Source organism: Cupressus sempervirens, chromosome 1, assembly GCF_028749045.1.
Source record: "Cupressus sempervirens isolate cs-2001-9-10 chromosome 1, ASM2874904v1, whole genome shotgun sequence".
Classification (NCBI taxonomy): domain Eukaryota; kingdom Viridiplantae; phylum Streptophyta; class Pinopsida; order Cupressales; family Cupressaceae; genus Cupressus; species Cupressus sempervirens.
Genome location: NC_143118.1, coordinates 858,812,899 through 859,079,240, shown reverse-complemented (window position 1 = coordinate 859,079,240; position 266,342 = coordinate 858,812,899). Strand labels below are relative to the sequence as shown.

At 33.8% G+C, this 266,342-nt stretch overlaps 1 protein-coding gene and 3 pseudogenes across 1 annotated transcript; 3 read left to right on the top strand and 1 right to left on the bottom strand.

Moving 5' to 3' along the window:
- Positions 1-25,750: 25,750 nt before the first annotated feature.
- LOC149580549 (UDP-glycosyltransferase 85A8-like) lies at positions 25,751-27,295 on the bottom strand (annotated as a pseudogene).
- Positions 27,296-47,762: 20,467 nt separating this feature from the next.
- LOC149580548 (linamarin synthase 2-like) lies at positions 47,763-49,428 on the top strand (annotated as a pseudogene).
- On the top strand, positions 49,162-49,633 carry LOC149580547 (flavonol 7-O-beta-glucosyltransferase UGT74F1-like). The gene has a single exon (XM_089814040.1). The coding sequence runs from the start codon at positions 49,198-49,200 to the stop codon at positions 49,525-49,527; it is 330 nt and encodes a 109-aa protein (XP_089670166.1). The 5' UTR covers positions 49,162-49,197; the 3' UTR covers positions 49,528-49,633.
- Positions 49,634-104,672: 55,039 nt separating this feature from the next.
- On the top strand, positions 104,673-236,462 carry LOC149580546 (uncharacterized; annotated as a pseudogene).
- Positions 236,463-266,342: the final 29,880 nt, after the last annotated feature.

Genomic DNA, 266,342 nt, shown 5'->3' with positions numbered 1-266,342 from the left:
AGCTTCTTATGCAAATCTTCATTCACGTTCTTGACTTTATCAAACAATATTAATTTATTTTTCCATTTCATCAGTGGCCTTTTTAAATTTATCCAATTATTTCTCTAGATTATCATTTTCACAAACTTTCTTGAAAACATCATTTATTGACTCTTTATAAATACATCCAAATAAATTGACTTTTGTGGGATGGGATGTGTAAATTGGTAGTGTAAAATGGTTGGAGTGACGCCTCTTATATCATTTTAGAGATTCACGGGTAATTTCAAGTTTGTAGGATGTTGTGGCATTTGCTAACCATGAACATCCATTAGAAACAAAGTGCATAAATAAATTATATCAAATTTGTTGATTTCTATTGAGTTTCAATTTGCATAATTTTTGTTGACCTAGGCTTCAATGTGGGCCATGCAATTTACTACTTTAAATAGATGCTTTGTTGTTGCCTATTATAGCTCTTTGATTTGATTTTAAATATTTGATATGTTAAATAAATTAAAGATTTTTAAAAACAATCTAAAAAATTATTAGAATATAATAATATAAATGATATCTAGACAAAATCAATGATATCATACAATCACACAAAACTTTATTTGGAACTATTAATAAAGGATTATGGGTTTTCTATATTTAGCTTTGTGTACTTACTCTTTATCTCTCTCTTGAAGATGCGACACACATCATCCAGAGGATCACTCAGGGCACTCTCATCTTGCTAGTGACTTTCAAAGTGCAAGACATTCAAAATTTTCCATTATAAAGTAGGTGATGGGAGGAGTTTTCCCATCTAATAAGCTAGACAGTAAATAGTGCTCCAAGACGAGGCCAAGTTTTTCCACTGTAGACACGAGGGTGACTAGGTGGCAACCCATATGGAATAGTAAGAAACTTAAATGTGGAAGATTTAGTTGTAGCTACTTTGGACATGCGGTTGTGGCCCCACTCAATGTCCATAAAAGTGATGAAAAATCCTCATGAAGAGAGGAGATGAGCGAGATTTTGTAATGTCCCAACTTTAGCAGTTGTCTAGTTGTGTGGCCGTTAGCCTTTTCTTTATTTTATTTTATTTTATTTATCCCACATTGCTTGTGAAAAGTGGTCAACCTTATGAAGTAGGAATAAAAGGAGATCTTGTGGCTATTGTTAGGTAGGTTGGATATGAGAAGAAAATGGATGTGTGAGTTACAAATCTATTTTGGGCATTGGAGGACATCTATCCTCTCTTGTGACATTATAGACATCATTCCCTTGGGGTTTGGCCTTTGCAATTCATTGCTATGTGTTTCATTAACAAGAAGTGTGGGCGCATTTCCAGCTATAGGAAGATTGGGTGTTTATTCATATCATTCTCACTCCTTGTCTAATACTTATGCCATTGTGGAGAGATTATTTTATGAGGGTCTTGGACTGATTGAAGGTAGTTTTTTACTGTAGTAGCATTGTAGCGTAACACTATTCATATTACTAACTAGCAAGATGGGAAATCATTCTTGGAATTTCATGTTATAATGCTGGAGTATTTAGTGAGTTTGCTATGTGTTTAATTTTATTAGTTTGGAAACTAATATAATTACAACAATAGTTCAATTTTTAGTTTTCATAAATTCCTTCTTGTTCATGTTATGTGGTTTCAAAATCTATGTAAAAACATTAAAATCTTTATCAGTCATTTTTTTAGTTCTTGGACATTTCCAGGGTGCCCATTATAGTGGTATCAGATCTATAAGTCCCGCCATCCTGTGGGGGTCTTCTAAGGAATTTAGAATAGCTAGATAGAAGGAGAAGTATTTGAAAAAATGTCAAAACACTAAAATCATAAATTAAAAAGGCTAAGCATTTATGTTTGAACATGCGACAAGGTCTTTATAATCTCTACAATACTAGAGCAAGACAAAGTAGGAGTTCATACTTGCAGAGCGAACATTCTAGTTCATCCATGTAGAGGGACATACAATCTAGTCATACAGACACAGAGGAAATATTCTTTGAATAAGACATCAGTATAGGTGACCAAGATGACAAGAATATAGGATTAGGTGGAGGCAAGAATACTAGTCCAGATCAGGAGGTAATATTCAGACGGTTACTGGGTACATTACAGGAAGGACAACATATGCAACAAGAGTAAAATAGGCAAATGGATATGATGTTGCAACTTATGGCTAGATAAATGGGTGTCAATATTAATCTAGGTAATGCCAACAACAGTAATGGGGGAAATGATAATAATAGGGGTAATGATAATAATGGAGGCCAAGGCAAAAACAACCATCCTAAGAATAGTATTAATGGTAATAATGGACATGGAAACAATGGAAATGAGGTTGATAACTTTAGACATGTTGTACACTTAGCTCAAACAATGAGCTCAAGACCTCTTCTACTCACCTTCCCACCCAAAGATCTAGTTCAACCAGTGAATGAACCGCAGATTACCATGTTATAGGATCAATTCAAGAGGGACTGGGAGACTAGTGGACCAAAGTTTCAGGTAGACATTTCCCTTAGAGATTATATGGAATTGAGGATGAGACACATGCCTAGATTAGGAGGGATAAATGAAAACTTTGAGCTGAGAAAGAAAGTTGGGAAACTTTCTTTACCTTATTATGATGCTTAAGGGAATATGACTACATGACCTTGGGTGCAAAAGGTAGATACATACTTCCAGCTAAATCCTATGCCTAAGGAGGATGCTATCAAGTATGCAACTTCTCATTTGGATTGTCCAGTGCATGAGGGGTAGCACAATGGCATGGTAACCCTAAGACATAATCAAATCACATCTTACAAGGAGTTCACTGAGAGATTCATAAAGAGATTTGATACCAAAGTCCCGAGTTATAGTTTAAGGAATTGGCACAACTCAAGTAGTGTGGATTAGTTGAGACGTATATTAGTGAATTTTAGATGTTAGATGTGTTGGTCACAGATATTTCAGAGAGGAGGTTAGTGATGTTGTTTATGGATAGACTCTCAGATCCTTTGAGGGGTTGGGCCAAGGGGCATGACCCAGCTACATTATAGGAGGCCACTAAAAAGGTTTGTGACCTAGCACCTTCTTCTTTAGGGAGCATATTTCAACATAGGGATTCATATGTGAAAAAGGATAAAGATAAGGATAAAATATCTTTTCACAAGGATGCTCAACCAAAAAGGGATAATAAGTTGGATAATGACACTCTGAATGAGTTGAGGAAGAAGAAGTTATGTTTTCATTGTAGAGAGCCTTGGGACTTATCGCATAAGTGTCCTCTCAAGGCTAAGACAAATCAAATGGAGTATTTCTCAGTAGAGGAGTCACAGTCAAAGAGGGAGGATCAACACTCTAATTCAAATAAGGATAGCACTAAAGAGGAGAGCAACATTCCTGAGGATGAGAATTCATTGGCATGATTAATAGGGGCTCAAAAAGAAATCACATTTAAGGTTAGGGGTACTATCCAGGGGTAGAAAGTGATCTCACTTATTGATACTGGGGCTACACATAATTTTATGGTTGCACGATTGGTAGCCAAGTGAGGTTTATAGACTGAGGAACATGCAAGGTTTGGAGACCCCAGTAGCTAATGGTGACAAATTGTTATGTACCTAGAAGATATCTAATCTTCATATCAAGTTTGGATATGGCTGAGTTGGAGGATGAGTTCTATGTAGTAGACATGGGAGACTGTGATGTTATCCTCAACATGACATAGATGATCTAACTAGTCGAGTTCACACTCAACCTAGCAAAATTGGAGATGAGGTTTTAGCATGAGGGAAGAACTATTGTACTTAGAGGACTTTCAGATGGGACTTGAGGAGAATGTACAAGCTATTTTAGCATGATGATATAGAATGGGTGACATAATGTTTTACTATGCCAGCTCATAGGAACTACAAGTGAAGAGTAATCCACTAGATATTTAGGAGATACTTGATAGGCATGCTAAAGTTTTTGGTGAGATTCCACATGGGGTTCCTCCTGACAAAGGGATGGAGCATGTTTTTTAACTCGAGGAGGGAGCCAAACAAGTCATGATTACTCCCTATCATCACCCTAAGAAACACAAGGATGAGATAGAAAAGTTGATTAAGGATTTATTGGAGAAGGGGTATATCAAGCCTAGTAAGAGCCCCTTTACTTCAGCAGTAGTGTTGGTAAAGAAGAAGGATGGGACAATATGCATGTGCATCGATTATAGGGCATTAAATAAGAAGACCATTAAGAATGGATATCCCATCCCATGGATAGATGAGTTGATTGATGAGTCACATGATGCATGCTTTTTTACAAATATTGATTTACGATCAAGGTATCGTACATTGAGAAGACAACTTTTTGGTGTCACTACGGTCACTTTGAGTTTTTTGGTTATTTCATTTGGAATAACCAATGCCCCTACTACATTCCAAAGTTTCATGAATCAAGTATTTAGGGGGCAGCTTAGGAGATTTGTCCTAATTTTCTTTGATGACATTTTGGTCTTTAGTAAGACTTGTGAGGAGCATTTACAACATCTTGAGATGGTGTTGTCCATTTTGGAGAAAGAGTCACTATATGTCAAGGCATCTAAGTGCAAGTTTGGGTTGACTGAGTTACTATAACTTGGGCATATCATCAGTGCAAATGGAGTTCGAGTAGATCCTAAAAATATTAGGGCTATTGTTGATTAGCCTACACCTATGAACCTTACACAACTTAGGGGTTCTTTGGTCTCTACAAGTTTTATAAAAGATTTGTTAAGGGATTTTCATAGACTGTTGCACCCTTGATAGACCATACCAGGAAAGGGCCTTTGATCATTTCAAGAAGGTAATGTCATCATGTCCAGTATTAGCACTACCAGACTTCACAAAACCATTTGAGCTTCATTGTGATGTGTTAGGTGATAGGATTGGGGTAGTCTTGATATAGGAGAAGCATCCCATTACATTTGAGAGTAGTAAGCTCTATGGAGTGGAGAGGAGCTATTTCATCTATGATTAGGAGATGTTGGCTATTATGCATGCATTGGCCAAGTTTCAGTCCTACCTAGTTGGAGGGAAATTTGTTATCAAGATTGATGATAGCATCAAATACTTCATGAGCTAGCATGATTTGAATGATAGACAACAGAACTGGATTACAAAGCTATAGGCCTATGGCTTTGATATTGAGTTTTTCAAAGGTAAGAAGAATGTGGTAGTAGATGCTTTATCATGGAGACCTCATATTTGTGCTCTTACTGAGATTACCAAAGAATGGAGAAATAGGATTATTACAGAGTCTGAAAGGTACACTTGGGCTTCTAAAGTGATTGCACACACCATACAAGATGATTGTTACGTGGTGGTGGATGAATTGATCAAGTTCTAGGGTAGGATATATTTGATTCCTTCATCACAGTTTAGGGAATTAATAATGAAAGCATTTCGTGATGCACCTACAGTTGGACATCAAGGGGTCTCTATGACCTATAGGCAGATCCATGAGTGGTTCACATTGAAAGGGCTCAAGGATGATGTTCAGAAGTGTTAGTAAACAGATTTGTCCTCTCCAAAAACACCTTTACAATTGACTATTGAATACCCAAAAGAAAGACAAACTCTGAAACTAACAATAGAGTCACTTGCAATTATCTTGTCAAGTGCTCTCTGAATTTTGAAATGAAGGTACAGCTCCCTCCTTTTGATTTACAATAAATGATTTTCTGGTTATGCCTTTAACCTAGAAGGCAATGAAGGAATACTAACATCCATTCATCATCATGACTAAATATTAGAATAAGAAATAGATGGAAAATTTTAACTTCCTCTCTCAAAACCTTTAAACTCCAAAATACGTTTCCAATATGCAACAAAGGAAAGCTAAACTTTCACATGCAATTAATATCCACAAGAACATGAATCACAGTAGAGTAAACAATAATATCTACTCCAGAAAGTTTAACATAACATATAAAACTGTAGAATTTTATATACTTTTCCACAACTCCAGAAATTATATTTAAAGTTTTAAAGCATAGAATACTTGAGCAAAAATAGTTCTGCTCAGTAGTCTATGGAGAGATAAACTTTTTCTGATACAACATTGAAAACCTAAATTCTCTTCCCCTTTCTTCAGAAGTGCAGACCTCTTCAAAAATGGGAGGAACCCATTTACAATAGAATTTCCTATTTTTAAAGAAATCCTACCCAAGCCGTTTCTCAACTACCCTAACTTCCTTTCTTTTAAAATCCATTTTCCAATCCCATACAACTTTTCCATAAAATCCCCTATTACATTAATAATTAATTCCTTAAAGAATTAATCATTTTTAAAATCTCTTTCCAATTTACCCTACCAATACTAATTACAATAATAATAATTAATTCCTTTAAAAAAGAATTAATTATTTTAAATCATTCTTTTCCAAATATAATTATTTTACTTTCACCCTCATATTATAATTAATTCGTTATAGAATTAATCATATGAGAAATTAGAGTAATGGTTTAATAATTAATGACTTTGCATTCAACTTGAATATATTTAATTCATTAAAGAATTAAATAATATAAATGCAAAATAATTTGTAAATTTTAAAGGTTTCTAATTTCTCATATTGTTGAGCTAAGAGGGGAAATATTTAGGGTTCCAAAACCCTAGCTAACATTGGCTCTTTCTGGGGGCTGCATTCTATGCCGGGATGCAGAGAACTCCAAAATCTTTGTCTGATGTTGTCTAGTGCTTGATTCCTTGGGCTGTAGAGTCATCATTCCACTGTCTTCAAATTATCTCTGAAACCAATCATCTATCAACATTTTCACAACAATCTGTCCCAGATTGCCAAACTACTCACTTCACTTTACTATGCACAACCCTTTTGAAATGTGCACAATGAGGCTTAAGCAACCTAAAACTAAAATCTGCTTTGCATTGGAACACAATTGAGAATTGAATTATTATAACTCTGCTCACAACACCACCTCATCTGAACATCCCGAACAACTATGAGTGACCCTTTTGTTGCTGGCAATATATAGGATGTTGGCAAGAATGAGAAAACTAACACCATCTAAGGCCTCCACACTTTATGCAATATGTATCAAGATCCCCACATTTTTCCTGGAATCAATGCACAAGTTCATGTCTACCTACCATGCACATGATTTACTATGTTTCTACTATAATTCTGAGAAATTATTCACAGTCCTCCTCATGGGTTCTTTAGAATTATGATTGCATTATAAAAGCTTAAGGCTCACGATCATACATATCATCTTCATTAGACACTAATACATGAAAATGATGGCGTCACCCTAACTATATATCATCCTGTATTAACTTCTCAATATAGCTGTAAGGATATCTGTTATAATGGGTAGATCATTGATGAATGGAGACCACAAACATCTGCAAGCTGGTGGAAAATTTCCATCAGTTATTAGTCCCTCTCAAGTTACACCTTCTGATCTGCTTTGTTGGTGGGATATTAACACCCAAGTGGATCTGTTTGAATAATCATCTATGATAGATGTCTCTTTTCATGACTCAACATATTTCTGACAACTTTCATAACCAAAGCCAATTTTCTGTAAATAGTGATCAACTTTCTTGTTGGGTGCTTTGTTGAGTGTTTTCAGTCTAGCCGGTTTCAACATCTGCTTGTATGGTTTCTTGCTGAGAACTTGATGAATCTGTCGGTTGAGCACCTTGAGAATTTTGCGAGCTATCTGCTGCATCACCGCTGCTTTTGTTGGACTCCTCTCCCAACTGCTGATCTAGAAACATTTTCCTTTCCTCACTACTAGAATCTGGTAAAGCCAAGAGTAGCTAAACTATTTTGCTTAAATATTTCTCGGCCAAATATGCTCTGTTTAAACTATCGTTGTCTTGGTACTCATGCACTATTGCTCTTGCAATCATTTTCTTGTGCATTCTGAGAATCACTTTAACAAATATGAGAATCTCACAAACAGCCAAGACTAAATTACTGGTAGCGAGGACCTTTAACAGTGTCAACATAGCAACCACACATTTTCCAAAACCAATTGCAAGCTAGAAATTCCCAAAACCAATTCGATTTTTCACAAATTTGGTTTTTCAAAAAGTTGATGTCAAATATGACCTGGTCATTGTTTACTCCATCGCCTTTGTCAATGTGACAGCTAAACCATCCCATGCTTCTAACTCATTCTGGTAGTGCCACACATTATAGTGAATAGTCAGAATAGAAAGAATCTTTCCCAGGTTGCTTGAATCTGGCTTTATATCATTCTATATTTATTCCTCAATATAGCTACAAGTAGAATGTGACAAGGATATATAATGCGAGTATTAGATGAACTTGAACTCGATCTCAACCACTTCATGCATTATCAATATCACAACAATAATCATTAAAGCCTTTAATGCTCGCACATAGGAAAATTTCAAACCGAGGATGAAAGAATGATCAACATTATTTGAGCCGAAAACATGCTTCCAAAGAATTTAAAACCAATCCACAAAAATTAGCAGACTGCTGGATGAGAAAATGTTACGTGATTAGGGAACTAATATCACAATTATTTTTAGTTTTCCAAACCAAGCCACTTACTACCTCATCTATTTTCAAGTTGTTCTTGATGCTTCCACAACGAATACGACTGAGCATATCCAGATCAATTCTTTATCACAATCCACTAAACTAGCAAAATAGTTCCTTGAAAACTTAGATGCTCAAGAGTACTTGCCCAACTTTCAGATTTTGACTGCCCTCATATTTGCATGATTAGCATCGAAACTTGGTGGCATAAGGGCATGCAAAGCATCGGCTAATGGATCATGAGCCTCAACATTTACAACAAGGTTGCTTCATCAAGACCCAAGACATACCTGCTAAAGAGAGCCTCCATGCCGTCTTCTTAGACTTAAAAAATGAGGTTTTGCTTAACTGTAACCTTTAGTTCGCTCTGTCTGTCATCTTCAATTGGACCATTCTTTGTAATTGTTTTTATAGGATCTGCCTTTGTATTCTCCTGTGCCCATAATTCCTTGCAATAATAATATATGATATCATTTCATTTTCACCCAGTAAAGGTAGTGGGAGATTATGACGTGTTATTCCCAAAATTAGAGAGGTGTGACAACTGAAGCATTTTCCACATCAGACACTCTCAGCGGTCCCATAAATGCATAATTTTGCAAATGATTACAATGACAAATTACTCTTATTTTCTGGCCACCACATCTCAACCCTAATTAGGTTTAGCACACTTTTTATGTTTTTGCGTTGGGAGATGTTGAAGATCCTTGAACATTAAGACCCTTCTTTCATAGACACATGAGTATTATTGTCTTTAGCAGGCTTTTTACACACCAATATTGGTAATCTCACCGAATCTTTTAATGTGAATAATGCTTTTTGCATCAAATTTTACCCTACAACCCATTTGAATTATGATTACTTACATATTTGCTAAGTGTCCATCCACTATATAGACCATCCACCATGAATCCTTTCTTTTTTGAAAACCCAAACTTTTGTAAATGCAAATGAAAATATTTGGAGTTTGCAGGCATCATCGTTTGAAAAGCTACTTTGGAAGAACATTTTTCTTCCATTAGTTTTTTTTATTGTTTTATTATTATATTTCTGCACATGGCTCTCAGAGAAAGGAATTTTTTGAACAAGAAAATTGAATCTGAAAATTATGAATAGTGGAGCTAGATGAGCACAAGGTGTTGCCAATCAATAAAGAGGGCTTTAATTTCTCAAAACTCCTCAAAATATGAATAACCTCAAGGAAAGGGGGAAGGCTCAAAGCTGAAAAAGCCTTTATTGAAACAACAAAGCAAACAAAACAGAAACAACTAAGCCAAAATTGCAAAAGGAGGGGGGTTATTTACAATGGGGAAGGGAAAACCCTAAGAACTAATTGTGACCATTTACAGGTTGGAGGAAGTATGAACCTCTCTGAATCAATTCTTGGAAAGATGAATGCATATTTGGTTGAAGGGAAAGCAACATGACCAAATTAAGGCTCATCTCATCTACAAAAGATATATGCATGGGAGAAAAAATAAATAAAGAATTACAATCTCCTTCATTTTTCAAAGAATTGCTGCATTGATTCCTGCAAAGAAAGATAGTGTAAAAGATTTGCAGGAGGCTGAAAAATATGTGAATCTTTTTCTTCCTCTTGATTCTCCCCTGAGTTCTCTTCAAGACCTTTTTCTTGTTCATGCATCACTTCACCAATTTCTTTTTCTTCACACATCTCCTATACTTTTTTTGGCTCTTTCACAAGAAATCTTTTTTGGATGAGGATAGCACCATAAAAAGATTTTTAAAATGCTACTCGCTTTGCCATGTCCTTTGTAATTTCTTGGATTGGATTTTCTTTGAATGGAGGAATAAAAATAAACACACTGACATCATCTTCATTTCTTGCAGGAATCCAATCCTTCAAGATTTCTGGATATCTTTGAAATACCTTATGGTATTCATCTTCAATAGAGTCGCCAACCTCCATCCTCGGGGAGCTAACCTTCAGATTTCTAAGAAAAGAAAAGCACTGGAACTTGCTTTCTTCCCTAGCAAAGTCGCCAAAAATTGTTAGTAAACAGATTTGTCCTCTCCAAAAACACCTTTACAATTGACTCTTGAATACCCAAAAGAAAGACAAACTCTGAAACTAACAATAGAGTCACTTGCAATTATCTTGTCAAGTGCTCTCTAAATTTTGAAATGAAGGTACAACTCCCTCCTTTTGATATACAATAAATAATTTTCTGGTTATGCCTTTAACCTAGAAGGCAATGAAGGAATACTAACATCCATTCATCAACATGACTAAATATTAAAATAAGAAATAGATGGACAATTTTAACTGCCTCCCTCAGAACCTTTAAACTCCAAAATACATTTCCAATATGCAACAAAGGAAAGCTAAACTTTCACATGCAATTAATATCCACAAGAACATGAATCACAGTAGAGTAAACAATAGTATCTACTCTAGAAAGTTTAACATAACATATAAAATTGTAGAATTTATATACTTTGCCACAACTCCAGAAATTATATTCAAAGTTTTAAAGCATAGAATACTTGAGCAAAAATAGTTCTGACTCAGTAGTCTATGGAGAGATGAACTTTTTCTGATACAACATTGAAAACCTAAATTCTCTTCTCCTTTCTTCAAAAGTGCAGACCTCTTCAAAAATGGGAGGAACCCATTTACAATAGAATTTCCTATTTTTAAAGAAATCCTACCCAAGTCATTTCTCAACTACCCTAACTTCCTTTCTTTTAAAATCCATTTTCCAATCCCGTACAACTTTTCCATAAAACCCCCTATTACATTAATAATTAATTCCTTAAAGAATTAATCATTTTTAAAATCTCTTTCCAATTTACCCTACCAATACTAATTACAATAATAATAATTAATTCCTTTAAAAAAGAATTAATTATTTTAAATCATTCTTTTCCAAATATAATTCTTCTACTTTCACCCTCATATTATAATTAATTCGTTATAGAATTAATCATATGAGAAATTAGAGTAATGGTTTAATAATTAATGACTTTGCATTCAACTTGAATATATTTAATTCATTAAAGAATTAAATAATATAAATGCAAAATAATTTGTAAATTTTAAAGGTTTCTAATTTCTCATGTTGTTGAGCTAAGAGGGGAAATATTTAGGGTTCCAAAACCCTAGCTAACAAGAAGCATGTCAGGGAGTGTACAGTTTGTCAAAAGAATAAGGGAGAGCACACATATCCTATAGGGTTGTTACAACATTTACCCATTATGGATAGGAAATGGAAAAGTATTTCTATGGACTTCGTCACCGAGTTACCATGAGCATAGGGGAGAGATTGCATCTATGTGATAGTTGACCGACTGACAAAGTTTTCTCACTTCTTTTCTATTCCATCCACCTACACAGTAGCACAGGTGCCTGATCTTTTCTTCAGAGAGATATTCAGGTTACATGGGCTACCTAGGTTCATTGTCAATGATTGAAATAGTAAATTTATGAGTTCTTTTTGGAAAGAATCATTTGGATTGTGTGGTATAGATCTTACACCTAGCACTAGTTATCATCCGCAGACATATGGGTAGACAAAGATTGTGAGTAAATGGGTGGAAGGATATCTGAGGAACTATGTGACTACACAACAGAGCGCTTAGGTCAAATGGCTACATATGGGAGAGTATTTTTATAACACCACTTATCACATGTCCATCAAGATGACTCCATTCATGGCACTGTACAGTTATGAAGTGCCTAGTTTCACGGATCTAGTTTTGGGGGATAATAGAGTGCCCAAAGAAAAAAAATTCTTAGGATATTTTGAGAGTGCTCAAGGAGAATATACAGCAAGCCCAAAATTTTAGCACAAGATAGAGAGTAGCTTTGAGGTTGGGGATATGGTTTACTTAAGGCTACAAGCATACAGATAGTCATCATTCAAGAAGAGTGGAGTAGAGAAGTTGAAGTCTAGGTTTTATGTCCCTACATAGTGATTTGCAAGGTCAGTGAAGCTACCTATGAGATTGAGCTTCCAAAGGGCAGTTGGCTACATAATGTGTTTCATAAGGCTTAAGAAATCCATCGATCAAAGAGTTGTTCCTTTTGCAGATTTTCCACCATTACATGAGGAAGGGAAGCTCGTATTGATTCCTAAGGCTATTCTAGATACTAGGGAGAGGACTCTATGGAACAAGGTGATTAAAGAATATTTAGTCAGATGGAAAGACCTACCAGAGGAATATGCTACTTGGGAGAGTGATCAAGTGTCACAACAAATAAGATTGAGATTGATTGAGTACAAGCAATTTCAAGGGGGGCAGACTATAATGTCCCCACTTTACTAGTTGTCCAGTTGTGTGACCATTAGCCTTTTCTTTTCTTTTCTTTTCTTTTCTTTTATCCATCCCACATTGCTTGTGAAAAGCAATCGACCCTATGAAGTAGGAATAAAATGAGAGCTTGTGGCTATTGTTAGGCAGGTTAGATATGAGAAGAAAAATAGATGTGTGAGTTACAGGTCTATTTTGGGTATTAAAGGATGTCTATCCTCTCTTGTGACATTCTAGATGTCATTACCTTGGGGTTTGGCCTTTGGAATTCATTGCTATCAGTTTCATTAATAGGAAACATGAGTGCATTTCTAGCTATAGGCAGATTGGGTGTTCATTCATATCATTCTCACTCCTTGTCTAATACTTGCGCCATTGTGGAGGGATGATTTTATGAGGGTCTTGGACTAATTGAAGGTAGTTTTTTACTATAGAAACACAGTAGCACAACACTATTCATATTACTATAGCAGCAAGATGGGAAGTCATTCCTGAAGTTTCATGTTATAATGTTGGAGTATTTAGTGATTTTTCTATGTGTTCAATTTTATTAGTTTGAAAAGTAATATTATTTCAGCAGTAGTTCAATCTTTAGTTTGCATAAATTCCTTCTTATTCATGTTATGTGGTTTCAAAATCTATGCAAAAACATTAAAATCTTTATCAGCAATTGGTTCAATTCTTGGGCATTTCCAAGGTGCCCATTATAGATTCATAACAAGATTGATGACTCCATGCAAAGGGAAAGGCACCATGATTGCATGAAGGCCATTCATCTTCTCTTGCCTTGTGATTTCTTGAGATAGTTGGATCCGTCCTTGGTATATATAAGAAACAAACTAAATAATTGTTAATGGATTCAACTTAACAATCAACCAAACATGAACAAAGTCCATGGAATTATGGAATAGTAATTGAAGGAAAATCTATATTCATAATTGATTGAATACTTATTTGGTAGTCCTAGGCAACTTACATTTCTATATAGTTGTTTGCATTTTATATAGATTGATTTGCATTAAATTAAAGTTCAAGGGCCTAATTATTGTTTAGACTTTTACGAGACAGTCTGACGCACTTTTCATTTTTGTACCAATCATCAAATATTTTATGCTATGGATTGATATGATGGTGACCAAAAAATGAATTTAAATAAAAAGTGAAGTATAAAGATGATTTACGTGGTGGAAAATTAATTCTACCTATATGAATTAAACATTCAATATTCTAAAGTTTCAATTATTGATCTCAATTATTGATCACCTTTTGTTATTAGTTATTCAACTTACTTCAATATCAACTTATTTCAATATCACAAAATCTTAAGATTTTTCATATCACTATCCTTTAATATTATATCAATCCAATCATTATATTTTCAAATTGAATGATCTTAGCCTTATTATGCCTCATTGAAGGTGAATTTGCATGTTCAAGTAAAATAAAAATCACTTAACATTTAGAAATTAACATTATGTTTAGATTAGAGGATAGAATAGGTACAAGTAGTGTTATCTCTACAAATTACTTTAGCCTAGACTTTCATTAGAGCCTCATTGTTTCTATTAAGCATTTATGAGTTGATGAATGATGAAAAAAAAAATCAAAATGAGTTATAAGTTATGGAATTAGAAATTCATAAATAAAAATAGAATGCTCAAAATAAATATTTTCTCTAAATCCCTAATCTATTTTAGATCTACTTTGTCAAAACCAGAAGAGTAACAATATAAATGAACTTACAGTTTTTTTTATTCATTGAAGATGAGGATAAGGCATACAACTATAAATTAAGGGGTTTATTATCCAAGTTTTCAAATCAATAAGGATAAGAAAAAATATAATCATGCAAATATACAAATCATTATCTTATCCTAACTAAGTAATTGAAAATGAATTACCTAATGAGTTTTAGATACATTGGTGTGAATAATGTATTCCAACCACATTCAATTGCTAGAAACTCCTACTCATATGTTTTTTTTTTATTATAGATATGTAACTGCATAAGTTTACACTCTATGTAAATTTTTTTTTGGCATCATCATGACCTCATCGTATGACTCAAAATTCATGTCACTTGCGTGTATCTGTTGGCCATGTTACATCATCACTTATTGAAGAATCTTAGCCCCTAGGTCTATATCACACAAGATACATGTGTTTCATATAGAAATCACTAACACACACTCTCAACTTTGAATCTATAAACATTTAGGTTGTTGTTCAGGCATTACAAGATATTGTGTGTGTGTGTGTGTGTGTGTGTGTGTGTGTGTGTGTGTTAATCATTTCTGTGAGATATTATGCCGTGTGATGTTGATGATGTATATGATGGTCTTAATGAATTATTTTAAAAAAATTATTTTAATGTATTATATATTATGACATAATTTTATTTTACTATTATTATTAGAGCATTAACCTACTATAACACCTTAAATTGGAAGTACTTCAATTTAACTGATGGTTTAGCAGCTATTTAGTGAGAAGCTTGCATTTAATTGCATTATCATATTTCTTTGCATCTATCTTTATTTCTTCTAGAGAGAATTGGGGTAGGAAATGATAGATTATCCTTGGTATTCCTCTTTTATGGAGCATATCTTTAGATAGGACCTATTCACTTGGATTATCCCTTCCCTTCCCTCACTCACTTGTAATCTATTTTCTACTTTGAAACTAGGTTTCTCATAATTTGTGCCTAATATCCCAAATCCAAGACTTGTTTCATAACCCCATGACATTTCCAAATATTTTGGGATCTATTTAGCAAGGATGCACTATGTACCATCTTGGTTTGGATGCATCATGTATTTACTAGGGACCCATTTTTGGATCTCCTCTTCTGACCCTATATCAGGTTTGATCTGAGGCATTACTTGTGAATCAAGTTAGATGATGGGGGAAAGTTTATTTCAAGCCCTTTATAAACCCATCTATTTGCATTATTTTCCATCCATCATTTATATCAACAATCCTCTCTCACATGGACAAGAAATCCATCCATACACACTAGCAAGAATTTATATTAAATAATAAAATAATGCAATGTTATGTAATATTTAAAAAATTATTGTTGGGTGACGTGACACAATTTTTATGGAAATATAAACAAATCTAAACAATATGTGTCATCAATAAAATCATATTTTCTATATTTGAAACACTAATTATAAACTAATGAAAAATTATCACCTAAAGGACCTATATGAAACATTAATCAAAAAGTCTTGTGATAAAACTTAACAATATTCATTTTGAAAAATATCATATGAAAACAGTCATATCTAAACATTATTTAAGAAAGGAGGTGACCCATTCTTAATTATTATAACATTTTTAATCTCATATTTTTAAAAATATACATGTGATAGAAATTTTTTTTTAAAAAGTGTTTGTAAAACTCTACATCTTAATTCATTTAACTTTGATATTGAGAAATTGATGACTTTTTGATCACGTAAATCATGCTTATACTTATTTTTTATTATAAAATTAATTTTTCATTTAATAAAAGTTTAAACAATAATAAGATTGTCTCAATTTATTATAATGAAAAGTCATGTATATAGAAATCACACACTAATATAGAAATATAATTGCCCACGAAAACAAAATCCTTAATTGAATATGATTATAGGTTTGCTAGACTTGAGTTAATTCTTTAGTTGCACCCATCAACAACTTATTAATTTTTCATATATACCAAGGATGAACCCAAGCAATCAGAAGGAATGCCAAAAATAACTATATGAATAACAAAAAAAAAACTACTTTCACTAGATCATAATGAAATTTATTTTCCTTTCTTTTTACTGCTTGATTTAGAGGCATCTCTCATGGATGTAAGGAAGTGTAGGGAAGAAGGCCTGTTAGAAGCATCAACCCTATTAGGAGTTGTAATTACAAAAAGTGGAAGTGCTTACTTCTCTAACAATCATATACAACTTTACAAGTAGTATAGAATATTACCAAAAACTTGACTAAGTTGATATCCTGAATATCTAATTAGTCCTTTGTAGTTGCTTGCATCAAAACATACATACATCTATTTTCTCTACTATGACCAGCAATCTGCATCTATACAATACAAATAAAGTGTTCATATATCAATCATATCAGTACAATACAATTGGAAATTTAAGGTCCAAAGGTTAGAATCTTCAATGGTCTAATGGTTTCCCATGAATTCTACGTAATGTGATATCTCCTTAAGATCCAAAGGGAGGAATATTCAATGGTTTGATAGTTGGAAAATGTGACACATTGGATAAAACCCAGTTCTTCAAATTTTAGATGTTTATATCATAGTTTTGTCACTATTTTAGTCTCTATAAGTTCTATGTTGATTGTAAGCTTGGTATTTAGTTTACCAATTGGTTCTAGTTCTGATGTAACTTCATCTAAGAAACACTATTGATGCTATGTATGCTTATACTTTATAATGAATAGAAAAAAAAAGACAAGAGATAAAAGGCCATTATATTTCTTGCTAGAATATTAAATTAAAATTAGTTTATTATTAGATTAAATACACATAATTTAACATATAGATTATATTATAGCCAGCAATAATTTGTTTCGTAAAGTTACAATCCTATAGATGGTTGTTGTTCAAAATTAGGAATTTACAATGATAACAACTTTTAATGTTAGATATTGTTTTGATTGAACTCACATTTCAATAACTTAGTTCTATAATTCATGTGTAGTAACATATAGTCATTTAATTATAAGATTGGACATGGCATCACATAAACTATTTTTTCTTACCTATGCCTATTTTCTTGATCATTATATTGGAATAGATTATCAAGTGGCTTCAAATCTCCCCGGTGGTAGATTAACAGTCATGGCTTTTGGTGCAACGGCAAATGGGCCCTACAATTGGTATCAGAGCCTGGTTTTGGCCTGGTCATGGGTTCAAATCTCCCTGGTGCCTTCCCAACCCGTGTAAGCACCTGGTATGCGCGTCAAGGGGGAGATTGTTGGGTGATGCGACATGCTCCCCTGCCCACAGGTGGTTAATTATGTGGTGTCCATGTTCACTAACAGTCATGGCTTTTGGTGCAATGGCAAATGGGCCCTACAAAAATACGGGCTCCACAACCAAAGCAGGGCACCCATTACAGGATAGTGGACTCACAGTATCAGTTGATTCCACCTCATCGAATGTATTGGCAAGCACATAGTCTGCCTTGCCCTAAATTTTTGCCTCACGCAGAGCGTACTGGTACAAGACATCTAACGTATCGAAGGCGCGATAGAAGGAAAACAGATCGCTGGGCAAAACGGGTGGGAGATTGCCAGGCAAACAAGTGATCAGATTGAAGGAGGTCGATAGAGTGGATCAAAGACAAACATGAGTGCAATGATAAACATTCAAATCAATAAGCAAAACACAAAGACATCAAGTTGTGCTACAACACTTCGTACTCATTAACATATCTGAAATCTATTACAAATCCATAGAATGCTACAAGTCCTTAGAATGCTATAGCATTCCATCCACTCATGATTCACAATGAGAAACCCAAAATGGGCTCTACTAATCCACCATGATCAGATAAACATCTGATACTCAAATCTTTACATAATACCTCTATTTATAGAGGTCTGAGAACTCTCTAGAATATCAAACACATGTATTGCATGACATATAATATTAATATATATCAATTAATATATGCAACTACTAGTAGTTGAAGACTGATTCTAAAATGACCTTGGGCGGCTGTATGCTGATGTTTGTCTGCTTTTAATGTGGATAGTGTTGGGTTGGGCTGCCGACAATAGTTGTTGGACAGAAATTAATTCTTCCAACACTCCCCCTTAATTTCTGTCACTAATGCTACTGCATTTATATTGTTTTCCCTCATTATAATTGCTTTGGGTTTTACGGCTTACCCCTAACCAATGCAATTCTGAAGTGGTTCCAAGCTCACCACGAACTTCTCAAACATTACACAAATGGTTTCAAGATCACCATAAACTTTGCATTCAAATGGTTTACAACCCAAGCATTCATTGGTTCTACTAACCATGGATCCTCACTACAGGGAAACTATCATCACTTTGGGCCTTTTTTTTTTTGTATCTACATCAAACTAAATATTGAGTCCATATAAAAAGAAATCCATCTACCAAGATACATGGGTGCCCAGCTGTTGTACTCGTCAGTTCTATAGGAATCCTTTTCAGATACATGGTTCATCAATATGTCAAACCAAAAAACCTTTAGGGTGTCGGGCACAACCAATAATGCACCCCATACATTCACATAGCCCATTAAAAAATCATCACTAATTCAATTTTAATCACTTAGTTGGGGGATATCAATGCAACCAACTTCTGTTACATGACAACTATCAAGAACATCGTATCTTTCATAATTAGACAGACAAATTTTCACTTTTAATCTCAACACTTTTATCCAATCAGCACACACACAGACCTTAGAATTACTTTGAATCATGACAACTAGCTCACCACCAATCCAACCTACTTTCACTTACTGCAACCACAACTAAGTTCAATAACTATTCTATAACATCAAACACACGTACTTAAACACAAAGACATAATAAACATTTCCATGATCAATATCTTCCATGCCTTGTGTATGCATTCTCTGGCACTCCCGCTTGCACAGAGATGCTCCACATGCTTCTAATTTATGACTTTGGCTTCCTTCTTTTCGTGACTTCTCTGTTTCTCATAGCAATCTCTTGATTTGTTCTTCCCTTTCTTCTTATAGAAGATAACTTCAAATGCCATTGCCTGTTGGGCTACGATGCCACAACCTTAATGACAAATACTCAATGGCTGAAACTTTTCATTTGCCAAAAAACACTTCAAGATCATCGACCTCTCCATGATCTCCAAGATCATCTCCCATTAGCTCTGATACCACTTGAAGGAGGTGGATAGAGTGGATCAAAGACAAACATGAGTGCAATGATAAACATTCAAATCAATAAGCAAAACACAAAGACATCAAGTTGTGCTACAGCACTTCATACTCATTAACATATCTGAAATCTATTACAAATCCATAGAATGCTACAAGTCCTTAGAATGCTACAGCATTCCATCCACTCATGATTCACAATGAGAAACCCAAAATGGGCTCTACTGATCCACCATGATTAGATAAACATCTGATACTCAAATCTTTACATAATACCTCTATTTACAGAGGTCTGAGAACTCTCTAGAATATCAAACACATGTATTGCATGACATATAATATTAATATATATCAATTAATATATGCAACTATTGGTAGTTGAAGACTGGTTCTGAAATGACCTTGGGCGGCTGTATGCTACTGTTTGTCTGCTTTTAATGTGGACGGTGCTGGGTTGGGCTGCCGACAATAGTTGTTGGATAGAAATTAATTCTTCCAACACAGATTCTCTTCCTTCTTCGATTCGCCCACTGCAATTATAAGCCTTCGGTCATTACAAAAACTACACTTCTCTGAGCAATATTCAAAAGAGAACTAAGGATAATGATTTTCGTACCTTTGGAAGGAATGTGTCCACGGGAGACGAGAAGGTTGGCGTTGCGCTGAGCAATAGAAGATGCGGCGCACATCGTCTAGAAGATGACTCGGGGCACTCCCAGCTTGTTGTCCCCTTCATAAGTGCAAGACATGAAGTTTTCTGTTATAATGCAGCTGATGGGAGGAGTTTTCCCGTCTGATAAGATGGACAGTAAATAATGCTCCATGACGGGGCCGAGTTTTTCCATTGCAATCACATACTCGGGTAGATTTGAGAGACGAGAGTGATCAGGTGGCAATCCATCTGGAATGGTAAGAAACTTAAATGTGGAGGATTCAGCTGCAGCTGCTTTGGACATGCAGTTGTGGCTCCACTCAATGTCCACAAAAGTAATGAAAAATCCTCGTGAAGAGAGGAGATGAGCGAGATTCATAAGAGGATTGATGACTCCCTGCACAGGGAAAGGCACCATGACTGCTTGAAGCCCATTCATCTTCTTTTGCCTTGTGATTTGCTTGAGATAGATTGGATCTATCCTTGGTATATATTAAAAACAAATTAAATCATTGTTAATGGATTCGATTTAACAATCAACCAAACATGAACGAGATCCACAGAAGTATGGAAAAGTAGTTGAAGGCTCTAAATTCACAATTGATTTCACCTAAAAAAGGACAAATTTCCATGTACAAATTAAAAGTTCTAAATACACAAAGTTAGCCTAAATAGCTCTTATGAAGGAATACCGAATGTCAAAACGGAATAAGGGATGGGCATCCATCTTCTATAAATCATTGGTCATAAAGGTAGATGTGAAGAGCCGTTGGGCATTAAAGTCTGCTACTAATTTATGGACCAAACCCAAGAGATGTGTATTATATAGACCCACGGGGAGGAAAAACTAATACCAAGCAAACGATTACGTGGAGAAACTGCATCCTCTTCCACTTCTCTCTATTTTGTCCTTTAAATCAGTCTCCCATACGCGCTCTCTAACTCAAATCAACTGAATGGCGTAACAACTTATCACTTTTTCATATATACCAAGGATGAACCCAAGCAATCAGAAGGAATGCCAAAAATAACTATATCAATAATCAAAAAAACTACTTTCACTATCATGATGAAATTTCTTTTCCTTTTTTTTTACTGCATGATTTAGAGGCATCTGTCATGGATGTTTGAAAGTGTAGGGAAGAAGGCCTTGTTAGAAGCATCAACCGTATTAGGAGTTGTAATTACAAAAAGTGGAAGTGCTCACTTCTTTTACCATCATATACAACTTTACAAGTAGTATAGAATAATACCAAAAACTTGACTAAGCTGATGTCCTCAATATCTGATCAGTCCTTTGCAGTTTCCTGCATCAAATCATACATACAACTATTTTCTCTAGAATGACCATCAATTTGCATCTATACAATACGAATAAAGTGTTCATATATCAATCATATCATTACAATACAATTGGAAACTTAAGATCCAAAGGTTAGAATCTTCAATGGTCTAAAGGTTTCCCATGAATTCTACCTAATGTGATATTTCCTTAAGATCCAAATGTAGGAATCTTCAATGGTTTGATAGTTGGCAAATGTCACAAGTCAGATAAAACCCAGTTCTTCAAATTTTAGATGTTTATATCATAGTTTTGTCACTATTTTAGTCTCTATCAGTTTTATGTTGATTGTAAACTTGGCATTTTGTTTACCAATTGGTTCTAGTTCTGATGTAACTACATATAAGAAACACTATTGATGCTATGTATGCTTATACTTTATAATGAATAGAAAAACAAACAATAAGAGATAAAAGGCCATTATATTTCTTGCTAGAATATGAAATTAAAATATAGATTATTATTAGATTAAATACACATAATTTAACATATCGATTATATTACAGCTAGCAATAATTTATTTCATAAAGTTACACTCCTGTAGATGGTTGTTGTTTACAATTAGGAATTTACAATGATAACAACTTTTAATGTTAAAGATTGCTTTGATTGAACTCACATTTTAATAACTTAGTTCTATAATTCATGTGCAGTAACATATATAGTCATTTAAATATAAGTTTGGACTTGGTATCACATAAACTATTTTTTTTACCTATGCATATTTTCTTGATCATTATATTGGAATAGATGATAAAGTGGATCATGTTATTTAAGTTTTAGAATGGGAGAATGATATGAACACAATAATGGCAATTATTTTTTATCGCTTTGGAAGAGTGGAGAAAACAACTCTTATACACATACTTATTATTAGAGAATATATTTATGGATGAAACTATTCAACAATTATTTTATTTTAATGTATGATAAATATTGAAGTCATCTATCAGAGATTATAGATGTCATTAAAAAGTAGAAAGTATTTCTATAATAAGTAGAAAAATATTTTAACATATTGATGTTCATCAAAATTTTAAAAATATTTTAACATATTGATGTTCATCAAAATTTTAAAAGAGATAAATTATTTTTAATTAATTATATTGTACAATAAATAATAGTCATGCCCACAAGAAAGTATCAGTGTGGATAAATAAAGGCGGGGGCTCATATGTGATAAAACATACAAAGGCATACATATTTTTGCAAGGTTTGTAATTGATTATTAAATAACTATATCTTAATCTCTTATCTATTAATATAGAACAAAAGGGCATTTAAAAAAATCAAATTATGCTTGGTGGTTGATTATTAAAATTAGTTTGCTTATGTGAAAGGGTAGGATTAATGTTCGATAACCAAGACTTTTGTTTTACTCCACCATATGTTTATTTATGTAAAATTCTTTGATCATATTTGAGGATGGAAATATTTGGACAATTATAATAAAATTAGACCATTTTCTTCATTTTGGTCAAATGCTGAAATTATTTTGATTCATTCAAGAGATTATTTAAAGATATATTTATTTAAGGAGAAATAACGAAGTACATTTTGTGATTGAATCCATCATTATCAATTTTCATTTAATGATGAATTACATTATCTTGTGCTCTTAAAGTGATCAAAGATGGTATTTATTTAGAGATGTTAATGTTACATGTTTTGTTAGAAAAGACTAAGGAGTTAAAAATAAAAATTTTGAGATATGAGAGGATGAAGTAATTGGGAAGTACATTTTTTGTTTATATCCATTTAAGGAGTGAGGGTGTATTAGACTTTCTTTTTGATGCACTTGTTATATTTACATTGGTTGAAGTTATTTTATGCGATAAAAGAGAGATTTCTTCCATAACTATAGAGGGGGGAAATTGATAGACTCAAAGGTGTTGACAGAGGGGGGAAATTGATAGACTCAAAGGTGTTGACTCATGAAGTAGACTTTCTCTCATATAGGCAATAGTACAAAAGATTTCAAAATACTTGAATAAGATTGGAGTTTTCAAAAGAAAGTTATTTTCTCTTTGTGCAAGATGAATGGAGTGTTGGGCCCATTTGCCGTTGCACCAAAAGCCATGACTGTTAGTGAACATGGAACACCACATAATAAATGTTGATATATAATATGCCCTGGTTTGGCCATGTTCAGAGGAAATGAAAGAGTTTTTTGGTTTCAGCCCATGATGGCCGTCAAATTTAATCCCATCGAAATTTTCGTCACTGAAAAAATAAAAAATGAAAAATCGTACTGAAAATGGTAAAAAGGCTGTCTTAGTAAAATGACCATAACTTTCTCTCATATTATCGAATTTCAGAGTTCTTATAGGCGTTGGAAAGCTAATTCAGAGCACTACAAGATGGTGTAGGTTTGGTTCTATGATTTTGAAATTTTTTCAGGTTTTAAAAGCCCTAAAGTCAAATGTTTATTTTGAGCACGGATTAGGGCATAACTTGGGCATACGGAGTCGGATTTTGGACTTCAAGTAGTCAACGAAAAGCTCTTGGAGAGCTCTACACATTGGTTCAGATTTGGTGCAGGTTTGGCATGATTTATTTGTTGAAATATTGATCTGAACAATTTATAGGTATATTTTGAGTATGGTAACATTGTGAGTTTATGGGATTGGAAGATTTAAGATTTGATGTCATTGTATACTCAGTTCATATTTCAGATTGGTCTCATGATGATATGGTTATCAGTGTTTGGTTTGGATATGCATGATGACTTGTTGGATCTACAAGTTGTGCAGTGTTGTAAGCAGTCTATACTTACAGGTTGCATTTATAGCTTGGTTATGTGTTGTCTTTGCCCATTGATCTTTCATTATTCATGCATATTCAGATTGGTGGCTTGGATTTGGGTTGTCTATGCCCTAAGTCACATGATTTTATCTTCATGTAGAAGGGATGAGATGTTGTTATTAGGGACATTCATGGCTTTTGGTGCAATGGCAAATGGGCCCCACAATTGGTATCAGAGCCTGGTTTTGGCTTGGTCATGGGTTCAAATCTCTCCGGTGCCTTCCCGACCCGCGTAAGCACCTGGTATGTGTGTCGAGGGGGAGATTGTTGGGTGATGTGACGCGCTCCCCTGCCCACAGGTGGTTAATTATGTGGTGTTCCATGTTCACTAACAGTCATAGCTTTTGGTGCAACAGCAAATGGGCCCAACATGGAGACAATTTATGTTTTCTCATGTTTTGTAGGGTTTTACAAGTTCTATAATTACTATCTATCCATTGATGGATTCAATCTAATGGTTCATGTGTAAGTGGAAAGGATTGATGAGTGTGCTTTGCCAATGTCTCTAAAATGGTGTGTTCAATTCTTGATATGTTCAAACTTTTTTTTAGGTTAATATAATTAGGGGATAATGTTGGAATATTAAACAAATTAAATTGATTGCATTGTATTAAATTAAATAACTAACATTTATTGTATATGTTATATTTTTATCAGCAATATTTAGTTATCAAAAAATATATTTCCATATGTACTTTCTAAAAATTAAATAGTTCAAAAAGAAAACTACTTGTAATGTTAAGATTACTTTGATTGATTTTTGGTTGCAATATTTCAGTTGTGTCAGTCATATACAATAATGGTGTAGTCATTCAATTTTTAAATTTTCATGCGTAACACAATTTAAGATTATTGACCCACATAACTACTTGATGTTGTAAGCAAGATTCTTTGAAGAGATGAAGCCTCATTAATATAATACGTAAGAGCTATAGATACCAACCATTCATTAAATAGCAAACAAAAACAAAATGATATAAAGATAAAATCCATTCTATGTCAAAAAAAATTTAAATATTTTAATCATTTTATATTGACATAAATTGTTTATAAAATAAAATGTCACATTCTAATAATTCAAAAAATTTAAATAAACATAAGATTTATTTAATAATCGAAAAGATTATTAACAATATGATAATATAAATGATATCAGATAAAACCAATACAATCACTTAAAAAAACATTATTGGATCCAACCTATCCATGACGAAATGCTTACATGGCTACGCCTTTGTAACAGAAGCCGAACCGCAAAGTTGTTTCATGTCATCTATAAACTTGTTCAAGTTGAGAAACGAAGAACCTCCCTCCCCAACCGCTTTATGTGCCGCCTCCTTCAACTTCCTCCCCCTTTTTCTCAGCCCCTCCGCTTCCATCAGTCTCCTCAGCCCTTTCTCAATCTCCTCCCTTTTAACCAGAAGATTTTCATCAACGGCAACGCCCTCTATGTCCAGGCCAATCTTCCACACAACCTTGCAAAACCGGCAGTTCAGAAACTGATCGGCGAAAAAGGGCCATCCAAGCATTGGGATTCCCATGCTCATGCTCTCCAAACACGAGTTCCACCCGCTGTGAGTAACAAACCCTCCTACCGAAGGGTGCGCCAAAACCTTCGTCTGAGGCACCCATTTTACAATCAACCCACGATCCTTGGTCCTTTCCACAAAACCCTCCGGCAGAGTGGCTGGTTTGCCTCCCGCAATATCAATTCGTAACACCCACAGAAATGGGTGTTGGCATTTTTCCAACCCCATTGCCAACTCTTCCAGCTGCTCCTTCGATTTCACAGCGATGCTGCCGAAGGAAACATATATTACGGAACCCTTTTCTCGGGCGTCGAGCCATTTGAGACAACTATCGTCCTGTTCAAACATACTCGCTAGCCCGTTCAAGTCTCTCCCTTCCAAGAAATTGGGAAGAAATACGGGCCCCACAGCCAAAGCAGGGCACCCATTACAGGACAGTGCGCTCACAGTGTCAGCTGATTCCACCTAATCGAACGTATTGACAAGCACATAGTCTGCCTTGGCCTGAATTTCTGCCTCACGCAGAGCGTACTGGTACAACACATCCGACGTATCGGAGGCGCGATAGAAGGAAAACAGATCGCTGGGCAAAATGGGTGGCAGATTGCCAGGCAAACAAGTGATCAGATTCTCTGCCTTCTTCGATTCGCCCACTGCAATTATAAGCCTTCGGTCATTACAAAAACTACACTTCTCTGAGCAATATTCAAAAGAGAATTGAGGATTATGGTTTTTGTACCTTTGGAAGGAATGTGTCCACCGGAGACGAGAAGGTTGGCGTTGCGCTGAGCAATAGAAGATGCGGCGCACATCGTCCAGAAGATGACTCGGGGCACTCCCAGCTTGTTGGCCACTTCATAAGTGCAAGACATGAAGTTTTCCGTTATAATGCAGCTGATGGGAGGAGTTTTCCCGTCTGATAAGGTGGACAGTAAATAGTGCTCCATGACGGGGCCGAGTTTTTCCATTGCAATCACATACTCGGGTAGATTTGAGAGACGAGAATGATCAGGTGGCAATCCATCTGGAATGGTAAGAAACTTAAATGTGGAGGATTCAGCTGCAGCTGCTTTGGACATGCGGTTGTGGCTCCACTCAATGTCCACAAAAGTGATAAAAAATCCTCGTGAAGAGAGGAGGTGGGCCAAATTCATGAGAGGATTGATGATTCCCTGCACAGGGAAAGGCACCATGACTGCGTGAAGCCCATTCATCATCTTCTTTTTCCTTGTGATTTGCTTGAGATAGGTTGGATCCGTCCCTGGTATGTGTAAGAAACAGATTAAATAATTGTTAATGGATTCAACTTAACAGTCAACCAAACATGAACGAGATCCACGGAAGTATGGAAGAGTAGTTGAAGGCAAATCTAAATTCGCAATTAATTGAATATTTATTTGGTCGCCGTGGGCAACATGCATTTCTATATAACCGTGTGCGTTTTATATAGATTGCTTTGCACTAAATTAAATTTCAATTATTGTTTAGGCTTTTACAAGCCAGTCAGACACTTTTCATTGTACCATTCATAGAATAATTTATGTTATGGATTGATATGATGGTGAATTTATATAAAGAAGTGAAGTATAATGATGATTCAGGTGGTAGAAAATCAATTCTATCTATTTGATTTAAACATTTAAAATTCTTAAGTTTCAATTATTGATCACCTTTTGCTATTTGGTATTCAACTTATTTAAATATCAAGAAATCTTAGAATTTTTCATATCACCATCCCTTAATATTATATCAATCTAATCTCTATATACTCAAATTGAATGATCTTAGTCTTATTATGCCTCATTGAGGGTGAATTTGCATCTTCCAATAAAATAAAAACTAGCTTATATATACCTATATATATATTACGCCGAGAGTAATCGTTCTCGAGGCGCCTATTTTTATTTAATCTTAAGGTTATTTTATAATTGGGATTTATGAAAAAAAATAGACGCCTCGAGAACGATTACTCTCGGTGTAATATATATATAGGTATATATAAGCTAGTAGCAGTCGCGGCGCAACAGATAAATTATTTTTTAATTTTTCTTGTTTTGATATGGTTAGTATTGATTTATTTTTTTCTTTTTAAATTTAGTTGTATAAACTTACTATAAAATTGTAGTCATATAAACTTAGTATAAAATCATTCTTCAACATTTTTTTTTTAATTCTATATATATTGTTTATTTGCATCACTTTGATTCAATCTTATTTTAACGATATTATTAGGTTTATTTTGTTATATTTAAGAGTAGAGTTATGGTTATGGTTAGGGTTAGAAATAGGGTTAGGGTTAGCATTAAGATTTAAATTAGGGTTAGGGTTACAATTAGAGCTAGAGTTAGGGTCAGGATTAGAGTTACAATTAGAGTTAGAGTTATGGTTAGGGCTAGGGCAAGGGCTATTTTAGGATTATGACTATTTTTAGGGTTAGAGTTAGGGTTAGGTTTAGAATTAGAGTTTTGAATTAGGGTTAAGGTTAGAGTTAGGGTTAAGGTTTTAATCAAGACTAAAGTAAAGGTTATTACTCTCGGCGTAATATATATATAGGTTAGGGTTAGCATTAATATTTAAATTAGGGTTAGGGTTAGGATTTTAATTAGAATTAGGGTTAGGGTTACAATTAGAGCCAGAGTTAGGGTCAGGATTAGAGTTACAAATAGAGTTAGAGTTGTGGTTAGGGTTATTTTAGGATTATGACTATTGTTAGGGTTAGAGTTAGGGTTAGGTTTAGAATTAGAGTTTTGAATTAGGGTTAAGGTTAGAGTTAGGGTTAGGATTTTTGTCAAGATTAAAGTAAGGGTTAAGGTTAAAGTTAGAGTTTTGAGTTAGGGTTAAGGTTAGAGTTAGAGTTTTGAGTCAGGGTTAAGGTTAGAGTTAGGGTTTTAGTGAAGATTAAACAAAGGGATACGGTTAGGATTAGAGTCTAATTATGGTAGAGTTAGATTTATAGTTAGAGTTAGAGTTAGGGGTATGATTGGGTTAAGGATTAGGGTCAGTGTTAGTGTTAGGGTTAGAATTAGAGTTAGGGTTAGGGTTGGAGATAGGCGTATAGAAAGGGTTAGGGTTAGAGTTAGCTTTAGGGTTAAAATAAATTTTAGGGGTAGAGTTAAAGTCCAATTATGGTAGAGTTAGATTTAGGACCACAATTAGAGGTAGAGGTAGGCTTATAGTTAGGGTTAGGGTTAGGGTTGGAGTTACAAAGACATTTAATATTATGATTAGGGTTAAAATAATTGCTAGGGTTAGAGTTAAAGTCCAATTATGGTAGAGTTAGATTTAGGGCTACAATTAGAGGTAGGGGGAGGGTTACAGTCAGGGTTAGGGTTAGGGTTAGAGTTTCAAAAAGATTAAATATTATGATTAGGGTTAATGTTAGAGTTAGGGTTAATGTTAGAGTTTTGAGTCAACTTTAAGGATAGATTTAGGGTTAGGGCTAGGGCTAATATTAAAGTACAATTATGGTAGAGTTAGATTCGCGGTTAGAGTTTGGGGTACGGTAGGGTTTCGGTTATGGTTATGATTATGGTTGGAGTTAGAGAAAGGGGTAGAGAAAGGATTAGATTTAGGGTTATGGTTAGTGTTAGTTTTACATATTGAGTTAGGGATATGTATAGAGTTACATCAGGGTTAAGGTTAAGGTACGAGTTATAGTCAAGGTTAAGTTTAGAGTTAAGGTTAGGGTTAGGGTTAGGGTTTTAGTTAGCATTAAAGTTAGGGTTAGGGTTAGGGTTATATTATAATTATGGTAGAGTTATATTTAGAGTTAGAGTTAGGGGTAGGGGTAGGGTTAGTGTTAGTGTTAGGATTAGAGTTAGGGTTAAGGTTAGGGTTAGGATTGGGGTTAGGGTTAGGGTTAGGGTTAGAGATAGGGTCAAGGTTAAGTTTAGCATTACAATTAGGGTTAGAGATAAGGGTACATAAAAGGTTAGGGTAGGGGTTAGGGTTAGGATTAGTTTTATGGTTAGAATCTGAGTTAGGGTTATAGTTTGAGTTAGGGGTAGACAAAGCATTAGAATTATGGTTAGGATTAGAGTTAGGGGAGAAGGAGGACCACGGTCAAAGTTACGGTTCTTGTTATGTTTAGAATTACATTTAGGAGGGTAGCTCGTTCTCCTTATAAATGCCTATTAGCATAATAGAACAATATAAGGATTAAAATGTTCCTTATGTAGTTTTATAACTTTATTAGTTACATTTATAAATATACAATTAATTAATGTTAATTATGCTTAGCATGAATAGTGTACAATGAAGGAGTACTAAACATTATTGAGGTAATGATTACACTTAAAATGAGTATAAAATGAATATTATGCTTTAGAGTGGGTTAATAGTTAGAAATAACACATCAATTTTATACATAATTTAATGATCAACATATTAATGATATATCTCATGTAAAAGCTTTAATAATACAAAAAAAAAGGTCAACAAAAAGCATTTCAAATATTTGGAAGTATAGTTGAGAAGAATTTGAGATAAAAAGTTAAATCGTTTATTTATTATTTCGATATATAGATGGAAGGAGAACAATATCTCCTAGTACAATTATCTGGATAAAGTAATAAGTGAAGATTTGAAAAATGTGAAATCATCATATGGACCATGTGTATAGCTCTCCATAATGATGTAAGTACATCACATATTCTTCAGATATTAAAATTGTATTACGAACTTTGTTTGTAATATGATCATCATAGACCTCTTTCATCATGGATGGAAACGCATCTACTTTTGCAGATGTGTTGCATACATATTTGGCAACATTTTCCATCTCCATTATCTCTATCTCTTGTACATGATCAATAGATAAAGTTGCATTCTGAAGTGCTTCTACCATAGTTGTACAACATTGTTTAATTATGCGTGCACACTTCTGAAACTCTGTCTCAAAAAAATGATTTGACTGTACAGAAGAAGTTGGGCTAATGTTGACAATGCTTGATTGTCTATTAGAGGCTTCCATGCCTGAAAAAATGATGGAAAAAAATTTAGATAGCATCATCACGAATAAAAAAAGAAGGACAAATGTATACTTAATGAGAGGTATATAAATTTTAAATGAATAATGGTTTTGAAAAAATAGAACAAGTCACTTAGTACAATCAATTATGGAGAAAATGAATATAAAAACCAAATTGTACTAAAATTTGTAATGAAACTTTGAGTATTGAAACATGGTAATATTATGACCATTCATGGATACTGAAGAATAGACAAACATAGATTTGAAATATCGAGTAGCAATGTATTGGTTGAAAGTCATGAAGCAAAAACATTATGATTTATTTCAATTGGACAATGTCTTTATGATTAGAATTAATATTATAACCTTAATTTGAGGACTCAAGTGATGATCATAGTTAAATTTACAAATTAGAGAATTAGTAAAATGAAATATCAGCCTAATGGAACTTGCAACCATTAAAATGTACAAATAATAAGGTTTTCATGTCAGATTGAGCATATCCAATTATAGTTTTCATTAACTATGGAATATGGAGTATCAATGTGCATAATAAGAATAACAACATAATAGTTGACGATGATGATCACATAATGTAGTAGAAAAAATAAATCTTTATTATTAAATAATATGTCTAAAAGCATCAATGATTTTCAAGATTTCTCAGTCTACATTCTTCTGCTTTTCTCTTTGAAAGTTGTTTCCCACTTTTCATTTTCTCATAGCGGTCATATGTAAAAGGTGGCATTATACTCAAACCTTCGAGTGACTTAACATGAGATATGGCCACAAATGTCAATCCTACTCTTTCTCTTGGACCTATGTCAATTGTGGCTTTTGAAAGAGTGAGCCCTTGAGATTTGTGAATAGTCAATGCCCATGCCAACCTTAGTGGTAGTTGGAAGGTCCTACCCCTCTGCAGTGGTGCTATTGGTATTATGTTTGGATGGTGATCATCAAATGGTACTCTAGAGTAATTATCAAATTGAACTATAACATATGTTGGTGGCTCAGGTGGAGCAGTTCCTAGTTTGTAGACAATATTTCTGATATATCCCAATGATCCATTCACAAGACTAGCTTCTATCCATAGATTTGTAGTCAACATTACTCTTGCATTGTTACTAATCAATAACTCAATATCAAGTTCTTCGCTTGATAATTCTTCATTTTGATTACCATTGTTTGACTTGGTTGCAAGGCTATGTGCAACTGGATGTCTTAAAGAATACAACATCCTCATGTTATGGTTATGAACATTGTCATTTGTAGAGAATAAATGCACTGCCTTATCAAAATCATCATTGCTTACAACATCTAACCTTATAGGTGTTCGTGTCATAAGCAAGTTCCAGTCATCTATTTGTGGATTTGCATCTCTGACATTTGTGAGAAGCTGACGAAATCTTTGTTGTTGGATATTTTCTCCATCTTGCCTAAATACTTTATCTAGTGTAACCACTATCTTGAATTCCTACCATAATAAATTTTCCCGCCTATTGCTATCATATGCTGGTCTATCATTAATAGGACGTAATTGCCCCAAATCACCAACTAAAATAATAGATACACCTGAAAGATAGTTGCAAAATTTTTAGTTATGCACATAAAGTGAAATCAAAAGGTATACATTCTATATGCTAATCTTAATAAGAATCAGAAGACATTAATAACACCATGTGATGTATGGAAAGGGATACCTCCAAAGCTTATGTGTGCTTTATGCGGGAAGGCTTCTCTAAGTCGACTATCTATATTTTTCAGCATGTTTTGGCCAATGAAGCTCATTTCATCAATCAATATATATTTGATATTTTCCATCTCTTTTTGAAAGCTTGTAAGTCTTGTCCCTTGTAGTTGGGAAAAATTTGTAATTGGAATCCGCAACTTTGAATGAATCATAGATGCTCCTATATTGAAAGCTGCAACTCCAGTTGGTGCAAGCAATAGAAGAGGAGAAGGATTTGCCATCGATGCCATCTAAAAAGATTGATTGATGGCGCCAATTAGATGAGACTTTCCTATTCCTGTTGTTCCTTGAATTATCATAAATAAAGGATTTCCCACTTGATTGCTATGGTAGTGTTTCAGAATAATGTCAACTACCTTTTGTTGCTTGTCACTAAGAGTTGTAAAATTGATACACTGTGGAATATCGTCATACATAAGACATCCATGCTTTTTCATTTCAGGTATAAAATTTATTGCTCAGATTGTCTCCTCTTCACTTTGATATGCACTACACCAATTTGTATTTCTGTCAATATCTCTTCTTCCCAACATGTCAATTTCAGAAACTGGCATATGTTGACCACGATGTAACCCATATATTATTTCCCACTCATGTTCTGTAGTATTTTCTTGAATGACTCCATTATCTTCTGTCTCTGAATCACTTGAAGGTTCATTATTTTGTGCATGTTCTTGCCTTTGGACATGCCAAGGATTATAATTGAGTGAGGACCAATTTGCTACTATAGTATCATTATCATGACCAATGTCTCTCTCGACATTACAAAAAGGTTTGTATAGTAACAACTCAAACAAAAAAAAGTCTACCCACTTATCAGAATCTCGTGGAGGAATAGAAAAATACCTAGGAAAAACTCTAACAATAGTTGCTTTGTTTCTTGGCCCCCATTTATTATCTCCTCTTCTTTTAGGATTATATAACCAAGACCTTGCTGCATCAATCAAACTAATACCTTCCATACAAAGTGGTCTTGCTTTATAACCATCAACAAAAGATTTTGTGAGTTCTTCCTCATTTCTATCATTATTGATTACCATCAGTTTGAAAACTTCACGTGAGACATTTAGATTGACAAACTTTCTACTACACTCCACCAATGGAAGTTCTAATAACATATGGCATGTTTCTTGAGCTCCAATATCTCTTTCTATAACTGTCTCTATTAGAAGCTTTCTATATGCCCGTGATGGTAAATCATCAGGATTTTCAAGATTTGAAGTTCACATCAACATTTGTTGATATGTTTCAGAGCTTCTCTCTGATTTTGCTGCATACTTTGCAATATATTTGATAACTACATGTCTTGAAAGGACATGTTTCCAATCAACATTCGCCCTCTACAATTGTAGTATGTACCAATTGTGTGTATTAACTCTATCATCATTTATTGCTGGTTCAAATTTTTCTCACCTAAATCTGCATCAGTATATAACTTTGATCCCTCCAAATTCAATTGCCAAGGAGCATTATACCTAAAACATTGGTGAATACATATCTTGTCAATCCAACTTGTTGAAAAAGGTGAAATAAATAATTTAGATATTTTTAAAAAAAAATTGATTAACCTACAAACCATGTGTCCTCTTTTTTTATGAAGGCATGCTCCCTCCTTACAGACCGTGTGTCTTTCAACACAATTGAGTATCTGTTCATAATCCTTATCTATATCCATCTCAGCAAGTTGTGTTGTATTCTTGAGGCATGGATGCTGACCAAAATTCTGGAAGACCTAAAAATGAAAATTTATATATCATTCTATTGGATTGAGGTGAGAAACATATATTAATATTTAACTAATTTATAATATGAAACTTACTTGTATATTTCTTTGATGTGGATCATGTCTAGGATTCCATGCATGAATAATGGAGTCAAAATATCTCTCTGTAGTTTTTCGTTCATCCTCATTTGACCAATTAATAGTGTCCATATTTGGTGCCCCTTCGAGCCATAAGAAGCCATGAACATGAGGTAAACCACGATGTTGCCACTCATATCTACACCAAAAGTCCTTTACTTTCATACCTTTTTGAAGTATTTCTTTCTTGAACATTGTATTCCTTAAGTGCATGTAATAAGTGACTATATGTGGATAGTCAATGATATTCTACCTTCTCCATTTTTGAGCCTCTCGTGGATCAGTAGGTGGTGTACCAGGCATTAGTGCATGCAAATCAGGCCATTGCATATCAGCTGCACTTAATGTGAAGAAAATTGTAGGTGTCCCAATCTGGTCAAGCAAGTCAGTTAATTATGCTTTATTTTTTGCCCAATATGACCTTGTTCCTCTTAGAGTTGTTCCGAACCGCATTAGCCTATCTGCAAGATTATTACATGGAATATTCTCCATATGTTCACGTAATTCATTAATAGTTATTGGCATTTCATGAAAGCTCCTTTTTGCAAAAATAGATGCTGAACTTTGTGCACGATGTCTCATTACCATGTTTTGCACAAAATACCTAAACCGTGGATGTTTTCCAAAGCGGTGATCCTTGTATTTGATCAAATGCTTTACAAATTCATGCAAGTATACTCGTCTCATTCTAGGCTCTAACCAATCACAACTTCCATCTGGAAATAATGTTGGGAAAGCCATATCCAACAACCCAGTTGTGACATACTCATTGATAGGTGATGCATCTATAGATGGTCACTCAATTAAAGCAGACGAAACTGCATCAGGATTATTAACCCAAGCATGAATTAATTCCATTTCCCTTTGAGCATTAGGTGGCCTTGAAGCCATAGAGTTTGTGTGCTCAATTATATTACCTTTGTCTATCTCCATGAGAGGACCTAGGAATACAACTTCATTTGCATCAGAATCAAACTCCATGTGCACTGTCTTTAATCTATGAAAAATATTCTCATCTGTATTTGTAGGAAGGTCATTAAGAGCGCTTTCATCTATCCTAACATCTGCATAAAATTTATCATTTTCAACTTTGTATTTTAATGCTCTATACACACGATCCCTATTCACAGTAAAGTTATATCGTGTACCAAGTTGATCCCTTCTTTGAACAATAATGATTGGTAAATGATCAATTGTGTGTGGCAAGACTTTTGATAACTGTTCAATGTGCTGGGGAAAACTAATGGTATGTCCTTTATACTTATACTGACCGCCAGTTGCATGTGTAACTTGAAATATAGGATTTACACGTGCAATCAACATCTCTTCAACCTGAGTTAAATTTGCAAGCTCTAGTGGTTGACATCCCGGATCCATATTATTTGAAGATGAAAACCTATAAATTCTTGTCTCTTGACGACACCTATTACATATTGGACCCTCACTGGTGTGATATACTTTCATTCCTGCACATGACTCCTGACAAACATAACACATTTTTGGTGTTTTCAAACTATCTATCTGATATCTAAACTGCATTTGGAATCTTCTAAATTCAGATTGAAGCATACCATTTGGGTTGGGCATGTTTTGTCTCTCACCTTCTAATTCATGATTCACATGGATTTGACTTCCATGTTGTGGTGTTTCTGGGACACATTCTACAGATGGAGACCCTTCATACTCAACATTTAGTTGATTGTTTGCTTCTGTACGACGTTCATGTATGTCACTTGGTTGCACTTCAACATGTTGTACTTTAGATGTTTGTACATCTCGAAGGACCCTCTCAGAAGTACGCTGACGATTGTTTCTTTGTACATTTATGTGCTCTCTTTCATCATTCTCTAGTTGTGCAACTAACACTTCAGACCTTCTTCTACCATAACTTTGCTCGTTTCTTTGATTTAATGTTATTCTTTGTTGTTCTCTTTCATTTTCTGTTTGTTGTTGTTGTTGTTGTTGTTGTTGACATCTATGGTATTCTCTGCGATATTCTCTTTGATATTTCCTTTGGTATTCTCTTCTTGCCTCCTCTGATTCAAAATTTAACCTAGGTCTCACCATAGATAGTATCAAAATAATATCAGTGATTTAAATTCTAATGTGTCAGTATAAAGATTAATGCCTAAAATTTAATATTTATTCTTTTAAAATTGCATATAAAAAAGAAACATAAATTAAAATAAATATATGGTTATGCAACAAAATTAAAAGTATAAGTCTCATTTTTCTTATTTAAAAATAAATAAATTGGTATTTTAATAAAATATTTGGAAAATGGCGGCATTGCCATCCACTTTTCAAATGTTAATATGTAAAGATTAATTTTAATCTAAATGTAAATTACAAAACTGTTATAATTGAAATAGTAATCTAATTCAGAATGATACTCTAAATCAATATACTACTCTTAATGAAAACATAGAAATATGTTGAGATATAGTTAACATTATAATAAATTGCTTACTATTATAATATTTAAAAAATGGCGGCATTGCCTTCCATTCTTTAAAGATTGATGCCTAAAAGTTAATATTTATTATTTAAAAATTTCATGAAAAAAAAAGCATAAATTAAAATAAAATATATGGCTACTTTAATTTTCAAGTAACAAAATTAAAATTATAAAATTAAGTTTTTATATTTAACAATAAATAAACTGGCATTTTAATAAAATATTTGAAAAATGGCGGCATTGCCATCCACTTTTCAAATATTAATATGTTATGATTAATTATAATCTAAATGTAAAGTACAAAACTATTTTAAGAAAAATAGTAATCTAATTCAGAATATTAATATACTAATCTTAATAAAAAACTATTATAAATCAAACTACTTTTGTAAATAAAAATAGTCATCATTAAATTTATAAATCACTTTTTTTTAAAATAAAATATATTGATATGGCGGCATTGCCATCCATATGAAATATTATGGAAAATAAATACAAGATTAATCTAAAAAATACATTGAAAAATATGAAAAACAATAATGCATGAAACATGCAAATGTAATTTTGTATAGAACAATGTAAAAATTAAGAAATGTCATATAACAAATAAATTACAACTAAATGTAAATAGTGTAACTACTATTCTAAATGGAGATAATAATCAAAATGCAAAATAAAACTTAATAGGGAAAAAAATTTTAACAAAAAGCTTACTTTGCTTTTTGGATCTCCTTGTTGATCTTCAAATGTAAAATGCTTTTCTAAATGATGTATCTCCCTTTCTTCTTCCCAAAAAAGTTTGCTCTACCTCTCAAGAGCAATGAAAGCTTTACTCATACCCTGTCTTCTGCAAATATGTTCTTCTACGAATGAAGAGCAAAAATGAGAGGATATGAGTGTTTTATAATCAGAGAAAAAACTCTTCATCTCCCACGAAAAAACTATTCAATTTCCACTAAAGGAACTCTTCAAATTCCACATCTCCACTCCTCCACTCCTCTACAAAATTCAAATTAATTACTAAAAAATTCCAATAAGACAATATTGCACAACGAAATTAAAAAAAAATAGTGTGTCTACATGTCGTTATCTGTTTTTTTCAAAAAAAAAAAAAATTTAAAAAAAATACATTAACCCACCACGTTATCTGTTTCGTTGAAAAAAAAAATTAAAAAATAAAATAAAATGGGGTGACAGGCCATCACCCCCGCCACCCCATGGGGCATTATTTTATGTGGCAGCAAGACTGCCTGTTAGCGGCAGTTACTGCCACCCCTGACATGCATGTCAGGGGCGGCAGTAACTGCCGTTGATAGGCGGTCTTACTGCCTTACTCCATAGCCCACAGCCGGCATTTTCTTTTTTTATTGACATTGTAACTGCCGTACTGTGGCTGTAGAGAATGCCTCTCGGTGTAATCACTTAATAATTAGAAATTAACATTACGTTTAGATTAGAGGATAGAATAGGTACAAGTAGTGTTATCTCTACAAATTACGTTATCCTAGACTTTCATCAAAGTCTCATTGTTTCTATTAAACATTTATGAGTTGATGAATGATGATTTTTTTTTTCAAAATGAGCTATAAGTTATGGAATTAGAAATTCATAAATAAAAATAGAATTTTCAAAATAAATATTTCTCTAAAGCTCTAATATATTTTAGTTCTACTTTGTCAAAACCAAAAGAGTAACAATATAAATGAACTTATAGTTTTTTTAATTAATTGAAGATTAGGATAAGACATACAACCATAAATTGAGGGATTTATTATCCAAGTTTTCAAATCAATTAGGATAAGAAAAAAAATCACTTAATAATTAGAAATTAACATTACGTTTAGATTAGAGGATAGAATAGGTACAAGTAGTGTTATCTATACAAATTACGTTATCCTAGACTTTCATCAAAGTCTCATTGTTTCTATTAAACATTTATGAGTTGATGAATGATGATTATTTTTTTCAAAATGAGCTATAAGTTATGGAATTAGAAATTCATAAATAAAAATAGAATGTTCAAAATAAATATTTCTCTAAAGCTCTAATATATTTTAGTTCTACTTTGTCAAAACCAAAAGAGTAACAATATAAATGAACTTATAGTTTTTTTAATTAATTGAAGATTAGGATAAGACATACAACCATAAATTGAGGGATTTATTATCCAAGTTTTCAAATCAATTAGGATAAGAAAAAAAAAATCATGCAAATAAAAAAATCATTATCTTATCCTATCTAAGTAATTTTAAATGAATTATCTAATGAGTTTTAGATATGTTTGTGTGAATAAGGTATTCTACCACATTCAATTACTAGAAACTCCTATTCATAGCTTTTTATTATTATAGATATTTAATTGCCTAAGTTTGCACTCTATGTAAATTTCCATTTGGCATCATCATCACCTTAGCCTAAGACTCAAACTTCATGTCACTTGCTTGTATCTGTTGGCCATGTCACATCATCACCTATTGAAGAATCTTAGCCCTAGGGTCTAGATGACACAAGATACATGTGTTTCACAGAGACATCAGTGGCAAACACTCTCAACTTTGAATCTATAGACATTTAGGTTGTTGGGTTGTTGTTTAGGAATTACATATTACCATCCTATAATTGTAACACCTAATTCCTTTACCCACCATAATGGGATTTTTACCTAGACACATATAATCTTATTTGGAATCCCTCATTTGGCCCTTTAGAGAGATTTTACTCTTCTTGGACACTACTTGAACATCTCTCACACTATATACAAGAAAAAAGGATAGGTTTTTTTATAGAGTCTTGGTATGGGGAGTCTCTATCTTCACTTACATATCTTGTTATTACTTCATGGTGTTATCATTTTTTATTACCTCCTCGTATCCCAATTGTTTGATACATATCATTCCGTATGGTATATGGATAAAGTAAGAGGCCTCATAAGGTCATCCAATCTTCTTCAACACTTGCTCCTTGACCTTAAAGGGCATCTTATGTTCCCCCAAATTCTGGAATAATTTGAGTACACCAAGATGTTGAGATTGGGTTGATAAATTGTTAAGGGATAGTGATAGCAACAATATTAATGTTTTAAAGATTAAGGATTTATAATACATGGTCTTGGAATAATAATATTATTTTCATACTAAGATCTTTTATACATTGAGAGAAGGGTTTGGGAAATTTTGATACTTATATGAAAAGGTGGTCAGTAAATCATAATCTTGAAATGAGAATTTTGATACATTGATGCATAAATTCTTTATATTATCTAAAATATAAAAAGTATAGTAGTTACATTTTTGGCTAATTTAAGTGGAGGGTTCAAATATAGATCTTTAAAGGGTTTTTTTTAATCTTTTGTAGTTGTTCACTTATTATACTCTATTGTAAACTAACTAGAAACTTTTCTTTAGTGATGTGGGGAAAAAAAAGCATTAGGTACATCTTATATGTTCTTGATGGTTGTAGTTTGGTATTTATCAATGGTATACATTTCTAGACTATCATATACATGTCATCTTTATTAGCCAATTTTAGTGGGGTTCCTTAATTAAATGGGGCAAACACTTGATTCTGAGGTGCACTTGTAGGAATCTATGATATTTTTTTCCCTTGTAATTTGAGGAGAGCATCTAACAAGAGGAGAGGTAGAGTGGGTTATTCTTCAATAATAGATAGTTTTCCATGTTTTTCTTCCTTTTGTCCTTGGAAAAGAAATTAGTTATCTATGAAAAATAGTACTCTACTTTTTTATTGTATTCATCTTAGGTAATTATGGCAAAAAATATTCAAAAGGGATGAAATTTTTTTAAAAGAAATAGAACTTTTAGTTTTCTTCCCTTCATCTTAGATAGAGATTATTACATATATTCAAAAGGACTGGGAATCACTCTTGTTCTTTTTTTCAAGCATATAATTTCTTGTTATTTATTTTAATAACTTCACCAAAACTTTATAGTTTCAAAAGGATTAAATGACTAATGTACATACTGAAATAGAAATAATATGATGTTTGAAAAAAAGATAAGAACAAATTTGTAAAGCTGTCAACAAATCTAAAAATTGTTTAGAATAAAGATTCAACACTTCACTAATCCCTTTACTCAGAATCCTAGTGACACATTAGATCTTTTTTGATTGGCGATAAAGTATTATAATAATATCCACTAAAGGGAAGTTGTTATTAAGTTGAAGCCACAAATATGGAAAAACCTTTTGTACGTGACTGGTAAATGTGCTTGCTCAAATCAATTGAATGGAAGGTGGCAAGAGAAGGGTAGAAGTTGACAACATTCTTATCGGACCCACCTTATCAAAAAAGACAGAAAAGATGTGCAATAAACAAGTAATGGTGAAAAGAACCCTGGGACATTATGTTCAGTCCCTCGCGTAACACGTGAACCATCCATGATACTAATTTCATTTTATGTAGTATTCATTATTGATGCCCATTATAAGATAAATAAATAGAAAGTATAAAGTCTACAAGTGGGAAACCTTATTTTATTCTTCTATCTACCCTACTCCAACAAGCTTCCATTATCTCGTAAACATAGAAAATCGAGTGTTTGTCCCACAAATCTTCAACAATTTGTGACTATTGATATGCATTCAACTAACCTTCAATCTCTCTGTGGGTTCAGTTCAATCAATTCACAACCTATATAGATTTGTTGGTACCAAGCATGAACCCAACTAATACCCTGCAAGTACCATACAACAAGATGAATGGCCTCCACGTAGTGATGGTGCCTAGCCCTTTTCAAGGTAGTCTCAATCCTCGTATGAATTTAGCTCACCTCCTCTCATCAAGAGGGGTTTTCATCACATTCGTTGTCACAGAGTAGAGCCATAACCACATGCACTCAAGAGCAGTCACAGCTGAATCCTCCACATTTAAGTTTCTCACCATTCAAGATGGCTTGCCACCTAATCACAGCCATACTTCTAACCTACCCAAATATGTGATTGCACTACAAAATCTCAGTCCCACATTGGAGCATCATTATATTCAGTCCAACCATCCATGATCCTAATTTCACTTTATATAGTATTCATTATTGATGCCCATTATTAGTCTATTAGTTTTGTTTTCTTTGGACAACTGTTCGTCCATTTGCTATTATTTAGCAAGCAATTGTTTTGCTAACTAATTGGTTAGATTAGAAACAAATATTTGTTAATTAATTGACCACTTTTGGAAACAACTAGAAACCAACTTGGTTAGGGTTGTTAAGTTGTTTTAATCTCAATCATCAATTGTAAATCAATCTCGGCCGTTGGTTTACCAACAGTAGTAGTATAAAAGGAGGTCATGGGGGCATTTGGAGAAACATTTGCAGTGCTACCAAATGAGTTTGTAAGTTTGCAGTGTTAGCAAACAATCTTGCATTGTTAGCAAGGGTGGAGTGTTAGCGTGGGAATAGCAGTGGGAAATATCAATGGGATAAATTAGGAGGTTGTCAAAATTTTGCCAGTAAGAGGCAAGGAATTTTCTATCTCTTGATTTGCTAAAGTTTAATATAATTTCTCATCTATAGAACTGGTTTTCCCTTAGGGGTTTTTTCAGGGACAATTTGTTCGAAGATATTGTATTCATTGTGTTGCGCATTTCTTTCTGTATTTTATAAGTGAAGTTGTAGTTGTGTTATTTTTCAATATTAGCTGGGAATTTATTTTCAATAGTTTAATAATCGTTTATGATAGGAGATTAATAATAAGTGATTGCAATAGTTAAATTTTCAAATTGGTATCAGAGCATTGTTAAGGGTAGAAGAGTTTTGCCCTAGGAAAGAAATTTTGATCTCTTTAGATTTATTATTGCTTTAAACCCTTGAGATGGCTTCAGCTGGTTTGAGAGATCAGGATAGATTGGATGGTGCCTCAAATTTTAGTGTCTGGAAGGCTAGAATTTCTTTATTGTTGGAAGAGAATGGTATCAAGGATTATGCTACCAGTGTTGTACCTGTACCAACAGATGCAACACAGCTTGCAACATATAGGAAGGACGATGCCAAAGCGAGGAGGATTATCCTTGATGGTGTCAAGGATCATATTATTCCACATATCACAAAGCTAGATACGGCGAAGAAGATGTGGGACACCATTCTGAATCTATACCAAAATGCTACCACCAATAGGAAGTTGATTCTTAGAGAGAAGCTAAAGAATACCCAAATGAATCGGGGAGAAGATGTCACAAGTTACCTCACCAGGCTCAGACTTGTCAAGGACAAGTTAGCAGCTGTTGGAGATAGCCCTAGCGATGACGAGCTAATGAGAATAGCTCTAAATGGGTTTACTAAATAATGGAGTGTTTTTGTTCAAGTTGTCAGTGGACGAGATACTTTACCGAGTTGGGATCGACTATGGACTAATTTCACTCAGGAGGAGTTTAGACTAAGTCTTGTCAATGGGGCCAACAAGAATTAGAAAAATGAGGTGGAACAAGAGAACGTTGCCTTAGCGGGTAAAGGGAAAGAAAAGAAGGGATCTAGCAAAGGATCGAATTCACAAAACGAAAAGAAGAAGAAGGACCTTTCTAAGGTCAAGTGCTTTGGATGTCATGAGTTTGGCCACTATGTCAGTGATTGCCTAGAGAGGAAGAAGGGTAAGAAGCAAGTGGCAGCTTTAGCAAGTGCGGAAGAACTCTCTTGTAGAATGGAAGATGAGTTTGCACTCATAGCTTGTATGGTTAGCTCAACCTCATAGTGTGTTTGGTATATAGATAGTGGGGTGTCATTTCATATGACAAGAGTTAGAGAGTACTTCTCTAGTTACAAGGAGGAGGACACCGACATCCAAATTTCTATGGGAAACTTGTCCAAACTCAACCCTATTGGGAAAGGGACTGTTTAGTTTCAGAGGGAGAATAGAAAGATAATTCCACTTCATGATGTGTTATATGTGCTAGGCTTAGGTATGAATTTGATTTCTGTATTTGTTCTTCAGGATAGGGGGTATAATGTACTCTTTAGAGGGACAAATGTGTTGATTAAGCACAAGGATTGGAAATCACCCATAACTATTGGAGTTAGGAGTGGTGGCCTTTATAGATTGCAGTTTGATACTCCTAAGGCACTCGTGAGCAACAATAATCCTAGAGATCTTGGAGAGCTATGGCATAGGAGGATGGGCCATATTCATCATGGAGCACTTAGATTGCTTCATGAGATGGTGACAGGTGTTCCAGAGGTGAGCACAGAGTATGACAATGTATGTAAGGGATGTGTGTTGGGGAAGTTTGCGAAAGCATCTTTTCCAAGGAGTGACACCAGATCTAAGGGTGTTCTTGATCTAGTACATTCGGATGTTTGTGGACTGATGTTGATGAAATCTCTTAGAGGATATGAGTACTATGTTACTTTTATTGATGATTTCTCTAGAAAGACCTAGATATACTTCTTGAAGACTAAGGATGAGGTTTTCAGTCGATTCCAAGAGTTCAAGGCTCTTGTGGAGAATTTGACAGGAAAGAAGATAAAGGTTCTTTGGTCAGACAATGGAGGCGAGTACTAAGGAAATGTCTTCCAGGAGTTTTGTACCAGAGAAGGAATCAAGAGAGAATGGACTGTTCCTTACAATCCACAACAAAATGGAGTTGCTAAAGGAAGAACCATTCTATATCGAAGGTAGCAAGAGCTATGCTACATGACTAGGACATGCCCCGTTACTTATGGGCAGAGGCATGTAATACATCAGTCTACATCTAGAATAGAGTTCCATAGAAGGTGCTAGGGAAGATGACACCAGAGGAGGCTTTCATAGGGAAGAAGCCAGATGTTAGTCACTTTAGGATATTCGAGAGTTTGGCATAATGTCATATTCCTAGAGATACACGTACAAAGTTAGATCAAACTGCAAAGAGGAGGTACTTTGTTGGGTACAGTGAGACCTCAAAGGCATATAGGATTTTCATTCTAGGGACTAAAAGAATAATTGTCAGACGTGATTTCAAGTTCATGGAGGACAAGGCATTTAGGAGGTCAAGAGATTTTCCAGTAGATGATCAGATGAGTAGCCAACAGAAGCTCCAAGACCAAGTCAAGGGCAACAAAGCTCAAGTACAGTTACCAGTACGAGTGTAGACTCAGTTAGTGAAGATTCACAGAGTATGGAGCAACAGGTGCAATAGGAAATGCATCTAGAAGACTTAGAGGTTGACATTTCATCCTCTACATTTGGCAGCAGGAACCATGAGGTTCTAGATACACAAAGGGATACTCAGGAGTTTGTGAGAGCTCCTAGAAAGAGTATTGGATAGTGAAGACAACCAGCCAAGTTCGATGAATATGTGGCATTAGTTAGTCAGTTGGTAGATAGTGAGCCTTCTAGCTATCAAGAAGCTACAAAACACTAGGTATGGTGAGATGTTATGGTTGAGGAATATTCTTCAATAATGCAGAATGATATGTGGGAGGTAGTACCTAGACCAACAGATAGGGTTGTAGTTGGATCACATTGGATCTATAAGATAAAGCACAGTGTAGAAAGTAGCATCGAGAAATACAAGGTGAGGTTCGTGGCAAAGGGGTTCTCTTAGAAGGAGGGAATAGACTATGAGGAGACATTTGCTCTAGTTGCCATGTATACTTCTATACGAGCTATAATCTCACTTGCAGCACAGATGGTATGGCAAATCCATCAAATGGATGTCAAGACAGCATTCCTTAATGGTGAGTTGAAGGAGGAGGTATACATAGAACAACCAGAAGGTTTTGTAGTACACAGCAAAGAGACCCACGTGTGCAGATTGAAGAAAGCATTGTACGGACTCAAGCAGGCTCCTAAAGCGTGGTATGAGCGCATTGATACATACTTGCAAAAAATGGGCTTTGTGAAGAGTGAAGCAGATGCTAACCTCTACTACTTGGTGGTTGGGGGTGATATTCTCATTCTTGTTCTTTATGTGGATGACTTGTTTCTTACAGGTTCACAAGGGCTCATAGTGGATTGCAAGAGGAACCTTGCAGAAGAGTTCGAGATGAAGGATTTAGGACTTATGCACTACTTTCTAGGCATGGAAGTGTGGCAGACAGATGGGGAAATTTTCCTTGGTCAAGGGAAATATTGCATTGAAATCTTGAAGAAATTCGAGATGGAGGATTGCAAAGCCATGTCTACACCCATGATTACGAATTGGAGGAAGGTAGGTACATCTAAGGAGAAGGATGTAGATCCCATTTTATATAGACAGTTGATTGGTTCGCTCATGTATTTAGTCAACACTAGGCCGAATATAGCATTTGTAGTTAACTCTCTTAGTCAGTTCATGGTTGAATCAAAGAGAATGTGTTGGATAGTGGCTAAGCATGTGCTATTTTACTTGCGTGGTATAGTCAAGTATGGGATCAGATATGTTCGAGGTGAAGGTATCAAGTTGATAGGCTATAATGATGCAGATTGGGCAGGAAGAACAACAGACAAAATGAGCACTTTAGGGTGTTGTTTTAGCTTGGGATCAAGAGTTGTTTCTTGGTTCAGTAGGAAGCAAAAGCTTGTGGCTCTAAGTTCAGCAGAAGTAGAATACATAGTAGCTATCATAGTGACATGTGAAGCTATATGGCTTCGAAAGTTGTTAGTAGCTTTGTCTGGTCAGAAGGTTGAGACTACTGTGATACATTGTGATAATTAGAGTTGCATCAAGTTGTTTGAGAATCCAGTGTTTCATGATAGGTCTAAACATATAGATATCAAATATCACTTCATCAGAGATTGTGTACAAAGGGGAGTTGTTCAGCTACAATACATAACTACAGAGGAGTAGGTAGCAGACATTTTGACTAAGGCATTGGGGAAAGAAAATTTTATCTTTTTCAGAGATAAGTTAGGTGTCCTGCAGAACAGCTTCCTCGCTAAGAGAGAGTGTTAGTTTTGTTAGCTTTGGATAGCTATTCGTCCATTTGCTATTATTTAGCAAGTAATTGTTTTTCTAACTAATTGGTTAGATTAGAAACAAATATTTGTTAATTAATTGACCACTTTTGGAAACAACTCGAAACTGACTTGGTTAGGGTTGTTAAGTTGTTTTAATCTCAACCGTTGATTGTAAATCAATCTCGGTCATTGGTTTACCAATGGGAGTAGTATAAAAGGAGGTCAGGGGGGCATTTGGAGAACATGAAGTTTGGAGAAACATTTACAGTGGTAGCAAATGAGTTTGTAAGTTTGCAGTTTTAGCAAACAATCTTGCAGTGTTAGTAAGGGCGCAGTGTTAGCGTGGGAATAGCAGTGAGAAATATTAGCGGGATAAATTAGGAGGTTGTCGAAATTCTACCAGTAAGAGGCAAGGAATTTTGTATCTCTTGATTTGCTGAAGTTTAATATAATTTCTCATCTATAGAATTTGTTTTCCCTTAGGGGTTTTTCCAAAGACAATTTGTCTGAAAATATTGTGTTCATTGTGTTGCGCATTTCTTTTGTATTTTATAAGTGAAGTTGTAGTTGTGTTATTTTTCGATATTAGCCGAGAATTTATTTTCAGTAGTTTAATAATCGTTTATGATTGAAGATTAATAATCAGTGATTGCAATAGTTAAATTTTTCATATAATCGATGATGACATCTACCTACTCCAATCAGCATCCATTCTTTGTAAACTTGCCGTGTTCAATGTAAAACAACTTTATATGGGCCTTTTATATGAGATAAAGAGCACTTAATAATAGAACCCGCAAATCTTCAACAATTTGTGACTATTGATATGCATTCAACTAACCTTCAATCTTTCCGTCGGTTCAGTTCAATCAATTCACAACCTATATAGATTTGTTTATACCAAGCACGAACCCAACTGATACCCTGCAAGTACCATACAACAAGATGAATGGCCTCCACGCAGTGATGGTGCCTAGCCCTTTTCAAGGCAGTCTGAATCCTCTTATGGATTTGGCTCACCTCCTCTCGTCAAGAGGGATTTTCATCACATTCGTTGTCACAGAGTGGAGCCATAACAGCATGCACTCAAGAGCAACCGCAGCTGAATCCTCCACATTTAAGTTTCTCACCGTTCCAGATAGCTTGCCACATGATCACGCCCGTACTTCTAACCTGCCTGAATATGTGATTGCACTACAAAATCTCGGTCCCACATTGGAGCATCATTTGCTCTGCAGCATATCGAAAAAAACTCCTCCCATCAGCTGCATTATAAGCGAACCTTTCATGTCTTGCACACACCAAGTGGCCAACAGGCTGGGGGTGCCCCGAGTCATCTTCTGGACAATGTGCGCTGCTCAGTTCTACACCGAACTTCTCATCTCCCGCGGACATATTCCTGTAAAAGGTACAGTGCTATTCTTCAATTTGATTGTGACTGTTCAAAAATGTTTGTATAATCACCCAACGCTTATGATGATCGTAGTGGAGGATTTGAAGAGGTCAGATAAAGTGATCACCTGTTTGCCTGGCAGTCTTCCGCCTCTACTGCCGAGCGATCTGTTATCCTTCTACCGTGCGGCGGACACGTCGGATGTCATGTACCAGTGGACTCTGCGGGAGTCTCAATTTCAAAGCAAAGCAGACTACGTGCTTGTCAACACATTTGATGAGTTGGAAACACCAGAGACGGTAAACGCATTGTCGGTCAATGGATGCGCTGCTGGGCCGGTTTATCTTCCCGATTTGTTGGAAGGAAGAGATTTCAACGGGCTCGCGAGTCTTTCGGCGCAGGATGAAGGTTTTTGAAATGGCTTGATGCCCAAGAGCTTCTGTGATATACGTTTCGTTTGGAAGCCTCTCCGTCAAATCGAACGAACAGCTGGAGGAGTTGGCAATGGGGTTAGAGAAAAGCCAGCACCCCTTTCTTTGGGTGTTACGAATTGATATTGCAGCTTCTGTGATATACGTTTCGTTTGGAAGCCTCTCCGTCAAATCGAACGAACAGCTGGAGGAGTTGGCAATGGGGTTAGAGAAAAGCCAGCACCCCTTTCTTTGGGTGTTACGAATTGATATTGCAGGAGGTAGGCTGCCTGCAACTCTCCCAGAGGGTTTTGTAGAAAGGACAAAGGATCGTGGGTTGATTGTGAAATGGGCGCCCCAGCTGAGGGTGTTGTCTCACCCAGGCGTAGGAGGGTTTTAAACACACTGCGGATGGAACTCGTGTTTGGAGAGCATGAGCATGGGAGTTCCAATGCTTGGATGGCCCTATTTCTTTGACCAGTTTCTGGACTGCCGGTTCTGCAAGGATGTGTGGAAGATCGGCTTGGATTTAAAGGGCGCTGATGCTGATGAAAATGTTGTGGTCAAAAGGGAGGAGATAGAGAACGGCGTGAGGAGACTGATGGAGGGTCCGGAAGCGGAGGAGCTGAGAAAGAGAGGGAACGAGTTGAAGCAAGCGACAGTTAAAGCTGTTGCAGAGGGAAGGTCTTCTTTTCTCAACTTGAACAGTTTTATTCATGGCTTAGTGCAACTTTCCAAAACAGGTTCTGTTAAAGCGGTGTAGGCATCGAAAGATTTTGTCGGTCATTTGCGAAACGATTCAATTGTTTTTCATCTTTGCATTGTAGCTAAGTTAAAATGTCTATTTATCTCTATAAGTAGTTGTTAAAATGTCTATTTATTTCTATAAGAAGTTCTGAAAAATGATAACACATAAATTAATAGTCGATTACACCTGTAGTAATAATTATCATGTTTTATATTTTTTAATTGCTTATTAGTTCATTTGTGTAATAAGCTATGTTACCACAAACAAAAAACAAAAAACTTTCGATGATCAATTATCTAGAAGTTAACTACTAGTAAAAAGTCTCGCGGGTTAATTTATTTTCATGAATGATTAGTGTACATCTGACTTTGGCTGTGTGAACTCTCGTAGGATGATCTTGTATCCCCCGTCTCCTTTTTTGTGAATTTGTACTAATATATTAATTTATTAATAGAAAAGAACTATTCATAAATAAATAAAAATTTATCTAGAAGTTGCAAATAAGAAACGAGAATATATATATATATATATATATATATATATATATATCACTATAATCTGTACATTTCTCTATATAAATATTTAAATAATAAATTTTAATTTTAAGTTTATTTTAAAAATTTCTAATTTTTTTATTAAAAAAATTATAAATAAATATTGTAATTAACTATATCTATACCAACAATATAAGAATCTATAAAAGTTAAGTGGATGAAATAGTTAACTATTTCTTCAAAATCTATAATATCTATAAATTAAATTGGTATCCAAGTCAACTATTTCTTAATTTCTATAATAATCTATAAATCAAAGTCATTGTCATACTTAACTACTAGTAAAAAGCTCATAATAATCAATTAATTAAATTAATATCTTTGTTAGCTACCAATATGTAATTTAATATTAACAACGACTGGTATTTGTCGCCATCCTTGAAATTAGGGAAAAATATGTAAATCTAAATCGAGGGAACCAAATTACGGTGAGGAAGAAATTAGTGGAAAACTAAATTTACATATGAGAAATAGTCGTTGCGACAGAGAAACCCGTTTCTTTCATTGAAATGGGAAATAGAGGTTGTTCATCATGTTTTTGGCAACATAGTTAATAAATACTATTTTTTGGTGAGTGGCTATTGGGGGTGAACATAACAGGTTTTGAGCGAATGTTTTAAAATGAGACTTTTAGACCACCTTGCACTCTACAAGATCTATAAAGAGCTTTGTAAATGTAGGAAAGCTAAAAGATTAGCTTTAAGCTCTTCATTAACCTATAGAAATTCATGGAAAATTTGGCATATTTCTACATACAATTAGGAATTGCAGGTGCACAAAGTAGCCTAAACGGCTAGTAGATTGTTTCTCTTATCACTCTAATAACATCTCGACATCTCAGGGAATTTCTTCTACAATTCAACATCTTTTAGTATGTCAAAGGCATTCCCTCATATGAGGTCCATGCCTTGAATTTTCACATCAATGACGAAGAGTTGCTAAAAAGTCATGGATGACCATAGCATATATCCCTACCACCCATTTCTCCACCACACTATTTCCTCTTTTTCCATCATCAATTTATCTGCAATTTTTTTTGTATTTGTCCTTCAAAATCCTAATAAGAAATTTATTTCCTAATAAGCTCTACTTCTTTAGCTCAAACTACACTTGCAGGCAATACATGAGCATCGACGACTAGAGCTTCTCCATCAGACACTATTTGCAAGGATCATTCGAACTCCTCTATTCTGTTTCACATCAGGCCCTTGATGAACTCATGGATTATTTTCTTAATATATGTTTAACAATTCAAGACACTAGAAGAAGAAGGTACTAAGAAGATATTGAGCTGGAGTGTGGAAAAACCTAGGTTAAAATGGTTGGAAGGTCAACCATGAGTGGAAATTTTGTGCTTGAATCATCTTCTGTGAAATGGAGATTTTAAAATTTATAATCTAGGAGCATTTGGCTCTCTTTTTTCTATTTTCTTATGAGAACATATCCACCTCTTTGAAATTTAGGTAAGTTGGCATCCTAGATGGTTTTAGATACAATCTGGTACAATTTTGTGCAAAATTTATTGAGATTCTTAAAAATATATATATAGTTCACTATTAAAATTTTCATTGTTTGATTTGGGAAGTGCTTAAATTTTTTTGATGCACCATATTTTTTCATTCGATTAATTAGAGTCTTGTTTAAAAATTGGAACCCATATGTTGAATTTGATAAAGTTTGCTTGGAGAATACATGTGGGTAAAAATTTAAAGAGTTCATATGTACTAGAAAGATGACTTGCTGAAATTTTGAAAGGAAATATGTAATTTGCATTGTAAGGATGAGGATTTTGGGGATAGAATGGAGGAGAATAATAATGACATTATTTATATTAGCAAGTAAGTTGTGCTTCTGGAAATAATTGTGTGAAGATTTTCTTGTCAACATTTTAGATCACACCATTAGAATGAAAAGATATAAATACAAGGAGTTAGATGAAGACAAATATATGAATAGAAGGAAATATAGAGAGGAGTGAAAGAGAGATACAAAGATAAATAGATATACATATACACTGTATATTTTTATATTATATTTAAGAAATAATTATTATATTTTATAATCTATAACAGATACATATGATATTTCTATAATTTATTTTGTAATATTCAAAAATAACAAAAAAATATTTTTTAACATTAAATATATTATATAATTTTAAAACATAACAAACTAAGTTCTCAAATTTAACAATGAACAAAAGAGATATAAAATGCATTTAAAGGAATAGTTCATAAATGTGATATCATAAAAAAAAGAACATATAACAAACACATATATTTATCATTTATTTTATGATTAGCCATTAAATTTAAAAATACTCATTTACAAATAAGATAAGAATCACTGAATGTGCTTCGAAATTTCATGAGATTTAAAATACAAATGTTTATAGTTATTTATCACTTTATATGAGGTGCTAAATAATCTATGAAGTCTTTTGTGTTGACTATGCTAGATTCTCATGAGCTCAAAACCAATGTTATTTTCCACTCTATAGATGTCCAAGCTTATAGAAGATTATGTATGAAATGGTCGAAAAATATATTTATTAATAAGTATTTTATTTACATGAGATAATATTTAATAGTTAGAAAGAACACTCTCTTCCTAAAGAGACCTCAACCTTGTGTCCATAACATGTAAGTCTTATCTAGAGGACTTTATAAGGAAGAAACCACAAACAACAATCATGGGGAAGGTAGTTGGTTACTCAATGGTAATGCAAGAACAAATATTGTATGAGAGTCTTGTCCAAGTGATCTTTATGAGAGTCCTTGAGAAAAAATACACACTAAAACCCATACAAAATCTAGTTGTTTAATCCAGACTTAAACTAGACTAATATAGGAAACCAATGATGGAGGTTGTTGACCAAATGGTTATGGATTCTTACTATTATCAAATAAATATTACAACCTATATCACTCTATTCTTTATCTATAGGGAAGATCGCTCAAAGTGCTTATGCAGAGAGCATACATAGAATGGCAAGCCTATAGATTCTACATAATACTCAATACTAAAATGAAAACCTAATGCCCTTGATATGCTTCCCCATTAGCTTATTTATAGCAACTTAGGATGTAAAAAGTAACCTGGAACCAAGGATACTAGGTAAACTGATTAAGGCGGTATGTCTACTTTATAAATAGTGATAGTGAAGATTTAGTTTAAATCTGGTTTTATATATTAGTCTGGTCTAAGCTTGGTTTAAGTGGTATCAGAGCTAATAGATCTAGGTTGTTCCTAAGTATGCAAATCTATCCATCTCTATTAACAAGATTGGGATAAGTTTTGAGCACAAAGAGAATTTATTTGTAGGGTTACACTTTAGAGTTGGGATTGAGATTCATATTTCTTATATTATTGTCTTGTCTTTAAACCACCAATTGATTTTTGTCTATAAGTCTCTCCTATAAAACCCTTGTAAGTGTCTTAGTAGATCTTGTATCTCACTTGTAAAAGAAGATGGTTGAGTTCCAACAATTTTCTACCTAGGAGGGAGTTGAAAGAGTTAATGAAACTAATATGGAAGGACTATATGAAGTATCTCATGTCTAGCCTACTAAAGAGGATATGGTCATGAATGAAGATATACTTGATATATAAAAATATGAAAAGACTCTAGATTGCCAAGTAAGTACTTATGTACCTCCTCAACTTAAGTATGAAGTTGTATATAAGAAAAATGCATATGGGCCTAATCAATTGAAGAATTTCCTGTAAAAATCCACTTTTAAGTATCTTATAATTCCTAGGATGAAGATAGTAGAGCTTACACTAGAATATGACCCTAGTCAAACATTTCAAACCAAAATATGTACCATCTTTCCTCCTGAAGAAATATAATACATTAGAAGTTAGAAGATATAAAATTTTTTCATTTTGGTGCCATTCAAGTCACTATTTGGTCATTAATTAAAAAAATATTAGACCTGTGTACTATTTAGCCCTTCATGGAAGAAGATAGGTAGATTACAATCATGCTTGTCAATTATCCATTTTTTTTAAGAATTACAAAAAATTATGTGCTTTACTTATTATGTGAACCTTTCTCTTGTTGCTAGAGATAAATTGAGTGTTCAAGTTAAGTATGGGTCCTTGAATTGTTGGGGTGTTAAATTCCTTTTATGGTATGCAAATGTTTGGACCTTTTAAATATGCCCTAGTCCAAATTTAGGTCTTGTATAGAATAAAATAATACCAACAATCTGCCATACTTGATAATTTCCCTCACACTAGAATATTGAATGGAGAAGTACAATTAAAGAAAGGTCATGTCAATACTATTGAAATACCTATAGGATAAAGACTTAACTAGATGGAAAATGTAGCTCCTAAACTCTTAGAGACAACTAAGATAGTTCACCATGTGTCTCATAATCATATTGACATTCTTCCTAGATATCTTTCTTCCAAAACTCATATTCCCTTTATATAACAATACCATGATGCTCACTCTTCTTTTATCTCTTCTTGTAGTACCAGTAGTCAAAGAAAGGCTCATCTAGTAGTTGAAATGGAAGAAGAATCTCCTATTAATATAGGCCCTAGTATACTAGAACTAGTCCAAGACCAATCCATAAGAAAGGGAATAGAGAAGTGTATTGACCTCCCTTTTTTCCATATGGTTAATCCACTACCTCGAGTAGAAACATTAGCTTGGTATATATGGAGCAATAGCATATGTACTATCAAAATGATAGATGACCACCATTAAAATTTGAATTTACAACAGAACATGGTAGTGTGTCTATGTGTCAATATTCATTTTAGCCTAAGACATCTAAAGAAAGGGAACCCTCTAATGAGTTTAAGAAAAGAAACTATATTGTGAGATTCTGTGAACATTTGGAACAAAATATAGATGATTTTTGTACATATATTATTTATCTTAAGAAAATTCCTACATCCATTCATAGAAATGTATAGAAATTAGGAAATATAGTCTTAGAAAATCATCATGGAATTACTAAGATTAGGGATTCTCTTAGCAAACTTAAGTTACAATATGAGAAAATACTAAAAAGCCTATGTAAAAATGGAGATGGTATATATAAATTCACCAGTCATGTAGAGCATATGAATCAAAATCATAATGCTCTTACTCAAAGATTTGACTCTGTAGATTACTCCTTACAAGAGCTATCCACCTCTTTAGACTAGCTTGTAAATCAAGAAAGATAGCCTTGGCTATTCCCACATCACTCCGGGGACTTGAAAAGATAGACTATTAATGGTGCAAACTAGTTGTAATAGTTAGCATAAATATTGATCATATTCCTATGGAGGAGTATTCTATTATTGTTGGAGTATTGGAGAGATTGATAACATGATTGTGCATTGCATTCATGACTATGTTTTTCATTGATGTCAAGATAAAATAAAGATTGGCAGAATAATTAATAGAGAATGAAATCATATAGATTGAGTATTGATGATGAGGTCAAGTGTAGTCGAGGATTTTTTCTATAGTATTTACTAATTCGATGGTTAAGAGAGGGATGCAAAAAGTCAAAGACTAGTAGAAATTATTGATGATTTACAAAATACAATTTATAGACAGAGTACCTAAGAAGTAGTTTTTAGTGTTCAAATTGTATCTCCTAACAAGGATAGAATCTTAATGAGTAAAATTAGAACATGATAGAAGATAATCTAATGATGATGTCACTGAGTGCACAAATTTTTAGGTCATGTGTGTGAGAAGTTGTGAATACTATGAGCTGACAGTGTTTTGTAGTTATGAAAAAAGATGTATTATAGTGTGTTATTAGTTGGCCATTTTTGCCCCCATTCAACCCATCACTAATATCCAATCAAAGAAACCTTCAATGCGTTGGTTTCATTGTAGAGGGATAGTATGATATTTTGTGTTGGCTCAGTTTCTTCATTGACCAAGCTGACTCATTTTCCTATTTTTCTTGAGTTGTGAGTTTGGCTTGCGCTCATGAACGAATCTCACATTTTTGCATGACATCTGCCCATTCTCTTGGAAGTGTGAGATGTTGACATGTGTCACCATTCTAGTATTTTTCATACTATAGAGTCTCCAAATCCCAAAATTGCATGAAAGCCATTGGATTTGGCACATCTTGAGGAGTCTCCTCACTACATCTGAGTCATTCATCTCAAGGGGAAGACTTGCATTGATGGTGGTGACTTAATCTTCCATTGGAGAGATTCCTACGCCATTTGGGTCCTTCATCTTAAAGAAAAGATCTATCTTGATGGCCAACATTTATTTTTAGGGAAATTAGATCCTCCCTTCCCCCCCCCCGCAATCGACCATGCATTTTGTGATCCAATAACATGTCGTGTTATCCTTCCCTATGGTATTATTTTTCCATGGCATGCCATCAAGGCTAGTTCTTCAATGCCCATCAACTTCTTGGGCCTTGTTTCCATGGTGCCAATGCACTCCATGCCTCTTTAATGCATGAGATGATTAGATCATTGGGGATTTGACCTCTTACGGCTAGATGCATCATTTTTCTCTTCCTGTCACTTCTAGCAGCAATTGTACTTTATGATTAGATTTCATTTTGATTCTCAATTATTGCTCTCCTCTACACCTCAACTCCACCTAGTTGGGGCTTGAGCTCGATATAAACATCAAATTTATGCCTGAACTCTATAAAGGCAAGTTGTAAATATTTATTAAGGGTTCTTTTTTGGTTCTCTTGCAATTTCTTATGCTCTATAATTTTAAATTTCTTGTTTTACCTTACATTAATAAAAACCCAGGTTGTTTTCCTCTTCTTTCCATTTGACTATCTTGTGCATGATTTGCCTTGTGTTGAATGTTCCTATTTCATCATTTAAGTTCATATGTTGTGTTTACTTACTCATGGGTGTTGTGCTATGAAGTTATTCTTCCTTCCAACTTCTCATTTGGTCTAACCTACATATGAATCCTTAAAGGGGAGAATTAGAGTTAAGATCAGTGACTTTTGGTGTCTTTTATTAATGGTATTTATATCTGTAGGAAAAGTTGTAACCATGTCCTTTCCTGGTGCATCACGTCCCTTTCCCTTTCTACATTTACTTTTTGTAATCTCTCTCCCTTTACCCTCAAGTAGTAGTTTAGGTGCACGTTGATAGTAAGGAAGTTGACCCTCTCCAAAGATTCAGCCTCAGAGTGCAAGTCCCACACTTTGAGGTTGTTTCCATGTTACACAAGGTCTTGAGAGTCATACCTCAAGAAAGGGTATAGAATTTTGTGTCGATATTTTTTGGCATGCTAGGTGGGACACAGATTCAACTTCATAAGTCCATTGGTTAGCCAGTTGATCTTTATTCATTGAGAAATTGAGTGTTTTACTCAATGTCATCAACCTTTGAAAGCATTAAATTAAGCACCATGGAAACTCTAGTGCAAGTCTATTAGTTTCAAACTAACCCAATGCTGATATGTAAGGATCATCTTTAATCTTTTGCAATTTCCAAAGTTTTCTATGAATTTTTTGTTATGAAGTTTTAACCATGGGCCTATTTCATTGAAATAGCTACTATCCCCTCCCCCCCCCATATCATGAAAATTTTATTCCTCGGCCCTCATATTGTCATTTTCAATCTCAGCTCCAAGATATTTATAGCCAATATGCTCAAAGTTTCTACTCTTCTCCTGCCTCTACTCCACCAGTCCCAAAATCCCCATATAAAGACCTTAAATATATGATGTTGGAGTTCCAAAGGAAGATTGACTAAAGGTTCTAGGAAAGGAGTAGGAGAATGGACTCATGGTTTCATGAGCAAAATGAGAAATTACTGGCCTATAATAGGTAGCTTGATGAGATTGAGAGGTGGCAAGAGAGAAAGACACAACATGAGGAGATGGCATACTAGGCCTATCTCCAACAAAAACAAGAAGAGAGGGAGAGACAGAGACACATTGAGGAGAAAATTTCTATGCAAGTTGCTATGGTAAAAGAGGAAATGAGGCTCCAGTCAGCTCATTTTTAGACCAAGGAAGTAGAGGCAACCCCTTCTCTAAGATTTTTCATTCCTAGCTTTAAGAAGCCCCCTCCATTACAAAAGCCTATTGCTATAACCCCTCCACTTCCCATGTGAAAAAGATGGCCCCATGAGCCTTCCATACCTATTACCATTTCACTCTTTGAGGGTGGAACAATCATATGGACTCATGATGGTCCAAACTTAGAATTTTTGGAGAGTGAAGAAAATCCCAAAGAGCTACCATTGAAGGAGTTGCAACATTTTGAGGAGGACAAGGAGGAAAAGATAGAACAAGAGGAAGAGGATTCAATCCTGTTATTTGAAGAGCTTCCCTCCTCTGTTGAGGAAGAAGAAGAAGAAGAGGTTGTTCCCTATCTTGAGGAATAAATCATGGTTTTTGCACCTTTACCAAAGAATGAGAATTTGTTACAAGTTGAGCAAGGAGAAAATCAATTTTTGTAGCAGACTCTCCTCTATGATATGGAGGATGGAAAAGAGAGCCTCAAGGATAGCTCTATCCTTGAGGAAGAACACATTGATGTGCATGTGGTTTCCCCTCAACCTATGCATTTTACTACAGCAAAGCAAGAGGATTCTGATGAGGAGAAATTTTGGTATGAGCTAGATATGTTTTCCTCATCCATGGACATTATGCAACCTACCCCTTCATAACATGATCATGAGTTGAAGTAGCAGCAAGTGGATACACACATCATACTAGTAGCAACAAGTGGAGACACACAAAATAAAATTAAAAAGTTACTAAAAAATACTCTACATAGAGATTAAATATTTGTATAGAGTTTTAGGATTATAATTAAGATAAAAATAATATTTATAGCTATTAGAATCGATTATAGGGCATGTCAAATCAATAGGCCATAAAACTAGATATTAAATGCTTTTACATTCAAGAGATCCATATTAAAAGTAGGATTGATGTTTTTCCTATGATGAGCCCATTTCTCACCAGTCAATCCCAAAAGGCCCTACCCAACCATTTTTCTAGAAAGGGGATTACCAAGAATCTTTTGATAGATGCCAAATTTACTGGACAATATGTCCTTAAAAAGCTCCAGGTGGTGATTTTGGTAGAGGAAGTTTCATGGGGTTTACCTTAGAAGAAGTGACACCATTCAAAATTTTCCACAAATATCCCTCTTAGTAACACCATTCTATAGAAGACTATGTGTGGAATATTAGGAAGAAATGTGAGGAGGAAAAAAATTACTCTATTTATCATCAATCCTTAATTTTTTGTCTCTTTAAATTTTATAAAGGCCTTTACCCTCAAATCTTAAACTTGAACTCTTTGCCTCTGAAAATTACTAAAAAGGGTAAAAATTCTTCTCCCCCCCTCCCACTAGGAAATTTAAGAAGGGAAAGATTTAAATCTGGGATGTTGAGAATATTGGCACCACCTCTAGGAAGGGAATCAAATGGTCAAGCAAAAGGATTGAGAGATTAAAAAACCCTTGACTACTCCCAACATGTCTAAATCAGAAAACCTTGGAAAGAAGTCTAGCCCTAGACCTAAATGCATGGCTACTAGAAGGAATTATGGGGAGAAAGAAGATGAAGAATCTGGTAGCAAGAGTAAGAATGAGGATGTCATGGAGGAGGGTTAGAATAGTACCTTGCCCTCTAAGGTTTTGGATACTTTCAAAACTGATACCATAACCCCTGATTCTGGGAAAACTGAGAATGTTGAGGAGTAGGGAATAGTCACTTCATCGATTAAGATGGGAAAATTGGGGAGGTAATACCCAGGTGGAGGTCACTGGAGGAGATGGGGACCAAAAGGGTAAGGAGTTGGGGGGAGACCACACTCAACATAAAGATGCCACTATGGGAATGGGTGACAAAGTGCAGGGAAATCTAGAAGTGTAGAAGTTGGAGAGGTCCATTTCCAACCTAATAAAAAAGAACACTAACTTGGAGGATAAGTTTGATAGAGTTGCCATTTTTCGGTGCATGTTATGCACTTGGTGGCCACTACCCTCTATCTCATGTAGACTAGCAAGGATGGTGCAACTGATCAAAAGGAGGTGGAGACTACTCACACTTTATACAACTTCCTGGTCAATCATTGGCTTCACCTACTCATTGGCTAGTGTTCTTCCTGATCAATTTTTTCTTGCGATAGTTACTTCATTTCTTGGCCTTCGAAATCTTTTAGGTTATTTATGTTGGACTATTTTAATGGCCAATTTGTGTCCTATGGCCAAGTTTATGTATAATCTTGATACTTTCATGGTTTTTAGTAGTACTTATTTTACAATCATTCTTATGGGTGGGTTTTTGATATTTAGAAAGGGGTTTTTGTAATCTCATGGTAATGACTTTCAACTAATCTTCAATCAATTTTTCACTATGTTCTGGGTCAACCCCCATTTTGGCTACTTTTTAATTTCAAAAAAACCATACCCCTTTAGGCTCCTATCCATGTCAACTCCAACCCTTGACTATAAATTAACTCCATGGACATCCTCAATGCCCTCCTAAGAATTAAACAACACCCAAACCCTTATGACACTTTATACAATTAGATTATCTTTGTCACTATCCCAAACCCCATTTTTCATAAAATAGTCATTGATGATTATTCTAAAGAGATATAAAAAATAAATTAAATTTTGGAATCTAAAGGTCAAGTGGATGATGAATAGAATATGGGTTTAAAAAAAAAAAAGAGGAAGTGGTATCCAAGGAAAATTGTAAAGAATTTGTCAAAAAAATAGAAGACCAAGAAGAATGAGTAGACTTGAATTATTTTTTCTATGGATTAATAAAAATTGATATTTTGTACAATAGAAAGGACTATATTAAAAAAATTAATTCAAAAATCACTCGTTGGAGTTGTATTATTTTCAACCAGAGGAGAATGATGCAGGAGTTTTCAGTGGCTTTTTAAGATTTTAATATTTTTCTTACATAGTAGTTCTAATTAATAACTTGAAAATTGTATTTCTAATATTGAATGTTAGTTGGAAGTTCATCTTATCTTAGTTTTAGAAAACTTCACCAAAAAATTAACTTTTCAGGAGTTGCTTTAAAAATTACCAAAATTGGCAAAAAAATATTTTTGGGAGAAATGACAAAAGATCATTTTGGACTCAAGTGTTGGAAACTTACAATTGGAACAATTTTTTTTTTTCATTGATGTCAAATCTATTGATGAGACATATTGCTACCTAATCTAAATGTCATATCTATTTGATTGATGAAGAGGGTTTGAGAAGTTGCTCATAACTATAGCACCTAGAAGAAAGGTTGAAGTTATGAAAAGGGAGTTACAATGGACATTTGATTAGATAGACTCTGATAAAACAAAGTTATTGTTTATGTGAAGAAAGCTAAGCCAAGCCAAGTACAAGATCAAAATACTAAGGAGTGTCGAGTAATGCAATATAACCATTCATATCAAACACCTAGTAGTGGAAGTAATAACATACATACAACTAAAAACATACATAATAGGTTACATTCCTTAAGGATGCCAAGACGTTGAGTCACATTTGATCTAATTAATACTAAGTCTAACCACTACCACATCCACATGAAAGAATAAATAGAAATTCCAATGTCCATATTACACATTTGTTTCAGAATGCCTCTTGGCAATTAAATTCAAAATGCCTAATCATCCACTGTAAATGTTACAGGGTATGAAAGGCTTAAAAGAATATACATGTGTAAAAATAAAGATACATCATCCTCATCGAATCCATGATACAAGTACAATAAATTAAATGAAACCAAATTCCATACATGATGCATCATCATAGAAGATATAAACATCCATCCTAAAAGATAGCCATAAATCATAAACACTATACATAATTATCTAAATGTATGGTTCCTCCCAACCATCAATAGCATCATTAGACCATTGTGGGCCCTAGCCATCCCTCCGTACGTAAAATCCCAAGTCACCAAAGAGATCATCGATATTACCATAGTAGGAATGTCACTCTTAAAACATACTACATCATATGCAGAAATAAATCTAATCATGCAAATAAAGCATAGGATAAGTAAACAACATCATCTATCATATCCTAATCATTTATATAAGGATATATGTCCATCATCATAATCCAAGAATAGAATGAAGATAGATGTCAAAAAAGAATGCATCAGCCACGGTGTCTCAGACAGATCTCAAATGATAAGAGTGGAAAAGCACTACCACCCAACCGCATGGAACCTAAATGGTCCACTCCCACCACGCTGAGGAGATAGTCTCAAGTCCCAAACAGGTTATCAAATCACATAGCAAAAATACTCTCTAAGTCAAAAAATTTTAAAAGTATACTAACTCAAAGGTTCCAACACAAATCGACATCTAATCCCAGAGGCACACAAAGACATGCAGAAAACCTATTATGCAAGCGGGAAAGTGTCATCACACAGATCACACTAGAGTTACCTTGGCAGTCTCTCAATATACCTCGGCCCCCTAGTGATCCCTATGCGGCCACTAGTATCCTCTCATACTGACGAGGCATACTACGAAATGCAAGGTCGCAACCAAGCGTTCTCTCTACTCTCATCTTAGTCTGTACAAGCACTCGAAGCATGGGTGAGAACATACAATTATCTTATTAGGTTCATTTAATCCCCATTTAGTGTAAATTTTTTCACTTATTAAAACAACTTACAATGAGTTACCTTGGCAGCCACTTAGGGCCCTTGCCCCCATTGCAATCCACTTCTCGACACTACATTTAGATAACCTACCCTAAGCTCATGGAATCATAAATCGCAAAATTACCACAGTCCTATACAAGCGACAGGAAAAAAAAAATACCAAAAGATAATCCACAATAAGAGCATCTAATCTCCATGAGCAATTGAAAAGCATCCATAGATAATCATGACCACAACAACTCTCTATTGGTAACTGAAGGTATCAATGATAATCACAATATCCATTGGTTCTCAACAAGCAACCAAAAAGTATCTCAAAGTAATACTGATCGAAGACTCGAAAATGGTCAAGTCAAAACATGTCATAACATGGCATCATCAAGATCAAATAAACACTTCAGTCCCATTAAGGCGACTGGAAAGTAACCCAAGTATAACTAATCGATGACTCAAAAATGGTTAAGTCAAGTGCCTCAAATGCATTCACCTCAGCTTCACACAAGAAGGCTGGAAAGCAATAACAATCAGTAAGTACAAACATCTCATAAAACATGCCATCACATTACCATGGTTGGATTTTAAAAGAATTGAGACCAAATAATATCAACATGCTATCACATTCACATAACTCCCAAGCCTCTGGTAGACATCCTAACTGGTCAACACTCTAGGACCACCCAAACCCCAAACATGGATAGCATAAAGAATAAGATACAACACATATTTTAGTTTGCTTTCACAATCACATGTTTAAGCCAAATATTAGGTTTCAATTTTCGTTGAAGTGTATAAAATTCTTCATTTAATCTTCAAGTCAACCCATTTACGTCTTCGATTAAAACATAGAATTATCCCTCCATTATTTTAAAACAATTCTCTAAAATAATCATAAGATAATTATTTACTTATTTAAATCATTAAACTAATTCTCGTTGACTTTTAGATAAAATCATTCGCATTATTTCAATAAAAATCAATGTTACTAATAATTCCAAGAAGCGTCTCCCATTATTCAAATTATTAGAATAATACTTATCAACCTTCAAATAATTAGTTTACAATTTCTTTAAAACACTTCAAGGACAATCATTTATTTAAAATAATCTTCTTTGATTTTAAGTAAAATCAATCTCATTAATAATTTAATTATTAATATATGTTTTCTTTTAATTTGCCTTCATTTAAAAATCTATTTACTTAAATTGACTAATAATTAATTACACTTCTTTTACTATTAACTAATCTTAATTAAATTTGATTTAATTAGATTAGGTAATAAATCATATAAAACTAATGCATATTAATAAGATTCTACTTTTATTCAAACTCAAACCATAATCAATTTCCAATCTTGATTATAAATGTCTTAGATCTATGATCGTTTAGTTTTTAGTTCATTCCATGCTTTGATAGATTATTTTTGTGAAGTTTAAGCACAAAGAACTCTAGGTTATAGAAAATGGAGGAATGACTATCATTAAATAAAATAGTCCCAGTACGAGGGCCATCTCTCCTTAATGAACTATTGGATCGAGCCGAATTTGAAATATGTTAGAGAGGGCCAAGTTGCGCCAAATCTGACTAGAGCGATCGAATAAATTTGATCTAGATAAAAAGTTATGAATGTTTGAGTTTGGGTCTATGTAAGGGGCAGTGACAGGGCAGTTTGTGATGAATTTCTTTCATAAATAAAACTAGGGTTTCCTAATGTTTCTTTGCACCCAAATAAAAATTAACATACATATCTAGATTTCAATTTCAAGATTGAAGATTCATTCATGGAGTATACTCAAACACATATAATAGACACAATGAAGATAGGAAGCAAAAGAGTGCAAATGGAATATGCGAAAATCACGAGTGCACCTGGATACTGATGCTGATTTGCTATACCTCAGAAGTCCATAGAAAAATCCCTTCCTTCTCCAACATTCGCCATTCCTCCAAGAATCAAACCAACTGAAACCCCCAAGTGACTAGAAGTGCTTGTAGAAGCATAAGAGCATGTAGAAGCATATGAGCTTCTCCAATGCATATAAGCTTGTCCATACACACTAGGAGAGCCTCTATATAAAGGCCTCTAAGATGCATCTAGAATGTGTCTAGAAAGAACTAAGAGATAAGTATGACAACTAAGCACATAACTTCCACAATAAGAAGATAAACATGATGAGATCTCTAGAATGTTGTAGACACCATGTACTCAAATAATGTGCTAACTCCTAAGTGTAGACAACAAATACATATTTAGAATGCAAACTCTTGTATTGTCAACATGAGAACTTCCAAGAGCTGGCATACTCCTATGTAAATGAATATTAAAACAATGCACATTAATTAATTTAATATTCACTTTACTCTTTCCAATTTAATTTATTAATTTTTAAATCTCATGCACTCAATTTATTAAATCCACTTGTTTTATGTTAATATATTTTAATCACATGCACGCATCACGTGATCTAGAATCTTTTAATAATTTTAATATCTTTTCCACTTTTAAATTTATTTTTGAAACTTAATTGATAAAATAAAAATGGGCTCTAAATATATTATTATTAAATTAATAAATATTAGCACATTCTAAATTTAAACTTATAAATTTTATCTTCAAATTTAATTATTTTATTTAATTAATTTCCCAATTATTTAAATAAAATAAATATCATATTAATTTTTTATTAAATTAAACCATTAATTAAATCTTTTAATTAGACTTATTTAATAGAAAATACACCAAGAACTCATAAAGTAAAATACAAAGACCTATAAAAGAAAAACACATACAAAATCAGACCAAAAGAGTTAATATTACGAATTACGTCATCCGACATATTTGGAGGGTACTCAACTCAGATACTTGTCATAATTTTCAATTAGAACAAATGGCTTAAAGGGTTGGGACTTGAACTTGAGAATTTATCTCCCCTCTCTTACCATTGAGATAATGCGATAGGGTACACTCATCCTAGCACTTTAGAGAAGTCGGTACCCAGTACCTACAACTTGCATAAAATCTATGCATATACATACATAATATATGCTAAGCTAAACAGGCAATGGTAGGAAGTGGTGCATCGTGTAGATCCCAACTAGCAGGTGACTACGACTCCTTTCCTTAACCATATCAGAAATGCCATACAAAAAGAGAACAAACACGCACACCATACACATGCAAGTATGGGGTAAGTATCCACAAGAAAACACATATGATAATAAATCATCTTACTAATCATCATCAACAACTGCAAACACTAAAATAATCATCATACATACATGAATTATAAAGTACCAAGTAATCTCATCATATAATAAACTAAATGTAAAAACAATATCTAATAATCTCAAAATATTGTTACTAATAATCATCAACATAAAACTAGCCCTAAAAGAGTTCAACAATGATATAAAAAAATGTAACCTAGGGGCAGACACTACATCCACCCCCCCTAGAATCAAGCTTACTTCTGGAAGCCTACATGAATGTTAATACTGAAGAACTCACGATGCAAGTCTCATTGAACCCTTTTCCCCTGCAGGAGGATATGATTCCACTAAGGACACTACAACACACTTAGAGCAATATGATTCTAGTTTAATAGTAAACCAAAAACTACATTGACCCAACATTCATTCTTTTAACAAATGTTAAAATAGATTTCTTAATACATTCTAAAAAAAGAATCAATATAATGCTTGCAAAGACAATCAAAGGCATACTACCTTAAAGAATAGATAAAAGATACATGTTTTGAAAACAAAATAAGTTTCAATTTTCAGTTTTGACCATGTTTAGTTTTTCAATATAACTTCAATTTTGAAACCTAAGTTCTGAAATATGAAAAATATGCAAGTAATAGTTTAAGTCATGTTTCAACTCACCTAGTTTCAAGTTTCAGTTTGAAAGAGATACCAAGTTGCGCCAAATTTGATCAGAGCGATCGAATAAATTTGGTCTAGATAAAAAGTTATGAATGTCTGAGTTCGGGTCTATGTAAGGGGCAGCGATAGGGCAGTTTGTGATGAATTTCTTTCATAAATAAAATTAGGGTTTCCTAATGTTTCTTTGCAACCAAATAAAAATTAACATACATATCTAGATTCCAATTTCAAGATTGAAGATTCGTTCATAGAGTATATTCAGACACATATAACAGACACGATGAAGACAGGAAGAGAAAGAGTGCAAATGGAATATGTGAAAATCATGAGTGCACCTGGATACTAATGCTAATTTGCTATGCCTCAAAAGTCCATAGAAAAATCCATTCCTCCTCCAACATTCGCCATTCCTCTAAGAATTAAACCAACCGAAACCCCCAAGTGACTAGAAGTGCTTGTAGAAGCATAAGAGCATGTAGAAACATATGAGCTTCTCGAATGCATGTAAGCTTGTCCAGACACACTAGGAGAGCCTCTATATAAAGGCCTCTAAGATGCATCTAGAATGTGTCTAGAAAGAACTAGGAGATAAGCATGACAACTAAGCACGTAACTTCCACAATAAGAAGATAAACATGATGAGGTGTCTAGAATGTTGTAGACACCATGTGCTCAAATAATGTGCTAACTCCTAAGTGTAGACAACATGTGCATAATTAGAGTGCAAACTCTTGTGTTGTCAACATGACAACTCGCAAGAGCTCGCATACTCCTATGTGAATAAATATAAAAATAATGCACATTAATTTATTTAATTAAATTTTTTTATTTAATATTCACTTGACTGCTTTTTAAATTAATTTATTAATTTTAAATCTCATGCACTCACTTTATTAAATCCACTTGTTTTATCTTTATATATATATATATTTTTTTTAATCACATGCACACATTATGCAATCTAGAATCTTTTAATAATTTTAAGATCTTTTCCACTTTTAAATTTATTTTTGAAACTTAATTAATAAAATATATAATAATATTATTTAGCATTTATTTGAAAATGAACTCTAAATATATTATTATTAAATTAAATAACTATTATCATATTCCAAATATAATAGAAAATTAATGTGATATATTAATATTTGATTTTATTTAAATTAATTAAATAAAATAATTAAATTTGGAGATGAAAGTTATAAGTTTAAATTTGGAACCTGATAATATTTATTTAATTTAATAATAATATATTTAGAGTTCATTTTTAAATAAATGTTGAATAATATTATTATTTAAGTTAGTAAATATTTTATCAATGAAGTTTCAAAAATGAATTTAAAAGTGGAAAACATATTAAAATTATTAAAAGATTCTAGATTGCATGATGCATGCATGTGATTAAAATATATTAAGATAAAACAAGTGAATTTGTTAAAGTGAGTGCATGAGATTTAAAAATTAATAAATTAATAAAAATAAATAAAGCGAGTATTAAATAAATTAATGTGCATTATTTTAATATTTATTCACATAGGAGTATGCAAGCTCTTAGGAGTTGTCATGTTGACAACACAAGAGTTTGCACTCTAATTATGCACGTGTTGTCTACACTTAGGAGTTGGCACATTATTCGAGCACATAGTGTCTACAACATTCTAGAGACCTCATCATGTCTATCTTCTTGTCGTGAAAGTTACATGCTTAGTTGTCATGCTTATCTCCTAGTTCTTTCTACACACATTCTAGATGCATCTTAGAGGGCTTTAAATAGAGGCTCTCCTAGTGTGTATGGACAAGCTTACATGCATTAGAGAAGCTCATATGCTTTTATATCCTCAAATGCTTCTACAAGCACTTCTAGTCACTTGGGGGTTTCAGTTGGTTTGATTCTTGGAGGAATGGCGAATGTTGGAGAAGGAAGAGATTTTTCTATGGACTTCTGAGGCATGAAAAATTAACATCAGTATCTAGGGGCACTCATGATTTTCATAGATTCCATTTGCACTCTTTCTCTTCTTGTCTTCATCGTGTCTGTTATATGTGTCTGAATATAATCCATGAACGAATCTTCAATCTTGAAATTAGAATCTAGATATGTATGTTAATTTTTATTTGGTTGCAAAGAAACATTATGAAACCCTAGTTTCATTAATGAAAGAAATTCATCACAAACTGCCCTGTCGCTGTCGCTTACATAGACCCAAACTCAGACATTCATAATTTTTTATCTATACAAATTTATTCGATCGCTCCGGTCAGATTTAGTGCAACTTGGCCCTCTCTAACATATTTCAAATTTGGCTCGATCCAATGGTTCATTAGGGAGATTTGGCTCCCGTACTAGAACTTTTTTATTCAATGACAGTTATTCCTCCATTTTCCTTAACCAAGAGTTCTTTGTGCTTAAACTTCACAAAAATAATCTATCAAAGCATGCAATGAATTTAAAACTAAACCAACATAGATCTAAGACATTTATATTCAAGATTTAATGTAACACCCTACCAAGGGATCCAAAAGAATTAACCTAAAGTTTTACTAAGTTTTCTATACAATTTTTTTTTTAAACATGAAAGATAAACCATTCATATCAAACACATAGTAGCAGAAACAATAACATACAATCAACTGTAAGCATACATAACAGGTTACATTCCTTAAGGATCTCAAGATGTTGAGTCACATTTAATTTAATTAATACTAAATCTAACCACTACCACATCCACATGAAAGAATAAATAGAAAGTCCAATGTTCATATTATACATTTGTTTCATAATGCCTCTTGGCAATCAAATTCGAAATGCTCAATCATCCACTATACATGCCACAGGGTAGGAAAGGCTTAAAAGAATATACATATGAAAAAATAAAGATACATCATCATCCTAAACTAATCCATGATGAGAGTGCAGTAAGTAAACAAAACCACATGTCATAGATGATACATCATCATAGAAGATATAAACATCCATCATAAAAGATATCCATATATCACAAACATAACTAACTACTTGTGCATGGTTCTTCCCAATCGTAAATAGCATCATTAGACCAACATGGGCCCTAGCCATCCCTCCTTGTGTAACATCCCAAGTTACCGAAGAGATCATTGGTATTATCATAGTAGGAATGTTACTCCTAAAATATACTATATCATATGCAAAAAAGAAATCTAACATGCAAATAAAGCATAAGATAAGTAAATAACAACATATATCATATACTAATCATCAATATAAAGATACATGTCCACCATCATAATCCAGGAATAGAACAAAGATAGATGCCAACAAGGAATGCATCAGCCACGGTGTCACAGACGGATTTCAAATGGTAAGAGTGAAAAAGCACTACTACACGACCGCGTAGAACCTAAATGGCCCTCTCCCACCGTGCTGAGAAGATAGTCTCAAGTTCCAAATAGGTTATCAAATCACATAACACAAGTACTCTCTAAGTCCAGGAATCCTAGAAGTATACTAACTCAAAGGTTCCAACACACAGATTGACATCTACACCTAGAGGCACACAAAGAAATGTAGGAAACCTAATATGCAAGCGAAAAAGTGCCATCACATGGATCACGCTAGAGTTACCTTGGCAATCTCTCAATAAACCCCAGCTCCCTAGTGATCCCTATGCGGCCACTAGAATCCTCTCATACTGATGAGGCATACTACGAAATGCAAGGTCGAAACCAAGAATTCTCTCTACTCCCATCCTAGTCTATACTAGCACTCGAGGCATAGGCAAGAACAAAAAATTATCTTATTAAGTTCATTTTAATCCCCATTTAGTGAAAATGTTTTCACTTATTAATAAAACTTACAATGAGTTACCCTAGCAGCCACTTAGGGCCCCAGCCCCCATTGCAAGCCACTTCTTGACACTACAAGTAGATAACCTACCCCAGGCTCATGGAATCATAAATCACAAAATCACCTTAGTTCTATACAAGCGACTAGAAAAATACCAAAAGATAATCTACAATAAGAACATCAAACCTCCATGAGCAACTGAAAAGCATCCATTGATAATCATAATACCCATCGGTTCTCAACGAGCAACCGGAAAATATCTCAAAGTAATATTGATCGAAGACTCTAACATGGTCAAGTAAAAACATGTCATAGTATGACATCATCAAGATCAAAACAAATATTTCAGTCCCATCAAGGCGACTGCAAAGTAACCCAAGTATAATTGATTGGTGACTCAAAAATGGTTATGTCAAGTATCTCAAAAAAATACACCTCAGCTTCACACAAGAAGACTGGTAAGCAATAACAATCAGTAAATACAAACATCTCATAGAACGTACCATCACATTACCATGGTTGGGTTTTAAAAGAATCGAAACCAAATAACATCAACATGCCATCACATTCGCATAACTTCCAAACCTCTGGTAGACATCCTAATTGGTCAACACTCTAGGACCACCCAAACCCCAAACATGGATAGCATAAAGAACAACATACAAACACATATTTTAGTTTTCTTTTGCAATCACATGGTTAAGCCAAATATTAGGTTTCAGTTTTCATTATCAAGTACATTTCAAGTGTGTAAGATTCTCTATTTAATCTCCAAGTCAACCCATTTATCTTTTCAAATAAAACATAGAATTATCCCTCCATTATTTTAAAACAATTTCTAAAATAATCATAAGATAATTATTTACTTATTTAAATCATTGAACTAGTTTCCATTGACTTTTAGATAAAATCATTCACATTATTCAAAACATTAGAATAATACTTATCAACTTTCTAATAATTAGTTTACAATTTCCTTTAAACACTTCAAGGACAATCATTTATTTAAAATAATCCTCATTCATTTTAAGTAAAATCAATCTCATTAATAATTCAATTATTTAATTCTACTAAACACTTATTAATATCTCTTTTCTTTTAATTTTCCCTCATTTAAAAATCTATTTACTCAAATTGACTAATAATTAATTACACTTCTTCTACTATTAACTAATCTTAATTAAATTAAATTTAATTAGATTAGTTAATAAATCATACAAAACTAATGCATAATAATAAGATTCTACTTTTATTTGAACCCAAACCTGAATCAATTTCCAAATCTTGATTATAAATGTCTTAGATCTATGTTGGTTTAATTTTTAATTCATTGCATGCTTTGATAGATTATTTTTGTGAAGTTTAAGCACAAAAAACTCCTGGTTATGGAAAATGGAGGAATGACTGTCATTGAATAAAATAGTCCCAGTATGGAGGCCATATCTCCCTAATGAACCATTGGATTGGGCCAAATTTGAAATATGTTGGAGAGGGCCAAGTTGCACTAAATCTGATAGGAGCAATCGAATAACTTTGGTCTAGATAAAAAGTTATGAATGTATGAGTTTGGGTCTATGCAAGGGGCAGCGACAAGGCAGTTTGTGATGAATTTCCTTCATAAATAAAACTAGGGTTTCCTAATGTTTCTTTGCACCCAAATAAAAATTAACATACATATCTAGATTCCAATTTCAAGATTGAAGATTTGTTCATGAAGTATATTCAAACACATATAACAAACACAATGAAGACAGGAAGAGAAAGAGTGCAAATGGAATATGTGAAAATCACGAGTGCACCTGGATACTGATGCTAATTTTCTATGTCTCAGAAGTCCATAGAAAAATCTCTTCCTTCTCCAACATTCGCCATTCCTCCAAGAATCAACCAACCGAAACTCCCAAGTGACTAGAAGTGTTTGTAGGAGCATAAGAGCATGTAGAAGCATATGAGCTTCTTGAATGCATGTAGCTTGTCCAAACACACTAGGAGAGCCTCTATTTAAAGCCCTCTAAGATGCATCTAGAATGTGTCTAGAAAGAACTAGGAGATAAGCATGACAACTAAGCACGTAACTTCCACAATAAGAAGATAAACATGATGAGGTGTCTAGAATGTTGTAGACACCAAGTGCTCAAATAATGTGCTAACTCCTAAGTGTAGACAACACGTGCATAATTAGAGTGCAAACTCTTGTGTTGTCAACATGGCAACTCCCAAGAGCTTGCATACTCCTATGTGAATAAATATAATGCATATTAGTTTATTTAATATTCACTTTTCTCTTTTCAAATTAATTTATTAATTCTTAAATCTCATGCACTCGCTTTAATAAATCCACTTGTTTTATCTTTATATATATATATATATATATATATATAATGCATATTCGTTTATTTAATATTCACTTTTCTCTTTTCAAATTAATTTATTAATTCTTAAATCTCATGCACTTGCTTTAATAAATCCACTTGTTTTATCTTTATATATATATATATATATATATATATATTTATTTATTTTTATTTTTATTTTTATTTTTATTTTAATCACATGCACACATCATGCAATCTATAATCTTTTAATAATTCTAATATCCTTTCCACTTTTTAAATTTATTTTTAAAACTTAATTGATAAAATAAAAATGAGCTCTAAATATATTATTATTAAATTAATAAATATTCTCATGTTCCAAATTTAAACTTATAACTTTTATCTTCAAATTTAATGATTTTATTTAATTAATTTCTTAATTGATTAAATAAAATAAATATCATATTAATTTTTCATTAAATTAAACCATTAATTAAATTTTTTAATTAGGCTTAATTAATAGAAAATACACTAAAGACTCATAAAGTAAAATACAAAAACTCATCATAGAAAAACACATACAAAATCAAACTAAGGGTTTAATATCACGAATTATGTCATCCGACTTATTCGGAGGGTATTCGACTTAGATACTTGTCCTAATTTTCAATTAGGACAAATGGCTTCAAGGGTTTGGATTTGGACTTGAAATTTTATCTCCCCTCTCCTACCATTGAGATAATGTGATAGGGTATGCTCATCCTGGCAATTTAGGGAAGTTGATACCTGGTACCTGCAACCTACATAAAATCCATGCATGTACAAACACAATATATACTAAGCTAAACAAGCAATGGTAGGAAGTGATGCATCGTGTAGATTTCGACTAGTAGGTGACTACGACTCCCTTCCTTAACCACATCAAAAATGCCATACAAAAAGAAAACAAACACACACCCCATACACATGCAAGTATGGGGTAAATATCCATAAGAAAACACATATGATAAGAAATCATCTAACTAATCATCATTAATCATCATACATACATGAAATATACAGTACCAAGTAATCTCATCATATATCAATTGAATCTGAAATAATATCTGATAATCTCAAAATAATGTCACTAATAATCATCAACATACAATTGACCTAAAAGAGTTCAGCAATGATAACAAAAATATGACTTAGGGGTAGGCACTACATCCACCCCCCCCCCCAATAGAATTAGGCTTACTCCTGGAAGCCTGGAAGAATAGAAATACTAAAGAACTCACTGTGTGGGTCCCATTGAACCCTTTCCCCCTATAGGAGGATATGATTCCACTGAGTACACTACAACATACTTAGAGTAATATGATTCTGGTTTAATAGTAAAATCAAAAACCACATTGATCCAACATTCGTTCTTTTAACAACTACTGAAACAGATTCCCTAAACACTCTAAACAAGAGCAACACAATGCTTGCAAAGATAATCAAAGGCATACTACCTCAAAACATAGATAAAAGATACATGTTTTGAAAACGGAATAAATTTCAATTTTCAGTTTTGCCTATGTTTAGGTTTTTAGTATAATTTCAGGTTTGAAACCTAAGTGTTCAAGTATGAAAAAAAAAATACATTTATTTTCAAAACTTAATTGATAAAATATTTATCAACTTAAATAATAATATTATTTAGCAGTTATTTAAAAATGTACTCTAAATATATTATTATTAAATTAAATTAATATTACCACATTCCAAATTTAAACTTATAACTTTAATCTTCAAATTTAATTAATTTTGTAATCAATTAAATAAAAATAAATATTAAAATATCATATTAATTCATAGTAGTGCTTGCCCCTAGTTCGCATTTTGCTGATGTTGCCGAACTCTTTTAGGACAGTTTTATGATGATGATAATTAGTAACATTATTTTGAGATTATCAGATATTGTTTTAGATTCAGTTTATTCTATGATGAGATCATTTGGTATTCTATATTTCATGTATGCATGATGATTATTACAGTGTTTGCAATTATTGATGATGATTAGTTAGATGATTTATTATCACATGTGTTTTCTTATGAATACTTACCCCATACTTGCATGTGTATGGTGTGCGTGTTTGTTTCTTATGTATGGCGTTTCTAATGTGGTTAAGGAAGGGAGTCGTAGTCACTTGCTAGTCGAGATCTACATGATGTACCACTTCCCGCCATTGTCTGTTTAGCTTAGTATATATTGTGTATGTACATGTGTGGATTTGATGCAAGTTGTAGGTACCAGGTATCGACTTCCCTGAATTGCCAGGATGAGCGTACCCTATCACATTATCTCAATGGTAAGAGAGGGGAGATAAATTCTCAAGTCCAAGTCCCAACCCTTTAAGCCATTTGTCCTGATTGAAAGTCAGGACAAGTATCTAAGTCGAGTACCCTCTGAATACGTCAGATGATGTAATTCGTGATATTAATTAACCCCTTAGTTTGATTTTGTATGTGTGTTGCTCTGATGGGTTTTTGTATTTTATTTTATGAGTTCTTGGTGTATTTTCTATTAATTAAGTCTAATTAAAAGATTTAATTAATGGTGTGATTAAATAAAAAATTAATATAATATTTATTTTATTTAATTAATTGGAAAATTAATTAAATTAATTAATTGAGAAATTAATTAAATTAATTAATTAAATTTGAAGATAAAAGTTATAAGTCTAAATTTAGAACGTGATAATATTTATTAATTTAATAATAATATATTTAGAGCTCATTTTTATTTTATCAATTAAATTTTAAAAATAAATTTAAAACTGGAAAAGATATTAAAATTATTAAAATATTCTAGATTGCATGATGCATGCATGTGATTAAAATATATTAAGATAAAACAAGTGGATTTAATAAAGTGAGTGCATGAGATTTAAAATTAATAAATTAATTTAAAAATAGTCAAGTGAATATTAAATTTATTAATGTGCATAATATTTATTCACATAGGAGTGTGCGAACTCTCGGGAGTTGTCATGTAGACAACACAAGAGTTTGCACTCTAATTATGCACGTGTTGTCGACACTTAGGAGTTAGCACATTATTTAAAACATGGTGTCTACAACATTCTAAACACCTCATCATGTTTATCTTCTTATGGTGGAAGTTAAGTGCTTAGTTGTCATGCTTATCTTCTAGTTCTTTCTAAACACATTCTAGATGCATCTTAGAGGGCTTTAAATAGAGGCTCTCCTAGTGTGTATGGACAAGCTTATATGCATTCGAGAAGCTCATATGCTTCTACATGCTCATATGCTTCTACAAGCACTTCTAGTCACTTGGGAGTTTCAGTTGGTTTGATTCTTAGAGGAATGGCAAATTTTGGATAACGAATGGATTTTTCTATGGACTTCTAAGACATAGCAAATTAGCATCAGTATCCAGGTGCACTCATGATTTTCGCATATTCCATTTACACTCTTTCTCTTCCCGTCTTCATCGTGTCTGTTATATGTGTCTGAATATACTCCATGAACAAATCTTTAATGTTGAAATTAGAATCTAGATATGTACGTTAATTTTTATTTGATTGCAAAGAAACATTAGGAAACCCTAGTTTTATTTATGAAGGAAATTCATCACAAACTGCCCTATCGCTGCCCTTTACATAGACATTCATAACTTTTTATCTAGACCAAATTTATTCGATCGCTCCACAACTTGGCTTTCTCCAACATATTTCAAATTCTGCTTGATCCAACGGTTCATTAGGAAGATATGGCCCCCGTATTGGGACTATTTTATTCAATGATAGTCATTCTTCCATTACCCATAACCAGGAGTTCTTTGTGCTTAAACTTCACAAAAATAATCTATCAAAGAATGGAATGAATTAAAAACTAAACCAACATAGATTTAAGACATTTATACTCAAGATTTTATTCTAAAGAGAAGTCTTTTTAATACGAAAAGCAGACTGTTCCCTCACAGTAGCAAGCTAGGACTTTGTAGAGAATTTAATTTGGTATTGTATGGAACTTTGATAGCCCTACATCATTTTTCATTTTATTAATATTCCAAAGTATTTTAAAGAGTTTTATTCCAAATTTAAATCCTCAAACCATTCTTTGATCCCCCTTGGATCTATTTAGTTACCCTAGTTCCTCTAGGCCTTTTGTCCTTGGCCCCGGTGCTCTTGCACTAGTTAATAGTAGAAGAAGTGTAATTAATTATTAGTCAATTTATGTAAATGTATTTTTAAATGAGGAAAATTAAAATAAAAGAGATATTATTAAGTGGAATTAAATAATTGAATTATTAATAAGATTGATTTTACTTAAAATCAATGAGGATTATTTTAAATAAATGATTGTCCTTAAAGTGTTTAAAGGAAATTGTAAACTAATTATTAGAAAGTTGATAAGTATTATTCTAATATTTTGAATAATGTGAATGATTTTATCTATAAGTCAATGGGAACTAGTTCAATGATTTAAATAAGTAAATAATTATCTTATGATTATTTTAGAAAATTGTTTTAAAACAATGGAGGGATAGTTCTATGTTGACATGGAAATTAAATGTAAAATCTTAAACACTTGAAGTATACTTGAAACAAAAATTGAAACCTCATATTTTGCTTAACCATGTGATTGCAAAAGCAAACTAAAATATGTGTTTGTATCTTGTTCTTTATGCTATCCATGTTTGGGGTTTTGGTGGTCCTAGATGGTTGACCAGTTATAGGACATCTACCAGAGGCTCGAGGGTTATGAGATGTGATGGCATGTTGATCTTATTTGGTCTCGATTCTTTAAAAAAAAAAAACTCAACCATGGTAATGTGATGGCATGCTCTATGAGATGTTTTTATTTACTGATTGTTATTGCTTTCCAGTCTTGTATGAAGCTGAGGTGTATGTATTTGAGACACTTGACTTAACCATTTTGGAGTCATCGATCAGTTATCCTTGGACTACTTTTTAGTCGCCATGACGGGATTGAAGTATTGATTTATTTCTTGATGTTGTCATGTTGTGACATGTTTTGACTCAACCATTTTGGAGTCTTTGATCAGTATTATTTTCTTTGAGATACCTTTTTGGTTGTTCGTTGAGAATCAATGGATATTGTGAATTATCATTGATATGGATATTGTGATTATCGTTGATACCTTTAGTTGCCAATAGAGAACTGTTGTGGTCATAATTATCTATGGATGCTTTTCAGTTGCTCATGGGGATTTGATGTTCTTATTATGGATTATCTTTTGGTATCGTTTCAGTCACTTGTATAGGAATGTAGTGATTTTGTGATTTATGATTCCATGAGCTTAGGGTAGGTTATCTACTTGTAGTGTCGAGAAGTGGCTTGCAATAGGGGTTGGGGCCCTAAGTGGCTACCAGGGTAACTCATTGTAAGTTTTATTAATAAGTAAAAACATTTACACTAAATGGGAATTAAATGAACCTAATAAAATAATTGTTTTATTCTCATTCATGCCTTGAGTGCTAGTACAGACTAGGATGGGAGTAGAGAGAATGCTTAGTTGTGACCTTGCATTTCGTAGTATGCCTTGTCTGTACGAGAGGATACTAGTAGCAACATAGGAATCAGTAGGGGTTCAGGGTCTATTGAGAGACTACCAGGGTAACTCTAGTGTGATCCATGCGATTACACTTTCCCACTTGCATAGTAGGTTTCTTACATGTCTTTGTGTGCCTTTGGGATTAGATGCTGGTTTGTGATTGGAACCTTTGAGTTAGTATACTTTTAAGATTCCTAGACTTAGTGCATACTTTTGTTATGTGATTTGATATCCTGTTTGGGACTTGAGACTATCTCCTCAGCGTAGTGGGAGTGGACCATTTAGGTTTCACATGGTCTGGTGGTAGTGCTTTTTCACTCTTACCATTTGAGATCCATTTGAGACACCGTGGCTAGAGAATTCTTGGTTGGTATCTATCTTCATTCTATTCTTGGATTATGATGATGGACATGTATCCTTATATTGATGATTAGCATATGATAGATGATGTTGTTTACTTATCTTATGCCTTATTTTGCATGATTAGATTTCTTTATGCATATGTTGTAGCATGTTAGAATTCTTTATGCATATGATGTAGTATGTTTTAGGAGTGACATCCCTACTATGATAATATCAATGATCTCTTTGGTGACTTGGGATGTTACACGTGGAGGATGGCTAGGGCCCATAATGGTCTAATGATGCTATTGACAGTTGGGAGGAACCGCACACTTAGTTAGTTATCTTTTATGATGGTTGTTACATCTTTATTGATGAATGGATGTATCATGTATGTTAATAGTATCATTTAATTTATTGCACTTGTATCATAGATTCGATGAGGATGATGTATCTTTATTTCTACATATGTATATTTTTTTAAGCCTTTCGTACCCAATGTCATGTATAGTGGATGATTGAGCATTCCAAATTTAATTGCCAAGAGGCATTCAGAACAAATGTGTAATATGGACATTGGACTTTCTATTTATTCTTTCATGTGGATGTGGTAGTGGTTAGACTTATTATTAATTAAATCAAATGTGACTCAATGTCTTGGGATCCTTAAGGAATATAACCTGTTATGTATGCTTATAGTTGATTGTATGTTATTGTTTCTGCTACTATGTGTTTTATGTGAATGGTTTATCTTTCATGATTAAAAATAATAATTTTTTTGGAAAACTTATTAAAATTTTAGGTTAATTCTTTTGGATCCCTTGGCGGGGCATTACATGCTAGTTTTATCTGAGCTACAGTCAGTGTCAAGCAAATCTAGTTTTGACCAAGCATTAGCATCAACTAAGAAAGATAGTTGATGTCAAGCCAAAGAGCTTTATAGTGACTAAGTATTTTAACGATGGTTGAGTGTTAGAATTTAGAGATTGTCGAGTGACAATAAGAGAATAAACTCAAAGAAATCATAAGACCTAGCCGACTCGGTTGATTTCTTGGGAGATGTCAAATGTGTTGAAGATAAGATTTATGATTTGGATCATTAAATTCAAGGAAAATATTAGGTAAAGACCTAACACACAATTTTAGAGAATTTTCTAGAGGATGATCAAGAAGATGGATAGATACACTGAATCGAGTTGAATCTAATTGTAAACCCTAAGATCTACGGTGGATGTAGAAAATGGTAAATTACAAATTACCTATTTTAAGAGGTACAAAGACAAAAAAATTATCAAGGGGGTGTTTGTATGTGTGTGCAAGGTGTGAGGTGATGCATATGTGAAAGGTATATAGACAAAGGTGGATCATAAAATGCACAAGTGTGTGAGTGAGTGTGAAGCTAGAGAAGAAAGATTGCAGATGTTATGGTGTTATTGATAAGTGAATTAGAGAAGAAGTTTTAAGTTTTGATAAGAAGAGTGGAGTGATTTCTTGAAGGTTGTCCAAGAAAATAAAGATTAAAGATGTCAATGGAAGGCTTATCAATAAATGAACATAAGGACCAAATAGATATTCGAACTTGAAAAAGTGAGTTGTAATCAAACATATCAAAACCTACCATTTTCTTTCTTATCATTGTAAATAGTTTGTATTGAAATCCTTTTAACAGAGGTTAACCTCATAGTCATTTGAAGACTTAACAATCTATGTAAATCTTTTAACTGTGTGACATTCTAAATGGAATGATCAAAGTCCTCTAACAAGGCCACTTCTAATAGAGTGATTAAATTATCTAACCAGGTTACATTTAACAGTCTGTTTTGTAACCTTTAATAAGGTTGGCTCCTAATAGGGCTCACTTCAAAAGAGTGAGAAAGAGTGACATGTTGCTAGTGGTTTTTTCCAAAGTGGGTTTCCATGTAAAATTCTAATGTCAAAAATCTGATGAATATTTTATGAATGTTTACATTTGATAATATTTTCATTATGCAATGCAAGTTAAGTTTTTGATAGTTTTTACAATAGTGACCAAGCAACAGCAGGATAAGTAGAATAGTGAAGTGTTTATTATTCGAGTGTTCAAGTGGTACATGTAGACCTTTAGTAACTAATTCAACTCCCTGCCCCCCCCCCCCCCCCCCCCCCCCCCCGCTCAATTATTCTAAAATTTTCTAACAATCGGTATCAGAGCTCATTGCTTACAGAGAAAATTTTGAAGGTACTTAAAGCTAAAGATCATGACTAATAAGAGAGATGTACCGAAGCTGAATAAGGAGAATTTTCTTATATGAGAGACCTTGATGAAGTTGCACATATCTAGTATCAGTGATGTTGCTATCAATTTTTTGGATAATAAATATGTAAAGATAACAACTACTTCTCTAATGGTTGAACAACTAAAACAGAAGCTAGAACATAGCCAAGCAATGTTGGAGATTGCCTCAGCCCTAAGTTATGTCAAGTTTGATGACCTAAAAGACTATGATAGTGCAAAGAAGATGTGGGAAAAATTGAAGACCATATATGGAGGCGATGACAAGAAAAATTTGAAAGCCATAGAGGTAAATTTGATGACATGAGAATGTTGGAAAGTGAGAACATAGTACAATACTACACAAGAGTTAAAGAGGTTCTTAATGCTATTTGAGGTGCTAATGGATAAATCAAAAATGAAATAGTGATAAGTAAGGTATTAAGGACTCGAGTACGTGTTTATTCCATTAGAGTCTTTGCAATCCAAGAACTAAGATGCACACCAGGTAACAACTTGACCTTAGAAGGTTTAATTAGTAGACTTGTTTCTTTTGAGATGTCTAACTTTGACAACTACACACTTGCTACTATTGAATCTACTTTCAAGTCACAACTAATTCTTAGCAAAAGTAAATGAAAACATGAAAGTGATAGTTCTGATCATGGGATTGAAAAACTTAAATCCCTCATTGAAAAAAGGTTTGGAAGAGGAAGAGGTAAATAAAAAGGTAAATTACCTATTATTTGTTTTTCATGCAAAAAAGTTGGTCATAATTGTTGCTAGATGTCCTGACAAAGAAGATAAGGATGAAAGCAAGGAAAGAAAGTACAAAGGAAGAAGAGATAGCAAAGACTACAATAGAAGCAAGGATGAAAAAGATAAGAAATCTTGTTATATAACACTAAAGAAAAGACTAATAATGAATCTGAGAGTAATAATGATGAAGTTTTCTATGTTTCTATGAAAGAAGGTTCTAATGAAGATGAGAAAATTGCATTTATTTCTAATGTGAACAAAAGTGATAGATGGATAATTGATAGTGGATGTTCTAGCCATATGACTGGTGATAAAGACAAATTTGAAGATATTGGTCCATGTAATGGTGTATGTGTTAAATTTGGTAATGATATCCCATGTGTTATTAAAGGTAAAGGTACTATTCAACTGACTAATAAGATAACATGTGACAATGTTTACTGGGTTGAAGGACTTAACTATAACTTGTTGAGTGTTTCACAACTGAACAAATCAGGTTACAAAGTTGAATTTCACAATAGAAAGACCAAGATATATGATGTTGATGGTAAGATAATTGGAACCAATGAGCAGACAAGAGGTGACTTATTCTATCTAGACCTATCAAGTGAGACATGTTTGTTTGCACAACAAGAAGATGTTTGGTTATGGCACAAAAGATTATGTCATGTGAACTTTGACAATTTGGTGAATATCAACAAGATGAAGAAAGTAAGAGGGTTGCCTAAACTAAAGAAGCCTAACAATGCTATGTATAAGGGTAAAAGCACAAACATGTGTCACCCTTTTACAAAGGAAAAGGCTAAAAAAAGTATAACTATTCACCTTCAATGACATAAAATTGGTATTATTATTTAGAATTTGAAAATGACTTGTAAAATAATGAAATGTGTAGAATTGGATGAAGTTTATGATTATAATTTTTAATAATTATTTGGAATAAGAAATGATACATTTCCCTATTTTTTAAAGATAACTTTTTAGTTGTTGAAAAATGCTAGAAATTAGGGGTCTAGTTCCCACCACAAAACTACATGGAAATAAACTTATTTCCCTTTAATCTCATATTATCTTATAGATAACATATGTAGCTATAACAATCAAAATTAAAAATTGGCTTCAGACCTCTATTTTATCTTACATAACGATTCAAATTTTAACTTATTCAAATTGATAGTTTTCATCTCCCACCACATTTTTCAAAATAAATCTATTCCAACCAAAAGAAAACTTATAGATTCTGAAAGACGACTCTCTCCTCTAGAACGCCATATAATTTTTAAATTTTTTTGATCTGGTTTTATATTTTTTGCTTTCTCAAAATTGACACCTTCTAGAGTGTTAAAATACATACTTCTAGAATTTTTTGATTACAATATACTATATCTAATTAAAACACTATGAAATCAAGATGTGAATATTCTTAACTTTGAGCTCTATAAAATGGTGTTTATATGTTATTAAAAAAACATCATAAAAAATAGTAAGAGTTATTGCAATGTCAGTTTTCTAAAATAATTTTATTTCTTTGGTAATTGGTTACTAACTAGTATAAAAAATGAATTAGTAGACAATTCCAATTGGAAAAGTGTGAGACCAATAAATTTATCAAGATCATATGTTTGAATAAAATTGAGTTTTAGATAGAAATACTCAAATTCAATCGTTCTAATAAGTCAGCCTAAAACGTGACACAACTTTTTACTTTTACCCATAAACAATGTCAATTAAGAAAGATGATAAAGTCTAGTTTTAAGAGAAAAACATATACTACTAGTGAAATTTTGGAGCTAGCTCGTACTAACCTATGTGGACCCATCAATGTTCGAAGTTACTATGGAGATCAATTTTTCATTCTATTTGTGGATGACTACTCTAGAATGATGACTGTGGTATTTCTTAAAGTTAAATCCGATGCTTTTTAGTTATTCAAGTGGTATTTAGCCAAAGTTGAAAAAGAAACAGGGAAGATTCTAAAGTTTTTGAAATCTGAAAAAGGTGGTGAATTCATTTCACATGAATTTAATACATTCTGCAATGACAGAGGTGTCAAAAGATAGATGTTAGCACCAAGGACCCCTCCTTAGAATGGGATAGCTAAAAAGAGAAATAGGTCAATAACGGACTGTGTAAGAACATTAATGATGGAGAAGAACGCATCACAAAAATATTGGAGAGAAGAGGTTAGTACTATTGTCTAAACCTTGAATAGAGTACAAGTCAAGAAAGTTATGGAAAGTGAAAATGTGAGAATTGATGAGTTTGTAGAAAGAAGTGATACTTTATAATGTAATGAAGAAGCTTAAGACTATAGTATGTATTCATTTGTATGGATGATGATACTCCTAGCACTCAAAGTGAACATACAAGTCAAGCTACAAGTTCCCATCAGATAGGAAATGATGGAATACAAATGCAAATTGTTGAGCAACAAAGAGTGGGTATTGAGAAACAAACTGTACATATTGAGTCACAGACAAGAAATTTCAATCATCGGATGCTAAATGTCGAGCATTCAAAACTAGGACAAGGAAGAGAAAATGAGCTTGAGATAATGTTTCCAAATGAACTTGAAGAAGAACTAAGAAGAGAACTACCTATGTTAGCAAAATATGTGAGAAGACATCATAAACCTAATCAAATCATTAGAGATGTTGAATCAAGTGTTATGACAAGAATAAAACTCAAAGATGACACATGCTTACTATATGAGTTTGAGCCCAAGACAATAAAAGATGCTTTAGACAATGAAGATTGGGTCCAAGCAATGAATGATGAGATTGACCAAATTGAGAACAACAATACTTGGACCTTAGTACCAAGACCTAAAGACAAAAATGTCATTGGGAAAAAGTGGGATTTTAGGAATAAGCTATCAAAGAATGATGATTCTACTGATGTGAACCAGACCCTATAGAGATCTATGATTTGAAAATTACAATATGGTGTTTATAGCAGGCCAGATTTTGCTTTGGCAGTTGGGGTAGTTGCTATATTTTCAAAAAATCCTAAAGAGAATCACATGATGGTTGTAAAAAGGATATTAAGATATCTGAAAGATACAAAAGACTATGGATTATATTACAAGAGAAGTGATAGATTTGAACTAAAGGTTTTTACTGACCTAGATTGGGTAGGAAATATTGATGAGAGAAAAAGTACTAATGAAGGTGAATTCTTTCTAGGAAAGAGATTAGTGTCATGAACAAGCAAGAAGTAGAATTGTAGTTCCCAATCAACAGTTGGAGCTGAGTATGTGGAAACTATAGTGAATTGTTCAAACATAATGTGGATTAAGCAATTGTTCAAAGGTATGAAAGAGGAGATTACAGATCCAATGGTTATCCATTTTGATAACAAAAGTGCTATCAACATTTCAAAGAATCTAATGATGCACACTAAGACAAAGCATATTGTTATCAAGTATCACTACTTGAGAGAACTAGTTCAAGACAAAGAAGTAAAGCTAGAATATGTGAATACCAAGGAACAGATTGCTGACATATTCAAAAAAGCTTTATCCAAAGATGTTCATGAATATCTTAGAGGTAAACTAGGGGTGATTCCCCTAATTAAAGCTACTTAAGAAGACAAAGTGCATTGCATCACATGTGCTAAATAGAACATTTTACACAATAGTGCAATCTAGATCTACTATGGGATATGCCTAAGGTAGAATACTTCAGTGTAGCATAAACAAATCAATCATAGTCAGATGACAAGTATCAACCAGACATGAAAAATCTACATAATTCAAATGTATGAAGAGTTTCAAGCTGAGACAGCTATACGTCTTTGGCACCATTGTCAAAGAGGGAGAGATTGCTTAAGAGGGAGAAATTTATAGAGAAAGTAAGATTACTAAAGAAGGAGAGACTACTTCAAAAGGGTGAACCCTAAAAAGAAAGAGAGATTATTATCATAGAGGGAGACATTGAGAGTAATCTAGACTATGAAATCAAAATGAAATCTTTTGGATTGTATGGTAACCTAGCTACTACTAGTATTCAGATTGCCACCAATGTCAAAGAGGGAGATTGTTGGAAACTTACAATTCGAATAATTTTTGTTTTGTCATTAATGTCAAATCTATTGATGAGACATATTGTTACTTAATCTAAATGTCATATCTATTTGGTTGATGAAGAGGATTTGAGAAGTTGCTCATAAGTATAGCACCTAGAGGAAAGGTTGGAGTTATGAAAAGAGAGTTACAATGGACATTTGATTAGATAGACTCTAATATTAAAGAAAATTAATTGCTTATGTCAAGAAAGGTAAGCCAAGCCAAGTAGAAGAGTAAAATACTAAGGAGTGTCGAGTAATGCTAGTGTCAACCAAGCAACAGTCAGTGTCGAGAAAATCTAGTGTTGATCAAGCAAATTAGTTGATGTCGAGCCAAAAATCTTTATAGAAACCAAGTATTTTAATGATGACCAAGTATCAAAATTTAGAGATTGTTGAGTGGAAGTAAGAGAATAAATTTAAAGAAATTGTAAGATCTAGCCGACTCAGTTGATTTCTTGGGAGATGTAAAATGTGTTGAAGATAAGATTGATGAGTTAGATCATTAAATTCAAGGAAAGGATTAGGTAAACACCTAACAGACATATTCTAGAGAATTTTCTAAAGGATAATCAAGAAGATGGATAGATACATTGAATTGAGTTGAACTAATTGTAAACCCTAAGATCTATGGTGGATGTAGAAAATGGTAAAACATGAATAGCCTATTTAAAGAGGTACAAAGCCGAACAAATTATTGAGGGAGTGTTTGTATGTGTGTGCAAGGTGCAAGGTGATACATATGTGAAAGGTATATAGACAAAGGTGGATCAGAAAATGTACAAATGTGTGAGTGAATGCAAAGCTAAAGGAAAAAGCTTACAGATGTGATATTGTTATTGATAAATGAATTAGGGTAGAAGGCTTCAATGTTGATGAGAAGAGTGGACTACTTGCTTGAAGGCTATCCATGTAAATCAAGATTAGAGATGTCAATGGAAGGCTTATCAGTAAACCAACATAAGGACCAAACATAGATATGAACCTACAAAAGAGAGTTGCAATCAAACATATCAAAACCTATTATTTTCTTTCTTACCATTCTAAATAATTTGTATTGAAATCCTTTTAATAGAGGTTGACCTAACATTCATTTGAAGACTTAACATTCTATGTAAATCCTTTAACTAGGTAACATTCTAAATTGAATGATCAAAGTCCTATGAAAAGACCACTCCTAATAGAGTGATTAAATCCTCTAACTAGGTCACATTTAGCAATGTGTTTTGTAACCTTTAACAAGGTTGGCTCCTAACAAGGCTCACTTCGAAAGAGTGAAAAAGAGTGACATGTTGCTAGTGGTTTTGCCCAAATTGGGTTTCCACATAAAATTCTAGTGTCAAAATTGTGATGAATGTTTACATTTTATAATGTTGTCATTATGCAATAAAAGTTAAGTTTATGATAGTTTTTATAGTATTGACCAAGCAACAACAAGATAAGCAGGACAAGCATAACAGTGAAGTGTTCTATTATTTGATTGTTCAAATGGTACATGTAGACCTTGAATAAATGATTCACACCCCCCCACCCACCTCATTTATTCTAAATATTTATAACATCAAGTACTTAAATTATTGTTTTCTCTCATTGTAGTAGTAGACGAATTGGAAGAATTATATAGAAGCATTGTGAATTTTAAAACATTCTAGTATTTTTTCTATCTTCTTATTATTATTGTAGTAAAAGTGGATTCCATCATAGTCTCCCACTTTTTGGCCAACATTATACTAAGACAAAAATTATGAAAAAATATTCACTTCCAAACACCTATTATTGCAAAACCATTAAGAATTTGAAGATGGTGTAAACTAGTAACCTTTAGAATTTTATTTCTAATTTCTAAATATATGTTTTTTTTAAATGAATTGATTTGTATTCATTTTCCCTTCTCCTTTCAGGTGGTTTGTATAAAAAAATCTACATTTTTAAGGACCGACATTTACTTGGATCAACAAAAGTGTTTTGTGATATTATTTTTTATTAAGAAAGGCAACAATTAATGGGTATTCGACTTGAAGTACAATCAAAACTCTAGACACTAATAAAGAATAATACTGATGTGAAAATTAGATCTCCCTCTATCAAATACAAAGGTCCATGAGTGACTGACCCACCAACCATGGTCAGCATTTTTAATGAAAGACTTGGGACAAGCCCCCACAATAGCTATAGACTTAAATGAAAAACAACAATAGAGGACTAGAGTGTGCCCATTAAAATTGTCAGCAATCACTTGATCACAGTCAAAAGAAAAAATAAAAGAGGAAATTACCATAACAATAAGGGAGCAAACTTAGGTCATCCACACCTTTCAGAACTCTAAGAAAAAATATAGAACCAAACAAGAATATACCTCTAGCCTTGACAAACACAGTACATATCTTCCAACCATGGGTACAGACAAGGCTCAACCTCCAACCTTGGAAAATGCAGTCAAAAGTCTTCTAGCCCCGCATAAACTCCCATAGCACCATAATACCTATGCAAGGAAAGGTAAGAAGGAATACCAAACCCCAATGATAGCAATTTCTCCCCCTTCTTCCACCAACAAGACTACTAAAAGTAGCACAAGTACTCAAAATCTCAAGATGGCCCAAACATGATCTTTGCTTTAATAGGATATTTCTCCACCTCCATAGGAGTTGTGAGCGTAGAAGCAAATAGGAAGACCTAGTTCATCCTTGAGGGAAATAAAACCCCTCTTTGCATCAAATCATTTAGTTGTGGAGTTATCCCTTCACCACGTGAAGTACAATGTCCAAACATGTTATTACTAGCCAAATCTCTAACAATAAGAGAGAGATACTCACAAACAATAGAAGGAGAGTACTTATTAAAACCATTCACCACCACTTCCCCCAGTAACCAGCTACCTCCATAAGCTTTGTCCCCACTTTAATAGGGTCTTCCACCTCAATAGAAATCAAGAAAATGAAAGAAAAAAAACAAAGGACACCTCCACCATATAGACATCAAAATCCTTGAAATGATAGCCTCAACTGGATTCCACCACCAAATAGAGGAATTCATCACCTCAAAGCATAAGGAACCAAAGGAAACCCCAAAGAAGAAAGCATCAAGATGCAAGCAAATCCCCAAATGATGGAAAAAAAGTACACTTCACAATAGTGCCCAGCCAAGGGGGTCCAATAACGCAAAAATCCACAAAAGTGAAGACCCATCTAGTGAGAACAAACCCATCAATAGAACTAGCAGTGGTGATAGGGACAATGTTTCCCCTTTGGATTAGACCATCGATTTCCAATCTCCTATAGACCCTAGGAATCACAAGAGCCCCATGAGCCATAACATGATGCCTTGAAGAGAAGCATTGCTATTGGAGCCACAACACATAACCATTCAATCCAAACCCATTTGCCTCTTCATTTCTAGAAAACTCCAAATATAAGAAAGAACACCAAAGGTAGAGCACAACACCACATCTAGGCCAAAAAACCCAACACATCCAAAGCCCAACATGGGGAAAAGGGGTGATAGCAAAAAACACTACTAGCCACAAACTCCACACCCTTCCACACTAGATCCAATCTAGAAAAGTGTCTGCAATAACATCAAAACTATGGAGACAACCCACAAAGCCACCATAGGTAGTCCCCACCAAATAGAGAGCATAATACTCCTCAAAATAGAGAACATCCCTTGCCCCAAAAAAACCCTAGGAAATAACCAAACACCCCCTGCCATTGTAGCAAACACCACTCTAAGGAGGCACAAGCATAGGGAGGACCCACCAACTGTTAGGATCACCATCCTAAGACTCCTTTTTGCCACCATTGTTGGCCTCCTCGATACCAAAAACCCTAGCCACTCTCCTGCTCCTGCTCCCACTCATTCCTTCAATAATAGAATCTTTTTTTTTTTTAAGATTCAAGTGTGTAGTCTTTTAGTCAAACTCATTGACCCACATTTTTCAAAAATGATAACAACATAATTAAGTTAAGATTGATAGGACCAATTTGTAGAGAGTCCAATTAATTTTGTTCAATTTGGTTGAATATTTTATAGTTTATTTAGTTATGAAGTGACATTAATTGTAATTTAGAGACAAGCTTAAATTGATCACTCTAACTTGATTTGTATATATCATATATTTATTTTTTATTTATTTTGATAGAAAGGTAGCATAAATATCTAGTTCTTAGATATTTTACATAATTTTTTTCTTAATTTACTATTTTTTCATAACCTCCAATAGAGAAGTCACTAAATGGTCAAACAACCTATGTTTGGTAAAACTAACAAACAAAGTCATCATAAAATTAATATATATAAAAATCATAATCATTGTCCAAAGCTTTCTCTAAGGCTATCATCCTAGATTTGGGTTTGTCAAATAAATTCATTTGATTCCCCAAAAAAAAAAGTCAAAATGACTTTTTTCCACCATTTTGATGGATACAAAGGATACTTGATTATAGGTGCAACTTAGGACTAGAGTGATAATACGAAAAAGAGTTTGATGTAAGAGGCTTTTTTCTACTTCTTTTTTGTTCACTCCTTCAAATGGGAATGATCAAAGATTAAATCATCACATTTTCTTAAAAATATGTAATTTTAGCAAAAATTGGGACATTCAAAAAAGTGGGACACACTATTGTGGGCCCACACAAAAAGTAACTTATTTTTTTTCCATCCATATATGAGAAACAAAAGAATCAATGTGACTTGAAAGATTATTAGATGACATGGATACTATTGCAAGTATCACCTTACTATAGGAAAGAACCTACAACATAATGGTAAAGTTGTGTGCCTCTCATCCAAGAGGTGTTGGGTTTGAGTCTACTCACACTTAATACATAATAATAATAATACTTTCTAGTTGTATCCAAATTTGAGAAGGTCCAAAAAAAAAAAATTATAAGACATCTTTTTGAACATGCTTGAAAATTTGAATTCAAGTTATGAAAAAATTCTATAACATAGCTTGAAATATATGGTCTATATCTTACATATATTCTATTTGTGATTCATGTCTATGAAATAAACCCTACACTACTAAACAACTTCATCTTTTCTTTCCAAAGTAATTGATAACATGCATCTAGTAAACAATTTAAGGACTAATAGAGATCTCCACTTTTATTACCAATTTTAAATAAACTTTTAATAACAAAATGTTAATGAGATAATTGCATTACGATGATTCTAATTCAATGTTTTGATACAGTTTTGAGACTATAGGGTTATGTCATTTTAATATCTACATTTTTATGATCTGCACTTACCTCTACATATTATGACCTAATTGATGTATTTAATGATTCCATTTCATGTTCGAAATTATTGGCATTGCTTTAATAAAAATTGGATGGTAGAAATGCTTGTAATGTAAGAATGTAATTAGAGTTAAATGATAGATTATGTTATGCACTGAGACCTAACCTGCATACCTAGGGATTCAATAGTTGTGGATTCAACATCTTGTCACAAGGATAAAAATAGATTATGAAGTTATTTAGAATATTAATTTGACCATGCTATGCTGATAAGCCAAGTTTGATATTATAGTATTCTGAGCATTTTACATAGAAATTGTTAGAAAAAGTAAGTTAACTTGGAAAGAATGAAGTATGGAACCCAAATGTTGAATGTGATATGCAAGTTTTGATATTCTAAATGCTATATTTAAAATTATTAAGAAAGGGAAAGTTAATTTGAGATGATGAAGTATATGCAAGCCTAATGTTGAATGATTTATAATGATTTATTTCACATATGTACTTATTGCTTACATGATTTTCTTGGAATACTAATGCTCGGGTTTAGTGTGTAAGAATTTGACCATGGGTTTAGTGGGGAATTAAGGCTCAAACCTACTACAAACATGATATAGCCAAGGTTGAATTAGTGGAAAAGATTCAAACCTCATTGTAGTGTGTTTTTCTTCATATACGTGCATTGTATGTATGTGTAGTAGCTTAGTTCATGTATTATTGGAGACAAGTCACTTTTAATGTAATGAGTTGTTTTGTGTGTCACTTGACACTTTTGTTATCCATGTGGAGATGCCATGTCATTCAAGGTTTGGAAAGAAGTAACCTAACCTGAACCTAAACCCAATGTAGTACCCAAGTTGACCTCACATGGAAAAATGCCATGAGGAGTCCCCATCAAAGGAAATTCGAATTCCATCTCCCTACTAACTTGTCAACATCAAAAGAGGTCTTAGGGGGTTATTTTGGTGAAAAATAAGTGCTCTCATGATAGTAATATGGGTTGGGGGTCTAAATATAACCTTTAGTAGGCCTAGGTGACCTTGGGAACCCTCCAAACATGTCATTTTCTTAGAATTTCGAAATTAAAGAGTCGCATGTTTTTCTTCCACTTTGTCAAGGTGAAAATTTAGAAAGGGGCAAGGATGTAAGGAAAGGAAGGCTTCTTTTTTGGGCCATTTTAAGCTAAGTGAGAAGTTGGAGGCTTTTCAGAGGGCTTGGGAGTAAATTTGGGGGTCATCTACCCACTCTCTAGCTTTAGAGACTCTTACAATTTGTAAGCTAAGGGGGAGCTCTTTACAACCATTCATTGCCATTTTACAAAAGGATTCAAGGTTGGTTTCTTCTTGCCATGTATTATGTTTCTTCAAAACTTGCATAATGGTATTGTATTCATGAGCATGTAGGGGTGTGAGATTCATGTTGGGAGTAGAATTCATGGCATTGTATTGTGATGTAGTATTCATGTGAATGTTTGAATGGTGTTCTTCCCATGTAAAATATTTTTCTTTCATTTTGAAGTTGAATCTTGATATTGCATTCATGAGATTGTAGGCAGTGAGTATGAAATTGTGAAGGGAATGTGTGTTACCATCTTGTGACTCATTGTGTTGTGTGGTGTTGAGCATGAGGTTTGGACTTCCCTTTTTTTCTTTCTTTTGATCCTCCATAGATTTGTGTATGAGTGTTGTTATGGGTGTGAGGGCTTCACTCACCCTTTGGGAAGGGCAAAGAAGTCCAGGGTGAAGGGCTTAAGTTGGGCTTGAAAAATGTATTGAGAACCTTGGAGTATGGGCTCCATTGTATGTCATAACCATTCATATCTTGCTGGGGGTGATAAGGAAAGTATGTTGTAGAGAGGAATACTATGGAGTATGGGTTTCAAGGAGGCTAAAACTAGTGATAGTGGGTTTGGAGGAGGATTTGTGGAAGCCCTGAGAGGGCATGAATTTGTTGATTTATGATAGCCCCAAGAGGGCATGAAATTTGTTTCTTTATGATAGCCTCAAGAGGGCATGAAAATTGTTTATTGCAAATATAGTTTGGTATGGCAAGTCTCCATTTTAAAGCACACCTTCACCCTATGTTTATGGTTCCATTGGTGAACCATTGTGCATTATCCTTAAGAGGGAATTGTTCAAGTTTGAAGTGTGATGTTTATGCATTTGAAAGATTGTTTGTGTAACCCGATTTGAGCCTTGTTCCCCTAGCGCAACGGTGGTCTCTTTGGAGGCCTATGGTTGGGTGGAAAGCATCCATGGTCTTTGTTATTTTGTTGTGATGCATTTGCAGATTTGAGTTCAAGGGAGTAATGAAAAAAAAAACTTAGAAGGATCATCTTGTAGATTATTTCTTGGAAAAGAAATCTTGTCATTTGTGCATTGCTATTGAAATGAAGAATTCTCCATCTTATTCATGTTGTTTTGATACATGATTGCATTCTAGTCATGAAGGAGTTGAAGGCATCATATGTAATTGTCTCTTCAATTTTCATTGGGATGCACTTGGATATGGTGAGCTTGAAAATGTTCCATGGAATTATTTAGATAACTATTCAATAGTAGATAACGTTCATCCAAAATCAATGTGAATATGTTTTAAATATTGAAATTGTAGGAGAAGATTGATATCACCTTCAATGATGTTTAAGAAACAAAGAAATAGTTTGTGTGGAAAGGAATGTTTATTGAACTTGTGAAGGCTACATCCAAGTTACAATTTGAGTATTTTCCATCATGCAGATTTATGTATCAATTAATAGTTAGATTATTTATGTGGGAGAAAGATTGTATTAGTTATTCAATTAAGATTTAAGGGATCTCATTTATCTAGAACAATGACAAACTAAAGAACATGTGATGCAAGAATAAAATCAAATGCAAGGAAGAAGATTCTTTTTTTTTTTACTGGTAAATACTCCATATACACTTCTAATCATGTAAAATTTTGTCTTGTATATTAAAGTTTAAAATCTAGATATCTGGTTCCCTTAAACAATTAGATTAGAAAACATCAACTTCTCTCATTCAAGCCTTTTGGATAACATGGGAAAAAAAATAGAAGAACAAAAATAACACCAACTTATAATGTATCCAAAAATTCCTTAAGAGAAAGTATGTTGTAGAAGCACATTCCACTTCTCTGGAATTTGTATGAAGAAAGAAAAAAAAAATAACTCCATCTATCTAATACAGTCCTAAATATATATATATACTCAAAGGAATATTCTTGAAATGATACCAAAATAAAATAAAATAATAATAATATAAATGAAATAAAAAGAGCGATGACGAGTTAGCGCTTGTCAAAAGCATTGAATTTTTTTTTTTGCTCTACTAGGGTTTTCTTGCTACATGCGAACTTTCAAATTTTTTTGCGTACGGCCCTTCGCCTGCACTCCCCTTCTGTCGGAACTTGTCATACCACATTTACTGTGGGAGCTTTAGGTTAGGATATAATGGCTCCAGCCAGTAGTGAACCAGTTGTTTCTGGTATTCACGCTACTGCTTCGGATTACCATGGCACTGCCACCGAACAAATGCCCATGCAACTTTGTCCCGAAGGTCTTCCACGAGGTAATCCTGATATTGTCCTTCCTTTGCAAGAATTTGATGCTACATGTGACTGGTTAGAACAACATACCTTGATAGGGTATTTTGTTGGTAGGACTCCCCCTGAAGCTATGCTCAAAGAATGGGTCAACAAAAGTTGGAATGAGGAGTCCGCCTTGACGCTGTGCAAAACCTTACCAAAGGTTTTTTTATTTCGCTTTGATAACTCGTCGCAAGAAGACACGGTTTTTACCAACGACCCTTGGTCTGTGCATTCCTCTCTGCTTTTTTTCCAAAAATGGTCCCGAGACTTCTCTATCTCGGATGATAAAAAGATTAGGGTTCCTGTTTGGGTCGAATTCCTAGGTCTACCCTTGCCCTACTGGCCTTTTATTGAGTCTATTGCCCAAGCCCTTGGCAAAGTTGTTACCAAGGAGCCAGAGAAATTTTTTAATGCTTGCCCTCAGCGGTGTGTTTGCATTGAAGTTGATCTTTCTAAAGATCTCAAGGATTCTGTGGAAATCCAGATTGGTGCTCAAACCTTCTCACAGAAGGTGCTTTACTTGAACCTACCTAACACCTGTTATAGGTGCCAGTCTGTGGAACACAAGATCAGGGATTGCCCTTTGGCTACGCCTAGGGTCAAACCCTAGCCTAAAGTGACGCTTGTCAAATAGGTCGAAGGAAAAAAAAAAGAATGGGTTACTGTTGGGCGCAAGGGCAAGCCTGCCTTGAATCCTTTGGCCCCCAAGCCATCCTATGTCACAATTACCACGATTCCTCCTGTTTCCACTGAAGTGTCAGCACCTACTAGCATGGAGACACCAGCGACTTCCATTACACTTGTTTTAGTTTTGCAGGTTTCAAACCTTGCTGGTTCGCAGGGAATTAAGGTGGCCGCAAGGGCCTTGTCCTTGCCTGGGGCTCGTTCTCCTCTTGCAGTCTCTTCCATAGTACCACCAAAAACAAGGCGTTCTCGTAGCCCTCCTGGACATGTGGAGATATTAGGGGTAGAACGGCAGGCTGTAAGTTCAGAGGATTTCCCGTCTGACTTCCACCCGGTTTCTACCTTTTTGCAAAATAGTTACTCATCTCTGGAGGATGAGGATGATATGGAAGAGTTCTCATGAACTTCCTCTCTTGGAATGTTCGAGGTCTTACAGATCTCCCCAGAAAGTACTATGTTCGAGATACCCATCATAGACTTGGGAATTTAGATTTTCTTTGCCTACAAGAAGTTAAGATTTCTGGTTTCATGCTTTCTGCTACATGCCGCGTCATTTGGCAGGATAGCGTCATGTTTTCTTCTCAGCATGAAGCTGGCTGAGGTGGTGTAGTTACCCTCCTGTCACCTCACCTTCATTCTGCTATTATCTCGCACGGTTCTAACCCCACACACTGTATTATTTGGCTTTTGCTTTCCATTAATAATCATTCTTTTGGAGTCATTAATGTTTATGCCTCCAATGATGCTGTGGAAAAGGCACAAATGTGGGTTTGGCTTGCTGACAACTTGCCACCAGCTACTTGGGTCCTGTGTGAGGACTTCAATATGGTTGAAGTGGCCTCTGACAAAGATGGCATTGTGCCCTTCTGTTGGACAGCTACGGAAAGAGAAGCCTGGTTTTACATGCATCATAAATTGGGCCTTTTTTATCCCAATACTAGCCACCATCATGATAGTGGGGCCTGACACACTTGGTCCAATTTTCGAGCTGATCCTGACCACATATTGAAATGTCTTGATCGTGCTATGATCTCAGCGCAATCTTTTTTTTCCTTTTCTAAAGATCATGATCTACCTTTCATTCTCCTAATAGATGTGACATTGTTAGACCACTATCCCATTTATTTTGGCATTTTTTGGCAAACAGTTGTCCCCAACGTCGCCAAGTCTCAATTCTTCCTCAACACGTCTATGTTGTTGCATGCTTCCACCATCTCCCACATACAATTTGTCTAGAATTTGGAACCACATCCACATTCCCATCGAGGTTGGATTCAATGGTGGAATCAATGGTGGAATGATGCCATTACTAGAACAGCTCAATTTTTGCACATCTACGGGTGTCAGCTGGCAATTTTTAGAAAACGATCTTATGAAGCCAACACCCTTGCCCTCAAAAAAGCCTCTAAAGCAATCACCTTCAACCCCTTTGATGTGGATCTTCAAATTCAGCTTGCCAAGCTTTTCCATGAAAAGAAAATTACTGATAACTATGCTGCCTGAGGAGCTCAAATCAAAGCCCATCTCCATTGGTTGGAGGTTGGCAACAAAGCCTCGAAGGAGTTCTTCCAAGCTCTCCGAGCCCGTCATACCAATGTTGGGATTAAAAAACTAAAACAAAGAACTGATGTTCTTTCCAGTCTGCCTGACATCCTGCAAGCTTTTGTTCTTCACTATGAGAACATCTTTGCTTTGCAGGGCTATTCAGTTGCTCAAGAGGAGGCTCTCAGAAAGTGTATTACTATTACTCCAAACTGCCTCGCGGTTGAGCAATGCACTTTCTGTGAGAAACTTCTTTCCCTCTGAGACCTTAAAGAGGTAGTTTACTCCATGGTGCATGACAAATCCCTTGGGTATGATGGATTTCCCTATGAATTTTACAAACATCTTTGGGAGCAAATTGGTCCAGATCTACACAAAGTCTATCTTGAAGCATACCATTCTAAGAGCTTAGGAGCGATCATAAATAAAGGCAATATTAAATTTATACTTAAAGCTAGTGATCCTGAGGACATCTACAACTGGAGGCCCATCACCCTCCTGAATGTGTCTTATAAGATCATTGCTAAGGCGCTCCCTCTCAAAATCTGCCATATGCTTCCTCTAATTGTGTGGCCTGAACAAACTGGCTTCATCAAATCTAGGTATATTCTTGACAACATCATTGCTGTCTGGAAAGGTATGGAATGGGCTCGTAAGTCCAAGCAACAGGCTATCTTTTTAAAGATAGATTTTGCTAAAGCCTATGATCGCATTGAATGGCCTTTCATTTTGGCTATGCTTCAGGCTCTGGGTTTTGGTCCCAATTTTCTTCAGTCTATGGAGATGCTCTTTTGTGATGCTAATGCTTGCATCACCATCAATAATTCACAATCTAAATCTTTTGGACTTTTTTGTTCCATCAAACAAGGTTGTCCGCTAGCTCCAGCGCTTTATGTCCTTGCTGCTGAAGGTTTTGGTTATTTACTTGCTCACTCTATGTCTTCAGGGCTAGTCTGTGGCATTTCCTTGCCTGATTCTTCCTCCCAGTTAGTCAATGGTCATTTTTCTGATGATTCTTTTCTTACTCTTCTTGAAGATGAAGAAAACATCAAAAATGCTTTAAATTGTATGGACACTTTTTGTCAAGCCTCTGGCTCTGCCATTCAATGGCATAAAATGCTCTGCTACCAACAGTCTTTTTTGCCAGCTCCACCTTGGTTTAGCCAATTCCAATGGAAATGGGATACTCATGGAGAAATATTCTGCTTTCTTGGCATTCCCTTTGCTTTCTAGGCTTCCCCTATGGAACTTTGGAATGTTGTGCTTACAAAGATTAGTAAAAAGCTTGATTATTGGATCACTAAGTCACTTTCTCTTGCTGGTAAATTCCAAATTTGTTCTAAGATTTTGGCTGCCACCCATGTGTATTATTCTTCTTGTTGGGCTCCCTCCAAAGCTTCCTATCTCAAATTAGAACATTTGCTCAGAGATTTTCTTTGGGCCTCTGGTTCTTACCATCATGGTTTTCACGGAGTTGCTTGGGATTTCTGTTGTCTCCCAAGGGAATCTGGGGGTCTCGACCTGCTTTCCACTCGGAAGTAGGGCCTTTCCCTCTGTGCTAAATGGATTATCAAAGCTATTTCTAGAGATGAAGCCTAGAAAATTCTTGTTAGGCATTGCATCTCTTCAGGCTTCCCTACTAACAGATCAGCGTGGAAGGGGATTGGTTTTTAGACCCTTCTCACTATGTGTGAACCAGTGGTCATACAGGGCTCTTTTGTTATTAAGAGCATCTAGAAAGCCTGGGAAATTGTTAAACCTTGGCTTCATTGGGCTGGTGATGAGTTTCATAATGGGCTGTCCTTAAATCAACAGAACATTTGGTGGTCTCCCCTATTTGCCTTCTAGGGTACTCCTCTTGCCAAGACTCAAGGTGCCAGTGCTCTGCGTTTCTTTAAACGTGGCATCCGCACTACCAAGGACATTTTTTCAAGAGTCACTATGAATTTCAAGTCATGGGAGGATATGCAAGTTCAATACCGCCTTGTTCGTGCCGATCGCCAAACCTATGACCTTCTGTTGTCATCCATCCATGTGCACTTACTTCATAAAGTGGGGATTCAGTCTGTTCGTCCTTGGTGGTATGATTGGAAGTGGTTTCCTACCACTCCATTTACCAATTATAAGCCCAATATGGGATACAGATGGCTTTCACCCCACCTTTCAATGGTGGACATGCTTAATCAACGGTGGCATTTGCATTCTTCGCTTTCTCAATGGAGAAAACAGTTCGACACCATTTGGAGTGCCATTACAGAACCTAAGACTGCACACTTTGCTTGGTGCCTTGCCTTCCAAGGTCTTCCCCTAGGGCCTCGGCTCAAGCACATTGGGGTTCCTGATCCCAGATGCCCCTTCTATGGCCAACCTGAGTCCTTTTTACATATTTTTTGGTTTTGCAAACGTGATCAGAATTATTGGCATTGGATTCATGATTTTTTCAAGCCTTTTAGGCCCGAACCTTTTTCATGGCACATGATCCTGCTGGGTGATTCCCCCAGATTTCCTCAGAAGTTCTCCCAGATTTGGCATACTTTTAGGATGGAAATTTTGTTTTCTCTATGGAAAGGTAGGAATGCAGTTTTATTCACTCACAATTTTTTGGATGTTAACATTGCAATGTACACTAAGGCATGCATTTGTAACAATGTCATTATGCAGATATAGGTGCAAGCTAATAAAGTTTCCCTGGAGGTTGCACACTTATAGGAACTCTTAAAACATTGGGGCAATGCTCCTTGCACCATTGCCAGAGTGCCTCTAGATGCCTCGACCGATGCCTCCTCGTCTCGCAGTCACCGTTCCCGACACCAGTCCTCTGGCCGCCATTCACACACGCCACACTCCCAGGGTCCCTGCCACCACTCTCCCAGTGGTGGTCATGGAAATTGGAGGTTCCACTCCACTTCCCCACCACGTGGTGGTTCTGACTAGTCCTGAGCTCCCCCCCCTGGGCGGGCTTCTGGCCGGTCTCTGGCTCCTCCCCCTGGACGAGCGCACTCTAGAGAATTTCCTCGACTGGCCTTGGTAATTTCTCCTACGCGGCCAGACAAGAAGGATGCGAAGACTGCAACTACCCCAGACCCTACTGATGTTGCTGACGGCTGGACTATTCCCAGTCTGCCTCACAATCCCACTGATGCGTGGGGATTTCCTGACAAAGATGATCCTCCTCCCTCTGTTGGTACTGCCTTGGCAGCCTGAGGTTGTTAAAAGTGTTTTTTTTTTTATGAATAGTGTATAGTTTTTGGCTGAGGCCATGTTGTTTATCCCGGCTTCGGCCGTTTGAACTCATTCACTGGGTGATCCTGTATCCCTCGGCCCCTTTTTTGTGAATTGTAATCTTAGTAAATTTTATTAATTGAAAAGGACTATTCATCAAAAAGAGCAATGACACAGGTCACATCCAAAAAATACAAGTGAGACAATGATAATTAAAATAAAATATATACTAATGGGACTACTTGAATAATTACCTAAAAGGACACCTCATGCTATGAATTATAGGCTAATGCAATGAAATAAAATAAGCAAACAATACATTCCCTAAACTTAAACCATTAACCTAGGTGATTTGACCCCTATTTCTATGTACTATGGGTGCATGCTAAAAAGGTTTTAGTAAAGACCTATCCTGACATAAGTCAAAACCCTATCCCATTATACTAGGTGACCATGTGCTTTGGGGGGGCAAGAAAAAGCTCCAAATTCGATTGGAGGATGGGGATCAACCTACCAATCATTATCATTTCTTGGTAGGCAAGTTGGACACTTGGGAAAAGGGCATGACAGCAAGGAATTGTCACATAAATAAGTTAGAGATATGAATTAGCCATCAATTATACGTCCTTCTACACACATGCTTAGAAATTCAATGTAATAACATACACATAAGCATTACATAATGTGAGCATACTAATTACCACTCAAAATAATAATGATATAGGTAAAAACTTATGGTTGGGAGCAAAGTGAGATGTAAAATTTTATGAAAATATTATTAAGGACGAAGGGAGAGTTTGTCTAAGTTAATGTTGGTGAATGACTTACATTGAACTATTTCTTATACATAAGTGAGTTAGTCTATATAAAATATGACATTAATTCTAATATGATTAAATGATAAGTTTATAGTTAAAGTTTTAACTTTAGTATTTGTTACTCTATTTAGTCTAAATATTCAATTTGAGTTATCAAAGTTCTCTTTATATATAACAACCAATTAATAAAAAATAGATCATATTAATTTTAATTATAATGAATTACATATTGAATTATATTGAAAAAGCCTATAATGAATAAAATATTTAGCTTTAGTTAGATTTTAATAAGTTTATATTTCTTGTTCATTTTTAGAATACAACTTGATTAAAAATAAATAAATAATTATTTGGTTTTCTTATAATGGTAGGTTGTTTTTGAGTTATGTAAATTTGAAATTTGAAATTCATCAAATAACTATAGTAAATAATTAAAATATATTAGCAAACAAATATTGTCTTCTACACATTCATAACATGCTTCAATATGTTGTCTTCCCATCTACCCTAGCAACCTAATATACTATATGTACATTAATCTAATAATGACAATAATCTATGGTGCATAATTCCTATACTTGTATAACTTCAGTAAGTGTACCTTTAACATAAGCCTACCCTAAGATTCCAATTCATACCTAATTGAAGATCTGAACTGGATATCTAGTGAACCCTAAGGTGCTAACAATGAGAGCATAATTAGTTATTCTTCTCATCTAGTTAGGGTCTTACATCAATAAAATGCTCCCTGATTTTCAATGTGGTTTAGACATGAATCGTCTACCATGTGTGAGCCACTTCGGTTATGAGACTAAAGGTTTTGGTGACCTTATAAGCATAATTGTTGGTATTTTTTTGAACTCTTAACCTTTGTCAATATGTATTCTCATATATGCTTCATAAGTATATGCTTCAGAATAAAATAAAATATTTAAAATAAATCAATAAATAAATAATAATAATAATTTTTATGAAAAAAAAATTGGTTGTGATTTGTCTATTAAATTTTGGGCATGACAGGATGTGTGTATGTGGGCACCAAGAACATGAGAGTTAGGCAAGCCAACAAAGCTAAATATGAGAAATCATATTCCACAACACCTTGGGTGTCACAATTACCAATGTCTCTAGCAAATCTAGTAAGGGTAACATAACCATCAATAATAGGGGATAAATTTAGAGAGGCATGCATATGCACAGGTGCAAAGGTTCACTTGGGCTATGGATGGGTTCAATTGTGTATTCCTTTTCAAGATAACAAATTATTCATAAGATTCCCTTTGCTTGTATACCAAAAATAAGCATTTCATCCACCAAGGGTTTCAATAAGGCATGAGAAGGTGCTAGATCCAATTCCACATTAACAATCTTAGGTATATCAATGCTCAAATATAGAGAGACCAAGATTCTTACATCCATTTGCAGTAGGTCACTCCTCATTCTCTATCATTTTGATGTCACCAAATGATCCTTTAAGTTGAGAATAAAAGGCCCAAAGAAGTGCTGGAATATTTTTAATTGTCAACCATCTAGAGCTTGATAATGCAAGGACTTCACCATCGATGGCTTTGGGGACCAAAATGTTGTTCTAAATTTGCAATTACCCATATTTCAGTATTCTTTTTAACTACATTACTTTGCATCTACAATTTTAAAGAAAAAATTTTAAAATAGCCCTTTTTGCAATATTCTACAAAAAGTAGTATGAAACCCTAGTTTTTCTTACAAACATTCAAGATCCAACTTTGCAAAAAATATTAATGATGAAATTTTCAGAGGATGTACATCCACAAAGAAAATGGCTATATGCTTATGTCTATTAGATTTCACATTAATTGCTTCAACAATTTCCCCATTAAGGAAAATGGTGAAGTTTTTACCATTAGAAGGAGGAAACATACCTTGTCTTCATCTCTCTCTACTAATGTCTTTCTTCTATCAATTATGATCATCAATTGAACACACTAAGCACTTGACAAGTGATGAAGAAATAGTGTAATTGCCACATGCAACCACATCTTTGAAGGATTTAGCTTTTGGTTTCATTGTCTCAACCTAACTTGACTACCACTATTAGGATCATTTGGTGGATGAGATTCCTCATTCATGCTTAAGATGGGATCCCAAACAAGTAGAGGAAAAGTAAATGTAAGAGAGGGTGAGAGAGAATCTCATGAAAAGAATAGATCACCATGGAAATAGAGAGGGGAGAAAATAATAATGGAATGATACTGACTCCCACACATTAAATCTAAAATATTAGAGACCATGTATGCTTAATAACATCAAGCAACAAGGACATGTCATTGTGGTTCATAGTCAAAGCCACCACCATCAATCTATAAATAAATTTATGACCAATATATAAATATAGATATAGATAGATACTTTTTGTCTCAATCATGTCACTATAAAAAATATTTAAAAGGGAGATAAAATGCTTTTTATTGTCTATATTCATAAAATATTAAGAATTATATTTTTTTTAATTGATCACTTTTAGGAGTTACCAAAATTGTCATCTTTATCTTATAATTGCATTTTTTATCTCTTAATTATAAATAGCATTAATTTTTTTTAAAGTTAATTTCTTATTTTATTTGACTTATATCTCATATGTTTTCCTTTAATAGTTAGATTAAAACATATATCATTTTGTTTTTCTTATATCTTATATGATAAAATTTTCTTTTTAAAAATTATCTTTATCATGTAATTTCAAAAATTTTAAGAATGTTGATGTTAGATTAAAAATAATCTATCATTTTATTTTTCTTTAAAACTAAAAATTAATTATATTAATAATTTATTTGTAAAACTTGATAATACTTATTCTTTATTGAAAAAAAATCTTTATTTAATATCAATACCTATACAAGATTGATCCAAAAAATAATAAATTTATTTTAAATAAAATTGAATTATAAATTATTTATTTTTTGGGTAAATAATAGGTATTTTTGTACTAAAAATAAATTTTACATCATCTACAGAAGATCATTCATTACAATAAATGTTCATTCGTTATGCAACTTCCTACTAAACCATACTGAACATAAACTATCCACTCTACCTCTATCGTATCTCTGGTAACAGCTCTACAAGCTTTACATATTTTCATGAGTATATAATAAAAAATATAATATTGGTAAACTAGACTATATCCATCACCAAATACAAATCCAGTGTTTTCAAAAAGTAGGTCAACACGCGAAGTAATATCGATTTCCAGGTTGTTGCAGTGCTTCCAAAAAGTTCCCTCTATCTCGCCTTGTACTTTAAAACCTGCATCACAAGTCGTCCTGCTTCACTATCCTCCTTCACATGGGCAATTGTCGATCTTCCACCATTTAGAGGCACATCCCCGCCATGAGCCCACCACAGCGTTCCAGTTCTTGACAAAATAAGGTCAAAAAAGGATTCGTTGCCATCATTATCCATTCCACCATCTCTACAACTATTCGTCTGCATTGCTTGCATCTTCAACAAGGCACATTCCTTATTGGTGCACCAACACCATCATTCCGTATCAGCTCATGCTGTGACAGCTCCTCCTTCACTCCTTTCCATGTCGTCGAGCTGCATTGTTAAACATTAGAGGAGCTTATCAACCTTAGCCCTCCAATGCAGAAATAGAACATAGCCAAAATGACACCCCTCATCCTCATCTTTGAAACACTCGCTCTGATCCACGCCAATCCCTGGGATAGACTATTCTAGAATCGACTCCATCCCATCAAGTAAATCTCTTTCAAATAGAGTGTGTGTTATCCTACCCACTTCTTGGGTGCTCTCATTCAATTCCAAACCCCACGCAACAAAAACAAGATTAATATCCAGATTTTTTCTTTAGCCCTCTCCTGAAACTGTTCCCCTATCACGCCGATGATAGTTGAAACCACTTCCTCAGTTTTGACCATGACTAAACCCTTCACTCTTTCTCGTCTTGTTGGACCCTTAAATGATATCATTTTCCTATAAGAGTCAAGTATATTTTTTAACAATCCACCAACAAATAGTTTATCTTCTTCAACTAATTTTTATTATACTCTAAACTATTATTTTAAGCTTAAGATAGAATATAGTGATTAAATTTTATGTGCGTTTGGCTTTTATTCATTTTCCTCTGATTTTTAGAATAATAATTGTAATAGTTAAAATAATTAGAAAACAATTAAAATTTTAATACGAAAATTTTCAATTATTCTTCTAAAGTAATTATTGATTTTTTAATGTTTAATAATATATATCGCTATTCTCATCCGTAAATGGATCTTCCAATTTTTAAAGATATTGTTACATTTAAATTAAAAGCTAACAATATTCTATTATAGTATGTTGTATTTGATTTTCTTTGGTATAGGAAAAATGTGCCCGGAGCAAGCTAAAGTTCTCCAGGATTTGATGTTATAGATGAATGGGGGTGATTAGTTCCAGATCCTGTAAGATGGCCATCTACAAAGGGAGGAAAAGGTTTCAAGCTGATTGCAGACATTGTGCACAGGATGGGACTAAAGTTTGGCATCCATGTTATTCATGGTATTAGCTTTCAAGCGGTGAATGCCAACACCCTTATTTTGGGTAGTAAGGTTAAGCCTATTCCTTCTTGATTATTATTATTATTATGTTTATTATGTTTATTATGTTTATATGTATGTATGTATAGATGTAAATATGTCTATATATATAGAGCTGTATATATAAATATATGCATATACATATATATGTATATGTATATGTATATATGTATATACATATACATATACATATACATGCATACATACATACATACATACATATACATATACATATGTATATGTATGTATCTATGTGTGTGTGTGTATGTGTGAATGTATATATGTATATATATGTATATGTATATGTATATGTATATGTATTTATATGTATACATATGTATATGTATATGTATATGCATACATACATACATACATACATATATATATATATATATAATTTAATGAGGTAAATTAAGGTAATAACAATAAGAAATACACATTGCTTGCATTTTATGGTATTGTTTTAATATAGGGTCTTCCCTATATGGAAGGGGGTAGGAACTGGACTGCAAAAAGACATTGGCTTGGTAAAAGAGGCATGTCCTTGGATGCCCAAAGGTTTCATGAGTGTTAATCTTAAGTTGGGCGCTAGTAGAGCCTTCTTGAGATCATTGTATACTCAATATGTTGAATGGGAAGTAGATTTCGGTAAGATGTTTCATTTATTTTTTTATTTTTTATTCATAATAATTGTATCAAACACTTTCACTATCATGTACCTTCTTTTGAATATTTATATATTTGCAATCAAGAATAATTTGTTTACAAACCTATTAGTGTCATATTAAGAAAACGTATTAGAACCTCCATAGAGTTGTTAAGATGAAATTTAACTATTATGAATTAGTATTATATTTAAGGAAAATGAAATTTAGCTACAACGAAATTAGGTTTTAGCAATTATCATTTTAGTATTTTATGACTAACTACACTTACATTTTTTAAATTATTTGTAGTGAAGCATGATTGTGTCTTTGGAGATAATCTAAAAGTAGATGAAATAAGGACAGTATCTAAGGTATTGTATATTATTTTTATTATGAATTATATAATTATTTGTGAATATAAATTTATTAATATTTTATAATAAATAAATAAAATAGAAATTAATGTAATGTCTTAAATTTCTCTTTATTTATTTCTTGTATCAAATAAATACAAATATTATATTTATATTATTGAAATGATCTAATAATTACAATAATTTTTATATCTAAAATAAAGCTTTCTTTTTATGTTGGTTGATGGTTGAAATATAAATTAACTGGTATTTTAATTTTAGATTATAAGGGAGACTGGCCATTCTATTGTTTACTCTCTTTCACGTAGGAATAATGCCACACCAAGAATGGCTAAGAAAATAAGGTCTTTCGTCAATATGTATCGAGTGACAAATGATGATTGGGACAAGTTTAATGATTTATACCTACACTTCAATGTTTCAAGGTGAGAAAAATATTTCATTGTTAAGCTAGCATTCTTGTTATAAATTAGAAATATATCTTAAAATCCATATCATGTTATTTTTAAGTTATATAAGTTTCCATTATGTGTGTAGGGATTTTGCTCATTCCAAATTGATGGGAAAATCTTGGCCAGACTTGAATATGCTTCCATTTGGATCACTCACAGATCCTGGTAATGTATTTTTTACTCTAAAAATGATTAAAACTATGTTATATGTAATTACTTACTTAATACAAAAGTGTAGTTCAACTATAAGACCTAGTTCACCTAAAAAATATTCTTATTTTCCTTCTTTTCAAAGGTCATTTTTAATGTTCATTGAATATTCTTTCATTAATGAGTTGTTTTCATCACTAAAAATGGTTAATTCTACTTTATTTTTAACACTTCATCTCATTAAGTGTAAAATTATATCCAGCTTTAAAATTTGACATATTCTTATTTAAGTGATATTAAAATTCTTTATTGCAATCAAGTTGTAGACAATTATATATATCCTTTACGTATGATCTATTTTTATATTCTTTATTGAGTAATATCTTAATAAAGAAAAATCTAGGTTGGGTGTATGAAAATAATAAAATCTTATAACATCTTTCAATCATAATTTAATAATAAATCATTAAGAATTTCAAGTGCAAATTATGGACCATGTCGCTTTACCAATCTTACTTTGGATGAACAAAAAAGTCAAGTTAGTATAATTTGACATTAAATTTAGTTTTATTATCATAAATTTTATTTTATTAAATGACTTTAAACTATTTTACAATCTTTTTTCTAGATGATATTATGAGCAATGGAAAAATCTCCTATGTTTGGAGGGGACTTGAGGACTATTGACCATACAACATTTGATCTTATCACAAATCCCACATTACTCAAAATAAATAGTTTTAGTAGCAATAATTCACAAGTATGTTTTAAGTGTTATTATATACATGATTATTTTTAAAATGAAGAGTATGAATTGTAAAGAAATAATTCAAATTATAGTACCACCATGTGTTAAGTTTTCACTATCCCAGGGTGCTGAAATTTATAGTCCAACATCCCTTGATCAAGAGGGGACTTCTTTTGATGCTAGAAATAAAAAGGGTTTTGGGCTGGGATTAAAATCTTATAGTTGTAAGAGAGCAAAAAAAAAGTCACTATTTTGAGAGAAAACAAACAAATCAAATATGTTGGAAGAGGCGTATTATAAAGAGTGTTTCATATCAATGTTTCTATCGAAACACAAGCATTCCTCCATCAATGTAAGAGAATCAAACATATCTTTGTAAAGTCTCTTTTTACACTTATATCATGCATAGAATCATTTAGAAATATAATTTGTGAATAACAAGCATTTGTGAAATATGTAATAGAAAACATTATGGAAAATTCAGTATTTTAGAATTTTTAACCATAAATATGTGCTTTGATGCCTCTCTAAGTCACATGATTAACTATAGTAATGTCCAAAGTTATTATTTTTCTCCATGTAACCCATACAAATTAACTTAGGTATTAATTCTAAAAGTACATTCAAAACTTTATGCTTCAAAATTAGTAAATTTATTTGATTGAATTACTTGCATATTATAAGTCATCAAGATACTTCTTAACAATTTTATTAACTTCATTAAATAATTTTATTGTAGTTATGAGAATTAAGGGGGGATGGTGCCCTCTATAATAGCTATACCAGTCTATGTGTCCAAATGAAGAGCCTAATAGGTACACTTTCACTAATATCCTAGTATGTTCTATTTTATTAGAAATATATATATGTGACCTTCAACTTATTATTAATATCAGTTATCTCTAATTAATTTATATAGGTGCAAGTGATGTAAATGAGGTACGCATTTGGAAGTCATTTGGGCGAAAAGGTTTGTAATCTTGAAAAACTCTCAAAGACATTGAAGTTTACAATTGTTCTATGATCCTTTTAATTTTGACATTTTTTTTTTTTTTTAATTAAAGCTCATATATATAGGTGAAGCATACATTGCTTACTTCAATGTAACTCCAAGATGACTTAAATTGAGTATAACACAAATTGAAAAGGAAATGGGAACTATTGCCAAGTCTAGTTTGAGGCATATGTATCATGAGGTTTGGAGTGGTTAAAAACTTGGAGTTGGAACAAGAACAAATAATATAATTATACCAAGTCATGGTGTTGTTTTATTTCAATACAGAGAATTCAATTGAATAAAGATAGATGAAATTCATTTAATCAAAGTTGAAGACATTCTTAATCTCTTGTATTCTTTGCAAATATTTGATATTTATAAATTTTATTTTAAAAAATTATGTTTAATATATTTATTTATTTTTTGTTAGTAGATTGGTTTAGTGTAATAATTGTAATGTAATATTACAAATTTTGTATCTGAGTTCAAAATTTATTATGACGTTATTGTTGATTTCTATGTGTGGATTGTTATGTTGGAGATGGGGTCCTTCATTTATAACCTTGCTAATTGTTTACATATAGCTAAAAGTACATATTTATTTATTTTTTATATAACATTTTTTTACTTTTTATTTTTTTATCAATTGTGCCTTATTTTTATAATTAAAAAGATAGGATATATGTAAATAATTAAAAATTATGAGATGCATTTAAAATATAATATATTTTAAAATTTAATATTTTCATTAAATCGTGCCCTGCCTATAGGATTCTTCATTTGGAGAATATGAATCTAATAGCGCCACCACCTCCATGGATTACCCTTATTCTCACCTATATTCCTTGTAGCAAACATCCACATACTTTTAATTATGTGGTCACATTAAGGTAGTCAACCACCACTAAGAAAAAAACAAAATCCACTTCAAAAGTATCAAATTTTTCCTAGTGGATGGACCAATAATAATTGATGAAAAATTTCTTCAATTTGGATTCACTGATGGGCCCAATAAGACCATTTTCCTCTTCTTGTGATATTTTTGAAATATTGGCTTCATTGGGTCATAATAGAGTTTTGCAAATTATTTTTGTAATAATCCCTTTTGAGATTGGATATATATATATATATATATATATATATATATATATATATATATATATATATATATATATATATATATATATATATATATATATATATATATATATATATATATATAATTGTAATTATAATAAACTATTAAATGTAATAAATAAATAATAACTATAATAGATAAATAAATTATAAATTGTTATATTGTTTGATTACCTCATGAAAATTATTGATGAAAGGAATCATGTTAATTCCATCATATCTTGATAAGTTAAAAACATGTCTAAGTCTCTTAACTTGATTGGTGGGTCAAACCATTTCTTAGTGTTAGTGGTGATAAACAAATATCTGCTAGTGAATCATTTTATTAGCAATAGTATATGGGTCAAGATATTAATCATGAGAAGAAAACATCATCAATGGGTCAGTCCCATAGCCTAGCAATCACAAGCATTGAGACTAGTCAACGAAGAGCTTACAAATAATAAGCATGATATTTCCTTTTATAAAAGATCATTATGAATAAGTTTATATAACCATGTTCTAATGACACAACAATAGACAGAGATCCAAAATATATCATAGTTGAGGCAAATTGATATAAGCATAGAACATCAATTAAGGAAATTTGATATAAGAAAAGGATTTGGAATTAATTTATGGAAAATGCATCATCATTACTCTAAAAAATTATGAAAGATGTAGGAGGATATTCATCAATTTATGGAAGAAATTGTACGAGGAATACTAATCAAATCATCAAGAAGAAATGAATGATCACAATATGATTTAGAATTGTTACAATTTGAAGATAATATTGATCACAATATGTAAAGGAGAACAGAGGGTAAAAATAGTAATTAACCATATGTATAATTAATTAAGGAGTAATACCGAGGATTCACTATATTAACATAAGACTAGACAGGGAATAAAATAATAATAATTGTCATTATTAATGATGCAAGAGCATCCTAGGTGTAAGGGTTTTTGCATCACCCAAAATATTATCTGGTTTGTCTCTTCAATAAGGGTTCTCTCGGTGTAAATTTGTTATTTTGGGAAGATTTCTATTTTTAGTAAGTTGGTCATTGGAGCTTGTAATGTTCCAATTTCTACTCTGGAGATTAACTTTTGATATTTTGTACCTTTACTCATATATATATATATATATATATATATATATATATATATATATATATATATATATATATATATATATAAGACATTAATCAGAGAAAGCATAAATTATGCTAGTTTCCCCAAGAGTCTCAAGTTTCCAGGATTGTTAAGGATGAAAAAAACTTGCAATATAAACCAGAGTTTGATTGATATTAATTGGCAAGAGATATAGAAAACTAAAACCTGCTACAGGAATCCGCTAGAGAAGAGATGGATAAAATGCAATGTGGATGAATGTTCTAAAGGCAATTTGGGTGTTACTAGAGCAGGAGATATTATTAGAGATTGAAAAGGTGATGTTATCATCAACTTTGCTAAGTTTTTGGGAATACAGTCTAATAACTATGTTGAGGGTATAACAATGTGGTATGGAATAAAAACATTGTAGGAATTAGAAGTTGATGATATTGAGTTGGAAGGAGACTTGAAGCTTATAATTGATACCCTTCTAAACAAAGCTAACTGTCATTGGAGCTTGCTCTAGTTATCCCATATTATAGAAGATGTCTCTTATCTTTTAATAAAGTTATTATTAAACACACAATGAGATAAGGAAAAAAATTTCTAACTATTTGGCAATTTGGGGATTTGACTATGAGGATTGGAAAATGGTGACTCGGATGGAGTGCACACATGACTTAAGATAAATTGTTTCAAATGATAATAAAAAATATCAAGGTCTATGGTAAGAGAACTAAAGGGAGAACCAAAGGAAGAGTGACGAAGAATGACAAGTGGACCATAAAGAAGTTGAATCGGTAGGAAGCTATTACCAAGCTTAATACAAGGAAAATTTTGAGCAGGCCTTTGTTGAGAGCCAATCTTAATAATTTTTTTAATTTTACCTTTTGGCCTATGAATCTAAAAATTATGCTCCTTATTGTTTGAATGATGAGGCATCATTATGTGTATCACCCCCAAAATTTGTACCTTTTATTTCCCAAGATTGTTAATAATTTTGATGTCGGGTATTTATGGAAGCGAGATGTGAAGTACATCACTAAACCAAGATTATATGTGTTGCAGGTCATCATTATTAATTACATTTTCTATATTGACAGAAGGAATAGTGCCAAGTATATGAAGATGTATCACACAAAGATTGAGAGAAGGATTTATGGTATGGTTACCGATTTGATGGCTACTAGAGTTTTTTTTTTGTCATCCTTATTTGGTGATGGAAATTTCCTCTTTGCCTATTAAGTTACCCTCCAATATCCATATTCTTTAGTTGTTGGAGAAAGTTGCCATGTTGAGTGAATTTGCAGAGAAAAGTATTATCAAGTTGGAAGTGGGACTTTAGGATACCAACTAGATTATTGAGAAGGAGAATAGCATGGGAGGCCCACCGAAACATGTTAAACTAAGAAATTGCAAAGAGCTAGAGAAAAATAATGAAATTTGGGGATATTTTTTTAGGTAAGGATTACGCTATTATATCCATGCGATGAAAGGCCACAAATCGATCCTCTCTACTAAGTTTTCCAATTCTTGGAACAAAGGTCAAGTGGCTATTGGGAGCATCAAATTTGTGGTGACATTAGAATAGATAGGAGAAGCTATGGGTCTAGAGTGTGTTGGTGTTCATTTGAAAAGGAAAAGCATGATGAACTATAGTAAATTCAGGCATAAGTTCTTTGAAGAAATGGAGGAACTAGTTAAAATAAACTCTGGTAATGGATTCAATAGACTTTCTCTCCCTAGTCCTTTTGGTGCCATTGTTTACTTGTTAATCAAATTTTTTACTCTTGAAGATCATTATACTACCTATCATGTCTATCATTTTTTTGGCTTAACATATTAAGGCATGGGGAAAAGGTTGACATCCCTTTCTTCTTGTTCTCTTCTCTGATCAATAGCATTGTCCTGGGGGGCATCCCTCATATCCACCAAGGGCTCATCTTTGTCCTATACCACCATGTTTGCACTCATCACTCAGGTTTTCATAGATGTCGTATGCCCATTGAAACCCTAGTACACCTAAAGCTCCCACATCTTATGTGGTTATTAAAGCTCTATATTTCTAATGAAGAAAACCCAAATTGATTCTCCTCAAATCTCGGATAACCCTCACTCCTATAAGTATTTAAAGATAAATTGCATCTCTATGGAATAATCCTTGTTGATCAAGGACCCCAAGAAACAAAAAATGCCTCTACCAAGTCTAGCCCTATGAGTACCCATAAAAAGAGGAAATTTGTAAAAGATATTATCAAAATTGATAAGCATGATGGGGAGATGAATTTGGAAAATTAGGAAGAGAGACATTTGGATTCTAAAAGGAAAAAGGTGAATTTTAGCTCAGGTGAGAGGAGATCTACGAGGCTGAAAAATAGAAAATAAAGGAAAGAATCAAAAGGGAGGGAGTAAGGAGGAATCTCATAGCTCCCAAATGGAAGATAAGGATGAAGACACAAAAGAAGAAGAAATTTCAGAGAAATCTAGTTATTATTTCTCTAATGAAGTTCATTTTGATGCGAAGGTAGAAGAAACGGATGATGAGACCCAATTTCTTAAGGAAAAGAGAATGGTGGTGGACTTAGGGATTACTGGAGTTGATGAGGGAATTAAAGTTTATGAAAAAACTAAGGTTGGGGACATGGAGAAATCCCTACTAAATTTTCAGAGGAGAATGGAAGATTTTAAGAAGGATTACCCTAATAAATTTATAGAAATTAATGAGAAGATTGATGACCTAAATATAAAGTTCAAATCTATAGTCACAGTCTTGAATCAAGAGTGGTTGTGTCTTCCATTTGAAAAGTTCAGAAAGAGATGATGAGAAAGGCTATTTTTGGGAAAAGAAAACTCAAAAAGGTGATCCAAGCTAAGGAAGAAAATAGTGAAGAGTTAAAGAGTGTCAGAGCGATTGTGGACTAGATAGAAGAAATTAGGTACATAAATGAAGACTAGGAGAACATCAAACAAGCTTAATATTTCCCTTCCTTTGTTTTGGTTTTTGGTTCTCAGTATTTTCTATGTTGTTCTCTTCTATTTTAAGACTTTGAACCTCTTGATTATGAGGAGGTTTTATATAAAAAAATATTAAGTTTATTAATCCCCACTATTGTTGGGGTAGGAAGACTTGGAATATGGTTAGTAGGTTTGTTAAATTAAAGTTATGGTTTAGTGTGGCTTATTCTAGTTACTTGAAGAACATGGATAATGTAAGGCCTCTTCCTTGGTACCTTATTATAAATCTTAATAACATGAATATGGTTAGATATAGGAGGAATAAAGGAGATGAGATGTTATGTTCTGACTCAAGTCTGAATTATAGATTGTTACTATACGCCTTATGATATAACGATGGTGAGAAGTTTTGGAATCTACATATGCCTTGATTGGTAATGAGCCTAAAATCTTATTAAGACTAATGCATATTTTAGTCATTGTTTTGCTAATTATCATGTTTGAAATTGCATTAGGTTGATAAGAAAAGACCTTGTGGAATAAAGGCTCGAGGTGTCATAACTTAGAAACTATGTCAATGGGTTCATAATATTTTATGGTAAATTAGGATAATTAGATTATATGGTTATTATGGAAAAATGAATCAACATGCAACCATATGAACTACTAATAGTCATAGATGGAAGTTGTTATCAAAATTGGATAAGAGTATACATGTTAGAACTCAATACGATGTAGTGTAATAAGTCGGTTAGGTGGATATCTTGATATTCATAAGAATAGATTTTATGACCTAATAAGATGCAATAGATTTATTCTATGATTGATTTTGAAACTATGTGACATGACTATGAAAACATCTTGTTTATTAGACATAATCGGTACACCTTATAATGTATTGCCCCATAATGATAAGGAGTACTATTAGTAATCAGACTATCTTTAATTGAATCAAAGGATGCAAGTTTTGATGTTTACATTTAAGAGATTTTGATCTAAGACATGTATTCAAAACTAATTTTCATGTTGTTTTTTTTTAACATTATAGATTCAACATTTCATCAATATGATCAAAAATGGATTATGAAGTGGTTCAAAATGTTAGTTGGATCATTTGATTAGATAGTAATATTGATATGTAGATCCTGATATTTTAATAATTTAGATGCCTTATATGAAAATGATTAGAAAATAAAAAGTTTATTGGAAAATAAAGTTGATTAGTATAATTGAGTATGTTAATGAAAATTTGATCAATATGTAATTTGGCATGCACCTATATACATGCATTTTATATGATTTTTCACTAGGCTACTGATGTTTGCATTTAGTGTGTAGGCAATCGAACCATGAAACTTTACTGGGGAAACAAGGTGCAAACTTATGTGGACACAGTTTAGCCAAGGAAAATCTTTAAAAGATTCAAAGTCTTGTTGTGATGTGTTTATTTTGTAAATGTAAGTTTGCATGTGTATAGTAAATGTTTATTCATGAATGAATTAGGGACATGTCATTTTGGTGTGTAATGTGTTTTAATGTGTCACTTGACACTTGTAAATTGTTTATGTATTGATGATATGCCACCTAGGGTTAAGTCATCATTGCACTTAACCTTAAACTAATTACCTTTCAAAAGATTTAAGTGAAAGGATTGGATGGCTCGCCATCAAGGGAAATTTAGAATTCAAACTTGACAAGGATTTTAAAGGGTCATTATGTTGTCCCAAAGTGTCCTTTTTGTGAAAATAAGCTACCCATATGTTAGCATAACATGTTAGGGGCCTAAATTTGACCATTTTATTGCTTAGCTAGCCTAGGGGATCCCTTAACCAATGCATTCTTCCACCAATTCGAAAATTGAGTTTTCCCATCACTTCATCCCCATTTTTTCTCTTAGTCAAAAACAACAAATTTGGTAGAGACAAAGTTGTAAGAGATAGTGGCTTGATGTTTTTGCCAAAAAGAGATAGTGGGATCTTGGAAAAACTAGTAGGGTGTTCACCCACTCTCTAAGTTTGGGGACAATTAGGGTTTGGAAGGAGAAAGGACTAAAGAGAAGGGAGCTCTGCAAAAACTTTCATGTTTTCCTTTAGCTTGGACCAAGGTTGGTGCCCATGCCATAACTCTCATTGCACTTGCTCAATAATGTTGTTCTTGGTCATTTGGTGTTAAAGTTCATGTAATGTCTTTGTTATGAGATTGTTGGTATGTGCCATTATTGTGATGGATTTCTCTTTTAGATTTTATCTTTGTTTTTTTTTTTGTATATGAGGGTAGAAGCAAGGAGTTGGGCCTCAATTCTACAGAAGTCCGCAGATTGAGATTGTGCTTCTTTAGAAATGAGTACCAGTTTTTAAAAAATGGGTACCCATTTTAGGCTCGAGCACCCGATCCTAAATTTAAAAAATGGGCACCCATTTTTTTAAAAATCGGGTGTACACCTATTTTTAATTTTCAAAAAATGGGTACCTATTTTTGAAAACATAAAAAAAATTGTATTTTTTTAGAAATGGGTACCCATTTCTAAAATCTTTTTTTAAAAAATGGGGGGGATTTTGTATGTCGATTTGACATTTCCAAAACAAGTACCCTTTTTCAAATTTTAAATAATGGGTGCCCGTTTCTTAAAAAATTGGGCAAGATCTTTTTTTTCCACCTTAGATTTTGGTTCGGGATAGGCTTGGTGAGACCAAGCCTATGCCTTGACCTCTCAAGATTTGGCTAAGGCATTGAACAGACAAATTCACGCCTTGCCATAATTTTTAGAGGGTCTTCTCAATCAAATTTTTTTATGAAACAAAAACCCATTAGATCTCTCATTGTCTTGATTTCAAAAATATAAATTTTATAGTGTTGTGATTTTATTTACTATTTTTGCATTATTTTTTAATGAAAGGTGGTACCTAAATGTAAAATAGTGAAGTTCACTAAAACTTTAATACCTTTTTTATTTTATAATTTTTCTTAAATTAATTTATATGTCGTCAATCTACACACAATTCTTTTGAGCTTAAAAAAAAGAATTTTTAAAAAATGTGAAATTTTGATCAAATTATGGTGTTTGTACATGAGAGGTTTTAAAATTTACCATTATAGCCAATTAATAATTAATAATAAAAAAATATTCAATAAAAAATTAAGAAAAAATATTGCCATCAATCTTAGGTGTACTAGGTAACTCCCCTTAAAAGGATTTATGAAAATTCATTGGTTTCTGTCAAATTACGATGTCCATACATGAGTGTGGTATGGTTCTAAAACATGCATTTTTAAAAAAGTGGTTTTTAAAGATCCATATCAAAAAACAAAATCTGTCATATGGGTACACAAATAAATTACATATTCAAAAACTAGATTCTGAACACTAAAAAATTTGTTTCTGAAGTTTTTTTATATTCAATCTCTAAATGCCTCAAATTTTGACATCAATTGACAAAAAAAATCAAAAATAGGAAAAACACTTCCACTTTTTGCCCAAAAGTGAGACTCAACTTCTTACACTTACCCCTGAATGTTAATGGGTGTGAAGGCTTCACTTCCCTTGGGAGGGAAGAGATTGTTGGAAATTTAGATGGAGTAACTGAGAGGGGGGGTGAATCAGTTACCACAAACTTCTCTACAGATCCTTTAGATGTATTATAAAACTAGTTACTACTGCCACTAGGTAACCATACAGAAAAATGATGTAACTCGGTAGATGCAGCGTATGTTACCTTTAATAGATCCTAAGCATTCATAATGATTAACATTTAAGCATGAAAGAAATAACATGAACACATGAGATACTAGATTTAACGTGGAAACCTAATATGGGAAAAAACACCAAGTAACTAACTAATGATTTTCACTCTTCTAAAGTGAGCCCTATTAGGAGCCAACTCGGTTAAAGGTTACAAAAACACACTGTTAGGTGTGACCTTGTTAGAGGATTTAATCACCCTGTTAGGAGTGGCCTTGCAAAAGGACTTTAGAACAATTTAATGGAACTTTCACCTTGTTAGAGGATTTACAAGTGACTATTAAACCAACTCTGTTAAGAGATTTAGGAATCACTATTACAATGGTGAGAAAGTAAAAATGAAATGACCTAAATGAGATGCAACTAAATTGCTCATACAGATCTATGTTCTACTTCACTAGATCCTTCCTAATCGGATGCAACTTTGTTGCTCCTCAAGGATATCTGACCATTCTTCAAAGTTCACTCACACTTTCCTCTTCAAACAATCAATACACTTGCATGCTTGCACATTACACTTTAGAATTCTCAATTTGACCTTTCATATATACCTTAAAAATTATCAAGTTGGTTCATTTACAACTTACAATTACCAATAATCATTACCTCAGTCAGCTACAATCATTAAACTTGAAATTATTAAACTTTATTTCTCAAATTAACAAAATCCTTCATTGGTTGACCCTGCCTAGTAAACATTGATCCTGAACTGATTTCCTATGTTAACCAACAGAGGCTCGGTTAACACTACAAATCTTACAAAATCCTTGAGAGACCGAGTGAACTCGGTAAACACTAACTTTCCTTTGTTAACCTTCTGAGCTCAATTACCACTGATTTCTACCACAAAATCCTTCGATGCCTAAGTGAGCTCGGTAGACACTGTTTTCATAGAGTAATTTCCAAGAATGCTCCATAGACTCTAAAATTTGCTTTGTTGACCAACTAAGCTTGATAAGCACTATCTGCCAACTAATATAACATTTGTGTAACATCAAAGACAACACACAATTAAACAATTGTATCCAATAGAGATGCCTTAGGTGAAGGGGTTAGTTGGGCTCAACATTGAAGTTGAGAGATTTTCCTCTTGGAGAGGGTTTTTTTGTTCATAGAGTATAGGCTCCATTGAAGCCATATGCCTTCTTTTTTATTATGGGAGGTATAAGTTTATTGATGTGATGAGGAGGAGGTATTTTGATATCCTTGAAGAGGAACTATGCAATTGCAAATATATATGTGTATATCGATATGGCATTCTCCTCTTTGGAGAGCCCACCTTCACCCATTATTTCATGATTCTAATGGCGAATCATTGTGTTAAGCCTTGGAAGGGAGTTTGTGTATTGTAAAAATATGTTGTATCCATTATTGGTGCTTGAGTGTAAGCCATTTGAGTCTTATTTCCTTAGCTCGGTGGGTGGCTTCTTAGAAGCCTAGGGTGGGAGGTGAGCCTCCATGGTTCTTTTGTTGCATGTATTGCAGGTTTTGTGCTTTGTGGATCAATAGGAGTTGATTGAAGCTTCTCATTGTATTGATGTAACATGAAGAAGAAGCTTGCCTTTATGCATTTTTCTTGTAATGGAAAACTCTCCATCCTATTCACCTTGTTGTAATGTATGTTGCAACGTAGAAGTGAAGGGTTTTGTGAGAAGTAAGTGTATAGTGTATTATTTTTGTATTAGATTTTAGTTGTGTACAAACAAAATAAAATATTGATGTATCATTGATAGGTGTAGTTGCAACGTATCATGAAATCACTCCAAGAAGTTTCTTTATTGTACTCATCTTTCATTTGAAGACAAATAATTGTGTATTTGATGTTATTTCAATATAGATTCATGTAATGGCCTAGAAAGTATATTCTAATGTTGCTTTATATCACTAAATATATTCATAATGTAATTCATTCAATATGTCCATAATTACAATGGAATTATGAGGACATGAGAGAGTGGATTTCTTAGATAGAATTGTTAATTGACATAACATTGGATAAGGTCCCTTAACTTTATATGGTTAGAAATTTAAAAACACATCTCCAATCCTAAATTTCTTAATCTCAATGGACTCGCATAGCCAACTATATGATGCACATAACCTCAACTACCTTAGTAGATGGTTGATCCTAACTTTTAAATCCAAACTTCATGGTCCTAGCAATTTACTAGAGGAAACCAACTAAGGGATCCTACTTAATAAAATCAATGGAAGGGAAAGGATATGTGCCTAAACAAGAGGGCTAGGAGAGTGCATTAAACTCTCTAGAAAATGTATGGGAAGTGAAAAAGTAACCCACTTCCCAAATACAGAGTAATAAAATAATTTTTAGATATGTTCTCCTTGATTTTCTTCCATCAAACTAAATAAATATATATCTTATAGTGTCTCCCCTATAACCTAAGGCTATCTTGAATGTACAAGTTCATATGGGTCAACTCCATATCCCATCACAAACCAACATTCCTCTATGTTAAACATAACAAATAATAAATAAACAAGCTTCTAAAGAAATAAAAATAATAATTAATAAACCAAAAAGAGAGAGAGCTACCCTTAACTATTTTTGAATATTTTTTAAAAAAGAAGGAAGCCTTAAGTTATTTGAATGGATTATGGAGGGAGGGAAGACATGTGACCTTCATGTCCCCCTCCATGAGCACTTTTCTAGGCACTTAGGAAGAAACACAGAAACACAGAGAGAAGGGGACAATTGGACTTTCACACCCACATCATCTGCCATCACCTCATGTATGGTTGCACTCCATATAGTCTTTGATTCCCTCGCATGCAAACACAAAATGGGGATTTGGGAAATAGTGTCATTGGTTAGTGAGGTAGAAGTTAAGATGGGGAGGCTTGAATGTATCGCATGGGGTCTAAATGTATTTAAGAAAGCATGTTGATTTTAGGTAATTGTTAATTTATTTAGGAGTGTAAGAGAAATGGGCACATGGGTTCAGGATTAGGAAGTATGGGTAAAGGTTGGGATGAGAATGTTAAGATTAGTAAGGAAATCTAAATGGTAGGAAGTGATAGTGATTTAATTAGTGGCTAGAAGATAGTTAGTTAATTAGACAGGTGGAACTTGGGTGTAGGAAGTATTTAGGTATCTTGGAAACTAAAGTAATAATATTAATCCAAGTGTTTAGGAGAAGGTAATAGTAAAGGGGTTGAGGTAGTAGTTAAGTTGGGTGATAATAGTAAAATGATGTTAAATGTATGTAGTGGTTAGTAATAAAATAAATTGGTTGCCTTTTGAAAAATGCATTGTATGTACATTATATATGTGTGTGTGTGTGTGTGTGTGTGTGTGTGTGTGTGTGTGTGTGTAGATGTATGTATATATATATATATATATATATATATATATATATCTATATATATATATATATATATATATATATATATGTATATATATATATATGTATACATATATATATATATATATGTATACATATATATATATATATATATATATACATATATATATATATATATATGTATACATATATATATATATATGTATACATATATATATATATATATACATATATATATATATATATATACATATATACATATATATATATATATACATATATACATATACATATATGTATATATGTATATATACATATATATACATATGTATATATGTATATATATACATATATACATATATACATATATGTACATATACATATATGTATATGTATATATGTATACATATGTATATATATATATATATATACATATATATATATATATATATGTATATATGTATATATATGTATATATATGGGTCAGTGCAAGAAGTTGGTTCTCACTTTTGGCCAAAAAGTGGAAGTGTTTTTCCTATTTTTGAATGTCAAAATTCGAGGTATCTGGAGATTGAATATAAAAAAACTCCAGAAATAAAAATTTTAGTGTTTGAAATCTAGTTTTTGAATATGTAATTTATTTGTATACCCATATGATAGATTTTTTTTTGGTATGGATCTTTAAAAACCACTTTTTCAAAATGCTTGTTTTAGGACCATACCACACTCGTGTACGGACACCATAATTTGACACAAATAAATGATTTTTCGCAAATCCTATTAAAGGGAGTTACCTAATACACCTAAGATTGATGACAATATTTTTTCTTAATTTTTTATTGAATAATTTTATTATTATTAATTATTAATTGGCTATAAAGGTAAATTTTAAAACCGCTCGTGTATGAACCACATAATTTGATTAAAATCTCACTTTTTTCAAAAAAAAAAATTTGACATCAAAAGAATTGTATGTAGATTGATGACATATAAATTAATTTAAGAAAAATTATAAAATAAAAAATTTATTAAAGTTTTAGTGAATGTCACTTTTCAACGTTTATGAGATAGTTTTGATTAATAAATAATGGAAAAATAGAAAATAAACTAATAACACAATAAAATTTACATTTTTGAAATCAGAACAGTAAGACCTATAATGGGTTTTTGTCTTGTCAAAAAATTCAATGGGAATGACTATAAAAAAAATTATGACAATACCAAAAATTGTCGATTAAATGCCTTAGAAAAAAAAAGGATCATAAAGGCATGGCTTGGTGGGACCAAGCCTATGCCATGCCTTTCCCCAAGGCAAAACCCCATGCAAAAGTTGGGAGCCATACCAAATTCCTGCTCATGTCTCAAGAATCGGGTACCCGATTTGTAATTCAAAAATTGGGTGCCCGATTGCTTTGAACCATTGTACCCAACTGTTTAAAAATTGGGTACCTGATTCTTTTTAAAATCGAGTACCCATTGGGCCCCAAAAGTTGTCCCACCGATCAAATTTCAATGATTGAAATGATTGAATAACAGTTTCAATCTACAACGACGAATTCTGTCATGCTTAAAAAAAAATTTCTTGTCCTCTTATACAATTTGCAAGCTACTGATTCAAATTCAAAATTGGTGCAAACATGGGATCAAAAAAATGAAGAAAGAAGAAAGAAAAAGTTCTGACAGATGAGGAGATTGCAGCAAATAAAGAGAATGAAGCACAATGTCAATGAGAGAGAAGACAGAGAATTAGAGACTTGAACAATGTTTCAAAGGAGAAAGACATTGAGGATACCACAATGGATGAAGAGGTCAAAGAAGAGAACCCAATACAAGAAAATTTAGTTGAACATTCTAATCATGCATTCAATCTAGGTGTATCTCCAAACCCTCAAATTTTCTCTCATGATGAAATTGGTGATTTTTTAGAAGCAGGTTATGATTTAAATGATTTAGATTTTCTTCATGAGAAGCAATTATCAAACGATCATGCACAAAACACTCCAATTGAAATGCCTTCCCCGAAAGAAATACCAAGAAAATTTGAAAATGATATTCAAATCCCAAATAACAGTGAAAATAGTAAAGTGTCTAAAAATAAAAATTGCATGAATGTAGACATAGAAACACCAACTACTAAACAAACATGTTAGGATGATAGTAAAGTGTCTGAACATAATTTTCATATTCCTAATGATGTGTTAGATAATCTTGAGGGATTGGTTTCATGGAGACAAATTAGGACACATGCTAATAGATTGTATAGGCATTTTTTTTATAATAAGAAATTTGGGTTTCAATGTCAGCTAATGTTGCAACTAATTAAAATGTCTAAAATGTGAAAAGTAATGAGAAGGTTGGGAATGTATGCAAAACCCAAGAATAAAAATGAGTCTTTAAAACAAGTTGTATCCACTATTTCTAGTGCCTTTGATGTTATCGGAAAGAGAAGTCGATCTAAAGATAAGAATGTAGCATGATGAGCAATAACAACAGCTTTAGTTAACAAATCAACATCTGACAAAAGATTGATTAGCAACATAAGTGGATATCTTAATGTGAATCGTAAGACTTTAGAAAGAGCGGTAAAGAGAAGGGTTAACTTCGAATGTGATCCAACAAATATTTTATGGACTTCTAGTGATAGACTCCCAAGATGTGATATGAAACTTACTAGTGAAGTCAAAAGTTTGATTGAAATTTTTTGGCATGATAATACAAGAGTATCACCTAATTCAAGACATGTTCTTAAATTGAGAATTGGGTCAAAAATACGTGATCCACATCCTAAACACCTCTTGGACATGACTCAAAATGAATTGTTTTAAAAATTTGTAGATGGTAAGGTATTAAATATTACCATTAGTCAAAGATCTTTTGAAAAGTGTAAACCATGGTATGTAAGGATTAATAAGGAAAGAATCACATGTTAATGTAAAACTCATATTCAATTTTGTTACCATTATGATGTATTTCGATCTATAGGTGGTACCATGCATAGTAAAGAAATGTTGCAAGAATGTGGTATAAAAATACCACCTCAAACTATAAAAGATTTCATATCAGGTTTGTTTTGTAAGACACCTAATGATCAATACTTTCTTTTCAATGCATGTCTTTCTAGTACATGTGATATGTGTGGCAATCTTTCTTTGTTAGATGAATGTTTGCATGAAAATAGAAATTAGTCCACCCTAACATAATTATCTAGTTAGGGATTGGGGTGTTAGAGTGCTTCAATACCCTCCTAATTAGATATTACATGATTCCTAAAATCAAGCCTTAATAGGGATTGTAATTTTTTAAACTTAAATAGTCACATATCTAGATAATTTTCATACATGTGTTAGTACATCATGGTTCTAGGATTATATAGTTAAGTAAATAATGAGCTTAGGAGTAAGGATTTAAATGGAATTAGGAGTAAGATTTAAATGGGGTTGAGAGCTTTTAATATTAGAGTTTACCAGTTTGGATTGGAGTTTAGCAATTAGGATAATACGATTAGGACCTATAGTATGGTATGGGATAACATGTTTAAATAATTTAAGGATTTACTTAGAAATTCAAGATTATGTCCTTGACTTAGACCTTACAATTTTGGATTTTGTATATTACATGAATTTTTAGGATCTTGGGGTTCACTAAGTTTAACTTTACTAGGTCTAATTAGGGTTTATCATTTAGGATTAGGCTTATAATTTAATTTAAACATTTGATGATTCACCTTAGTAGGGTTAGGGCACACAAATTTACATCAAGTTCTAGATATCTACCTGAAATTAGAGTTAAAATTATTACATCTTAGGAGAACTCTAGAATTATATATAGGATTAGGTTTTGGATTTAAGATCATAGGATTTAAATTTAGGGTTAATAGATTTTAATATTAAAGAGCTTGCAAGTTTAGATTAGGATTAGCCTATATCTAGTATTTAGGAATGTGGTTTAACATTAAGGACTAGGGCTTAATATCAAGAAATTAAAGTTATGGTTATGGTTATGATTAGGGAACTAGTTTAGATTATGGAACTAACTTAATAGTTAGGAGTAGGGTTCAAGTATTGGGAAGTTAGTATTTAGGTTGATCTAGTTAGGATTCTAGTTTGAAATTTAGGGTTAGAGCTTATCAATGCTTAGGGTTTAGAATATTAGCAATTTAAGGTTATGTTTGTAGGATTAAAGTCTAGTTTAAATATCATGGGTAGTTATCAAATTTATTAAAAACTAATACATATGTTTCAATTTTAACATACATATGTATATGTGTGCATGTGTGGTTTTTTAAAATTAATATATTTAAGACAAACACATGTTTACATAAAATCAATTATGGATAGTAATATGCATTTACATACATTAACAATATTTAAATTTAAACATGTACATGTAGTATGTGAATACATTTAAAAAGAAACACACACACACACGTCATACACATAAATATAAAATTAGTACTCAAGGTAAGATAGGAAATTTATTTAATTATTTATATATTACCTGGTGTAGGTTTTAGCAAATTAAGATTAAGGTTAAGATGATAGTAAGGGTTATGATTAGAGTTAAATTCAATACAAATTGACATTATAGTTAATCCTAAATGACGCCCAGCCAAGGGATCCAAAGAACTAATCAAAAGTTTTACTAAGCAAGCAATAACATACATACAATAATTTACATTTATAAAAAACATAAGAGATTGCATTCCTTAATGAGCACATTTACATTTCATTTTTAAATAATTATAAGTACACTAAAAGTAAAATAAATAACACATCCACATGAAAGAATATTAACTACTTCAGTTCAATCCATTTCAATAATTTATATATACATTTGTTCTGAATTCCACTTGGCAAATTAATTCTGAATGCACAATCATCCACTGTACATGTCACAAGGTATGAAAGGCTGAAAGAATATAAATTTATAAAATAGTTTACATTATCCATTTTCGATCCATGAAACAAAGTACAATACAAATTTGTAAAATCATTTTAAATACTAGAAGTTTTTTGTTTGGATCCCTTGGCAGGTTGTTATGTGATTAAGTACTTAGTTATATATGTTTAAGGTTTTATTTATATGGTTAGGTCGAGATTATAGTTTAAACAACGAATTTAGGTCGAGGTTATATGGTTCTAGGTCGAGGTTATATTTATTTGTAAAATTACAAGTTTAAACAATGAATTTACATCTAATCTAATCATTCAACATTGTAATAAATACATAAATTAAATAAATTCCAAAACATCTAAAATAATAATTTTTTAAATAACATTTACGAAACTATATTTTAATTAACAAATACAAAAATTTAAATATCTACTCATTAACAATGTAAATTTTTATAATTTTACATATATTAAAAATGAAAAGAAAAAAAAATTAACATACATATTAAATTTAAAATTGAAAAAAATAAAGTACAATAGTATAAAACATATTAAAATACCTGGTGTACCAAAAACTAGCAGCAAGGGGGTGGTCGGTAGGGTTGATAATCGGGCTCCCATATGCGTCTCTAATTGAGCTTCCATTTTGGAGGTCATGAAAATGACCTCAAAAATGCCAAAAAAGAGTTTAAATAAAGTCTTACAAATTGGGTACCTGATTTTTAAAAATCGAGTACCCAATTTATAAGTAATCAGGTACCCGATTTATAAAAAATCAGGTACCCAATTTATAAAAAATTGGGTGCCCAATTTTTAAAAAGTCAAGCGTCTGATATTTGAGCGCCTTGAGCACCCAATCCACTTTTAAATATCAGGTACCCAATTTTTGAAATTTGGCTCAGGTGCCCAAAGCTTAATTTTAGAAATGGGTACCCAATTTTGAGAAGTACAATTCTGCAGATCTGACTTCCGCAGAATTGCGACCCAACTTCTTGCGGTCACCCATATATATACATATATATATATACATATATATATATATATATATATATACACATATATATACATATATATATACATACATATATACATATATACATATATATACATACATATATATGTAGATATATACATATATACATACATATATATATACATGTATATATATATACATACATATATATATATACATACATATATATACATACATATATATACATACATATATATACATATATATACATACATATATATATATACATATATGTATATATGTATATAGACATACATATATATATACATACATATATATACATACATATATATATACATATATATACATACATATATATATATATATACATATATATATATATATATATGTGTGTGTGTGTGTGTGTGTAGATATATATATGTAGATATATATATATATATGTAGATATATATATGTATATGTATATATATATGTAGATATATATATGTGTGTGTGTGTGTGTATGTATATATGTATATATGTATGTATGTATGTATGTATTTATTTGTGTGTGTGTGTATTATTTCTCCTATATAATTAAATATATTTTAGTTATTGCATAGAAGGATTGAAATTTATGACCCATATATTAGATAATATCTATTAAAGATATATCATATAACTAATGAATTAGGTAATTTATAACCAATGTACTTAGAATATAATAGGCATGTGTAAGAGAATATACATACATAAATGTGCTTAAACATTACTGTGGATTGTACATACTATTCATTATGGAAATTATAATATGTTTCCACATTAAGGACGTTCACTATTAGAGTGCAAGAAACCCTATAGTGGTACCAAACAATATGAAATCCAACATTGTTTCCCTCTTTAATTGAATATCCATCAGGTTATGTCTCTAAGTCTTCAGACCACTTTAAAGTTATCCATTGAATGCATGGTATTGTTCTAGTAGGTCATCTATTATCTCACCTATATGGTTGGAACAACAATATTTGGGTCCTACAAAGAATGTGGCAAGAAACTCAAACTCTTATGGAAACAACTTCCACAACTCTATGGGTCGTAGAAGTGATCACTATTATTGAATGAAAATACATTTTCTATATCATTTTAACTCATCCTGGTGTGCCCTAAATTGAACTTGGCTAAAGTATAGTTACCCTTGGAAAAACATCTATGTCCAGAATAGGGTTAGATCAAAAAAAGTAATACAGAGAATGCTAGTGCTAACAAAATTGTGACAAGTAAGGCATGTGTTAGGTTGACCACTTAATATGATGTTACCCATTATGATCTAAGCCTTAGAGTATTACCTTCAAATAGGATAAAGAAATTAAGTGTGTTGAGATAGACCAAAACATTAAACTAATATGACCTTGAGTAGATGAATCTTGTTAGTATTTTAATCCTTAAAATCAAACCGAAACTTGACTTGTGAGAAATAAACTATCCTCCCTCAATTAAATAAATAGAAATAAAAAAAAATTAGTTCTGTTTCGCCCTATAAATTTTGGGCATGATAGATAATTTTGATTAATTTTGTGGTTTTGCTTGGGTGGGACACTAACTGCTCAGGTTAGAGTGTTCTTCTCTGTTGCTTGGCTATAATGGCCCAAAGAGGAGAGAGTTTTAGTAATTTGTTGTTATATGGGTTTAGGACCCTCTCTATGTCTTTTTTAATCAAAACTATAAGAGATTAATTATGATAATGAATAGACATATCCCATGAAGGGATGTGTCTATTCTATCACTCTCTTATAAATATAAAGGAAGATGTAGTTCATGGGAAACACATACCGTAATGGTAGTTCTTAGTACATCTATAGTGATCTATGAAAACTAACATGATATTAGAGCCAAGTTCTCTTGTAAGCTATAAAATTCAATAAAAATGACTCTATGTGACACAAGGAGGGATCTATATAGCTAGGGCAAGAGACACACCTAACTATCCAATTACCTTACTGAGTAATACAGCTGAAGAAAAAAAAAGAGAACAACACCAAGGAGAGAAGAAACAAAAACACTTTATAAATTCATCAAGTTATCAGCATACATGCCTAGCTGTAAGGCCTTCTGGGTTATAGCCAGATACAAAATACAACTCCAAGATCCATGATCTAGCTTTAAATTCTCTTTCCCAAAAACATCTCTAAAATCTCTAAGAGTAACTAACCTAAACCTAAACACCCTTATTATACTTTCTAAAATGACTTACAGAAGAATCTTGATCATTACACAATAGAAAGGTAGACCTTAAAATAGTCTACACACATCCCAAGACAAGATTCAAATATTAAATTTGTCATCCAAATTAATTACATAAGTTAGCTCAAACTAAGATCTAATCACAGACAAACTCATTCAAAGAAGGAACCAAGCATCAATAAATATCAGGCTCACTTGGCACATGAAGGAACACTCAACCAACACTAGATATTTTGGCCAATACTAGATAGGTTGAACAATACTAGAAAGCTATAGTAACTTGACCATCACTAGCTTCAATGACTCAGTCATCAGTAGCTATAGTAACTTAGTCATCAATAGCTGTAATAACTCTACCACAACAACAACTTGGAAACAACTAGCACTCGGCTTCAACATGTAGAATGAACAAAGATGAGAAGGATAGCAAGACAACCTAGGATGCTCCTACATCAAACAACTGGGGTTGAAAGAAATGATTCTCCCAATTATTAAGATGTAACAATTTGAGTTTAATCCAACTCAGATTAAGAAATCCATGCAACATCTTCAAGTGGTATGTTCTTCCATTTCACCAAAAATTCATGGTAATCCTTTCTTCCCATCCTTTTACCAACTCTTTAATCCAAAATCTATTCAAGCCCTTGAATATGCTTCTTAGGATAATCATCAAGTACAAAAACTTCATTATCTAACTCATGATACTCATAGAAATTAGCAACATTGAATATAGGAGATATATCTATGTCATCAAGTAACTCAACTTCATAAGCATTACCACTATCAAACTTCCTCAAGTTCTTACAAGGTCCAAACTTCTTCATTTTTATCTTACTCTATGTTCAAATAGGAAATCTTCCTCTCTTCAAATGAACCATCACCTCATCACCAACTTCAAAAACATGATGTCTCCTAGACTTATCAGCATTCTTCTTATACTTTTGATTACTTTGTTCCAATTTCAACTTCATTTCCTCATACAAAGAATTCATAAAACTAGAAAATTCTTCCTCTTCAGTACTTCTCTTCTCTTCACTAGGAACATCCCTCAAATTTGATACTCCTCTAGGTTGCATTCTAGTAACAATCTCAAAATGTTTTTTTATGTACTCCTATTTATAGAGTTATTATATGCAAACTTAGCTTGTGTCAATATCATATTCTAATTACTCAACTTATCTCAAACTAAACAAAAAATTACCCAAGCTTCTATCACAACCTTTCTCTTTCAATCTATCTATGGATGGAATACAGAACTAAACTTCAACTCAGTACCCATCTTCTTCCAAAAAGTCCTCCAAATATAACCAAAAAACCTATGTCTCTATTAGAAAAAATACTTTTTGGTAATATTTGCAATCTAACAATCTCTTTAAAGAAAATCTCAGCAACATACACAAAATCTGATGTCTTCTTACATGGTATGAAATGTGTCGTCTTATAAAATATATCCACAACAAAAAATATAGAGTCATGCCCTCTTTTTGTCTTATGTAGTGTAAGAATAAAATCCATACTAATGTCACTCCAAGGTTTCTCAGGAATGAAAATAGTTGTATACAATCTAGTATTCTAGCTTAATCCTTTTGCAACTTGGTAAATTCTACAACTCCTTAAAATTTTCTAAACATCCTTATACATCTATGGCCAATAATACTTATCCTTAAGAAAACTCAATGTCTTATCAATTCCAAAATGTCTAGTCAAACCACCACAATACTTTTCCTTAATCAAATTAACTCTCACAGAATTTCTTGGTATATACAACTAAATTCATTTGCACAATATACCTTCTTGAATTAAATACTCATCATACCTACTCATTTGATCTGATAGATTTTTTTATGTACTCCTATTTATAGTATTATTATATGAAAACTTAGCTTGTGTCAATATCATATCCTAATTACTCAACTTATCTCAAACTAAACAAAAAAATTACCCAAGCTTCTATCACAACCTTTCTCTTTCAATCTATCTATGGATGGAATACAGAACTAAACTTCAACTCAGTACCCATCTTCTTCCACAAAGTCCTCCAAATATAACCAACAAACCTATGTCTCTATTAGAAAAAATACTTTTTGGTAATATTTGCAATCTAACAATCTCTTTAAAGAAAATCTCAGCAACATACACAAAATCTGATGTCTTCTTACATGGTATGAAATGTGTCATCTTACAAAATATATCCACAACAACAAATATAGAGTCATGCCCTCTTTTTGTCTTATGTAGTGTAAGAATAAAATCCATACTAATGTCACTCCAAGGTTTCTCAGGAATGAAAATAGGTGTATACAATCCAGTATTCTAGCTTAATCCTTTTACAACTTGGTAAATTCTACAACTCCTTAAAATTTTCTAAACATCCTTATACATCTATGGCCAATAATACTTATCCTTAAGAAAACTCAATGTCTTATCAATTCCAAAATGTCCAGTCAAACCACCATAATACTTTTCCTTAATCAAATTAACTCTCACAGAATTTCTTGGTATATACAACTAAATTCATTTGCACAATATACCTTCTTGAATTAAATACTCATCATACCTACTCATTTGATCTGATAGATTTTTTTGTGTACTCCTATTTATAGTATTATTATATGCAAACTTAGCTTGTGTCAATATCATATCCTAATTACTCAACTTATCTCAAACTAAACAAAAAAATTACCCAAGCTTCTATCACAACCTTTCTCTTTCAACCTATCTATGGATGGAATATAGAACTAAACTTCAACTCAGCACCCATCTTCTTCCACAAAGTCCTCCAAATATAACCAACAAACCTATGTCTCTATTAGAAAAAATACTTTTTGGTAATATTTTCAATCTAGCAATCTCCTTAAAGAAAATCTCAGCAACATACACAAAATCTGATGTCTTCTTTCATGGTATGAAATGTGTCATCTTATAAAATCTATCCACAACAACAAATATAGAGTCATACCCTCTTTTTGTCTTATGTAGTGTAAGAATAAAATCCATACTAATGTCACTATAAGGTTTCTCAGGAATGAAAATAGGTGCATACAATCCAGTATTCTAGCTGAATCCTTTTGTAACTTGATAAATTCTACAATTCCTTAAAATTTTCTAAACATCCTTATACATATATGGCCAATAATACTTATCCTTAAGCAAACTCAATGTCCTATCAATTCCAAAATGTCTATTCAAACCACCACAATACTTTTCCTTAATCAAATTAACTCTCATAGAATTTCTTGGTATACACAACTAAATTCATTTGCACAATGTACCTTCTTGAATTAAATACTCATCATACTTACTCATTTGATCTGATAGATTTTTTTCTCTGCACTCTCTTCATAGCTCACAAAAATCAAGGTCAATATCATAAAATTCCTTTATTTCATCAAAACCAAGAACTTCAACCTTCATCTTGGTCAAAAAAGAACATCTTCTGCTCAACACAACAAAAACTCGGTTAGTAACTCCACTTCTATGCTTAATCACAAATGTGAAACTCTGCAAGTAATCAACCCATTTCATGTATCTAATTCACTTTATGTTGACTTCCCAAATACTATAAATATTTATGATCAACATACAACACAAACTCCTTAGGAATCAAATAATGTCTCCACTTCTTCAAGGTTTGAACAATAGCATAATACTCTTGATCATACACAGAATGCTTCCTTTTAGCATCATTCAACTTCTTACTAAATGTGAGGCTTCACCCGATCTGCCATAGCATAGATGACATATTTACATTTTGATACTTCTAATTTGATATTTTGATACATTTTTGAGATTATAGGTTTATGTTATTTTAATAGTTGCATTTTGATGATCTCCAAATACATCTGCACATTATGACCTAATGGATATATTTAATGATTTTGTTCATGTTCTAATCTATTACAATTACTTTGATAGAACTTAAGTGTAGAAATGCTTGAAATGTTAAATTTTAATGTTTAAGTTGAAATTAGAGTTAAAGGATAGATTGTGATATGCACTAGGACCTAATTCACATGCCTAGGGACTCAATAGTCGTGGATTCAATATTTTGTCACTATGATAGAAAATAGATTATGAAGTTATTTAGAATATTAATTTGATCATGTTAAGTAAAGTTTGATTTTGATAAGAAGAATTTGATATTTTAATGTTTTGAATCTTTTTTATGAAAATGATTAGAAAAAGTAAGTTAATTAGAAATTATTAAGTATGAAACCAAAATGTTGAATGTGATAATGATTTATTGCACATATTTACATATTTCTTACATGATTCACTTGACACTTGTGTCGTCCATGTGCTTATGACTTGTCATTTAGGGTTTTGGGAAAAAGCCACTTAAACTAAACCTAACCCAATGCAGTACCTAAGTTAGCCCCTTATGGTAGAGTGTTAGGATAAGTCTCCATCAAGGGAAATTCGAATTCCAACTTCCTATTAACTTTTAAGGATTAAAAAGTGGTCCTAGGGGGATATTTTGGTGAAAAATAAGTGCTCTCATGATAGTATTATTGGTTGGGGATCTAAGTTTAACCTTTAGTAGGCCTAGATGACCTTGGGAACCCTCGACACAAGCCACTTTCTTAGAATTTCAAAATTGAAGAGTTCACATGTTTCTCCCTATTGGTCAAGATTACAATTTTAGAAAGGGGCAAGGATGTAAGAAAAGGGAGGCTTCTTGTTTGGGCCATTTTTAGCTAAGTGAGAAGTTGGAGGCTTTTTAGAGGGATTAGGGGAAATTAATGGGTTTCCTACCCACTCTCTAATTTTAGAGACTCTTAGGGTTTGGAAGCTAGGAGGGAGCTCTTATACAACCTTTCATTACCATTTTGCAAAAGGATTCAAGGTGGGTGCTTCTTGCCATGTAGTTATTGTCTTCCATTTTGAACTTAAATTATGTTATTGCATTCACGAGCATGTAGGAAGTGAGAATTCCATTGTGTAAAAAATGTGTGGTATCATCTTGTATCATGTTTTGTTGTGTTATGATGAGCATGAAGTTTTTAATCTCATTATTTTCTTGCTTTTTTTTCATGATTTTATACATGAGTATTTTATGGGTGTGACGGCTTCACTTACCCTTTGTAAGGGAAGAGAAGTCCTAAATGAATGGGTTATTTGGGCTCAACAATGTAGTTGAGAGCCTCTTCCTTTGGAAGGAAGAGAGATTTCATGGAGTATGGGCTCCATTCAAGTCATTGTCTTGTTATTGTGATATGGGGGAGATAAGTGGAAAATTTGTGAAGAGAAGAATGTGTTGTGAAAATCCTTGAAGAGGCATGATGAAATTTTCAATATATACGCGATGGTTATTAGCATGGAATTTCTCCTCTTGGAGAGGCCACCTTCACCCTATGTTCATGGTTACATTGGTGAACCATTGTGAATTGTACTTGGGATGGAATTGTTCAAATTTTGTAATGTAATTTATATGTATTTGCAATATTGTATGTGAAACCCTATTTGAGCCTTGATCCCCTATCTCAGGGGTGGTCTCTTTAGAGGCCTATGGTTGGGAGGAGAGTACCCATGGTCTTTGTTGTTTTGTTATGATGTATTTTTAGACTTTGTGTTCAAGGGAGAAATGGAAAAAAAAACTTGGAAAGATCATCTTGTAGATGTTTCTTGAAGGAGAAAACTTGTCATTGTGCATTGTGCATGTATTGGAGATTCTTTCTCCATCTTATTCATGTTGTTGTAATAAATGATTTCTTAGTAGTAAGGAAGGGATGTGTAATTTTGTAATGTGTTTGAAGGGATGAAATCCTTCTCCATGTTATTGTAGTTTGCATTGTAAGAGTTGAACCCTTTTGCTTTGTCATTTGTGTATTGAATTGTAAAAGTAAGATCTTCATTTTATGTACATTATTGTGAAGGATAGATCCATGAAGTGAATGAAGAAATTTGTATATCATCATAAATATAAGTTTTGTAAGGTTCAATGTCACGCATTAGATGTAATGAAATGGAAGGATTGATGCATCATAATCATCATAGGTGGAATGTGAAATAGAATCATCTCAAATGATAGCCATTGTTTTGATATTCATGTAATAAATATGCATTGTTGGAATCATGCTCAATTGAATTATGAGGCAACACAAAGAAAATATCTTTCAATTATATTATTTATGTAAAGAAATTTTAATAAGTATTAGATTTTCAATAAATGTCATTTAGAGTTCCACTACTCATAGAAATTATTAATCTAGTAGTTCTGTGTTGATCTAGTTTTCATTGCATTCCATGTGTTAAGTTTATTGCTCCAAATATTTTAAATAGACTCATTAATCTAGTTAATTACATTGAGACATTAGAATCACATCATAGTTATTTTAAACCAAGATTCACAATACTATAGTTGAATAGATTCTAGAGCAAAAATAATCAAAAAAGGAACACATGACAAGTCAAAACTATGGGTTGGAAGTGAGTATTACACTCTCTGAAAAATGTATGGGGAGTGCAAAATAATCCACTCCCCAATTATAGAGCAATAAAATAATCTACATGTACACTCCCCATGATTCCTTAACAAAATAATAATAAACATGCCCTATAGCATTTCACTATAACCTAAGACTACAAGTAATGCATAAGTTCAAAAGATGGGTCAACCCCATGTCCCATTTTAAATCCCCTACATTCCCCAAGAGGCTCACATGAGCATGGAAAAAAGACTTTATTAATTAATAAATAAATAAATGATAAAACTCATCTATACTCTTGCACCTTCCCTAAATTTAATTCCTTCCTAAACTGAATACACCCATTTTTCCACTAATCAATTTTTTTTCCAACCCATGTGTTGGAAAAACTTTTCATACCTTGATTTACGTGGTCCCACAACACTTAACTTTCCAGGCGCATGTCACCTTGAATGGTACATTGGAAAAGACATAGATAAGTGGGTTAAAAGGGGGTGAACATTGATTGGTTACAAATTCAAAACTTCTCTCCTTCTAGATCATGTGCCTCTCCCAAGACTGGTGCACTCTATGATGAGTATGCTCTCTCCTACTCAACCTGCCACCTCAGCCACTCACTTCCTCTAGAGACCTCTCCATTCGTATATGCCACCCTTGGATTAGGTCACCTACGAGAGTATGATGGGGCATAGATACTTAGGATGTTGGGCCATGTGATTGCTTGGGAAGCAGTTAGGATAGGAGCACATGGAACTAGGAGATAATGATTAGTAGAGTTAGGGATTAAATGGGATAGATTAAAATGAGGAGTGCTTAGGAAATAGAATAAGGATCATGTGGAAATGAGATGATGAGCACTTAGGAGATAGAGTTGAGAGTTTTTTAGAGGGCACATAAGGGAAGTATATAATGTTAGGGGTTTAGTTAATTATATTTTAAATAATATATATTTATATAGTAGATAGTAAATTGTTGATTTAAAACTTGTAGGAAATTAGACCTATATAATTTAGTAGAGTAAGGAAAGCTTGAGTTAGTTAGTAAATTATTAGTGGATAGTATTAATAAAATTGAAGTTAGATTTTAATGGCATTTTTTAAATAGGCAAATCAATATCTTGAAGAAAATAATTGTATAGTGGTATATCATTAGAAAGTTGATAAGATGATAGTTGGTAATTAGCTGGTAGGAGTAACTAGAAGGGATACTTAGCAATTAAATGCTTAAGTAGTAAGTAGAGTAAATTATGTTGTTAAGTAGATAGCAAATATTTAGGTAGTGGCTATTAATTTTTTTAGATTTGGTTAAGTGGTGTATTAAATTAGTTGATGCATAGTGTGAAACAGTGTAGCTAGTAGATACACCTATATATTAATTAGTATTTAACTAAATTTTAGTTGCAAAATTAGATAACAAAATTGAAATGTAGTTAGTGGTATTAGATGTGTAAACCTAAATATTTATTTGTTAGACTCTACAATGCCATGCACTAATAATTCTTAGCATATACACATGGAATATGTATACATGTAGATAACACAAGACAAAGAGCAATTGCTACATGTAGATGCAAACGATATATAATACAAAGAGATGAAGGTGGATGTGTATGAAATACCTATCTAGCATCTTATAATGAGGGTGTCACATGATGTACCCTAAATGTATGAATATAAATTATGAAGAGTGTGAAATCAAACTTGAATATGGATGTACCCTTGATACATTTGTGAAGTCATTGCACAACGAGCTCTCATAAATGAACAGATGTCATGGGATGCATCATCCATTGACTTGAACCCTAATAGAACCTACTAAACACTAGCATTGAGAATTTATAAGAATAGATTTCCACATCAATTTATTGATGTTGTGAAAACTAGAGTAGTGACCAAATTGAGCCATCTAACCATGACGCCAACTAGAATTGAACATTCAATCACACCGTACCTAATTAACCTAGGGGATCACTTATGTTTTAGTGGTTGGAGTGTGTATCACCATCATAAAAATAACCCTTGATTTTAGACCCTGAATAGATTTATTTTGAACACCTAGCTATTTGCTAGTCCAATCATAGCTTCCTTATGACAATATGTGTTCATATCAACAACAAAAAATCTGACATCCTGACCAAGCTAGAATCAATCATTAATCAAATATATCCTAAAGGTACTTGAAACATAATAATTTATTTTGAGTTACCTAAGACCTAGGTAGGATGTTAAAGGAACCTATTTCTAATAAGAGTATTACTCTATGATAAATAACCATATTCAAGAGATCACTTTCAATCAATGATTTAAACTAGTAACCACACATACCACCTATTGAACGTAACTCTTATTTGTATATGTTTAATAGGTATATTCTTATCACCTAACTCTATGCTAGCTTAGTTGTAACATGCATATGTCAATATGTTATTTCAAAAAAAAAAAAATAGTTGTGTTTTTGCCTTTTAAATTTTGGGCATGACACTAAAGAAAGCAATAGGCTTACCTTCTTGACACAGCACAGCTACTATTGCACTGCCACTTGCATCACATTCAACTTGAAATTCCTTATTAAAACCAAGAAAAGCCAATACATATAACTCAATAACCTTTTGTTTCAAATTCTCAAAACTCTTATCAAATCCATTTGTCCACTTAAAATTTTTTTTATCTCCTCTCATTGTCTCAGTCATAGCATTACAAATAGAAGAAATTATATATAAACTTTCTGTAGAAACTATCCAAACCATGAAATGATCTTTACCTCACCAACATTCTTAGGTGTAGGTCATTCCCAAATTTCTTTAACCTTATCAGCATTCATTCTTAAACCATCCTCTGAAATCACAAAACCCAAATACACGATCTACTCTTGCATAAAGGAGTTCATTTTCAAATTAATTGGCAACTTCTCCTCTTTCAATCTCTATAATACTTGTCTAACATTCCCAAGATTTTCTTCCTAAGTCTTATTGAATATTAGAACATCGCCCAAATAAACAAACACAAACATACCCAAGAATCTCTTTAAGACTTCATTCATCAACCTCATGAAAGTAATAGGTGCATTAGTCAAACAAAAAGGCATAATGAACCTTCATACAAACCTTCTTTTGTCTTGAAAGTAGTCTTCCATTCATCATCTTCTCTGCTTTTGGTCTGATGATAACCATTCTTCAAATCAATCTTGGTAAAATACTTTTCTCCACTAAAACAAATTATTATGTCATCCATCCTTGCAATAGGAAACCTAATTTCGCTATAATCTTGTTAATATCTTTGGAATCAGTATATATCCTGCATTCGCCATTCTTCTTAGTTGCTAATACAAAAAGTGTGGCACATGGACTCAAACTTTCTTTAAGAAAACCTTTCGGAAACAACTCTTGCACTTGTCTATTAAGTTCTTCATTCTTAGTAGGTGTCAATCTATATGGTACTTTTCTCAAAAAACTAGCTCCAAGAATCAATTCCATTCAATGACTTATACATCTTACTTGTGGTAAACCTTTGTGAATATCCTCTGTAATAATCTACTTGTACTCATTTAGAAACCTTTCAATTTTGACTGGCACTCAACTTACACTATCAATTTATGTTGTCACTTAGTATCTACTATCTTCTATTGCTTGAACTCTATCTATCACTCAGTCATTACTACCACAACTTGGCCCCCCAGGGATTACAACAAAACAAACTTGGTTCCTTTTCATCTCTTTTTCAAATTTCTTTTCATTAACCATGAAAATTCTCACAGTAGTACAATTTATTTCATGATGAGATTCTATTAAAGGTAACAATATTTTCTTTTCTCCATTCACCCAAATAGTTGATTGATTCAATCTTCCATCATTTATAGCATATCTATCATGTATTGCCAAGGTCTACCCAATAGAATATGACAACAATCCATAGGCATAACATCACCCAAAATTCATCAAAGTAATTTCCAATCTTGAACTTCACAACACATTGTTCACTTACTAATATCTTATGCTCTTCTTTGATCCATGAAATATTATAAGGTTTAGGATTTTTCAATCTCTAAAAATGCAACTTTGTAACCAACTCCTCTGATGCCAAATTTTCTGAACTTCCATTGTCAATGATCACTTTGCAGTATTTTCTAGCCATTCCACATCTGGTCTTGAAAAGACTTCTCCTTAGGACAGGTTCCTCGTCAATTCCCTTATTACAAAAGGTTCTTCTCACCATCAAATTTTTTCCAACCTTAGGTCCACTTGGTGAACCCTCAAGATCTCCTTGAATCATAGAATTTCTATTACCTTGTTCATTCTCACCAGAGTATCTACACTCAAAGGATCTATGCCCTTCTTTGCCACATCTAAAACAATTTCCACAAAAACCACCTCTAAAATAAGAATTACCTCTTCTTTAGTAAGAAATAGTACCTCCTTAGTAAGAATTACCACCTTTCCATTCACTCTTTCCTTTTTCATCATTTTTCCATTCAAATTTTCCATTATCTTGCAGAGGATCATTAAATCTTCCACCTTCTCCATAAGATCTACCTGTTCCTCTCTAGAATCTACCATCTCTACCTCTTTATCTTTGTTCATGCTTCTTTTTCAAGATCTCCTCAACTTTCAAGGCATATTGGTATGCTTCTTCCACACTTTCCAACTTCACAAAACTTATCCCATCTTGAATACCTATCCACTCACCTAAATTCTAGGCTTTGGCTATTCAGTCCATCTTGAGAACTATCCATCCCTCAAAAGAGCTTCACTAACTCTATCTTCTCAAAGTACAAGAATTTGCCCCCTATAGGTTCATGCAGATGCACACACCTTCAAGTGCATGCAAAGGTATATTCCCCATAGTTTAATAGGGGTAATAAACCTTATAGTTTGAGGGAGTAGCATGGTCAAAAGATCAAAGTAGAACCATCCTATCTATAGTTGTCTAGAATAGTAGGAGTCACCCTACTTCATGAACTACAGGGCCCCGAGGTGTTCATGTGGGAGGAGAAGATGATGAACAAGGCCCTCTAGAGTGGCACTTGATTTTTTTCCTGATCTGAACCCTTCCACTAACTATAAGACCCAATGGACCTTTCTTGGGGGCAAGGGGCAGTTCACTTTTAATAGCCAACTTGAAAATCCTATAGAAAACTTGTCTAGGTAGTATAGAGAATTTGGCATGGGTGGTGCTATAAACACGAGCATGTTGAGGTGTAGCCCATCAACTATCTTGTGTTCCATATCTCAATCCATTTAGATAATTTTCAATTTGCTCACCCCCATCATCCACATGTTCAGATCCGATGTCCAATCTATAAAATTCATCAGTATACTCCTTCACAATCATGTCCTTTTGTCTCATCTTCCTCAACAAGCTAACTTGTTAATCAGCAAGAAGGAACAAACTTCTTCACTTTGTTCACAATTTTTAGCCAAGTATTGATCTTCTCTTTTCCCCTTCTTTCTCTATCAATTTTCAAATACTCCCACTATAGTGAGGCATGACCTTTCAAACTAGTGGATAAAATTTTCACATTTCTATTACCAAGAGTGTTTTAAAACTCAAAGAACCTCTCCATATTAGATATCCAATCCAACACAATAGTGGTGTCCAATTTTCCATCATAAGGAACAACTTCTATGGTAGGATTTGAATGTGCCCTAGAAAATACTTTCAACAATCTTTCCTCATCTTGATCTTCCTCAAGCTCTAGATTAGGGTTTGGTGTCATTTCTTCATCATCACTCACATCATCATGATGTGATCCTCTCCTCTAGGTTATCTCTATGGCATCTAATTTGGTTGTGATTCATCTCAACATGTCCATAATAGTAGTGTCAATATTTCCTCTACCTCAAGCCATCTTTACAAATAGATTCCTACAAGATCATAACCCTTTGCAAGTTATAGGTCAAATGTACAAATCTACCACCATACAACCAAATCCAACTTAGGATTCTACATGATCCAATCTCCACAAGGATGAACCTCAAGCTCTAGTACCACATGACACAAGGAGGGATATGAACAACTAGGGCTAGAGGCACACCTAACTATCTAATCACCCTGCTAAGTAACACAATAGAAGAAAACAAAAAAGAGAACACCACCAAGGAGAGAAGAAAGAAAAACACTTTATTAATTCATCAAGTTATCATCATGCATTCCAAGTTGTAAGGCCTTCTAGGTTATGGGAAAATACAAAATACAACTCCAAGATCCATGATTTAGCTTTAAATACATTTTCCTAGAAACATATGCTCTACACTCTCTAAGTATACCTAATCTAAACCTAAACACCTTTATTTATACTTGCCAAAATGACTTACAAAAAATTCAAAATCATTACATAATTGAAAGATCAATCTTAAAATGGTCTGTACACATCCAAAGACAAGATTCAAACATTAAATTTAAGATCCAAATTAATTACATAAGTCAACTTAAAATTAGTCAAAGAAGGAACTAAGCATCTATAAATATTAGGCTCACTCAACATATGAAGGAAAACTCAGCCAACACTAGATAGCTCAGCCAATACTAAATAGCTTGACCAATACTGGAAAGCTGCAATAACTAGGCCATCACTAGCTATAGTAACTTAGCCACAACAAAAATTTAGAAACCACTAGCACTCAACTCCAACATGTAGAATGAACAAAGATGAGTAGGATAGAAAGACAACCTAGGATGCTCCTACATCACTATGTCTAGATGTAAATAAAAGTAGTGGATCTGCAAAACTCAATAAAAATAACTCTATGTCTAGATGTAAATTAAAGCATTGGATGTATCATTAAAAGAACATCAAATTATAAAAATCTATATGAGATGGTCAATACCTTTGTTCAAGTAAATATAAAAATAATAATAATAATTGGAAGATGCATATCTACCAGGAATCAAATTCAAAAAAGATATAGAGAAGTGGATAGAATTGGAGGAGATGGAAGGAGGAATAAAAGAAGGTAGGAAATTACAAGAAGAGTAGTTGTAATAGACCATTACAAGATTGTGCACATAACAAGAATAAAGAATCCTAAAATGCACTATTCATAGATAACCCCTAAAAATTTGAAATGATGACAAAACAAAATTAAAGAGGCACAGATCTATGATTTATATAAACAATATATAAAGACGTTGGCAAGACTAATAGTGGATGATGAATATGACTCACATATGTTGTGTTGACTGGACTACTCAGATGGCTAACCAAACATGAAAGGACATGATTCACATGGAGGTGTGGTGTGATCCCCTTAAGGCATGGGATGTGTCTTGTATATAGAAACTCTTCAGATAAATGTTCAGGCTCTCCAAAATCCATTCAGAGGGAGAGATAGATAGTCACATATAAGTATTCAATTGTCAATTATCATATGTGAAGGGAGTTTATAACCATATCATTGCATAAGAATACTAAGAAAGAAGTGAGAACATCAATATTATGGAATAAATTCAATGTCAATTGAATATCTAATATTTAATTGACTACATTGTTTGTTGGACAAAGACAGAAACCATATCAAGGTTGGGACACATTCTGCATGCACAAAAGGTAAATACATAGTGGCAGGTCTGTGAATAACAAAAATAGGGATTACCAATCACCCAATTGTCCACAACGTGGCAAGACCACAAATACCATAGAGGACTTAAGACCAATCAATAAGAAGTGAAAAATGAACCAATTTCCACACACATACAAAGTAGGAGATGGTAGTGAGAGAAGGTGAGAGTGAATATAAAATTGGTACGTCATAGGTGAATAACTTGCATCTCAACATCCTAGAAGGCCATTACTCAAAGATTATTTGGTCAATATCATTGATATTCTAGGAGGCCAATGCTCATGATATCAAAATTCATATCAAACCTTATTGACTATTTGGTGAATATCATATGTTGATATTTTAGAAGACCAATATTACTTTTGATATAAAATGTGATATCAAAATGATGGATATCTTCTTATCAAAGATATCCTTAATCTTTCTAACTTGGTATTACTTTGAGGTAATATGTGTGTTTATCCTCCCTAAAATTAAATTGAAGTAGTAATAAGGTAGTTATGGATTATAATAATTTGTACAAATAACTTAAATCAAATAAGATGAACAACTAATCCTATTAAGGGACATTATAAATCAAACCCTAATTGATAAATTTAGCATAAATTAAGTAAAATCATAATAGAGGATATTACAATTTTCAAAGGGTTTGAACATTGGCAAGTACCAATACAGATGGAAAATGTCAATTGATCTAGAAATTGCATTAAATAGAATTATCCATTTGAATAAATATTATTGTTTGGTGAAAAATAAGGGACATTGATTTCCACTTGACTACCCATCCATTTGATGACTTTATAGACATCACTTAAACTAAGCATTGTTCTAAAAAAAATTCCATGTCATTATAGATGTGAGAATTCTAAAATGAATGGAGTAGTCAGGTATGTACAAGATCATGGTGGGTCAAAAGTGGCAATATGAAAAAAAATCACTTTTCATCCAAATTTGATGAAATTAAAATGGTTTCTTAAGGACATTATCAGCTTTTCATTGATATAATTTTTTTCAAATTATGAGTCCAATAAGTAATTATTACTTATTTTCTAATGGAGTTACATATAAATTGTTGATTTACATACTAATTGAAAAAAAGTTATAGCTCTCAAATAGTATAACCTTTTGAAAATCTAAAAGATGTGTCACAGTCTATTCCTTTTGTACTATGAGGAAAACAAAAACAAATCCTAATTTTATATAGTTTTGAATGAGTAAAGGTGCTCAGATATGAGATTTTTTTTAATTCCAAAAAAATGTTGTATTAGAAAATTCAAAATTAAATCTTTACTTAGAATAAAATTACAAAAAAAATATGCATCACATTCGGGTATGAGTCTAATTCTTATATCTAGAATCTTTTTTTAAAATTGTCATTTAATTTTGATTAAGGTAGTCTGACATACACCAACTTCTTATTTTTTTCTAAATTTTTTGTACTTTTACATTGAAATTCTAAATTTTGAGAAATTAAATTATTATTTTATCAAAAAATTATTATCATTTTAGAAACTAAGTTCAATTTAGTATAGATTCTATTGTACAAATTTTTGATATAAGGTTCATAAGTAGTTCAAGATTTCACATTAAATTGACTAAATTAATCTCTTGATTTTTTATTGCCACTTAAGGATATAGTTTGGCCCACCATGATCCTGCACATAGCCAATCATCAATATCTATATCTAGATAGTATTAAGTGTACATAATAACATCAAGCCTCTAGCCCTAACCTTTTATTTTTCTTAAATTACTAATTGTTTTAGTCACTAATGCCTAGTCTAGTTTGTTTCCTAAAAGAATGGCCAAAAAATGAGTCCAAGTTCTCTAGTAAATTGGTAAAGTATTTCAAACACCCTTTGTAATTTCTAGTTTGGTTAAACTTTTATTTTCTAATGTAGAGGTTTTCATGCTTTATTGTTTGTCTCAAAAAAATTATATTATCTTTAATAATGAAGTCCATAAAATCTTTAGTAATAGTTTGACCCTCTAATAGGCCCAAAATTCCTCTCAACATCTCATAAAACAATAATTTCAACAATATTTCAAGGTAAGGGATCTATTTTTCTTCATTAATACTATGACCTTATCTTCTCATCTGCACTTGCAATCTCTTTGTGATTTTTTCCTTTCTGATGGATGGAATAAGGTGGCTCATTATAAGGAGGCTTATAACCTAGGCCTTGTTGAGGGTTACAGATGGAAGAATTCTTCTGATTGGCTGTCAGGTGGCTCTCTGGGGGATCGGTTGGAACTATCTCAAATATTGGCTTCTAGGGAGTACAGCTCTCTGTAGGAACCTGATATTTTAGCTTGGGGAGGTGCTTCTTTTGGCAAGTATTTTGTTTCTTCAAGGTACCTTGCACTGACAAAGAAAATTTTGGTGAGGTGGAGGTCTCTTGGTAGAAGAAAGTTTGGAATAGTTTTTCATGGCCTAAGTGTAACTTTTTCCTCTAGATTCTGGCTTACAATTGTTTTCTGACTTGGGAGAATCTCTACAAGAGAGGCTTCTAGGGCCTTCCATCTGTGTTTTATGCCACAATAGTGAAGAGAATGTTTCTCACCTTTTTTTCTAGTGCCCCTTTGCCAAATAGATTTGGCACTTTTGGTGGAGTGGTTGAGGATGCACGTGTTGGCATGTTTCCTCCGTGTCTAAATTTTGGGACTGTTTGGGCCATCTTCCTTCCAAGACTTGTTTTCTTTAGGTTTCTTGGACTATTGGCCCTTCCCTTATTTTATGGCATGTTTGTCTTGAGAGGAATAGGAGGATCTTTCATGATGTGCAGTTTGAGATCAAGCACCTATGGGAGAAAATTGTTAATTCTCTTCATGAAACTCTCCTAGCTAAATGTGACATTGGTGGAGGTTTGGATCCTAGAGATGTTGGTATTTACTCATCCCTTTCCTTTCCTCTTTAGGGTAGCACTCCCTCAGTCCCCTAAAGTCACTTTGGAAACAGAGCTAAGCAACACTCTCAGCGTGTTAATTTTGAGGGGCATTGGATTCCTCCTCAGGCTAGAGTTCTTTAAATCAACACTGATGGTTCTTCTCAGGGAAATCCTGATCTGACTAGTATTGGGCTAGTTGGGTGTGATAGTTTTGGTGATATTCAGTTTCTATTTTCTATATACAAGGGTCATCATACTAATAACCTCATGGAAGCCCTAGCTATCTTGGTTGTAGTGGAATAGTGTTGTCAACATGGCTAGAGAAGAATTATCTATGAGATTGACTCACAGGTGGTTGTGAATTTATTGAATAGAAGGAACCTTGTGCATGTGGATTGGCATTTGGCTCTGGTTATTCAAAAGATCACTTAGTTATGAAATTCTTTGGATTTTGTGTCTTTTATGCATATCCCTCATGACTGGAATGGTATGGCTAATTTTTTGGCTAAATGGGCCTTCGAGCATGGGTCAGCTTGGAACATTATTGATCATAGTATGCTTCCCCTTGATTTATCTCAGATTTTGGATCAACTTGTGGACCAAGATAAAGCTCTGTAGTTCTCTTTGTGTCTTGTGTCATTCTACTCTTTTTGGTATTCAATAAAAATTTTACCCCTCTTTTAGTTTAAATAATCAACCCTTTGAGCCTAGTGAATATGCAACCAAGCTTTGAAAGATTCCTATTTTGGATAATGTACATATCAAAGTAGGAAATATCTACATAAGATCTAAATTCACCCTTGACCAAAATTATTAATTAATTAAAACTAATAAAGAGTTGTATTTTCATTTTTTCATTTTAAAATTAATGCATAATTATGAACAAACAATCTTAAGAATAAAAATAATAGTATTATTTTATTTTGAATTAATTTATAATTATGTTCTAAGTGCATCCTAATCCCTACATGGACATAATCATCAAAATAAGAGTGGAAAGGTTCCTTCCATGAGCATTATGAACTTGAATAATTACTACTTCAATTATTGATGCATCCAAATTGGTAAGAAAATTAATCCATAGAAATATATTTTTCTTGAGAACAATCCTTCAAATATTCATTCACTAACAACTCATAGACCAACAAAAAGGATTGGAATGTACATTAAAGGTCAGCTCAAAAAAAGGAAGCAAAATCTATAGGAGTGCACCACTCTAATCAATCTCAAGGCATATAACCAAACCATACATCTTACTACTTAAGGATAATGGATTAATTTTTATCTTGAACATTCTTTATTTTTTAAGAACATCATGTAGTGAAATGTGTTAGAAATAGGAAATACTAAGTGGGGAGGTGAATTAGTATTCCACAAATTTATTCCCAACTATGAATATCTTTAAACATGCACATAATATGAAATTGAAAATAAACATAATAGTAACACAATGCAACTCTTAACACCATTATTTGTTAACTACGGAAACCCTAGCCAAGGGAAAAGCCCAATGGGGATGGTACCCACAAAATGATCCAATAATCAAAAGTATCTTGCAAAAGATATTGACCCTATTAGGATTCTATTACATCCATATAGTGTATTTGTCCTTGTTAGAGGACTAGGCTTTATTAGAAGCCTCAACCATATTAGGAGTTGGTATTAAAATTACAAAAGTAACAAGATGAGCCCACTTCTCTAACATGCATATACAATGATATATTATGTACAAAAAAAGGTATAGATACAAAAATCTTTCTGATTGGATTGATATCTTCAATATATCATTTGTCCTTTATAGCTCTCTTCACAAAATTGATCATACAATTGTATAATTTCATATTGTTATCAAGTTTAAATCAATTTTGATTATAGAAATTTTTCTTCACAAAATTATAGTATTACCTTACAATGTCATGCTTCTTTCAAACAAAAGGTATCTTCTTCATATCCAACTACTTAACCAATTGGCCTTCATTTCCTTCTACATTTGCCAAAATCCAAAATTACTTTTTGCTAAGTGAGATTAGCATCTAGGATTTCATCCCAACCTTGCTAAGTCATTATTTTGGTAAACCAAAATGGTCCCTTAACCAAACTTCCTTTACTATGTTATCTTCCATGTTCTGCATGTTGAACCTATACTTGTAAAACTCACCATAATTTTTTTTCTACATCAAATATCCTTAAGAACTCTTAGACACATGCTTATTACATCATAACCTTTCTTCCCTCAACTATTCTTAACCTCATCTACTTCCAATAAATCATGCTAAACCAAAGAGCATGATTGTACTATATTCTTGAATTATACTTAGACATTTTCTAAGTTCAATTATCCAAAACTTAATTTTATAGTTTTCCTTCTTCATAGAAGGTATATGTTTCCATGAATGACAACCCTATATCATCCTTACATATTCTCCTAGCCAAATTTTTGACAATCTCCCCCTTTGGAATTGATGGAAACATGTGGTAAAATTGGTTAAGTCTCAAAATTTATGAATTTATTCACATGGCCAAAGTAAAATTGGAAAAATGTGGATCATTTCATATATATACTAGCTTTACATATTTTACTCCCTCTTTCACTATACTTTGTCCTACTTAAAAATCCTTATAGTAAAGTATACAATTTTCCTTGTACTACTCTCCCCATTTGACATCAATGGAAAAGGTAAGACAAAATCTATATACATGCCAAAAAAAATTGTTACCATCTCTATCATCAACCTTACTAAATGATGAGCTTAGATTACTTGATTTGATAAAGGAGAGAACCATAAAGAAAATTTCATTATTAAGGGAAACCCTTACTTCGAAAATTGGCCATGTACAAAGAAAACTTAAGGAATGCACTGACACAAAGGATTCCTTCGCTAGATTTATTTATTCTGATTTAAATGCAGTGGACTTGACATCTTATGGCTTATGCATGCTAATCAAAATATTAGAGGCAGTCAAGGAAAATTGGAATAAAGAATTCACCAGCTTGAAGAGAAAATTTGGAGAGTGCATGGAACTCATAGACTATATACATTGTTGATTTTTTCTTCCAAATATGTCTTTGTGCATTTGGATTCTATAATTCATCCACAAGTCTCTTCAACTCAATTTCCTTTTCTCTGATATATCCTTCAATATCTTTTAGTACTCAAAGGATGAAGTATATTTTCCATATAAATCCATTCCTTCTTGAAGATATTTCCTCAATACCTTGAGACAAGTATCAAGAAGTGATAAGTCACTTGTGATATTGTTGTAAACAATACTAAATAGATTAGAATCAAGAGTATCCTAAGCTTTTGTTGTTGCAACTTTAACTAATGTAGAAAATATTCCCATCAAATTCAGTCATTTTCTTCTCTACTCTCTTATCTATATCTATATCATCTAATTGTATTTGAGTAATGGCTTGCATCTTCTCTATCATTTTTTCTGATGTTCCCAAGGAACTCTTGCTCATCATTCCCAATTCTTCCACAATCTTATTGAGTAAAAATTTTGTTAGCTATAGATACTTATGTATATCCATGTTACCCTCAAATATCTTGGAAACATCCTTAGGAAATCCTATTATTAGTGATTCAAGAGGGGATCTTGAAGAACTAGGTTGTGTAGGTTCAATTACTCTAGTAGGTGTTTTCACAATTTTTATCTTTCTTCTATTCTACATACTTGTTGCACTACTAGCTTATATGTCTTATTCTCCATCTTATTATTTTGTTCTTGCTCTTTTTCTTACTTTTCTTCCTCTTGTTTTTCCTTTTCTTTCTTTTTTTCACTATTTCTTTCTTTTCTTGTTCCCTTTCTATCTTTTTTAGAGATATGGTTATTTTCATGGTTTCTTAAACAATGTTTAACTAATTTGCAATATAATCAAATTTTGCACTCGCAGGAGTAGGTGTCAAAGATAATTCTATGGGTGCTACTACTACCTAACCATGTATAACAATGGAATTTTTTTTTTTTCTTATTTTCCTCTTCATCTTCTGAGCTAGTATAGCCTTAAATGTAGATAGTCTCCAAATTGCTAACTTCATCTTTCTTCTATTATATAGAGGGACCAACTTGAATATTTGCAAAGGGGTCTTCACTAGTATCAATAGTGATAGTATCTCCCCCTATCACCATGGTGTCATCTTCTTTACTTGGTGCATCTCCTATGTCCATGACTGTATCATCATATTATTCCTTTTTTTTCTATTGTTGCAATAGGTGTAGACTCTTCCATAAATTTTATTTTTGCCTCCTTAGTCTCCTTTATTAATTTTTCATATACACCTCCCATTAATAATATTGATCTCCTTTTGTTTCTCAGCAATGGTGCAATTTTCTTCAAGACTTCTTTTTTTTATTAATCATTTCTTATGTCACAAAGTTTCATGATTTTTTTCTCTCTTATTTGTTCAATCAATATATTGTATAGGTCTTCTATAATGTTCTCATGAATATGAACAAACAATTTCTTGAAGTCTATCATATACCTTATTACTGCATTTTCCAATCGCATCTTTTGTAAATGGTCATAAAGATCATAGTACTTGTTTAGTTTAGTTAGAGTGACATCCTTAATTATCATTTGATTCATTTAGCCAATTTTAGTTTTCCAACAATTTCTCTTTTCTCAATACTTTTTGCTACTTGTGGTTGTAGTTGTGGTTGTGAAAGAGGTGGAGAATCTTGGTGTACTTTCCTTCTCTATTGTAGCCTTATTTCTCTCATAGGTCATCATTACTTATGGTTTCTTGCTCGATCCTATACTAGTTTCCATTTCCTTACTCCATTTTTATCTTTTTGGTGAAATTTATTACATTTTTCTCTTCCTCATTTTCTACCTTGATAGATGCATGTGTCACTGATGGTGTAGTTCTTGTAGATCTCCTTGATATTGTGGATTCAAACTTGTTTCACTTATCACTATTACATCCTCCTTTTCTTCAACTGTTATATGGATATCACTAGTAGGTGTTGTTGGAGTAGGTTTTACTAATGGTGGACTACTTGGTGCAATAGATAGAGGTTGTACTAGCAATATATTTCTTTGGCCTACTTCCTTCATCTCTTCTATAGATTATTTTTCTTTGATGCAGGAGCATCCTAGGTGTAAGAGAAATCTTGCATCAACCAAAGATATTTCATTTCAATTGTTTGAATAAGGTTTATCTTGATATAGAGTTGTTGTCTATGGACACTTAATACTTAGTAAGTCAGTTCTACAAGCTTAGAATGTCTTAATTTTAGAGGTGGAGGTTCGTCTCAATCATATCAGCCTATTAGTTGAGGGTCAATGCCATATCATAAGTATTGTTGAATCTATTATGGATTTTTTGTATAAATAATTTGTACAAAAACATTGAGCTCAATTTTGAAGGCCTAAACATTTCCAAATGAAGCCCAAAAAATTGATGGATGGGCACTTGCACTGACCCAAGCCTATAGATCAAAAGCCAAGGATTCTCAAAATGGGTTATAATAGAAAATCAGAGAAATACTTTAAAATTTAAGGCATTCTAAAATTGGGCCAACCAAAATTCCAAAATAAATGTCAAAGGTATATTTGGCCAACTATATATGTATTGTTTGGGTCTCTTAGCCCTAGGTAATAAGTTTGAGTGTCTAGAACCTTCCCAGGAAGCATAAAATTTCTTATTTAAGAAATGCACATATATTTTCTAAGATGGCTTTGAGCAATAGTTTGTAGCTCCATCTTAAAAATCATTGTAATGAAGGCACTCATGTGGGTTAGCATATTGTAATTCTAAATTCTGTAAGTTTGCATTTGTGGTGATAATAAGAAGCCTATATTTTGTTCTCGCAAATTGTTGTTATTTCTTTATTTTTATACTCTTTCAAAACCTGATAAAAAACAATGAAATCATTTTGTAATAGTTTCAAAATTGACATTTTCTATGTGTTTAAGGTATTAAGGGAATACCCCTTCATCAAGTGATATTAGAGTAGGAGTTCCTGAGTGTGTAAATAGATCATTGAATGTGAGACAGTTGCACTAGGACAATGGTTTGGGATGTGTGTTTAGATAGAGCATCAACTATGAGGTAGTTTGCACTAAGGTTTTAGTAGAAGTGCAAAGATGCCTTCACAAAGAGAGTGTGGTGGGAGATTCGTAGGTGTTACACCTGTTGGTGTTTTTCAACTATTAAGCAACATAATACTTGATATCAAGATAATAAAGAATACAATAACCTAACGATCAGCTACTTCCCATAAATAGTTACTTGTTCTTCAAATCTAAACCCAAGTTCAACAAAATCATAAGAGATTTTCTACTCTTTAGGCTTTGCATAACCAAGGTGGGTGTACCTGAGGGATGAAACATTTTTCACACTGATATTACATACATATTTTATTAATTTCATGAAATTTTACAACAACACACATCCCTTTTAGTAGATTTGGTCACAGTTGTTTTTAGATTTACAAATAATTATGAGCAATAGTAGCTTACTACAACACAAGAATTAAATGCAAACAAGTGCTGACAAGCATTGACATTCTTCAAACAGTAAAGAAAAATATATTTTTAATTTAAGCTTGATGCTTGTTCATGATCTTTCCATCTATAGACTAAATCAATAGATTATTGCCTCATCCATTGGCATTTAGAGTTCATTCTTTTTCTAGATCTAATTGACTACATTAAAGTCAATATTATCATAAATTCTCACTGAAATTTATTCTTACAAACATCCTTCATATTACCATGGAAACCCTATCAATCTCACAAAAGCATTTACTTTATTCATTGAATTAAAAGAAATAGTGAATCGACATACAACTTGATTTAATTTCATTCAATTGAACAAGCTTTGCTCATACAACTTCAAAATAACTAGGTAATAAAAATGGAGATAAGACTCAGCAAAAATAGATATGGGGAAAATTCATCTTTGTATTAATTTTCTTTGAAAATTGTATACAATTGAAAACAAAACTCAGAATGACTCAAGATAAGACCTTAAGATCCTCCAAGACTAATGTATTCTTAGATATTTGCAGAGAAAGACATCATAAAGTTTACATCAAGAAATTGGATTGAACAACCTTAGCAAGAACTAAAATTATGTAATAACTCAGACCCTTTCTCTAGCCATGGAATCTCACTTATATAGGATGAGATGCAACAAGCTTCAGGCATAGAGAACTGACAACTATCCTAAAAAAAAGATATTTACATTTGTTATTGTCATAAAAGACAAAATTTTGTGCAACACAAAAACTTTATATCATAATATTCCTTTTGGTGGGCTTATTTTTTGTTACAATTTCAAATACCATAAATTCCATGATTGGCTTTTTTACTATTCTAAATCCTTGAAATATGTAGCCATCAAGTTTGCTAATGATGTTTCTAGCTCTAATCTCTGCAAGTTCACTTCAACTCAAGGATCTCCACTTGCATCATCATGTACTATCAAAATAATAGTTATGTCTGAGTTTACTTCTGCCACATCATTAGTTGGGACCATTGTGCTTTCGACTTGGGCTGGTTGTTCTTCTTTGTCTTCTTCCACATGCACTAATGTGTCATCTGTTTAGTCCACATCTTTTGCTATTACCATTTATTTTGCATGGACAAAATCATCCATCCATTTGTTGAAGATTGTATTATCAGGTCAATCAAAGCTTAAGATTTCTCAATGCTTTTTAACCACCCAATGCCCTAATTCATTTATTTCAACAAATTCCTTTCTGAGGAAATTGTAAAATAGTTTCACTTTAACAAATTCTTCATTTTTCCTTGCCCATAGCACATGCCTTTCTTCATTACTGACTTAATTTATTCTTTTGCACAATAAATCATTTAATTATTTTCCCCACTCTTTTTCCTCTCTTATTATATCAATCTTTTTGAGTGTCTAGGGAAAGAGATCAAATTTCTCACCTAAATATTTTGACAAACAAATTATTATTCCTTTTTGCATTGCCTCCCTTTTATTTTCAAAATTGGATAGATTACTCGTTATATCAAAAAAATTTCCTATATGTTCACAAGATAAGTCAATAATTGAAATGCATAAATGGGTGATATCCTTATCTCTTCCATCCCATTTACTTATTATAGGTTTCAAAATCTCCTCAACATCTTTGATTTCTCTCCACATATCCAATATGTTCACTAATTTTTCATAGAATGTTGGCTAATCAATATTATCTACTAGATATAAAATTGATTTTCTAAGTTTTTCTCTATATTGGTAAGTTAGTTCATCTTGCAAGGCCCTTAGCTTATCCTTTTCTTCCTCCAACTAATCAACTATATAAAATTCTTGCCTTTGTGGAGTATTAGGGATCTCAATGAAGGGAGTGGATCTAGAAGATTCCACTAATGGGTGAGGATAAGTGATTTGTGTCCTAATGGATTGTCCCATCACTTTATTCTCAAGTTTAATTCTTCTTTGAACTTCTTTATTGTATGTAGCAAAAAGTTTCTCATATCTATCCTGCAATTCTAACTTCTTCTTTTTGGTCTCTTTTAGTAGTGGCTAAAGTAAAGTGGGTTGTTCCAACACCTAGATGTGTAGCTTTTACATTAGTAGTTTCTTCTACTCTCTTCATAATCAGGTTACCTATTAATCTAGTATCATCAGGCTGTGAAGAGCCAGTCGATCCTTTCCTCAATGACCAAATAACTAATGTAGCCTAGTCCTCACTGAATTTGGCACCTTTTATTTCTTTCTTCCCTTGATCCTCTTAACTCATCTTGTCTGCAATAGAATTAAAAACTAAAGCATCTATTATATCCCAATTAGGTAGCACTAAAACACTGGATTGCCTTTACCATTTTTCTCCCCTCTTTAGGGGTCATGCTTTGGAATTCTTGCATCATTTCTTCCTTTGCCTAATTTGATGCATCTACATCCTCCACTCCTGGATGCTCTACTTTCAGCTTATTACATCTTTTCTCAAACTTTCCCATGTTTTCTCTCTAGGAAAATTGGTAGAAGGCTCTAGTTTTAACAAAATTGTCATCAGATATGAACTCATGACTAGCATGTTCAATTATAGGATCGAGCTCCTTTCCTCTGTAATCTACCACTATTAACTCTAAGCTTGGCATTGGAGGTTCCTATAGATTTCCCTCTTCTAATTTAGCCTATGTAATGAATATTCCCCCTTGGAACCCTGACTACTCCATATGCTCCTTGGTGAGCTATTCATCTCCTATCTATAATGGGGACTATGTAGGTGAATATTCCTCAATGGGAGGTGTTTGTTCCCATATTATTTTCTACCTCTTGGGTAAGGGCTCATTAGGTCTTTCTTCTAGGACAACACTATTTGACCCTACTATCTATTTTACTTTATCCACAGTGGCCCTTTTATTCTAAATCACATTATAGCTAGATCTCTTCTAGACAACCAACTGTCGTGTTCCTACTGTAGGAGTAAATTCCAATCTCCTCATCACCTCTCTAGATTTTCCTGGAAAGGAATTAATAAAAAATTGTTTCTTTTCATAAATAGCCTCCATGATTTTAGGAAAAGTAATCATGAGTTTAGTTTTGCTATCTGCCTCTATTTTTGCATCATCTAGAGGCTTGTAATCTTTATCAAAATAATGAATAAATTCCAGAACTCTAGAAAAAAACTCTCTATTTTTCTTTCTTGATCTCCTACTCTTGCAAAGAGAACTCATTCATTATTATATCCTCAGGGAAATAAGGTTCATGTTTTTTGGAACCAACTTTAGCCCTTAATCTAAAGATATCAAAAAATCCCTTAGAATCACAAAAATGGGGGTGTGATACAACCATCTTGTATTGATCTAGGAATTTATACAAAACCAACCATCCACCTTTTGTAATTATGAAGTGGTGGGCTATAGTACAAGTGGAAAAAATTGAGCCTCTATTTCTTCTAACCAAATATGCTTCCTCCAATCCTCATAGTTGCCTCAATATCTCAGCTATCCCTACTTTCAAAGGCACTTGGTAGGGTAATACATGGGGAGTCCCTTGGAAACCATAAACCCTAAAAAATGTTGACATAGGGTATGGTATGATATCAGCCCAATTATGTGACACTTTTAAATTAGATGGATTGTCCATTGGTCTAATAAAATTCATCAATGCCCTAGGAATTATGCGATTGTCCCTTAATAAGAGGCTTCTCAACTTAGAGGCAAAATATCGATCAAACATAACAAAACTGGCCTTTTCTGCATCCCCAATCATATTTTCACTCCATAACTGGATTGATAGAGCCTCTCCCTCATGTTCTCTATTCAAAACCATCTCCTTCCCAAAATATGTTACTCCCTTAAACAAGAACATATGCATTGACAATGAGTAATGGCCAAGAGTCTTTTCTACTTTTCTCTTGGATATATCAACTAGACCTATATGGATTTCTTATACTATATAGGATGAAAAATCAAAAATAATATCCACACAAAAAGAAGAAATATGAGCCATCATATACATAAATTTGACTAGCATAAAACTTTGATCATCTTCACCAAAAACTTTACGTAAAGTCATATATATTTCTAGGGCTCTGGAATTGAAAAATTCCCTCTTAAAAGGCTCCTTTGTAGATGTTGTGACCAATGGTAGATTCCCAATTGAGGCCAAATGTGCCCTCAATGCACCTTTCCTAACCTTATCCTTCTTTGATAAGTATTCCTTTTCTAGTCCTGGCAAGTCAATGGGTACATGGTAATCTGAAAAGAGTTCCAAACCAAAGACCTTTCAAATTTCTTCAACACTTAAACTCATCAAGCATTCCCCATCTAATCTTCTTACTACTCTGAATGTGGGGTCATAGTTTTGGGAAATGGCCATGAGCAGGTCAACATCCATGAATACACTAGGGACCACTAGTTTTCCTCAATCAAAATTCCAAATATTTCCATGGAGAGAAAACAAATTTCTCTCTGAAAACCACTTCTTAAAAAGAAAAAGCCCAAATTTGGTAGTAGTAGAATCCCTAATCTAATTCCCTCTGTCATATAAACCATCTACAATCTTGAGCCTAGGGTTTACAAAAATTAACTTTTTCATCTAGGCAAAGTCATTTGTAGACTCAGGCAATAATTCAAGAAGGTCATCATTTATGTTTCTGTTAACATAATCTACTTGTCCCGAGAATACTTTCTTTGGAGGCATGATGAATAAAATTTGTAGAATACTAGAAAACTTTGATATATATGGTGAATTGAGAAACTTACTTGGCTCTTCGCTACCCTTTCACTGCAATTCTGCAACACACTGTGAATACTAGAATTTCTCTTGCACTTTAATCACATAAAACACAATTCTTCAATGGCTCTAGGCTCTCTAAAGGTCTAAAAAAAAATTTCATAGAGAAGAAATAGAAAAATCTTTGCAATATACTTTTTTTCTAGTTCACATGGGGAGCCTTCAATCTTCATAACTGAATCATAAGGAAAAAATAGGGTGGCATCACCTTCTATTTTTAAAGCACACTGTCGATTCCAAAAAATCTGATGATCCAGGAATGAAGTCATGGATGACTCATTTTCCTTTTTCTAGGTTTGCAATCAACCCAAAAAAATCTCTCCATGTAATCCTTTCCCTCTACTACTAGGAACTTGCTCTAGACCCACTAGCGCTTGTAGACACATGTCAAACTCTCATTATGTCACTATGAGTAAACATCAAGCAACTTATGCATGTGACATAGCAACAATTGTTGATTCTTCCCTAATCTAACAATGTGTATTTCAAAAGTGCTTTAATGCAACTATATTGAGTCCTTTTTTTCCCCTTTGGTTGCCACATCGCCACCACTAAACATCAAGCAACTTTTTATAGTGACTTGGCACCCACCGTCGATGTATCTTTGATTTGATAGTGTACAAACAACATGTGTCCTACTTCTAAGATTGAATCCACATAGCTCATCACATGACATCATTTTGACATGCCGACAAGACATTCTAAACTTTTGGCACTACTTTTTAAACTTGCATTCCATCGTGTTTTGATTTCACAAGAAGGCACCATGTTGTTATCGGCATGAACCAAGAGTTTTCCAGTTGTGAAATAGTGACCATCATATTCTTTGAAGGAATTTGGCCATATGAAATATGCATGTTCCCTTTATTGTTACTATATTCAATGCTCCTAACATTCCATAATAATCATACAACTTCACTGATAATGAAATACTTTATAGCACCCATCCTACGTGTTGATTCCACTATTTTTATTTATTCGAGAAGACATTATGTCATTACTGGCCAAAATGATGAATTTCTTGATCATGACATAGCAACCCCCATGATTGTGTAGAAAAACCATCATCATGAAGAGGAAATTGGCACGTCCTTATTTTAATTCATCCTTTACTACACTTGACACATTTAACAACCCACCACACTAGCAGAGTTCATTTACGATAGGAAAGATCTCGACACCGTATCCACTTTTGTGTTTTTCGTGTTTCATTTTGGCAAGAGGTCACCATGTTGCTACTAGTGAAACTCTCCCATTTTTTGGTTGTGAGATAGAAACCACCATTGATTTTGGAGAATCTAATGGCTCAAGTGAAACACATTAAAATTATATTAAATATTAGTTGGGTCCTAGGTGTAACAATGTATTTGGTTGCTATGTCACATGAGATAAAGTGACCAAAAATTTTCATCGCAATATAGCAACCAACATAGATCTTTAAAAGATCTAATAGTGTGGGATTTTTTGGGGAATTATGGAGTCAAAACAAAATTCTTAAAGGTTTCTAGCAAATTATAACTTTTTTCAAATGATTTTCTCCTGCTCAACTAAGAGGTGACAATCTTCTGACCTAAAGGACTCGTTTAGGGCATAAATTTTATTTCAAAGTAGGGATCTTTCTTAGGGATAACCAATATTTGATAAGACCAAACCCTAATTTTCATATAGAACTAGTAATTCATAGTAGAATATGTTCAGGAAAGCATGGGGCAAAAAACATGACCAACAGTGCCTTTGTCTAGGGACAATGAATATGCAAAATTCATATGACGGCTCCAAGTCCCTGAGAGAAGTAGACCACAAACTTGACCCACAATCTTACTTGACAACTACTAAGAGAGAAAAAACACCAGAAAAGGAATATACAAGAACTATACAAAAGACACAAAGGATATACAAAATATACAGAAACCCTAAAACTATTGTTCATGGAAGAAACAAGTATTTTAACAAAAATACCTCTTCAAGAACTGTCCATGAACTGGCAGCTCAAGAATTTTGTCTGATAAATCCTTCAAAATATAAGAGTCCTCTCCCCATGTAGCTTCAATTAGATAGGGACCTAACCATATAGGGTTAGATTTCCCATGTTTTCCCTTATCCTCAATCTTTCCATTCCACATTAGGACCAAATCTCCAATTTCAAATTTCTTATTAACTATTTTTCTATCATAGAGTGCTTTGACCTATAACTATAATTTTTTATTTTTGAGAGATGCTTCTTTCCTAGTCTCAGTCAACCCTACTAACTCATCCAACCTCTCTTACATACCATCAATGATGTCTTCATCATACATTTGAATGTATATATAGTCCCACTAAATTTTTCTAATGAATTCTTGCCTAAATTGCATACACCATTTCAAAAGGTGCTACACCTATGGCCTTTTTCACAGTCACCCTGTCACCATATTGCTAACTACAACTTAGAATCCTAGGCCTTCTTGTTATCATCCAAGGTTCTTTTTATTACTTTCAACAAGCTTTTATTTGTGGATTCAACTTCTTGATTCCCTTGTGGATGATAGGGAGAAGATGTTGATCTTGTTATCCCATACTTATGACAAAACTTTATAAATTTCTCAGATCTAAAACACACTGCATTATCTGTCACAATCTTCTATGGGCAACCAAATCTTGAAATGATATTATTGAGAAGAAAATTGTTAACAACCTTACTAGTTGTGTTTCTTGTTGGAATTTCCTCCACCCACTTTGTGAAGTAATCAATAGCAACCAAGATCCATGAATAACTAGTGCTAGACTTAGAAGATATTTCACCTATAAAATCCATCCCCCATTGCTGGAATGGTGCTTGAACTTCTACTAGCTTTAATGGAGTGTTACCTAAAAAATTTAGTTTACTTGCAAATCTTTGATAGGAATCACACTTTCTGACCATTACTTGAGTATCTTTGAAAAGAGAAGGTCACCAGAATCTAGATCTCGTTACTTTGTTTGAAGTGGTTTTGGCCATATAATGTCCTCTATAGACTCTAGCATGCATTTCCTTTAGTATCTCCTTTTATTTCTCTTGATCAACACACTTTAGTAGCACTCCATCAAAGTTTCTCCACCACGAGTTGTTCTCAACAATGATGTATCTAATGTCTTGTAACATTGTGCTTCTTTTCTCATTTTCAATAAAATGGGAAGGAGCTTCCATATGTTGTAGATAATGTATAATATTAGCATAGCATTCACAGTGTTTCATATCACATAGATCTGATCTCAGGTCATCCATTACCAAATTCATTTGATTAGCACCCAAGTTAGACTGAGTCATAAGCTTAGCTAACCCTTGACCTCTTACTAGTTTTTTGATCTGAATTTCAATGTTAAATTATTTGATCCTATTGATCCATCTGCATCTTCTACCTAATACCTCTTGTTGAGAAAATATTTCCTTAATAGCTGCACTAGGTACAAAAGCAATAACAATGGTACCTACCAAATAGCACCTAAAAGCCTTAATATATTTTACCAAGGCATAAGCCTATTTTTTTCATTTTTTTCATATTTCAGTTCAACAGGATACAAGGATTTTCTAAAGAATGCAATTGGTTGCTCATATCCTTCCTCATTCTTTTGTAATAAGACTGTAGCTACAATATAAAAGGATGCAAAAGGGAATATGTGCATGGTCTTAGTGTAATCTGGGGTCCTAAGGGCTAGAGCATTCTTTATAGCTATTTTGATATCCTAGAAAGCCTATGAAGTTTCACCATCCCAATTAATAGTAGCTCCCTTCTTAAGCATTTTAGAAATAGGCTTACTAATTTCTACAAAATTCGTAACAAACCTCCTTATAAAATTAACTTGCCCAAAGAAGGATTGTATTCCCTTAACATTCTTTGGTTTAGGCACCTTGTCAATGGCTACCACTCTCTCAAGATCTATCTTTACTCCATCCTTTGATATTATATGTCCCAACAGTCTGCCTTCAGTCACCTCAAATGTACACTTCTTTGGGTTTAAGGATACTCCATATTCCAAGACTTTGATGAAAATATTTTCCAAGTGTCTACAATGGTTTTCAGCCTTCTTGGAATAAGCTGTAAGGTCATCTTGGTATACTACCATAAACTTATTTATGTAATCATGGAAGGTTACATCCATAGCCCTTTGAAAATTTGCACTAGCATTAATCAACCCAAATGGCATTTTGACTTACACATATGTACCTCATGAAGTTGTAAAATCTATTTTAAATTATTCATTCTCTTTCACCAGGACTTGATTGTACCCTGAGAATCTATCCATCATAGACATCAATTCATAACTAGTCACCTATTGCAGCATAGCCTCCATGTTTAGCAACCCATAATTATCCTTTAAGGAAGCAATATTCAAGAATCTGAAGTCTACACATAATCTTATGTCCCCATCCTTTTTTCTAATAGGCACCAAGTTTGAAACCCAAGTAGAATGCCTAATTGGTTTGATTATCCCTCCATCCCTTAGCTTCATTAGCTCTTCCTACATTTTAGGGGCTAAGGTGGGATTTATAGGTCTTTGATTCTATCTAAAGGGTTTAACATTATCTTTGAGTGGAATAACATGTTGGAATAGGTCTTCTATATAGGCCTTAAGATCATCATAAGACCATGCAAAGACATGTCTATATTTTCTCAACAAATCAATCAATGGTTTTCTAATTTCAAATGACAAGTTTTGACCAATATAAGCTTTCTTTGGAGCCTCAATAGTACCTAGGTTTATCTCTTCAAGTTCTTGAGGCTTATGATCTCTAATTATAGGGTTCACCCTATCTTGGTTGTCAAACATGTTCTCTAGAAAAATCAACTCTGTAGGTACTTTATTAGTCTTCAACTATATGATCTCTTGATCGAAAATTGTTTCCTTACCATCTGTGGTTTCAATTAGGTCACTACAATCTAACTCTTGAGCATGATACTTATCTTCACTTAGCATAAAATTCAAAATATCTTTATCATCCTCAAAGACTTTCCAATGTTCAATATTGTTAGGTATTGAAGGCCTATTCTGAACCTCAATTTGTGAAATTCCTACAAATGACATGTCCTTAGGCTTCATTGCTACATTTTCCAATAGGTCGGCCATTTTATTCTGACTTCTATCCCTCCAAGAGATACCAAATGCATTAAAAAATCCAATTTGATCCCAAACAACATTTCTATACTATTTCAACCTTTTGTTTTTTGAAACATGAGTTTCCTTTATTTGTAAAATAACTAATTTAGAATCACCTATGACATGCAAATTTTTGATTGCATGATGGCTTGCAACTTTCAATCCTAATAAAAGAGCCTTATACTCTACTATGTTGTTGGTACAAGAAAATTTTAAGGTAAGTGAATACCTAAAAGTATTCTTTTCAAGAGAAACAAAAACTACTCTTGTCCTTGAACCTTCTTTAGAACTAGCCCCATCAAAGTACATGGTCCACAAAATTAGTGAGTCCATACAAGATTCAACTTCATGCTCAATCACAACAGTCAATTTCTCAACCTCTTGAATAATCAGCTCTTCCCTAAATGCATTTACACTAGTGTCTAAGAAACAAGTAGAATCCTTATCAATTGCTTCCCCAAAAATGTGATTGACCCTTGGCTCTTTATCTACTTTAAGAACCTTATCTCCTATGTGAAAAGTTACATAAGATAGATCACATTGTAGGCTACCTCCCATAGCAACACTCTATTTTCTAGAGAGTAACATTCCATAATGTGGAGGAATATCAACTACAAGGACAAACAATCAATTCTACCTTAGGGTATGTGGCTAGCTTAAATGGTAATGCATTGATAGTACCAATGATGAGAACTTCCCAACATTTGTACCTCTACACCTACCTTTCTTTTTATCTACTTTTATACCTAAGGCTTCCATTACTTTGAAGGGCATAATGATATTAGAGGCTCGTAAGTCTATCATGCAAATTTTTAAGATTTTTCCTTTTATAATCAGACTGAGAAAGAATGGGTCAATATCTTCTGTATAGGCTACTGACGAATCATCCAAAAACATTTGAGGAATTTGGGATATAATACAACTTTCTTCTATCACCACTGGGGTTTTTTGAATGACACTTTGCTCAACAATATTACTATTATTTCCTATCCCACCCAACCATGACAAGGCTTTACTCTTATGTTCATCAATTCTAAACAATTCAGGCAAAAGTACTTTGACAATTATTTGTGACAACATAGAAATCATATCAATAGGTTCAGACACAATGGGTTTTACAAGAATACCTAGAGTATAAATCTTTTGAACAGAAAGGACTATCACTTTCTTGATAATATCATATCCTAACTTCTTCTCTTGCATAGTTGCTTATATTGTCTCATTTTTATGGAATTGAACTTTCTTCTTGGGTTCCCACTTCTTGGTCTTGTTGTCTTTAACCTTAGTTGTCTCTACATTAATTTTTTATTATTTTCATCCTTCATTTTATGAGTAATGTCATTTATGAATATACTAGAAGGTTTCCTAGCCTCATTATTAACTATTTTGTTTCTCAAACTGTAATTACTATGAACTTGAGAAATTATCTCTACAAATTCTATCAATCTCCTCTTTAGAAGGCATTCTTAAATTTACATGGCCAAATTTAGAAGATGTAACACATATATGATCTTCATCATAACCTTCATTATCTAAGAACACTTGTTGATGATGTAACTGATAGGAAACTCCTGATTTGCAATATCATTTCCAGGCTCTTCCAGATCAAAATCTACACAATCATCACACATGCTAACCATGTTACAGCTTACATCATGATGCCTTTTTTCTTCTTCTTCCTCCTCATTTTGTGCATTTTGATCTAAAGAAAATGACTAAGAAACCACATAATAATCTAAAGAGTGAGGTGATTGGCATATGATGCACCATGGTACATCATCATTCATATTAACAAAACTTCTTTGCAGAGGATCTAGTGTACCTTTATCCTTTATATTTTGGGTTTGATTTGGAATGTGTTTACCATCCTTCCACTAGGTGGTATAGGGGTAATTTTGCATCTTGGTTTATCTATTTAAATGGTTTTTATTCACTAAGGCCTTCTCACCAATATTAGGTTTATGTGTGTTGAAAGCTGTAGGGTTCATTTTTTTCAATAAGTCCAATAGTTGACCTATTATGGATTCATCAAGATTCTTACCTATAGGAGCTTTATCGGCTTCCTTTTTATTGTTCTTTGGATGAAATAGATTTTAGTTCATCTCTTCTCCCAAGCTTATCAGATGCCTTTCTATTATTTTCAATGTTTACTGCAATCTTATAAGCATCCCTTAAAGTCTTGGGATCTTTATCCCTCAACTGCTAAGCCATCTTGCTATCAAAAGTATTAAAATATGTTGTAAGGAAGACATCCTCATTCAATCTCACAACCTAGAACAATTTGTACATTCCCTTTTGAAATCTTAAATTAAAATCAAATGTAGATTCATTAGGATTTTTCTTGATATTATTGAAATCATTTAAGATAAACTCAGCATTAGTATTGTCTCCATATTATTCTTTAAACATTTTTTCTAAATCACTCCATGAACTAATGTTGTCATCAGACATTATTCTAAACTAATCCCTTGCATCCTCAATCAATGAGTGAAAAAATAGCTTCATTACTACATCTTCATGTTCAACTTCAAAATCATTTAGCATGTCTATGAAAATTCTCAAGTTCTCCTCACCAGTAATAGCATTATTTCTGGAAAACTTGACAACTTTATCTCTTAGGTCAAATGATATTGGGTGTGGAGAACCAAGAATACCTAAGAATGACATTTGTCTATATTTTCCATGTAAATGGGTTTCTTCTAAAAGCCTAAAACATTTGAGGTGCTTGCTATATTAGCCTAATTATGAAGAACATTTTGAGATTGTTGAGCTTGAACACTAGGGATTTGAGGGTTAATAGTAGATGATGAAGTAGGGGCAGACTGTGACATAGTCTAATTAGAAACTACCAGTCCACAAGTGGGTATAGAACTTGTAGATTGGGTGGATAGATTTGGACATGAGGCTAAGGTAGAATTAGACTTGATGAATTGAATCTTTCTTCTAGTTTCTATGGCTTGAGCTTCATTTTCAACCTTTTCAATCTCTTTGGCAATATCTTCCTTCTCTTTCCTAGCCTTTTTTAGGTCTAGGTCTAATTTGGACATGGGAAAATTTATAGACTTACTTGACATAACTTGAGGCTCATTTATTTGGATTCCTATAGCCTTGCCCTTTCCTTTATTTGTCTATTTGATAGTAGGTTCTACATGATCTATTTGGATAGGCTTGTAGGGTTGGCTCTAAGATATGACAAGTTCCTGCCTTTGGCTTAGTAGTTTTTCTTATTCTTGAACCCTGGATCTCAAGCTATCTATGTCTCCAAAGACATCAATATGTAGGATAGAAGTCATTTCTTCTAACTTCTTATTTTGCTCCTTTAAGGTAGCCATCCTTCTAAGCAGGTTATCTCTTTCAAGAATGGCTTCTAGGGTGGCTTGCTCTCTTTCTTTATCCAAATAAGCATGTTTAGCTTATTCTTCCACAACCTGCTTCTTTAAAATGTTTATTTATGAGTATACTTCTTTTGGATCTATAAAAGTGGCCTCTGAATCAACAAGATCATCTATATCTATAAGGTTTGTTTTCATATATGGAACTACTCTAGGATTAAAAGGATTCTCCATTGCACTATTATAACCCAACCTATGATTCATTTCATCTATCGCATCTGGACTATGGAATGCATCTTCCATTGGAAACATATTCTTATCTTGATAAGCCGTTTCATCTTGCAATGGAGTACTGAATACTCCTCCTAAGAATCTGAAGAAAATTCTCTCCCTACCACTCGTTGATATTGAGAGTTTACTAAGGTACTTCCCCTTGGTTTTCAAGTGGGATTTACATATGCTTTCTTTTTGTTTTGGTTCTTTCTACCACCTTGGGGTAAATCAGTATACAATAGTATATCAGGATTGGCTCTTGTATAGGCTCTTGTATTTTTCCTTTTGTCAGCCATTTTTACTACTTATCAAATAAGCACTAGCTTCAAAACCTTAACTGGGTCACCATCCAATTCTAGGGAAAACATAACAATAAAATAGCTTTTGGCTTCATGGGAAGGACACAAGATAATATAAAAATATCTAACACACAGAGGAACCAATCACAAAGAATACAACACTGCAACTCTTGCTTGATAGATAAGACACTTCATAGGGGCTGTGTACATCAGCATACACATTTGGTACTAGGGTTTCTCTTATTTTTAAAAAATTCTCAAGGTTTTTCACTTTTAAAAAAGTCCACTATAACCACGAGCAGTATTGAAAAGATCTGACAAACACATATACACCAAGACCAAAGAAACTATAGTACTTACGCAACTCCCCAATAGAGTCACCATTTTATTGGTGTTTTACAACTATTAAGCAACACAATACTTGATATCAAGATATTAAAGAATAAAATAACCTAAGGAATAACTACTTCCCATAAGCATTTACTTGTTCTTCAAATTTGAACCCAACTTCAAAAAAATCATAAGAGATTTTCTACTCTTTAGGCTCTGTAAACCAAGGCGGGTGCACCTAAAGGATGAAATATTTTTCACACCCATATTACATACATATTTTATTCATTTCATGAAATTTTACAACAACACACATCCCTTTTAGTAGATTTGGTCACATTTCTTCTTAGATTTACAAATAATTTTGAGCAATAGCAGCTTACTACAACACATGAATTAAATGCAAACAAGTGCTGACCAGCATTGACATTCTTCAAACAGTTAAGTAAAATTGATTTTGAATTTAAGCTTGATGCTTGTTCATGATCTTTCCATCTATAGACTAAATCAATAGATCAGTGCCTCATCCATTGGGATTCAAAGTTCATTCAATTTCTAGATCTAATTGATTGCATTACAATCAATATTATCAGCAATTCTCACTTAAAGTCATTCTTACAGACATCCTTCCTATTACCATGGAAACCCTATCAATCTCACTGAAGCATTTACTTAATTCATTGAATTAAAAGCAATAGTGAATTGACAAAAATTGACATACAACATGATTTAATTGCATTCAATTGAACAAGCTTTTCTCATACAACTTCAAAATAACCAGGTAATAAAAATGGAGACAAGATTCAGCAAGAACAGATATGGGGATAGTTCATCTTTGTATTGATTTCCTTTGAAAATTGTATACAATTGAAAACAAAACTCAGAATGACTCAAGATAAGACCTTAAGATCCTAGAAGATTAATGTATTCTCAAATATTTGCAAAGAAAGACAGCATAAAATTTACATCAAGAAACTAGATTGAATAACCTTAGCAAGAACTAAAATTATGTAATAACTTAGACCCTTTCTCTAGCCCTAGAATCTCACTTATATAGGATGAGATACAACAAGCTTCAAGCATAGAGAACTGATAGCTATCCTAAAAAGAAAGATATTTACATTTGTTATTCTCGTAAAAGACAAAAAAAATTGCAACAGAAAAACTTTATATCATAATATTCCTTTTGGTGGGCTTATTTTCTGTTACACTTTCAAATACTATAAATTCCATGATTGGCTTTTTTACTATTCTGAATACTCAGAATATGTAGCCATCAGGTTTGCTAGTGATGTGTTTGGCTCTGATCTCTACAAGTTCACTTCAACTCGAGGATCTCCACTTGCATCATCATGTGTTATCAAAATAATAGTTATGTCCAAGTTTACTTCTTCCACATCATTAGTTGGGACCAATGTGCTTTCCACTTTGGCTGGTTTTTCTTCTTTGTCTTCTTCTACATGCATTGATGTGTCATTTGTTTGGTCCTCATCCTGGTCCATATCATCTTCTACTATTTCTATTTGTTTTGAATGGACAAAATCATCCATCCATTTGTTGAAGATGGTATCACTAGGCCAATCAAAGCTCAAGATTTCTCATTGCTTTTTAACCACCCAATCCCCTAATTCATTTATTTCAACAAATTCTATTCTAAGAGAATTGTAAAATAGTTGCACTTTAACAAATTTTTCATTTGTCCTTGCCCATAGTACATGTCCTTCTTCATTACTGACTTCATTTATTCTTTTGCACAATAAATCATTTAATTATTTTTCCCACTCCTTTTTCTCTTTTATTATATCAATCTTTTTGAGTGCCTGGGGAAAGAAATCAAATTTCTCATGTAATTATTTTAGAAACAATTTCTTTTTCTTTTTTGCGCTAGCTCCCTCTTATTTTAGAAATTGGATTGATTACTAGTTATGTCAAAAGTTTTTTCTATCTGTTCACAAGATAAGTCAATAATTTAAATGCATAAATAGGTGATATCCTTATCTCTTCCATCTCATTTACTTATTATAGGTTTCAAAATCTGCTCGGCAATAATTCAAGAAGATCATCATGTATGTTTCTGTTAGCATAATCTAATTGTCCTAAGAATACTTTCTTTGGAGGCATGATGGATAAATTTTGCAAAATACTAGAAAACTTCAATATATATGGTGAATTGAGAAACTTACTTGGCTCTTCGCTACTCTTTCACTGCAGTTCTACAACGCACTATGAATATTGGAATTTCTCTTATGCTTTAATCACATAAGGCACAATTCTTGAATGGCTCTAGGCTCTTTGAAGGTCTAAAATTTGTTTGCATAGAGAATAAATGGCAAAACCTTTGCAATATACTTTGTTTTTGGTTTGCACAAGGAGCCTTCAATCTTCATAAATGAATCGTAAGGAAAAAATAGGTTGGCATCACCTTCTATTTTTAAAGCACACCATTGGTCCAAAGAAATCGACGATTTAGGAATGAAATCGTGGATGACTCATTTTCCTCTTGCTAGGTTGGCATTCAACCCAATAAAATCTCTCCATGTAAGCCTTTCCCTCTACTACTAGGAACTTTCTCTAGAGCCACTGGTGCTCATGGACACATGTTGCACTCTCGCTATGTCGCTATGCATAAACATCGAGCAAATTTTGCATGTGACATAGCAACCATCATTGATTCTTCCCTGATCATATGATGTGTATTTCACAAGTGCTTTAATGCAATTGTGGTGGGTCCTTTTTTTTTCCCTTTGCTCACCACATCACTACCACTAAAGATCAAGTGACTTCTTATAGCAACTTGGCACCCACCGTAGATGTATCTTTGATTTGACAGTGTACAAACAACATGTGTCCTACTTCTAAGAACAAATCTACATAGCTCATGTCATGATGTCATTTTGAAATGCTAGCAAGACATCCTAAACTTTTGGTGTTGCTTTTTAAATTTAGGTTCCATCGTATTTTGTTTTCATGAGAAGGTGTTATGTCATTACCGGTGTGAATCAAGAGTTTTCTGATTGTGACATAGTGACCACCATATTCTTTGGACAAATCCAACCATATAAAATGCACACATTCCCTTTGTTGTTATTATATTCAATGCTCCTAACATTCTATAATAATCACACAGATTCACTGATGATGAAACACTTTATGGTGCCCATCCTATGTATTAATTATACCATTTTTATTTATTTAGGAAGGCACTATGCCATTACCAACTAAAATGATGAATTTCCCAATCATGACATAGTGACCTCCATGATTCTGTAGAAAAATCATCATCATGAAGAGGAAATTGGCATGTTCTTATTTTAGTTCATCATTTACTATGCCTGACACATCTAACAACCCACCACGTTGGCAGAGCTCATTTACAATAGCCAAGATCCTAGCACCTTATCCACTTTTGGGCTCATTGTCTTCCACTTTGGTGGGAGGTTGCCATGTCATTATTGAAAAAACCCTCCCATTTTCTAGTTGCAACATAGCGACCACCATTGATTTTAGAGGATCCAACGGCTCGGGTGAAACACATTAAAATTATATTAAATATCAGTTGGGTCGCAGGTGTAACAGCGTATTTGGTCACTATGTCACATGAGATAAAGTGACCAAAAATTTTCATTGTGATATAGTGACCATCATAGATCTTAAAAAGATCTAACAGTGTAGAATTTTTTGAAGAATTATGGAGTCAAAACAAAAATCTTAAAGAGTTCCAACAAATTATAAGTTTTTTCAAATGATTTTCTCCCGCTCAACTAAGAGGTGACAATCTAATGACCTAAAGGGCTCATTTAGGGCACAAATTTTATTTAAAGTAGGGTTCTGATGGGGACACGACCCAACAACAAAATGGACACAATAGAAAAGGGAAATTATATTAACTGAGACGATAAGCTAGTACAAATAGTGCAGAGAAAATAAACTTCAAAACATGCCCTACGGGCTTACAATAGCATAAATCTGGAGAATATTTCTCCTTTTAGCACCTCCTCTCAAGCTCCAATCCGAACTGCCTTTTACAATGCCAGAAATCTCCTTAAATAGACCCCAGAGGGTTAAGGACTAGGAGTACATTCTAGAAAGTGCTAGTAGGCATCCACCGACAAAATAGAAGGTTCCAAAAGCTGTGTTAGAAGTCGGTGCAAATCTAGAAGAATCCAGAAACGGTAGCTGAACTTTCGGGAGGCATAACTTTTGAACCGTAGCTCCAATTGACGAACCGTTTACATTTTCGGAAAGCTCTCAAAGTGCTCTATAGCCCTATGGACAAGCTTTTCTCGTCCCCCATTTTTTGACCCTTTTCAAGGTCATTTAATGCCCCAAACCTGACTTTGAAGCATTCTTAGGAGGTCTCTAAAACTCAAAAAACTGCAATAACTTTCAAACTGTGGGGCCTATTGACCTGATTCTTTTTTTGGAATGCTCTAAATAATGATTACATTCATCTGGCCAATTCACACCTTCTATTTTATCGAAATGATGGCCCAAATACATGCTCCTATTTTTTCAGGATTTTCAAACGCACTGATAGTTGAACTATGAGAGTTGGAACCTTTATTTGAGCCAAATGGGTATCCAAAAATGTAAAGACATAAAACAGAAACTAAGTCTAAGTACATTTTTTTTTGGGTGACACAGGATTGCCCTTATACCTCTGGATGCTCCTACATCAGACACCCAGGGTAGATTGAAAAGTGACCCTATCACTTTATGGATGGTAGAGGAAATCCCAAATAGGAAACCTCAGCTGCTAAAATCCAAGTTGAGTCCTCGATCGGTCGTCCTTTCCATTTGACCAAATACTCTTCATACTGCCTGTTTTTGGTACTCCTACCCACACAATGATCTAGAATGTCTTCTATCTCCTCCTTCTTAGAAGCAGGAATTGGACATGGCTCTAAAACCAGCTCCTCATCTACACCATCATCATGATACTCTGTTAAATCTACAATGTTGAAAATGGGAGAAATGTGAATACCATCTAGCAGCTCCACCTCATATGCATTTCTTGAGTTATGTTTCTTCAAAACTTTGTAGGGGCCAAATTTCTTCATTTTCAACTTGTTGTAAGTACCAACTGGAAATCTTTCTTTTCGTAAGTGCACCATGACTAGATCCCCTACTTGGAATTCCTTATGTCTTCTCCTTTGATCAGCCCTAGCTTTATACTCTTGATTCATCTTGATAATGTGTGCTTGAACCTCCTCATGTAGACGCTTGATGTGTTCAGAAAATTCCTCAGCTTCAGCACTTGTCCTCTCCCCTTGTTCTATCTTCCTCAATTCTGGTGCAGTCCTTGGGCTATTCCCATATACAATTTGAAATGGTGATTTTCTAGTACTCCTATTTACAGAGTTATTATAAGCAAACTCTGCCTGTGGTAGAATCAAATCCCATCCCTTGGGCTTATCTCCAACTAAACATCTCAGCAAATTGCCCAGACTTCTATTTACCACTTCTGTTTGGCCATCAGTCTGTGGGTGATGCGTGGAACTGAATTTCAAGTCTGTTCTCAACTTCTTCCACAATGTCCTCCAGAAATACCCCACAAATTTAGTGTCTCTATCAGAAACTATACTCCTTGGAAGACCATGTAGTCTTACCACCTCTTTGAAAAACAAGTCTGCAATATGGACAGCATCATGAGTTTTGTGGCATGGAATGAAATGTGCCATTTTGGAGAACCTATCCACCACCACGAATACTGAGTCATTACCCCTTTGTGTCCTTGGCAATCCAAGAACAAAATCCATACTTATGTCCTCCCATGGCCTTGATGGAACAAGAAATGGCTGATATAGGCCAGTATTTTGACTAAACCCCTTGGCAACTTGACAAACCTGGCAACTCTGTACAAACTTCTTCACATCCTGTGAAATTTGAGGCCAAAAATAATGTTCTCTAAGAATGGAAATGGTCTTATCTCGACCAAAATGTCCTGCCATCCCTCCACTGTGTTTCTCCTTAATCAGATTTTCCCTCATGGAACTCCTTGGAATGCATAATTGACTACCTTTGAACAACATGCCATCCTGAATCAAATAATCTAACCACTTGGTTCTATCTACAGCAACAGGTTCTTTACAAGCTTTCCATTCTTCAACAAAATCAGGATCCTTGGGGTACAAATTCTTGAGTTCATCAAACCCAACTACTTCAACCTGCATTGTTGTAAGCAACAACTGTCTCCTACTTAGTCCATCTGCAACCCTATTAGATTTTCCACTTCTATGCTTCAACACAAATGTATAACTCTGCAAGAATTCTACCCACTTCATATGCCTCTGATTCAATTTACCTTGGCTATTTAGGTACTGTAATGCCTGATGATCAGTATACAAAACAAATTCCTTTGGCAATAAATAATGCCTCCATTTCTTTAAGGCCTGAACTATTGCATAGAACTCTTGATCATAAACAGAATACTTCTTCTTTGCATCATTCAATTTTTCACTAAAATATGCAATAGGCTTACCTTCTTGGCTTAATACAGCCCCAACAGTGCTACCACTAGCATCACAATCCACCTGGAATACTTTTCTAAAATCTGGAAGTGCCAACACATGCTGTTCAGTCACCTTCTTCTTCAGTAATTCAAAACTTCTCACAGCTGTTGCAGTCCATTTGAACTCTTTTCTATCCCCTCTTATTGTATCAGTTAGAGGTGCACATATGCCACTGAAATTCTTAATAAACTTCCTGTAAAAACTAACCAGACCATGAAATGATCTTACCTCAGTAGCAGACCTTGGAGTAGGCCATTCCAAGATGGCTTTTACCTTCTCTGGATCCATTTTGAGACCTTCAGGTGATATAAAAAATCCCAAATAGACTAACTCCCTTTTTGCAAAGACACACTTCTTTAGATTAATTAACAATTTCTCTTCCCTTAGCCTTTCAAGGACACTATGAATATGTAGTAAATGTTCTTCCAAAGTCTTGCTGAAAATTAAAATATCATCCAAACATACCATAACAAATTTTCCCAAGAATTTCTTAAGTACCTCATTCATGAGCCACATGAAGGTGCTTGGGGCATTCGTCAATCCAAAGGGCATGACTAACCACTCATAAAGACCCTCCTTGGTCTTGAAGGCTATTTTCCACTCATCTCCTTCATGAATCCATATCTGATGATAGCCACTCTTCAGATCTATCTTTGTGAAGTACTGAGCTCCACTCAAGTAGTCCATAAGATCATCCATTCTTGGCAAAGGAAACCGGTACTTGATGGTTATCCTATATATAGCTTGAGAATCTGTACACATCCTCCACTCTCCATCCTTCTTTGGTGCAAGTACTGTAGGTACTGCACATGGACTCAGGCTCTCTCGAATCAAGCCCTTCCTCAACAGCTCCTGAACCTGTCTATTTAGCTCCTCTATTTCAGTAGGAGTCATCCTGTGAGCTGCCTTGTTAGGAAAACTAGCTCCTGGAATCAGATCTATCTGATGACTGATTTGCCTTACTGGTGGCAATCCATCTGGAACATTATCAGAGATAATATCTCCAAATTCCCCTAGTAAATCTAAAACTTCAAATGGTATTTCACTACTACCTTCTTTATCTTTCCTAGGAATCAAAGCATAGCACATACGTTGATGTTTCATGCCATCTAAAAACTTCCTTCCATCAACAAGACAAATCCTAGCACTGCTACATACCTTTTCACCTTCCTTTTTCATGGGCTTCAATTTGTGGCAAACTCCATCCTTTGTCAGAGAGTATGTGTTTGCATGTCCATCATGTATTGCATGTCTATCAAACTGCCATGGTCTACCTAACAATAGATGGCAAACATCCATCGAAATAACATCACAGAGAACTTCATCATGGTAACTCCCAATTTTGAATTTTACTAAACATTGTTCACTTACCAGGACCTTATGATCATCTTTTACCCAAGAAATCTGATAGGGCTAGGGATGTTTCTCCCTCTTGAGCTTCAGCTTAGAGACCATCTCTTCTGATACCAAGTTATCAGTGCTACCACCATCAATGATCACATCACAACATTTATCCTCACATTTGCATCTGGTATGGAACAAACTCCTCCGTTGTCCTAGTTCATTCTCACCACATAGTAGGACTCTTTCATTTACCAAGGTCTCTCCTATTTTTGCATCCTCTGAATGTGATGATTGTGCATCCTCATCCACATGAGCAACCCTAGCCTGGCCCTCAGCTCTCCTATCTATCCTTCCTTGTTGTTGAGGGCATTCAAAGGCACAATGACCTTCTTCATTGCAATGGAAATAGGTACCACGGAAGCCTCCTCTTCCTTGTCCATGTCCTCTACCTCTTCCTCTTTGATTTCCAAAGTCTTGATCATGGGAGCGGTTGAAACCCTCATTCCTTTGGTTTCTGCTAGTACCCACATCTTCATTTTTCTTTTGGGTTTTATTGTGGTCTCCAGATGATCTACCGCTTCCCCTTCCTCCTTGACCGCATCCTCTTTGTCTTCCTTCAAACCTTTTATTCAGCTTCTCTTCAACTCGTAGGGAAAACTGGTATGCATCTTCAATGCTGGTCATTCTTACCAGACTTAATTCCTCCTGGATGCTAGGTCGCAACCCACTGATATAACGGGCAACCTTCTCCTTATTTGCTTCTACATGCCCCGCTCTAATCAGGAGTCGGTAAAACTCCTCTGTATATTCTTGGACTGATCTTCCTGCTTGCTTTAACCCATGCATCTTCTTAAACAGATCAAGCTCGTAGTCCACAGGAATGAATTGCTTCTTCAATTTGTCCACCATGCGATCCCATCTTGTGATCTTCTCCTTTCCTCTTCTAAGTCTTTCCAGTTGAATCTCTTGCCACTAGATTTTGGCATGGCCTTTCAGTTTGGCCTTTGCAAACTTAACCCTATCTGGGTCCCTTATATCCTCATACTCAAAGTATTCTTCCAGTTCATTGATCCAATCGATCAACTCATCTGGTTTCAAATTTCCCAAAAATATACCCACTTCAATTGTAGGTCTTTTCCCAAACTTATTAATGGCCCTAAAAAGCCTTTCCTCTATAGGATTCAAAACTTCCCCATCAACTTCCATTACTTCCTCTTCATTTTCATCCTCACTATTGTCATCTGCGGCAACATTTGCTCCTCTACGAAGCTCCTCTTGCAATGCTTGTACCTATCTCTGGAGGGCTCTAACCTCCTCAAGATCAATAGCTCTGGCCCTTCCACCATGCTCTCTTCATGGAGGCATCTTCTAACTCGAACCCACAACCACACAGTCCTAGTGCAAACTGCCTCACAGTCGGTGCTCTGTCTACACACTCAGGAAAACCTGCTCTGATACCACTTGATGGGGACACAACCCAACAACAAAATGGACATAATAGAAAAGGGAAATTATATTAACTAAGAAGATAAGCTAGTACAAATAGTGTAGAGAAAATAAACTTCAGAACATGCCCTACGGGCTTACAATAGCATAAATATGGAGAATATTTCTCCTTTTAGCACCTCCTCTCAAGCTCCAATCCGAACTGCCTTTTACAATGCCAGAAATTTCCTTAAATAGACCCCGGAGGGTTAAGGACTAGGAGTACATTCTATAAAGTGCTAGTAGGCATCCACCGACAAAATAGAAGGTTCCAGAAGCTGCATTAGAAGTCGGTGCAAATCTAGAAGAATCCAAAAATGGTAGCCGAACTTTCGGGAGGCATAACTTTTGAACCGTAGCTCCGATTGACGAACCGTTTACATTTTCGAAAAGCTCTCGAAGCACTCTATAGCCCTATGGACAAGCTTTGCTCATCCCCCATTTTTTGACCCTTTTCAAGGTCATTTAATGCCCCAAACTTGACTTTGAAGCATTCTTAGGAGGTCTCCAAAACCCAAAAAACTGTAATAACTTTCAAACTGTGGGGCCTATTGACCTGATTCTTTTTCTGGAATGCTCTAAATCATGATTACATTCATCTGGCCAATTCACACCTTCTAGTTTACCGAAATGATGGCCCAAATACATGCTCCTATTTTTTTGGGATTTTCAAACGCACTGATAGTTGAACTATGAGAGTTGGAACCTTTATTTGAGCCAAATGGGTATCCAAAAATGTAAAGACATAAAACAGAAACTAAGTCTAAGTACATTTTTTTTGGGTGACACAGGATTGCCCTTATACCATGGGATGCTCTTACATCAGGTTCTTTCTTAGAGTTAACCAATATTTGATAAGACCAAACCCTAATTTGCATATAAAACTAATAATTCATAGTAGGATATGTTCATGAAAACATGGGGAAAAAACATGACCAACAACACCTAAGGATTTTAAAGCCCTCCAAAGGAAAATACAAGTGTTGCAAGAACAAATGTGTAGAGGAATGAATCTTGTAAGAGAGATGATGAAATTGAGGAGAAGAAGTAAATGTTTTTGAAGTGATAGTCGATGAAGTTCTTAACCCAGAGGAGGAAAAAAAATGTATGGTCATTCCCAAGATTGGAAAAAGACCTAAGTTTGATAATCATACATTTTTGGGAAATCTTATCCAGAGGAATTGATTGATTAGATCAATGAATTGGAAGAATACTTTGAGTATGAAGATATTGATGATACAGATAGGATTAAGTTTGCAAAGGCCAAACTAAAGGGTCATGTGAAGATTTGGTGGTAGAAGATCTAATTAGAGTGAAATAGAAGAAGAAATGATAAAATCACCAAATGGGGATCAGATGATAGCTAAATTGAAGTGATAGTTCATTATCATGGATTATGAGTTTGATATTTTGAAGAAAATGTAAGGGTTGAAGCAAATGAGAAGATCTGTTCAAGAGTATACCAAAGATATCTATCGAGTTCTCATTAGAACTAACCATGCAAAAGCTGATAAGGAGAATGTTGCCCATTATTTTGATGGGTTAAGGCCAAGAATTTAGGAGGAGTTGAGTCTAGTTTGAATGACTAGTATTGAGGAGGAATACTAGTTTTCCCTAAGAGTTGAGGAGAAGCTAAGAAAAATGTTTGATAACAAGAATAGTGGAAGAGGTCATTGTGGTAGAGCTAGCAGATGGTCTTATGGAGGCCAAAATGATGACCAAAAGAAAAATTATGAGGCTAGAAGTAGCAATCAAAACCAAGGGAAATAATTCCTATCACTTCCATGATCAAAATAATGGAGATTAAAGAGGAAGAAGCAGAGGAAAAGGATCTAGAAGAGGAGTTTTCTATGGAAAATGATTTCACTATAGAGAAGAAGGGCATAGAGAATTTGAATGTTCCCAACACCAAGGAAGCACATATCATAGAACCAAAGGCTAGACAAGAGTTGCACATGTTGATGAAGATGAAAAATCATCCCATTTTGAAGATGTCGAAAGAGGAGAAGTCCTAGTTAATAGGAGTCTTGTTGAGTGAAGAAAATAAACCTCATCAAAGGAGAAGTTTGTTTCACACCAGGTGAAAATGTGAAGATAAGCATTATGATGTGATCATTTATGGTGGAAGTATTGATTATATAGTATCAAAAAATATGGTCACCAAGTTACATCTCAAGAGGCAAAAACACTCGCATCCATATCATATTGCCTAGGTGTAGGATGACCACAAGCTCATGGTCAATGAGAAGTGCCTAGTGAAGCTCAAGATTGAAAGCTACCAAGATGATGTGCTTTGTGATATCATACCTATGGACATATGTCTTATGTTTTTTAGTAGGTCATGGCACTTTGACGGGCATGTTGTACATGATGGGTGAGAAAATACCTACACTCTGACAAAGGACAGAGTGGAACATAAATTGAAGTCATTGAAGGAGAAAGAAGAAAAGGTGTGTAACGATGCCATAGTATGTTTTGTTGATGGAACAAAGTTTCTCTAAGGTATGAAACATGAGCATATGTTTTTTGATGTAATCCCAAAAGATGGTAAAGAAGAAGTAGAAAAGGTAACTATAGAACTTGTAGATTTTTTGGAAGAATTTCTAGATATTTTATCTAATAATGTCACAAGATGGATTTGATTCTAGGAACTAGTTTTCCAAATAAGGCAGCACTTAGAATGACACCAAAAGTGAGGAGTTGAAAAAACAAATGCATGAGTTTTTGTTGAAGGGGTTGGTTCGAGAGAGTTTGAGTCCATGACTTCTACCATTAGTATTAGCACTAAAGAAGAATGGATGATAGAGGATATGCATAGATTTGTAGGCTATCAACAAGATCACAATCAAGTATAAATTTGCATTGCCATAGATGGATGATATTATGGACTACTTGAATGGAGCTGTATATTTCACAAAGATGGATCTAAAGAGTGGGTACCATCATATTCACATTAGAGAAGGATATGAGTAGAAGACTGCCTTCAAGACAAGGGAAGGATTATACGAGTGGTTAGTCATGCCTTTTGGGCTAACAAATGCATTGAGAACTTCCATGAGGCTCGTGAATGAGGTACTTAAGAATTTTTTGGGTAATTTTTTCATTTTTTACCTAGATGATATTTTGATCTTTAGTAAGATGTTGAAGGAGCATTTGATGCATATTTGAAAGGAGTTTGATAAGTTGAGGGAAGAAAAATTGTTAGATAAACATGAAGAAGTGTAGTTTTCTGAAGGAGTTTGTGTACCTAGGATTTTTAGTTTTAGTAGAAGGTTTGAAAATAGACTCGAAGAAAGTGAAGGTTATCCTTGAATGGCCGAATCCAAAGAGTGCTATAGAGGTAAGATCTTTTGATCAACTAGCTAGTTTTTACAAAAAATTTATAAGAGGTTTTAGCATTATTTGTGGACCCTTGACTAAAACAATGAGAGGGGATAGGAAAGAATTTAAGTGGGTGTAGGAGAAGATAAGAGTTTAATCTATTGAAACATAAAGTTAGAAAGTAGCTTGTTTTAGTACTCCCAAATTTTAACAAGGTGTTTCAAGTAGATTGTGATGCTAGTGGTAGTACCATAGGATCTATTGAGCCAAGAAGGTAGACCTATTGCTTATTTTACCAAGAAGTTGAATGATGCCAAAAGAAAATATTATATTTATGATCAGAAAATTTATGTTATAGTTCATGCAGTAAAGAAGCGGAGACACTATCTTCTTCCTAAGGATTTTTTTTATATTGATCCTTGAGCTTTGTAATATTTGAATAATAAAGGAAAACTAAACCAAAGGCACTTGAAGTGGGTTGATTTTTTGCAGAGTTATACAATTTTTTTTGAAACACGAGAGTGGAAAGTCTAAAAAAGTTGCAGATACTCTTAGTAGAAGACAACTTTTGCTAACAAAAATGTAGATTGAGGTGGTTAGATTAAAAGAACTCGGTAATTACATCTAGAGGATCCTGATTTTAGTCTAATATGGAACACTTGTAAAGAACCTGTTACACTTGATAGGACTAAGTGGTTGGATTTCATAATCTAAGATGGTATAGTTTTCAAAGGAAGCTAATTGTGCATTCTAGGAAGTTTAATGAGAGAGAATCTTATCAAAGAGAAGCATAGTAGAGGATTGGTTGGACACTTTGGTAGAGATAAAAAAAATTCTTTGGTTGTTGAGAACTATTATTGGCCACAATTGTAGTAAGATGTATAGAATTTTTTACATAGTTGCATAGTGTGTTAGATGATGAAAGAAGTGAATTAGAATATGGGGTTGTATTAGCCATAACCTATACTAGAGAATCCGTGGGAGGATGTCAACATGGATTTTGTTCTTGGATTACCAAGGGCTTAGCAAGGGCATGATTCTATTTTTGTGGTGGTTGATAGGATTTCAAAGATGGCACATCTAATTCCCTGCAAGAAGACTAGTGATGGTGTTCATGTGGTGGAGTTGTTTTCCAAAGAAGTGGTACGACTACATGGTATTCCAAAGAGTACAGTTTTAGATTGAGATACCAAGTTTGATGGGTATTTATGGAAAATATTATTGAAGAAATTCAAGACATATTTGAATTTTAGTTCATTACATCATCCATAGACTGATGGACAAGCCAAATTTGTGAATAGGGGTTTGGGGAATTTGTTGAGATGCTTGGTTGGAGATAAACCAAAATGATGGGATATGATTTTACCACAAATATAATTTTCATATAATAATTCTATCAACATGAGTACTGGTAAATCACCATTTCATATTGTATATGAGAGTGGTCTCAAAAATGCTTCTAAATTGAGGTAGTTGGATAAAGGAGAAATAGGTAGTGTTGAAGCATAAGATTTGGTTGAACATTTGAAGAACCTCCATGAAGAGGTGAGTAAGCATATTATAAAGATGAATACATAGTACAAATCTAAGGTAGATGTGAAAAGGAGGTATTATGAATTTAAGATTGGAGATAAAGACATGGTTCATTTGAGGAAGCAGATGTTTCTGATGGGTACATATAATAAGTTAAAAATGAAGAAGTTTGGACCATGCAAGGTAGTGAAAAGGCATGATTCTAGAAATGCCTATGAAATATAATTTCCTGTTGAAATGAATATTTTACTAGTATTTAACATTTTAGTGACAAAGTATCATGAAGGAGTTGATGGAGATGAAATCATAAAAGTGTAGTGGATTATTCAACTAGCTAGTTCAGCTACAAAGGAGACTGGGGAGACACTAGATAGTCATGTTGGAAAAAGGAAAAGGAAAAGAACTTATGAAGAATACCTGGTCAAATGGAAAGGGAGAATAGTACAAGATTCATCATGGCTAGCAAGGGAGGAAGTTAACCATCTTGGTATTCCTCTAAACACCTAAGATGTGGAGGGGTCACTTCTCAAATTACCCTAGGTGTTTGATGCAGGAGCATCCTAGGTGTAAGAGAAATCTTACATCAACCAAAAATTTTACATTTCTTTTGTTTGAATAAGTCTTGTCTTAATGAAAATTTGTTGTCTGTGGAGGCTTGCTACTTAGTAAGTTAGTCATATGAGCTTAGAATGTCCTAGTTTCATTGGTGGAGGTTCATCTCAGTCATATCAGCCTACCAATTGAGGCTTAGTCCCATATCATAAGTATCGATAAAGTTACTATGGATTTTTGGTATAAATTTTTGGTGCAAAAACTTTCAGCTCAGTTTTGAAGGCCTAAACATGCCCAAATAAAGCCTAAAAACTTGATGGATGAGCATTTGCACTTATCCAAGCATATAGATCAGAAGATAAGGATTTCAAAAAGAGGTTATAATAGAAAATAGAGTAACAGTTTAAAAGTTATGGCCTTTCAAAGTTGGGCTAAACAAAACTTGCAAAATAAATGTCAAAGGTTTATTTTGGAAATGTTATATCTATTCTTAGGGTCTATCAGCCCTAGGTATTAAGTTTGACTATCAAGAACCTTCTCGAGCAGCATAAAATTTTCTATTAATGAAATTCTTGTAGATTTTCTATGATACCTTTGGTTGATAGTTCCTAGCTTCATCTTACAAACTACAGTAATGAAGGTGCCCATGTGGGTTAGAATATTGTAGTTCTGAATTCTGTAATTCTACATTTGTGGCAATAATAAGAAGCCCATATTTTGTTCTCGCAAATTGTCTTTATTTTTTTGTTTTTGTTATGTGTTTAATGTATTAAGGGGAGAACCCTTTATCATACTTCTACATATTCTTCATGATTCATACATGTTTCTTTGAGCATCCTTTTCACAACTCTTTCCACTAATTTCTTGGTTTCCTTTGATGTCTGTAGTTCTAGTGCTTCAACCATTCTTTCTTTTGTAGTGCCCCACTTGTCATTGTCATCATATATATCTACCTTTAGTGGTCAAATTGCATGCTCAATAATCTTTATCTTTGTTACTTCATATCCCAAAGGATCAACAAACATAACTCTAGGTACAATTGCCTCCATGCAAGTCTTATCAGTCTCAGCCATGAAATATATTTGCTTCTTAAATCTGCCTACAACTAGCTTTGGAGTCCTATCTATGTTCTTCATTTCAGATTGGAATAATCTCATAAAAAAAATTATTGTCATGGCCATATAATCTTCAATTTTCTTCCTATAAAAATAGATCACTAATTCCATTAAATATTTATCTAATTTCCATTTTGATTTAGGCATATTTGGGAATCTTTTCATGACATGGAAGAATAGGTATGTAATTAGAGATCCAAATCTAAAAGTTTCATATTTTTTTTTTTTAATCCTTTCCAAGTTGTCAAAAAAAAAATCTTTAGGATTTTACACAGGTTTACTTCAATTCTATCAATACACATCATGTATGATGCATTAATGAAGCTTTCAAAGACTTCATCTTCTCTAGAACTAGAACTCATTTTATATGCTAACATTTTTCTCCCAAATATCACATCATCTTGTTTAATTAGGCTTAGCATCATCCCTCTACCATTCTATTTTTGTCTTGGTGTTTTTTTGCACTATTTTCTTCACATTATTTTTATTGATTGGCATGCTTCCCTTATTACTAAGTCCATTTACCTCATGTATTAGATCACTTATTATTTCAACTACTCGGTCAACTAACCAAAATTTATTGTCATGTATTCTTCTTACTATGATTCTAACCCAATCTTCACTGTCAAATTCATGGCGAAATAGAAACTGTCAAATTTGGAGTTGACTTAAGTTGTTGAATTGATCCTTGAAACTCAGATCTTGTTTTTAAATTTTTTAAAATTCCTTACCAATGTCACTATCACCTAGGATTTTATATGATGGATATAAGATTGTACATCTTCAACAATTACTACTTTGTCTAGTACCTGTAAGAATGCCCCAACAAGGTCATCTCCCAATTGTGCAATTTTTTAGAGTAAATAATTAATTAATTATTAATTATTTAATCTATTTACTTAAGCTTACTTAGGTTAATGCATTAATTTAATATTTAGTATTTAATGCATGTAGTGATGAGTTGTTGACAACACAGAAATTTATTCCCTTCTAGCATGTTCCACTTTTTTGTGGATGCTTGGTTGTCAACCTTATCTTCTATCTTCTTCCAGCTTGTTCTACAAGCTTCCTTGAGGCCTTTATAAGCGGTCTCTCTCTCATTGTAAATTCATCCATTCACATAGCAATTTCATTTTCCTATTGTGAAATATTTTCTCTTGCATTGTTTGCTTCAAGCTCTTGCTCGTTCAATTTCTCTTTAGCAAGCTATTTGCATGTAGGTGATCTTGGCGACTGTGGAGTTTGATTTCATCAACTCCTACATGGTATTAGAGCTTCCCTATTGCTTCTTGTTTGAAGGGATTTTTTGAAGCCGCAATTCAGAGACACAAACCCTAGTTTGTTTGTGATTTTTTCTTCAATCGGGAGGAAAAGCATTTTTTTCAGTATTTGGAGGAAAAGGAGAAAGAGGATTTGACATAACAAATCTAATATTTTTTGGGCTTTTTTCTTTATTTTTTGGAGGTGTGACGGCGGCGATTTAGAAAAAATAACTACAGTGGTGACTTTCAAACAACAATATCTCTCTCATACAGACTCATTTTTTCGAGCAATTTTTTTTGTTTTAGGGTAAGATTTCATGATCTACACATTGGTGCAGGTGGTTTGAGATCTTTGTTCCTTTTTTTTTTTTGCAACTCGCAATTCTCAATTTTTGCCACTTCAAATGCTTAGTACGAGCTCATCTGGAGACATAATCAGGTTCTATTTTTTTTGAAAGTATATATTCTTTTGTCTACTTTCCAAATCTGCAATTATATTATAGGTTCTATGGATAGAAATATTACTTTCAGAAATAGGCCCTAAATTGGCTATTATAATCGTACTAAGTAAAGAGTGCCCAATTTATACATTATGGGGGGCAGCATTTTCTTTTTTGTAATTTAATTCAAAATAAGACCCTTCTACTTTTGTCTTCTTCTTTCTCTCAATGGCAGATCCATCTGTGACCTATCTCACACCACACAACTATCACACCTAGAAGGCACAAATGACACGACTTCTCATGTCAAGGGGTTTATGGTCATGTCTAGATGAGAATAAACCTATTCTTACATGAGCTTTTGAGGTTCTTCAGCATAGGAACAAAATGGATGAAGCCATGGGATTGATCGCACTAAACATTTCAAACAATCTACTATTTCACTTGGATGGTTTGACTACTCCACAAGCTTATTGGCTCAAATTTTAGACTTTGTTTGGCCAAGTGAATGAGTTTTGGGCATTTCAGCTAGATGCAAAGTTGACTTCTTTGACACTTGACAACTTTCCCACCATTGAGGACTTCTTGATGAAGTTCAAATCTCTGCATACACTTTTACAGGGATGTGGAAAAACCAAGACAAATGATGAGTGTATCTTTTTGATACTCTCAAAGCTGAGGGGATAGTATCAAATCTTCTCTTCCACTTTCTACTCCACTATAGATGCCTTGGGTGATAGACATGGGATGCCTTCATTTGAGATATTTTGTGATTGGTTAACCCGTGAACAGTCCATGATCACTCAAATGGATTCACTTTCAGGTTCACAGTCACAGGCATTGCTTACACAGGAGTAGAAGTCAAAGAAAATATCAAATCCCTCTTCTACTGGTTCATCTTCTAAGAAGAAGGAGAAAAAGAAGACTGAGACTCCTACCTATTCCTATTGTGGGAAAGGATCTCATGATGAGGTACATTGTTTTTAGAAGAGATTTGATGGCTATGAGAAACAAATTGTAGATTTGCAAGCTCTTCTTCAGAAGAACATTGTTTCTTCTCCATCCACTTCTACCTCATAGGGGTCTACCTTTTAGTCTTCTTCCACATCTTTTCCATCTACATTGGATCTTGGAATGGGTCATGCATTATAGGCTACCATTACATCTCCTTCACAGGTTCCTTGGATACTAGATTCAGGTGCTTCTCACCATATGACATCTTCTCAAGGTGACTTCTCTACTCTTAAGCCTTCTCATATTCCTCATATTCTCATGTGGAATAACACTGCACTACCAGTCTACAAGAAAGGTTCAGTTCACATCTAGGATGGTATATTCAATGATGTATTGTATGTTTCATCTTTTTCTACCAACCTTCTCTCGATTTCTCAGATTACACGCAATGGATCAGGGAAGACAGTTGAGTTCACTACTAATTCAGTCTTCATTCAAGATTGTGCTACAGGAGATCTTATTGCTACAGGGGCAACTGATCCTTCCACTCTCCTCTACACCTTCTCGCACTTTGGTCCACCATCTCCATTGTTGGAGCACACTACTTCTCTTTCACAGGAGCATCATGTGGTGCAGTCAGGATACTTGAACCTTTCTATTATTCTTGAGATCCCTATTTTGGCTGCTACACCACATCTAATTGAGGGCTTTTCTTCTTCTGCTCTACCTAATCATCCAGCTTCATTCATTGAGACTCCAGGTACACTTGTTGCAGATACTACAGTGGACATTCATGACAGTGTCATCACACCTGCCTCGGGGATTCCCTTTCCAGTTCCTCATACATTCTCCTCTAGGCATCAACTAGGCTTTCTAGTTTTGCCTCTCATTCAGGGATTTCCTTGTTATGTACCCTTGTTTCTTCCGCATTGGATTTGCATTGGTTCAATCATTTCTACAGGAGCTCCATCATTCTGGGGGGGCTTTGGTGTCTATTCTCATGGGGGGGCTGATTGTACTTATGGTTTTGAGAGAGTCTCTTGAAAGATTTCCGGTCGAAGTTGTCCTTGGGGGGTATTGTTGAGGCCTTCCTTCCTTCCTTCCTTCCTTTATTTTTCAGCATGTTTGTACTCACCTCTTTTTGGGGGAGGGTTTTTCCCACGTGGTTTTCTCTCTTTCCCCATTTATAGAGGTTGCATCTTCTTGCATTGTACATGGGTAACTAACATGGCCTTGTTGTCGGGACCCATTCTACATTTTCATCTTAGTTTTGTGAGCTTAAGGCATTCCCCTAAGTTGCACTTAAGGGGGGGTGTTAGAGTAAATAATTATTTATTTATTTATTATTTATTCTATTTACTTAAGCTTACTTAGGTTAATGCATTTATTTAATATTTAGTATTTAATGCATGTAGTGATGAGTTGTTGACAACATGGGAATTTATTCCCTTCTAGCATGTTCCACTTTTTTGTGGATGCTTGGTTGTCAACCTTATCTTCTACCTTCTTCCAGCTTGTTCTACAAGCTTCCTTGAGGCCTTTATAAGCGGTCTCTCTCTCATTGTAAATTCATCCATTCACGTAGCAATTTCATTTTCCTATTGTGAAATATTTTCTCTTGCATTGTTTGCTTCAAGCTCTTGCTCTTGCAGTTTCTCTTCAACAAGCTATTTGCATGTAGGTGATCTTGGCGACTGTGGAGTTGGATTTCATCAACTCCTACACAATTGAACCTCTTTTGAGCTTATATCTAGGCTTCTCCATTAAATTATGAAATAAATATTGATCCATTCTTATAAATTTCAAATGAATTCATAGTTGATATGGAAAAATACTTTAAATCATGGATTTAGGGATTTTAGTGTAAAACTATCTGAATCTATTTTCCAAACACTTCAATTCTTCCTTAATTTTTAATTTAACCTGCTCTAAAAATTTATCTTGGCTCACAATACTTGAGTGATTTATTTGTACATTTATTAAAGTTCTTTTATCATTACAATTTTTTTCAAAACTAATTGTACCAGTACACAAACTCAAAAAAGCTAATACTATAACCAGCAAATTGAATTCTTTATCAAGCTCACATATGGCCTTAGATTTTTATATGTTATTAATTGTAGCTTCTAGACCTCATTTTCATGCTCCTCCTAAGTGCACAAAACTATATCATACCATTTCAGGGTCTAATGAATTTCTTATGTATTATCCCTTGTTTCTTCTAATGAATTTCATTGATTATATTTGATAAGGGTTTTTCAGCTACCACAACTGACTTCAACTTATTTTTTATTACATCACTTGTGTTTTCAACCCATACTTGTGTTCCTTTAAGTGTATTTTCCTTAACAATTATTTCATTTAAGTTTTCTACTTTCTCTTTTACACTTTCTTTCTAACTTTCATTGTTATTTTCATTCCTTCTCATATTGTTGTTTACATTCCTTTTGTAGTTCATGTTTTATGACCTCATACTAGGTGTTCTCATGTTGTTCATCCTACAAAATCTTGTTGTATGTGTTGGTATTTTAAACTAGCAAGAAAAAAACATTTGATACCAAGATGGTGAAGAACAACTTAGTCTAAGGGTTAGCTATTTTCTATGTACAACTAAGAAGTCCTCAGATCTGGACCCAACTTCAACAAAACCACAAGGATTTTCTACTATTTAGGTTCTGCAAAACCAAGGAAGGTGCACCTGAGGGATAAAAAGATTCAAAACTAGATATCATCTTCACATCTTCATTCATTTGATAATATTCTTTTACAACACTTATCCCCTATAGAAGATATTTGGTCATAAATCTTCTCAGATTTACAAATAATTCTAAGAAACGATAGCTAACCACAAGATAGAAATTAAATGTAACCAAATACTAACCAGAAATTATATTCTTCATACATTAAAGTAAAATTGATTTGACTTTGAGACTTTTCTTGATGCTAATCCATGATCTCATCATATGCAAACTGAAATAATTGATCAATGCCTCATTCATTGGGACTCAGAGTTTATCCAACTATTTGGACCCAAGTGATTGCATTACAATCAATATTATTAGCATTTTACCCTAAACCTTGTTCTTATGCATATCCTTCTTACTACCTAAAAATATCATCTCACTGAACCATTTACTTAATTCATTGAATTAAAAGCAATGGAAAACTGATATACAATTTATCATAGTTGTATGAAATTGAATAAGCTTTGCCGACACAACCTCAAGATAACATGTTAGTAATAATGGAGACAAGATTTAAAGAAAAATAGATATGGTGGTAGTTCATCTTTGTATTGATTTTCTTTGAAACCCACATAATATTGGAGTAAAACTTAGAACAACACTTGTGCTCTGGGATTGAAATACTTTCTCAACAATGGCTCTGGAGTATTTGGAGTAACCAAGGGTAATTTTCTTATCTTGACAAAATGCTCATGTAGTGGTCCTCCCCTTAAATATACTCTATGTGTATCATACCTAGCTTGGAGGTCTTCCTTATCTATCTTCTCATGAACTACATGGTTAGTATTTAATTTGAAAACCTCTCTGATCAAGTCTGGTGAAACCCTAAAAAGATTATCACCAGCATGATTTTTACTATCCTGGTCATTAGATCATATTTATTTAACATTATTGCAAGAAAATAATTAGCAAAGAATAATCTTGAGATAATTAGTTTTCCAATGTCAAATTCCTATACATTATTCAAATGAGTATCAAGTCTTCTTTCTGCAAACCATTTACAAAAAAAGCTCTAAACCCCCTACAAATACCTCAATATCTCTCAACCAATTTTCTTTGTCATAAAAACCTTCATTGATCAATAGCCTAGGGTTCTTTGGTATGAATTATTTTCCCCTAGAAATTTCATTCATGGATTGTGGCATTTGTTTTAAAAAATCATCATGCACAACCCTTTTTAAATAATCTACTTTCCCTAAAAAATCCCTTCGTGGAGGCATTTTGAACAGTTATCTTATTGTGGATAATCCATTCCCTCTCAAAAATAATATTGGGAAATCTTCTTATCAAATCTATAAACTAAATTATAATATGGAATCCTTCTTCTAAGAGAGAGTGAAAGTGATGAGGAGAAATGGATGTCGACTGGGATAGGGCTCAATCCCTAGCCCGTGTTTGTTGTTTGCCCTTTTGGTTGATATTCTTCCCTGTTCTTTTTGGATTAATGGTTGATGGAAAAAGTTAGTGTGGGTTCCAGATTTTGGAGAGAATTTGTAGACAATTTGAATTGGGGTTTTTATTTTTTGCATGGTAGGGCTTAGAATTTCTTCTATGTTGATGAGGACAGATGGTTCTTCTCCAACTATGCATGCAACGAGATCTGAATTTTTTTATTCAGGGGAGAGCTCCAAGATGAAAAAATTTAATGGTTGTTTTTTGTGTAGCCATGATTTCCCTATTTTGGTTATTCCTCTAGTGGTGGTGATGGAGGATATTGAATATTAGACCAAGCATGCTTTGATATGTAAATTTCTTGGAATCTAGATTTCCTTATCTGCTCTTGAGTCATGGATTTGTTTCTCATGGAAAGTGGAAGGAGATATGGAGATCATACTGGTTGGGAATAGTTTTTTTTTGTTGTATTCTCATGCATGTCTAATCATGATCATGTTTTTGAAGGAGGGCTTTATTTCTACAACCATGTGGGGTTATTTGTCAAACCCTGGCATTCAAAATTTAATTATGTTGATGATCTCCCTTCAACAATGTTAGTTTGGGTTTGCTTGCCTCACCTTCCCCTAGAATTCTGGCGAGAAGACATCCTCCATCAAATTGTTGATTTACTAGGAAAGCTAAGTATGATTTGGCATCAATCCCTTAATAAAAAGTTTATTTCTTTTGCTATAATTTGTGTTTAAATTAATTTGAATAACCCATTAACAGATTCTTTGGAAATTTGTCTTGGGGCTTCTTCCTAGGTGTAGAAGTTAGATTATGAATACCCCCCTTTCCAATGTTGGATATATCATGAGTATGGTCATTTATAGCATTAGTGTCTTCACAACTTGACTTCTAAAGGAGTGGATGGTTCTACAGATGGCAATGATGGTGTTCTAATAGATGCTATAGGGAAAGGACAAGCTCAAATGGAATACAACCAAGGGGAAGAATCAACCAGATGCTACAAGAAAGGGAAAGGCTCAAATGTAGGATAAGGATGGATTTTCCCCTACTCACCCATGAGCTAAGGGGTGTGGTTAGAAGAGGCCTCTGAAAGATAGACTATCTGATTTGGGTTTTAATCACTTTGAGGTGTTGGATAGTATGTTTCTAGAGGAGGGTATTCCCCCTAGTGTCTCTTCTGACCTAGTTTTCCCAGATGAGGGACTTTCACCTAATGACACTTGTGTGGCATCCCAAGTTGTGGCACATCAGAAATATGAGGTCCCTGTAGCTCCTATTTCAGATGCTTTGGTGACACCTGTGGTGTCAGAGGATAATGACATCATTGTTCAAGAAAACTTGGTTAAGGATATGCTAGCATCTGGTAAGGGTAAGGGGTCTCCTCTCCCCTTGGGGTTGATGCATAGACCATTTAAGCAAGTTTCCTTTACTCCTCTAAGGAGTGGGTGAAAAATAGACCAAGAGAGGATTAAACTCATAGGAGATATATTGAAATGAAACCATTGAATGCTCATTTTCCCCATTCTACTCAGTGATGATTATTCTCTCATGGAATGTTAGGGGGTTGAATAGCATCCCTAGACAAAAGGCTATTCAAAATATGGTGGTTGATCATTCTCTTGATGTTTTTGTATCCAAGAGACTAATCTCTCTATGGAGTCTATGCTCCAACATGCCTCTAGTATTTGGACTCGTGGGCAATGCCAGTATGTTGGGGTTATGGGTAGTGTTGGTGGTTTGGCTATCTTTTGGGTTCCATAGAAAATTCCTCCCCTTGGCTAGGTTTCTTCTCACTTATCTATCTCTATGGTGGCTTCTTCTTTGGACTCAGGAGAAGTAATCATGATTACTAATGTGTATGTGCCTATTGATTTTTTGGGAAGCGAGGAACTTTGGAGGCATATTCATTATGTTAGAAATTGTCACCCCTTTCATCCTTGGGCATTAGCAAGAAACTTCAATTCAATTTTAAGTTTGGAGTAGAAGCAAGGTGGTTTGGCTAGATTGGGGCCTTCTTCTTCTCTTCTTTAGCAACACATATCACTTTTTCATATCTCTGATGTTAAGCCTTCTAATGGTCTCTTAGTTGGAATAATTGAAGGACTAGAGTTGATGTTATCTTAGAATGTCTAGACAGATTTCTTGTTTCTTGTTTTTGGGTTAGTGGCACCCTTACTCTCTCTTTAGAAATTCTAGACTGGAGGGGTTCTAATCATTGGACAATCATATTTTCTACTATTGGGGATTTTATTCCAAAGCATCCACCTTTTAAGATCAAGTTGATGTGGCTTTGTGACTCCTCTCTTTGTGATTTTGTTTTATATTGGTGGAGAGATGGCACTCCTACATATGGTACTTCTATGTTTTCATTTTCTAAAAGGCTTCAATATGTTAAAAGTAGCTCAGGATATGGAATACGCAATTTTTTTGGAACTTTCACTCTATGAAGAGGTTGCTTAGGAAGATCTTGATGTCATCACTAGGCAAATTAGAGATCGAGGTTTCTTAGAGGATCTTGGAAGGGTTGAATCCCTTGCTTTTAGAGCTCTAGAAGAATGGGAACTTCAAGAGGAAATTTTTTGGAAGCAAAAGGATAGAGTTTATTGGCTCTAGGAAGGTGATAGAAATACTAATTTTTTCCATAAAACTGTGCAATCTCACTAGAATCAGCACAATATCTCTTCTTTGGTCAATTCTCAAGGTATCCAACTAACTTCCATGCCAGCTTTGTTCCAAGAGGCCACTCAATACTTTTCTACCCTCTTCTTTAAGGACTCTCCTCCTATTGATAATGAAGAAAATATTATTTTGTCTCGAATTCCTTCCCTTATTACTCAGGAAATGAATGATTATCTCATGCGATCGATCTCTTTGGAAGAGATGGAGGAGGTGCTCTTTGGTATGCCTAAGGGAAAGGCTCCTGGTCCTGATGGCTTTACAATTGAATTCTTTTAGGAATTTTGGGACATCATTAATCATGATTTTTTGGAGGTGGTTAAGGAATCCTATTCTAGCAAGAAATGCTTTGGACATTGAATTCTACTTTCCTGACTCTTATTCCAAAAAGAGAGGGTGCTAATCAATTGTATATTTTTAGGCCAATTACCTTATGTAATGTGGTTTACAAAGTCATTACTAAGTTGATCTTTGAGAGAATTAAAAAGTGGCTCCCTATTATTATCTTAGAGGAACAAGGTGGTTTTTTTGTTGGAAGAGAAATTTTGGATGGGGTGGTTATTGCTACTAAGGCTATTCACTCTATGGCTAGTTCAAGGGAGAGATCAATTTTTTTTATGCTAGATATGGCTAAGATCTATGATAAAGTTAAATGGAGTTTCCTAAGGAATATTCTTCTTACCTTTGGCTTTAGCTCTGACTGGGTGAGTTGCACTATGAGTTGTGTTACTTCTGCCTCTTTTTGAGTTATTCTTAATGGTCAACCTTCCCATCTATTTGATGCCTCTAAAGGTCTCCACTAGGGTGATCCTCTCTCCCCATATCTATTCATCATCATAGCTAAGGGCTTAGGTAGATTCATTAAGTATCAGGTGTCCTAGAATTCTATTCAGGGGTGGTGATGGGGTAATGATTTACCTACTCTTACTCATCTTCAATTTGTTGATGATTCTACTCTTTTGAGTCTTGTTAGGATCAAGGAAGTTGAAGCCTTTCGACATACTCTAGATATTTATTTGGCAGCTTTAGGCCAAAAAATTAATGATCACAAATCTTCCATTTAATTTTTTAACACTCTTGATTCTATTAAGCAAAGTATTCCTATAGTTTTAGATTGGGTCACTTCCTTTGACTTATCTTGGCATCCATATTGTTGTTTCTAGGCAGCCACAACTCTTCTAGAAAAATTTGATTACCAAGCTTTAGGATAAGGTAAATCATTGGACTCATAGATGGCTTTCTACTACTACTTGAGTTACTCTTCTTCATTTTTTTGTTCAAGCTCTTCCTACTTATAGAAGCATGGTTCAAGATGATCCTGTTTATTTTCTCAAGGAGTTTGATGCTCTTTCTTGGAAATTCCTTTGGAGTGGTAATTTGTGTAGCATGAAATGGAGTTTGATTAGTTGGGAGACTATTTTTAGGCCTAAAAAGGAGGGTGGTCTTGGTCTTCAATCAACTCTCTCGAGTAGTCAAGCATTGGCTACTAAGCTTTATTGGTGATGGTGCTTTGGACAACATCAACTTTGGGCTTATATTATCACCCATAAATATTTTCATGGTGCTAATCCTTGCTCTATTTTTGCACTTCCTCTTGAAGGTCGTGGCTCTATGATCTAGCATACTCTAAAGACTAGTGTTGTGTTAGTCAAGCGAGGTTTAATCTAGATATGTAAGGGAGGCTATGAGGCTTTGTTTTGGTATAATGATTGGGATGGATTCCCATCCATATTATCCATGTACCCTCATCTTTAGACTCTTTGTGATTCTTTTCATGTTGTTGGATGGTATACAGTGGCTCATTACAAGACTCTTTATCAATTGTAACTTGATGTTGGTTATAAATTGAAGCACCCTTTTGATTGGCCTCCTAGAGGCACAAAGGTGGATCATCGAGAGCTTTCTCAAATTTTAACATTTAGAGAGTGTTCCTCTTTGCTAGGACCAGATTTTTTGGCTTGGTGAGGTACATTATCTAGTAAATATCATGTCTCTATTGGGTATCAGGAGATAACTAGGCAATTATGTGGGGATGCTGAGGTCCCTTGGTGGAAGAAAGCTTGGAATAAATTTTCTTGGTCCAAGTGCAATTTTTTCATGTAGCTACTGGCTCACAACCATTATCTTTCATCTATTCTTCCATTGCTCCTTTTCTACTTAGCTATGGTACCTTTGGTGGAGTGCTTTGGGTTGCTCTTGTAAGCATGCTTCCTCTTTTCTTGAGTTCTAGGCCTGCTTGGGTGATGCTCCCTCCAAGTCTTCTCCTCTCCATGTTGCTTGGATTGTTGGCCTATCATTCATTCTCTAGCATATCAGGATGGAGAGGAATTGTCAAATCTTCCAAGATGTTTAGATTGGTGTTATGCATCTTTGGTATAAGATCTCACATTCTCCTTAGGAAACTATTCAATTGAAGTGTATGCTAGATGGGGGTATGGATCCAATTAATCTTTCTATATGCAATCACCTCAATTTTCATCTTGAGGATGGGGTTGCAACTTAATGGTATCAAAGAGTTCCCAAGTAGCCTCAAAAATAGAGGAAAGGATGGGTGAATTAGGATGGGCATTGGGCTCCTCCTCCCCATGGAGTTCTAAAAATTAACATTGATAGTTCTTAATGGGGGAATCCAGGCCCTTTTGGTATCGAGGGAGTGGCTCATTGCAGTTCTGGTGATGTTAAATTCTTTTTCTTAGTGCATAAGGGTGATTACACTAACAATCTCATGGAGGCCTAGGCCATTTTATATGTTGTGGAACAGTGTTTTTTGTGGGGATAGTGCAAGATTATCTATGAGTCTGGCTCCCAAGTGGTGGTGAACTTTCTTTCCTCACAAGAGCTTGAGGATGTTAGTTGGCAGCTGGCCACTATTGTTAATTAGACTCTTCTCTTTTATACCTCTCTTGAGTTCATTAGGTTTACCTACATTCCTCATGAATGGAATAGAGCTATTAATTATTTGGCCAAATGGGCTTTTGCTCATGCTTCAGGTTGGAATATCATGGATAGGGGGCAACTTCCCTTTGAGATGGTGCATAAATTTGATGATCTTTTTGCTCAGAATAGAGCTCCTTGTTCAGCTCTTCTTGTTGTAATCCTTTCTATCTTAATAAATTTTTACCCGTCTTTTTCAAAAAAAAAAAATTATCTTACTGTGAAAGTTTTTTCTTAATTTTCCAAAAATCTAGATACTTACCTAATGGTCCTGTTTATCTCTTCTAAAAATCATTGGCATCAAATCGAAACCCTTGGAAGAATGCTACCTTAACTCTAAAAATCTTTTCTTTTTTGAGAATTTTGCAACTTTAGTGTTCAATAATGGAAAATTAGAATTCTTAATGCAGTAGTCATATGTTATGTCACACCATGGAATTTAATTCAACCATTGGTCTTCACAACTCAAACAAGTTAGCTTTAAACTCAAGTGACTATGTTACCCTTTTGTGAACTTGGCCACATGTCAACAAGGTGCTTCCCCACATTTTCTATAGTTCAAGCAATTTCAAATTGTGGGAAAGCATCAATTGTCAATCTTCATGAGATCAACAATCATGAAAAACCTTTGGAATTACTACATTTTCCTTTAATATTTCAAGCCCACTTACATAGTCACCCTCCAACTCATTAAACATGTAGACTTCTCAGCAAATCAACATAAGACATTTGGCATATGTCCCAACTTAGCATTACCAAGAAAATTTTGGAACGACTAACCCCACCTAGCCATGTGCTGACAAGGTGCTTCCCCACTTTCTTTAAAACTCAAACATCTTCATAAAGCAGGAATGTGCTCACCGTCAATCCTCAAATGGTTGATGATTCCACAAGATTAACTTTGTCTGAACCCAATCATCAATAGCATCCAATAAAATTGAATTAACCTGCCAACTATTCTAACACTTTCCCAACTTGGCGGCCCATAACAAAAATGACTTCATCAAATACACATGTCATATAGGCACTTCCCCATATTCCATAAAGTTTTCACATATTCAAATTGTGAGAAAGTACTCACCATTGATCCTCAAATGGTCTATGGTGCAATGTTACATTGTTTAGAATATTCTCAGTCCCCCAGTTTATCCAATGAAATGGCTCAAGCTTTCCAGCATGTCCTAACAACAGTCTAAAAACCCTGAATTATTCTAAGAGGTCCAGCCTTTTGCAACTCACTAAGGAACTGACATCATTACAGGCTACGTGGCATCAAGGCACTTTCCCACATTTTATAAAACTCAAACACTTTCATATTACAAGAAAGCGATCATTGATGGTCTTTCTTTGATCAACAATTTGTAAAAGTAGACCATTCTATGGTTTAAATCCTAGTGGGGATGGTACCCAAAAATGATCCACTAATCAAAAGTATCTTGTGAAAGATATTGACCCTGTTAGGAGTCTATTATATCCATATAGTACCTTTTTATTAGGAGTTGGTATCAAAATTACAAAAGTAGCAAGCTGAGCCCACAGCTCAAACATGAATATATAATGACTTATTATGTATACAAAAGGGTATGGATACAAAAACCTTTTTTATTGTGTTGATATCTCCAATATTTTATTTTTCCTTTGTAGCTCTCTTCACAAAAATGATCATACAAATGTATACTTTCATATTTTCATCAGATTTGCATCAATTTTGATTATACAAAGTTTGCATCACAACATTATAACATTATAGTATAATGCCACACTTCTTTCAAGAAAAAGGTGCCTTCTTTATACCCAACTTCTTAACTAGTTGGCCTTCATTTCCTTGCATGCTTCCCAAAAAAAACTCTAAGTGAGGGTTAAAATATAGGATTTAGTCCCAACCTTGTTAATTTATTATTTTGATAAACCAAAATAATCCCTTAATCAAAATGTATTTACTCTATTATTTTACATGTTCTACCTATTAAACCTATACCTGTAAAACTCACCATAAATTTGTTCGTACATTGATTATCCTTAAGATACCTTAGACATGTGCTTATTAAATCATAACCTTTATTTCCTTAACTATGCATAACCTCATCTTCTTCCAATAAACTATGCTAAACCAAAATGCATGGTTTTTCACTATTGTCCTGAATTATACTGAGATAATTTTCTAAATAAACTTAATATTATATTTTCTCTTCTTCATAGTAGGTATATGTTTCCATAAATGACAAGAATATATCATCCTTGCATATTCTCCTATCCAAATTTCCAACAAAATGGACCTTTCGTACTTGATTTATGTAATATATATCATCTTTAAGATTCTTTCTATAGGTGGTTATATGAAAAAGCATTATTGCATGGAAAGCACTTGGCATTTTCCTACATGTCTTTGTAAGACAAATGCTATCAATAAAAGTGGTAGATTAGATGCTTTGTAACTAATCTTAGTATTATATATTCTAATTTTATTACAATACCAACTTAAATTTCCATCTATGATGCCTTTCTTTGGTTACTTCTTAATAGAGTTCTATAAATTTGAAAATATTAAGTTGGATAAATTATGCAATTACAAGATTCCAATTATAAAAGTATTATGGAATTTTTCACCATGTATCTTTGGAAGTCATATGAAAACATCCCATGGGTTGTCTATATCTTGAAAAGCCAAAAATTCAACCAAAAATTAACAAAGCACCATGTCCTTACCTCCCAACATATAGATGTTTGGCAATGATGGGTTAGCTTTGAAGAACGAAATTTTAAATTTATGTTTTTTTACCATATTTTACTTAGTGTGTATTATTTTTGTGTTTTATGAGTACAATTTATTTTTGGAATTTGATTAGTATACAGTTAGCTTAAGAAAATACTCATTAAAGACTAGCTTAACATTTAATGATTTCTTTTGCCTCTCTACAACTAGTACCTCATTTAGCAATACATTTTTTCTCAAGAGATGAGAAATGGTCTATGAAGGACTCATCATGATCCCATATCATAAGGAAATACAAGTAAATCTCACCCTTATTGAACATTTTCAAAACTATCTTATTTTTGAATACTTAAATTCAAGAAGAAGGCTCCAACTAAACCTTTTCCATTCTCATGGAAATTTTTATTAAAAACTAAGAATAAATAGTTTTAGAGTTTTGAAAAGTAGAGCATAAAGGAGGATTGGACTATAAGTAAAATGAAAAATTCATATTAAGGATGTTGGTAATTTTCCATTAGATGTCAAAAATATCAAAAAATATCTACTATATATCTGTATAGAAGAAAAAAATTGGCAAAAGATCAAAGACCTAAACTTTTTTTGATATAAGTAAAAATTTAAATAAGTTTATTACATCAAAGACAACAAAGTAGACCCCTAAATAGGCTTCAAAAACCTTATTTGAACCAACCAAAATACAATCCTTTACACACTAAATAATCCATTGTCATCACCAAACCAAACACACCCATAACACACATATTGACAAATTAAAGACACCAAACTATATAGTGAGAATGTAAAAGAAAAACTATAATATATCTAAAACACTTTGGACATCCTCAAAATGAAACATATATGACTACTAGAATGATTTCATTGAACTCCACATCAAAAAACATGAGAGCACTCAACCTCATCACTCTTAACAATTGCTTTGCCATTATTGGCACAGACATGTGAAGATTTGAGTGAACCCTCACCTTGGGTGATAAAATGAGTAGAAGGATATCAGAAGCTAGGAGAGGGTAGCTTCTAGTGTAACAAAAGATAAACTTCCTTGAACAAACCAAAAAAAATCACAATTATTGTACATGGTAAAACCTCTAAAAATGACACCATCTCCTACTAGAAATACTTATTATGTAGGCTCTCCAACCCCAACTTAATTAAATCATAATGCCTTATGATGAAGGGTACTCCTTTATCAACATAAACACACAAAAGAATAGATAAACAAATAATATATTGTAAGAGCTGATTATTTGCAAGAATGGAAAAACTTTATTTTTTATTATTTCAATGAATTAAGTTATAATTTATTTATAAATATAACAAGCTACAGTAGTATTGGTATTTTCATTACAAAAAAATGAAATCCAAAGCTACTATATGCACCATTACAACTCCCCATATAACCCTATTGGCTTTCTTTATAGGGGATTTTCCCACCCTCGAAGGTTCTATAAATTCTAAACCCTAATTTTGAAGTGAACCATCCTTATATTATTATTATTATTTTATTTTCTTAAATTGAAATATGCTGAAAATATGTTCTAGATAAATTTTAGAACTCAAATGAGTGTTTGAAGGAATTCTAATTTTTTCACTCAAGGTAGTGCAACTTCCATAGGACACATCTTTTGAATTGTGGACCCAATCAGAAATTAAAACCACTTTTCACAAACTTCTCAAAGTGTTATTTAGATCTTAGTTTTGAAGCATTAGTTAGCCAAGGTTTCACCCCTTTTTAGAGCTTCCAAAGCCTTCACAATTGAGTTTAAAGGTTTTGAACCCCTTGCCAAAACTTTAAAAAATCAATATATTCAAAACTAGATTTGATCTTGCAATAAACTATTATTGGTAGGCTTATATGACCAAAGTGATCCTCCAAGGGAAAAAAATAGAACATTCAATACCCAAATGAACAACTCACTAAGAATAATAATTTTTTTAAGAAATAGTAACTCTACAAAATGATGGTCCTTATTGAAAAACTAAACAATAGTTTTCTAGGTGATTCAAGATTGCCCTTAAACCATGGATGCTCCTATATTAGGTACCTAGAATAATTTGAGAAGTTACCTTGTCACATCCCAGGTACTTAGAAGAAAACCAAGGTGATTAACCTCTTCCTTTGATAGCCACAATGAATCTTCAACAAGCATTCCCTTCCATTTGACAAAATACTCTTCATATGTCACATTTCTTGTCCTTCTACCATCACATCTAGCCAAGATATATTCAATATCCTCTATAAATAATTTAGGTGTTGGGATATTATGCATTTCTTTTGTTACCTCATATTCAATAATTCCTTCGCAATACTCTATCAAATCTAAAATATTAAACACTAGTGATATATTGAGTTCACTAGGAAACTTTATTTCATAAACATTTATTAAGTTGCATTTATTCAAGATTTTACATGGTCCAAACTTCATCATCTTAAACTTTTTATATGTTCCCACTAGAAATCTATCCTTTATCAAATTAACCATGAATTCATCTCTAATCTAAAATTTCTTCTACCTCATTTTCTTTAGCCTTTTACTGTGTATTTATTTTATTAATATGCTTCTTCACCTCCTCTTGTAAATTCTCTAGGGGTTCTATAAAGCCTTCAACTTCATTATTAATTATCTCTCATTTGTCCAACTTCCTTAATTTTAAAGCTTATTTAGGATTACTGCTACGTTCTATCTAGAATGGAGATTTACGAGTGCTTCTATTAATAGAATTTTGTTATAAAAATTATTCCTTTGATAAAATCAAATCTCGTCCCTTTGATTTATCTCCAACTAAAAATCTCAACAAATTTCCACAATCATATTCACCACTTCTATATGTCCATCAATTTATAGATGATGTGTCAAGAGTTGAGCCTCAAATCTATCTTTCAATTATTCCACAATGTCCTCCAAAAGTATGCAACAAACTTCGTGTCTTGGTCTAAAACTATGATCTTTGTTAAATCATGTAGTCTTACCACTTCCCTTAAAAATAATTCTACTATGTGAACAACATCATAGTATTCTTTCAAGAAATGAAATGTGTCATCTTTGAGAACCTATCTACCAACACAAAAATAGAATCATGGCCCCTCTAAATCCTTGTAAAACCAAGAAAAAATTAAATACTAATATTCTCTCATGGATTCTCTCATACAAGTAATGGTTGATATAACCCCATATTCTTCTTAGCTCTTTTTGTCATTTGACATTATTTATAAGTTTTTACAAGCTTCTTAGCATCTTTTTTCAACTATGGTCAATAATAATTCTCACTAACCAAAGAAATATTTTATCTCAACCAAAATGACTATCCAATCCTCCACTATGATTTTTTATGATTATATTCTCCTTTATGGAAATCTTTGGAATACATAATTGATTTCCTCTTAATAGCATACCATATTTGAATATAAATCCCAACCATCTTGTCATGACTAAATTAACAAGTTTTGTACAATCTAGTGTAGCTCTTGTACTTCAAAATAATAGTGTATCTCTATAAAAACTCAACTCATTTTAAATGTCTCTAATTTAACTTTCCTTGAGTATTCAAGTATTTTAAAGCTTGGTGATCAGTAAACAAATTAAAAACTTTTTAGGCAAAACATAATGTCTTCAATTCCTTAATGACTAAACTATAGCATAAAAACTTATGATCTTAAACAAGATATTTTATTTTGGTGTCATTCAAATTCTCACTAAAATAAGTAATGGGTTTACCTTCTTGACTCAAAATAGCTCCAATGACAAAACCACTAGAATCACAATCTACTTGAAATACCTTATTAAATTTAGAACTGCCAAAACAAGATTCTCTACAACTTTTTTTTTCAATAATTTAAAACTTTGTGTTTCTCTTATAGTCCATTTAAACTTCTTCCTATCCCCTCTCCTTGTCTCAATCAAGGGCCTACATATACTACTCAAATTTTTGATAAATTTTACGTAAAGCTAGCCAAAACATGAAAATATCTTACCTCATTTTCACTCCTTTGAGTAGGTCATTCAAGGATAGCCTTCACATTCTTTGGGTCTATTTTAAGACCATTTTTGTCAAGACAACAAATCTCAAATACACTAATTCCCTCTTTAAAAAACTACACATCTTTAGATTAATCAACAAGTTCTCTTCCCTTAACTTCTCAAAGACCCTACATGTATGCAATATATATTCTTCCAATGTCTTCCTGAAAATCCAAGTGCCATCCGAGTAAAAAATAAAAAAATTACTCAAAAAATAGTTTAGCACATTGTTCATGAGTCACATAAATGTTCGCAGTGCATTGCCTAGCCCAAAGGGTATGACAATCATGCATGCAAATCTTCCTTTGAGTTGAACATTCTCTTCCATTCATCTTCTTATCTAATCTAGATTTGGTGGTATCCACTCTTCATATCTATCCTTGTGAGTGAAAAAATCCACTCAAGAAATCTATAGTGTCATTTATCATTTGAAATAAAAATCTATACTTTCTAGTAATATTTTTGATATCTTGAGAATCTATGCACATCCTTTATTTACCATTTTCGTTTGGTGATGGTACTTCTAGTACAACACATGCACTCAAACTTTCTTGAATCAGTCATTTATATAGAAACTCTTACACTTGTATTTTCAAATCCTCGCTCTCTTTTTGTCTCATTCAATGGATTTATCTATTTGATTAATTATCACCTAGAATCAAGTCCATTTGATGTCTAATATTTTTCATTGGTGGTGATTCATCGGGTGCATTACTAGATACAATATTCTAAAACACATCCTAAAAATGTGTAACTTCCACATGCACATATTCTACTTCCTCTTTATAAACTTTTGGTTTTAAATAAAGAAACATATGCTCATGTTTCATTCCTTCCCTAATCTTGCTTTCATCTATTAAATATGTTATTGCATTACTACATAAATTTTCCTTTGTTTCCTTCAATGGCTTCCTTTTCTAGAGAATACCTATTTTCATGCCCATCATATATTGTACAATAATAAAATATCATGGCCTCCATAAAAATAGATGAGAAACATCCATAGGCATAATATCACACAACACCTCATTGTGATAGTTTCCAATCTTGAACTTTACCAAACATTTCTCATCGACCAAAGGTTTGTGATCCTTTTGCAACCAAGAAATATGATATGGATTCAGTTTCTTCCTTCTCTCAAACTATAATTTATTAATAATTTCATTTAAAATAATTTTTCCATCACTACCACCATTAGTGATGAGATTTCATACCTTATCATTACACGTGCATCTTGTGTGATGAATTTTCTTCATTTTTCTAAGGTTCCTTCTCATCATTCAAAAAGGCTCTTTGGGTAACAAGGACCTCTCATATTTTAAGATATTAAAAATATTAGGACTCTCCATTATCATCTACATGTGTAACTTGTTCATTTATTTATGGTATATTATTGTCCTCCCTTGAACTTTAGGGCACTCATAAGCTTGATGTCCTTCACAATGCAAACATAAACCACAAAAACCTCCCTCTTCTTGGGTGTTTCTCTCTTCCTCTCCATGTCTAATCTTTTTTATTTTGATAATGGGGATATATGACTACTACTAGAGTCTACATTCTTCTTTTGGTCTTGATTTCAGCCTCTATAAGACCATTCACTAGGTTTTTGACAATGACTTGTTCTAGTTTATCTTCTCTCAAACTTCTTATTCAGTTTCTCTTCTACCTTCAAAAAAGTCGATATGCATCTTCAATGGTATTCATTCTTATTATTATAATTTTTTCTTCAATTATTTATCACAACCCATTTTTTTAATGGGAAACCTACTCCATGTTGGCTTTAGAATGACACATTCTGATAAGGACTCGATAGAAGTTTTTTATATATTCTTGATCAAATTTTTCCTCTTACTTCAACCCTCATATTTTCTTTAGAAAATCAATCTCATAGTCAATATGAATGAACTATATCTTCAATTTTTCCACTTTTTATCCCTTTTTTTAATCTTCTTCCCTCTTCTATTTCTTTCTAACTAAACATCTTTCCACCAAATTCTAGCATGACCTTTCATCTTGCACTAATACATTTGCTACCAAATTACAACAGCAGTGTCATTGTAGTTTTTTCGTCACAACCTTGTTGTTGTTGCAATTGCGATGATAGACCATCATAATTGCGATGACGACAAGGTTGTGACAAAAAAATTGCAACGACACTACTATTGCAATTTGGTACCAAATGTATTAGTGTTGGCCTTGAAAATTTAACCCTCTAAGGATCTTCTACTTCTTCATGCCAAAAATATTCTTACATATTATTGATCCAATAAATCAATTCTTCTAGATTTAAATTTCCAAAAAATGTGGAAACTTCAATTTTATATCTCTTTCCAATTCTAGAAATAACCCTCAAAAACCTATCTTCCTCAAGGTCTCTATATGTTTATGGTTCTTCAACTCGTCCTTCCACAAATTCATCCTCACTTTCACCTCTTTCCCTAATATCAATTCCTTTATGAAATCATTTTTTAATGCTTGTACTTATGGCTCTAAAACACTATTATGTCACACACAATTCTTTCACTGCAATTCCTTTATGGAGGTATTTTTCGTAGTTATCTCTAAAACCCACAACCATGGTTCTAGTGTAAACTACCTCATGTTCAGTGATTTGTCTACACACTTAGGAAATTCTTCTTTTATACCACTTGATCCAAGGTACTCCCCTTATTAACACCAACACACACAACATAATAGAGAAATAAATAGAAAATTACACAAATTGAACAATTGCAAGATCAGTGACACTTGATTTCTATTAACTTCAATGAAATGGCATTCTAATATTTATAGATATCACATGATACAAAAACCTAGGAATCTTCATTACAAGAATCTACAATCCAAAGCTACCATATTCACCATCAAAACTCCCTAGATAACCCTATGGGCCTTCTTTATATAAGGGGATTTTTACAGTCCTAAAAGGTTCTAAAAATACTAAACCCCCAATTTTCAGCTCCGTCATCCTTAAATTAATATTATTTTTTCTTACATTGGAATAGGAAAAAAAATATCACAAATAATTTTTAGAGCTCAAATGAGTGTTTGAAGGAATTTGTTCTTTCACTCGAGGTAGTGCAACTTTTAGAGGCCATAACTATTGACTCCTTGAACTGATTGGCAATTATTGCCACTTTTCATAAACCTCTTGAAGTTCTCTATAACAACAATCTTGTGAAATGTCACTCATCCAAGGTATTTTCCCTTTTTGGAACCTCTATAGCCTATAAAATTGAGTTCAAAGTTTTTTTTACCCCTGGCCAAAATTTAAAAATTCAATATCTTTAGATCTAGACTTGATCTTGCAATGAAATTTTACTAGAAATCTCATATAGCCAAAGTGAATTATGAGGAATAATTTAGAAACATGTGGTACTCAAAAGAATAACTTACTAAAATAAAAATAAAAATCCATAAATAGTAACTCTGCACAAAGATAGCCCTTATTGAAAAACTAGAAGAAGAAAATATTGTGATGCAAGACTGCCTTTACATCCTAGGTGCTCTTGCATGACCTTACATACTATATTATTTTCTACATGAATCTCATGAGGAAAAATTTCCCCACCTAGGCATCTAAGTCCATCACATTGTACCTATTTATAGCATGACATAATGAAAGTCCTCCCTAATGATATATTCAATTATCAACATGATGCATTGATAGTCCAAAACCCTATCATAGAATATTTAAAGAAATATTAGACCACCTAAGATAGATAAACATTCCAATGTGCCCTTGAGATTGAAATCTCATTTTCGATGATTATTCTAGTTACCCTCTCAACATCCTGAGGGGCCCCTTTAAATGTCCTATAGAATTGACAACTCAAGAATTCCCCCAAGGTTGGAATCTCACATTGGCGTATTGACACTAAAATATGTTGAAATGGCCTATACTCCATTACTACCTATCATGCAAGAAAAATTAGACTACAAATAGATACTACATAATTCTTGTTGGAAATTAAAAATCAAAGAGTATCTCCCCATACTCATTACTACAAACACATATGAGGAGTTCTTCCCTAGAGAACTAGCAAAGACATCATTAGCATTGTTTGTTGTGCAAAAAAATCTAAGGTGCAAATCTATTCAATAATGCTGAAGAGATTTTTCCACAAGCAGTATCAAAACCTTGAAATATTAAAAGGTATGTCATACATTAAACATATGCATGTCGTGGTTATTTTTCCCTTAGGTATCATGGATTGAGCTCCAATTTATGCCCCACTAACTATAAGGATTTTAAAAAATCAGATTATTATTGATGCCTAACTATCCATCATACCACTTACATGTATTTTATAACTTACATGTGATAGCACAAATCTTACACATTAGACACCTAGACCTACTACCAACTCCAATCATGCATGTACTATACATCCGAACTCAAATTAATTCACAATAGATTATTCCCAATATTGTTCTCATTACACCTCCTCCATAACAACATCACCAAACTTTACCAAAAACCAATACTTTAACACACTACTTTATTGTTACTTAAGCTTCAACCCTCCAAATTTATGCAAACCCATTCTACCAAATCTACATAGGGCCAAGTTGTAACCAATGTGTGAAAGAGTCCCCATATCCATATGCAATAATTTAACAACCCTTTATCATTTCTACTACAAATTTCATAAAAAGTAGAAATCGACCCAACTACTATACTTAGCCTGGATTTGCAAATCAATGTACTATGAACACCCTCATCTTCCTAGGCATAGGAAAATTGGCCTTAATCAGACCTTTTAATTTCAACTTTATATTACACCAAGTGCATCCTACATGTGGAGCCCTTAATGCAAGAGCTTGCCCAAAAATATGACCCACGTCTAACCCCTTGTCAATTCCATCTCGTCAAATAATTTTTTAGACATTAAGAGTTGACTCTAAAATTTAAATGAGACAATGATTTTTTATGAAACATATTCTTAAGAAACTTGTTCTAGTTTAACAACCTCATTTGATAGAAATTAGTCAACCAATTTTCTTCTTTATAATAATCACTCACCTAATACCCCTCCAACCTTGGCAAAAGTTTCCACACTTCCCCTATAATATTTTTTAGGTCTCAACTAGAAATCATTTTTTAGGTAAGCTTGGATTTTAATAATTGTTAAACCCTCTCAATGTAAAGGCTCTTGACTATAGCTTTGATAGCCAATTTAATCCATCTAATAGGGCTCTAACCTTAGAAATTTTTTTGGAATCATGTTGTGATCTCGTGATCAAACCATTAATAATATTCCCATTTAAGTCCCTAATAATACATCCTACCCTAGAGCTACATATATTCCCTTTTGAGGCATTATTTAATATTTTTCTTCATATACTGCTCCTTAGATCTTTCCCACATAGCTTAGAGTTTGAGTTCCCCTTTGGAGGGCTTACTCACCAGCACTCCCTTAAAATGAATACTAACATATTGTTTCTCATTATGAACTAGTTAAGGCCTGAATTAGAACTACAAATGGACTATTAGAATGCTTTGGCAGTGACATAGGTGTTAAACAAGGGTGCCCATTATCTCCAATCTTGTTTGGGCTTTACATTGACAAGTTGGAAGCATGGTTAGATAGTGCCAGTGGCGAGGAGGTCAGCTAGCTAGTTATGTGATAAACTATTGTTATATGTGGATGATCTCATCATTATCACCAAGATAGCCAATAGTTTGAGAGATCACTTGAAGGCATTTGAAATATTTTTCTAGGAGGTGGGTATGGAAGTTAACACTAGAAAAACCAATGTTATGATCTTCTCATTGAAAAGAAACAAGAGACCCCCAGGTACTTTTCTATTTGAGGGTAACCATCTAGAGATTGGGATTGAATACAAGTACTTCGGGATAAACTTCTAGAACAAATTCAGTTGGGAAACATATATATCTAAAAGGATTCAAGGGGGCTAGAAAGCATTGTATTCTTTATAGAATAAGTGCAAGAATGTAGAACTTTGGGATTGGAAGACAAAGAAAATTGTATTTGGGTTGCTTGTCACACCTTTGATTTTTTATGGATGTGAAATTTGGGGCAACAACTTATCACATTAGAAATGGAGACAAGTAGAAAGAATACAAAAACACCTTATCAGCAACAGCCTCAAAATTAAAACTTATCATCAATAGCCTCAAAATTAAAACCCCAGTGCCTTATGAGATCTTATTGGCTGAAGTAGGTTCCTTTCCCTTGGAAATTTTTTCAATGGTTTAGCTGATATGCTACTTAAAGAAAACCTAGGGCATGGGAAATCATCGTTGGCCTAAGCTAGTCACTGAAGAAAATCTAGAAAGGAGAAAAAATACATGGATGAAGCAAAATAACAAATGGATGCAAAAGTAGGACATCAACATCCATAGCTTCTCAAATATTACTAAAGAAATTAAGAAGTTTGTTCACGAAAGATTTTGTAACATCATGTTGACAAGGCACATGTAGAGGAAAAAATCTCAGTATATTAAGAAATTTAACCCCAACACATGCCACAAGGAAAAAGTGTATTTAGATCAGACAATTAAGTGGAAGGCCAAAATGCTTATAGCCTAGCTTAGAACTAGTTCTCACCAGTTCAGATGTGAGATGGCTAGATGGAGATGCCAAAAGAGGAATGGGAAGATAGGACCTACTTATTCTATGACATGGGAGCAATTGAAACAGAACACCACTTTTTCATGGAATGCCCTGCATATAGAAACATTAGATCTGGGTATTCAAAGATGTTAGAAAACAAAAGTATGGGCCACCTCTTCGAAGAAAAGCAGTTGGATAAGACCTCAAACTTGACCATCAAAATACACCAAAGAAGAGAATAATTATTCAAATCATTATAGTTGGGTTAGGCTACTTATTAGCAGGTAGATCCCATAGGCTTCTTTGGCCTCATGGATGTTATTAAAATCCTTCATTCATTCATAATTCATGGTCTTCTTAGGTGAATGTGGAAGACAATAATTTTTCCCTTGATTTATACATGTTCATATTCTCTACAATTATTTTCTCAATGTGGACACAAACCCTATCTGAAGTCACAACCTCCTTTCAAAAGATATTTTGGTTCATCTCCCACCATATGCCACAAGTCATAACCCTAGAATAATTGTCTAGATTACAAAACAGAAAGATTCCTTATGCATCAAAGGTCATCCAATCAAAAACTCTTTGATGGACTTTGGAATAGGGTCATGCCAACTGAACTTGTTCAACATCTAACCCCAACACTCTTGAGAAAAATCATAGCTAAGAAGAAGATTACTTATGTCTTCCACTACTTTCTCACATAACACACATGTAATGGCATTAGCAATTCCCATTTTCTAGAATCTTAGGCTTATAAGAATTTGGTTATGTATTGGCAGCCAAAGGAAAGGCTCAATATTTGGGAGGAAAGCATCATACATAGAGTCATACTATCTATCCCCTTTTTTTTCTAGACTTATCATCAAAAATAGATAACCTTCATTAACGTTATATCTATCATTTTCTCTAATAGCCCAAATTAGTTTATCTAGTTCTTGATTAATAAAGATGCCTCTCTGAACTAGAATTTTCTTAAGTTCTTTCTCCTCCTCAATAATATTCAAACTAGAGAAATATCTCCAACAAAATTTGTTAAATTCATTCCTTGATTCAAAGTGAATGTAATTCTTAACCTATTTTTTGCATGTCACACCAAGTATGTTTTGAGCTCTTGATGTGTTTGACTTAGTGTGAATAGGTAGGCACTCATTCAAAGAATTTGTCCAAAATAGAGAATTATCAAAAGAAAAGGAAGAATTAGCTATAGGCTTATTAGAATGAAATTTCATACAGATGAACCTTTTGGGTGGATTTTCATTGCAAATATTCTCTCTTAGTTATCTGAAACTAAATATTTGATCTTGATAATTTGATCCCACAATGTTTTAAGTTTCTCATAAATGTTCCAAGCAATCTTAGCACCTATACTAAGGTTTCTTTCATGAATTCTATGTAGTCATGCTCCTCCTTTTGTTTTTCAAATGTTATCTAGGGACATTAAAGAAACACTCTTCTTTTCATATAAATTATCTCTCCACAAAAAATGCTCTCATATATTTCTTGAGAACTTCTATTACTCCTTTAGGAGCTAGAAGGACTAACATAACATAATTTGGGATTGTGCTTAAAACAAGTTTAATAAACAAGATCCTCCCAAATAAAGATAATAAGCATGCCTTCCAAAAAGCAGTTCTATTTCAATTCATTGCGGGATATTCTTCCAATAAGTGGCCTTAATTTCTCCTTGAAAAATTGGGATACTAAAAGTACTTACATGGAGTTTCAACCACCATAAATGCCATGCACCTTTGCAAAGACACTCTAGTTGTCTTACTCAAATTAAAAAAGAGAAACTTAAACTTACTTAAGTTAAGCTTCTGACCTGATAACCCATAATACTCCTCCAATTTTTCCTTAATAACTCTTGCTTCTTTGAGGTTACCTTTTCCAAATAGCAATGAATCATCAACAAAAATGTCATCAGGTTAGAAGCTTAGAATAAATCTTAAGGAAAAATACACATGGGGTCCCTTTAATCAACATTGAGAACTTTCCACCAAAAATACATGACATAATCTATTTTATCCATGTACTTTAAAAAATCATTATTTTTATAACCTGTGTCAAGAAACTCTAACTCCTTTTTCATAGGCTTTCATCATAATCTTAAGTGTCATTACAAGAGTATTGTCTATTTGAATTGAGTGTAAGAATTTATAGTCCACTGAATCCCCCTTTATAGTCTCTTTAATTAGAACAAAACCCCCTTATTGGGATGAGATAATCGAAGGAACTATCATTGCTAATCTTGATGTAATAGCATTTTCAAGTATTTTATGCATGGTATTACAAAGCGAGATTGATTTGAAATTTGCAAATGTGTTTGCTTGGGGGAAGTTTTTGATGAGGATAATAAAAGTTGTGTTTAATTACTTCAACATAATAGAATTTCTCCTATACTCCTCCACTACACTTTCCAATGAAGTCCCTATAGTTTTGGAAGAACATAAGAGTTAACAAATCAAGGTCTAGAGCCTTGTTTGTAGCCATTGCAAAACATTTTTTGTTATCTATTATAATGTGAATAGATCCCTTAATCTCTTATAATTAACCTTAAAGACCATCTTGGGTATGCAATTCAAGATCCTTAAGTTATATGAATCCACTAAATTCCCTTTAGATTTTAATACTTTGGAAAAGAAATTTATTTCTTCCTTTTGAATGTCTATATTTTCAAAACGTTTCCACTATAATCCTTAGTTTGGAAGATTGCATTCCTATGCTTTTTTTTACTTTTGTGAATGTGTGGAAAATCTTAGCATGCCTATCTCATCCTTTCAATCACATTTACCAAGATCTATGTCTCTGAAAAATCTCCACTCTCAGTAACACCTCCTCCGAATTCTCTTTTAATTCAATTTGTACCTCATATACTATTGCAGTCAAGCCATTTTGGAAATTAGATGGGAATTTCATTGATCAATTTTTTGTCGAATATCCCTTTTCTCTTCAAATATGTTTTTGAAACTTGTGATGTCTATTTAAGAAACTCTATAAACTTCTTATCTCAAAGCCACATCCTTTCAAGTTTAAAGTAGGATTTAGGTTTAAAGATGTTTACATTTGAAGGTATGTTCAAGTAATTAAGAAAATAATTTGAACCTATGGAGGATAAAATTAGAGATTTACAGCATCCTTAATCTAAAACCAATTAAGGATTAAGTAGGAACCTACTAGTCTCACACCAATATAATGAAAAAAAATTCTTCCATTCGACAAAGTAGTGACTTTATTTGTACAAATACAATCCAATAGTGCATTACCTTCAAAAAATCCTTGAAGTTGTGTGTTATCTTTGAAGAGGGCTTTGCACCCCCAATCGTATTAGTAGAACCCAAAGTTGTGTTAAAATCCCCACCTATGATGATTTTCACTATGTCCAACCTAAATAATACCTCATATAATAATCCCTGTAATTTCTTTTTTTTCAGCAAAGAAGTAGGGCCATATATATTACTCAATATAAAGCTTAATCCCAAATGGATTACCTTTGCAGCCAACAAATTTAGATTTGAATTAATCATCTTCACCTGACACTTGTGATTTTTCCAAAAGATAGAAGCCCCCTGAAGCTCTAGAGGAAGGTGTATGAATGAAGGACCAAATTATCCATGATTTGAATAATTGGTCTCCTTGATCAGCTAATAGTTTGGTTTCTTGCAAGATTACTACATCAACCCCACTTTCCAAGTTTTGGTCCTTGATAAGTCAAGACTTGTTAGAGGCATTGATGTCTCCTACATTCCAAGACACAAGTGTCATTGAGCCTTTGATGAATTACTCCCTATATGTTGAGTTGACATTTGTTTCAGGATCACTTGAGATGCATTGTCCTTACTTTTTCTATAAGACCTCTCAAAATTTAGTACCGATTGGATACCACCTTCAATATCTTCATTAAAAAAAATACTTTTGGGAGGTCTCTCACTCTCCTCAAAATTCAAACAAACCCTAATCCAGGTTAAATCAACATCTAATCATCGAATTGTTAAAATTTGGAGTTGGCTTTCCCTAATACTAGAGTAATCCTTCTTGAGAGTCTCTATCCACTCTACTACGTTCATGTCCCTCTCTTATCCTTGTGTCACTAGTGCATGAGCACCCTAGGGTTTTACTCCAAGCCTTAGTTCATTTTCATGCTTGTGGTTGAGGAGTGGATCATATCAAATAAAGAGCCATCGAATAAGCACTTCAAGAACTTCAACCTAGTTCATTCGATATTCATGAGTTCATAGCTAGACAAGAAGTTAAGCTATTTAGCCTTTCAAAGTTGCACAAGCAGTTAAGTGGTAATGGTTTGTAGGTTCACAATAGTCAGTAAGAGGAAAGGGTTAAGATGTGAAAAGTGGTGAAAGTGTGAAGAACAAAGTTAGTACAAGATTGCAACCTCCAAATGTTAATAGCAAGTGTGACATGTGAAGCTACAAAATAGTTAAAAGGAAGGGTTAGTGCATGCTCGCAACTTGAAAAGTATAATAGTTTAGGAAGCTTGCAAACTTATGAAGGAATGAAAAGATAATTGTTTCACACTATCACAACCAACAAATGTTAAATCTGACTAACATCAGTGAAACAATGACTAAAGATAGAATAGACCATTTCGCATTTTCACAAACAAAAGATGTTCAGCAAAGAAATAATGAACTCATGGTCAAAGAAAATGAAGGTTGGCACATGGTCACAACTATCAATGACTAACCATAGAGTAAGCTAGTGAAGGTGCAACTAAAGGCAGAATAGATAGTATTGCTTCGTCGTGAATAGAAGATGTTAAGTCAGCAAAGTAGTAGTGAAGAAGCGACCAAAGTAAATGAAACAATTTTTTAAGGTCGCAACTTAAGAAAGCCAATGTTCACAAGGTCACAGGAGTCAAGAGATAGATAAGTAGAATAGCTACAAAGCCAAGCTAGTCTACATTTGCATCTTCGCAAGGTAGAGTAAGCATTTAGGAAAAGAGGTGTGAAGCCACAACCACTATTTGCAGTGTCACAATGATGAAGTAGACAGCTAGACGATAAGTTGTGACCAGTTTTTGTAGTGTCACAATGATGAAGTAGACAGTTAGAGGATAAGTTGAAAAGGTGCAAAAATGTTAAGAAGATAGCCAAGCATAGCATCACAACTTGGATTGTAGTCAATGTAGAAAGAGGTGTGATGGAGCAATAAAGACTTGTTCGCAATGATGTAACCTAGAAAATTCAAAAGAGGAAAATAATACGTGGAGAAGAAAAAAGGACTCGTCAGCCAAGAAGTTGTTACAAACAAGAAAGAAGTTGCAGAGTTGAAGAAGTTGGTTGAAGCTAAATCTTGATGATTTGCTAAGTGAGCTAGCATAGAGATAAAGAGCTAAAGGTTCTTGGATGGAAGAGGAGGAGTTCGAAGAATGGGAGAATTAGTTGTAGAAGTACTGTAGAAGCTAGTAGAGAGTAAAATTTCCAATGGATAGAAGTTTTCTAGAGTATAATGTAATTTTCTAAATTCAATAAAAGATAGTTCCATTGTGTTAATCAGTTTCAATCTGTAATTTGTTCTCTATTGGTAGAGCTTAGTAGATTAGAATTATGTTATGTAGGAGTAGCCAAATAAATGGATTCTTTTTTACCTCTATTTTTAGTCAAATGGACATCTAGAGTTTAGAAGAATCCTCTGTACATATGTTCTGTTCTTTTATGTTTGTGTGTGTATTGGAGCTAGCTCTGAATTCAAGCAAGGCCTAGGTGAGCTAGACATGTCTTGGTTAGAAAACTTGTAGAAAGAGAGAAGTGAGAAAAAGAGTGCATGATTTATTATTATCAGTCGTGAGAAGTGGTGGTTTAATAGTCTTTTTTGGTGGGTAGAAAACCTTGAGAAGGGGAAGAGATTAGTTACTCTAGTAGTAGGATCAAGTAGTGATTGTAGGGGTTCAATAGTGAGTCTAAGGAGTTTTAGAAGAGAGTAGAATTTAGGGTAGAAGGAAAACACCCCATCAGATTGGTATTAGAGCCATAATATTTGTGGTTTGTGTGGTATGCTGTAAACTCTTGAATCTATTGGGTCTTCAAAGATGGTGACCAATGCTAAATTGGCTAAGGAAGTAGATGAGCAAAAGAAACTTCTAGAAGAAAAGATCAAGATCTTCAATGAGGTCATAGAGGAGATGAAAGATAAGATAAAAGAGATCAAAGATGCAACCCAAGAAAAAGAAGGTGAATACCTTAGTAGTAGTGTAGGAAAGGAAAAATTATAGGATGGGATAATTAAATCAAATCTACCATTGGGTGAAGGAGAACCATTCCTCAAACCTCTCAAAGAATTGGGAGGAAAGAGTCTAGAAAATTTCTCATTGTTACATAGCAAGATGGACAATAAGGTGGTCCTAGAATGGATTGAGAGTATAGAAAATTACTTCAAATGTGAAAGTATAATAGAGGCACAAAAAGTGAGAGTTCCAAAATCTAGATTGAAAGGATAGGCACTTACTTGGTGGAATTTTGTGCAAGAAGAAAGAGAAAGTGAAGGAAAGAACCCCATAGCCAGTTGGAAGGCTATGTTGGCAAAGATAAAAAGAAACCTATTTTCCAAAGGATTATGAGATTCAGTTACACAAGAAGAGGCAAACTATCAAGCAGAAGGATCTTAGTGTGGCTACCTACACTAAAGACTTTCAAAAGTTGTCTCTAAGGTTGAGGGTATAGGGGGCAGAGAGCATCAAGGTGGAAAGGTATCTATTTGGCCTTAAGTGGTCTATTTAAGATGAGTTGAGAGTATTTAGTCTCACCACATTATAGAGCTATTTTAAAATGGATAGGAAAGTGGAATATAAGTTGAGGAACAAAGGGGACTCAAGTTCCAAGAACATAGGTAGAGGTAGAGACTTTAGAGGAGGTTCTAGTGGGAGGGCCAATGAAAAACTAAATTTCAATAATTCAAAATGGAATGAGAAGACTAGTGAAAATAGTCAAAGAGGTGGCTCAAATAGAGGAAGAGGATCTAACAATGGTAGCAGAGGTAGAAATGGAAACAATAACAATAAAGGCTTACATTTCAGCAATATGAAATGTTACAAATGTGGCAAGTTTGGGTATCCTACCTACAAATGTCCAGAGAAAGCATCAACATCATCTCATGGAGAGAAGAAGATCAACTACATCCAAGAGGAGAACAATTCAAGAGCAGGTGAAGTGGATCTTGATGTAGAGAAAGGTGAAACTTCATATTGAGGAGAGTATTAGTAAAAGAACTTGTAAAGGAGGAATCCAAGCATAGAAGAGCATTATTTAGAGCCACTTGAAAAATATTAGACAAGGTGTGTAAGGTGATTATAGACTCAAGGTCTAATAACAATGTCATGTGAAAGGAAGTAATACAAAAGCTTCGATCAGCAAAATTGCCACATGTGAGTCCTTACAAAGTGACTTCCTTGAATAAAGGGTATAACATCCTAGTAAATGAACAAGTATGGGAAAAAATCACTATTGGAAAGTAACAAGAAATGATCTTATGTGATGTTCTCCCCATAGATTATTGTCGTCTGTTGTTGGGAAGACCTTGGCAATATGACAGAGAGGCAGTACATCATGGAAAGGAGAATAAATATTCTTTCAAGAAGGATGGAGTCACTTATAGGATATAGTCCATAATGGAAGAAGAAAAGATAGAGAAGGCTGCTGCCAAAACACTTTTGATGAGTGGGAAAGAATTCCTAAAAGACCTGAAAGAAGAAGAAGTTGGGTTTTTTGTCCTCCTGAAGCCGAAAGAAGAGGAGGTAAAGAAACCTAGTGTTCTACTAGTGGAGGTACAAGTTGTATTAGATCAATATAGGGATATCATTAGTGATGGTACACCATTCACACTACCCCAACACAAAGTAGTAATTCATCAAATAGACTTTGTACCAGGAGCTTCATTTCCAAACAGATCTTCTTATAAGATGATTCCATAATAGAACAAGGATATTTCCAGGAAAATTCAAGAATTTCTAGATTGGGGATTGATCAAAGAGAGCATTAGTCCATGTGCAAGACTAGTTTTTCTAGCACTAAAGAAAGGAGGTAAGTGGAGACTTTGTACTAATTCTAGAGAAATCAATAAGATAGCCATAAGATATAGGTTTCTTATTCCTAGAATAGAAGATTTAATAGATTGTCTAGGCAATAGAAAGTACTTATCTAACATAGATTAAAAAAGTGGGTACTACCAAATTAGAATAAAGGAAGGTGATGAGTGGAAGATAGCCTTCAAAACCATTGAAGGGTTATATGAATGGTTAGTCATTCCATTTGGTCTTCAAATGCACCAAGTACATTTATGAGACTAATGAATGAAGTATTGAAACATTATATAGGCATTTTGTGGTAGTTTACCTAGATGACATTTTGGTTTACAAGAAGAGTAAGGAAGAGCACCTCAAAAATTTGGAAATTATTTTGAGAAGGTTGCAAGAAGCAAAAACTGACCATAAACCTTAAAAAATGTGAATTCATGAAAGAAGAACTAGTCTACATTAGATTTGTCATAGCACAAGGTAAGTTGAAGATGGATGAAGACAAGGTCAAAACAATTTTAACTTCGCCTGCACCAAAGACAAGTATAATTGTCAAAAAATTTCATGGATTGGCATAGTTTTATAGGAAGTTCATCAAAAACTTCAGTGAGATATGTGCTCCCATTGTGGACACTATCAAAGGAAGAATAAAGACAAAGTTTGTGTGGACAAAAAGAGAAGATGAAGGATTTGAAAGATTGAAGAAAGAGGTAGCTACTAAACCAATCTTGGTACTACCTAGCTTTTAGAAACTGTTTACAGTAGAGTATGATGCAAGAAACATTGTTGTTGGAGTAGTCTTAAGTCAAGAAGGAAGAAATGTTGCACTTTTTAGTGAAAGATTGACTAAAGCCAAATCAAAGTATTCTTCCTATGATCTTGAATTATATACATTAATGCAAGCACTTAGAAAATGGAGACATTATTTTTTGCCTAAGGAATTTGAGGTCTTCATGGACAATCAAGCCTTAAGCTTTATCAATTCATAGGAGAAGCTAAGTTTGAGGCACATTAAATGTTGAAAATAGATTGATACAAGTATGATAAATGTGTTTCAATAAAAAAAATTTCATTGATGTCAAACCTACTAGTTGCTGCTAAGATAATTGCTTTTATGATTTAAGCACTATCATTTATTTGATTGATGAAAAGGATTTAATTAAATGAGGTAACAATAGCACCTAGAGGAAAGGTTGAGTTATGATATGAAAAGGAATACAAGAATTAGTTAAGACAATGATATTATAGTGCATTGATAATCTACTTTAGGTTGCAAAGGTTGGTTATACTAATTAAGTTAGAAGAACAAGTAAAAAGAATTTTGTTTGCTAAGCTTAACATTCTACACAGCGGGTGTCGAGCAAAGTTAGTGCAAGTTGAGCAAAAAATTAGTTGGAGCCAAAAAAAAGTCAATTTTAGTGTAAGCCAAGTGAAACAATATAAGTCGATTAAATTTTAGTCAATGTTGAGAACCGGTAAACTATAGTTTGTGCCGAGTTCTTTGATAGTGGATGTCAAGCAACATAGCATGTGTTGAGCATCAAAATCCAATTAATGTCGAGTAACATCATTATGAGAAAGTTTGAGAATTTGATGAATCTGGGCTACCAAGTCTAATTTCTTGGATTGTGTGAACTATGTGGAAGATAAAGCTAATGAGTTGGTGGCATAGAATCCATGGTAAGCCATTTTGAGGCAAAATCAAAGAGGATTGAAGGAGAAGTTTCTAGAAGGGAATGAAATGAAATGAGGGATAGATTCATTGAATCCCACCTAATCCAACCTAACCCTAAACTGGATAATGGAGGTTGAACAGTAAAATATCTTAATTCTTTATTTATAGAGATGGCTATTCAAAAGCAAGGGTTGTCATGTGCAAGAACCTAAGGAAGACAAGGAGTCTAGGGTATTGCTTCATTCAATGACCTAAGTAATGAGACTACATTGGCAAGGAAAGCAAAAAGGCTTAAGGGTATGGATTCTTGAAGGGTGAACAAGCTATCATAGCTAAAGAGTGTGAAATCCAAGTAGAATGGAGGATTGAAATAGAGATCTATAATTTACAAGTGTGTTGTAAGTTGTTATTAGATCAAGCCTTACTATTACTCTCTAATCATTGTATCAGTCTAGGGTAAATCCTTCGGATTAAGTTTGAATTAATAGTCATTTGTAAATCCTTTAACCAGGTGACATTCCAAGTGAATGATCTAAAGTCTTCTAACAAGGATCAATCCTAACAAGGTGATTGAAATCCTTTAATTGGGTCACATTTAATAGTGTGCATTATAACCTTTAACAAGGTTGGCCTTTCACAGGGCATCACTTCAAAAGAGTGAGAATGAGTAGCATGTTACTAGTGATTTTTCCCACATTGGGTTTCCACATTAAACCATTGTGTCAAACATGTTATTGAATCTATTATGTTTCATATTTACATTTCTGCAAATTGATTTGACAGTAACCTACAAGTTTAAGTGATTGCATAATCTAATGGATGCATGCATGATGAAAATATTTTATGGGTATGGGTTCACTAATCTATGAAAAGTTTTATTTGTTCATCTGGACCTTGGATAACTAATTCACCCCCCCCCCCCCCCCCCCCAGTTATTCTAAATAATTCCAATAATTGGTATGAAAGTCATCTGCTTAAGAGGACTAGTTTGAAGGTACTAGAAGACAAAAGACTTAGATGTCAAAAAGAGAAGTACCCAAGCTTAATAGAGATAACTTTCTTGTATGGAAAAGTATAATGAAGCTACACCTAGGAGGTCTTGGAGATCATGCACAATCTACCATTGATGTTGAGCATGTTGATCCTATTGGAGCCCTAACTGTTGAAGATCTAAAAAGAAGAAATAACACAACCAAGCAATGTTAGAGATTTCTTTTGTCCTAAGCTATGTCAAGTTTGATGATATCAAATGTTGTGATAGTGCAAAGAAAATGTGTGATGGTCTACACACTATCTATGGAGGTGACAAGAATGTTCTAATAGCCAAAGATGAAATTCTCAAAGGTAAGTTTGATGATATGAGAATGCAAGAAGGTGAGAATATTGCTTAATATTGCTCTAGGATAAAAAAAATGTTGTTAATGCAATAAGAGGAGCTACTAATAAAATAAATGATGATACTATACTAAGTAAAGTTTTGATAACACTGATGCCTATTTATGCTATTAGAGTTTTTGCAATACAAGAGCTGAGATGTATGGTAGGGAATGATCTAACTCTTGAAGGTCTAGTAGGGAGACTCACTAATTTTGAGCTATCTAACTTTGATGATTATAGACCTAAAAATATTGAATCTTCTTTCAAAGTTAAGTTGTCATTAAAAGAACCTGATGAGGAGAAGAAGAAGAAAAAGGCAAAATATGTGTCCAGTAATAGTGATATAGATGAGGAAGATGTAGATCAACTTGAAGTACTATTAGCAAGGAGATTTCACAGAGGTAAAGGAAAGTTTAAAGGTAAGTTACGTATTATGTGTTTTAGTTGCAATGAGGTTCGTCATATTGCTACTAGATGTCCAAAGAAGAAGAATTATAGAGGTGGTGACAAGTACAAAAGTAGAAGAGATGAAGAAAACAAAGACTACAAAGACAAAGGCAAGAAGTCTTGCTACATTGCTAAAGAGGAAACAAAAGATGGATCTAACAATCATGATGATGAAGTGGTGTATGTTGCAACGAAGGATGGATCTGATGAAGATGAAGCAACTATACTAGTGTCTTGTGTGAACAAGAATGATAGATGGATCATTAATAGTGGATGTTCAGATCACATAACTGGAGATAAAAGTAAGTTCATTACCTTGAATTATTATGATGGAAATAGTGTAAGGTTTGGTAATGATGCACCATGTCTGATAAAAGGAAAAGGTACTATCAAGCTCATAGAAAATATTTTATGTAGCAATGCTTACTATGTTGAAGGACAACTATAATTTTTTGAGTGTGTTACAACTAAATAATTTGGGATGCAAGGTTGATTTTGAGAATAAAATTTCTTATATATATGATATTGATGGAAAATTGATTGGAAAAGGTGATCAAACTAGAGGTAATCTATTCTACGTTGATATAGAGGATGCTACTTGTTTAGTTGTGGAATTTGATGATGTGTGGCTATGGCACAAGAGGTTATGTCATGTTAACTTTAATAATTTGGTTAGTATTAGTAATATGAAAAGAGTAAGAGGTTTTCCTAAGATGAAGAATCTTGACAATATAATTTGCAAACAATGTCAGTTAGGAAAAATGACAAAGTTAAGCTTTAAGAGTAAGACTCATACCTCTAAAGGAATATTAGAGATTGTTCATATTGACTTTTGTGGACCAATTGAAGTGCAAAGCTAGAAATGAGATAAGTTCATTATGCTTCTTGTCGATGATTATTCTAAAATGATGACAATTATGTTTCTGAAATAGAAATATGATGCTTTCAAATGTTTAAGTGGTACTTAGCAAGAGTTGAGAAGGAAACAAGTAAAAGTTTGAAATGTTTGAGATCTGACAAAGGAGGAAAATTTACATCAAATGAGTTTGAGATGTTTTGTAATGGCAAAGGAGTAAAAAAATAGACATCTGCTCCTAGAACCCCTCCACAAAATGGAATTGCTGAAAGAAGAAACAAATTTGTAATGGACTATGCTAGGACACTCATGATGAAGAAGAATGTTGCTTTGAAATACTAGAGAGGAGTTGTAAGTATAGTTGTTTATACCTTGAACCATGTACAAGTCAAGAAAGGTACTCATTCAATATCTTTTGAACTATGGTATGGATACTCACCCAATGTAAAATATTTTAAGGTATTTGGAAGCAAATGCTATATTCTCAAAGATTTCAGGAATGGTAAACTAGATGCAAAAAGTGAAGAAGGTATATTTCTTGGTTATTCCACAAGAAGTAAAGCTTATAAGTGTTTAAATACTAACACTAAAATAGTTGTGGAAAGTGCAAATGTGAAATTTGATGAATATACAGAAGTATATGAGGCTGAACCTATGAAGGAACCAGAAGAATACAAATCATTTGTATACTTTTTTGAAGGTATGTCTTTTGAAGAAGATGTTGTAAATCAAGTTGCAAACAAACTACAAGTTTTAATGACTATCGAGTCACATACTATGAATGTCGAGTTGCATTCAAAAATTGAGCTACATTCAAGTGTCGAGTTATAGAATGAAGTTGATGCACATTCTGATTCAGAGATTAGTGTACATGAAAGAGATACTAAACTACCTGGCAAAGAGGTACATAGTGATTCATAAGTTGAGAGACAAAATGTAGAAGCCAAAGTTGAACCAAGATTATCTAAGTATGTCAAAAGACATCATCCTATTGTACAAATTATTGGAGATAAAGATTCTAGACCAATGACAAGGAACAATTTGAGAAATGATACATGTTTGTTGAGCATGAAAGAACCCAAAACAATGAAAGATGCCTTAGAAGATGTGGATTAGAGTAAATCCATGGAAGAAGAGATTGAACAAATTGAGAAAAATAAGAAATGGACTCTAGTTCCTAGACCAGAAGACAAAATGTGATTGGTACCAAGTAGGTATATAGAAAAAAGCTAGATGAAAATGGTCAAGTCACAAGGAACAAGGCAAGATTAGTTTATATAGGATATGCACAAGAAGAAGGGATATATTATGGAGAGACATTCACTCCTATTGCAAGACAAGAAGGAGTAAGAACTATGCTTTCTTACTCTGCAATCAAAGATTTCAAAGTTTATCAAATCGATGTTAAGTTTGCATTTCTAAATGGTATATTGGAGGAAGATTCTTATATAGAAAAACCACAATAGTTTGTTGATTCTAACAACAAAAACATGGTATGTAGACTACACAAAGCTTTATATGGTTTCAAGAAAGCACCAAGAGCATGGTATGAGAGGCTTCATAATTATCTTGTGAAATTGGATTTGAGAAGACTAATGATAACAACAATCTATATTTGAAGATGGAGTAAGGAAAAGGTATTTTGTTATCTTAATTTTTTGTTGATGATATCATATTTGGAGGTCAAGATACTTTATGTAATGCTTTTGAAAATGAAATGAAGCAAGAATTTGAGATGTCTATATTTGAAGAGATCAAGTTCTTTGTGGGTTTGCAAGTACATTAAATTAAATATGGTATATACATCACTCAGTCAAAGTATATAAAGGAGATACTAAAAAAAATTGGATTGGAAGATTCTAAGCCAATAAGTACACCTATGGTGAAAGGACATAAATTGTTAAAGAATGATGATTCAACTGAGGTGAATCAAATATTATATAGGTCTATGATTGGAAAATTATAGTATGTAGTACACAATAGACCTGATATTTTATTATCTGTAAGGATAGTTGCAAGATTCTTTACTAATCCTAGGGAGAATCACTTGATGGCAGTTAAGAGAATAATGAGATATTTGAAAGGAATAGAGGAGTATGATCTATACAACAAGTAAAATGAGAAATTTGAATCGAGAGCCTATATTGATGTTGATTGGGCTAGAAATATTGATGACTGAAAGAGCACTAGTGGAGGAGCATTTTTCTTAGGCAAAAGGCTAGTTACATGGACTACCAAGAAACAAACTTGCATTTCTTAATCTACTACTAAAGCTGAATATGTTGTTGCTGCGATAAATTGTACAAACATTGTATGGATCAAATAACTACTCAAAGTTATGAAGGAGGAAATCACTAAACCTGTGATACTTTATTATGGTAATACAAGTTCTATAAATATACCAAAGAATCTTGTGATGCATACAAAGACTAAGCACATTGAAATCAAGTATCATTACTTGAGAGAATTAGTTTAAGATAAAGAGGTGAAGACAGAATATGTTAACACAAAAGAGAAAATTGTTGATATCTTCACAAAAGCATTACCTAAGGATGCTCATGATTATTTAAGAGGTAAACTAGGGGTGATACCCCTATCAAAGGCTATCTAAGAAGCATGAGGAGTGCTCTACATCAAACAAGTTGATTGACATATGTTAGACATTGATGTAGTGGATCTTACTTTAGGAGATGACTAAACTAATCAAAGAGCTAAAGTTATAAAATAGTTACAAGCAAGGTGATCGAGGGAGAAAGTAAAATATTCATATCTGCATATGAAGATGACAAGTCTTTGGCATTGTTAGTAAAGAGGAAGAAAATATATTGAGAATTAAAGTGTACTAAGAGATGAAAGTTGAGGGAGATGAAGGAGAAATCTTGATTTGCCTAATCCTAACTACTGAGGGAGAAAGTGTATCTATTGATTACATCTACCTAGTAAGAGGGAGAAAATGTTAAGGGGTATATAAGAAGTAATCAAGAGGGATTCATAAGAATGAGTTGATTGATGATTGTCTGTTGGTTATTCAAAAGATGAAAGTTGGTGATAGAGGGAGAGATTTCAATACAAAGAATTATTTTCTTTTTGGTATTTTGTTGGTCTTACTAATTAAGTCTGGTCAGTTTGGTTTGTCATCAATGTCAAAGAGGGAGACTGTTGAAAATAGATTGATACAAGTATGGTAAATATTTTTTAATCATTATTTTGTCACAGATGTCAAACCTGCTAGTTTTTGGTAAGACAATTGCTTATATGATTTAAGTACTATTGTTTATTTGATTGATGAATAGGATTTGATCAAATGAGGTAACAATTGCACCTAGAGGAAAGGTCAAGGTATGATATGAAAAGGAGTACAAGAATTATTTAAGATAGTGATATTATAGTGGATTGATAATATACTTAAGGCTCCAAACGTTGGTTACACTAAGTAAGTTAGAAGAACAAGTTGAACAAAGTTTGTCTACCAAGCTTAACCTTTTGCATAGTGGGTGCCAAGAGAAGTTAGTGCAAGCCAAGTAGAAAATCAATTGGAGCTGAGAAAAGTCAATTTTAGTGTAAGCCGAGTGAAATAGTGTAAGCTAAGTAAAGTTTAGTTGATGTCAAGCACTAGTAAACTTTAGTTTGTGCCGAGTGTTTTGATAGTGGATGTCGAGCAACATAGTATGTGTTGAACACCAGAAACCAGTCAATGCTGAGTGTCAACATTATGAGAAAGATCAAGAATTCAATGAATCTAAGCTGACAAGAGTAATTTCTTGGATTGTGTGAACCATGTGGAAGATAAGTTTGATGAGTTAGTGGTATAGAATCCATGGTAAGCCATTTTGATGTGAATTAAAAGAGGATTGAAGGAGAAGTTTCTAGAAGGGAATGAAATGAAATGAGGGGTAGATTCATTGAATCCTACCTAATCCAACCTAACCCTAAACTAGATAATGGAGGTTGAATGGAAAAATATCTTAATTCTCTATTATAGAGATGGTTGATCAGAAGCAAGGGTTGTCATTTGCAAGAACCTAAGGAAGACAAAGAGTCTAGGGTATTGCTTCATTCAATGACCTAAGTAAAGAGATCACATTGGCAAGCAAAGCAAGAAGGCTTAAGGGTATGGATGCTTGAAGGGTGAACAAGCTATCAGAGCTAAAGAGTGCAAAAGCCAAGAAGAATGGAGGATTGAAACAGAGATATGCAAACTGCAAGTGTGTTGTAACACTAATACATTAGGGGTCAATTTGCGACATCAATTTACGATGGCAGGAAAATGTAATGTGTTTTTGGCTTTTTTTTTTCAATTATAGCCCGATGACATCACAATTGCGACGCTAACGGGATATAAGAGAAAAAAAAAAAGGAAAACATTGCTCATTTCTTATACAACATGAACCCGTTCCGCTACCAGACGCAATGTCGACAGATGGAGCCAAGGGCAAGTTTGAGGGCAAGTTTGTACGAGATGGTCACACGAGAATAACAAATGGAGGTGCAATAGTAGATTGTGTTTGATCGGGAAGGTGAGCCATCATTTTAAAACCTTGATGGTCTACCCTATTAGAGGTAATTTCTTATTGTAAAGGAGAATTAGATTCCTACAAATACAATAGCAGTAGTCAATGTAGTATAAGTCTTTCAATTTTTTTTGTGATTTAACAGACACCATCACAAGATTATATAATAACAATAACTTATCCCTGATAGTCACAATGTAGGGTTTAGAGAATTGGACTAAGAAAAAGCATCAATATAATGCCTAATTATAACTAACCTCGCCCACTGGGGAAGCCTTGGCCTCTCTTCCAATGGCCTTGAAATCATGATTTGCAGTCATACCAATCAAACACAAGGCAGTTGTTGAGCAAGACATAATGAGTTGCATCTCCATAATGAGAGTATATGTTATTTGGCATGAGGTTTCCCTATATGTGAGCTCAATGATTGGGAGAATCAATCCATACAAGGCAGCTGCACCAAGTGTGACAATAAACCCTACTATATACTACTGATGGTGCACTCCCTCTGGTGTGTCATTCCTTGTATTGAAAGAAAGCATCACAACACCCAGTGTGAGGAGAGTCACGAAATTGATTGAAAAATAAGTGAACTTCTGTCCAGCTATTAGATAATCAAATATTGCATTGCACCCTAGTTGAGTGGCAATCACCAAAGCGGAGGTTGAGAGAGGAAGGTAATTGAGGCCCCAAGCGTACATGAAGTTGTCAACACTAGATGATTAGGAATGTGATCTTTGCCATGTAGGATTAGAGTCTAGAGAGAACCACTTGTGAATTTTTAATTTAGCTGTCTATAGAATTGATTGTTCATATGGTTCCCTTAATATTGGAGAAACTATCCACTTTATTGCATTGTATGGTCTGGCTGGTTACTGTAGTTTCTTGTCTTAAATCAAAGCTGTGCCATTTCTAAACTACAAGAGTGGTTGGATTTATCTTTTCTCACATGAAAAAAACCAAGTGATTTTTTCTATATGCAAATATGAAGGGATTCTACACTTGAGCAGCATAGAAAAATTTGCAGCAAATCTCAAGCGAAGAATTGTAGTGTTAAACACGGAGTGGAACATGGAGTGGGTATTTTGGGGTTTGACAATTGTTTCTTCTGGTTTAGTTTTGTTCCTGCTCAAGAGTGCAATAACAATATGGTGGAAGCCTCTGCAATTGAAAAAGTACTTTGAAGCCCAAGGAATTAGGGGTCCTCCATACAAACTATTCTACCATATATATATCCAGGCTCATCAATGAGCAGAGAGAAAAACTCATGCCTACACTCTCACATGATATAGTCCCTCACGTTCTTCCTCATATTTACTAATGGACCAAGACCTACAATACACTTACTATTCTCCATTGAATAAAGAACATAATGCTGACATTACACATGAATACATAAACTATTATGCACTTTTAAGCATTGTTTCAATACAAAATACCACATTGATTTAGAAGAAGCCAAGTTTCTCCATAAGGAAGAATATTATTGCAAGTGGAAATTAAGAGGTATTGTTGAAATTAATAGGCATTTGCATAATCCCAATAGAGATGAATGGTGAGGTTTAAGTCACTCCTAGCAACCTATTGTAAATGCTCACAAATAAAGTTGTACACATTCATTGGTTTCTTCTTCCTCCCAATTTATTGCAATCTCTTGGCTTTTTTTATGTAATTTTTTTGTACTTATTAATGCACCTGACCTTAAAAAAACTGTATCACACACTTGATTTTTCTTGCAATGAACTCTAGCATCAGCAATGTTAAAGATTTTAGCTGTGATAGATTTCTTTATCTCTAATTTTTCTCTATGTATTGAAATTGAGATAATACCTATGGATTCTGTTTATAGTTGGATATTTGAGATAATATTATATGAAGTGACATGTGTATATTTCTAATTAAAGATAGCAAGCTTCCACAATCCACATTGAATTCTATAGTATGTTTTTGGAATTTGATTGTGTAACATTATTTTTATAATTAACGTTTCAAATCATACACCATGATCCAATTTTTGGTTCATTGAACTCTTTCATCCTGATGATGGATCATGGAGTATGATTCAGATGGTAGAAAGCATGTTTTGAAGCTAGAGGCTGCTATCTCAACAGTTGAGTAGCAAAGCAGCTAGGAGCCAGAAAACTTCATGTTGAGGGTGATTCACAAATCATTGTAAATGCAATAATAAAAGGGACATGTTGCCTTAGCACTTGTAGAACTACATAGATCAAATTAATGCAGAATTAGCTTCTCTAGATGAATGCAAATTATCACATTTGAGAAGACAAGGCAATAAAGAGGTCAACACCATGTCTGATTGGGCACTATCAACTTCATCCATTGTGATTATTTCTTTCCTTTCTTTTATTGGCCACCACCAACTTCATCCATTTAATGAGGTATGCAAGCAATGATAGTGATGTGATGGGAGTTCTTGGCAATCCTTGTCAGAAGTACCATGTAAGTACCATCAATTAGGTTGATAATGATTGAGAATGTTTGTCTTGTGTGCCCCCAGAATTGAATCCTTGATACAAGCTGGATTTGGTAACCACATTGTTGTTTTAGAGGCTTTTTGCAATTGGAGTGATGGAAATTTCTTTCACTCTCACTTGCACCAAGCAACAAAATTCTTATCATGGGAAGAGTAAGAAGACTAGGGTTGATAAAATGTTCAATTTTATGGACAATAAATTAATGGAGAGTGTTTTTCTTTTGTTGAGGAGGTTGTTCCACCAAGTTGAGAAATGTCAAAAAATAAACACCGACATCCATTCCAAGATCATGGTATGGGCTCTGTAGTTGGGCATTGGGTGGAATGGAGGAGCTTTTTGCAAAGTCCATTCCGAGAATTGGGGTAAATTTGGGTGAAAAGAAGAGTGGATTGCCGAGGATTAAGGCACCACGTACATGTCATTTTTGGTGGTTTGATGAAAGATTCAAAAATAAGAGGTTTATAGAGGCCAAAAAGGGATAGTTTACAATGAAAATGGCGGTAACGATCAAGTTCTTAGATGAAGATAAAGAGAGTTTTGTTTTTCACTTTGTGTCACATTTGTCGTATCATTCAACATCCCTGGACTCTCAAGAATCAGTCCTCGTAAATTATTATGAGATTAATCTAGAATTTGAAGATTCTTGAACGTAAACAACTTTGGTGAGAGAATTTTTTACAACTCATTAAAAGACAAGCTGAGAAATCGTAACTCTGCTAGTTCTCCAATCCAAATTGAGATAGACCCCTGAATTTTGTTTTGCAAGTCAAATACTCAAATTTTTGTGCAATTTGTAATAGGAGGAGGAATAATAGATTGCAATTTTTTCTTTACTTGGATTTAGTGTCTCAAGTAGAGAAATATTCTCTAACTCTTCGAGTACCCCACCTTTGAAATAATTTTGAGTCAAATTCAAAATTCTCAATTGAGAACATCTGACCAAATTTCTAGGAGTGACATCACTTAGTGCATTCTTTGAAAAGTCCACAAATACTAAAATATTATTGGCAAGACATATAGATAGTGGAATAGAGCCAGTTAACAAGACAATTGCAAATTTCACGTCACTGGAAATATATTGAAGAGCCTCCATGTTTTACTTGTTGTAATCTTTGTAATATATTGCTACATATTGCTAACCAAATCTCCAAAACAATTTTCAGCAGAAAGAATATCAACAAACAACATTAATCATATTTAATTTAGTACAAATAAGCTCTTATGTTTGCACTCTTGAAATGCAAACTGTTAAGAAGATTCTATCAAGAATATGTATCTAGGGCAATTGAAATGTATTTTGAAATTCTCACATACATTCTACTCATTATCAAAATTATGTAAGAATTATATATTTTATTGTGTAGATCCACCAAATATTGGTCACCTTTCAAAGTGATAAGAAGTTGCTTCTTGAATAAAATCTGATTGCACAGAATTATCTTGATTGTTAACAAAATGTTATATCTTTAATATTCAATTGCAAGCATTTAGGGAAAACTAGAATCAAATGTAATATGTGAATAGTTAATTTTGAGAAATTTGGTCAATAAAATATAGGAGAGGAAGAATCAGTTCAACCCATATAACAACTACTTCGTGGGACTTCTAACTGTATGTAAGAAGTTAAATATAAAAATTCAAATACATCAAGAGCAACATAAAACCTTCATGAATTCAGCGTTCAAAAAGATATTGGATAAAACTATCCATCAAAGTAAAACACTTGTACCTTGATTTTAGGTAAAAGCACAACATTGCAATCACGCTAGAAAATCCAACTCCTAAACACAACCCCACTGACACTGCCCACCATCGATCCATCTCATCTGCATCTGTCACTATTGTGTTGTTCCTTTGTGTTTGGCCACCTATTTCACCCCCACCAGATCTCATTGCTCCATTTTCAATATGCCCTATGGATGTCCCTATCTAACTATATATCTTTTAATTGCATATAATAACTAATTTATGTGCTTTTTCATGACTATGTTTGACTCATATAATTGTAATCTCTCTAGCACTATGATGTCGTTTAATATGTCTTGTTAAAGCTTGTAAATTTTGTTCCTTTTGCCATGTCATGTAATATGTCTTGCCTTGTCACTTATATGTTTTGAAATTGTTGTTAGGCCTTGTAGCTTGTATAATTTGATTGTTGGAGAGCTTCTACAGCTAAGCAAGAAGGCCATTGCACAATTTATAGTCGCGCGCTCAAGTATGAAAATTGTATATTTTTTAATCTAATGTATATTTTAACTAGACTTTTAGCTTATATATTTTGAAATTGCTTTTAGTGGCTTAATGTTGTAAGGTCTCTTGACATAAGACCTTCAAGTGGTTGGTCAAAGTTTTACAAATAATCTTATCCACAAATTTGCCTAGAGCAATTGACTGAATGTTATAAAAGGTGATTGGGTTAAATGTCTTGGGAATAAAGTCAAAGAAAGTATTTTTAAAATATTAAAGTATTTAGCTAGGTCTAAGAAGATTTTTGTACTTTTGATAGTTTTGCTTAGTTTGTGAAAGTTGTAGACCGAATTTTTCATAGCCTGATATTTGCTTCCTGCGAAGAACGATCATGTCAGATAATATAAGTGAAGAACAAAATAGGGAGACAATTGCTAGATTGTGGTCTAACTTGAAAAGAAAAGGTGATGGAAAATTTTATTTTCCTTGAAAAATTTGTAAGGGCTTAAAGTGTAGAAGACTACTAATCAAAATAGTTAAGAGACATTGTAGGGAGAATGGTCAAATTGAAGGGGGGCATCACTATCATCCACTAGTAAGTTGTTCATTATATCATTTTAACAATTTATATACATATGAAATCACTTGATGATGAGTTGATTATCATGGTTTATTTATGTTAATCAATTTTATATAGGTTGATCTCCCCAGGGAAGTATATGATATGAACCACAACAATTTGAAGAATATGGTTTTCGAAGTGGAGGAACATGGAGGTGTGAATATCCAAGGTGAAGATAATGATCCCATGGAAGATAACGATCATGCACTAGAAAACACAATTGAAGATGATGGTATAAATATATTGATCCATGACACATTTAGTCCAAGCATATTTGATCATGATGATGATGATAGCCTTGATTTACCTCTACTTGAGAAGGCATACGAGCCCCTATAAAAAGACTCCCAAACAACTCTTCTCTCTGTTGTATTGTTGTTGTTGAACTTGAAGGTTATGAATGGTTTATCCAACATAACGACGTCATGTATGTTAAGGTATGTCATATATGTCTTTATAGTTAAAAAAAGGTGAAAAATGTACCACTAATATTGTTTATATTAACAACTTATATTTTTTGTTGTAGATTGATAGGCGAGTTTCTGTTACCACCATCAAATATTCTTCCTTGCTCATATCGAGAATTATCTGCTGTTATGAAAGATATTGGAATGGAGCATGAAGCAATACATGCTTGTCCCAATGATAATATTATATATTATAAAGAATATGAATTTGAAACACAATGTCCTGTATGTCATACAAGTAGATATCAAATAGATCAACTAACAAAAAAGATGCCTCAAAAGGTTCTTTGTTACATCCCCGTTATTCCACGGATGCGACAATTATTTAGGTGTAGTAGCTTGGCTCAATTTATGGATTATCATGTATGCAATAGAAGTCAAGATGACATTATTAAAATCCCTATAGATGGTTCAGCATTTATGAGAATAGAGGAAAAGTGGCAACACTTCAAAGAAGAACCTCGTAATCTCAGGCTTTCATTGGCAGCGAACGATGTCAATCCATTTGGAGAGATGAGATCTATTTACTCAGTGTGGCCTATTTTTTTTATCAACAATAACATTCCTCCGTGGATGTCAATAAAGAGGGAGCACATTATGTTGGCAATGATTGTTCCAAGTATCTTATCATTTGATAGTTATTAATTTACATGTACTTACAAATCTTGCAGTAAAATGGTCACAATAATTATGTAATATTACTGTTCATTCAAATAGGTAAATATCAAGTAAAAGATATGAATGTATATATTGAGCCTCTTATTGACAAGTTGGTGGAGTTATGGAATGGTGTCACTATGTATGACATGTCTAGACCAATAGGACAAAGACAATTTCAATTCCATGCAATACTTGCATGGACAATACATGATGCCCCAAGGCTAACACATTTTTGTGGTATGTTATAGTGAATTCAAGTTGCGCACGATAATTCTAATTATAAAAATCAACATATTTAATAATCCAATTATATCATTATCTTGTAGGTCTTCAAACAAAGGGAAAATTTGCATGTCTAGTTTATGGTCGAAAGATGAAATCTCGTCATTCAAAAAGTTTAGGAAAGTAGGTGTTTGATGAGTGTAGACACTTCCTCCACAGGAATCATAAGTATCAAAGTACGAAAAAACCTCTTTTCAATGGGAAAGAAGAGACTACATCAAAGCCATGAAGAATGACAACTTGCCTATGGAAGTTGGAATATAATAGAATTAATCATCAAGGTAATGCCATTCCACCTAATGGTTTATGTTTGTAATTTATATATTTCTATTATGATTTTTGTTTACTAATTGTGTAATTGATGATCGTGAAGGTCATCAAGGCAGTACTAACAACCTTCCAAAGGGACTAAAAAGCTATCCCAGACAATTTAGTAGGTTTCCCTACTACGAGCACTTACAAATTGTGATTTGTTTGATACTATGCATATTGGAAAGAATATAACAGAGACATTATGGAAAATATTGGATGGAAGGCATGAAAAAGAAAAAATTGTTAAAATTTGTAATGACATTCATGAATCCAATCATGCATTGAAGAATTTCATTCACTCAAATAGCAACAAAGATCAGATTAATATAAGTGCCCTTCCTTGGTTATTAACAGAGCAGCAAAGTGATGCCATAAAAGAAGTCATACCAAAAATTCAATTTCCCACAGGATTTGCTACAAACATAAACAATCTCATATCAAAAAAAAGTTAATTTGGGCCAGGGCTCAAAATGCATGATTGGCATACTTTCGTCAAGGTAAGTTATGTTCTTATGTATTTACAATATATTCATAAACTACATGTACTATTCATTATTTTATGTTAGAAAACAATGAAATGATTGGTTTATAATTACTACAGTACGTGCTTCCTATATCTCTCCCAGAGCACTTCAACAATAACATCAAACAAGTGATATACGATCTTGGAAAATACATGAGGTAAGTAGTAATATATATTCAATTTGTTGTATATATTTATTATATTCGCCATTTTTTTTTCTTGCTATGTAATCTATTGTATATTATTTTGTAAAGTCTCGTATCTATATATTTTTTGTGACTTGAATCTCTTACTGTAGGTGGTTGTCATTTAAAGAAATCCATAAAGAAGATATAAACTATTGGAAGAGAAGAATTCCTCATTTACTGTGTGAAATGCAAAAGTGTCTACCTCCAACTTTTTTCAATGCACAGGAACACTACCTCATACACCTAGTTGAGGAGATTGAATTGTGTGGACCTGTACACACTAGGTCAATGTGGATGGTTGAGAGGCATTTGAAATCTTTGAAGGCTTTGGTTCGACAAAGAGCACATCCTGAGGGTTCTGTGGTAGAGGGATATATGGTATACCAAATTATGGTGTACATTACTAAATATCTTCCTAAGTTTGCATCAAATATCCATGTAGATCTCATTTGGGATCTCGAGCCTTTTTTAAAATTAGAAGGGGAGTACTTGATGGGGAAAGGTACATTGAGGAAAGTGAGAGGTAATAAATTATAAGATGTTATTGTAATAAATTATTTCTTAATCTTCAAAATAAATCAGTTGTAAGTTGTCTATTTTTTTTTTGTATAGGTGCTTGAGAGTGGGATGCACTACATTTGTATATTGCAAACAATCTTGATTGGATGACGGTATGGATTGAACGATGTCAACATTTTGGTCACACATTAACATGGGAAGGTGTATCTTCATTGGTTAAAGAAGCTCATCGTAATGGAGATTCCAATGTTACACAAAGGGAAATAGATTTAGCATGTGGTTCAAGAGATTTCCAGGTACGTACAAATTTATTAATCACCCGTATGTTTATCAACTCATGATACAATAATTTTGACATGTTTCACATATTATTGCAGGTTGAACACCACAAGGCTATGTTCTGTAATGGTCAAAAATTTTGCATTAAAGTGTTGGATGACATGAAGAAAACTTGTGATTCAGGAATAACTGTAGTCTTTCAAGTGACTAATATTTCATCTAGAAATGACTTACATCCTCGAGAGTCTGAAAATTGATACTATGGCATTTTGGATGATATAATTGAGTGTGACTTTTGTTCCTTCAAATTAGTACTCTTCGTTTTCAAATGGTATAGGCTACAACTTAATTCAAATGATCTTGATAGAACTATTATTGAACATGATAATGGATTTACAATGGTTAATACAAGGTCGTTTGAGCCAGTTAGGGATGAGCCCTATGTTCTTCCAAGCCAATGTGAGCAGGTATTTTACTGAGAGGTTCCACATAAACTGGATTGGTCATTTGTTGTTAGACATGAACCAAGAGGAAGGCCAATAAAGTATAATGCGATGGAAGAAGAAGATACCGAAGAAGTAGAAGATGATGTAGATGGTGATCACGATCGACAATTATTGGATGATGTTCCTGACACAAATTTTCATGAAGAAGAAGAAGTTGATGATGATGATGATGATGCTACTGATGATGATGATGATGATGCTACTGATGATGATGATGATGATGAAGATGATTTTGATGTTGATGATGATGATGTTGATGATGACGATGATGACAACGACAATGATGATGATGATGACAACAACGACGATGATGGCGAGGATGATGATGACGATGACGATGATGATGATGACGAGGAGGAGGAGGATGATGATGATGATGACAACGAGGATGATGATGATGGAATTTAGAGGTATGCCATCAATTCTTAATCTATTTAATATTCATTTCTTGATAGAAATATATTTGGCTTATATATAGGTTACATAGTTTATTCATTATCTATTTAAAAGCTACAAGTTTCAACTACAAATAGAATACTGCTAATCTAAATAAACTATTAATCTAAATTAATTAAATAAAACTATTTGAAACACATATTGATGCATGAATGTATTGAGCCTTATTTTCTTTCAAGTCAAAAGCATTTGTAAGTGTTTAGTTTAGAAAAGAGAATTCACTAAATATCTATAAAAGGGAGTTGTACCTAGAATAAAATTCATAGGGAAAACATAATATAAGTTCTTACCGAATTTGTTGGTTAATAATTCTTACTCTGTAGGTGATGCAGAGACCCTAGGTGGACTTGCAATCATTCATAACAAGAGGGACTTCCATAGTGTTCTCACAACACCAACCAAGCATCTTCATAAGATCCCTCTCCTTGATCCAAGCCAACTCCATAACCTATCAGAGTGTACACCAAATGCTTATGCCACCTTAGGTTCTACATCTTTGGAATAATCCCATGAATGTCCCTCAATCCATCCAATGGATTCATCCAAGCAATCTAATCAACAAACTATCAAATGCTCACAATACCTCAATAAGCGCCAAACTTGACTTCACCTTAACTAGGTGTTTCCTCCACCTCCACACACATCAAAAAACTTCAAATAGCATGTCCCCAAGGTGACTAAGCCCTCAACTCATCAACTAATACAAAAACCCAGTTTTAGCCCTTAACTAGGCCTACTTCCCTACTAGGCTTATAATGTGAGCCTGATTTAAGTGTTATATTGTGTACCTTTTAATATTTTTAATTTTTATATGATGCTTATGAAGGATGTGATTATGATTATGATAAGATTATGCTCATGATAATTGAATTACATTTGCAGGAAACTAAACCCCTTTCAGGAACATTCCGCACAGTCTTGTGGATCGACAAGTATAAGTCAATACTCCTTATAGACAATCTATTTAATACACTTTTCAATAGTAAGATTGATTTCTTCTAAGATCTCTCCCATTTTTAGGTACCAGCGACTAGGTATTTGTCAGAAGTGTCTTCCTCAAGTGAGGGAAATATAGGAATAGAAGAGGAAAGTGAGACATGTAGTTTATCTAGAACAGGGAGATTAACTAGAGGTCAAAGGACTAGAAGGAAATTCAATAAATGCGTGAAATTTTAACTTGCTCAAGGGGGGTCATGTTCTTATGATGATGAGATGGAAGGTGACATCGAGGTGCCCTTGAGGTACCAACATCTACAGAAACATTGGGTACCCAAGGAACTTCCTCCAATAAACACTAATTTTTGTGTTAACGAGAGGATATATTTCATAGCACCATCATCATTACATGGTTTGGGCCTATTTTCTATGGACAACATAAAGGTATCTTACAACAAAGTTTCTAAATTGATGGAGTATGTTGGACCATGTTACGATTACAAAAGTTGGATCCATATTGTTCAATATAAAAAAAGTATGCGTAGGTATGCCCTCTCAAAAAATTATATACAACAGCAAGACAATAATCAAAGTAAAAGTGTGGCTATATACATTGATGGAAGGCCAAAAGAAATAGGGAATATTGCAGGTTTTATAAATAGTACACGACCTGGGTCAATTGTAAAGCAACCCAATTGCATATTTGATGCACGCGAGGGAAATTGTGTATTCATCTGTGCGATAAAATCAATACGTGCAAGGGAAGAGCTTCTTATTGATTACAATTTGAACTGCATAGATACAAATGAGGCTACTATCATGGGGTGGTACATACTATTAAACCAACTTCTAATCAATGACTCCAACATACCATTTAGTCAATAAATTTTTGGCTAACATTTTTATGCTTGATCTTTGACACAGGGGCACAATATGGAGCAACTGCCCAAAGGGGATGGTGGTGATGTTCCCAGCTCATCTACACATGAGTAGGTAAAACTCATTGTAATTGTGCAAACTAGATAGAAGCAAAAAAAAAAAATTAATGTTGTTTTCTTCATTGTTTTGGAGTAATTTTGATAATACTAATACTATTGTTGTCACAGAGGGCCAGTGGTCGAAGGGAGGGAAAGTAACCTACAGTCACTGATCAGCCCCCCCCCGCCCCCCCCCAAGTAGGATCCTTTCTATATTGATTTAGCAAAGATCGATGACCTGATCAGTTAGATTAAAAAGTTGCTAAAGAAAATTGGCAGAGAAATTATACGTTTGGCAACCATAAAGCCTACTACTCAAGAAATAAAAGATAGAGGATCTGAATTGTTGCACAGCTCTGAAACCTTAAAAGTAAGTATTAATGAAATTTTTAATTATAACAAGAGTTAAATAATGGTTTTTATGTTATGCTCTTTTATGGAATTAATTAAAATATGGATGCATTGTCTTTACAAAATTTTTTGTGTGAATTCAAACCCCATTCCCATGATGAGGGTGTTGCAGGTGGTTCAGGTAGATCACATGTTTCATTCCCCACTTTTGTTTTCCACTAAATATATATAAGAATGATCATAATCATTGACAATACATGCTCGAACAATCCTTTTTTTTAATGCTCTAACAATCTTGTCCATGCTAGTCCACGTGTTCTATATTTATGCATGCTCTAACAATTTTATTCTTCAACTTCAAATCAATTGAATCCTATGATGACCCTGCCTCCATCTAGGACAACCACAAATCTCTTTTCGACTACTGAGTCGACAACATGCAATTTACAGGCATCGACTATTGCACCATCTACTGGTACACAAATCCCTCTTTTTCTCTCTTATGATAGAAACAAACAGTTTTTTTTTTTACAACTTTTTAACATCAATTATCATTTGTTCTTTTATACTTTGTGACAAAGACTTATGAAACTTATGAAACTTTTTGCAATAGGAGTTGTGGCATCATTTCCTAGATGGTCCTATGTTCCTAGTACGGGAACGGTGAAGGATGTCATATTGATTGTCAGTGACGATGAAGGCATTCCATTAAAAGTAGCTCAAGTTTTAGGTACTTTAAAGTTATTATTATTCTATAGTGATATAATAGTAATTTAGTTTTTGATCACTATTCATCGACTAATGATCCCATGATTGTTTTGTAGGGAATGATGTTTTTTGGAGAAAACTTGGTGATGAGTGTTTGCGAATATTCAAGCCCACCCTGTGTACCTGGTGGAACATCATATCCTAACTAAAACCCCAAACCAGTATTTTGATTTCATATCATTGCTAGAATAGTTTTCCTTTTCATCCATTTCTTGAACTATATTAAAGGTAGCTTCACTTCATTTATGAGTCTAACATGTTTTTTTTACTTAAAAGGTGGAATAACCAAGACAAACCGTTGAAGGATGATCTTATAGAGAGCATGACCCAACTCTTTGGACCTCATGCATTCGAGAGAAACAAGATCCCTGAAAAAGTTGGTTTACGTTTGAAGTATATTAGGGACCAGTACAAAAAAAATTTATGGGATAACCCCAGGTACGAGCGTCTGCCCTATGTTCTTGAGGCTAAGTGGCAGGCTCTGATTTTGGATGGAAAGTATAAAGCTGAAAAGAAAAATAATATTACACCAATGGAGAGTATAGCAAGGTATGTGATACTATTGAGAATCTAATTATGTACTAATTAACCTCTATATTTATACTATCTAACATATTTCAAACTTTTCATAGATTGCCTAACACATCAAAGGCAAAAAAGGCAAGACTAGAAAAGCACGAGACACACAAGCTCGGCTCTGGTGGTTTTTTGAAACTTCAAGAAAGAGTTGTAAGTATTAGTAAATGAAAAATTGTATCAAATTTTTCTATATAATGTGGTGGGAAATTCTAGGATAGAGTAGCTTGTCTATGCTCCTGATCCTCAACTTGGATCTCAGTATTCCTCCACACCAATATATGATGTAGAGTAACATGCTTTGGAAGCACCAAAAAACTCCTAGCACCTTGGAACAACTAAGCAATTCAAGTTAGCACCCCAATCCTCTGTTCTCCATAAGAAAATTTAAGGCTTGATTCACCTTCAAACAAGGAACTAATATGTTGTTACAACTACTCCTTTAATTCATGGACCCAACTCATTACATAAGGTTTCATACTAGTTACTTCTCCCTTGTACCATTCAAGGCCTCATACACCCAACCTTGACAACAAGTGTTTTGGACAACTCCAACCCTCTAACATAAATGGAAACCAAAACAAACATCAACACAACCCAAAACAAATCAGGTCTAAGGAAAACTTGTTGTTACTAGTCATAGGGTAGATTGTAGCACTTGACCTTTATTCTACACACCCAACCAAGAGTGCAATTGGATCCTCTAGGACTCCCAAACACCAAAGACATTTTAGAACAACTCCAACATGAGCAAAATAAGGTGTAACAAGGGTTGGAAACCTTGCTAACTATTTACCATTTCCTTTTGATATTTTAACTACCCTCCATTGGTTGATGAAACAATGCAAGTAAAATTCACCATACCACGCAAAAATGTAGGGCTCAGAGTTCAAGAGATGCCTCACAAAAGAGGATAAGATAATTGGCTTCCAACAAGGCTATAGAACCACGGCTAAATTGCTAAGAGTTGAAATCAGTGTGGAAGGTTCTAATAATGATGCATTTGAGCCACAGGTAAATAATCTAAATGAAATTTATTTCAAATTGAATAATTTACCAATTAGTCTATTTGATGTTAAGTTCCAATATAAAGTGAGTATATCTATTTTAAGCAAGCAATGATAACAATGTGTAGGATGTTGGAATGCAGCCTGACAATCCTTCTACACAATCTATGGATGCTAAAGGTTCGCATGATGTGCATCCCAGTGGTGGAGGTATACATTTGCTATTAAAGTTTTTATATGTAATTTCAATTGGTGTTTGGATTAACATAACATTTTGTATAGTAGTTGTAGAGGATCGAGGGGTCGATGTTCATGAGCATGTTGACGTTGAGTCCAGAAAAAATGATGTGGTTAGATCAGGTAAAGAGCGCCACAGTTATGTTATTTAAAATAATTAAATACTTGTAACAATTATAATAAATTATTTTTAATTTAACTCTTTCATTTATTATTGCAGAGTACCCCCCTTTGCAACAGCATAGGAATTTGAGATCATCAAGAAAAGAGAACAGAACAACTGATGATGGGGGAATTGATGATGACATTGATGCTCCTCTTAGAGCTTACATAGAAAAAAGAAATAGAAAGAAAAAAAAGAAATGATTGTCATCTACATACCTTAATTGATAATGACTAAATTTTATGTCTCAATGAATTTAATTATGTGCTAATGAATGTTCATGAATTATGTGTTAATGCAGAATATTGATGAATGTTGCATGTTAACGAATCTAATGTGTTAATGAATGTTATCATGTGATATTGATTGAATGTTACATTTTATTAATGGTTGAAAGAATGAATGAATGTTAGACGTTAATGGGGAATGTAGAGTGATGTTAGGGGGAGGGGGGTGGGGACAAATGAGCTTCCACCTTCATGTGGTTGCCCCTATTTAGTAGAGAATATTAAACTATTCTCAAAACAAAGTGAAGCTCAATAAGATACTAAATATTTCTCTATTTTGTCCTATGTTTAGACTATTGTCCTATGCATCTAAGGCTTCATGCTTTGAACTGTCATGAAGTTCTAAACTTGTAGCTTTTTTATTGCATCCTTGGATCTCAGCATTGTCTTGGGACTTTGTTATCACCAATGATACGATTATCATAATTAACTAGGGAAACAATGAGTCCCTATGTTTCATTGGATCTCATGCAATGATAGAAAGGCAATGAGAGTAAAAATACTTGTGATGACACTTTAGAAAAACTTTGTGTGTCTACCCTACATTATCATACAATCAACTTACAATTGATGCATGTGTACAAGTTCTTAAAATTTACAGTACAATTTCCTCACTACATGAAAACAACATAGCCATAGAGTAAGCTTTTCATACTAATTGTATGTAGAAGCTATATAATTTTACAATTTTTATAGTTTAATTTCCCTTTCTAAGTATGATAAAAATATCGTTAGTATTCTAATTTTAAAAAATCCAAAATAATAGTTATTTGTTTTCACTCCAGGATTTTCTAAGACAACTAATTATTTTATCTAACTACCTTTCAGCTTGCATAAACAACCGCAAGATTATTATTTTATCGTAACTCTAATTTCTTACGATACCATCCTTATCTATTTAGAAATATTGTAGGTAACAATTGCTTCCTTGGCTTCAATTTTTAATGAATATGCTCTAAAGAGACAATTTGAGACAAGCATCTACCTTCAGGTTAATAATTTGTAGTGATCTACTGATATCCTAGAGATCATTACTGGTCTAATACAGGTTTGTCACTCGGGCATGCTTAGTAGAAATGAGGATTTTCTATTGCTCATAAAACCTAGTACGCATATGATAGTATTTTCTATGATATTTATATTGAGTAGAAATTGTGTCCTTACTATTTGTGAAGTGCCAAAATGTTTTTCAACAAACATGATTGGTTTCACCCTGAAAGCTTTAGTTTCCCCCAATAGGTTGGCTATCTGACACTTGAGGCATTTGTTCAATTCTTGGACGATTTTCAAGAGGAGAAACATGGGGATTCAGTCCTGGAAACAAATGAACATCATATTGGATGGCTTGAAGCTAGGAAGCCTTTCTATCCAACATTGTTTGATCTTGTACTTTAGATTTTTAGTCATGACCAACCACTTAGTTGTCTGGGAAGATGCAGGTATTGTATTAGATATGGTTTACATTTTTGTTGAGATTCTATTACTATAAAAATGTTGTGCAGTCTGTAACTTCTAATTGTATGGTGTTTTAACATAATTTTTGTTTTAATTTGATTTAGTTAGATTGAAAAATGTCTGCATAGTTACTACTAGAAGCTCTTTCAATTTTCACTTGATGGAATGTAGAAATCTCATGTCTTTAAACGTTTAATAGAATATGTATATGAATTTTTCTCACTTTCTTTTATTGCAAGTCAATTATTCAACTAATTTTTTGGGATCAACATTTGAACTTCCATTTTCAAAGGTTAGAAAGTTAGGCTTAGAAACTCAAGTTATGTTGAACCATGCTTGGACATCAATGTCTGGTTCAAATAATAGTAAATCTACATAGGAATCTCAATCTAAGAGAAGCTATAAGGTATTCTTTTGGTCAATAAATAAGTTGTGTTCTTGAATTGTGTTCATCGTTGAGGTTGTACTAAGATTTGAAATGATCTATTGTTTTAAGTTCTTTCTATCAAGCTTTTGATTTTTCTCTCCAATTCATGACTTTTTGGATTTTTTCTCATAGCTAATAATTGAAAATCAATTTGTCACTATTGCATGACTGGCTTCTACCTCTCAGTTATGACTTATTGTCATGCAGTACATGCTTCTATGATGAAATGGTACAAGTGAATTCATGTTTTCCATGGTGTTGTATATACCATTTTCCAAGTTATTTTTGTTTGAGAAGTATCAAAATGAAATAGATTAGTTTCATAGATATGCTCTTTGATATTTGGTTATTGCTCATTATGACTATATATTGGATCAGCATTTCAACACCTGAGTGATCAGATATGGTTTCTACATCGGTGTTCCAAGTGTGCATTGTCAAACTACATTGCCTATTGAATTTCTTTATTATTATTTTTGTTGTACAATAACTTGTTTATTGTTGTTGCATATTACAACTAGGCAATCTGTACATCTAGTGTCATTGTCTATACAAACTACAAACAATGGGTGTGTTGGAAATGATTAAAAAGATCATGAGGAAAGTGGTTGGAATGATCATATAGAACTGGTAAAGAATGTTCTCAATCATTATTTTGTCATTGATGTCAAACTTGCTACTTGCAGGAATAACAATTGCTTTACTGATCCAAATACTATCAATTAGTTGATTGTCAAGGAGGAGGCAATCAATAAGATGTAACTAGAACACCTAGAGAAAGGTTGAATTTATAATGTTTTAATGAAGTACAAGGATCAGCTAAGCCATTGATGAAAAAGTGTATTTGATGACATACTATAAGACACAGAGAATGGGCACACTAAAATATATCAAAGGAGTAAGGCTTTAGCTAAGTCTTTTGTAAATCCCAACCTAGTTCATAAGAGAGAGGGAGTCAAGCAAGCTAGTAGGTGCCGAACAGATTCCTAGTCAAAGCCAAGCAAGTTCAACTTCAAGTGCCGAGTGATATCAAGGGTTGAGTGATATCAAGTGCCGAGCAGATATAGGTGCTAAGTAACACAGGGTTGCCAAGAATCAATAAAACCAATAGTGCTGAGTAACACAGACATGCTGAGCATCAGTAAAACAATAATGCCGAGTTGTTGCATTATTTTGAAAATCGAAGATTCGCCAGATCTAAGCCAACAAGGTTGTTATCTAGAAGTTTTTGAATTAAATGGAAGATAAGAATGATGAGGTGGTGGCACACAACACAATGTAAAACTTTTTAAGGATACAACTGACGAAGTTTCTAGATGAGAACAAGATATGAGGTAGATACAATGTATCCTACCTAATCCATTTGAAACCCTAAAATTGGAGAGGGAGAATTGAGCAGAAAAGGCAAATTAGATTTCTATTTAAGGAGTCATAAGTTCATGAAGAAAAAAGAGGGAGAGGCGGTCAAGCATGAAAGCATAAAATGCTAAAGGAGGTGCTAAGGAGGAAAGAGAGCATAGTTACTCTGTTTCAGTAAGAAGACCATAGATATGGATGCATTGGTATGATGAGTAAGAAGACTCAAGGAGATGAAGCTTGAGAAGAAGACAAGCAATCAGAGCTGAAGAGATTGAAGCCAAGCATAAGGATTGAACTAAAAGTGAGATCTGAAATCTACAAAGTATGTTGTAAGCTATATCAGATCAAAAAGCCATTATCGTTACTTTCTAGCAATTGTAATAGTTAGTTTAAATCCTATGGACTTAGGTTGGTTTGATAGCCATGAGATAAATCCTTTAACAAGGTGACATTCCAAGTGAATGTTCTAAAGTCCTTTAACCAAGCACATTCCTAACAGTTTGGTGAAATCCTCTAACAAGGTCACATTTAACAGTGTGTTGTAAGCCTTTAACAGGGCAGGCTTTTAACAGGGCATCACTTTAGAAGAGTGAGAATCAAGTAGCATGTTACTGGTGGTTTTTCCCAAATTGGGTTTCCACGTAAATCATTGTGTCATATGTTGATCTTGCATGTTTTATCTCTGCATGTTGATTTACTGTAACTTGCTAATATGGTTGATTTAAGTTTGGATGGATCAAAAGTGTATGGATTTATTAAAAGTTGTGAAAAAGTATTATTAGGGCATTTGGACCTTGGATAACTAATTCAAACCCCCCCCCCTCTCAGTTATTCTAAAGAATTCTAACAGGATGTGGATGGTGACATTGAAGAAAATCTATTTTATAGAGAATTGAATGATGACCAAGCAATTGTATGTGCAAAAAATTTGACCCAATAGACTCCAAACATGAATGAGAAAATAGTTGTTGTAGTACTTATCCTTCTTGTGTGCCACTATCATGCAAGGGTTCATTAAGAAAGAAAGGGATAATCTAAAAATAACACCATATAAAGCTAAAAACAGTTTGATAGTTGACTTCAACCAAACACCAAAACTACTGATAACACACTTGCCCAGATTATTTGCTGATGACTGGTTGATCCTAGAAGTCAAGAGAAAAGCCAAGCACAAATATGCTACAGATGCTAGAATAAAATTCATCCATGAAAAGCTGAAAAATAAATGTCATGAATGAAGGGAAGATGTGCCAGTCAATGCCCAAAGCTCTCAAAAAAGAAGGCAATGATGGGAGTCCCATTTTGTATGATTTATAGTAAGAAAAGCTGCATGTCTAAGGAAAAGGAGTATAACCAATGTGATGTTCCTAGAGGTAGACATGAAACTTTTAGCTTGAGAAGTTATTTCCTTAGAGAGCTGACATATCTCTTGACCTGGCTTCATGTATAGATTTGTTTCTTAAGACGATCCCATGCTCTTGGAAGGTTTGTGCACCATTGCCTCTTAGGATCAATGATGTTCGAATTAGTTTGAGTCACCCCTCACATTACTGCAACAATATATGCCCTCCCCCAACATCATTCATCTTTTCTTTTAACTGGTGGTGTTGAACACCTCTACTGAAAGGCCTTGATGGAGTACCCTCATCTTGGTTATGTTTTTCTTTCCTACAGGTCAAGTGCCTAGAGGTCCTTGTTCTCATCTTTCAAGGTAGTCCCTTGCTCTCATTTTTTTGGAGAGAGTAAATGTTTTTAAATGATGTTAACTTCCTTAGAGATGTTTAGGGGGCTGGAGGAATGTCTAGGTTTTAGTTTCAATGGCTTTTCTATAAGATGTCTCTAATATGGACAGGGTTGTTGCCACTCAAGAATTAGGGATGGTGCACACAATTGAATTGGAAGGCCACATTGAAAGATAAATTAATTTTAAAGATATGGTCAAAATAGTGAGTAGATGTCATACAGGAAACTTAGAGCGAGAGTGGTGACGGAGCTAGGACAATCAATTTTTGGATGATCAAATTTTTGAATCTTTAAAATTTGGTTCCAAGGCATATTCTCCCATCAATCTAGTTTATAAAACAATTTGAATCACTAAATTTTTATATCATATGACAAAGTTGTGCCAACAATACCGACTGTCTATCCTAAATCTGCACTAGTAAAATTCACATTTCCTAATAGTTTATTGGCACATTTTTTCAACCAATTATTATTTTCTTCGAAACCCAATTGTAGTGGAAATTAAACATTGGATCTACTATCCCCAATTTGAATCACCCCAATCCATGATTAAACGAGAAATGGGTACTTAATGTTGTGATTGTTTGTCTAGGCAGGAATTTGAAAACAACAATGGCACGGAAACTGTTCCTTAGCATATTTGAAATAAATTTTTAATATATTTTCAAAACCTATTTCTAGAAGAGATAGATATCTATATGTGCTTTTCTATGGAATTTCAATCCGTAAAAGAAGGATTAAAATGAATATTTTTCTACAAAGCATTGTCGAATAGTCAAAGGCAACTGTCACTCATCAACATCTTTGATTAATTATGAAAGTTGTGTTTTTGATGATATTTTTTAAAGTAGCATTAGCAATGTCCAAATTTCATTAATTTCAATATATGTTGCCCAACAGACTTTGGTTATGGTAGTTTTTATAACCTTGTGAGTAAAGGAAAAAATAATTGGTTCTAGTTTTTAGGATTGTAACAAGTCCAAGCAGGTCTACATTCCTCATTAATAGACTAATAGTTTATGTTAAATCTATTTATGCTAAAAACAAAAGGCTTCTAGGCACATCAATGTTACCTACACTACATAGTATACTGATTGTTCCTACTTCAAAATATTTTATTATGATCTTTGAAGAAATTTAGCAAGCTTAGATTATTTTTGTCAATGAACAAACACAACACACTGAAATTCTTTCCACCAAATCTTAAGACATTCTAATTTCTTCAAGCATATCCACTAAATAAAAATTTCATTTTCCACAAGCCCAACTTAGCTATTTTTATTCTTCAGTTGTACTAATTTTTTAATCCCAAGCTATTCAAACTCCAATGCAATTCTTTTAGGCCCATATCCACTAAATAAAAATTTCATTTTCCACAAGCTAATCTTAAGCTATTTTTATTCTTCAATTGTCAATTACATGAAAGGATACTTGATTTAAATATTGCCACTCAACAAATTATTAGCTAATAGGCGATCCAGGGGATCCTCCATCAAAAATTATGTTGTTTAGATCGAAAAAATAAAGCAGTGGTTCAATTGTCTCGTCCAAGTCAAAATCCAATTTTTGCAATGAACAAAATATAATTTTTGATGCGAAAAAATGTGCGATACAGAGTTAGTGCGGAAAGTGTAAATGTGGGCACTAGCAGCTTCTATGGCTGCCTACTCTAGTTTGGCTTGGCTAGAAATTCATGAGGCATTTTATTCAGCAATATCGTGCTCTATTCCTAAGCTCCCAACATGGTGCAACAAAAAAAAACTAAGGTAGGATGTTGAATCTAGCAAGTATTGTGGTTTTTATTCACACAAAGATTATATCAAATGTACGATCACTGTTACCTCTAAGAACAATACAAGCCCATCTCTATAACTATGTTCACAGTCAATCAGTGAACAAAGGATTTCCAGTCCCTTCTTTACTCATATGTGCATATTTCCCAACAGAGGATAAATGAAACCTCACTGTAGGTGCACATGCTCTATAGGTGCATGTGCTCTATAGGTGCACGTGCTCTATAGGTGCACATGCTTACATTCTCTGTGTGGCTCACCCAAGGGATTGAAGCTATTTCTACTTTCCTTTTTTTTTTTCATTGGGATATGTATGTTGGTGTCTTGATTTAACAAATCATACATGAAAGAGAGAGTGACTTCTAGCTAGATTTCTTCCTCAGGCTGATTGAGTGAAAAGCTAGGTTTCACATATAAGAAGCAATAATCGAATTGATAGCTTGATCCAATTTATCTTTATGAGGTGACAAAAGCCTTGTTAGGAGAGGCCCGGACTTAAGGAATTAGGTGATGATCATCTGAAGCAAGAGATAATCTGAATTGATTGGGTAGTAAATGACTTGAATATTGGAGTTCTCTATCCCACTTGACTTCTCTTTTTCCACTGCATATCAGCCTATGTGTGGAATTTATTTATTGCAGGGTATTATGGTGAATTGAATGTAACTAAAATTAGATAAATAGTTATGTTTTATGGCATTAAATTCGATTAGATGAGATAGTTTTAAGGTTGTGAGATGATTGGATTTCATATATCTTTAGGCTTTAACTCCATTCTACCATAAGGAAATGCCAGATTGATAAGCCCTTGGTACTGGACTGTGTGTTGGACGGAGAAAACTAACATAAATGAATGTGGCACACTATGAATTTTCTTATGTAGTGTTGGATGGTCTTGTTTACGCAATTGGAGGTTATGGGGAGAATGGTGAAAATATTTCAAGTGTCTCCAGTAAACAAGAACTTTTTATAGATAATCAAGTTTTCAAATACTATTAATTGGTCTCATGAATTCAGTAATAGAGATATGAATCTAGGTCCTACTCTCAGAGGTGCACCCTAAATTGTTTTAGAACACTATTTTTTGGAATACGGTGAAGAGTATTTTGTTCCAGGTCATCACAATCCCTTTGGACTTGATTCTTGCTTGAGTTCAGTTTATATTAGTCTCAATGTCTTATTCATGCTGAAAATAAATTGACACTACAAATGATAAATGTTGAGTTTGAAATTTGAAGAGACTGAATGTCAGTGGAAATATCATATTATTAAGAGATAATATTTTCTCTTTTCATCTTATTAACTTTATGAAGAATGCATCTGGAGTGAATCCATTTTGGGCATTCTATATTATGAATCTCTAATAAATTTATGACTAAATAACAGTTTTATAGACATGTTTTTTCATGTCAAGTATAATTTTTTATCATTGTGAATTGGATTTTAACTCACTTATTTGAGACTTATAGACTCTTACCATTATTGATAACTATGTGTTTTCTTTAATCACTAGTTTCTTATTCTTGGGGACCACTCCCTTTATATTATAGGATCAGAAAATTTATGAAAGATGAGGAAAGATTCTCATATACAATAGTAGTTCATAGGTGGAAAAAATACTCAAACAACTTATTGGTAATAAGGAGATGGCATCATGATACCTTATAATTGTTTTTTATATTTGTCTATGCAAGTTCACCAATTTCAAAATGAAGCTTCAGCGAAGGACCTAAAAATTGTTTTGTTTCAAGTTTCCCAAGGCCTTAGACAACACAAGCTAGATTGAGGGGAGATGTTAGCCATTAGTCATGAACATGAGGCAAGTTCATTTTAATCTCAGAATGTTTGATCAACACCTTCTATCCTTGCACTTGTTAATAACAATACCTTACTTGATTCTTATCATTGATTGTCTTCTGGAAGATATTATCTACCCCAAGACATAATTGATTTGTATGATATTACTTAGTAAACCATCATGCATCTCCATTTTGAAGAAATCTACAACAAATGCTTTGGGATTTCTATTTGTTTATTTGTGTATTGTAAAGGCTCATTGTTTTTTAGCATGATACGTTAATGAGTTAATCATTGTTGTAAATGCTCATTTATTATTAGCACAATACTTTAGTGAGTAAATCTTGGGGTTTTATGCCATCTCTATTTTAATGGCATATTTGGTGACATTTTCATAATAATTGACTTTTTTGATAACCATCAATATTAACTATAAACATGGTTGACTGTCATTCAAGGCAGTGCACTTACATAGTTCATCAAACAATAATCTCTTGCAATTGCCAATGGTATTATTAATCAGTGCTAATACCTCCATTGTAATGTCATGTCACTTTATACAACATAGTTTCCTTTCATGAGATATCAATAATATTCATTAAATTAATGTTTCTTTTATTGTTGATGACTTCTTTTGATTTGGGAAGGCTCAATGAGTGCATTAACTCCTATAGCTACATGTTACCACTACAATAGTATGCTGCCCTAGTGCTATCATCACGGATGCATCAATGACTTCATTTTATTTCATAAGCTTACTGCTATATTATTTCCTTAACATATTTCTCAAACTTATATTTAGATTGATCACTGTGAATCAAAGTAACATTGGTTTGGGTTTATCACAACATACTCGTACCCCTTTGCCTTTGTAAAACAACATGCCTACTTGCTTGCCATAACCATTATTTTCAGACATTATCTCTGTTATGTCATTAATGTCGATGGTTAGATTATTTTTTCTATAGCACATGACTGCATATGTATTTTAGTTTGATGTTCAATGCCACTATTTTTTGATGGTTCCATGGTCACTACATCTTTTGCATATTGTCACTGACAGTCATAATTGTACTCTCTGTGTTATGAGTTGTAACGTTGATGTCTTATTACCATAATGATCAGTTATTCTTCATTGTTTTAGAGTTGTAAAAGTGATGAGCTATTCTTCATTGTTTTAGAGTTTCAAAGTCCACTGTTTTGATGAACTATACTCTATGTCCTTTGTGGCCTTGTACTCCTATTATAGCAGCATACCTTTGTCCAAAAGAGAATCAATTTTCCCATTTATATTTTGTTCAATTTTTCTTTGCAAGTTATTATTTTCTTTGTGGAGATTGAGTTGGGATATATTAGTGATATCAAAGGCTCAAGCAAGAAACTCAAGTAATATGGAGAAAATCAAAAGCTTTAGTGACATCCAATTGTTGATGGAGAAAATGAAGCACATGTAGGAATAAAGAGGATTAAACTTGAGGTGAAAGTGAAGCAAGAAACTCAAGTAAGAGGAACCTTACCAAGAACAATAGATGAATCATGTATGGATGTGTTCGGAACAAGTAAATTATTTTGAGGAAAAATTATCTCCATTTAAGGATGTTAATATGAGTGTCATAGCTACAATCCAACATGTCCCAAGAACTAGAAAGACTACTTAGACCTCTATAAGGAGTTCTCAACCTGTAGGGAGAAGGTAAACATAGTACATATTCCTACACTATCAATAAGCTTCTAAACTAGATGCATCTTAATAGAGCATGTCCTACTTAGAATTATTTTTCTTAAAATGTTGGTTTATTTAAACTTTACAAGTGGTATAATTTTATTTCTACTAATCCCCCCAAATTGCTTTACTAATCCCTCCCAGGCCTCATTCTTATTTGATCTAGTTGTTGATGGTATCTAGGAGTCTGCCCTCCTCTCCATACCCCAACGCACCTCCTCCCCCCTTGGCTACGCTAGTCAAAAATCATTTCATATTAATCTTTGGTTCAACGTTGGGTGTAAGTCTTTCCATCGCTCCTTGCATTCATCTTTTGCTACCCATTCCCCCTTGTGCAATCAGATGGGCTCTTGATATCATCGCCTTATTCGTCATAGGAAGGGATTATTTGTGGCTTAACAATGCAAATCCATCTGTGACATGCTTGCCCACAACCCAAAATCCTTTTGGCACACTTTGTTCTTTTTCCATCCTCCCCTACCTTCGACCCTTAATTGGAACTCCCTAGTTTCCCATGCCTCTACTCTCTATGATATCCCTGGTCAATGACCCACTCATCTTACCTCCCCCACCCACTGCCATCTTTTCACTCCATCTATAATTTGTGAGGCCGTCAGAGTTATGAGATGTAGCAAAGTTGTCGACAAGGATAGTTTTCCAAAAAAGTTTTTAAAGATTGGTATTTTGATTATGTGCCCCATCCTCTCAGTGCTCTTCAATAGGGTGGTGTGTACTAGTTTCCATGCTTCTTGGTCAAGGCACGTGATTTACCCAATTCACAAATCTAGGCTGGCATCAGACCCTGACAACTATAGGACCATCATAATCGAGCATACCTTTGCCAAGCTTTATGCCACAGTTCTAAACATTATTCTTACTCAACAACTTGACAAGCGATAGTGTCGTGCTAGAGGACATATGGGATTCCATGCAGATTATTAGACTATGGATCACATTTTAACCTTGTGATCTATTGAGGAGGCTCAACACTGTACTAAAAAAGTCTACTATTATTTTGTAGACTTTCACAAGGGCTTTGACTCAAAGCCTCAGGGGGCTCTCTTTCAGAGACTCAAAGACATTGGTACTCCAGATATACTAGTGATAGTGATTATGAGACTCTACGAGACAATGTTTGGTAGATTTAGGACTCTGGAGGGATTTTTAGATCTGATTCACAACACCATCAAGGTGAAGTAAGAATGATCTCTCTCCCCTACATTATTGGGCATCTATATTGATGAGCTTGAGGTCTCCCTCCATGAGGCTTCGCTCCCCAAGGATGGCTTCTACTTGCATTGGGTTCTGATCTCCATTCTCCTGTTTGTAGATGATGTGGTCCTTCTATCCTCTTCTCGGGAGGGGCTCCAGAGGCTTATTGATGAATTGGCCTCATTTTGCAACCAATGCCAGTTGGTGGTGAACCTGAGCAAGACTCAGGTTATGATCTTCATTTGTTTGAAGACCTTGCATCTTCACTCCAACTTCCTGGGTCAACAAATTGAGATTGTTTCCTCGTACACTTATCTCAAGTCAATTTCTTTGGACCCAATTTTAGCATGAGATCAGCCCACCTTCCTAGAGTGGCCAAGGGCATGGACTCTTTGCCCTTTTAAAGAGATAGTGCTTCTGACACCACTTCCAAGATACTAAGGGCATGGACTCTTTGCCCTTTTAAAGAGATAGTGCTTCTGACACCACTTCCAAGATACTAAGTCCAAGTTATCTCTCTTGGACTCTCTAGTTAGACCCATTGTTCTTTCTGGTGTGGTGGTTTGGGGATTGTCTCTTCTTGATTCTGATTGGGTCTTGATCAAGTGGGTGTAGACCCTTTTCCTCCATCAAATTATCCATTGCCACTGCTACACTCTAGATAGTATTGTTTTGGTCAAGTTTGGGGCTCACCCTTTCTGGCTTAGCACCATTTTTGACTTGGTTTGGTTCATTCACCATCTCAGAGACTTTGCGAACTTAGCTAAGGGCTAACACAAATACTCATACCTTGCTTACCGTTCCTCTATGGACATTGCTAGCTGGGCGAGGATGACTAAGGCTCATTCCTAGTATACCTAGGCCACTATTTTACTGAGTTTGATCAAGATTGACATTGATCATCTTTCGCCATACCAGTTCTCCTTGGATGCTCCCACCCATCTCCCTTCTCGTTAGGAATTGAATGGACACGTCAGACTCGACATTTATAGGCAGTACATCTTAAGGACTTGGATGATCCCTCCTGGTGGGTTACGCCCTTAGATGACCTTCTACTCGCAACACTTTCTGGAGACCTGTGATGGCATTATTGTTCATCCCTCTTACCTGAGTCGATGTTGGAGCCATGTCCTCCGCATTGCCCTGGAGTATTTTAGAGTTGGATCACTTTGACTTTGTTGCCAGACTGAGCACCACCTGATTAGAGGGGAACGAGTGTGTCGCCTTTGCACCATATCCAAGATAGAGACTGATACCCACTTTATCTTCAGGTGCCCCATCTAATATGAGATCAGAGGTAGGTTCCATTGCCTATTTAGAGATTGTAGATCCCTCTCGACATCATCCACACCTGTCTCATACTTTGACCATATAAAATTTCTAAATGTTTTGTAGAGATTGTTCCCAATCTTTGAAGCAAGTCTTCCAACATTTCTTTCAACAAAGTCTATTCTTTCCTCATATATTTCTAAAATTTTGACGAAGGAGCTTCTCATAACATAGGAGACCATCATTTCATAATGAGAGGTGTGATAAGTATTCCTCATGCTGTTCCCAATCAAAGAGGAATATCCCTAACCAAGCTTATTATGATCTATCTAGAAAAAACACAATGTCAAGTCTCACAATTCTTGCATCACACCCCGTAAACCCCATCAACTAGATTTCAAGGTTATGCCAAGCCGTAGTGGCTAGGAATGTCTCCTCTTCTAGCTCAATGAACTTCGTTCTCGACAGTAACTTGAATAGCTCAATGCTCTCTTGGAGTTGTTTGGAGTTTGGTAGATTCATGTGTAGTGAGCTCTCCAAAGCAAAGACTTCCATATGCTAGGCCACATAATATCTTCTCAAGACTACTGCTCGCCTAGGCACCATATTTGTTTAGACATCAACTGTGTGAATGCTTTCAATCATGAATTACTATCATTGTCTCAAGTGGGTTTATACATTATTGTGGTAATCCCCATGGGCCAAGTGCAAATAATGACATTGATAAGGATTTTGTTTCTTAGTTGGTTCATGAAAACCTCTAAGATTGATGCAATAGGTCTCAATTCATTCATCTATTAGGGAGGTGGCTCAGATATCACTAGGACGATCTATGGACTGAGTTTTATGCTTTCCACACCATACTAGGATTTAGATCCATGTATTTCTTCTTCATTTTTCATTTTTTTTGATGTGTGGTGGGTGGCATGAAATGATGATGCACCTAAGGGTGGTATGCAAGATGATGTGATAGGAATTGCAAAGTGCAAGATGAGTTATAAGACCTTTTAAAGATCAGATAACATATAATCTATGATGCAAATTATTTATTGAGATCTAAAGACTTCTGAAAAATGAAAAGGAATGAACATGTGGTAATACAAAGGATGATGATGGAGGATTTTATCCCAAGGGATAAAATTGTGATGAGATGAGTGAAAAGTGTGTGAGGAAGAAGAAGGATCTAATTGTAATAGCTCTAAGTCGTGAGTTGGATAAGACTACAAATAACTCCACTTTTTGTCTTATGTTATCAATCTTGCACTCCAACTCTTCTTGTAATGTGTTTTTCGTACCTTCTTTCTCAATTCAATCTAGCCTAGCAATCCTTGCCTATATGGAAAAATAACTGTATTGACAACTGAATGACAAGGGTGGTCAGTATCAGCAGGTATTGACAACTGAATATAACGAAGGAATTTTGTTTTTTTGTTTTACTTTGTATCCTTCACAATTGCGATGTCCACCACTAGAATTGGGATGGGGTTGTTGTAGCGGCGATGCCATCTGCCATCGTAATTTCTTGGGTGTCCGTCACAATTGCGACGTCTGCCACAAGAATTGCGATGGGTTGCTTAGCTACAACGGTAGTTTCCATCGCAATTTTTTAGGTTTTCATCGCAATTGCGACGTCGGCCACAAGAATTGTGATGGTGTTGATGTCACAATAAAGTGGTTTCATAGTGACGAATATGCGTCGTAATTATGACGGTATAGGATAGACGTCATAATTTGTGACTAAAAAATAATGACATCTATTACTGTCGCAGTGGTGACACATTTCTATCATAATTGTGACACATAGCCATCACAAATCGATGCCAAATGTATTAGAGTAATTTTTTATTAGATCAAGCCTTACTGTTACTCTCTAATCAGTGTATCAGTCTAGGGTAAATCCTTTGGATTAAGTTTGACCTAATAGTCATTTGTAAATCCTTTAATCATGTGACATTCCAAGTGAATGATCTGCAATCCTCTAACAAGGCTCACTCTTAATAGGGTGATTGAAATCCTTTAACCGAGTCACATTTAGCAGTGTGTATTGTAACCTTTAACAGGGTTGGATTTTCATAGGACATCACTTCAGAAGAGTGAGAATGAGTAGTATGTTATTGATGGTCTTTCTCAAATTGGGTTTCCATGTTAAATCATTATGTCAAATGTATTATTGAATATGTTATGTTTCATGTTTACATTTCTGTAAATTGATTTGACAATAACCTACAAGTTTAAGTAATTGCATAATCTAATGGATGCATGCATCATGAAAATATTTTACAGATATGGGTTCACTAAGTTGTGAAAAGTTTTATTTGTACATTTGGACCTTGGATAGCTAATTCAGCACCCCCCCCCCTCAATTATTCTAAAGAACTCAAATAATTGGTATCAAATCCATCTACTTAAGTAGACATTATTATTGGCCTAGGATGCAAAGAGATGTGAGAAAGTATGTTGAACAATTTAACATTTTTCAAAAAGAAAAAGGAACCTCATCAAATGTTGGTTTGTATTAACCATTACCCATACCTGATAGACCTTGGGAATGTCTAAGTATGAATTTTATTGTGGGGTTACAAAGAACTAAAACAGCTTTTGATAGTGTGTTTGTAGTAGTGGATAGGTTTAGCAAAATGATTCATTTCATACCATGTAAAACTACACATGATGCAAGCTACATCGCACATTTTTTTTCAAAGAAGTGGTCAGAATTCATGGATTACCAGTCAATATAGTGTCTAATAGAGATGTCAAGTTCATAGGTCATTTCTAGAAAACATTATGGAGGATATTGGGAACAAATATGTCCCACAGCTTTGCATACCATCCTCAAATTGATGGTCAAACTGAAGTGACAAACAGAGTACATGTAAATCTTCTCATGTGCTTTACAATAGAATATGGATAGACTTGGGATCAAGTTATATCATGGGCTGAGTTTTCTTATAATGATAGTATCAAAATGACCACTGGCAAGAGTCCATTCTAGATTGTTTATGGAAGACACCCCAAAGAAGTTTGTGAACTCAGAGAAATAAAAGAACATGGATCAATCAATGGGCATGCTGAAGATTTTGCTTAGTCCATGAAAGAAATACATGATCAGGTCAAAAACACTTTGATAGAGGCAAGTCAAAAATTGAAAGGAAAAGTAGATGAAGGAAGAAGAGATGTGCAATTTCAAATTGGAGACTTAGTATTAGTGCACCTAAACAAATCCATATTATAGAAAGGAATGTCTAGCAAGCTGTAGATGAGAAGAATTGGTCCCTGCATAATTCTAGAGAAGTATGGACAAAATGCATATAAATTGGATGTACCTAAGGAATTAAGGTTATCACCAATCTTCAATGTGAAAGACCTAATTGCCTACAAAGGACCTGAGATTCCAAATGATACTTAGAAAGAAGAAATTAGAAATATGTCCAAGAGATCAAAATTGTAGGATTTTAGAAAATATGCAAATCAAATCCATGAAGCCCAAGAATACCTACATGCAGAAAACCTATCACGAAGAAGAAAAAGAAAAGAAGAGGAAAGGGTTTGATTTGAAAATACAAAAATTGTATATTCAAAAGAAGAATAGATTGAAGAAATTAATAATTACAAAGAGATCAATCCTTATAAAAGGATATCAAAACCCAAAAAAGGTTAACCTAATAAGTTACAAAGGGTAACATAAAGGTGAAAGGTATTTAATAATTATTAAATAGAGAAAGCTAAAAAATACATAAAGTGAAATCTTAAGAAGGGAGAAAAGGTAATTTAATAAATTAAATTAAATTATCTTTTTTCTCTAACACCCCCTATTAAGATGAGCTACAATGCAGCTACAAACAAGGTTGAAAGGAAACTTGGGTCCCGACAACAAGGCCTGATGAGGTACCAATCACAAAAAAATCTCTATAAAATGGAGAAATAGAGAAAACCCAGTGGGCAAAACTCTATTCCAAAAAGAGATAGCAGAAAATTTAGTGAAGGACCACAGAAGCCTCCAACTAGAGGAATGTTCCAGAAAATAGGAACAAAGAGTGATCATGAAGAAAACCACTAAAGCATGAAGAAGCCACAAACTCTGTCAAAAAGAAACTATTGATCTAAAGAACCTCCTCTGAAAACAAAAAGAAGAGTGTATATATGGTAGATGATCCATCTCACCAAAATGCATAGGTATCCAGCCACTGCAATTCCCTAGTACATTGGATCAAATACTGAATACATAACTCATTGCAATGAACCAAGGAAGCATTAGGAACAATAGAAGAACCCTCGCTTAAAGAAAACCAAGGTGAGGTGACAGGCAACTGAGAAAGTGGGCCAAAAATCTCCTGCAAAACAAAAAAAACCAAGAACACCAAGAGTGAGGAAGAGGTACAAACACCTATAAAGGCACATGTCACTGACACATCATGGGGCTAATGTCGTGGAAGGGACACTCACTTGAAAAAGGAAGAGAACCTAAATGGCAATCAACTATCCCCCCATGGCACTTTATAATATAGTGTGAGTACAATAAATCACAATGATGAAAGAGATCCTGAAAAGCAAGGAGTGGCACTTTATCTTAGTGCGTTTGCATAAAAATGCTTACAAATGATATCAACAATTATTAGAAAGGGAAAAAAGTTGATACAATAAATAGTGTAGCCCAAAAGAAGAGATCGCATACCAAGAAAATGATCCTCAAACCTGAAACAGCCAAGATATCCATCATAGAGGAGAAAGGTAAAAACCATGATAGAAAGAGCATCGAGCAGAATTTGGAAGAAATTACATCATTTTTGAAAAGTAGATAGAACCATCTTTCCAAAAATATAACATTTTCAAAAAATGGAGATGGGACGCTCAAGATATGCCCTCCGGAGTGAAAACTGAACATCTGGCTTTAACTGCCAAAATAGGCAACCAAACTACATCAAAACCCAAAACACCTACAACAATGTCTCCATCTTGGAACCAGCTTTCTGGTGCATTTTTTAGATCAAAAAAATATGTCTTTATGCTCAAGTTACGGAAAAAAAAATTGACAAGGCCCTTAGAGATGCACAAAAATTTATTTTGTTAATAAAAAATAATTTTAAAAATAAGAATAAAACACCACCCCTGCACCGGAATGGCAGTCAGGCAGTGGTTGGGTAGAGGGTGGGAGGAGCCATTGCAAAGCAATGTTGTAGTAGAGCCCTCGACTGAGCCGCTTGGCAGACCTCCAGTGGTGACTGCTAGCAGTGGCCGCCAACGATGACTGCGCAGCACCACTAGCGGTTAACTAACCGTCATGGCTATTAAAACATATTTTTAATTTTTTTGCAATTTTTGCAAAAAAAATTGCCTCGACCTGCGTGCCAAAGGTTGTATAGTCCTTCCATGCAAAAAACTTTTGCCTCCCGGATCAACGTTGTCCAAATCGGACAAACTTTATATGGAAATGGGGAGTTTTGACACCTTCTAAATCCATCCATGAAGTCCGTTTAGCCTCAAACTACTCTAAAAATTGGTGACCCCCCTATTTTCTTAGGAAATACCTTAAAAACACCAGATCTGATCTGCCAAACCCTTGTTCTCCCTTTTTCTCCAAATATTGAACAAGCTACAGCAGATCTAGCTCTGATACCATGTAGGATTTGAGCAAATATGCAAATCAAATCCACAAAGCCCAAGAATACCTGCATGTAGAAAACCTGTCACAAAGAAGAAAAAGGAAAGAAGAGGCAAGGGTTTGATTTGAAAACATGAAAATTGTATATTCGGGAGAAGAATAGATTGAAAAAACTAATAATTACAAAGAGATCAATCCTTATAAAAGGAGATTGAAACCCAAAAAAGGGTAACGTAATAAATTGCAAAGGGTAACCTAAAGGTGAAAGCTATTTGATAATTATAAAATAATTATTAAATAGAGAAAGCTAAAAAATGCATAAAGTGAAATCTTAAGAAGGGAGAAAAGGTAATTTAATAAATGAAATTAAATTATCCTTTTTTTCTAACAAAAATACCAATACAACAGAAATTGTAGGCAGAAAAGATACTAGATTCCAAAGTGAAGAAAATGACAAGGCATCGAGTATACATGGAGTACCTCATTCAATGGAAAGGGTTACCAAGTGTAGAAGCTACATGGATCGATGAAGAGGACTTCAAGAAATGAGGCATTAGTCTAGCATTGCTACCGACTAAGCCATCTTAGTCTCTTTTTTGCAAAGGGGTAGTATGGTGCAGGAGCACCGTAGAGTTTTACTCCAAGCCCTAGTTCATTTTTCTGCTTGTGGTCGAGAAGTGGATCACATCTAATAAAGAGCCATGAATAAGAACTTCAGTAACTTTAGCCTAGTTCATTTTATATTTACAAGTTTGCACCTAGAAAAGAACTTAATCTATTTAGCCTTGTGAAGTTGCACAAGCGGTTAAGTGTTAACATTTCATAGGTTCACAACAGTTAGCAAGAGGAAAGGGTTAAGACGTCTAAAGTGGAAAAAGTGTGAAGAATAAAATTAGTGCAAGATCGCAACCTTCAAATGTTAATAGCAAGATAGAGACACAAAGCTGCAAAATAGTTAAAAGGAAGGGTTAGCTCATGACGTTCACAACTTGAAAGGTCTAACAACTCAAGAAGCCAGCAAAGTTGTGAAGGAAGGAAAAGATAATTGTTTTCCACTGTCGCAACCAAGAAATGCTTAAGTCTAACTAACAGCAGTGAAGCAGAAACTAAAGGCAAAATAGACCGTTTCATATTGTCACAAACAGAAGATGTTAAGTCAGCAAAGAAAAGTGAAGTTGGTGTATGGTCATGACTATCAATAACTAACTGCTGAGTAAGCCAATGAAGGTGTGACTAAAGGTAGAATAGACAGTTTTTGACACAAGTAAAGGGTGAATAACTAGGGCCAAAGGCTCACCCAGCTATCCAAACCACCTTGCAAGAGTTAACATAATGGAAGAAAACACCACAAACAGAAACCAAAGGAGGAAGAAGAGTGTGATACTTTTATTGATACATCAAAATATCTTTATGCATGCACAGTTGTAAGGCCTTCTGGGTTATAGCCAAATACAAATACATTCACATTCAAAGATCCAACAGCAAATTTGTACTTTCCAGTTCTACTCTCTGCAATCTTCCCAAAAACTTTTCAACTCTAAGCCTAAACACTCTATATATACTTGCCAAAATGGCTTACAGATCATTCTAGAACATTACATAAGAGGAAGGTTGACCCAACAACGTGTTGGACACATCTCAAGAAAAGATCTTAACATAAATATCGCGATCAAAATAAATTTTGCAAGTCGGCTCACAAAAATCACGTCCAAATGCTGACACTTGGCATAAATAGGAAAAATTGGTACATGAAGGGTCACTCGGCATACACGAGGTAACTTAGCACATGAAGATTCACTTGGCATACATTGGGTAACTCGGCACTTGAACACTTAGTCAACACTAGATTGCTACAGTAACTTGGCACCAACTGAGTGCTACAGTAACTCGGCACCAACATGCAGAATGAACAAAATGAGCAAGATAACAAGGCAATCCAGGATGCTCTTACATCAATTTTTCTTTTTTGCGAATAAAAGATGTTAATTCAACGAAACAATGACCAAAGGAAATGAAATGATTTCTCAAGGTCACAACTTAAGAAAACCATCATTCGCAAGGTCACATGAGTCAAGAGAGATAGTTAAGGAGAATAGTTGCAAACCCATGCCAGTCTATGTTCGCATGGTTGCAAGGTAGAGTAAGCAGTCAGGAAAAGAGGTGTGAAGCCACGACCAGTGTTTGCAACATCGCAATGATGAAACAAACAATTAGAGGATAAGTTGAGAAGTTGCGACCAGTGTTTGCAACGTCACAAAGATGAAGCAGCAGACGTGAAAACATTAAGAAGATAGCCAGGCATAGCATCACAACTTGGAACGCAGTCAACATAAAAAGAGGTGTGATGGAGCAATAAAGACTTCTTCACAACCTCACAAGCCAAAAAAGTCAAAAGAGGAAAAGAATATGTGAAGAAGAAAAAAGGACACGTCAACCAAGAAGTTGTTACAAACAAGAAAGAAGTTGTAGAGTCGAAGAAGGTGGTTGAAGCCGAATCTTGATGATCTACTGAGCGAGCTAGCATGAAAATAAAAAGTTGAAGGTTCTTGGATGGCAGAGGAGGAGTTGCAAGAATAGGAGAATTAGTTGTAGAAGCATTGTAGAAGCTAGTAGAGAGTAAAATTTCCAATAGATAGAATTTTTCTGGAGTATAATGTAATTTTCTGAATTCAATAAAAGATAGTTCCTTTGTGTTAATCAGTTTCAATCTGTAATTTGTTCTCTGTTGGTAGAGCTTAGTAGATTAGAATTGTGTTACATAGGAATAGCCAAATAAATGGATTATTTTTTACCTCTATGTTCAGTCAAATGGACTTTTGGAGTCGAGAAGAATCCTAGATACATATATTCTTTTATTTTTTGTTTGTGTGTGTGTTGGAGCTAGCTCTAAATTCAAGCAAGGCCTAGGTGAGCAAGGCATGTCTCGGTTAGGAAACTTGGAGAGAGAGAGAGAGAGAGAGAGAGAGAGAGAGAGAGAGAGAGAGAGAGAGAGAGAGAGAGAGAGAGAGAGAGAGAGAGAGAGAGAGAGAGAGAGAGTGCACAATTGATTTTTATTAGTCATGAGAAGTGGTGGTTTCATAGTCTTTTCGGTGGGTAGGAAGCCTTGAGAAGGGGAAGAGATTAGTTCCTCTAGTAGTAGGATCAGGTATTGATCCTAGGGGCTCAATAGTGAGTTTAAGGAGTTATAGAAGAGAGTAGAACTCATGGTAGAAGGTGAACTCCCCATCAGACACTTCAACTATTTCATCAATCTTGTATAGAATTTATAATAAAAGAATGGATGATTAATGGTGTCTTCATGAACAAACACAAGAAAACACTATTTGGGAATTGAAGCCCTTTTTCAAAAGGTTATCTTGGATGAGAATCTATTATGGTTGGTGTTCTACTAGAAAAAAAAAATGGTTTTACATATTATCTTTTGAGTCCAAAATAGAACTCTAATCATGATCAAAAGGTAGGAGATTATGAATTGTATTATAACTAAAATCCTTAAGAAGTTATAACTTCAAATTTACAAAGCAATTCAATTTCATTGAGATTTCTATTTTTGAATTCTTTCATCAATACTATACTAATCTTTGGGGGAAGTTCTAGGAGAAAGTGGTGTCCATACAAAAGTAGGTGCAAAAGTTAGAGGTTTTACATATTATCTTTTGAGTCCAAAATAGAACTCTAATCATGATCAAAAGGTAGGAGATTATGAATTGTATTATAATTAAAATCCTTAAGGAGTTAGAACTTCAAATTCACAAAGCAATTCAATTTCATTGAGATTTCTATTTTTGAATTCTTTCATCAATACTATACTAATCTTTGGGGGAAGTTTTAGGAGAAAGTGGTGTCAATCCAAAAGTAGGTGTGAAATTTAGATCCAACACATCCCAACACTTTATTGTCTTATTTGGAGATCATATCTAGCATTCAAGAATAACACAATTTTGAGATAATTTACATACTAACCAAAAGCTTTAGCTTACAAGTACTTCTTTCCAAGTCCTAGTGTCTATGAGATGATAATCCCCAAACAAGATGACATCATCAACAAACAAATGGTATCATCCACATCACACCTATTAATTCTTAGAGGACAATCATGATAAAAACTTATAAACAGAATATATTAAATATTGAAGAGATCTTACATGTTATGTTGATATTTATAAAGAGCTATCAACTATTAGAGTGCACCTAAAGAAAAAGGATGGTGTTGGAGACATAGCTACAAAAGATTTAAAGGATGGTTTTGGAAAGGTCGTAGAAGAATCATTTGATGAGCATGCATTCTACAAGGAGAACATGAAGAAATAAAAAGCAACTAATGCAACCTTGAAATGGTATGAAGATCAACCTTGAAATGGTATGAAGATCATCCAAAAACCTTTGTAACTAGGATAGATGGCATCTAAGAAAATAAGAAAATATGGAGATTAAGAGTAAACATTTCCACTATTTTCGAATATGGAAAGATATCAGCAATCACACATACATTCAATGTTTACACAGCTATAGAAATGATAACTCAAAAAGCACAAGAAAAAAAACTCAGTATGTTCCTTTGACTTAATCACATGTGTGCATCTAGTATGGGTTTGTCTTCTTATTCTCACCCTTCATTTTGGGAGAATTATTGTTTTGAGGCAATTGACATTTCTACTAGTCATTTCTTGAAGGTGGATGGTACCATGGCCTCCATTGGTATCACTAACTTTGCATGCATTTTGGTTAACATTTATATCCTCGTGCCTCTTCCACGTAATGTAGCTCTCATGGTTAGGTATAGGTTATGATCTCAAATATCAGATCATGAGGCTATCCCCTTTTGATGTCATAGGTTCTTCTCTATTAGTTACTTGGCAACAAAGTGTTCTCTCACATCATAAAGGTGTTGCAACTTGGTGGAAAGATGCTTACGGTGAACATTCGATTGTCCTGGCTTATAGATATTCTTTTGATGACTCTTCACAAGTTGATGAAGACTCCCCTCAGAATGATGCTCATGTTGTGCTATTTTGACCTCCTTAGAGCCATATGGATACTATTGACACGGAAGTTTGCACCCTTGCTTGAGGTATGACCCTCAAGTGACCTCGTGTAACATGGAAACAACCTCCAAGTGTGGGACTTGCACTCTGAGGCTAAATATCTAGAGAAGGTTGGCTTCCTTACTATTAGGATGCACCTAAGCTACTACTTGAGAGGAAAAAGGGAGAGAGTTGCAAAAATTAAAATGTTGAAAGGGAAAGGGGTGATGGACCAAGATAGAATAGTGGTTACAACTCTGCCTATACATGCACAAAACATGAATAAATCACCTAAACACGTAGATCTTGGCTCAAATCTGCACTTTCAAGATTTACATGAAGGTAAAACCAATGAGATGTTGTAAGGAGACCAGCTCACAAGACAACATTCAGCAACAACTACACATGATATGCAAATATGAAAAAACAAATAAGAAATAATCCATACAGGGCATAAAGTGCATGATATATTAGACTAGCAAGATGAGGTAGAAGCTAAGTTTTCTATTCATGGAAGACAAAAGATTAATATGACAGAGCATAAGGTTGATGTCATGAACTAGAAAAGAATAGAGATGAACGCCTAAAACATATTTACAACTATCTTTTATAGGGTTCAGGCATAACTCTAATATTACATTGAGTTCGAACCCCAACCAGGTGGAGTTAAATTGTAGAGGAGAGCAATAACTGAGAATCAGAAGAAATTTCATTTGCTACTCTTTCTCATGCAGAAAATCCAATCTTTACATGCAAATCAAGCTCTAAAGAGATAGAAGCAGCAGTCATCATAGTTCTGATTGGGTAGATGGATAACCAATGTAAGTGAAGAAAATTGCATTTACCAGGCATGGCGAATACCAAAGAGAGATTGCAAGGGATCAAAAGGCATGTTTGTCAATAAAGAGTTGTTGGATTTCGTGTTCGCAACCATGCCAAGTCAGCCATGCCATCATTTGAATAGTCAATCTCACCACTTGGCCTTATATCATTGAAGCATTTCACCAAATCATCTCATCCTTCAACTTGTTAGGTTGACCAATGCACATAACTATTCACGGCTTCACAACTTGTTTTCTCTGTTAACCATTTCACCCTATAAAGTCGTGACCTCTTCATATTATGCCTTATTGTTGCTTCACAACCTTTTATCTATTTATCCCTTTGAACATTGTGACCCTGCGAACATCATGAAAATAGCCCTTCGCAACATCGTTGCGATTTGGATCTAACATTTCTTGTCCCTGCGATAGTGTGAAGCCATTCATATTGCCCTTGTCGCCCTTTTGCAACCTGAAAGTAAGTGCAATATAAAATGCATGTGAAACTGCGACTATTATGATCTTAACTGTTAGCGTTGCCATTCACACCATCGCAACTTAAAACCTAACTGCACCTTTGATACCTTCGACCATGTGAAGACCATCCTTTTTTGTAATCACTTCATCATGATTGCCATCTACTCCTCTCCACTAACTGTTGCAACTATGTGAAGCCATCAAACTGATAGTCATTGCACAATCACAGCCTAAAACTTGACTGTTGTGTTAACCTTGTGAATGAGCGACAAAGCACTTCGCATCATCGCCATGTTGGCCCTAAGTAGCCTTTAACTCCTTGCGATGCAACAAAAACCACTAAAACCTAATTGCAGATGAGGCTCTTCGCAACTTTGCAACTAGAAGTCTTAAAGTTCATTTTGATGGAGTGCATCGATCCAATTTTTTTGTCCTCATTCAACAAACAACTCCTTCAAAACAAATTGTCTTTTGACCCTATGCAACAATGTGAACAAAGGGAATCGCCACCTCACAACTTTGACCCAAGGTAATCCTTAACTGTGTACGATGATGCGAAGGCACTGAAATTGACTGCAGTTACTCAACTTCGTAACTTGTATTTGAGAGTTAGCCCAAACAGTTGCAAAGTCGTGTGAACTGTTATTCTGACTGTGTCGCACCCTCACAGCCTGCCTCACGGTTAAGCGTTAAACTGGAGTGACCGAGTGATACAAGGCAATCGCATGGTCACAACTTGAAATCTCTGAAGGATATACCATGCAATATAAAATATTTGAAGACTTGAGGATATAAAAGGTATAACCAAGGTTTTTGTGTATCCCTATTAGGTTTGCATGGCAATAAATGAATAATTCCAAGAATGTAGACATGGCTACCACCCTAGTTTTCATGAGATTGTCAATTTTTTAAAACGGGGGAGGCGAGGGGAGCAAAAATGGTCAACAGATACTTCTTTGTATTCTACTCTTATTCTGCTCCAACAATTGGTTGACGATGTGTAGCCTTGTCAATACTTTGTCCCTTGTGTTGAAAGACTCACAAAAAAGATCTATCTACTTCCATCCCCCTTGTGGTGGACATTCTAGTGATAGTATTGTTTGAACAATTGTTCCCTAATGCAAGGAAGGTCATTATTTAGTTTGTCATTCTCCCATATTGTAGGTGAGTTGTCTACCCACTCTTCATGGGGGTTACTAGTTGTTTTGCTAGTGTGTTGTTAATGGTTTGTTTGTCACCTTGTTGAAATGGTATTTTTAATTTCTCTTTGTAAGGGCCAACACCAGTGTTTTGTTAGTGTTTATTATTTAAAAAAAATGAGCACAACAAAATGGAACCAACATGGGTCACCGAACGAGTGACCTCAACAAGAAGTTAATGTCTTGTGAAATATTTAAAAAAATTATAATGTTAAACTTTATAGAGCTTTCCATGTATCCAAAGAAACTATTTCAATAATTCAGTGGATAATTACATTTCAAACGTCTTTAAATGTGTCACTAATAGACATTATTGAGGATCACTTTTTGTCAAAGTTTGCTATTGTTATTGTTAATAAATGCAAAGAGTTGTCAATTAGAAAATGATATTTGTTTGTCTATGTGATTGCAAATCTAAATGGTCATGTTTTGAATTTAGATATAAGTTTGTGTGCTTTAGTTTATTTCCAATTACCATTTGTTTGTGATTGTGGTAGTTATTTACATAGCATTCATTTCCTTTCTTGAATGGTGAAATCTCACATCTAAACTTTACATTTTTCTAGTACAATCTATTCATTTGTTTATATATATCTAGAAAGGATATGG

Excerpts from the sequence above, each read along its gene's own strand:
- LOC149580547 (XM_089814040.1), top strand. The coding sequence starts at position 49,198 with ATGAGCATGGGAGTTCCAATGCTTGGATGGCCCTATTTCTTTGACCAG.